Source organism: Elephas maximus, chromosome 23 (assembly GCF_024166365.1).
Source record: "Elephas maximus indicus isolate mEleMax1 chromosome 23, mEleMax1 primary haplotype, whole genome shotgun sequence".
Classification (NCBI taxonomy): Eukaryota; Metazoa; Chordata; class Mammalia; order Proboscidea; family Elephantidae; genus Elephas; species Elephas maximus.
This window is the reverse complement of record NC_064841.1, coordinates 28653201-28913169: the sequence shown is the minus strand read 5'-3', so window position 1 is coordinate 28913169 and position 259969 is coordinate 28653201. Positions and strand designations below refer to the sequence as shown.

The window sequence follows — 259969 nt, the reverse complement described above, 5'->3', positions numbered from 1 at the left end:
GTTCCAGTGTGAGGGGGTTAAAGAGAAAGCGGAGAAGTGTAATGTAGAAGGAAAGGTATCCTGTGCTCAGGGGAGAAAGTAAGTTCAAAGAAACTGGTTCTTCTCTATGTGAGAGTGTTTGCCCTGCTGGGTATACTAGGGATGACCTATGTGGCAGGGTATTCTGCGTCTGCTAAGCTTCCCTCTGTTAACAGCATAAGCAATAATGACAAAGACAGCGGGAGTTCTCTACAGGCCAAGTGCTCTCCTAAACCCTCTATAGTCATTACACGACTTAGTTTATCAATTGCTCCACTTTATGGATTAGGAAATATTTTTATTCAGATTAAGCAATTTGCCCATGTCAGTGAGTAAACAAGTTGGATTTTGAATCCCAGGGTCTGTGATTTGAAAACTCAGGTTTTTAACTGTGATGTTATAATTCTCTTTGCTCACGCCCAAACCTAACCACTTTCTTGAAGCGCCTGCTTCCAAAAAGAAAGGGTATTGCTGGGGCTTGTGGGGGCTGAATTTGTGGTAAGTAGGTAGGGAGAGCTGAACTACACATTTAAGAAAGCTTTGTAAGAGAGAGAATCCTGTTGGGAATAGTTTATAACTTGGGCTATATTTATACACACTGTTTTCAAGTCTGTTTGAAACTATAGATTATGTGCAAAGGGGCTTCTCGAAAGCCTGGACTTCGGGGGGCAGATCTTTGCAGTAAACTCCTGTGGCTTGTAAGCCTCCTGCTGGGCAAGGTAGGAATGGATTATGAAGTGAAGTGGAAGAGCTGCAAAGCAAAGCTAGTTGATGCCAATTCATGGCTACCCCATGTGCATCAGGGTAGAACCGTGCTCCATAGGATTTTCAATAGCTGCTTCTTCAGAAGTAGATGACTAGGTCTTTCTTTTGAGGTGCCTGTGGATGGATGGACTTGAACCTCAACCTTTTGGTTGGCAGCTGAGTGCATTAAATGTTTGCACCACCAGGGATGATTAAAAAAAAAAACAAACCCTGTTGCCATCAAGTTGGTTCTGACTCATATTGACCTTACGGGACAGAGTCGAACCGCCCCGGAGGGTTTCCAATGAGTGGCTGGTGCATTCGAACTGCCGACATTTTGGGTAGCAGCAGGGCTCTTTAATCACTACGCCAGCAGGGCAGTACCCACAAATAATGAATATGGAAGATAGAAGAGCTGATAAAGATATTTTGGTAGCTACTCCAGGCAAAGTTAGTGGAATTGAATTCTGACTCATGATGACCCTACAGGAGAGAGTAGAATTGCCCTATAGCATTTCCCAGGTGTCATAGTGGTTAAGTGTTCAGCTACTATCCAAAAGGTTGGCAGTTTGAATCCACCAGCCACTCTTTGGAAACCCTATGGGACAGTTCTACTCTGTCCTATAGGGTCGCCATGAGTCGGAATCGACTCTGCATTGGGTTTGGTTTTTTGGTAATCTTTATAGAAGCAGATCACCAGGTCTTTTCTCGCGTGGAGTGGCTAACCACTCACCTTTTGGTTAGCAGATGAACTCTTAACCATTGAGTCCCCAGGGCTCATTTTTGATGGCTTAAACCAAACCAAAAACCAAATCCATTGCCGTTGAGTCAATTCCAACTCATAGCAACCCTATATGACAGAGTAGAACTGTCCCCATAGAGTTTCCAAGGAGCAGCTGGTGGATTCAAACTGCTGACTTTTTGGTTAGCAGACTTAGCTCTTAACCACTATGCCACCAGGGTTCCCTTTGACGGCTTAGCAGGATTCAAAGACAGTTCTTAGGAATTTCTTTTTCTTTTTGGTTGTGTTTTAGGTGAAAGTTTTCAGCACAGATTAGTTTCTCATTCAAAAATTAATACGCAAATTATTTTGTGACATTCGTTGCAATCCCCGCAATGTGTCAGCACTCTCCTCTTTGCCTTTACACCCTGGGGTCTCTGTGATCATTTGGCCAGTTTTCCTGTCCCTTCCTGCCTTCTCATCTTCCCTTTTGGGCAGGTGTTGCCCGTTTGGTCTTTTATAATTCATTGAACTAAGTAACACGTTTTTGTTTGTTTTATAGGCCTGTCTAATCTTTGGCTGAAAGGTGGACTTCGAGAGTGGACTTCAGTTCTGAGTTAGCAGGGTTTCTGGGGGACATAGTCTTGGGGGTTCCTCCAGTCTCTGTCAGACCAGTAAGTCTAGTCTTTTTTGTGTGAATTTGCATTTTGTTCTACATTTTTCTCCAGTTCTGTCTGGGACCCTCTGTCGTGATCTCTCTTAGAGCAGCCAGTGGTGTGCTACCTGGGTTCCATCTAGTACTGGGCTCAGGCTGGTGCAGGCTGTGGTTCATGTGGTCCACTAGTCCTTTGGACTTATATTTTCCTTGTGTCTTTGGTTTTCTTCAGTTTCCTTTGCTCCAAACATGATGGGACCAATAGATGTATTTTAGATGGCCACTGACAAGCTTTTAAGATCCCGGTCACTACCCACCGAGGTTGGATATAGAACACTTTCTTTATGAACTATGTTATGCCAATTGATCTAGATGTTCCCCAAGACCACTTTCCCCAGCCCTCAGCCCCCGTACCTCAGTCTCTCAAGGTGTTTGGATGTGTATAGGAAGGTTCTATGGTTTTGCCTTGATCAAGTTGTTCTGACTTCTCCGGAATTTCTTCTGGTTGGGTCAGTACCATACAGTAAATTATTCTTATTCTTGATGTTGTTGTTAGGTGCCGTCAAGTCCATTTTCATCTCATACCAACCCATGTGACAGAGCAGAACTGCCCCACAGGGTTTTCTAGCCTGTAATCTTTAAGGGAGTAGTTCACCAGGTCTTTTTTCTGTGGAGCCGCTCGTGGGTTCCAACTGTCAACCTTTTGGTTAGCAGCGGAGTGTTTTACAAAGTCATAGTGAATATTGAATTAGTGAATACTGTTTACTAGGAGAAATACAGGTTAGGCTCCTGGAGCCTCTGGTCACATTTTTGTCAATTGATCAATAAACAACCTTGCTTTGTGTGTATTTCTGTTGAAAGACAATTTGTTGTTGTTAGATGCCAACGTGTCAGTTCTGACTCAGAGAAACACGGCACAGTCCTGTGCCATCCTCACAATTATTGCTGTTTGAGTCAATTGTTGCAGCCACTGTGTCAACCCATCCCCTTGAGGGTCTTCCTCTTTTTTGCTGACCCTCTACTTTACCAAGTATGATGTCCTCCAGGACAGATTTGTTCCTTCTTCTGACAGTCCATGGTATATTCAACATTCTTTGCCAAGGCCATAATTCAAAGGCATCAATTCTTCTTTGGTCTTCCTTATTCATTGTCCAGCTGTCGCATGCATTTGAGGAGATTGAAAATACCATGGCTTGGGTCAGGTGCACCTTAGTCCTCAAAGTGACATATTTCCTTACTCACTAAAATTTCTTCGTAACACAAAATCAATCAATACTTATGGTGCTCTTGTGGTCATACATGGATGTGTACACAGTGGCAAAAATCTTGAGAGTTGCCAGCAGCCCAACATGCGTGGTCCCAGCTGAGGTCAACAAGGTAACACTGCCTTCTTGTTTTACCTCATATACTGTAAACTAATGCCACATTTTTTGCATTTTTGTTTATGCTTTTTGTTGGTGATTTTGCTGTTTAAAATGGCCCCTGAGCCTAGGGCTGAAGTGCTGTCTAGTGTTCCTAAGTGCAAGAAGGCTGTGATGTACCTTACAGAGAGAATACATGTGTTGGACAAACTTTGTTCAGGCATGAGTCGTGGTGCTGTTGGTTGTGAGTTCAATTAATGCATCAGCAATATATATTAAGTAAGGTATCTTTGCCAAAAATTCAAGCCAGATTCAGGAGAGGACATGAAATGAGGGCTATCATAGCTGATGTCAGATGGATGTTGGCTGAGAGCAGAGAATATCAGAAAGATGTTTACCTGTTTTATTGACTATGCCAAGGCACTTGACTGTGTGGATCATAACAAATGATAGATAACTTTGCAAAGAATGGGAAATCCAGAACACTTGATTGTGCTCATGAGAAGCCTGTATATAGGCTAAGAAGCAGCCATTTGAACAGAACGAGGAGATACCGTGTGGTTTAAAATCAGGAAAGATGTGCGTCAGTGTTGTATTCTTTTACCATATTTATTCAATCTGTATGTTGAACAAATAATCTGAGAAGCCAGACTATATGTAGAAGAACAGGGCATAAGGAGTGGAGGAAGACTCATTAACAACCTGTGATATGCAGATGACACAAGATGACATTATGCTTGGTAAGGTGGAGCATCAGCAAAAAAGAGGAAGACCCTCAAGGAGATGGATTGGCACAGTGGCTACAACAATGGGCTCAAACATAGCAATGATTGTGAGTATGGCGCAGGACCAGGCAGTGTTTTGTTCTGTTTTACACAGGGTCGCTACGAGTCAGAACCAACTCCACTGCACCTAACAACACAACAACAGGCAAATTCGCAAATACAGTATCGGCAAATAATGAGGATTGACTGCCTGTGGCAGATTCAACTCTGGTAACACCTCAGAGGTGAGAAGTGCAGCCCCATTGTAATCTTTCCTCCTTGTGAGGTCAAGGGGCCCTTTCAAAGGTAGAAAAAAAAACCGTGGGGTTACATGCACCTGCCTTCAAATCCAGACTTTGCCAATATCTATAAGGCCTTGTCAGGTGAATTTTCCCGTCAGTATTCTGGGCAGTGGCACCTACCTCAAAGGGCTGTTGTGAGGATTCACTAAGAAGATGCACATACGGTGCTTAGCACAGGGCCTGGCGCAGTGAGTGCTGATGTTATTTTTGCAGGACTGGATTGTGCCTGCGATACCCTGAAACAGTGACATTGACCTCTGTTTATGTCTGAGAACATTATTTTTTAATTTGATGTTCCTGGCTTGAGATCCTGGCAAACAGAGGTATAAATTTCCTTGTGAGGTGATGCAATGTTTGTGGAAGTGGAACCTCATAAAAAAAAATATTGCTTATCAACCAGAATGCAACAGAATGCTTTTTACACAGAATGCTCTGGTAAAAAGATTTAGTGCAAATCCAAAGAGAGGGTTTGGGACTGAGGGGGATAAACACCGGAACAATTAGCGCGATAAGTTAGTAACTCATTTTGCATATAAAAATGTTGCCTACAACTCTACAGAGTTCTCCCTATTTATGGAAGACAGTTTGAGTTCCCTGGATGCAATCAAAATTTGATACCCTGTGAGGAACTGTACGAAGAATACAAATTCTCAGTAATAGGCAATAAGTCAAATTCATTAATTGCCAGCTTCAAATAGTCTTTTCTGCTGTCCTCCTACTTGTCAGCTTGTGCACCCTGAGTTTTAGTTAGGAAAACATGGTCATAACCATATGAAGTTCCCAGGAAAACAGAGGAATAAAATACATATTCTGTTGTAGGAAAATATGTCAAAGATGCAATAAAACCATATAATCTCTAAAATGACAAAACAGCATATTCGAGTGTAATTAAAGCAGAGGTTTTTTTTTCCCTGAGAAGGGTTGAAGGCTCTTATTTAATTTGGGGCTCACCCAAGCAGTAAGTTTAAGAAGGTTGAAGTCACAGTTAGTTCGGAAATCTTTCTCTTGAAGAAAGCCAGAACTGAAGAAATCACTGGACGCTCTTGCTTGTCTCCAGAAGAATACGGCTCAATCAGGCAAAGAAAGAGGTACAGATGGGTTCAGAGCACCACCGACTTGGCAATACAGGCTATGCTGTTCTCGTGTGCCATGGAGGTGATTCCGACTCATAGTGACCCTATATGACAGAGTAGAATTGCCCCAGAGGATTTCTCAGGCTGTAATTTTTACAGGAGCAGATCCCAGGTCTTTTCTCCTTCAAACTGCTGACCTTTTGGTTAGCAGCTGAGTGCTTAACCGTTGTGCCACCAGGGCTCCTTGGTATAGACTATAAGAACCAGGAATAGCAGTCCTCTAGATGTTTTGGCATATTGTCTTATGGGCTGTAACATTTCACCCCTCCTTTACCTGAAAAAAAAAAAAATTTTTTTTTTTTTTTTTTTTTACCTTGCGACTTTGCAGTTGCTCTCACTAGAGGGAGTTGATCATGGGGCTTGCTCTGGCCAATGGGGCAGTGGCGGACTGACCATGCGTCAGTTCCAGGCTTAGTCTTTAAAAGGCGTTTTGTGTTTTCAGTTTCCCTTTTGTGCTTCTGTCATTGTCATGAGAGGAACATGCTCCAGTCAGCCCAGTGGTACAAGGAGGAGGAGGAGAGGCGTATGGGCTGACCTGGACTCACACTCAGCCTGGATCAGCTGACCCCCTGGCCATCCCACAGATATGCAGGCACGAATAAGTGATCACTGTTTAAAACCACTGAATTAAAAAAAAAAATATTGGGTAAAATACATATAACAACACATTTCCCATTTTTAAGTGCACAATTAAGGGACATTAATGATGTTTACCACATTGTGCAGCCACCATCACCTCTCCATTTCCAACAGTTTTTCTTCACCGCAAAAGGGAAACTCAGTACCCTTAAGCAATATGTACCCATTCCTCCCACCCTAGTAATCACTAATAAACTTCGGTCTTTGTGTATTTGCCTATTGTAGATATTTTATATAATCGGGCTCCTATAATGTTTGTCCTTCTGTGTCTGACTAAGAGAAGTCTCCGGAGGAATTCTCCCACACATGGAAGCGTTTACTACCAAGCAGCCATGAAAGCAGTCATCCCACTTGTTCTTTCTGCTCAGAAAAGGGCCTCTGCTCTGCCTTCAGGGCTCCTAAGGGGTACTTGTGTGGCTGCATGCTCCAGGATTCTGACAGGAGGCAGAATTTTATTCTTTTTAGCTAAGAGCAGGATTAGGTAATCTTCCAGTTGGATCAGACAACATCATCTTCTCTTCCATGTGGGAACACAGGTCCTAGACCTGGGGCATTACTCAGTGGGGTTAGGGTATAGACTCTCCTGGTTCTGATGCCATTTATCTTGAACACCACCCAGGGCACCAGTGAAAACATTTCTTGTAAATGTCATACACGATTGCATTCTTGAAAAATTGGATACATTATAAATAAAGCCAAAATCTTCCCTATGACAGCCCCCTAAACTCAGTCTCATTTCCAGTGGAAACCACTATTCTGTGCACATCTTCAGACAGTTTTTCTCTGCATTATGTACACAGGTATGTACTTGCAGACACTTTATATAATAGCTTTATATTGCCATATTATTCCAGAAGGAGCCTTTTACTTCTTATCTCTCTTTTTAATATGAACATTTTCAAACCTATGGAAAAGTTGAAAAAGAGTAGTGTTAATATATTTTCCACCTAGATGCAATAATTGTTCACATTCTGCCATACTTATTGTCTCTAGAAATACATATTTTCACTGGACCTTTAAAAAGTAATTTGCAAATATCATGATACCATACTTTGTTTTTAAATACCTCATGTAGTTCTGAAAAATATTTCTGACATCTAACATAATTAATATTATGCCGAATAACAAAGCCTCCAGTTTTGATTCTCAAACTGCTATAAAAACTTTGGAAATACAGAAAAGCAGAAGGAAGAAAAATAAAGTGAGATAACTTCTAATAATATTTTATCTTTAATCCTAATCTTTTTTTTCCTTCTGGAAAAGTATATTTCTTCTATCTTTTTTTTAAACAAAATTGATTTTTAAATAAAAACTGGCATTTTCTAAACTGTGTTGCATGAGAGATTCCTAGGCATTCCGCGACAAAAAGGGTTCAGTGGCCGCCGCGGTGATGGTTGCTCAGCTCTGTGACTACACTAAGACCATTGGATTGTATACTGTGAACCCACGGGATGGTACTTCAATTATGTGTCAACAATACTGTTACCAGAAAAGGATTCACTGTTATTAGAAGTTAAAATTTAACTAGCCGTCCTGTATTTTATTTGCTAAATCTGGCAACTGCATTTTAAGGAAAGAGTGCTAACTAGGGCCTTAGCAATTGCAATTCCCTATTTCTGAGAGAGCAGTCCTGGTGGCTCAGTGGGTAAGCGCTCAGCTGCTAACTGAACGGTTGGCAATCCAAACTCACCAGCAGCTCCGTGGAAGAAAGATGTGGCAATCTGCTCCCGTAAAGATTATAGCCTTGGAAATCCTATGGGGTAGTTCTACCCTGTCCTATAAGATTGCTATTAGTTGGAATTGACCGGAGGGCAATTGGTTTTGGGGTTACTCAGAAAGACCTAGTCTTCTATCTCTTCTGGCCCCAAAGGACAGCTATCCCCTCTCCCATCACCTTAGTCTTGCTGGTGAGAACAACCTGCTTCTCTTACACTTTGTGGCTAGACCACCCCTGTTATAGGATGAGAGTCTAGCTGTGTTTTCAGCTATTGTGAGAATTGAATCCCAGATTCTATTTTTAAAAGAGCAAATTCACCAGTTCACCCCCGGATATTTAAAAAATTTCAAGCTGAATAGAAAAGATTTTGCACAAACCTAAGTAGTGGTTTCTTCCCATTCTGGGAATAACGTTATTTCTTTAATGGCAGGCTAGCTACGAAATTAAGGAGACCTCATGGTGCAATGATTAAGCTCCTGGCAGCTAACTGAAACCCACCCAGCAGCTCCATGGGAGAGAGACCTGGTGACCTGCTTCTGTAAAGATCACAGACTAGAAAACCCTATGGGGCGGTTGGACTCTGTCACATGGGGGTTACTATGAGTTGAAGATTGACTCAACAGCGCCCAACAACAATACAAGCTATGATATTGGGGGCGTTTTGAGAATTTTGACTACCCCTCCCCCTTTTTTAAGCCAGCGGTTCTCAAATATTGCTGCATATGAATATCACTTGGGGAGATTTAAAAAAATCCAGATCTCATAGCTACATCTCAGGCCAATTAAACTAGAATCCCTTGGAGTGGGACCAAGATATTAAGTTTTAAAGCTTTCCATGTGATCCCAGTGTACTGCCAATTTTGAGACCCATTGCTTTAAGCTGGAGCCCTGGTGACACGGTGGTTAAGAGCTTAGCTGCTAACCGAAAGGTCAGCAGTTTGAATCTACCAGCTGCTCCTTGGAAACTCTGCGGGACAGTTCTACTCTGTCCTCTGGGGTTGCTTGAGTGGGAATTGACTCTTCAGGAATGAGTTTGGTTTGATTTTGGTTTGCCTCAAGCCAGGGCTTTGAAACCGTTTAGTTCTTCTGTTTGAACCCCTGCTGAGAATTTGCATTTCTACCTCAGATATACTGAATCAGAAATTACATTTTAAAAGATCCCCAGGTGATTCTTCTGTATAACTTCCTGGGAACTTGTTCGCAATGCAAATTCTCCGCAGTGGTTCAAACTGAAACAAACCAGTTCAAAGCCCTGCCTCAAACCAGTGGTTATAAAATGCAATATATGTACAGATCTCCAGGGGACTTGTCAACATGCAGATTCTGATTCAGTGGTTGTTTTAGTAGAGATCTCTAGAGGAGCAAAAACAGTGATATGTATACATGTGAATATGTGTATACATATATGGAGAGATGGCTTTCCTTCAAGGAAATGGCTCATGCAATTGTGAGAGCTGGTAAGTTCCAAATCTGTAGGTCATGTGACAGGCTGGAGACTTGTGGCTCACAGGATTGGGGGGCGGGGATGGCTGGCAAACCCAAAATCTGCATGTTAGGTGGCAGTCCAGAGACTTTTGCAGGAACTGAAGGTCAAGGTGACCAGAAGAGTGTAGGGTCCAGGGATATCCCTCAGGAAACTCCCCTTTCAACTAATTGGTTGATTGCCTCAGATCACTAACATTAAGTTACATTACTTTACATTACATTACGTTACGTTGCATTACATTACGGAACAGCAACCAGCCCAGTGTCTGCCAGATTACTGAGACTGATAGCCTAGTTGACACATGAAACTATCACAGTGGTACCCCAAATCTTGCATTTCTAACACAATTCCTAGTTGATAGTGATGCTATTGATATGCAGACTACCCTCTGAGTATTAAGGCTTATACAGCAACAGGGAAGGAGGATGGGATAGGGTAGCAGGTATGGTATAAGTATTCACCTGAGGTCTGATGCTTCAAAAGTTTAAAGTTATTAAGTTTAGTAATAATAATAATCTTTTACTCAGTGATCACTCAATGCTATGTGCTGTACATACCAAAAACCAGACCCATTGATGTCAAGTCAATTGTGACTCATGGTGACTCCACGTTTTACAGAGTAGAACTGAGCTCCATAGGGTTTTCTTGCTGGTAATCTTTATGAAAGCAGGTTGCCAGGCCTTTCTTCTGTGGCACCACTGGGTGGGTTTGAACCCCCAACCTTTCAGTTAGCAGCCACCCATCACCACATTTAAGCCTCAAAATATCCCTGTGAAGTAATGTAGCAGAAGCTGTTAATGTCCCGTCTGATATCCCCTTAATCTGATCCTGGGTTTACCCGAAGCCATGGTGGATGGTTCCCATACACACTTCCTACCTTCAGCACCTATATCCCTTTGTCTGCTTCTCTGTCTGAGGGCTTTCTCCAGTATCACAGGAACTGGCTCGGCCCCATGCAGGGAAGCTGTAAGTGCCAACAACTGTCCTGTCATTGTTTATTTCCCATAAACTGTTTAAATGCAAGAATGGCCATAGCAGTTTTATTAATAATAACTCCAAGCTGGAAACAACCCAAATGTCCATCAACAGAGGAATGGATAAATAAGTTATAACATATTCATACAATGGAATACCACAGAGCAGTAAAAAATAATAATGAGCTACTGCTTCATGCAACAACATGGATGAATCTCACAGATACTATATCAAGCAAATGAAACCCAGCAATTTATACGACGTTTAAGAACAGGCAAAGCTGATCAATGATGATAGAAGTCAGAATAATAGTTATGTGGGGGGAGCGGTGCTGAAGGGGGAACCTACTTAGGTGCTGGAAGTGTTCTGTATCTTCATCTGGGTGGTGGTTTTATGGGTATATAAATATGTAAATATTCATTAAGCAGTACACTTTAATATTTTGCACTCTATGCACCTCACTGTATGCATTTTATAACTAAAACAAATACTAAGGGGTTAACAATGACACTCTGTAGACTTCATTAAGTAGTATTCCCAATCACAGCTGCTGTACCACAAAGGCATCTTTCCTGGACCAGATCAGACAGACTCTGGCACTTGATGGGCAGTTATTAATCTAGTGAATGCAGTTTTTATAATTCCCAACAGGTAAGAGGATGAAAAGCAGTTTTTGTTTACTTGGGAAGGACAGCAGAATACACTCACTTTCTTGTCCGAGACTATGTTAACTTTCCTGTTCTCTTCTATAAAAGATAGTCCAAAGCACCATTTATTTTTTGACATTTACAGAAAATCGACTTAACCAGGCATCCTTCCTCCCTCGTCCCTTCCTTTCTTCCTTTTTTTAATTGGACCTTGACTGACACAGGCTCTGTCCTCCAGGATCTGGTATATAGTTTGGATTAAAGACCATTATATAGATGTGGATCAAAGACCGTTATATAGTTGTATGTTTTCAGAAGCTAGAATACATCGTTCCAGAAACCAAGGAGTAGAAGTTGGATTGACCTTCTCACCATCACTCACGATGATCTTCTTGTAGAAGTCTAATAGTCTGGCCTTAATATAGGGCATGAGCAGTTCTCAATGGTACAAAAAGCGGATCTAGAAGACACCGTTGATGTCCCTTCCTACAATATTGCCTTGGCCTATGTATCAATCAGCTTTCAGCCAGAGCAATAGAACCAGTAGGAGAACTATATGAAGAGATTAATTATAAGGAATTGGCTTACACAATGCCAATTCCGTGCAATAAATCTCTTAACTACACTGTATTGCCTTTGTCCAAAAACTGACTTAGCAAATAGATTTATTTTTTTCTTTCAGAGTTATGATTGTATATGTCTTTAAAAAATTCCCCAAATACTTTGAGGATAAGGTTTGAAAATCAAACAGATCATTTGGATTTTTGAAAATAGCATGCAGAAAGTCAGGAAAGGTCAACAAAGCATTTTAACCTGGGCAACAGTTAATGCTGTTTGTAGCCTGATAGCGTGGATGAGTGAGAAAATGCTTACCAGTTTACAGGCTACATCGGCTGGGTCACGTGCGTGCACTCCCTCAAATAAACCTAAGAGCTTTGGGCCTGTGTCTCTAATACTCAGATATTTCCAACTCAATTAATCGCTCCATTGTTTGCTTCTAAAATGCAACAAAACAAAAAACAAAACAACCACAGCTGCTCTGATCTGCCAGGAGCAGCTATGTTGAGATCGTATTTTGAAATGTTTGAAGCTCTTTGGAGAATGGTGGACTATTTGCTGGCCTTACCCCGGGCTTCTGTAGGCTGACCTAGTAGGTGTCTGTGATGTGCCCCCGGCATGCATGACTCAATGAGGATCCTGATGTGGTGAGTGAAACAGCAGCCTGGTCTGTGGGGAAAACACATACATATGCACCGCTGAGGTCTAAACTTTATCCTGGCCTGAGTCCTTGCTATCAAGTAGAGGAGATGTATTTTACCAGAGAAAATTCAGGGCACTTGGGTCTGGTACATGCTGTCTTGAACTGCTTAGCCTGAGGGCAGCAACCCTGAAAACTTTTCTGGCCTTGGGTCCATGCTTCATATTTATATGTGCTTTTAAACAGCAAGACTACTTTGACTTACTGATTCGTGTATCCTTACCACAACTCTTGCATCAGTTCCCTCAACTGTAAAATCAGAAGCTTGGCCTGCAATGGATGTTCAAATTATATTATCTGTCTTTGATTCCCCCAAAATTTCATTTGTAACTATGAATCTTAACCCTGGAGAGATTAAGTAAGGTGAAAAATTTGTTTATTTTTGTTTGAGGTTTACACTCGCCCATGGTGCCACCTGGGAAAGGCATACGCTGGTGGTGCCTTGCATGGATCTCTGCCTCAAACTGGACACAGGTTGAGCAGTACGTACCCAGTTTATCTATAGAAAGGTGTCCCACGGGAGGTTTTAGGATCTGTCATGAGCTTGTTTCAGCATAAGAACAAAAAGCTCTTTGAGAATCTCAAACACAGGAAAAAAAAAGACAGGGGGCACCTAAAAATAAAAGGAATGAGTAGCTAAGATGAAAACTATGTTTCAGTGGTCTGTTTCTGGGCTGAGGCTCTCAATCAGGGGGTTATACAAACTCAGATGGGATTGTTCCGTCCATGATTTATCTCTCTGGCCTACATAATGGGAGAGACACCCCAGCCGAGTGGCGACCCTTTCCCCTCGAATTCTCAAAGCTCATCTATATCCTACTTTGGATAGTAATGACTACATTTGTGCTAAGTGGCATTTTGTTTTAATAAATAAAAGATAGCAGGGATAAATTTACATTCCCTCTTTTTATTTTTCCTAATGCAAAAGAAGGAAACCCTGGTGGCTTAGTGGTTAAGTGCTACGGCTGCTAACCAAAGGGTCTGCAGTTCGAATCCGCCAGGCGCTTCTTGGAAACTCTATGGGGCAGTTCTACTCTGTCCTATAGGGTCGCTATGAGTCGGAATCGACTCAATGGTACTGTGTTTGGTTTTGGTTTGAATGCAAAAGAAATTTTCGGGTGCCCATTGTATTGCTGTTACTCATGCTCTTTAAACTTTTATTTGGTGTCCATCAATGTTTTCATGGGTGAAAAAGAACTCAAGAGCCACTGACTAGCGGAAACAAAAAAGAATACTTATCATTAAAGTTTTTCATGCGGTACCATTTTCAGAGATATTATAATGACCATTTCTTGTTTGTAATAAAACATTTTTTTAGGCACTCTTCCTTTGCTGAGGCTGTCTTTCTGGCCTATAAAAGTACCACCCTTCTATACCTTTCTGGACTTCTACAAAAAGGGTCAAGTACCTCGTTAATATGTATGTTACTTGAAAAGACACTTTTAAAAACATGAAATCAGGTGGAATAAATCTCACTACTTACAACAATAGAAAAGACAAGTTAAAAAAAAAAAAGTTGAAGTCGCCTCAAAAGAACAAAAAATACCCATGGCTTAATCGAGATTCAGATTCCTGAATTCAATGGGTTTCTTTGTCAAGTACTAGACATCTATCATGATTTCCTTTTTTATGAATATCATTTGACAGCCAGCCCTTAATAAGAGAACTCACTATGAGTATGAACACCAAAGGCTTTGGTGTTTTTGCAAGCACGGAAATATAATGTATATCTCCTGGGAAGCAGAGTTTTCACACAAATAAGCAACTCAGGTGAAAAACAAAAACATATATCTACCTGGGCAAACAGGATTCCGAAAAAAGGAATATAGTGGGCAATGTGTGTGGTAGCTAGCTTTCAAGATGATTCCAAATATCCCTGCCTCCTGGTATCCATGCTCTTTAGTCCTCTCCCACACTGGATAGGGCTGTCCCATGTAACCAATAGGATATTGCAGTAACCTTGACTTTTGTGTGACTTCCCAGGCTAGGTCATAGTAGACATTGCAGCTTCGACCTTGCTGTCTCTGGTATCACTTGCGTAAGTGTACACTCAGTTTGTGAAAATTCTTCATGCTGCGTATTTATGATATAGGCACTGTCTGTAAATTGTACATTAATTAAAAATGTATGATCAATTTAGTTGGAGTGGTGGAGCTGGAAGACAGATGGTAGTAGTTTATAGAGCAGTTAGAGCACCCTGAAGAGGCCGGACTAAATCAATTACCTATTTCTGTGTCATAAACCATCTCAAAACTTAGCGGCTTCAGACAGGGACCATTTTATTTGCTCAGAATTCTGTGGGTCAACAATTTGGGCTCTGCTTAACTAAGGGGTTTTCTGCTAGTTTCTTTAGCAATTGACTGGGTCTGGGTGATCCATGACAGGCCCCACTCCCATGCCTGGCAGTTGGTGTGCCTACCACCTGGGCGTCTGTCTCTGCATGGTGCCTCATCCTCACATGATGGCAGCATTCTAAGAGAATAAAAATAGAAGCCATAAGGCCTCTTGGGGGCTGGATTTGAAAGTTGTACAATGTCACTTCTGCCGCATTCTATTGGTCAAAGCAAGTTATAAGCATGGCTCTTGTTTAACAACAGAGAATGGTGGAGACTGTGGTGACTTGGTGAGCACAGGCCTCCTCTAAAGGGGACAGCTGCTCATCCCCAACAGGCATTGATGCTATATGGCCTATTGTTCCCACATATTCTAGTTTTTCATAAAAGTAAGTAAACCAAACTTTTATGTGAAATCTTCTAATTTTTAAATTTGGCAATTAATTTACAATGTTAAACAATACCAAGTGGGCCAAATAAGCATACTTGTTGGCTAAATACAGCCTGTGAGCCTTGAACTTACAACCTCTGCATCAGATTAGAGTAAGAGAGTCCCCCCACACCCCCTCCCCCCTCAAAAAAAAGGGAAAGGCATTTCAGAAATCCACTATCTCTCTTTGGCCTGTGGGGCATTAATTCATGACTTTTAGCTTACATTCCTGGTATAGTAAACCAACAATGGAGGTAAAATAGGAATTTAGATAAAAACATCTAGTGTCCTCTTTGCTGTTACACCTTTCTCTGCCCTCCCTCCAGCTTAGAGCCTCACCTGGAAGTCGTTGTTTGTTGTTGTTAGTTGCCATTGAATCGATTCTGACATATGGAAACCCCATGTGCGCAGAGTAGAACTGCTCCATAGGATTTTCAGGACTAAAGTTTTGGGAGTAGATTGCCAGCCCCTGAGGAAACTTTGGGTGAGTTTGAGCTGCCAACCTTTTGGCTAGTAGTTGAACGCTTAACAGGTTGTGCAACCCAGGGACTCCTTAAATTACTATCATTTTATTGCTTCTGGAAATGTGAAGAGTAATTTCAGACTCTGGGTGTGGGCGTGGAGTGTGTGTATCCTCTCCATTCAAGATGCCATGACTCAGCTCCAGAGAATAAATGAAGGGCAGTTGCTGCAGTGAGGCTGCTTTGATAGAGATCTGTCTGTTGAACACCTACTATGTGCCAGGCATTGTGCTTTCACCTAGGTATTTCACTTCATCTTCAGTGTCTTACTGACACCCAGTGAGGTCTTATTACTATGTCTTTGGAGACCTCAGAGAGGTTCACCTGGTCAGGGAGGTCCCACTGGTGGTAAGTGGCAGAGCTGAGTTTTTAGATGAGCTCTGCTTACTGCTGAGGTCCATGCTTTTCCCACTGGTATTTGCAGGCTAGTGCCATACCTATACCTGATGTAGTAGGAAGTTGTATGTAAGGTTCAGGGGCTTGAAAAGGAGGTGAAAGGAGGTCTTAGGGCCATGGCCACTCCAGAGCATTGGAGTTTGATCCTCTAGCTGCAGAGTACTGGCTATAGAGCTATTGAATCGGTTAAAACACAGGAACGCTTAGAAGCAGCCCTGATCAACAAAACCACTGGTCAGTAAATATTACTGGGTGTTGCAAAAGGTTGGCGGTTCAAACCCACCCAAAGATGCCTCAGAAGACAGGCCTGGAGATCTGCTTCTGAAAGGTCCCAGCCTTGAAACCCCATGGAGCAGTTCTCTTCTGCACACATGGGGCTGCCATGAGTTGGAATCGACTCAGCGCCAGCTACCAACAACAACAACAATTACTGGTGGTAACAGTAGTACTGTTGTTTCCTGCTTCTACTCTGGTGCCCTCAGAACACAGCATTTATCGTACCCCAGTTTGCCCTTCTTCCCAGCTTGAGAAAATTCACTCTCAAATAGGCATCCAAGACCTCTTATTTCAGGCATTTTCTTATTTTGAGAAAGGAAATAGCTTTGTACTCTGCAGCTACTAAAATGTAAGTGCCATGAAGGTGGGGAACCTGGTGTGACTCGTTCATTCACGTCCCCCAGCACCTGCGCCTTACTCATTATGTGCTCTATAGAATGTCGCACCGGTCTTTTAAAAGCAATTTGTCTTCTCACTGCATCATCGCACCTCATAGGTGAGAGAGGGCTGAGGGAGAAGGGGGGAGGGGCAGGGAACACTGTGGCCCTGTAACGGACCTTCGCGGGCTCACAACTTTTGTGCAGAGTAGGGCTTCAGAGGAACTAATTTCTGTCTCTATCACAGACACAAGGGGCCTTGGTGGCAGAACAGTTCAGCAATTGGCTGCTAACAAAAAGGTTGGCAGTTCGAACCCCCCCAGTGGCTCTGAGGAGGAAAGATCTGATGATTTGCTTCCATAAAGATTCCATAAAGATAGGGCAGTTCTACTCTGTCACACGGGATTGCTATGAGTTGAAAATTGACTCAACGGCACCTAACCACATCTTAGACATAGAGCACACTGGCTCTAAAAACCTCAGCAAGCAGGAGCAGCAATCTTATTTTAAAAGAGGGACACTGCTGGTACCCAGACACCCTGCTAACTCAGAATTGAAGCCACTCTGAAGCCCATTCAGCCAAAGATTAGACAGACCTATAAAACAAACTGCAACACATATGAGGAATGTGCTTCTTAGTTCATTAGAGTACATGAGACCAAATGGGTAACTCCTGACCAAAGGCAAGATGAGAAAGCAGGAAGGAACAGGAAAACTGGACAAATGCACATGGGGAACTCGAAGCGGAAAGGGGAAGAGTGCTGACACATTGTGGGGTTGCAATCAACGGCACAAAATAATCTGTGTATAAATTTTGAACGAGAAACTAATTGGCACTGTAAACTTCCACAGAAAGTACAACAAAATTTAAAAAAAGGCCGGGGGAGAGAATAGAGGGACACTGGGGATATCATAATTTTAATTGTTTAATTAATGAATACCTTCATTACCCCCCCCCAAAAAAAAAATTTCAGTTAAGGGACCAGGTATTAAAGGAAAAAGTAGATACACATATCACTTCCAATGCTTCACAGAAGGAAAACTCAGGGAAACTGTTTTCTGATGACATGATTCTCATTCTGAGTGCAACACTTAGGTCTATCATCTTCATTCATTCAACGCTTTAGTTGGAAACATTTCCAGCCATGCTTGTTTATGAGTACTCAGTGGGGAGAAGTCTGCTTTAGCTGACCACAGCTCTTTCCAGAATCCCAAACCAGGTGATTCTCATTCCTGAAAGGACTTGGTTATGTTCTTAGAACAAATCCACTGTAGAGTGCTGGGCTCTCTTTTAGCCTCTAGAATAGGGAGACTTGAAAACCCTGTTTACGAAGTAGATTAAGACTGTCCAAAATCTTTTGGGTTGAGATCTCTATCTGGGTATTCTCTGCTATCTCTAGAGCAGGGATAGGCAAGTTTTTGCTTAAAGATAGTGAATATTTTAGGATTTGTGGGTCATAGGGTCCTGAAAGCATGTAAACAAATGGGCCTGGCTGTGTTTCAATAAAACTTTGTTTACAAAAACAGGAGGCCCAGCCTTAGTTTGCCAGCCCCTGCCCTGGAGGGGAGGCTAAGAGCTGGAATTCTCCCCAGAATATTTGGATATCCTGAATGGATGTTCATTACCGAGTATTTGTTTTTTGTGCCAGAGAGGTGTGTGCTCCAAATGCAATACTTTTGTATGAATCTTTAAAATGGTTCAGGAGAGTATCAGTACGTTTGGTCCAGACCATTTTTTGTAAGGAATCCAAGAGGAATACAGGAGAGCATGAAGTTATATTTCCTAGCACCAAATAAGCAGAACTAGAATGACATTCGCTTACGTGCATTTATCTGGAATAACGTGAAGAATTACAGCTGCTTGAAAATAAGAAAGAGGAAGTAGTCTGCATTTTGGTTGGACAGGTATCCCAATCTTGACTTTAAAACTTGCAAGTTTAAAACGACTAATGTGACAAATTTTCACTTATCCTGTGACTACTTTTTGTTCTTAAGTTATAAATCATAAATGATATAAAGGCTAAATAAGACAATCTATACAAAATTAAGCCGTAAAAGTTTTGGTTCCTTCAATGAATCCTTTTAACCTCAAGTTAAAGCCTTCCAAACTCAAGTATTAGATCACATGTGAATTACATTGCCATTAACCTGTTGCCGTCGAGTTAATTTAGACTCATAGCCACCCTATAGGACAGAGTGGAACTGCCCCATACAGTTTCCAAGGAGCACCTGGTGGATTCAAACTGCCAACCTTTTGGTTAGCAGCCGTAGCTCTTAACCACTATGCCACCAGTGTTTCCTGTATTAGGAATCACACTATGACATGTGTCCCCCTTAAAAATAATGCAAATCTACTGATTGTTCACCTGCAACTTTTTTTTAAATAATTTTTATTGTGCTTTAAGTGAAAGTTTACAAATCAAGTCAGTCTCTCACACAAAAACCCATGTACACCTTGCTACACACTCCCAGTTACTCCCCCGCAGTGAGACAGCCCGCTCTCTCCCTCCACTCTCTCTTTTCGTGTCCACTTCACCAGCTTCTAACCCCCTCCACCCTCTCATCTCCCCTCCAGGCAGGAGATGCCAACATAGTCTCAAGTGTCCACCTGATCCCTCTCCAACCCATCGTCCAGTCCAATCCATGTGTGAAGAGTTGGCTTCGGGAATGGTTCCTGTCCTGGGCCAACAAAAGGTCTGGAGGCCATGACCATCGGGGTCCTTCTAGTCTCAGTCAGACCATTCACCCGCAACTTTTTGATAGAGGCTGATGAATTTTCTTTTCCGGGGAATTTCTAGATTCAAGAATTTCTCAAGGCCCAGCCCTGGGTAAAACCCATTTAAAATCTCCATACTGCCAGGAGTAATTGGCCTCAGAGGATCTTCCAAGGAAGTAAAACTGCATAAGCATACCTAGAATCCTTCCGCATTTACTGATTTTAAACGAGAGAGTAGAGAGGGATGAGGAGAAGGTGACCAGCATCTGCAAGTGCTCAAATGCCTCATCAGCTAGGAGAAGGTGAAAAGTAATACTTTGTCAGTAACTTAAAAATATGAGTTAAACTAAGGATTTACTGTAGGGGTCTGATTTTGGTTTTGCCGGGGAACTTCTTGTCCTCTATAATGGTTACAGAATATGGTGTTCTCGTTGTAGGCAGATGCTGGAGGAATAAGGGCTGAGGAGAAACAGAACGAGGTGCAGGTTGTTTACTATATATGTAAACTCTAATCTACTTATGGTCTTACATCTTCAAAATGACTTCTTGGCTTGCTGTTTTCATCTGGGAGGCTGTTAATTCATGATGTATTACAATTTCCCAAGATATTACAGAAGCGATTAACTGCCCATATTTTGAGTACCTACAAACTAGTTATTTCTTCCAAAGGTGCTTTTAAAATCAAGGCAATATTTTGTTTCATAATATGCTACACAATTATATAATGACCAGCTCTTCACCCTTCTCTGTGATGCATTGATTCTGAGAACTAAGAACATCCCACTGAAGGATATGTCACAGGGTGGACACTTGATACAGAACAAATACCTTCACCAGGCTCACTGTACATCCTCCAGTGACTGAGCATGGCCAATCTAAGTGCCACTGATATGTCACAGTCTACCCTTCATTTCTAGTACCATATTTTCACGCAAATAACACACACCTTCTATGCTTGTTTGCCAACCCTCCTCCCCCTGCAAGGTATTTTCATAAGCACGCTATGCTAATTTTTTTATAGCAACATGTAAAAAAAATTGGCATAGTGGCACTTATGAAAATATCTCACGGGGGAAGGTGCAGTTAGCAAACATAGGTGTGTGTCATTTGCATAAAAATATGGCAATAATAGAATTTTTTTCTTCTCAAAAACAAAAATTATTAGAGATTATCAAGGTTTCATGTATAGAATTTATGGGCAAAGGTGCCCTGGTGGCACATTGGATAAGTGCTCGGCTGCTAACCAAAAGATTGGCATTTCAAATCCACCAACTGCCCTGTGGGAGAAAGATGTGGCAGTCTGCTTCCATAAAAATTATAGCCTTGGAAACCCTCTGGGGCAGTTCTACTCTGTCCTATAGGGTCGGTATGAGTCACACTGACTGAATGGTAACAGGTTTGCTTTTGTTTTTTGTATTTATAGGCATTTCGAAAGATTATCGTCCACTTGAAATGTTGAACAGCTTCATAATAGCTTTTTCAAAGCTTTGAGTTATTTGCATTTTAAAGTTCATATCAGACATCTCAATGTTACAGGTAAAATTTTTTAACTTCTACTAGGTAGTAATGATGTCAGAGAAGAATGGGTAAGTAGGTCAGACAGTGCATCTTGTGTCCACAGTCCATGTGAATTTTACAGAATACTATGTAAACTGCTACTGCAAAAGAGGCAATTAGTGCCCTGAATTTTCCATAAAATCCCTCCAAGTAAATCTTGTAGCCACTCATCTTTGCAGATGAGCATCTTAGCTTTGAGAAGATGCAGTAGAAAAAATTTGTCACAGAAACCAGCAGTAAGATTTCTTGAGACTCAGTATGTTTTTCATTGCACTAGCTCTCTCCTCCACCTCAGTGACTCATTCCACAAACATTTATTAGGCACCTACTATGTGCCAGGCACTATTTCAGGTTTGGGGGTACACTATGAACAAAATACATGGAGTCCTTGCCCCCTTGCGCTCTAGTAGGTTGAGAAAGACCAATAAACACTAAAATATATAATATCACAGGGTTCAAAATAGTTTAGAGAAACGCTGTCTGAAATCTATTTACAGTCTCTCATTTTTGAGCAGTGATAAAGTGAAAGGAGAAGTCAATAACGGACTGCAGAAATTTCACTAGTCTCAGTTCCACCATCTATAAATCGGATGGATTTAAGCGAGTTTTTCAATCAATTCATACCTCAGTTTTCTCATCTGTAAAATGGGGAGGAGGTTGGAATAAGTGCCTGGAAAAGCTGTTTCTGGCTTTTAGTTTTCAGGATTGTATGTGAACATCCTGCACAAAATCAAAGGTCAGTTTGTTGACTGCTATATGCCTTAAAATATATTTCAAAATAAAATATGAGAAATCTGTAGGCATTCCATATACACTCAATACTTTCCATGCCAATCTAAACTTCTTTTATAAAGAGCAAATGTTTTATTTACAGCTGCTATAGAATGAAGTTGTTTTTACCATTTTCAGCCATATAAGTTATTTATTCATAAAAGTATCTTCATTTCCATTGTGGGTTACATTGTCCCGCCTCATTCGTGAAACGGTATCTGGCTGTGAAACCCTCCCCTGGTTGTGATACTGTCTCTTTCTTCTACTAACCCATATCACTGACCTTGCCCTTCTGTTTAACCTTTTGACTGAACTATTAGCTCCATGAAAACAGGGGTTTGGGTCCTTGCTTCTCAGAAGAACCACGCAGATGAGATTCTGTCCAGGTAGCCCATAGAAATTTGCAGTCATTGCAGTTAGCCCACGTTTTACAGGCATAGGCCTTTTGGGAATCCATATTAGCTCTTCTAAGATGACTACTTTTAGTTTTTTTTTTTTTTTTAGAGCTTTGTTATATCAAAGGATACTCAACACCCAAAAAGGAAAATTCCAGAACAATTCACAGACCAGGGCAATGTGAGTTAATAAGCATCTGAAACTTCTTTGGAAGTCCTTGTGGAATGTTAATGTGTATTTAAATAATGTAAGCAAAGCAGCACATAGTTTGCAATCAATTAATTTTCCTTAAAGGAGATAATGTAGCTCAAGAGCTGGATGTCAAACAAGGTTAGACTCGTACTTATGAACTTCGTACGAGTTACACAGCCTCTGATTTTCTGGAAAGACAAATTGAGTTCATTAGTTTGATTTTGAAATGTAGAAACTTAAATTTCAATTGATCGCCCAGCTAAAGATGACAGGAAATTTTACAGGCCTACTTTTTTTTTTTTTCACATATAAGGGATCTTCTCATCTGGATGAGATCCCCACTGACACCTTGAAGGTTTCTGAAGGAGGCGTGCTCTATCTTTGAGTTTTATCTGGTTGCTGTGTGATCAAATACACTGCACGTTTCCCCATTTCATTAGGTGTGCCCTATCACAAAGACACATCTTGTCAGTGGCTTGGGGGGCAAAGTGAAATCTCTGCTTCAATAAGTGAATTTAATTCCTTCCTGTTGCCCCCTGGTGTCAAAATACATACAATTCAATGTTATCGGAAGTGCCTAGCATGGGCTGCTGTGTAGACTGAAGTCTGTCCTGTCCTTTTAGTCACTAAAAAGGAATAACGACCATGTCCTTCTTGGGGAAGCACTACTATCCCAGGGTCAGATAGACAGGGATCTCAAGCACCCTAGAAGGAGCATCACAACATCTTCTGGCAGTAAACAATATCTCAAACAGTGCTTGCAGGGAGTACAAGACCAGGGCAGACCCAGGAGACTTCGCTGCATAAATGAGGGTCATGAAGAACGAGGAGGTTCAGACAACTTTTGGCAACAGGTAAATTCTCGTTAGCAAAGGAAATGCATTTTGGTGTACGTCATGGGATGTCGTCACACATGCCTACCAACAAGAACACAGTCCCTTTTTCACAAGTAGAGGCTGGAGGAATTATAAAGCTCTGCTCAGGTTCAGTGTCCCTACAGTATAGCTGCATTCTTTCCAGGCCATTCCATGTCAGTCCTTGATACTGTCCCAGTGGGTTAATGGGTTGGAGACGTGTGCCAGGACAGGCTTTGGTTGTGAGGTCTCCAGAAAGTCACTGCATGCAGTGTGGTCTTCAGAGTGAAAGTCCTTGGTCTGCAAAAGAGTACAACTCCAGATTTCTCTTAAGTCCAAACCTCCATAGGCACCATGGCTTCTTTGGTTCCAACAGAAGGCAGTAGGCTTTCTTCAGACAAGAAGTAAAAGGGGAATTGCACCAAGAACCCATGAATCTTTTTCAGTTCTTCCTCAGCTCTAATGGGATCTTCTTTTGCTAATATGGGTTTGGTTATAAAGTCTCGCAGTTGAATTAAATTGTGTACTTCATCATTGGGAAGGCACCGGAACACCTGATTAAAACACAATTGCAAAATTGAGTGTTAAGTTTAGAAGTACATCCCCTTACAGGAAATATTCCAACAGACAAAGATCTGATTTAAGAGTTTCTTCTCTTCCTACTACAAAGACACTGCTAGATTTGGTTCATTAAAAAAAAAATCGTAATTAAACCCTTATATCTGATCTAAACAAGTGGTTAACCCCAGGACAGAGTCAACTAGTGGCAAGGAATCTCACTGTTGTTACTCTACCATTAAGGTTAATTTTGTGGATAACAATCACCCTGAATCTCACTGGAGGTTCTGGTCTAAGGGTAAGATTGTATTTTACATAACCACATGCCCATGATCACACCTAAGAAAATTAGTTTTATAATCTCATTTAAGATGATGCCCATATTCAAATTTATTATACTAAAACCAAACTCGTTGCTGTTGAGTCCATTCCAACTCATAGTGACCTTATGTGACAGAGTAGAACTGTACCACAGGGCTTCAAAGGCTGTAATCTTTATGGAAGCAGACTGCCACATCTTTCTCCTACAGAGTGGCTGGTGGGTTTGAACTGCAAACCTTTCTGTTAGCAGCAGAGAGCTTAACCACTGCACTACCAGGGCTCCTTAGACTTACCATACTATCCCCAAAATGTCTTTTTATAGCTGTCTCTCACCCAGTTGAGGACTTAATCAAGACTGTATACTGCATTTATAAAATTACATTTAAAAAGTCTCCTTACTCATGACCTATTTGATCATGGCCTTAAATAAGCCTATGGAGAGAGTTGTCATGGTTCACTAAGAATGATGATGTCTCCATACTGGAAGGGACCCTGGAAGGTCATAAAGTAGAACATACTCTTACCCAATTTCTGATAGATGCTCAAGGAATCTCAACTTGAATATTTTCCATGAAGGAAAGCTGATTACTTCATAAGATAACCTGTTCCACAGTTGGACAACTCAATTCTTTCACATTTAAAAAAAAATAATAACCAATGGATAAAACTTACCAGGAGATATGTACTTGGCCTCCATAACAAATAGAGCTAGTTTTAAAACACTGTTTTAACATTACAGCTGCCCAACAAAGGAAGTGTCTCATTATTAATAAGATTAATAAAGATGGATACCACTTATTTCACACTATGGGCTAAATACATTGTATGGACTATTCTTTATCATCATGACCACTCTAGTGAATATTCCTCCCATTTTAGAGGTGAGAAAAAGAAGGGTCAGAATGTCAAGTCACTGTGCACACAGATACATCACCAACAACTAGATGAGCAAGATGTGAATCCAGGTCTCACTCACTTATCAATTCTACCTGCCTTTCTTCCCTTCATCATTAGACATGTTCAGAGTCTGCGGTAACCATGTGCTAGGGGTGCGTACAATGGGATTCTTGCAACAGATGAGATATTAGAAGGCTACTAGAGCCCCTTCTAACCCATAACGCTTTTTGACTTTTCATTTTTCAGTGTTAACAAATGCTGTACCAGTATAATGTGGAAATAATGATATGGATTTTGTGATGATATTCAACAGAAAAATGGGGGAAAAGAAACATGAAACTCACCTTATCGTAAATTGTAGCATTTCGAGCTGCTATTGAAACCCAAACCTCCTTGAAGAATTTGTCACTCACTGGGTCCTGAATGTCCTCACTCAAATCAGAAAGATAGCCAAGGACAACCCTGAAATACAAATGCCTTCCAAATTGAGTAACTGAGAAAAAGCAGTTTGCTGAAGGTATCATTTCTAAGGGTAACATAATTCAGGCACTCAACCATAGAAGTCAATTTTTCTTTATTGATACATATATTGCTATGATGCTTGAATGTTTTAACTACTGGAAAGAAAGGCCTAATTTTGTTCTAACAGTGTCCTTTAAATTTGGCCTAAGGTGTTCAAAGCCTTGGAGAATAAAATTGGCGTTCAAAACATGTTACCAGCCAATGTGCTAAGCCCTTTGCAAAGATTGTCTCACTAAGTCCTAAAGAACACCATAAAGAAGCAACTATTATATTCACTTTATAGATAAGGGAACGAAGGCCCAGAGAGGTTAAGTAACTAGATGAAGGTCATGCACCTGGTAAGGGGTAGAGCTGGGACTCCAACCAGGATGATCTGTCTCCCAAACCTGTGCTCTTAACCATGACATGGTCCTTCCTCCCTCCCTCCCTCCTTCCCTTCTTTCTTTGCTTTGGGGCAAGCACTATGCTGAACTTCAGGATAGAGAAATAAATAAACACACGGAGCCTCTCTGGCTAGAGTTAAATTTGGTGGGTGACACCAACATTGAATAAATAATGATTGAACAAATCATATGAATCAATAATATGCATCAAATAATGAATGAATTAAAATTATGATAAATGCAGGGTGTGCTTTAAGAATACACAGCAAGGCTAGTCAGAGAAGGCTTTTACTTCTACCACCTATTTGCCTAACTCCACCTACCATCTTTTAAGATTCAGTACAAGGTCACCTTTATAAAACCTTTTTTGGCTCTCCCATTTCTCCTCGTCAATCCTGGTAGGTTTGAACATTCTTCCTTTTTTCCCAAAAGGAAGAATGTTCAAACCTACCAGGATTATGCTTTTATCAGTGCAATATTTTATAACCTTTTTGTTTTTAACAGGTTTGTCTCCCACTTCTAGAATGTAAATTTAAGAGACCATGTCCTGGTTACTCTCATATCTCCAGAGTGCCTGACAAAAGAAATCACATACTAGATGTTGTTTGAGTTAATCACATATAAACAGGGGACTAGAAATAACAGAAAATATTCAAGCAAAGCAAGACAAGTTTGAGAGGTCATATTGGAAAATGATAATAACTCATTGTATTTATAGAAGGCTTTAGGGTTAAAAAGGACTTCCACTTTAATCCTGTGACGTAGATGGGACATATGATTTCCATTCTGTAGACAGGAAACTAAATTTTGGAGACACATTAGTAATTGAGCTAAAACTCAAACTGAGTCCAAAGCCTTTTTCACATACACCTGGTACATTCAAGGAATACCAAAAAGGCCTGTGCTACAGGGAGAAAAACAATGGGAAAATACACCTTATAAGAACTTTGGCTTTTACACTCAGTAAGATAGGGGTGCACCGTAGGCATTAGAGCAGAGGAATGACAGAATCTGGCCTCCATGTTAAAATGTGGCTGCTCGTGGAGAACAGGCTGTATGGGGCAAGGGTTGAAGTAGGAAGACCAGTGAGGAGGTATTGCAGCTGTCTAAGTGAGAGGTGATGGTGGCTTGGACCTGGGTGGTAGCAGTGGAGATGAAGGTACAGCCTATAGGTTTTAGCAATAGGTTGGATCTAACCCATTGCCGTTGCGTCGATTCTGACTCATGGCGATCCTATTAGGGCATGAGAAAAGTAAGGCATCAAGGATGACTCAAAAGTTTTTGGCTTGTACAACTAGAAAAATGTAGTTTCCATTAACTGCATAGGGGAATTCCATGGGTAGTCAACTTGTGGGGGAAAAACCAGGAATTCAGTTTTGAACGGGGTAAGGTATCTTTTGAATGTCCAAGTGGCAAAGTTGAGTAGGCAGTTGAATAAATGAATCCGGTGTTTGGGAGAGAAGACTTGCCTGGAGATATAAACTGAGAATTGCCCTCAGATGCATGGGGCCTTCACATATAAAGCCCATATGTTCGCTGAAGGAGTGAGTATAGGCAGAGAAGAGGACCAACAGTAGGTGAGAGAAGCAGGAATCATTAAAAAGATTGAGGAGGAAAAACTGTGAGGCTGGAGAAAACCAGAAGTTGTGATGTCCTGGAACACATGGAGAAGTATATCGAAGTGAACCGTATCAAATTTGAACTTGACAGATTGGGTAGAATGAGGAAGGAGAATTGACCATTTGCTTTAACAGTGTGGAAGTTGTTATACTGTTGCCCTCTTTCTATTTAAATAAACATAGATTTACATCATTATTTTTAATGGCTGCAGAGTTTTCCATAACGTGAAATTTAACAAATTATTTTATTATGTTTAAATAACCAATTATTTTATTATGGACTTGGGGTGGTTTCCAATTCTCATGATTAGGAATAGTGATATAATAAACATTTATTTACATACAATATTTTGTAAATTTTTATGATTATTTCATTAGAACAAATTTTAGAATTAAAATTCCTGGTTCAAAGAACGTGCCAAACTTATCTCCAAGAAAGGCTGTACCAATGCATATGTTCTCCTCAGTCATCTCCAGTATGATCAACTCCAGAAAAAGCTCAGCCAATTTTACAGGGAAAAATGGACATCTCATTTTAGTTTAAATCTGTACTTTTTTTTCATTATGTAAAAGCTGTTTAAAATAAATGGATCTGGCTCTACGACCACATTAGAATTGAGTCTTATAAACTCAAAATCTTATTTAAAACAATGCCTCCTGATTACATAGAAATAGCTTTCAAACAGAGAGAGATTCAGGGATGTTGCATGCAGGCAGAGAGGCTGGCTACTCGCTGAGATCCAGAGCAAAATTTCCCTATACCAGATGTGAAGGACAGTGTAAGTGACGGCAATAAGTCAAATGTAAAAATAACTTTGATTTGGGTCAGGTCTAACCCCCTGAAAATTGAGCAAAAAGAGTATTTCTGCGACTTTGGTTTTAAATTAGAACAAAAGGAGAGGCAACGTGTCCACCAAGTTATTAGTTAAGGGCTTGTTTATAGGAGAAGTTTTTAAAGAAAACAATATTTAGCAATAAATTATTTTCTCCCATTGGCATCTTAATTATAAGAAATTTACATTAAAATGCACGGCAAACACAAAACAAAGTGCTTTGGGTTTTCCTTTGAGAAAATATGATTTGGGAGAAAACGAGGTTGATTTTATATTGAAGTGCATAAAGCACTTTATTGTTTGTTACAGGAAGTAGGACAGTAAGGAAACCGCAGAAGATGGTTTCTGTCCTGTGCGTTCCTCGTGTCTATCACTTTAAACGATTCTGAGCTCTACCGTGTGGATAATGGTTTCTGTTGAGTGATGGCTACATCTGTAAAGTTGGAATAATTTTCCAGGACTTAATGAACTGTTCCGCACATAGTGGTGACATTCAGTGCAGTACCCTGATGGTTGATTCTGTCTCTATTTAGAATTAATTTCACATTGAAATGTGTCTCTCTATTTCTATGCAAAAATAGCCCAGATGGAAAATGGATTGAAGACGCTTTTTTTTTTTTAAGTGAGAAAATGGCTGTGTTCTAGGCCACACTATTTATCTTTGGGAACATTTCCTAATAAAGAGAGGCTAAAATTGACACAAGGTTTTTGCGGTGTTTTTTAATATATTATCTGTGTTTGCCATTAGGGCAAAGTGAAAATAATTGTTCAAGAACAACTACCTCTTTAAGACAGTTTGAAAATTGCCAGGAAAAATAAACCACCAAAGAATAAACTTAGCATGAAATCTATAGGACTAATAAAAAACGGAAAAAAACAAACAATCCTCTAATGATGTACTAAAGAACAAAAAACTTTAACGTTTTATTGAACAATAAAACAAAGTTGAATAAATGGAAGCCCATACCTTGTTCCACAGGATGACTCAATATTATAGGTGTCAATTTTTTTATACTAATCTATAAATCGACGGTAATCACAATAAAAAAAAAACTAATAAGGATTTGAGAGAATTTAAGTAATTCTAAAGCTCTTATAGAAAAATGAACATTTAAGAATAGCTAAGATTATTCTGCCAAAGAAGACTGATTTGAGGGAGCAGTATGGCAAGAAGTAGGGCTCCCAAATATTAACATGCATAGCTGCAAAAACTAAAACGCTATCACACTGGCATGCAAGTAAACAGACTTTCAATGGACCGTAATAGAGGGGCTAGAAGTTAGTCCTAATATACGTGGGAATTCAGTGTATTACAAAGGGGCGTAGCAAATTGGATAGGCAGAGGGTCTCATACATCATAGAGTCTGGATCAGTTGGTTATTTGGGAAAGAAAAAGTTAGAGCTCTTACCTCACTTCTTACATTAAAATAAATTGTAAATGTTAAAGGTAAAAAGTAAACTCAAGCAATCATTAGAAGAAAATGTACATATATATTTGATTTTGGGCTGGGGAAGCTATTACATGCATACAAAAAAGGAAGAAAAAAACAGAGAAAAAACTGATAGATCTGATTCATAAAAATTTCAAAGCTTCCCCCAAATACTCTAAATATGATTAAAGGTAATTGACTAACCATATTTGTAACAAATATGACAAAAGAATTAGTATCTTATATACTGAAAGTACTTATAAATCATTAAAAAAAAAGTATTCCAATGGAATAGGCGAAGGATATGAATATGCTAGGCAATTTAGAAAAGAACAATTATACATCGCTAACAAACCATTTTTAGAAAAATACCCTCAGTTATGCAAGCTAATTAGATGCCATCTGAAATCCAACAAATTAGCAAAGATTATTTAAATAATGGAATTTGATTATTAGTAAAGATGGGAGGAATAAACCCTCTAAAAACACGGCTAGTGACACAGCAAAATATTAGCGGGCAAAGGAAGACGCACATCTCCTTTAACTAGAAACTACAGAGTTAGGGTTTAGCCTAAGGAGGTGAACAAAATGCTACCTACTCATTTTTTTAATATCAGCGAAAAAAGCTGCCCAACAATGAGGTATAGACTAAATGAATTATGGTATATCCATATGATAGAATGCAATACAACTATTAAGAACACTTAATGACATTGGAAAATGTGTGTAACATTATTTAAATAATAAAGAACACTGGAGAACTGTAGATCCTAATTTAAAAAAATACATAGTATATTAATGTTAAGTATGTACAGAAAAAAAGTGGAATAATATATATTGAACGTTAAAATTGTTAGCACTGGGTGGTTGGATTACAGATGAATTTAATTTTCTTATTGCTTTTTGGAATTTGTCAAATTTTCTACAATACAAATATAATATTTTGTTTTATTGCTTTTTGGAATTGCTCAATTTTTCTACAATACAAATATAATATTTTGTAATCAGAACCCTGTAATTATTACACATTTAAAAAGTTATAAAGAATCCCAGCACTTTAAAGGGAGTATCTAAGTTCTCATGAAATGGAAAAAATAGGACACATATTTCCAGTTTACAAGCGAATTTGTTTTCCTTCTACATGCTGCAGTACGCAACCCAGTGCCGTCGAGTCCCCGACTCATGGCGACCCTATAAGACAGAGTAGAACTGCCGCATAGAGTTTCCAAGGAGCTCCTGGAGGATTTGAACTGCCAACCCTTTGGTTAGCAGCCGTAGCACTTAACCACTACGCCACTAGGGTTTCCCTATGGATTAATTAGCAGGATGCTAATTTTAAATTCTCCCCTGTTAAACAAAACAAATTAACATTAGAATTTAATTGACATATCAGTGTTTTGGAGATATTATTGGCAAAACAATGTGTACTAGAGGCAGTAAATACAGCAATAAGTTGTTAGAAGGTACAGACAGTAGATACCGAGGGCTGGCTTTGCAGAGCTCCTTGAGCAAGCTGAGGACAGAACGAACCGTCTGAATGGGAAGCTTATCTTGGTTCTTTAAAGTACTCCCCCTCCACCCCCCATATCTTGGTTCTCTAAAGTCCCCCGTGGGAACTGTTTGGTATGAAGAAGATGGACGCCTGCCTTTGCAGGGACTGAAGCGTCCATTACGTGTCTCTCCACAAGTGAGCCAGTTTCCAAATTTGGGCATTAACACAAGAAGCATGACAGCACTGCTATACATTTTTGTGCAGTGCCTTCCCTCAAATAGCTTAAAGCACCGCCTTAACTAACGCTATGTAAGAGACCGGCTGCCTCTCACTGTAGAGGCCACACTGAAATCACAACATGGCAAATATAGTTTTGGAATCATACAACTGTGGACTTACTGCAAGGCGAGAGAATGGCTAGGGTGTTCTTTAGATGGTGTGTCTGCAGTAAGAAGAGGGCGGAGATTGAGAGGAGGCGACATTATGTTGGTGACCAGGATCTACTGTAGGTGAGGTAAGAAGCCATGGAGGGTAGTAGGCAGAGGAGCGACATGCATGATCTGAGTTAGGTTCTAGAAGGATCAGTGCCATGGAGAATAGACTATGGGTCTTGTGGGTGCAGGGGTGGGCAGTTACAGCCCAGCCCTAGAAAGTTCTCAGTAAAGCTTTATTGAATGAAAGACTCATTTATGGTTACATGGCTCTTTGCCTCTAGCCCAATGTTCCTTATGCTTGACCACAGATTTGTTTAAAACTCCCGTCTTCTGCAGAAGATCAGGTGTATTCCATGTCTGGAGTCCCCTTAAACCTGAGGACCAGGTTCCCACGCATAAATTTTACACCAGTAGCTACCAGAATGCTCTTTTAATGATTTGTATCATATTGTCGTGTTACTACAGCTATTTTAATTTTAAAAAAGACTCACTTAAAAAAAAATTTAAATAGGCACTGGACAGTTTGTCCTGACCTGGTCCTAATCAATTAATGGATTTAAAATGCTTTTTTTTTTTTTTTAAATAACATTAAAAAAAAAAAAATGATTAAAAAATGTTTGTGAACCACATAATTTCATATATTACTGGTAGTATACATTCTATATTCTGGGAAATGCTGTTTTAGACAAAAAAAGAACCCGGAAATGAAATGTGTGCTAAGGGCAAGAGGTTGGGGCTGGGATCCACTGCCTATTATGTACTACTGTGTAAGAGAGACAGCTTTGTAGGACCGACCTAAAGCACTGCAGCCGAAGTCCTTGGGCAAACCGGCCAGCTTGGTACTCTTCTCCGTCCATTACAGAAGGAACCGTCTCCGTGTCCTGTACAATGACAGCCATTTCACTGTCACGCTTTCCCAGCATGCTTCGATCATTTATATTAGCAGAGCCTATAGGGAGAAACAGTGAAACTAAGCAACTTCCCACTGTTGCAGACACTGCTGGTTGCCCTCCCCACTCCATTCTTACTTGCTAACGAGAGCCTGATTTTGTTCAGGTTATCAAGACAAGATGGGTTTTAGGGAAAAGAAGTCCTCCTTAATCCAGGGATGAATCTTGATTAGTCTAAAACGGCCACAGTAATTTCACTCTTTTTGCCAGTAACTGGCTTAGAAATAGGCATTTGACCTAAGTCTAGCCGGTGAGGCTTGAAAATCTATTGGGGGCTTCTGAGAAAGTTTTTCTCCTTCTTTTAAAGGGACACAAGATGGAATGCTGTTTCTTCCAGCCTATGGATATTTTGGCTTCAGGGGGTGGGTCAGCACAGAATTCCCAGGGTTGCTGCAGCCATTTTACAACCACTAGGGTACAAAAGGGAAACCCTGGTGGCATAGTGGTTAAGTGCTAGGGCTGCTAACCAAAGGTTGGCAGTTCAAATCCACCAGGCGCTCCCTGGAAACTCTGGGGCAGTTCTACTCTGTCCTATAGGGTTGCTATGAGTCGGAATCGACTCGACAGCACTGGGTTTGGTTTGGTTTGGTTTGGTTTTAGGGTACAAACAAATGGATGGTACAAGGATGGCAGAGAGGAAAGGAGAAAGACTCTGGGTCTTTAAGTCACCGAACTAACAAACCCTGGGATTTCCCTACCATCTGCTATGTGAGATAATACATTTTCCTTATTGTTTGTACCTTGTAGTTCAAAGGAGTCTAACTGATATATACATCAAACCCATACCAAACCAAACTAAACCTGTTGCCATCGAATGATTCCAACTCAGAGTGACCCTACAGAGAACTGCCCCATAAGGTTTCCAAGGAGTGGCTGGTGGATTTGAACTGCCAATCTTTTGGTTTGCAGCTGAGCTCTTAACCACTGTGCCACCAGGGCTCCAATATATGCACCAAGCACTTTAAAAAAAAGTTTACTAGCTCAAAACAGAAGATGGCTTTGCTTTTAGACTAAAGAATTAGATTCTCTGTAGACTTTAACCCATAGTCACGTACTTATGAATGTCAAAACTGAAGAGAACCTTCACAATAGTGTCTAATCTTAAGTATGGCTTTGGGTTTTCCATTCTCTTGCCTCACTTGTGTGGCATGCCAACAGCTTCTGTATCAACTTCCCTTCATTCTATTTTTAAATTCAGTGAGCTGAGAATGTTGACTTTGATACGTGAAGGGCACATATTTTAATTAGTTCAGCCTGTGTTTTCTGCAGCCCTCTGTTGTGTATTCAGAAATCGCCATGATGTTTCTGCATTAATCACTGCAGATTTGCTCTTCTGAATCCTTGAGGTGTCCTATGAACCACAGAAAGGGCCCAAGTGACTCTCAGTGCTTCTCGTGCCCTAGTTCAACCTTCCACCGTTTCTGAAGACGTGGAGCAGAAGGGTCAGGTTGAACATGCCCTCTGTGACAGTGACAGCCAGAGGTGAAAGGCAGTAGCAACCCTGCCATGAGCCCAAATGGCGGGGTTTTGTGCCTTGGGAAAAGCAGCCCCTTCCAGAAGAGAATACAGTCAGTCCCTGGGTTACAAACATCCAACTTAAGGACAACTCGCACTTGCCACTTAATGTTATGTAAATTTGCCCTCACTTTGAAACTGTTCAATCCTTACAACAAATTCTCCATCACACTCACCTTCGCTTTCTGCATACGCAGATTTTAAATCATTGAAAAGACTTCGAGTCTTTTCTTGCACTAAAGTAAAGCTAAATGAGAACTGTTCGCACCTGTTCCTACCTACCTACAAATTTGACTTAAAGACACACTTAGGAATGGATCTTGTTCGTTACTTGGGGACTGCCTGTACTGTCATTTGTCACAACATTGTCATAGTTAATATATAAATCAATGATGACTACGGAGGTAAATGGTGCCTGTGCTGGCCCTGGGTGACAGAACTGAGCACATAGCAGACATTTGGGAGTGCTATTGGTGTGCTGTAAAAACCTTTAAAACACTTTGTTTCATTAGCAACAAATCACCCTTAATACATAAACTTATATTTTGATTACAGAATATAAATTTGCAGACATATCTTTGGGTTTGAGAGTTGGTCGAGCATTACTGAGCATCATTGGACTTTCTCAGCTTTAATTTCATCTTTTGTACATTGAGATAATAATGTGACCTTATAGGATTATTGTGGGAATTAAGTAAGATTGTGTGAAAGCATTTACTGACCCCACAAACTGCTCCACAAATAAAAATTATTGGCATTCTTATCAGACACTTGTTAATGCCATAGTATCTCCACCAGAGACTCTGGCAATAGGAGACATGTAGCATTTGTATCTAAGAAGCCTCCTCTGTGAGTTACTCACCCCCTCCCAGATGTGTGCGCTGTAAGGAAGCAGGGAACACAATTCCCATAGTACTGCTATTGGGCTTCATGAGCTGCCCGGGCCTGGGTGCAGCCTACTCTCAGGCTGCCTGGGCTGGGGAGATGATGCTGCTGTGTTCACTGTCGGGGTAACCAGGATGTGAGCCAGACGGAAAAGCCTCCTCACAACACACACGCTCTTACACGGGCCCCCAGCCTCCCTCCACCACAGTGGGCCCCCACACTCCAAAAGGGAGAAATACATTCCTGGCAGCCTGAGCTGGAATTCTTAGTGAGAGAATGTGTGGTTCTTTTGCCTCAGGGGCCATCAAGAGTTACAGAGGGCATTAACCCTCAACCACATGCGTAAGTGAGTTGGCTACTACTTAATAGGAATGTGAAGAAAATGATGAGAAAATTTTAGATGAATTTAATAAGTGAGATACTGAAAATGAGATATTGATGATTGTACATGCCACCTCTATTCTTATTGCTAAGACTTCCTCTATTCAGGAAAACAAGTTCAGAGCAGCAGACATAGTATTACTTCATTTCGTGTAACATATGAAGAGGAGGAGAGAGCAAAGGACACACATCGAACTGTTACTAGTGGTGAGTTCCTTCCGGGGTAGAGAGTGAGGCCAATAAGGGGAGTTTTACTTTTTACTCTAGGTACTTCCTTACAGTTCGAACTGTTTACAACAAATACATATTGCATTTATGTATTACTTTTTATGGTAACTGAAATTCCTTATTTTTATTAGGACTTTCCCTTGATAATTTAAAAAATGAATATTTTTAGTAAGTGATCTTTTCTAATTTTGTAATTAGGGAACTTTAAAAATAATGTGAAATAAAGCAAAATGCAAAACAGTACGTGAAAACACGTCTGTACGACTTAAGCAGCAATAAACTGAACAATGAATGTCCCTGTACTTATCACCCAGGCTGCGCAGCAGAACATTACCCACCCAGAAGCCCTCTGTGCCCTCCCATCCACTTCCCCTCCCCAAGAAGGACCCTTTGTATTGAATTTTGTATTCCCCATGCTCTGCATGCTTTCGTAAACAAAAGACAGTTTACTTTTGATCGTTTTTTAAAATTTATATAAGTGAAATCCTATAATAGCTAACCCTTTGAGATTTGCTTCTTTCGTTCAATATTATGTCTTTGGAATTTTTCTGCTTTGATGTGAGTAATCACAATTCATTTATTTTCCTTGGAGGGACACACCAGAATTTATTTATTCATTATACTGTCGATGGATGTGTGGGTTGCTTCCAGAGTTCTGCTGTGAGGCACAATTCTGTTCTACATAGTTGTGTACTTGTTTCCTGGTGTACACATACGAGAGTTTTATCTAGGCTCTCTCTATAGGACAGGATTGCTGGGTTGCAGGGTGTGGGACTTTATTAAGTAATGCTATACCGCTTTCCAAAGTGGTTATACCAACTTGTACTCACACTAGCAATAGATATTGTTATTGTTGTGTGCTGTCAAGTTAATTCTGACTCCTAGCAACCCTATATGACACTGTAGAACTGTCCCGTAGAATTTCCTAGGCTATAATTTTTACAGGAGCAGATCGCCAGGTCTTTTCCCCCATAGACCAGCTGGTGGGTTCAAACCACAGACTTCTGGTTAGCAGCTGAATGCTTAACCACTGGGCTACAAGGGCTCTTTGCAATAGATAGGACTGCCCAACTTTAAAATTTTTTCCAGTCTGGTATTTCTAAAAACTGTTATTTGTCTCATTATTATAATAATGAGACTGAATATCTTTTCATACGTTTATGGTCCATGGGTGTGTCCTCTGGTGAAATTCCTATACGAGTGCTTTGCCCATTTTCCTTTGGATGTTTATCTTTTCTTATTGATTTATAGGGGTACTTTACGAGTTTTGGATAGGAAGTGTTGCAAATACCTTCTTTCAGTTTATGACTTATCTTTTTATTCTCTTTATGATGTCGTTTCATGAATAAGGAGCTCTGGCAGCTGTGTGGTTAAAGCAGTCGACTACTAACCAAAAGGTCAGCAGTTCAAAACCACCAATGGCTCCGTGGGAGAAAGATGTGGCAATCTGCTTCCATAAAGATTTACAGTCTTGGAAACCCTATAGGGTCTCTATGAATCAGAATCGACTTGATGGCAGTGGGGTTGAGTTTTAATGAATAAAGTCCTGAATCTTAATGCAGTTAGATTTATCAATCTTTTCCTTTGAGTTTGTGTGTCTTGTTTAAGAAATTGTTAGTTCTTCTGTGACAGAAAGAATAATGAACCTCAAAGATGACCACATTCTAATTCCTGAAACATGTGAATATGTTAGGTTACATGGTAAGGGGATTTAAGGTTGCAGATAGAATTAAGGTTGTTAATCAGTTGACCTTAAAACAGGGAGAGTATCCTGGATTAGGCAGGTGGACCCAATGCCATCACAAAACCCTCTGCCCTCAAGTCAATTCCGTCTCATAGCGACCCTGTAATGTCATCGCAAAGTCCCTTAAAAGTGAAAGGGAGTCAGAGAGGGATGTGATTACAGAAAAATGGGTTGAGGCTTTGGGAAAGCTTTAGAGAGATATGATGTTGCTGGCTCTGAAGATGCCCAGGGAATGTGGACAGTCTCTAGATGCTAGAAAATGTAAGAAAATGCATTTTCCAATACCAGTTGCTGTCTGGATTCTCACCCATAGTGACCCCATAGGACAGAGTAGAACTGCCCCTTAGGGTTTCCTAGGCTGTAATCTTTAAGGAAGTAGACTGCCATATCTTTCTCCCATGGAGCAGCTGGTGGGTTCAATTGCCAGCCTTTTTGTTAGCAGCTAAGTACTTGACCACTGTACCACCAGGGCTCCATGGATTCTCCCATAGAGCCACCAAAAAGAAATGCAGTCCTGCCAACACCTTGATTTTAGTCCAGGGAAGCCCATGTTGGACTTTTAGCCTACAGAAAATAAACATTTTTTAAGCCACTAGGTTTGTAGTGATTTGTTACAGCAGCCATGGGAAACTAATACACTCTCCCTTCCCTGTTTAGCTTGTTTTAAAGGAGAATGGACTCAACCAATGAGCCCAAAGGGGCTACACTGTAGTTTCTACCTACTAGTATCTCTTGTACCTCCAGACCAGAGTTTCTCAATCCTGCTTGCACATTAGATTCAGTTTGGAAGCTTTCTAAAAATTCTGATGTCAAAACAAAAATAAAGCCTAATGCCCAGGCCCCAAACCAAACCAATTCAATCGCAATTTCTGGAAGTAGGAACCAGACATTAGGATTTCCCTCCATAACTCTCTATTCACCAATTAACCCATCTTATTTTTTGATCCATTTTAAAATAAATTGCATGAGCAAACTTCCCCATAAGTGGTGTGTGTGTGTATATATATATAAAAATATACACATACATATATATAAAGCTCTCCCAGGCAATTCTATTACAGTAAGGATTGAGAGCTACTGGACGAAATCTTTTTAGAATGAGTGTAATTCATTCATCCTTCAACTACCCCGTAAGCGGAAGTTGATTCCCACCCTCACCCACCACTCTCAAGTTTGCTATTTCACATACGGATATTCAGTAACTGGACCTATCTCCCCATCTCCCCACAACCTTATTGATTGCCTCTGGACATTCTTGCTCCAGGTCCTCAGTATCCATCCAGATGTTTCTTGCAGTGAGGTGGAAGGAATACCTGCCTCTCCCTTTGAGGGCAACTGTATTCTTTTATTCATTTTTACATCTCCCTATTGTGCTTTGTAAACACTGGTGGCATAGTGGTTATGAGCTATGGCTGCTAACCAAAAGATCAGCAGTTCGAATCCACCAGGTGCTCCTTGGAAACTCTATGGGATAGTTCTACTCTGTTCTATAGGGTCACTATGAGTTGGAATCCACTTGATGGCAATGGTTTTTTTTTTCTTTGGATTGTGCTTTGTAGCATATTAGTTAACATTAAAAAAAACTGTTTCACTTAGCCAGCAGGGTAGACTTAAATTCTACGTAAAGGGATTGTTGTTGTTAGGTACCATCAAGTTGATTTTGACTCATAGTGACCCCATGCGACAGAGCAGAACTTCCCAATAGGGTTTTCTAGGCTGTAGTCTTTTTTTTTTTTTTAATCTTTATGGAAAGGAGCCCTGGTGATGAAGCAGTTAAGTGCTTGGCTGGTAATGAAAGGTACCAGCCAGGAGAAAGATGTAGCGATCTGCTTCCGTAAAGACTACAGCCTTCGAGACCCTTGGGTGCAGTTTTACTCTGCCCTATAGGATCTCTATGAGTTGGATCTCTATGAGTTGGAGCTGACTTGACTCAACAGTAAAGGGTTAATCTTTACAGGAGCAGATTACCAGGCCTTTCTCCCACGGTGCCCCTGGTGGGTTCGAATCACCAACCTTTTGTTTTGCAGCTGAGCGCTTAACCGTTGTGCCATCAGAGCTCTTTACTTAAAGGATAAAAAAAAAAAGGATAGCCTTGTTTTATTCAATAAAGACAAATAAATGTTAGTTTGGTTGAGTGCCAATATTAAGATGGATTAGAAAAAACTGGATTGGGTCACAGATTTCAAGACTAGCAGGGCCACCCAGGGCAACAGATAATTAAAGCTATAGACAAAAGAGATCTTCAATATGAGAAAACAAATATTTCCTTGTGAGGAAGAAAATGAAGATAAACAATACCTCATTTTCCTTATGTCAATTATTCAATTATTCTGGCATAGGTCTGTCATGTCAGAAAAACTAGTCACATTTACTTTAACCTCCTTTAAACCAAGCCTTTAAATACAAATACTTGCTTAACACCTGTAAAATATTCTCAAGCTAACTTCTCAAACTCTCAAACTTTTTTTGTGTTATAAACTCAAGCAGAGCTGATGTATTGGAGCAGCAAAAACAAACCCACTTACTCAGAGAGTTTCTAATGAGATGAGAAGAACCAAAGCACATTTGGATTTTTCTGTGGGGGAAATCTGCTCTTTAAACAACACTGCCCTTGAGGAAGGAGAAATGCAGCCTGTAAGGACTGACAAATTTGACCTCTTGACACTCCCAAGGCTACATCTTCAGTTTTATGACAGAAGATAAGAATTGTGTACAAAATTGATCAATCATTGCTGGCTCAAATAAAGCGTAGCCTACGGGGGTTCACAGAACTTTCTGGAAAACAATTCAATTAAAAAACTCAACAAATGTATTTGACTGTTAGCTCCGTTACAGAAAGCTACTTTGCATTTATACTTTGTGTTAAGTAATGCAGGCTGAAAGCTAAAATGAGCTTTAAAAGGGAAATATTTACATCTGTCAATTTTTACTTCAGGAGTTCTGAAATCTTGATGAAGAGATCAACTGAATTTTACTTGGCTTTGTTTTTGTGTTTCAGCAAGCATCAATATATTTCCATTCCTGTTGTCAAGGGCGAAATTAATAGAAAAATATTCTGTGGTTTGGCTTCTGAAGAGCAAGGCAGAGTAACTTGAGGGAAATAAGAGTAATATAGAGTAAGAGATTGAAGACACCAGATATTTTTCTTAATTGTCCTGTGCAAGTACTAAAAGAACGTATCTCCCCACAGAGTTCTACACATTTTTGGCACAAGTTTCAGAACTGCTTCTTTCTTTTCAAATCATGTTGCAGATAAGACAGTATCATTACTCTTAGATACACATTATTATTTTTTTCCCCAGTGGAGAATAGAGATGGAAAAGGCATATTTACTGCCAAAAACTTTCAAAACACTGCAGGATATTCAGTTTCTTAAAAAATAGGAAAGTCCCTTATTATAACTGAGAAACTGCATTTTATTTAAAACAGATGAGCAGAATTCCCAGTTCACATTTTGTCTCTAAGCGCCTTCTCCCTCTACCAACCCATTCATTTATTTGGGTAGTTGTTATTACTGTTTACCATCCTGGCCTTTTGGTATTAGCCTAACATGGTACTGGAAGGTGAAACAATTCAATGATGAGCAACTGAAGCTTTCTATATATGTACGAAAGAAGGTGGCTAAACTTCAACACCCTTCTTGTCAAGTTGATCTTATCTGGGTAGAATGGGCAAATAACTCTCAAATCTGTCAGTGGGGATAGGACCTTGGAGAAATGTACTGCGTATTCCTGACAAGAAAAGACTGCGGACTTTAGGATTACACATCATTAATACACAGTTCCTACCAGACTCATACACACAACAACAATGCTGGGCTGCTGTACACTCTGATTATAACACACAAAACATAGATGCTAGGAACGAAATTGGTAAGCCTAGAGGCAGCAATGTGTTAATATCCTTCTGATATTATCTTGTGTAATTTTAGATCTGTGGTAATGGTTACCACAGATATTCACCAGAATACCACCAGGTATTCATTTATGATGCACTTTTTGCCCTTCTAATCCCCAAAATCTAGGTACTTGGATTCAGAATAAAAATAAGGGAACAATAAAGAACACAGGCAGACACTGGACTGCTAGGGTAAAGCTGCCTCCAGCCATTGTCATGTGCACAAAGGCCATTTAATTGCTCTGTGCCTCAGTTTCTTCGCAAATTAAAATGGGAATTGGAAAGGATGTAAGAGAAAAGAATTGCTTCAGAAATGTTTCAAATACTGTGTTACTGCCCCTTTCAACTGCAAAGGAAGCTTGACAAGGACAATAAGAAAGACTTTTTACGTGGCACAAAATTTTAGGCCATCTACTTACCAATAATAACCGTGTTGTCATCAGCAATCAGCAGCTTGCTGTGGACATAGATAAGCTCAGTGACTAGGCTTCCTTCAAGCTGTGCATGTGTTCTAAGGCCACAGAATGAGATGTAATTTATCCACTGATCGCCAACTGTAAATTTAAATGAAAAAAAAAAAAGGTTGCTTAAATTAATATGACCAAGCTCAATCAGGGCATATTAAGTTTTATTGTTCTGTAAAATAAATATGCTACTTAAATATGTTCTTAAGAATAGATTATAATATGTATAGTTTTTTTTTTATTTCAGAATTTTCCTTGGATCTATTTTTGCTGTCTGAAGAGTTTTATATTGTTAATCTGGACGAATACGCTTTTTTTTTTCCTAATCATTAAATCATTAAAGTCTTAATTCATTAAATAAATTCAAATGTGAACATTTTATTTTAGTGATTTGGCAGGTAATTACCGACGAGTGATGATTACAGCTAAGCCACAGTAGATAATTCAAGACTTCAGTGTAACACTTACATCTATCTTAGTTGACACCTGCTGCCATTTAAATTCAGTGCAAGATGTGCGTCAAGACCACCTGACGCAGACATATCCAGCCCAAAACAGCAGTTAAAACGTACAGGCTTCGAGTAAATAAAAACCTTCTAGGTCATTAAAATAAGGAAATGAAAGAATCCTCACCACGTTTGACTTTGGTGAGAAGTGGTACTAGGTTTGTACTTTGAAACGTTGCCCTCTCATCAGGTGACAGGTAGAGACAATTTCCGTACCAAGCAACCAATAATCATTACCCTGGCATCAGAGTAAGTCACAGGATTTTATGGTCCCTCTCCCACAAAATGGTTGCCTGATACTAAGAATAAATGGAGTGGAAATAAACCATTTCACATTCTAATAGAAAGAGAATATAAATCTTTTTCTCCCTTTTAGAGAACATGAAGCATATAAATAGTTCCATTAATGGAAGTTTCCATTTATTACTAAGGTTTTCTGTTACTGTTGATGTTATCCAGTGTTTCTATTAAGCTTGCAGGTCTGGGAAAGAAATTCTTTGATAGGTTATGTACAGAGATCCCTCCACTAACAGATTACCTTCCCTGTATGTCTGAGAGAGCTTGTAACTGTGTTTGCCACAAGTTCAAGTGTAGGTGTAAGGGATGCATGTCTGCAAAGTTTCATGTAAATAGGAGTTTTGCAAATCAATTTCTTTCCACATCTGTTAACATTATATTGTAAAGATTCTTCATCGAAGGCAACACCTCCTTTTTAAAGTCTTCTCTGATCCAGGAGACAGGAGCATTTCCTCTTTTAAGCCCCGATGCCTACCCAATTCCTAGAAAATATTTCTAATATAATGCCTAATGTATTCTTTTATACATGTTTTTCTAAGGCTCCATTTCTCTACTATTGGACAGGAATTGGGTCTTATGTATTTTGTATCCTCAGCCCTTGCACAGTGTTAAACACGAATAAATGAGTGAGTGAATGAATATTCAGTTGGCTGCTAATGTTTTACCTTTTGGTTTCTCTGTATCATCTACTTTCCTGCAGCTGACCATGATCTAGAATCTAAAATTTTAAGACACAAAACAGCTTTTTATTGGAATCAGTGAGCAAACCCTTTGGTGAAGTAAATACTTTTTTTTTGCAGTAATTTTCCATTTTTAGAAGCTTCACATTGGACAATATAGTAGAACAGTGGTTTTCAGTGTGCATAAAGACCACCTGTGGGGACTTGTTAAAAGCAAATTCCTGCAGCCCTCCCCAGATATTCTGCTTCAACAGAAATCTGTAGATTAATAAGCACCCTAGATGATACCATTCTTTGAACCACGCTTCCATACCCAAACCCCTTGCCATTGAGTCGATTCCGACTCATAGCGACCCTATAGGACAGAGTAAAACTTCCCCGTAGAGTTTCCAAGGAGCACCTGGTGGATTCGTACTGCTGACCTTTTGGTTAGCAGTCGTAGCTCTTAAACACCATGCCGCCAGGGTTATCCACACTTCCACAGAGCCTTGGTATTCATACAATTAAGAGTAGAGTTAACAATAAGAAAATAATACTCCATAACCAAGCGAGACATGTCCTGGGGTGCAATTCTGCTCAATTGTTCAATATGAGAACTCTGTTATTATATCATATCGACCGATCTAGAAAGAAAAATCATATGACTATATCAACAGATGCTGAAAAGCTTTGGACACAATTCAGTACCTATTCCTAATGAAAACAATGAAGAAAGTAGAAAACGAAGGATACTTTCTTAATGTGCTTAAAAATATATAATACATCTACTGTTAATACATGTACTGTTGTTGTTAGTTGCCAACAAGCTGATTCCTCATGGCAATACAATGTGTGCGGAGTTCAGCTGCTCCATATGGTTTTCAAGGCTGTGACCTTTCAGAGGCAGAATGCCAGGCCTTACTTCCAAGGCACTTCTGGGTGGGTTTGAACCGCCAACCTTTTGGTTAGTAATCCAGAGTTTAACTATTTGCACCACCCAAGAACTCCTCTTACATGTATTACATACATATAATATATATGTATATGTGTATAGTTTCATACTATTTAATATTGTCTTAGAAGTATCATCCAAGGCATTTAGACAAGAGAAATCATATAAGAAGTGGAAAATAAGTAAAATCACCTCCATTTGCAGATGATAAGTTCAGTAGGATATAAATTAACATATAGAAATCAACAGCTTTCATACATGTTAAGGATTGAGTTGTGTCCCCCAGAAATGTGTGTCAACTGCCTAGGCTATGATTCCCAGTATTGTGTGATCCTTCGCCATTTTGTCATCTGATATGATTTTCCTATGTGTTGTAAATCCTACCTCTATGATGTTAACAGATGTTAAGTTAATGAGGCAGGGTTAGAGGCAGTTATGTTAATGAGGCAGGACTCAATCTACAAGATTAAGTTGTGTCTTGAGTCTATCTCTTTTGAAATATAAAAAAGAGAAGTAAGCAGAGAGGCTGGGGGACCTTATGTCACAAAGAATGAAGAGCCAGGAGGGGAGCGTGTCCTTTGGACCCTGGGTCCCTCTGCTGAGAAGCTCCTAGACCAGGGGAAGATGGATAACAAGGCCCTTCTCCCTGAACCAACAGACAGAGAAAGCCTTCCCCTGGAGCTGGCACCCTGAATTTGGACTTCTAGCCTCCTAGACTGTGAGAGAATAAATTTCTCTTTGTTAAAGCCACCCACTTGTGATCTTTCTGTTATAGCAGCACTAGGTATCTAATACACAAACAATAACCAGTTAGAGACTATAATCATAGACAAAACCCCATTTACAATGGCAACAAAAAAGACAAAATATTTAAGGAAAAACTTAACAATAACTTTGCAAAACTTGATGAGGAAATATTTAAAACACTATCAAAAGACACAAGAATAGACTTGAACAAATGGAAAGAGATGCCCTTGTTCATGGATAGGACAAGTGAACATTGGAAAGATAGATGTCCATTCTCCCCAGGTAAATTTATAAATATAATGTAATCTCAGTAAAAATATCAACACAATTTTTATGCAGCTAGACAAGCTGATATTATAGTTCACATGGAAAAATAAACATTCGAGAATAACTAGGAAAAAACTGGAAAAGCAGAGGTAAGAGGGGACATTAGCCCTATCAGCTATGAACATGCACTAAAAGCCTATATAATTAAAAGAGTGAGGCACTGGCACATGAATGGACAGGTAACCAGTGAACAGAATAGAAAGTCCAGAAATAGACCCAAGTAAATACAGAAATTTAGTATGTGATACAGGTGGCATTTCAAATGACTAGGACAAGGAAGGACTTTTAAATAGAAGGTGCTGGGATAATTGAATAGGCATTTGAAAATATAAAAATTATATTTATAGCTCATGCTGATCACAAAAATAAACTGTAAATGGATTAGAAGCACCTGAAATTATACAAGTGTTAGAAAAAAATAATAAAGCTGAATTCCTGCACAAACTGAGTATAGGAAAGGCTTTGTAATATCCAGAGGCATTGAAAGAAAAGATTGATCATTTTGGTTACATTAAAAACAAACACATTTGCATGACTCAAAACATGACAAGCAAAAACAAAAGGCAAATGACAAACTAGGAGAAAATATTTGCATTATGTATTATAAAAAGTAAGAGTCCTAATATAAAAGAACTCAATAATAGAAAGGAAAAGGTCAAAATATTGAGAAAAAAATAAGAAAAAGACATATATAGTCAATTCACAAAAACACTGCTGTTGCTAGGTGCTGTCGAGTCAGTTCAGACTCATAGTGACCCTACGTACAACAGAAAGAAACACTGCCTGTTCTTGAGCCATCCTCACAATCATTGCTATGTTTGAGCCCATTGTTGCAGACACTACGTCAATCCATCTCATTGAGGGTCTTCCTCTTTTTCACTGACCCTCTACTAAGCATGATGTCTTCCTCCAGGGACTGGTCCCTCCTGACAACACGTCCAAAATAACTGAGATGAAGTCTCGCCATCTTCACTTCTAAGGAGTATTCTGGCTATATTTCTTCCATTCTACTGACAGTCCATGGTATTTTTAATATTCTTCACCAAGACCATAATTCAAAGCCATTATTCTTCTTCAGTCTTCCATATCACTTGCATGATACCTGGCGATTGAAAATACCCTGGCTTGCGTCAGGCTTACATTAGTCCTCAAGGTGACGTCTTTGCTTTTTAACACTTTAAAGAGGTCTTTTGCAACAGATTTGCCCAATGCAATATGTCAAAGCTCTTCTCCAGTCGTATTTTGAGTGCTTTCCAACTGGAGCAGCTCTACTTCTGGCACTATATCAGACAACGTTCTGCTGCTGTTACTAAAGTTTCCACTGGCTAATTCTATCAGAAGTAGATTGTCAAGTCCTTCTTCCCAGTCTGTCTTAGTCTGGAAGCTCTGCTGAAACCTGTCCAACATGGGTGACCCTGCTGTCATTTGAAATACTGGTGGAATATTTCAAATGACAGCAGGGTCATTTGATGCCAGTATCACAGCAACACACAAGCCACCAAGGTACGATAAACAGACAGATGAGTGGTGGATTAAAACAGCACAATTGAAAAGACTATTCATCCTTATTCATAATCATAGAAATGCAAATTAAAACTATACTGAGAAACCATTTCTGACCTATGAGACTGGCAAAAAATAAAAAGTATGATAACACATTCTCTTGGAAAGACTTGTAGGAAATACACTCTCTCATATATTTTTTTTTCATATATTAGTGTTGAGACTGCAAATTGGTACATGCTTTCTACAGGGGAATTTGGCAATATGCAATAAAAGTACCTTTGTTTTCACTTTCTGACCTAGCAATCCTACTTGTAGAAATTTACCCTAAGTAAACAACTCCAACAAATATGAACTTATATGCACAGGGTTATTCACTAAATAATCTTGTAATAGAAAAATATTGAAAACAACCTAAACGCCCATACACAGGAAAATGAATGAAAAAAACTATGGTACATCCATGCATAAAAGATTAAGGAGAGAGAAAAAAAGAATAAACACCCCTATGAACTGATATAAAATGATTTCCAGGACATATTGTTAAATGAAAAAAAGCAAAGTGTACAAGTGAGTATGTGGTTGCTATTTTTGTGGAAGAGATAGGGAAAAACAAGAAAATATACATGTTATCTGCTCATTTGTGCAAAGAAACACAGCAAGGATAATATAGAAACTAATGGAATTGGTTAACAATACGGGATGGGTAGGCAGGGTAGGAACTGTGGGAAAGTATAAGGAAATGACACTTATTTAATCATGCCTTTTAATAGTTCTCTTAGAAGCATGTTAATATTCCAAAAAAAAGGGGGTGGGAAAATGGAATACAAACTGAAAGGAATGAACCTAACTATATTTAATTTATAACATAATAGAACTAACTTTTGAACACAGAATTTTGAGTGTATATCCTTAGGCTAAAGAGTAAAAACTATAAACAAATATTGAACTCTAGAGAACACGTTATTTTTTATAGTGGTATGGACTAGCAATTCTTTTTTTTTTTTTTTTTTTGATTGTGGTGAAAATATACATAATAAAATATATGCCAGCTCAACAATTTCTACATGTACAATTCAGTGACATTACATTTTTCCAGTTGTAAAACCAACCATTCCTGCTATCCTTTTCCAAGTCACATCAGCACCATTCACATAAACTCAATGCCCCCTAAGCAAAAGTTCCCCTTTGTCCCTTCCCTCCCAACCTTGGTGACCACTAATAATCTTTGGTTTCTATATACTTGCTTATTTCCTATAAGTGAGATTATATAATATTGGCCCTTCTGTGACTAACTTATTTCTCTGGGCTAGCAATTCAGGATTGAGGAAATAAGTGCATATATCATGGATAATGAGAATCATGTTTTTTATTCTGAGAGAAATGAGTTTTGAAAACAGAAAGAGAATTGTCATTGGAGATATCAGTATGGAGATGGCTGGACGGATGGGTGAATGCACAGATTGGTGTGTGCACACACCTAGGATCTAAAGCAATGATATCCCGGTAGCAATGAGCATACCTAGCACCCAGATTTTGGCTTCTAAATATCATTTAGAAAGAACTTAGGCTCCTTGATGATATGGCTGATTATACGGTTAGATGAAGCTGAAACATCTTGTGTAGTAAGAAAAAAAGGAGACTGATAGGGACATGTCAAAAGGATTTATGGGCCAGCCTGAAGAAGCCCTCACTGGCCCAATCCAGGCAATCTGAGCATCAAAATTATAACCAATTGAATAAAATAAGAATTCATGAGTCATACTGATATAAACAAATGTTGAAGAAGGAAGAACTCCCCTTATGGTAGAGTTTCGACCAACAAATTTAGAAAAAACTAGTAAATGTAGAAGGAGCTAAAATATAGAATAATGGAATTAGAAAATCAACATTTGGCAACTATCCAAAGTATCTTCCTAAGGGAAAAATAGCAACTTTATAGTAGAGAAAGCTGGCAGACACTACTTTCTTTAGGGGAGACAAATCAGTGTCATGTTCCTCCTGATACGCTGCACTAAGAACACAATGTCACTTGTGTGATGTCACTGTAGAAAATGCATAACCTGAATATAATCATGAGGAAAAACAGACAAACCCAAATTGAGGGAAATTCTACAAAATAACTCCCAAAATATCAAGATCATGAAAGCTCCCCCCCCCCCAAAAAAAAAATAATAATGAGGAACTATTCCAGATTAAAGGAAACTAAAAAGACATGACAACTAAATTCAAGACATGATTTTGGATTGAACCTTGAGCCTGAAAGAAAAAAAAAAAACCAAACAGTTTTTTTCCATTTTGCCATAAAGGACATTTTTAAGACAATGACAAAATTTCAATGAGATCTATAGACTTGATAATAGTATGATATCAATGTTAGTTTCATTTATTTTGATAATCAAACTATTCTTGATTGAGATATTGTCCTTGTCCTTTTCGTTTCTTTTGGAAGTACCCACTTAAGTATTTAGAGGTAAATCATGGCTGTAACTCATTCCCAAATGGTTCAGAAAAAAAACAAAATGAAAACAAATAGGGTAAAATGTTAATATTTTGGGAATTAGGCTGAAGGGTATGTGGCACCTCCTAGAAAGTCTTTTATAAATTATTTAAAAATGAAAGTTTTTTTTTTTTTGGCTTGTTTCTTAAGATTAGTGAGACTGATTCTTGGTTAGCAACCCGAAGGTTTAAGACATGAAATAATTTGTAACTTTCTAAGGTACAGATTTGTGTCATTCCATAGCAAGGCAATTGGCTGGAGAGTGAGCATGCCTCACAGCCCACAGCCCATACTACTTCCCACTCCTCCTTGCTTATGTAATAACTCTTTAAAAGTGATAAAAAATTTTATTTATAAAAACTGGTCTTACCTACAGACTGGGAAAGAATTTTCAGCTATGACATCTCCGACCAGCGCCTGATCTCTAAAATCTACATGATTCTGTCAAAATTCAACCACAAAAAGACAAACAACCCAATCAAGAAGTGGGCAAAGGATATGAACACACACTTCACTAAAGAAGATATTCAGGCAGCTAACAGATACATGAGAAAATGCTCTCGATCATTAGCCATTAGAGAAATGCAAATTAAAACTACGATGAGATTCCACCTCACTCCAACAAGGCTGGCATTAATCCAAAAAACACAAAATAATAAATGTTGGAGAGGCTGTGGAGAGATTGGAACTCTTATACACTGCTGGTGGGAATGTAAAATGGTATAACCACTTTGGAAATCTATCTGGCGTTATCTTAAACAGTTAGAAACAGAACTACTATACAACCCAGAAATCCCACTCCTCGGAATATACCCTAGAGAAACAAGAGCCTTCACACAAACAGATATATGCACACCCATGTTTATTGCAGCTCTGTTTACAATAGCAAAAAGCTGGAAGCAACTAAGGTGTCCATCAACGGATGAATGGGTAAATAAATTGTGGTATATTCACACAATGGAATACTACGCATCGATAAAGAACAGTGACGAATCTGTGAAACATTTCATAACATGGAGGAAACTGGAAGGCATTATGCTGAGCGAAATGAGTCAGAGGCAAAAGGACAAATATTGTATAAGACCATTATTATAAGATCTTGAGAAATAGTATAAACTGAGAAGAACACATACTTTTGTGGTTACGAGGCGGGGAGGGAGGGAGGGAAGGAGAGGGTTTTTTACTGATTAATTAGTAGATAAGAACTGCTTTAGGTGAAGGGAAGGACAACACTCAATACATGGAAGGTCAGCTCAATTGGACTGGACCAAAAGCAAAGAAGTTTCTGGGATAAAATGAATGCTTCAAAGGTCAGCGGAGCAAGGGCGGGGGTTTGGGAACCATGGTTTAAGGGGACTTCTAAGTCAACCGGCAAAATAATTCTATTATGAAAACATTCTGCATCCCACTTTGAAATGTGGCGTCTGGGGTCTTAAATGCTAACAAGCGGCCATCTAAGATGCAGCAATTGGTCTCAACCCACCTGGAGCAAAGGAGAATGAAGAACACCAAGGTCACAGGACAACTAAGAGCCCAAGAGACAGAAAGGGCCACATGAACCAGAGACCTACATCATCCTGAGACCAGAAGAACTAGTTGGAGCCCGGCCACAATCGATGACTGCCCTGACAGGGAGCACAACAGAGAACTCCTGAGGGAGCAGGAGATCAGTGGGATGCAGACCCCAAATTCTCATAAAAAGACCAGACTTAATGGTCTGACTGTGACTAGAGGAATCCCGGCGGTCATGGTCCCCAAACCTTCTGTTGGCACAGGACAGGAACCATCCCCGAAGACAACTCATCAGACATGAAAGGGACTGGACAGAGGGTAGGAGAGAGATGCTGATGAAGAGTGAGCTAATTATATCAGGTGGACACTTGAGACTGTGTTGGCATCTCCTGTCTGGAGGGGGGATGGGAGGATAGAGAGAGTTGGAAGCTGGCAAAATTGTCATGAAAGGAGAGACTGGAAGGGCTGACTCATTAGGGGGAGAGCAAGTGGGAGTACGGAGTAAGGTGTATATAAACTTATATGTGACAGATTGGCTTGATTTGTAAACGTTCACTTGAAGCTCAATAAAAGTTAATTAAAAAAAAAAAAACTGGTCTTGAGAAGAAAGCTAGCCATTGGCACCAGCAACAGAACTTAAAAGAAAGATGATGGCTCCTAGCTAGAAAGTGGACACTTCGGATGAATTGAGGCGTAAACTACGAAATGCAATGGTGGCGCCCAGCTCTGAGGTGAATGAATCCATCACGCACTTTACATGGAGAGAAGAAAATGCACGTTGTGAAGCTGTTTTCATAAATACTTTATTCTGTGAAGAAAACTGGCTTAACAAATAAGAAACACCAAGTTGGTGATGTTGAAAGAATGCGTTCACTTGTGGTATGAGGATGTACTGAGTAAATAAGTGCTTTTTGAAAAAGATATGATAAAGTCCGGAAAGTATGTAAGCATTACTATGGAGCAATTGGTGGAGAAGGTATCACAGATGCTTCCAAATTATGTCATGGAGGCTGTCTTTGTTACCTAGTGTTGTCCTAACAAAAAATTACCACAAGTGGGTAGCTTTAAGGACCAGAAATTTATTTTCTCACAGTTCTGGAGGTTGAAAGCCCAAATCAAGGTTTCAGCCATGTTGATTCCTTCTGTGGGTCCTCTTTCCTAGTTTCTGCTGTCCACTGACGATCATGGCGCTCCTTTGCTTTGTAGACGATTCTCACATGGCATCTGTCGTCCCTCTGTGTGCATGTGTCTGTTCTACTCTTTTATGAGACACCACTCAGAAGTGATCAGATTTAGGACCCACCTCACTCTGATATGGCCTCATTAACATAATAAAAGAAAACCCCTATTTCCAATCAGGGTCATATTTACAGGGACAGGGTTTTGGACTTCTACCTTTTGAGGGGGGGATATATGCAATACATAACAGAGATATTTGGGAATCTGGAGATGTATGTAGGCCGCAGGGATATATCTATCATGAACATCAGTGTGTGTGTGTGTGTGTGTGTACGGCACAACAAGAGAATTCGATACACCAGACTTCTCATGTTTATAAGGAAATTTCATGAAAGGGCTTCAAGATTTGTGTTAGACTTGATACTTAAAAACTTATAGCACTTGGTACATGTATATTTCTAATCTTGATTAAAATCCTCTGACCTTTGTGTTAAATTATACTAAATTGGCTGCTAAAATGCTAAAATTCACGAAAATTATAATAAAATATAAAGAAAGACTTCAAAACAAACATTAAACCCCTAAAGGTTGGAATATCAAATAATTATGCCCTAACAGGGGCCGGTTTTCTTTCCAGGAATTTTAACATAGTCATAGAAGCAGTTTTGTTATTTCTAAATAACTGAAACAGTAGTAGCATGACTGCATTTCTCTATCCAATTAGAGCTTAGCTGGTACATGTATTTAAAACCCACCACACGTTTACAAAAACAAAACCAACAATACAACACTGTAGCTCAGAAAGGGCACTGTGTCAGTAATCTGTTCTCTCCATCTTTAGAATATGAATGTTTTCCCCACTGAGATGCCTGATTTTGACTTCTTCCCAGGGTACTCTGAAATCTTTTCATAAGAGGGCTTAGCTGTGAAATTACTTCTTGTGTTAAAATCCAATTTTCCCCCTTGAATAGGCAAAGGCAGGACAAGGGCCCAGAGTCAAAGGAAATGCTTTATAATAAGTCCAGGACATTTCTATGGTTGAGAAACTGAATTTGATTTGATTTGACATTTTGTTCTTTTATGACCTCACCTTTGCATTTTTTACAAGCCAACTGCCAGTACTGAATGGCTTTCCTGATTCTGTTTTATCAATACGTCTTTTATAGAGTTACTCATTCGCTGTCATTCTCATTTTAAGCCATTAGAAAATGGAAACAGGGATTGTGCTCTGGTAAATCTCTGTCCTGGATATAATTAGATACAATTTTCAGCAACGTTTGTTATTGGTGATGTGCATGCCTTGTGTCTCAAGCTGTTCCTAAAGTTTTTTAGATTGAGCATACCATCAGTGAAAAATTATTAAACAACCAACACCAATATATGTACACTTAATTTTTTTAAATATTATGTACATGTACCAAAAGCTTAATTTATTATTTATTAATGGTTCCAGATAATTTAAAAATTAATACACCATAAAATTCACCTTTTTAAATTGTACAATTCAGTGGTGTTAGTATAATCACAGAGCTGAGACCACTGTCTCATTTTCATCAACCCCAAAGGAAATCCCACCCACCTGAGTCACTCCACATTACACCTTCCTCCCAGCCCACCTTGATCTACTTTCTCTCCACAGATTTGCCTACTCTGGACATTTCACCTTTTTTGTCTGGCACCTTTCACCTAGCACAATGTTTTCAAGGTTCATCCATGTTGTAGTATGAATCACTATTTCAATCCTTTTTATGTCTGAATAATAATTCATTGTATGGATATAGATGTACTACATTTTATTTAGCCAGTCATCAGTCACTGGACACTAGAGTTGTTTGTATTTTTTCGCTACTAAGAGTAATGCTGCTGTGAACATTCACGTGCAAGTTTTTGTGTGGGCATGTTTTCATTTCTCTTGGGTATACACCAAGGAGTGGAACAGCTGGGCCGTACGGTAACTTGATGTTTAACTTTTTGAGGAATTGCCAGACTGTCTTCCAAAGTAGCTGCATTGTTTTGTATCCCCACCAGCAATGTAATTTTAATTTCTCCAAATTCTTGCCAACCCTTGCTATAGTCTATATTTTTTTATTCTAGTCATCCTAGTGGTTGGAAAGTAATCTCATTTGGTTTTTATTTGCATTTTGCCAATGACTAATAATATTGAGCATCTTTTCCTGTGCTTATTGGCCATGTGTATATCTTCTTTGGAGAAATGTCTATTCAAATCCCCTGAATAGACATTTTAAAATGGGTTTATTTGTCTTTTTATTGTTGAGGTACAAGAGTTCTCTATATATTCTGTATACTAGTCCTTTATAAGTTATATGGTTTACAAATATTTTCTCACATTCTGTTTTTCCCCCACTTTCTTGGTAGTATCCTTCGAAGTACAAACATTTTTATTTTTGATAAAATCCAATTTATCTAGTTTCAATAGGCATTATTTCTTAGGGCAGTTTTAGATTCACAGAAAAATTGTGCAGAAATGCAGAGAACTTACATACAATCACTCTCCCTTGACACATCGTTTCTTCTACTATTAATATCTCACATTTGCCTGGTACATTCGTTATAACTGATGAACCAATATTCAGGCACTGCTATTAACTAAATAGGAGCCCTGGTGGCAGAGTGGTTAAGCGCTCAGCTTCTAACTGAAAGGTCAGCGGTTCGAACCCACCAGGTGCTCCACGGAAGAAAGATGTGGCAGTCTGCTTCCATAAAGATTTACAGCCTAGAAAACGCTATAGGGAAGTTCTACTCTGCTCCATGGGGTTGCTATGAATTGAAAATCAACTTGATGGTACTTAACAACAATAACACTATTAACTAAAGTCCATAGTTTACTTTAGTGTTCCCTCTTTGTGCTGTTAGCTTCATGGATTTTGACAGAAGCATAATGTCATATGTCCACCATTACAATATCATACAGAATAGTTTCAATGTCTTTCAATAGGTGAATGGATAAACAAACTGTGTGGTATATTCATATAATCGGAGTGTTATTCAGTACTAAAAAGAAATGAGCTATTAAGCTACTAAAAGACATGGAGGAACCTTAAACATATTACTAAGTAAAAGAAGCCAAGTTGAAACAGCTACAAACTAACCATGTGACATTCTGGAAAAAAGGTAAAACTATAGAAACAGTAGGAGCCCGGGTGGTGCCGTGGTTAAGCACCAGGCTGCTAACTGGAAGGTTGGTGGTTTGAACCCACCAGCTGCTCCATGGGGGAAAGATGTGGCAGTCTCATCCTGTAAAGATTTACAGCCTCAGGAACCCTAGGGGGCAGTTCTACTCTGTCCTATAAAGTCACGATGTGTTGGGATTGACTAGACAGCAACTTTTTTTTTTTTTTTAATAATGACAGTAAAAAGATCAGTGGTTGCCAGGCATTTGGGGTGAAAAAAAAATTTTTTTTTTTTTAGGGAGGGAGGAATAGATGCAGCACAGGGCATTTTTAGGGTAGTGGAACAATTTATCTGTTTTTACGTTTTTGTTTTTGGTGTAAAATCTTAGAAACTTTGCTGAATGTAAGGTAACAGAATTAATTCTATGCTTTCTTCTGAAAGTTTTATAGTTTAATCTCTTACATTTAGATATTTTATCTATTTTGAGTTAATTTTATGTATGGTATAAGGTAGGGATCCAATTTCATTCTTCTGCACGTGGATATCCAGCTGTCCCAGCATCATTTGTTGAAAAGACTATTCATTCTCCAATGAATATCTTCAAACCTTTGTTGAAGTTCAGTTGACCATAAATATAAGTTTTGTCTGGATTCTCAATTCTATTCCACTGATCTATATGCCTTTCCTTATGCCAGTACAATACTGTTTTGATTACTGTAGCTTTGTAGTGATTTTTGAAGTTGAGAAGAGTGAATCCTCCAGTGCTATTCTTCTTTTTCAAGATTCTTTGGGTTATTCTGAGTTCCTTGAATTTACACATGAATTTTAGAATCAGCTTGTCATTTTCTGCAAAAAGGCAGCTAGGATTTTGATAGGGTTTGTGTTTAATCCATTTGGGAAATATTGCCATCTTAACAATGTTAATTGTTTTAAATCATGACCATGGAATTTCTTTCCATTTATTTATATCTTTGTTTCAATGATATTTTGTAATTTTCAGTATAGTGCAAATCTTGCACTACTTCTGTTAAATTTATTCCTAGTATTTTATTCTTTTTGATGCTTTTCTAAATGAAATTGATTTTTGTATATTGATTTTGTATGCTGCAGTCTTGCTGAACTGGTTGATTTGTGCTAATTGTGTGTGTGTGTGTGTGTTCCTTAGGATTTTCTATACACAAGACTATGTCACCTGTGAATAGAGATAGCTTTACTCTTTCCTTTCCAATTTAGATACCTTTTATTTCTTTTTCTTGCCCAGCTGCTCTGCCTGGAACCTCCACTAGGGTTGAATAATAATGGTGAGAGCAGACATCCTCATTTTGTTGGGGAGGAGCTTCCAGTCTTTCACCATTAACTATGATGTCAGCTCTGGGATTTTTGTAAATGCCCTTTATCAGGTCAAGCAAATTTCCTTTATTCCTAGTTTGCTGTTTTTTTTTTTTTTTTTTAATCATGAAAGGAAGGGTGTTGGATTGCGTAAAATGCTTTTTTCTGTGTCTACTGAGATGACAATGTGTGTGCGTTTTTTTCCTTAATTCTATTAATATGTTGTATTGTGTTGATTGAGTTTTAGATGTAAAACCCACCATGTATTTCTGGGATGCTCCTACATCCTCTCAAATCTTCTTTCACAGTCTTATTCACGCATGACCCTCCTTTTCCATTATCCCTGTACCATTATCCTTCTCCTCTACCTGGCTTACCAACAGTAAGTGAATTTTATACAGTACCACTTTAATGAGTTCACTTCAGAGCTCAGTAGCTTCCACTAACTTTATCTTCTCCTCTGGATAAAATCTAATCTTTCTAGCCTTCTTAAAAATTTGGATCCAACCTGAATTAGAGATGAGGCCACTTGGGTCTAGTTCCAGCTTTTTTTTTTTCCTTAAGCAGTTTGTTTCATTAGTCATTATTACATTGAATACTTAGCGCTAAGAAAATTACTTCTTTGTTGCTGACTTTGGGGTTACCTTTTTTAAAAAATAATATTTTATTGTGTTTTAGGTGAAAGTTTACACAGCAAAAACTGTAAGTTTTAAGTTAACAATTCTTATACAACTTGTTCCTTGCATTTCGTTACAATTTTTACAATGTGGCAGCATTCTCATTATTTCCACTCTGTTCTGTTTCTGTTGATCTAGCTTCCCTTCCCCTCCTTGCCTTCTTATCTTTGCTTTTGCGTAAATGTTGTCTGACCGTTTGGTCTCATATAGTTAATTGTTTAGAGAAGCACGTTACTCACAGGTGATATTGTTTATTTTATAAACCAATCTATTAGTTGGCTGAAAGGTGACCTGCAGAAATAGCTTCAATTCCAAGTTCAAAGGGTATCTTAGGGTGATAGTCTCGGGGAGTCCTCTAGTCTCTATCAGTCCAATAGGTCTGGCCTTGTTTAGGAATTTGAGTTTTGTTCTACATTCTTCTCCCATTCTATCTAGAACCTTCTATCGTATGCCTGGTCACAATGGTTGGTAGTGGTAGCCAGGCACCATCTAGTTCTGATCTCAGGTTAGAAGAGGTTGTGATTCGTATTGGGTGTTAGTCCTGTGGACTAGTTTTTTCTTTGAGCCATTGACTTCCTTCATTCTCTTTTGCTCCATGCAAGTAGAGACCGATAGTTGTATGTTAGATGGCCACCTGCAAGCTTTTAAGACCCCAGACAGTACTCACCAAACTCAGATACAGAACATTATCTTTGTGAACTATGGTAGGCCAATTGACTAAGTTGTCCCCTGAGACTATGGTTCCAAGCCTTATGACTCAGTAAACCAATCCCAACGAGTTGTTTGGATATGTCTAGGAAGTCCCTGCAACTGTGCCCCCTTTGTGGTTTGCTATAAATGTGGATATATGCAGCACCAAACTAAAAGTAAACCCATTGCCGGCAAGTCAATTCTGACTCATAATGACCCATAGGACAGAGCAGAACTGCCCCATAGGGTTTCCACAGAGAGGCTGGTGGATTTGAACTGCTGACCTTTTGGTTAGCAGCTGAGCTCTTAACTACTCTACTACTAGGGCCCCATGTGCAACACACTAATGTGTATATACATGTGTCTACAGATACACCTATAAATTCATGTCCATTTGCTTGCATATGCCTTTCTGTACATTGTTGCATCCATATCTACCTATGTAAGCACACGTATATTTTTGGTTTGTTTTTATTGTTGTTGTAAAATTGTATATGTTATAGCATTTACTGAAATTACCCCTTTTTCTCATGTACTTGCACTTCTTAGTGTCTTTTTGTGATTGGCTTATTTCACTCAGCATAATGTCCTCCAGGTTCACCCATGTTATAAGAGGTTTTGTGGACTCCTCATTATTCTTTACAGTAGTACTATCCCATTGTATGCATGGGCACTTAGGTTGTTTCCATCTTTCTGCTATTGTGAATAATGCGCAGCGAACATAGGTACACACATGTCTACTCATATCACTGCTCTTGTATCTCTAGGATATACACCTAGGAGTAGAACTGGTGGATAGAAGGTATTTCTATTTCCAGCTTTTTGAGAAAGCACCATACCATTTTCCATAGTGGCTGTACCATCACACAATCCCCACCAGCAGTGTATAAGAGTTCTAATCCCCCCACAACCTCACCAGCATTTATTCTTTTTTTTTTTTTTTTGATCATTGCCATTTTTGCAAGGGTGGGATGGTATCTCATTGCAGTCTTGATTTGCATCTCTCTAATGTCTAATTATCGTGGGCATCTTTTCATGTATTTGTTGGCCAACCGAATGTCTTCTTTGGTGAAGTGTTTGTTCATGTCCTTTGCCCATTTTTTTGATTGGACTGTTTGTCTTTTTTGTTGAGTTGTTGAAGTTTTCTATATTTTAGAAATTAGAACCTTATTAGATATGTCATTGCAAAGATTTTTTTTCCCATTCTGTAGTTTCTCTTTTTACACTCTTGGTAAAGTATTTTGATGAGCATATTAAGTATTTAATTTTTAGGAGATCCCAGTTACCTAATTTATCTTCTGTTGTTTGTGCACTTTTAGTTTTGTTTGATAGGCTATTTATGCTGAAAATTAAGTCCCCTAGTTTTGATCCTCTGTCATCTTCCAGGAACTTTATAGTTTTAATTTTTAGGTCTTTGATCCATTTTGAGTTAGTTTTTGTGGAATGTGTGAAGAATGGATCCTATTTCATTTTTCTGCACACGTGTATATATATATATATATATATATACAGTTTTGCCACTGCCATTTGTTAAAGAGACTGTTTCTTCCTCACTGAATGGACTTTGACCCTTTGTCAAAGATCAGCTGCCCATAAATGGATGGGTTTACTTCTGGGCTTTCAATTCTATTCCATTGTTCTATGTGTCTGTAATCGAACCAGTTCCAGGCTGTTTTGATTATCATGGTTGTATAGTAAGTTTTGAGATGAGGAAGCGTGAGACCTCCTGCTTTGTTCTTCTTCAATATCGCTTTAGCTATTCAGGCCTTCCTCCTTTCCATATAAAGTTGGAGATTAGTTTTTCCATTTTCATTAAAGAATGCTGTTAGCCCAGAGTAATTCTTGTGGAATCACCCATACATGTCACACAGGGTTATACACCATTACTGAGCACCTACTATGTGCTGCACTTAGGGTCACTTCAGGGAGATGTAAATAAGTAAATCCATAGTTACATTATATTGTAGCCAAGAGTTACAGAGGAGGATCAATTAAGAAGATATTTGAAAAGGTGCGTTTGAAAAGTATGAAGAAATAGAGAAGTGAAAGGTAGTAGTGTGATTTAAAAAAAAAATTATTGTTTATCTACCTCTAATATGATATTCTTAAAGGTTAGTCAAATGTTACTGGTGGCAAAATGGGTATATAATTGGTTTCCTTCCATAAATATAAGAAAGTGTTGTGAGTACCCTGTATATGCAGGTGGGTACATAAATACCTGTTAACCTTGCAGCACTTGTTTCCCACCTTTGAAGCAGAGATGACACCTGTCCTTTCTACTGTCCAGGATGATGGGGAAGGATGAGAGGAGAATACACATACAGGGTCTTTGTGAGTTACCTTACAAATCTCACTTATTATCCAAACAATGACTATAGCTTAATAGATAATTAAAAAGTATGTATATAAAAAAGAGTGGTTTTATAATTTATATACATAAGTACATATCTGTATATATATATTTATGTATATGAAACCACTCTCTTTTTGTTCTACCTATGCCTCTCAAGTCTTGGTGTCTTCATCTGAACACTGGTTTGGGCAATTTAATAAGAATAAATAATATATCTCTGTCAGATATTTTATGGGACACCTTTTGTGAATAGAGTTCTGTAATCACACTATGAAAACATTATTTCTGATACCTTAATGTCATATTAAAAGAATAACCATGGAGGAAGAGAGAAACAGCTACTTACTCTCTGCTTTTAACTGTCCAAGGATGGAATTTTCTCCTCTGCATATGGTTCTAAAAACATTTAAAGGAAAGAAACAATTATGGAGGTTTCAAAACAAACAATCCCAATTACAAATATCAGTGGGTATAATCCTAACTCAAGTAAAAACAAGTGCTTCTATGAGAAGCACTTTTTATTTTGTTCTATGAGAAAGATGTTACATATATTTTCAAAAGCTAAAAAACGATATAAGTAACCCTTTTATAATGTTATCGATGGGGCAAAGTAGTTGTTTTGAGATGGAAAAGTTGAAAAGTTACAAAATTAATGTGAGATTTCAGAAAGAGAAGCCAATGAAAAAAGATGGGCTATGAATAAACTTTCCCTCTTAGAAAATTTGGTGACAGCAAAGTTAAATTTAGAATGCCTCAATAGTGAATACTTTCAGAATCACATTGCTTTCAGAGGTGAAAAGGGCAAACACTTAGAGTAATTTAGAAATTTAAGGAACAATTATACCTGGCCTGTCTCCGTAAAATCAGCAAAACCCGCTTGAAAGTGAAAAACATAGCCTCAAATAACTGACTCTGTTAGTGAGTTTTGTTTCTCTAGGCTCTGATAACACTTGAGGGATGACAGAGACTGACAAAATCAAAAGGTCTATGCTCTATCTGCTTGCTCTATGAAAGTAATCAAAAATATATTTATGCCTGGGAAATGTCGATATTATTAAAGAGGACACCAGCAAATAGAGATGTTTTGCATAATAAAAGGTTATAGTTTTGGTTGCTGAACAAAAGCCAAGCATGTTATTTCATTCAGTTGGTTCAAGCCCAAGAAAATAGTCATAGAAAATAATTACAATTGACGACATTCCAAAAATAATATTAGAATGGCAAATGAAGCAGATAAAATCCAATTAAACTTTATGGCAGTGCTTTAAATACTGTTTGACATGTTATAAATCAGATAGCTTTAGAAATGGGCAAATCTTCAATCCATGTATATAGACCAAAGCACAGCTAAAATTCTCACACACCGTAATAGGCAAAAGATGTACTCTCTGTACATATATGTGTGTGTGTGTATATATATGTTACTTGTATGTATATACATAAAATGGGCCATGAATACTAAAGAGGGATCAATATTTTAGTTCTTTTACATTTCCCACGTGTCCTAGGACCACTATTTATGATTTTAGACTTCATTTTTATTTTATCAACTAGTTAACAGGCCAAGGTTCTGAAGAAAAATGAGGAGCGCTCATTTGTTCAGAGTTCTGCTGAATGGATATGGAGAAGCACTGCCATTCCCTTCACCAGCTCACGTCCACTCTGCCATTCCCTTCACCAGCTCACGTCCACAGCCGACTAAAGGCTCAGAACAGGCCATTTAGAATTTTGGTACCTGTAGTTGAAATGCATTACTGCTTGTAACGCGTTTCCTCCACCGGTTGAAATGTCTCCTTCAAACCCTGGCAGGAGCGGTATCACAACATACACCCGGTATCTCTGGCGTTCCCTGCAAAAGTCAAATGCAGAGAGATTCACCCAAAAGAGATAAAACAGCTGTTTCAAATGCCATCCAAGCAGTTCACCTGGTTTTAGAGATGAGCAAATGACTTCCTATAATACATTCTATCACATCTCAGGGCTTCCTGTTGGATTAGAGGCCAGAAGCTGTTATCTAAGCTAGCAATTCATAGAAACTTGAAAAAAATAAGCTGCACTTGTCAGTAAGGTGGGAATTGTGCTCACTGTCTCTCCATACGTGATCCTCCACAGGACATAATTCAGGGTGAGGACCTCTTGCTTGAATTCCAATGGAACGGGGTTATTACAAAGGTTTAAAAAGGCATTATCATAATAGTCATGCCTTTAACGAGTTTATCCATAGTCCCTAGCTCAGAGCCTGGTGAACACTAGGCACTCAGTTTTAAATTGTTGAGTAAATGAGTTCCCACAGCCTACATCTTAGGAGCAAAAATGCAGACTGAACTCAGTATATTTACCAACACAGAAGTCATAACTTAAAGCAAAATGAGGTCCTAATACATGCTACAACCAACATGGAATATTGTATGATCTCACATACATGAAATATCTAGAATAGACAAATATATAGAGAGCAAAGTTTATTAGTGGTTATGAGGGGTTGGGGTGGGGGTCAGAGGCGGGAGGAATGGTAGAGGGCGGGAAAGAGAAAATTGTTACTTAGGGGACACTGAGCTTCTGTTAAGAACAATGGAAACATTTGGAAACAGATAGTGGTGATGACTGTACAACGTGATGGACACAACGTCACTGAATTGTACCTCTAAAAAAACGTTGAAATGGCAAATGTTTTGTTATAAAGGTTAGCAGTTCGAATCCACCAACCACTCCTTGGAAACCCTATGGGGCAGCTCTACTCTGTCCTGTAGGGTCGCTATGAGTCAGAATCGACTTCAAGGCAATGCATTACACTAACCACAATTAAAAAAAAAAGTTGTCTCTATTTAGAAACTCTGATATTTCAGCAGCAAAATGTTATTCGGGGCCTTTTAAGAATTCTGAGTGACGGATGTTTATTTTTAAATCCCAGGCACATATAACACAATATTTTCTGGCCCGCTCTCCCAGCTGTTTAATTACAAGCTTTTAAGGAAAAGGAATTCCACTCCATGATATAAGGATACATGAAGAAAGTGTGGCTCCTACTTTGACCTGCATCCAGACAGCCAGACATTTGGAGAATTATGTTCAAACAGGTACAACCTATTTGGAGGCAAAAGCTAATAAAGCCCTTGTCTCTGTTTATAAGACACACAGCAAGAAGCGACAGCCTGGAAATAAACTGCAGTATCCGTTGCAGTCAAGGAATCTCACCGGAGTATCTGAGAGGGCTACGTTTGCACACAGGTGCTGCTAGGGGTTAATTTTCAAATCTGATCCTACTTAAATCTTCTCATAATGCTTTCTAATGCTCTTTTCTTCTAAACACTTATGTTTTTCTTTCATGTAAATATTATTATCACTCCCTGAAGGGTCAGATTTTATTTCTGAGGTTGCTGAATGTCGACGTAGTTAGATGTCCATGAAAAGTGAGGTTCAGGGCAGAAGTGATGAGCAGGGAGTGGAGTCTGGAGGCCTGTGAGCATTACTGCAGCCCTGAGAAACAAGGGTTTTTAAGTAGGTTGTTGTAATGGCAGGAATTAATCACTAGATGGCAAACATAGTTTGAATTGGGGGGAAAAAATGTAAGCTATTAAAGTTCTCTGCCTGGTGAGGGTAAGACTCGTACCTCTAAATGGTAAACAAGATAATGGAAAAGAAGAACAGAAAGAATATTTAATCTATGTACCGTTGCCAGAATCAAAAACTTTAATTAAACCAGGCACTTAAAATTTGGCAACATCTGGCCTCAACTGGCTTTCCAGAATCATCTTCCCCATGATCCATTATCCCCACACTCTGGTGACAGGAGACTACAGTCACGCATCACTTAATGTCCAGGATATGTACTGTGAAATAGGATATTACGCGATTTGGATGTTATAAGAACACCATATTGTGTATGGACAGTCCCTGGGTTGTGAATGTTCAGCTTATGTACAACCTATAGTTATGAACCAATCCCCGTAAAGCCCATTATATTAAAAAGCTGAGGTACATACAATGGTTTGTAATAACAAATGGGCGCTTGGCAGTGTAGCTGCTTTGTATGCAAGAGACAGGAGATACACTTGTTGCATGCAGGAAGCTGTTGCTTTCCCTCCTACGTCTGGTACTTCCTTTTCTCTGATCGGGATTTCTGAATTTATGGGCCCACAGACATATATGTGGTCTGATGTTCCCCAAACGGACGTTATGTGGTGCATGACTGTACTTGCTTTGCTCAAAGGTGCAACCTTTCTACTTATGAAGCTAGGTTCCTCTTTTCGCTTAGCCTGGAATGTCTTTCTCTACCTATCAAAATCCTACTTATCCTTTGGGGTCGGCTTAAAGGCTACTTCCTGTCAAGCCATTCGTGATCCTCCAGGCAAAATCGATTTACTCCCACCTCTGGGCTCCCCCAGCACAGGGCTGGAAGGTCTGCTCAGCACCCCTGCTGCTTTATACAACAGTGATATACAGGTCTGCTGCCTCAGTGTGTGATACGCTCTTCTGAAGCACAGGATGTCTCTTCACATGTCTTTCTACTTTTGGCAGTGACCAGCAGAGGACTCTTGCACATGGTATACACTCAGTACTATTTCAAATGAAATAAAATGAGGTGTGGCCTTGGGAGGATGGGGTCAGGTTGGAAAAATGTTTATTTCTAGGGAATTCTCTTAGGGAAGAGATTAACTGCACAAGACATTTAACAAATCAAATTACATATTTAATGGGTAATATATACATTTTTTTTTTTTTATACACCAGACCTGTTGCTGTGCAGTCAATTCCGACTCATAGCGACCCTACAAGGACAGAGTAGAACTGCCCCATAGAGTTTCCAAGGAGCACCTGGTGGATTTGAGCTGCCGACCTTTTGGTTAGCAGCTGTAGCACTTAACCACTACGCCACCAGGGTTTCCGGGTAATATATACTCATGGTATAAAATTTAAGAGGTAGATGACTATGTGGTGAAAAAACATCTCTTTCATTTGCTTGTTCCCAGCCCCCTGCCCCCTCCCCGAGGGCAGCTCCTGTTACTTGTCTCTGCCACGTTCCTTTAGAAATAGTCTATGGATTTAAAAGCACATATGTACATTCTTTTCTTCTACACAAACGTTCTTCAGTTGCCGTGGAGCTGACTCTGCCTCACTGCCACCCCATGTGTGTCAAAGAAGAACTGTGCTCCATAGGGTTTTCAATGGCTGATTGTTTGGGAGTAGATCACCAGGCGTTTTTTCAAGGCTCCTCTGGGTGGACTTGGACCTCCAACCTTTTGTTTAGCAGCTGAATGCATTAACTGTTTGCAGCATCCAGGGACTCTGTTCTGAATGCTATCTTTATCATTTAACAGTGTATCCTGGAAATCCTTCCGTATCAGTTCATGAAGAGTTACTCATTAAGAAAAAAAAAAAAAGTTACAAAGTATTCTACCATATATCTATACCATGATATTTAAACTTGTTTTCTACTGATAAGCATTTAGATCGTTTCTAACCCTTTGCTACTTCAAAATAGCTATTTTGCTTTGTATGCTTACGTGTCATTTTTCACATTTGATGGAAAAAAATTTTAGAAGTGATATTGCTGGTTTTGAACACCAGGTGTTTATGATTCTGTTTGTAGGAAGTGGCTTCATTTTATCCTTGTGCTTTTTAAAAGAAAAAGTAATTTCAAAATGGAGAGTTTGTATGCAGAATATTGAGAAATAATCTATCAAGATCTTATATCTTTAGATAAAATATTCTTTTGAAAATTTATTTTGTAAGAACCAGAATATTTAGCATCGCCTTCTTCTCGGAACTCACTTGTCTCCTATCGAGGCCTCTGCTCTTTTCAATGCAGTAGTTTTTGCATTTGATGAATCATGAAATTTTAAAACTGTGTTTGGCCAATGACCAGAAATGACTTAGGTTTTCACTGTTGTAGAAAAAGGGACTCTGGAATTTCAGACCATAAAATTGTGGCTAAATTTGAGCCGATGAAGCAAAATTCTCTGTGACAGTATATCTAATCGGCTTCCTTGATCCAATCCAAGGAAGACAAGAGTTCCCAGCTGCTGAGGGTTCTAATCTCCTTCTGAAACACTGTGCATCCTTATAACTAGGGCTTAGAACCTCTGGTTATAAGGATGGTTCTGGTTTCAACCCCAACTGAGAATCTGAATTTCCACCCCAGATATACTGAATCACAATCTAGAGTTTAACATGATCCCCAGGTGATTCTTATGTATGATAAATTTTAAGAACCACTGCTCTACTAGTGGTTCTCAGAATTGGTTCCTAACCAGCAGCATTAGCATTGTCTGGGAACTTGTTAGAAATGCAAATTCTCAGCAGGGGTTTTAACTGGAATACCAATTGGAAGCCCTGCTTAGAACAGAGGGTGATGCAAATGATAGCAATCAGCTCAGGGCAAGAACCTGAGCCTTTAAGGTGCAGAATTATTTATGGTCTTAAAAGCAAGATAAGAGCAATCGGGCACCAAGCCACGGGTAACTACCCATGATGCAGGCAATTGATTCATCATCCACTTTAGAACAATTTTACAAAACTGCATTCTCAGGCTTCTTGTGAAATAAGGTTTTATTTTGAAATTCACTAACTAAATCTAGGAAAACTGAAAATCGTCTAAAATGAAATGGAATGCATGAGGAATGATATCCTAGGTATTTAGTGAGCTGAAATGGACTGGTACTGGCCATTCTGAATCAGAAAATGACAGGGTCTACTATGCTGGGAATGACAAATTGAAGAGGAATGATGTTGCATTCATCGTCAAAAACAACATTTCAAGATCTATCCTGAAGCACAACACTGTCAGTGATAGGATAACATCCATATGCCTACAAGGAAAACCAGTTAATAAGACTTATTCAAATTTACCCACCAATCACTAAGGCCAAAGATGAAGAAATTGAAGATTTTTACCAACTTCTGCAGTCTGAAATTGACTAAACATGCAATCAAGTTGCATTGATAATTACTGGCGATTGGAATGTGAAAGTTGGAAACAAAGAAGAAGGATTGGTAGTTGGAAAATGTGGCCTTGGTGATAGAAATGACACCAGAGATTGCATGACAGAATTTTGCAAGACCAACAACTTCTTCATTGCAAATGACTTTTTTGAACAACATAAATGGTGACTATACATGTGGACCTTGCCAGATGAAATTCACAGGAATCAAATTGACTACATCTGTGGAAAGAGACTCAACTTGATGGCAATGGATTTGGTTTTGGTTTTGGTGGAAAGAGGTGATGGAAAAGCTCAGTATCATCAGTCAAAACAAGGCTAGAGGCCGACTGCAGAACAAAACATTAATTGCTCATATGCAAGTTCAACTTGAAACTGAAGAAAATTACCATGAGAGGCAAAGTACGAACAAGTATATCCTACCTGAATTTAGAGACCATCTCAAGAATAGATTTGATGCATTAAACACTAATGACTGAAGGTCAGACGAGCTGTGGAATGACATCAAGGACATGATAAATGAAGAAAGCAAGAGGTCATTAAAAGGAAAGAAAGAAAAGACCAAAATGGATGTCAGAAGAGACTCTGAAACTTGCTCTTGAATGTAGAGTAGCTAAAGCGAATGGAAGAAATAATGAAGTAAAAGAGCTGAACAAAAGATTTCAAAGGGTGGCTAGAGAGGACAAAGTATTATAATGAAATGTGCAAAGACCTGGAGTTAGAAAACCAAAATGGACGAACACACTAGGCATTTCTCAAGCTGAAAGAACTGAAAGAAAAATTCAAGGCTTGAGTTGCAATATTAAAGAATTCTATAGGCAAAAGATTGAACAAAGCAGGAAGCATCATAAGAAGATGGAAGGCATAGACAGAGTCACTGTACCAAAATGAATCAGTCGACATTCAATCATTTCAGGAAGTAACCTATGATCAACAACTGATGGTTCTGAAAGAAGAGGTTCCAGCTGCAATAAAGACATTGGCATAAAACAAGGCTCCAGGAACTGATAACATACAATTGAGATGTTTCAACAAACGCATGCAGCACTGGAGGTGCTCACTTGCCTATGCCAAAAAATTTGTCTATTCCAAAGAAAGGGCATCCAACAGAATATGGAAATTATCAAACAGTATCATTAATATCACACCCAAGTGAAAATTTGCTGAAGATCATTCAAAAGTGGTTGCAGCCGTACATTGACAGGGAACTGCCAGAAATTCAAGCTGTATCCAGAAGAGGACGTAGAACTAGGAATATCATTGCTGATGTCAGATGGATCCTTGCTGAAAGCAGAGAATACCAGAAAGGTGTTTGCCTGTGTTTTATTGACTACGTAAAGGCATTCGACTGTGTGGATCATAACAAATTATGGATAACAGTGCCAAGAATGGGAATTCCAGAACACGTAATTGTGCTAAGGAACCTGTACATAGATCAAGAGGCAGTCGTTCGAATAGAACCAGCAGATGCTGCGTGGTTTAAAGTCAGGAAAGGTGTGTGTCAGGGTTGTATCCTTTCACCAGATTTATTCAATCTGTATTCTGAGCAAATAATCAGAGAAGCTGGACTATATGAAGAACAAGGCAGACTCATTAACCTGCATTATTCAGTGACATAACATTCCTTGCTGAAAGTGAAGAGGACTTGAAGCACTTAATGATGAAGATCGAGGACTACAGCCTTCAGTATGGATTTAACCTCAAGGATTTCATTTTATATGAAATTAACACCCATGGAAACAGCAGTTAAGAAATCAGATGACATATTGCATTGCGCAAATCTACTGCAAAAGACCTGCTTAAAGTGTTAAAAAGCAAAGATGTCACTTTAAGGACTGAGGCACACCTGACCCAAACCATGGTGTTTTCAATCGCTTCATATGCATGCAAAAGCTGGACAATGAATAAGGAAGAATTAGGAAGACTGAAGAACAGGGCACCTAACAACAACATGTATAATAGCTAGCATTTGGAAATAAATGTTCAGTAATAAGGTGATGGGGAATGGTTAACTAAATTATGGTATAGCCACCCAAATGCAGCCAGTCAAAATGACTATATGATGGCTCCATAGCAAAATGTGTCTGGTACAATGTTAAGATGTTCCCAACAAGAGAGCTACAAACATAGCAGACTGATTCTACGAAATATTTAATTTTTCACCTTAAATGTGTTAACCCTCCTTCTCTTTCCCAGGTCTGGAGATATGAGTAGGCACTGCCCCAGGGTGGAACCCTCACAAAAGAAACAGGCGCAATGATGTCAAATTCTTAGATTTGGGGGAACTACATACATAGAAATTATCTGAGCTGAGGGAGGAGTGGAGTGGAGAGAGAAACCAGTGAGACTCCAGTGCAGGGACCCTGTCTTCCTCCCTCAGGCAGAATTTCAGACAGAGAACAGGTGAGACCTTGCCCCCTTAAGCATGGGGACTTGAGAGTAGAGAGGACCTGAGACTTACTTCCAGGTGAAGCCCCAGAGAGACACTGAGTTTAGTCCGCCAGCCTAGAGGAGGTAGCAGCAGTACAGGAGAGATGGCAGAAAGCTGCTGTTGAGTTGTTTCCAACTCATGTGACCTTATGTACAATGGAATGAAACATTGCCTAGTCTTCCACCCCATCTTCGTGATGGTTGGTTATTGGACAATGTTCTGTTTTGATCCATAAGGTTTTCATTGGCTGATTTTTGGATTAGATCACCAGGCCCTTCCTTCTGCTCTATCTTAGTCTGGAAGCTCTGTTGAAGCCTGTCCATCCATCACTGGTGACCTTGCTGGTGACCAATGACATAGCTTCCAGCATCACAGCAATATGCAAGCCACCCAGTAAGACGAACTGATAGACCAGTGGTGAAGCCCCCTGTTATGGACTGAATTGTGTACCCCAAAAATATTTGTCAACTTGGCTAGTCCATGATTCCCAGAATTGTGTGACTGTCCACCATTTTGTCATCTAATGTGATTTTCCTATGTGTTGTAAATCCTACCTCTATGATGTTAATGAGGCAGGACTCAATCTATAAGATTAGTTGTGTTTTAAGTTTTTTTCAATATTTTTTGAGATATAAAAGAGAGAAGCAAGCAAAGAGACAGTGGGACCTCATACCATCAAAAAAGTAGTGCTAGGAGCAGAGTACATCCTTTGAACCTGGGGTCCCTGCACTAAGATGCTCCTAGACCAGGAGAAGATTGATGACAAGGACCTTCCTCCAGAATGGAGAGAGAGAAAAAGCCTTCCTTTGGAGCTGGCACCCTGAATTAGGACTTCTAGCCTCCTGGACTGTGGGAGAATAAATTTCTCTTTGTTAAAGCCATCCACTTGTGGTATTTCTGTTATAGCAGCACTAGATGACTAAGACACCCCCCAAGCTATATTTAGCAGATGCCAGAAGAGGCCTGAGGCAGATCAAGCCTGAGAGCTGGAAGCCATCTGCCTAAAGATCCATGACCCATTTATCAACTACGCCAAGGTGGGGGATGTTTTGGAAACAGGACATAGGGAAAGCACTTTGACTCTGACTGAATACAGAGCAGAAATAATGAGAACTCACTGAATTTGACCACATTTACCAGGAAATGGCTAAACTCAATTTCCTTGTGGTTCTTTGTGTGTAGAAATGGGGCTTGAGATCGTAATTCAGGTGAGTTATAGGAAAAGAAAATCAGATACAATTATACAGAAAATACAAATACGTACATTAACATAAACAAACAGGAAATAGAAAAATAAAAAAATTAGAATAAGAGTGTGGGGATTTAAAAAAATTAGTGACTGTATTTCTGTGGTTGCTATAATGCTGCTTGTACAATTAAAAACAGAGTAATAATCTACCACACGGCTGTGTCATAGTGCTCAAAGCCCTCTACACTGCCCTTCTTGCTCTCTCCTGGTGAGCCCCCTCCCTTCCTCCACCCCTTGGTCTCGCCTTGGTACTGGGGGGCTTGTGTGTGAGTCTCAGTTATGAAAAGCTGGGTTCATTCAGAGCAGGATGGTCTCAGGGTCTAAAAGAAGGCTGGAGAGAAGCTCAACATGCTCCTCCAATGACAAGACACGTTATTTTATTAAGACTTTGAGATTTAGAAATCATATTTCATTACTGTAAGCTTCCAGAGCTGGCATAAATCCTCTCATTGTTGTAGGTTTTCGAGCAGTGACTACTGTCAGAAGTAAGAAGTTTGGTTGGGATTTTTATAGAGAGAAATTTATAGTATGGTGGTATGAGCTATGTTAGAATTTGATCTGTAGTTTTTGGTGGTTTGGGACATAACCCTTTTTTATTCTGTGTTTGGCTGTTAAGCTTTTTAAATACAGTAAACCTTTCTAAGCTTCAGTTTTCTCATTTGTAAATGAGGGAGTTAGCTAAAAAAATTTCTAGTCCATGAGAAATGCTGGCCCTATTTAGCACTGACTTTATGTATGTGCGACTTTATAGATGACGACATATACTATGTTGCACACACACATACACACACACTTTTTTCCATTGGTTATCTTTGGAAAATGGAAGTTTTAAATTTAAGAATATTGATGGTTAGGACCAGTATGTCTGACTTAGCTTTTCCTCTGGACTCAATAACCTCTGACAATCGTGACCCCACATAAGGTTCTACAAAACCCTTTATTAAACTCTTCCTACTCTGCCCCAGCTGTTTCAGTCTCATTTTTTTTCAGTCCCTCCCTCTCTTCCTCTCTTTGCCAGGGCACATGTTCAAGCCCTAAATGATTGCTGACCCTGCCCTGTGCTAAATCTTTCTCTTCACTCTGTCTGCTGAGATTACCACTTAGATAATTTTTGGACTAGAATAAAGGCAAATTAAATGATCTAAATCAAAAGTTTTCATGCCATGATCTGTTGATCTCTGCCCCTGGATAACCTCTTCTCCAGGAATTTTATAGGGCTTGGAGGTTATCCCACAAGAAAAAAAAAACATGAAACTAGCAATTGACATACTTAGTTAAAATGTTGTTTATTCTTTTTATTATAACTACAATTTAAGTTTCTTTAAGACAGTTCTTCTCTAACATACCCAACATGCCATTTCAACTTGGTATAGAAATTACAGGATATGGTAATTACAGGACGGGGATTTTTCTTTAAGCCTAAGAAATTTTCATTTATCAAGCAATTACTTGAAAAAAGATCTTCATCTCATTTTTTTAAATTTTAAAATAAAGTATCTCTCCTAGATTTCTGGGAGGCTGAATGTTGGAAAATTTGTTCTTCCCTAAAAATCAGGGAGGCTTTGTGGCTTAGTGGTAAATCATACAATTTCATGTCCTATAAACACAATTTGAATCCTAGTGCTACCCATCAATAGCTGTATGACTTGGACAAGTTACCTAACCTCACTTGGCCTCAGCTGCCTTATCTGTAGGATGGGCATAACTGTACACTGACTTCATAAGGTTGATGATATGAGGATTGAATGAAGTAAAACAGGTAAAGCACCTTGTAAATGGAAAGACTCAAAAACTATTCACTAACATTATTATTCAGTTTACAACCAGTGTTTTCAATTAGAAAGCCTGTATAATTTCAAAGAATTACAAAGTAAATGGTACCTAAAAGTAAAACGAAACAAAAAAACCTCACATTATATTTCAGGATATTTTTTATTTTATTTTATATTATATTATATTTTATATTTTTGGGGAGGGTATTATCAAATCATATTAGGAAATCTGAAAATGGATTTCCAGGAGGAGTTGGGTGTAGATTTCTGGCAGAGTTTCTGAGTGGACAGCTCTAGACAGGTGGTGTTTTAATAATGTGCCTGTATCTGTCACAAGATGAACAAGCACCAGTGGAAAGAGATCAAAGCATGTCCTTCTTATACAGCAGGAGCCAACAGATAATTTAAAATAAAACCAAACAAACACAAATCCAAACCTATTGCCCCTGAGTCGATTCCAGCTCATGGAGACTGCATAGGACCAGGTATAACCGCACCACAGGGTTTCCAAGCAGTGGCTGGTCGATTTGAACCGCTGACCTGATCTCTTAACCACAGTGCCAAATTCTCTTTAATGAAAACGTTTCTGTTTCTAACATAGATATTAACTCTGAAACAGTAGATTTGAGTATTGTGCTTCTTTATCCTTGTCCAAATTTACAGCGAGCTACCATATTCCCAAGGAGCCCTGGTGATACCACAGTTAAGTGCTTGGCTGCTAACCGAAAGGTTGGTGGTTTGAAACCATCCAGTGGCTCCACGGGAGAAAGACCTGGCAACCTGCTCCCATAAAGATTCAGCCTAGAAAGCCCTATGGGACAGTTCCACTCTGTCACATGGGTTTGCTATGAGTCCAAATCAACTCGAGAGCACCTAACAGCACCACCACATTCCCAAAGGAGAATTTCCTAGAAATGCCATCATTCCTTACGTGAATTAGTGCTTTACAGTTTTCAAATTGCTTTCACATATATTCACATGGGCTAGGTAAGGCAGGTATTATTATTCTCTTTTTTTGGTGAAAAACCAGGGTATCAGAAAGGCAAACTGATATACTCAAAATGTCACACACCTGTAGATGACAGAGCTGGGCAGATTCCAGGTCTCCAGGCATCTGGTGCCCAGTTAGTCTCAGATTTTCCAGTGGAATATTCCCCATGGCATCATTCATGGGCAAACTGCAAATGCCAGCTGGTGCTGTTCCACAGTTATAGGAAGCATGAAGGGTTCAAGTAATTTTCAAAATTGTGTCTTTTTCAATGCAGTTTGAGTGTATTTTTTCAGTACAGTTTAATATTAAAACATGAAGGCATTAAATCAATTGCCTATTCTCATTGTGACAACTTTCTGGTGATAACAGTGCAAAAATGCACTCTCCTGTCTGATTTTTTTTTTAAATCAAGGAAGCAAATTATGCGTTTCAAGTTTCCATAAGCAAAGGGGAACTCAGATCACACTCAGAAAGTACTCATTCACATCACATAGTGTTTTTTAAAATGTTTTCTACCCAGATCGGCTGGGTCCTATTCAATCTTTTGGCTTATTTAGCTGATTTTAAATGGTAGGTTATGATTTCTTCCCCCTGATCTCCAGCCATATTTGAGTTTTGAAGATGGGTTTCAAGTGGGTTGGGAGCTGGTCTCAAGCCCAAGAGAGTTTTACTCGTTAGAGCAAACATTTTGTTTTCTACAGTGATTCCCCCAGCTGCTCTCAATTCAACATAGGATGAACAATAGTCTAAGGCTCTAGGTCATGGATCAGAACATGGAAGTTTTGCAAAAACCTGTTTCTGTAAAGAATTATGGCTGTTGAGGAGGAATCAGGAGAAAGTGGAGGGAACAGAGAGATCACTTAGGGGAATTGGTATGGGGCTGGATTCCAGTGCTGGCAGGAAAATGAAGGCTTAGCCCATTTGAGGGACCTGGCAGTTTAAGGACTCAGATCTCTCTGGAAGGGGAGGACCTGGAAGAGGGCCTGGCTTCCTTGGTCATGCCTGGCCAAATGCTGGCTGTCATTTGCCTCCATTTGCTTTGTGTTATAGTCTATTCTTTTTCCAACAGCCAAAATTATCCTGTTGCTAGGCACATGACTTTGGAAGGAAGTTCTGAGTCTTGGAGGAATAGAGTGCAGCAGAGAAGTCTCTGAAGGGAGAAGGGTAAGCTTGCAGAGGGGATGTTGGCTGTTGTTACCATGCCAGAGAGCACCATGGTGCTTGGTGAAGAAGAAGGACCCCAGTGCAGGCAGCCTGCAAGGTGAGCTTTTTCCCTCTGCCTTTACCTTACCTAAGAATACAAGCTAACCAATTTGAAATTATTAAATAAAAACACATGTTACAATTGTCATTAACATAGGAGATAAGCAATAATGTGGAGACGCAAAAAAGGGGAAAACATAAGTTATGTTCCCAGGATATGTGTATGTAGCCAGTAAAAGTCTGAACATGTGATGTACACACCATTTTGAAATGTTCACTGTTAGGAAGAATGAGACTACTGAGGGATCTGAGCTAAATGACACACAGTGAATTTGACATTCAGTGTGCTCATTTCCCATTTTCTACAAAGTATGTTTGAAATTGCTAGAGTCTTTAATGTGCTTTGTGAACCTCCAAACATAAAGTACAATCTGCAACAAATGCTACCCCGCTGTGCTACCTAACCATGCAACCTCACCATGGTACCTCACCATGCTACCTCGCTGTGCTACCTCACTGTGCTACCTCACCATGGTACCTCACTGTGCTACCTCACCGTGCTACCTCGCTGTGCTACCTCACTGTGCTACCTCACCATGGTACCTCACTGTGCTACCTCATCATGCTACGTTGCCACAGGTTCCTTTTCCTTTGAGAAACAGCTCACAGGATCACTGGGAAATCAGAAAACATCTTAAAGTTTCTTCCAGTCCTAAAATGCTATGATTTTGGAAGAAGTCAAAATTTTTAAAGACAAATTAATATGCTAAAGAAAAATATACTTTCAGGATTCCAAACATGTGAAAACAAATCTTGTAGGTACTTATTAAACCATGTATTATAGGGAACTAATAACTGGGATGAGAGAAGCCGGGTTTCATCCTACTCTATTAGCTGAAATACAAAGATATTTTTGTAAATTAGACACAAATTACCCTATAGGATTGGGGCAATGGCAAGGATGTAAGAAATTTCTGTACGTGCATGTGCGTGTGTGTTTAACTGTAAACAAAGCTGTGTTTAAGTCATCTCAAAACAGGTCCTATGGTGACTTTCTTAAAAAACTATATGAGAAGGTATAGTATAAAGGTCATCTGTAAAAGCACAGACCATCATTAACATTTATGGCCATATATGCTGTTCTAGGTGAGTACTAAGCAATCTTGGTTGCACCCTGGAACATTATAAAATACAGGTGGTGCCTGGGCCCCATTCCAGAAAACTGTGATCCTGTCAATCTGGTGTAGATTTCAGCTATCTGTATTTTCTAAAGGTCCAGTGTTGATTTTGATGTGTAGTTAAGGATGAGATCTACTGTACCCCCTGTAGGATATGGTGAATGTTGTTGTGAGCTGCCCAGATCCCCCCATCATGGGATAAAGACAGTTATTCCCTCTGCTGCTGACAGTGTTGGCCAGTGACTTCTCACTCACAGCAGAGTCCTTTTCCAGGAATTGCCCTTTGTGGGCCAATGGGACCTGTCTCGTCCAACGTCACACCTGATTCCTGGAGTCAGCTAGCATCCAATGACTAGTCAATGCATAGGGCAGAGTACCAAGGTCCAACCCACTTCACTCAGTGTGGGGCAACACTGAAGGGGTCTTCAATTCTACCCATCAATGGACTAGAGTTATATGGTGTAGGGGGAAGACATTGGGCTGAAAGTCCTAAGACATGGGCTCAAAGCCATTTTTGCCTATTGCTGTTAGTGGCGTGGACAAGTCCTGTATCACCTCTGGATTCTCAGTTTTTAACTCTAAAAATGGGGATAGCAACAACAACAATAATAACAATAACAACTACATGACCTGCTTTCAAGAGTAGTTGTGAAGATTCAATAAGATATAAACCATGAATCATATAAAATGGCGACTGTTATAAAATGTTCTTAAGTCTAAAAAGGTCCACTTATTATGTGAAAGAAAGCTATCAAAGCACCACATGACACTGAAAGCCAAAGCATGTTTTAATCCCCAAATGTATTATGTGATTAACATTCTCTACTGCATGTATCCAATGAATTGAAACAATAAAAAATAATGTATTTTGCTGCTTTTACACAAAGGTGAAATCAGCCATTAAAAGAAATAGGTCCATGGAAACAATTAGTTCAAAAGGCTAAGGACCACAGGAAGCACAGCCTTTACCAGCCTTGAGACCAGAAGAAGTAGATAGTGCCTGGCTACCACTACCGGCCACTCTGACCACGATCGTAATAGAAAGTCCTGATTATATAGAACAAAATTCAAATTCATAAAAAGGACCAGATTTACTGGACTGAGAGAGACTGGAAGAATCCCTTAGATACCGAAGTCACTCCTGGAGATCACATTTCAACCAAATAATAGACAAGCCCATATGTAACAACAACACATGCAAGGAAGTGCTCCTTAGAACAATCATCGACATGAGGCCAAAAGGACAACATATGCCCAAAAGTAAAGATGAGAAGGCAGGAAGGGGCAGAAAAACTGGGTGAATGCAACTCCAGGTGGTAATGGGGAGAGTGCTGACACATTGCCCAGATTGCAACCAATGTCATGGAACAATTTGCATATAACCTATTGAATGGGAAACTAATTTGCTCTGTAAACCACTTAAAGCATAATCAAAAAAAAAAAAGAAATTGGCCCAGATGCCAAGACCATTCGGTGGGGAAACAATAATCTTCTCAACAAATGGTGCTGGGACAACTTGACAGCCACATGCAAAAGAATAAACTTGGACCCTTACCTCACACCGTATGGATCAAAGACCTGAATGTAAGAGCTAAGTCTGTAAGACTCTTGAAGAAAACATGAGGGTAAATCTTCAAGACCTTGGATTTGGCGATAGTTTCTTAGGTATGACAACAGAAGCACAAGAAGCAAAGGAAAAAAAATAGATAAATTAGATTTTATCAAAATTAAAAACTTTTGTGCTTCAAAGGACACCAGCAAGAAAGTAAAAAGACAGCACTGAATAGGTGAAAATATTTGGAAATCATGTCTGAAAAGGAATTTGTATTCAGAATAAAGAACTCTTACAACTCGAAAATAAAAAGATAAATAACCCAATTCAAAAATGGGCAAAGGACCTAAACAGGCATTTCTCCAAAGATGATACACAACTGGCTACATGAGAAGATGCTCAATATCATTAGTCATTAGGGAAATACAAATCAAAACCACAATGAGATGCTGCTTCTTACTTACTAGAAACATCTAGAATCAAAAAGACAGATAATAATGTGTTGGCAAGGACATCGACAAATTGGAACCCACGCTGCTTGTGGGAATGTAAAACGTTGTAGCCACTTTGGAAAACAGCCTGGCAGTTCCTCAAAATATTAAACATCAAGTTATCATATGACCCAGGAATTCTACCCCTGGAGAAATGAAAGCATGCATCCACATAAATATCCACATAAAATCTTGCTCGTGTATGTTGATAGCAGATATATTGATAATAGCCAAAAAGTGGAAACAACCACAATGTCCACCCATTGACAAATGGATACACAAAATGGGGTATACCCATGCAATGGAATTTTATTTGGCAATAAAAAGTAATGAAGTACTGATGCATGTTATAACATGGATGGGCCTTGTACACATTATGCTAAGTAAAAGAAATCAGTTGAGAAAGACCACATATTGCATCATTCCGTTTATATGAAATGTCCCAAACAGACAAATTTACAGAGACAGGAAGTAAATTATTAGTGAACTAGGGCTGGTTTTTTTTTTTTTTTTGTAGGGTCGGATGGGTTTGGAGGAAATAAGGAGTGACTACAGGGTTTCTTTTGGGGGTAATTAAAACTTATAAAATTGATTAGGCGATGGTTATATAACTTGGCGCATGTAATAAAAATCATTGGATTTTACCCTTTAAGCGAGTGAATTGTATGGTATATGAATTATATCTCAGTAATGAAAAGAAAACAGTCCCACGGACTGAGGAAATAAAACAGTAAGGTAACAAGAATTTAAATATAATCCATGACAAAATATTATATTTTACTTTGTTATTTAAGTGAACAGAGCTCACTATCTGCCAGTAAATAAATCAAATTCTAAACCTAACACATGTCAGGAGAAAATGACTGTGCCCTGGAAGAATTCAGATTCCCTCAAAAATGGACGCAAACATTCTCAGCAACTGACCCGGATTTAAGGAATCAATAACCTACTGCTAGTTAAAGCAAAGCAAGTTAACTCATGCCCGCAAGTAAATGTCAGTACTTTAAAACCGGCTTTCCAGAGTCATTTCAGCAGTAAACGCAAGAACACCTGCAGTAAGGGCTCCTAAAAAAATGATAAAACTATTACCTGTGGGCTTTAAGTATCCTCTGGGCAATGGCATTACCAATCCTGTTGAAAACAACTCTGTCATCAGCGCAGCTTATGAAAAACTGATTCTATGGGAAATAAACAGGACAATCATGTAAGCCTTTCTTTTCAGAGTAGTATGCGCATCAGGAAAATGTGCTATAGAAGAAAAATTACATTGATGTTGAAAAAGAAAATGATTCACCCAGCAGACATGTTCTGCTCGTTGAAATAACACTCAGAATCAGAGAAGGCTCACCTCACCCTGGGTCTCCTGCGTTTCTAGGCAGTGTCACTTATGTCATCTTAGTCAAGCGGAAGGCTAGACTGATATTTCACCATGCAAATTGCTGGTAGGTGGTTTTCTAAATTACCTTCTTAGAACATTAGGAATATTCTAAATTTAATCAATAGGAAAATTAGATTTTTTTTCCTTCAGATCTATACATTGTGTAAATGTGTATGATAAAAATTCTATATTGGCAAACATCCCATATCATGCTAAGTTTACTTTTTTAACAGGGTAGATGCCAGAAGCCTGGTTTCCTTTTCTCCACCATTTCTCCATTATTTCCTGGTATCTGCTTTTGCCTTGTCTCATTTGTTTGGGTCTCTTATTATCCCTGAACTTCTGTTTTGTTGTTGTTGTTAGCTGCTGTTGAGTCGAGTTTGACTCATGGCAACCTTATGTACCAACAGAACAAAATGTTGCCCAGTCCCGCACCATCCCACAATCACCAGCAGGTTCGAGTCCTTCCTTGAGGCCACTGTGCCAATTCATTACACCAAGCATCTACCATGCCCTCGCTGACCCTCTACTTCACCAAATATGATGTCCTCTTCCAGCAAATGATCTCTAGTGATGACGTGTCCAAAGCTAGCAAGTTGGACAATGTGATCCACAGGGTTGTATTGGTTGATTTTTTGGAAATAGATTGCCAGGCCTTTCTTCCTACTCTGTCTTGGTCTGGAAGCTCTACCGAAACCTGCTCAACCTGAGTGACCTTGGCATTTAAATAGTGGCAGTGTAACTTCCAGCATCATAGCAACACACAAGCCACCACAGTACGACAAACCTACAGACAAGTGGTGGAACTTCTATTTTAAGCGGCCTCAAATCCTTTTTGTAGGAATGTTGAGTATATTTAAATAAACCAATAAAATGGAAAATGAACTATTTTTGTTCCTTTAATTACTTCTGCTATTCATGTATCTATAAAACATTCTTTAAAACTGTTACTAGAAAATCAGGGTTTGACATTATCATCATAGCTGTGTAAAAGATTTAGTTGCTTCATAAGGGAATGTTAAAAATTAGTTACAAAAATTACAAATATTATGTGTTCTAGTTACACAGAATGTTGTAATACGTTAGTAACTGATCAGGATAATGATCACAAAATAACCTTTGCTAGTCAACTCAAGAAAACCCTGGTGGCGTAGTGCTTAAGTGCTATGGCTGCTAACCAAAGGGTCGGCAGTTCAAATCCACCAGGTGCTCCTTGGAAACACTATGGGGCAGTTCTACTCTGTCCTATAGGGTTGCTATGAGTCAGAATCGACTTGACGGCACTGGGTTTGGTTTTTTTTTTGTCAACTCAAGTAAAGAGATATATAAACAGTGTCTCAAAATATGATTACCACCCCTTTGCAACATATCATTTTTACTACTATGAAATTTTTTATATTGAAGTACATAAATCTGTAAAATGTCTCCAGAAGACAAACTCACAGGAAGACATTGTGCAGAAACTCATCTGAGTTTCCTTTAGGGCAACAATCAAAAACTCAGCGGTGGCAAACAAACCAGATTTGTTTTTCTGAATTCAAATTACAAAGAAGCTTACAGAGAAGCTTACAGAGAATTTTAACATTCCTCAGCAGCTGTGAACATACACTGGCCACATGTCACGTCCTTTCCTTCTGCCTTTTTGGGAGGAGCACAATGACTGCTGATCGCTTGCCTAGGCCTTAGCAATGTCAACCAGGTCTACAACCATGTCTATCTACGTGGCATTCATGACCTCATTTAACACTGTGGTGCCATTAAAAAGAAAAGTTGATATGAATGCTACTAAAAAGAGGTGAAGTAGAATGATTCTGGGTAACACGTGAGCCAGCTGTTACATTACTACGGTACGATTGTCAAAACTAGTCATTTTCGTGTTACTAAACTCCAGACTTTATTTGGGGCTCATGAATTTTTCCACTAATGTCCTTTCTCTGTTCCATCATCCAATCCAGGATACCACATTGCATTTGTTGTTGTTAGGTGCCATTGAGTCGGTTCTGATTCATAGCTACCGTTGTGACAGAGTAGAACTGCCCCATAGGATTTCCTAGGCTGTAATTTTTACGGGAGCAGATTGCCAGGTCTTTGTCCCATGGAGCCACTGGATGGTTCAAACTGCCAACCTCTGGAGTAGCAACCAAGCCCGGAACGTTATGACACCAGGGTTCCTTACGTTGCATCTAGCCTGCTAATGTTTTTAATCAGCCTTCCCTGTTGCCAGCCCTGCAAAATAAACAAAGCTCTAATTCTTTCCTACTTGCCTTTAATGAATTATCACTGCATGGAGGGCAGGTTGCCAGAACTCAAAGGGAAGGAAAATAGGGCTAGAATGTTTGTTTTTTTTCCCAGCTAACCCAATTTTTTTGATTTAGTAGGAAAGAAAAGATTAAACGGGGAGAAGATTTTTTCCATTATTAAGACTTTTTATTTTCTCCAAGTTTTCTAAATTCTCTGAAATATTTTGATATCTATTTGAAGATGTAATTAAAGTCACAAACTAAACCCAGTTTCCCCTCTATACTTTGAACACAGACTCCACGGTCTGAAAATGTTTTATAAAGACACAAGATTGAAGGCAGTGCCGACCTTCAATATCCTCACACCTCCCTTTTCCATGGCCCTTTCACTGCGTGGTCCCTGCTCCCACACCCCCAGCCTGTGGCATCCAGTCACTTCTATTTTAGCAATTTGCCCCTATGTGGGCTCTCCTGAAACAGTACCTGCCTCACACTTAAACCCTCCAGCCCAAACCAAATCAAGACCTACGTATCCATGTTAGTGTATTTCTGGCTGATAATATTAGCAAGTTGATACATTTTCATAACCAGGATTTGGGGAGTGCCCAGTGCAGTTTTGAGCTAATGCAAATGCAGGAGGAATTTCAGGCAGGTGGGGGAGGTAAAAATTCAGGTGACATGAGGCCTTCTTCAGTGCTCTTCATATCTCAGCATGCGCATATTAACATGACAGGTCCTGGCTTCAGGGACCCCATGGTCTCTGTACAATATTTCTGGGAAGACAGAGTCTCAGACCCTAATGTACATGAGCAGGACTTACTTCTATGTAGATATAGTGCTTGCTGTTCTCTATCACATGTATGTAAGCAGTGTGGATGGACTCTTCATGGTACTTTATACCCGCAGACCAATCAGCAGCAGAGCGGAGCAACTATAAGGCAGGAATCAGAAATATGCAAACGTAAGACAATGGAGATGACAACAGACATACTGAAGTCAATCTTTTATTCTTCTACATTGACTGATTACAGTGGCTTGGGTAAAATGTGTGGGAGAGGGAGAGTAGGTGGGTGGGGAATTTTGCTGAAGAGAAGGTAGAATGGGAGCTGGCTTTAGATATAATCCATAAGGAAGGAAGCCAGCTGGAAATCACATCTGGAATATACCCTTTTCTACTCAGGATTATTTTCATTCAAAATTATTTCAGAAGTACCTCTTCTGATGCTATAACTAGGGGGACCATTTGTATTCTTTCCCTTGATGGTCCCACAGTTATACCAGAATGTGTTTGTTGTTCTGGTGCATTTATTAATAGTGCCCATTTTCATTCTCAGAAGGTCCTGGTTGGGCCATTAAAGTATGGTCACCCTAGTTATGACTTCATAATCTAATTATTCGCTTCCCCCCAAATAGATATTGTTCAGATTAATATGCTGTACAAAAAAAAAATCGTTTTGTTTAGGCATCTAATCTTCCCTTTAATTAACTGCCAGACCTTAGCCTGTCCTTCCAACTCTCAGAGATGCAACTTTGTTGTGAAGTGGTGACAGTAATAGCAACTCTCTCACAGGTAAGAAAACCGAGGCCCAGAGAGGTGAAGGAACTTGCACGGTGTCACCGAGCGTCAGCACCAGAACTTGAATTTGGGTCCTCTCATTCAATACCCTGTGTTTTCCACCACGCCATACTGTCTGTTTTGCCATTTCATCACACCTGTGTGTCATATCGATCAATTTGGAGTTGACAACATCATCTCAGAACAAACAGGTCAAAGTTGAGCTCATGACTGTTTTCCCTAAATCGTTCCCTACCTCAAACATCCTACTGGTCAGTGGCATACCATCGCTTTTTCAGTCTTTAAAGTTGGGCATCACTGGGGGCTCTCTGGCATGTCTCTTCTCTGCAGATTCCATATCTAATCTCATACCTAATTCTATGTATTCTTTTGAGGATTTATTGGATTTGCACATTTCTTACCACTGCTGCCTTCCTCTCTTCAGATACTCACTTGCTCCTGCTTGGATTACAGCACGAGCTTGTAGTTCAGGCACCTGAGCAGACTGGTTAAATACACCAACTCAGAGATGGACTGCCTGGTTCAAAGCCTAGCTCAACCACTTATGGGCTGTTGGTCTTGGTCATGTTTCTTATCCTTGTTGTGCCTCAGATTTCTCAACTATAAAATGGAGATAATAACAGTATTGACTTTATAGGGTTGTAGTGAGCATTAAATGAGTTAATGTAAAGTATATAGAAGGAGGTCTGGCACTTAATAAGTGGTACAGAAATGTTTTTATTAGAAAGAGTGTTAGAAGACCATTTGAGCCATGGTTAGTCACATCAAAGACATGTCAGAGGAGACTGTGGAATGTACTACAGGGTGGTCTAGATGACATGGAAGGATTTTTCAACAATAAGAAACCAATGGTTTTGTTTTTTCAGTATTCTAACACACAACAATGTTGTACATATAGTAGGCTCTCGATACTTGACTTTTCTTAAGCAGTAGTGCGACATCATAGAAGAACCACCATAAAAATTGATTTGTTATTCCTGATTTTAAGTGAAGGTTAAAATAATCCCTCAAGAGGTCAAATGAAATTGAAAATAAATTAAAAAGAATGGTCCCATAATTATTAGATGTATACACAATGATTCAATATATAATCAATTTTAGTCTGGTAAAAATCTGGCTTAATCAATAACTTTAAAAGTTGTATTTATAAGACTACTTAAATTCAAATCTGATACTCACTAAAAAACAATAATTGTGCTACTGTTGACAATGTGATTTCTTTATTCAATCTGAGGTATTCATTATAATCCAGCTCCCTTCAAAACATTTTATTTAGTTTTATCAGATGAATGTGTGCAATGAAATGAGAAAATTTAATTGTGAATATGAATAGTCAAACATCTCAGAAGAACACTCAGAAGGGAAATTTAAATATAATTCACACTGGGGAAACATCTCGATTTAAATTATCTCCAAGGAATTGCATTACTGTTCATTAGGTGGAAATAACAAAGGTGGAACACACAGAACTTTCAATCTTTCATCCACTTAAATCAGCGTTTAACTCTGTTCCTAAGGAGCATGGCTCTGAAGCTGCAGCTGCCTTGAGAAGATTCTTAGGTCACGTATCCTGATCTAATTCCATGTAACTCTGCAGACAGTATAAAACTGCAGAGTATACTGGGAAGGTATGAACCCTTCAGTTAGATCTGTGTAATAGCTCTGTGCTTCCTAGCTCTTACACCTTGGACAAGTCATTTCAATACCACAAAGGTGCAGTTTCCTTGACTGAAAAATTGAGATTTCTCCCTCTCACACACACACATACTCATACACCCCTGAGCCTGTCACAAAGGAAAAAAATGGCACAATGAACACAAAGTGCTAAGAATGGTATGTGGCACATAGTGGATACTCAGCATATGGTACTTCTAACTCTGTAGAATGTGATAGACAAGTTTTACATACCACTCCTTGGTGGTAACTTCACAGCCTTCTCTTCAAGTCCAGAAACCTTAAACTTTCTTTCCTTTCTCACTCTCGAAACCTGTTCTCAATTCAAGGATTGAATAAACTCATTCACAGAGGGTATAGATCAGGAGTGTCAAACAGGTTTTGACTTGCAAGTGCAGTCTTTAATCGATTCGAAGTTTCCTGGACAGCCATGTTGAAGAGAGGATTCTAGGAACTGAGCATACTGGGGAGGAAATCCAAGGCTGATTAAGCATGGCTGCCAGGAAGGGAAAGCATGAAGGTCACATGTTTGCCATCTTCCGTTTGAAGGTTAATGGAAAATGTTTTCCTTCTCAGAGGTATTTAAATGTATCAAAGAAGTAAATTTGTAAACCAAAAGAAGAACTCTTCGGGTATCACCCTGTGGGGGAGCTTCAGTAAATTAAGGTCTCCGGGATGCCTCTAAAGCCATACAGAATGGGAGTACTGACCTCCTAAAAAAAAAACCACTGCCATCGATTCTGACTCATAGCGACCCTATAGGACAGAGTAGGACCGCCCCACAGAGTTTCCAAGGAGCACCTGGTGGATTCAAACTGCTGACCTCTTGGTTAGCAGCCATAGCACTTAACTACTACACCACCAGGGTTTCCAACCTCCTACAGGGCTCAGCATTTATCATCCCATTGTCTGAGCCCAAACCTATCCATCTCATTGTCCAAGTCCAAACCTTTACTGCTTCCTCAAAACAAACACTCATCTGATTAAAAGAAGTCATCATTTTTGCTTAAACTTGAAACATAGCTTTCAAGCTACACACGAAAAGTCACTTGGTTTTATTATTCATTGACCATTATTCTAATTAGCTTAAAATCTGCCTATCACCACAAGATGGATTGAAAATATGATTTCCATCTTGTCCTACTTCTCCTCCTGAATCATGGACCCGTGAAGTTATGCATAAATCAAACTCAACTGCTTTAAATGTTTGATGGTCTAGAAAGTTTTATAAACAGTCAAATAAGTCAAGCACATTTTGATTGACTTCCTTTTGTTTTAAATTTACTTTTTTTTTTTTTCTTAACTGATCTGACCTACTTGTCTTGCATTTCTGTTTTAAACCAATGTCATTTGGACAAGTCTTCAAACTGCTCCCTACACACGCAGAAACATGGCTTATTGCCCCAAGTGTACTAGGAATCCAAATAACCCACTCTTTTCAAACCGCAAGTCTGAATACACAATTGCAAAGTATGTAAAAAAGGCACATTTCTGATTTTGTTTTAGTCTCAAAATTGTAACTAGAATTCAGCATTTTCCTTTGTACTGTGTCCTATTTTTTATTTAACTTAAAAGATAGCCTTCTCCTGAGCCACAAACCCTAACCTCCTTACATATTATGGGCCTGAGTCAAATTTGCGGACTAACAGAAATCTCTTCTTGAAGAAAAACTTTCAGAACTTTCCGAGTATCTATTCCAAGTTCCTTTTATTCTAATGCTTTTATTCCCTGTAAATCCAGCCCATATTTCAATTCCTTTTTATTTCCCAGAGCCTCCGAGTCAATCGTAGAACCATGATTGTTAGGACAAAAGCATTTTTTATATGTCCCTCAAGCAGAGGTTGGCCTCCTTGTAGACATTCCCTTGTGGCATGGGTTGGGGAGAGGAGGGGAGTACTCAGATTGTTGGACCTTATTCTTCCAGTCTGTATTGACATGACTTGCAGGCAAGGAGCATCATGAAATTGACTTTGTTAAGAAAAAAAAAAAAAGAAACCCACCTGTAAAATCTAGGTGGGAGTAGCACTGGTATCAGAGTCAGAACCTAAGTTCAGGGAGGGATAACGCCAATCAAGATCAGCCCAAGGCTGATCCCTATGAGGTAGAAGTCAGGCCTACCTCCACCCTCCAAACTTTTTACCAATTCTGACACCAGCTGTCCCTCCCATGGCACTCTCTACTTTTCTTCTGGGTTCGATAATTGATCGCAGTGCCACACAGAATTCACAGACCATACAGTTAAGTGGTTTATTAAGGAAGGAACAGGCTACAACTCAGGATCAGGCAGCACCTAGCCAAAGTCTCCCTTCTTCAGTGCAGGATAGCTCTCTCAGCTCCTCTCGGCCACAGATGTCCCCCCAAGCCCCTGAGGACAGGCTCCTCTTGGCCTTGCCGTCTGTCACCACTGACTGTGCCACAGGGCCCCTTCCAGGCCTGTTGCTGAGACCCTTCTGGGCCTCTTGCTGTCTTCAATGTTACAGCCCTTGACACATGATATAGTTCTTTTAGGAGGTTCCATGCCTCCTCTCTCTGTCTCTGTTTCTTCTCTCTTCCCTCTTCTTTCCTCCTTGTGCTTCTTTCTGTCTGAAAAACTTATGTGTGGTTGGCTGCATATATATACAACTTGGTGGTGCAGTGGTTAAGAGCTGTGGCTGCTAACCAAAAGGGAGCAGTTCAAATCCACTAACCACTCCTTTGAAACTCTGTGGAGCAGTTCTACTCTGTCCTATAGCTATAGGTTAGCTATGAGTTAGTATCAATTGGATGACAATGGGGTTTTTTTTTTTTTGGTCAATTTCAAGGCATGGCCCCTCCTAGCAGGGCTGCAAACTGACCAGTCCCCTCTCAGTAGGCCACAGACACTTCATTTGCATAGCATATTGACCAATCCCTGAAAATTGCATACCAATCACAGGCAGGCTGCAGCCCAGGATCAGACAAAAAGAATCAAGCCAAATTGTTTATAGCTTACCCAGGAAATATCAATCACCACACACGAAATGTCAATCACCCTGGACAAAAGTAACAAACCCTCTGGGGTAGAAAACTAGGTAACTCCTCAGGGATTAGGGATTAGGAGAAAAATCACTCTTAAATTGTTTTTCTAAAGAACCAAGGCAAAAGGCCACATAAAATAACTCATTTCACCACCCTGTCTCATACTATCATGTTATTTCTTTTAATAACCACTTCTCTACAGTTGAGTGTCAGTCATTCATATCATAGTGTTCAATTATTCAGATAGGATAGTCCATTTGCCAGAACAAAAGGGAAAAGTTAATTTTGAGGCTAATAGAGAGGAAGAAAGATAATTTTTGTAGACTGGGACTTACAGCGAGAGAAGTTTTTTATTTTTTTATTTTCTAAAGGTATAGTTAGGGGCTCTAGGCAGCCAAAAAGAAGCAAAAGGAGAATTAGGAATGGATTTGGGGCTATGGCAACAGGCCGAGCAGCTCTGCCCTTCCTATAGCCTTGGTGGTTACAACCATCCTGGGTCTTCTAGGAAAAATCTCCGTGCTTAATAGCTGTGAGCCCAGGCTCCAGCGTCAGAGAGCTTAGAATCGAGTCTCACCCCACCGCTTACCAGTTATGTTACTTTAACCTGGTAAGTTAAACTCCCGAAGTTTTAGTTTCTTATTCTGTGAAAACTGGGTATCTAAGAGGAGCACATAAGAATCCTTGGTGGTGCAGTGGCTAAGTTCTAGGCTGCTAACCAAAAGGTCAGCGGTTCGAACCTACCAGCCACTCAGGTAGAGAAAGATGTAGCAGCCTGCTTCCAAAGATTACAGCCTTGGAAGCCTATGGGGCAGTTCTACTTTGTCCTACAGAGTTACTGTGAGTTGGAACTTGACTCGATGGCAATGGAACAGGAGTCCACAGGGGCAGCTGTGGTTCAATGTTAGCATTTTTATCTTCCATGTGGGAGACCCGGGTTTGATTTCTAGCCAGTGCGCATCACGTACAGTCACCACCCATCTGTCAGTAGGGGCTTTCATGTTACTATGATGCTGAGCAGGTTCCAGCAAAGCTTCCTAAGAGAGACTAGGAAGAAAGGCCTGGTGACCTACGTCCACAAATGAACCAATGAAAACCCTGTGGATCACGATGGTTTCCAATCTGTAACCTATCATGGGGATGGCACAGGATCAGGCAGCATTTTATTTCATTGAGCATGAGTCACGGGCTCACTCGATGGCAGCTAACAACACCTAGAGTACAGCTCATAGACTCGTGACTATTAAATGAGATAATCTACAAAAAGCTCAGCACAGGATCAGACACAGAGTAAGTACTCCTGTTCATATCCGCTTCAGCCAGCAAGGCTCACAGGAGCACTCACGTAATGTTACTGCATGAAAACCTGCCCCCTATATGGAAAGTAGCTCCTGGATCAAGTAACTTCCTTAGAAATGCACAAAGGAAGCCTCCTTTCACCTCCATCTACCCACTTTATCCTATAACACCAGCCTCTAATACAAAACACTTGCTGTCCTTTGGAATCTACATTGATCTTTTGGAGTATCATTTGGACATTTACTCCAAGGGTGGGAATAAATTTTATCCAGTAGTAAAATTTGGATGTCATTCACACTTGCCTGTAAATTTTCTTTTATTTACACCCATTCCTCACTTATCGACATGGTTAGGTTCCAAAGACCAGGTCGTTATGTGAAAATTTACCTTATGCAAAAATGGGGGACTTTTTTTTTTTTTTTCAATTTTCAGATCATTTATTTGTCCAATTTTTTTTTATTTAGAAAATATGATCATAGAAATAATAACTGCTAAGGTTTACTGATGTGCTCATCACCGTGATGAGTCCAGTTATGAATTATTCCTCTGAAGAGAAGGAGGCTTGGAGGAGACAAAGCTGGATAAAGCAGGGCTGTGTGACTGGAGGGCCGATGGGTTCCTCCTGTGCAGGGTCAGGCGTCCCTCAAGGAGCCGCCTCCAGGGCTCCACTCCCACCCCAGCAAGCCCTGCATTTAGGATGGATCCTGGAGCCTGCTCTGCCCTCTGGGTGTGGCCAGTCACTGAGGCACTGAGCTTCCTGCGAGGGCATTGGCAGACTGGCTGCACACCCAGCCCCACAAAGGTAGAGGCTTCAGGCCCAGTTCAGCTTACTTTGGGATGTCATTAAACTTCTACACATTTTTTTCCAAACACCCTCTCTGACACCGCTTTCTTTCCTCCCTTCACAGCCCACAGCAGTTTTGAACTGCAGGGCCTCAGGCTGCACAGGAGCTGGGATTCCCTGGAGGCCTTGGTCATGGAGGAGGTGGGCCCCATAGGAGCTGGATGCAGCGCAGGAGGGAGCGGAGGGTGCAGGGCAGCTGCGGCCCAGCTTCCCGGAGGCCACCCTGCCCGCTGCCTTGTTAATGCGGAGACAGTTTGATAATAGATTTTTTACTATTGTAAATGTGAAATGTTGGATAATGAGATAGTAGTGAGGAGTAGGTGTATTTTTTTTTTTTTTTTTTTACATAAAAAGAGACTGAAGGTAAGACTTAAATAGAGTTGTTCCCCTCCCTACAGGGAGAGTTTCTCAGCAATGACTAAGGAGTAGCTTCTACCAAAAGCTGCCTAACTTAATAAAAAGGATCGTTATCAGGTACTGATTCCACACTGATGCTAACATGGCACAAGGCTTTTTTTTTTTTTTTTTAATCATAATTGTTGTTGTTAGCTGCCATCGAGTTGGCCCCAACTCAAGGCAACCCCATGTGTGTTACAGAGTAGAACTGCTCCATAAGGCTTTCTAGGCTGTGATCTTTTCGGAAGCAGATTGCCTTTTCTTTCATGGAGCCCCTGGGTGGGTTTGAACTGCTAACATTTGGGTTACCAACTGCTTGTGCCACCCAGGCTTCTTTAATCATAATCAGCCCAAGCCAGTTGCCATCAAGTCAGTTCCAACTCATAGCGACACTATAGGACAGAGTAGAACCGCCCCGTAGAATTTCCAGGGAATGCCTGGTGGATTGGAACTGCTGACCTTGTAGTTAGTGGCCATAGCACTTAACCACTACACCACCAGGGTCGGTTTAATTATAAGTGATATGAAATATCCTCTGTCTTGGTTATATATCTAAAACGGCAGTGACGGTATTTGGCAGCCTAGTTCATTTTGTTTGAAGAAAGAACAGAAACAAATTCTTTTACATACTCTGTGCATAGTGGTTTCAGAACCACCTCTTCTCCCTCCCTCCTTTCCCCATCCCCATGCTTTTCTCCTGCTAAGCCTTCCCTTAGCTCTCTTGGCAGGCTTCTGTGAATGCTCAGCACTGGGAGGAACACCCAAGATAATTCTAAAAGTGTCTGTGGAAGCCGCTGAAGTCTGCTCAGGTCTGGATGACTTTTTCAGAAGCAGAAAGTAGTGTTGGTGGGGGCAGGCCTCCATTTCGCCTGGCATGGCTCCTCTCTCCTTGGCGGGCTGTGGCACCCCCCTGAAAGGGCTCTGAATTCTGGCTTTTGTGGAACTATTGGCAATATATGCAATCTTTAATAGTTTAATTAAATAATTGGTTTCCCTTCTGCAGGAGAAAGAATAACATGAATTTTACCTACCATTTGCTTTATTATGTCTGTCAAATGCTCTTTCTCTCCATTTCAATAGATACATGGCATAAAGTTTTTATGTCTAGAACTAGCTTAGTGACCATCCAGAAGAATGTAAATTTCTTTGTTGCAAAACCTGAGAACACTAGGGAAAGCTTGAAGGTTGTAGCTAATACTGATGTAAAACAATGTGTACTCTTCTAAGACAGATACTATTATTATCCCTGTTTCAAAAATGAAGGAAATGTGTACAGGGAGGTTAAGTAACTTTTCCAAGGTTACATAGCCAGTAGGTAGAAGTGTTAGAATTCGAATAGTCTGGCTCTAGACTCTGTCTCTTAATCACTGTTGCTGTTGTTAGGTGCTGCTGAGTTGGTTCCAAGTCATAGCAACCCTATATACAACAGAACAAAACGCTGCCCAGTTCTGCATGATTGTTGTTATGCTTGAGCCCATTGTTGCAGCCACTGTGTCAATCAGTCCACCTCGTTGAGGGTCTTCCACTTTTTCGTTGACCCTCTACTTTACTAAGCATGATGTCCTTCTCCACGGACTGATCCCTCCTGATAACATATCCAAAGTATGTGAGACGAAGTGAAGTCTCACCATCCTTGCTTCCAAAGAGCGTGCTGGCTGTACTTCTTCCAAGACAAATTTGTTCCTTTTTTTGGCAGTCCGTGGTATACGCAATATTCTTCACCAACACCATAATTCAAAGGTGTCAATTCTTCTTCTTTGGTTACTCTTAATCACTACATTATATTATTCCTTTACAATTAATTAAGCTTGTGGCCTCTGAGAAACACTGATTTATGTTAAAAACAATAATCCTAAAGAAGAGTTTTATTAAATTTCTCAGCCAAGAGTGTGATAGCAACCACGTGATAGTTAAAAGAGTCAAAGACTTAAAAATGTGAGAATAAATTCGTTAAAAATTAAGTAGCCTTTACCACATAGACAGGACCCTATCTCTCTGCCCCTTCCTGAATTTTCTGGAAAACCAGAGATTGGAATAGATTTTTACTTTTGACCTGTAAGCATTATACTTTAATGACTTGAGAAAGTAATGTCTAGAACAAGATGAAGGATGTTTTGTGCCAGTAAATACTGGGAAGAAAGTAAAACAATACCATGGCTAGAACATTACAGAAAAGGAGAAACGAAGCAGGATTATTATTTTTTAGCTTCTGCTCATCTCATACTTCCCGGTTTCTAAAAAGATGCACTTCCTGGCTGTGTACGCTGTTCTCACAGCTCAATTATTTCCCCATTTCTGAAAATCGTCTACCGGCCACCACTAGGGATCTAGATTTTGTGAGGTGTAATGTATTTAAAATTTGGGGGACCCTCTTTAAGAAAAAGAATACTAATTCACAAATACAAAGGTAAGTATAGGGCCTTGAAAACACCCATAGAGGTGAGGGGCTCTAAAGCGAACCTACTTCATGGTAAAATCCAGCTCAGTTGGCAACAATGTGGGCTCCTCAAGGTGAGGAATTCATTCCCTCCCTTGCAGCCTTAAACTTTGGGATGTAGGGGCCGAGATGATTAAAAGGCAACCAGCTCTGTCTCGCCCCTTTGCTCAACTCATATAGCATAGAGGTCTGAACGCTCGTACCGGTATTTACAGCATTATTACCAAATTCTTTAACATCACTAAGCTTTCTCTCCCCAGCTAAGTATGCTTCCAGAGGCAGAGAACGCCTTTTCTGTCCATCCCTTCAGAATCCAAGTATGCTTTGATGACGTCACTGTGCAAACACTTGTTGACTGAATAAATGAATGAGTCTTGGTAAACTTTCTTTTTAATCAACTGCATTGGTAGGTTCCTGAGTCCAGGCCACCTGAACATACTGGGGATGAACGTATGAGCATATCAGAAGAGCATATCTGATCTAGCCCCATCTCTAACAGACAGTGATGCACAGAAGGTGAATGAAGGGAGGTGTTTCGTAGAGCAGGCAGGCAGAGTATCTATCTGTCTTTGGCAGAATGAGAATATCTAAGTCATAGCTCTGCCAATAGGCAAGTGGAAGATACATGTATATGCAATACTAGGATAAAACATCCTTTATTGATCATAAAAAAATACATTTTCAATAGATGCTTAATTAACATCAGCTTTTTTTATTTTTTTAATTTTGATAAGGAAACTCTGGTGGCGTAGTGGTTAAGTGCTATGGCTGCTAACCAAAAGGTTGGCGGGTTCGAATCCATCAGGTGCTCCTTGGAAGCTCTATGGGGCAGTTCTACTCTGTACTATAGGGCTGCTGAGTCAGAATCGACTCGATGGCAACAGGTGTGGGTGTTTTTTTTTTTTTTTAATTTTGATAAATTGACCACCAAGTCAATTTTAATGCAAGCAAGCTCAAATCTTAAATTCTGTTGATTTCCTAATACCAAGTTTCCTATTTTATCTTAGAGCATGGGTAATTTTTCCCCCTCAAAGTAGAATAAAATTAAGCAGGTTCATAAAAAATATTCATCCATTTACATATGAATGCATAGCTATTTGTGCCTCTATGTTTAAACTGGTCATCTCCATGGTATGGGATGACTAAGAATTTGCCACAGGTACTTCTCTCAGGTGGTTTTTCCTTTTTTGATTGTTCCATTATTAGATCAATGGTTTGAAATGCCTTTCTATTTTTTAGACATACACTTTTACTTGTACATAGTACAAAGTAACTGCTTTAGACATTTCATTTATATAATCACAGTCACTGGAATTCATGTCTGGAAATGTAGGTCCACATTAGTGATCCCAGCAGCAGACCCCCGGATCTTTACTTAACCAATGCTGTTGACACTGATAGGGATGACTTTGAACAAAAGGCAATGCCAAAGGCAGCCCATCCGCCTTCTGTTTCCACATGATTCCAAGATATTTGAGATACAGGTGGAAAAGGCGGCAGATAAGAATTTTAATCTAGGATTTTCAAATTCCACTTCCATCAGTAAGTTGCTGGGTTATTCTGGACAAGTCGCAATGCCACACTGGGTTTGATTTTTCTTGTTTGTAAGTTGAGGTGGTTGGATGCTGTAAAATTCTATGAGTCTATGAAGTAAATTCCTTATTCTAGTAAACCCCAAAACCAAACCTACTACCATGGAGTTGATTCTGACTCATAGCAACCTTACAGGACAGAGTAGAACTGCCCCACAGGGTTTCTAAGACTGTAAACCTTTACAGAAGCAGACTGCCACATCTTTCTCCCATGGACTAATTGGTGAGTTCAAACCATCAACCTTTTGGTTAGCAGCTGTGTGCTTTAGCCACTGTACCACCAGGGCCCCTATTCAATTAAAAGAGACTCTAAAAGGCACATAGTTAATTAAGAACTCAAATTAGACTGAGCTATAAGTAGCTTCCAGGATGCTAAGTTTCAGCCACATTCCTGGTGCTTAAGCGCTATCAGTCCCGGGTTTACTGTGTATCGTGTTGCCAGGGCCACTGCAGAAGGAGGTTCAGGAATAGCTTTTCCTTGACTCTGCCCTTTCCCGAGGACATGTATTAATTATACCTATAAAATATTTCTGAAAGGAGGTGAGTTGAATACATTTTAAATAGGAAATGTAACAGTTTACTGAATCATAAAAGGCTCATTCAGATTTGCTTTGGAGAAGTTGTCTTTAATGAAAAATCTGAAGCCACTGTAATGGACCCTGAGTCCGATGTGAGTAATTCGCCCAGTAGCACTTTGTAAGAGAGAAAAGCCAGACTCACCTGTACTTTTGCACGTACAGATTCAGGCACTTGATATTTCAACTCCTGGGCTGTTGTCTGAGATTTTGGAAGCAGAAATGGGTATGAAAGAGACCGATATTTTGATTTCATAATCTAAAATAAAGAAAAACAGGCAAAAATGACTCAGAGGAGAAAGCAGTTCTCTTCATCCCTCTGTTAGGATGGAAATTCTGGCTCATTTGGAAAAGACAAATGTTAACAGTGGATGTTTTCCGGTGAAGGGGTCATAGATATTCATTTTTCATTTTCTTTCTCTTTCGTGTATTTCCTTCTTTGTTCTTTCACAGTGAGCGTGTATTGCTTAACATATGCACCGAAAGAGTTAATACAACCATAGTTACAGAGATATATAGCTGCAAAAATGAGATTACTATTTCGTAACCTGCAGTTTTTACTATGTTATACAAGTCAGAATCGATGTGAAGGCAACTGGTAAATGTTGTAGACATTTTCCCACAGCAGCAGTGCAGCTCTGTATTATAATTTTAAAATAACTTCATAATAAAATGGTATGGAAGAATAATCATTTGTTTAATAAATTCTTATTAAGAAGCATTTCAGTTGTTTCTAATTTTCTTTCAAATATGAGAAGCAATGTGATAATAAATTACCTTATTGGATTACGTCTTTTGCTTAAATATCTGGAAATAATTTTTCTGAGTCAAAGGTTGTACACTTTTTAAAACACTTGCTGGTGTATCCATTTATCCTCCCCGGAGCAGAAGATAAGAGCAGGATATAATAACCTATACTCAACTATTAGAAATATTTCTCTTTGCTAGTCTAGCTGCTTGAAAGTAATGTCCTTTGTTTATTTATCCACTGCCGCCAAGTTTTTGTCAGAAGGGCTTCTGCTAAATTTTATAATGCTCGTATGAATGAAAAACATGGAGAGACTCTAGCTGTTGCTAAAACTAAACCTTTTTCCAAATTATCAGGGGAAAGAATGCCTCATCATCATTTAAAATAAATAAAGTGGTTATTCCTGGAAACTTAGCAACACCTGGACAATATATACTTGAGCATTAGGTCAAATCCTTACAAATAATGAAGGCACACTAAAAGAAATTCAATTTGGAGAAAAGAAAAATGTTTCTACCTTCTCAAACTGCTCGCTTTGCTCAGGATTACCTCTCAGGATCCTGTGTCAATGTGAGCCCTGTGCCATCCCTGGGTTGGAAGGGACTTGAAAGCTTGAGTTTTCTCACCTCAGTAAGGCTCACATCCTCTACAACTGGCCTCCATGTGCCTACCCAGCCCAGGCCAACTCTTTGGGTCCAGGTTAATTCCTTATTAAATCTACACTTGTGAGGCATACCTCAGCCATGGTTAAACCATGGGTCCTGTAACAACATTTCAGTAACCTCTTCCTGAACCTAAGGAGATCAGCAGCTCTCTAGGGCCTGGAGAGCTCCCTCTACCACCTGCACGTCACGAGTGCTATTGCAGGTAACATGCTCATGCCTCCCCTACAACAAAGCATCAATCAGTATGAGGCATTTCAATAATATCGTTCTGAACCTATGACACAATTTAACAAAACACAAATACTAAATGAAACAGGTGAACATATATGTTCTTAGCTTCCGTTGAGTTGGCCCCTGAGTTGTGGCAACCCCATGTACAATGGAACCAAATGTTGCCTGGTCCTGCGCCATCCCCATGATAGGTTGCGGATCACACCCTTGTGATCCACAGGATTTTCACTGGTGGATTTTCCGAAGGAGATCACCAGGCCTTTCTTCCTAGTCTGTCTTAGTCTAGAAGCTCCACTGAAACCTGTTCAGCATCCTAGCATCCTACAACAAGCAAGCCTCCACTGACAGATGGGTGGTGGCTGTGCACGAGGTGGATTAGCTGGGAATTAAACCCGGGTCCCCTGCATGGAAGGTGAAAATTCTATCACTGAGCCCCAATGCCCCCTTCAGCATATATAAAACCAAAAAACCGAACCCACTGCTGTCGAATAGATTCTGACTCATAGTGACCACATACTGACAGAAGAAAATCAAAACTACATCATTCTTACGTTAATGGAGGAGGGACAACTCAGAAAAGGAGGGTGCGGATAGTTGTGCAACTTGAAGAATGTAATAAATGTAACTGAATCATACATGCAGAAATTGTTGAATTGGTGCACGTTCTGCTGTGTATATTTTCAACAACAATAACAAAAATAAAACAAACAAAAACTACATAATTCAACAAGGTATATAAAGAGCTCTGTGGAACTTACTGAGCGTCCTCCAAATTCTGAGCTCTTCTCCAAGTTTGTGAGCAACTTAAATATCTTTTTGGTTTTGTATTCCCAGGGCCTAGCACAGCACTCAGGACAGAGAGGATTAAAAGAGTTAAAAGGGTCACAACATATGCAGGCCCTCAGAGCAATGCCTATCCCTCTGCATTCTGGATTGTCTGTGGTGTGCAAATTCAGAAATGCTTCCTCCTTTGTCCAGAGGCCCAGGTGCTCTGATCGCCACATACCCAGCAGCACACAGTGGCAAAGCTGTAGCCATCACAACCCTTTCTTGCTGACTCTCCAGGTTTCTCCTCTAGCCAAGCCTGCCTCTCTTCATGTGGACTGCATTGTGAAAATCATGTCCCTTTACCTTTGTGAAGTTCCAGCGCTGGATGAAATGACGAGCCACGTCACGAGCCGCCTTCCCGTGGACCACAGAGGCAATGTCGTGCCATGGCATCCGGGGAGTGGAGTACCTGTCAATGAAATCTGCCCGGGTGCACCAGGCAAGGATTGTTCACTAACAACCATGCTGGGACCAGAAGTCCTATATCTCTGTCCCCGACTCTGACTCAGAAAAGTGTGTGCTAATGCCTACTGAATGTACATTTCTTGGCTTGGGTAATCCAATGCCTTTACAGCCAAGGGAAACACAGATCTCACACTGAGGAACACAGCCTCCTCCCCCTCCACAAACAGTGTAAGATAATCACTACATGAGGCAAGGTGTGAGCTGGTACAAATTATCAAGGCTGACTACATTTCTTTTTATCTTGTTGAAATAATGGCAGGCCGTCTCTATCTCCTCTGAGACACAGAAGCATTGTGGCAATCTAAAGATGTGCCATCCTAACACTGGAAGATGACAAACAGAAAAGAAGATGATCAAAGGAGGGCTATCATCTCCTAGAGAATTACAGACTATTACCCCCAAAATATGTCTATAGGAAAACTGGCATTTCTAACAGGTAAGTTCTGTTTCATTTTTTTTTCTTATTCTAACTACAGGGAAAAGCCCATGAGTACATAACTGAATCACAGTCTTCAAAGTTTTACCAAATGTTCAAAAACAGAACAAAAACAAAGCAAGATAACAGATAATTAGATCATGCACATGCATACTTCTTGAGATGTAAAAAGGAAAAGACAAAATATAACCAGCCACTCACTGGCATGATACAAAAAAAAAAAAAACCCAAACCCGTTGCCATCGAGTAGATTCTGACTCATAGTGACTTTACAGGACACAGAAGAACTGCCCCATAGGGTTTCCAAGGAGTGGCTGGTGGATTCAAACTGCCGACCTTTTGATTAGCAGCCAAGCTCTTAACCACCATGCTACCGGGTTTCCTATAGCATGATACTCACCTGCAAAAGGTTTGTCAAGCTGAACCCAGTCTTTGAAGACGAAGTTGCAGTAATCTTTTCCGTGCCAGAATCTGGTTTCCCCATGCAGCTCCCCGACGCCTGTTTGTAAGCTGCGGATGGAGCCAGTATCTGAAAATGTAGTAACACCCACTCAGAGACTGAGTTCAGGCTGACCCAGAGACTGAGGCTCAACTCTCATTTATGAAACACTTAATTCTAACATTTTTTTCCTAAGACTCAGAACTAGGGCAGTATGTGCCCACTTGAGTAGAAGCTGTGGGCTGATGGTTTTATACCTCTCACAAGTCTATCATTAGAAGCTGGAGCTATAAGCAGATATATCATTAGATGATGAAAGTGAACATTCTCAGTAGTTGAGCCACTTATTCTCACCATCTAGCAGATCACTGGAAGAACCATTCAAAGGGTTCACAGTGAATAGAGACCTTGTAAGGAGGGACTATGACAGAGCAGTAAAGCCAGGTCAGGGTATGAGATGCAGAGGCAGAAAGAAAGAGAGTCATGCCCCTTCTCTTTCTTTAATCAATATGGCGCCCATCTATCTAATATGTAATTCTTGTCCTCTGCATCCCAAAAAGCAAGAACCTCAAATTTAAAGACAGTCCCTGTTCCAGCCCTGGAATTAACTAGCTAAGTGACAGTGGGCTTTACCTTTGGGGGCCAGAAATTCCTTACGTGTCAAAGGCAGAGTTTGGCCTAGATGGCATCTGAGATCTTTTGGGCTCTAACATTCTGTATTCCCCAAATCATAACCGACATCCATAAGAAACATCACAATGACAAACAGGAGCTTATGATCATACAGGCGCAAAAGGAGCAATCCACTGCAGCATTTCATGAAGCTTTGCCAGACCATTTTACTTTAAGGGTAAACACTTCTAGTTAAAAAGGTTGTAAGTTTATGGGATATGCTGACCATACAGACAAATAAGCAAGAAGCCTAGCAGAACTACAAATCACAAATACGGTGCTTGGCACAATGAGGCACTTAACAAATAGGCAGTGGATGTAAAAATGTGTCCTGAATGAATAAATAAATGGTGCTGCTGGCTAGCCAGTGGAAGTACCGGACTGGTCACACTGCCCCCAGATCTGTCTTTCTAACAGGTAGACTCCTTGCCTGAAAGCCTTCTAGGATCACCTACTGCCTACAGGAGATTCAAGTAGGAGGGGCTTAGCATGGGTACAGGCTCTTCCCCAAACTGGCATCAATCCATCTTTCTGGTGTCTTGTCTTCCTCCACCCACCTGCGGGCTTTACACACACCACATTTCTCATCGTATTTTGACAAGCCTAGTCTTCCAGGCCACTGTGAAATTGGCACATTATTCCTTCTGCCTGGAATATTCTTCCCTTCCTCTTTTTTTTTTTTTCCTCTCAGCCTGATCTCCTAACCAACTTTCAAGAGCCACATTAGTTGTCCCTAGAGAGAACTCCTAGATGCCTGTACGGAGAGTCAGTTGCTAGCACTGCTGTTGTCCCACAAACCAAAGCCTCTGACTCTGATGCAATTGTATAAAGACCCCCCTCCACTAGTGTATAAAATCCTCAGGAGTGGAGAGTATATGCCCCCACTGTCAAGTATAGCTACTGGCAGCCAGTAGATGATGAATAAATACTGTAGAACAAAAGTTTTTGAACACTAACCATGCCCAAATACATATTCTATTTCTAATTGAATAATTAACTTTCCAAAAATTATTGATATTTTCTATAAAAGAAAAATGTCTAAGTACCAAAGACTAGCAAAACTAAGTAATGTTAAAAATAGAATTCTATTGACTTCTCCCAAGTGACTTATTTCGTTCCTGCTGTATAGCACTGAAATGGCCAAAATATCTAGGAGGTTTGTTTGCTTACTTGTAGGGTCTTTATAGTAAGCATGGCACTTTGTTAAAAAAAGAAAAAAAGGAATGACAAAGAACAAGATACATAATGGGTCAAATCCCAAATTTTATATTTCAGCTTCTTGAGCCAAAGACTTGGGAGTCAATGCCTTCTCTCACATCCCACATCCAGTGAGTGCCTCAGCAAATGCTATAAGCTCCACATTCAAGATATATTCTGTATCTGCCTGGTCACTATTTGCCACCCCCACTGTGACTACCTGATCTAAGCCATTATTATGTCTTCCTGGGCTGCTCCAAAAATGATCCTGTAAAACATGTACATCAGATGTTGTTTGTCCTTTGCTCAAAACCATCCAATGACTTCACATCTCACTCAGAATAAAAGCCAACATTTTCACAATGGCCTGAAGGACCTTATGTAATCCAGTCCAGTCTCCAACCTCTCTGACTTTGCCCCTATCATTCTCTCCCAGCCTATTTCACTAGAGCCACATTGGCTTCCTGGCTGTCTCTGGAATACACCAATCCCCCTCTCACCTCACAGCCTTTACACTTGCTAGTTCTCTTGCCTGGACCATCGTCCCCTTATCATCCTTCTCTTCCTTTTGATCTCTGTTAAAAAATCACATTAGAGAAGCATTCTCTGACCACCCTATACAAAACAGAAACTCCTCCTGCTGCCCTTCCTCTCTTGTTGTTGTTAGCTGCCACTGAGCTGGCTCCGGTTCAAGGTAACCTTCCACATAACAGAAAGAAGCATTGCCCAGTCCTGCACCATCTTCACAATCTTTGATATGTTTGAGCCCATTGTTGCAGCTGCTATACCAATCTGCCTCATGGAGGGTTTCCCTAGTTTTCACTGACCCTCTACCTTATCCTTCTCTGTTGTTCTCCATGATAATTATCACCAGCTGACATGTTGTGTACTTCATTATCTACTTGTATATAAAGTTTCCATCTCTACCTCCCAACTTTGAGGACTAAGGTGCACTGACCCAAGCCATGATGTTTTTAATCATCTCATATGCATGCAAAAGTTGGACAATAAATAAGGAAGGCCGAAGAAGAATTGATTTCTTTGAATAATGGTGTTGGCAAAGAATAATGAACATACCATGGACTGCCAGAAGAATGAACAAATCTGTCTTGGAAGTAGTACAGCCACAATGCTCCTTAGAAGCCAAAGTATGCTCTCACATACTTTGGACATGTTATCAGGAGGGACCAGTCCCTGGAGAAGGACCCCATGCTTGGTAAAGTAGGCGGTCAGGGAAAAAGAGGAAGACCTTCAACAAGATGGACTGATACAGTGGCTGCAACAATGGGCTCAAACATAACAATGATTGTGAGGATGGTGCAGGACCGGGCAGTGGTTTGTTCTGTTGTACGTAGGGTCACTATGAGTTGGAACTGACAGCGCCTAACAACAACTCCCTAACCAAATTTCATTTTGTCTGTTTTGTTAGCTCAATAAATACTTATTTAATGAAATAAATGAACCATGTACATTTATTTTTGTGTCCCCACTTACAGCTTTTAATGACTGAAAAATTCCATCAGGGGATGAACCATTCATCATTTTCCTCACCATTCCCTTACTCCTGAACATTTAGGTTGCATTTTTTTCTTTTGATAAATAATGTACTGGAAATGCATTTAGCTTATTAGGAAGGGGACTGTGGATGAATGCCAAGGATACTTTCTATCAGTGCCAGCAAACCACCCACGCTGGCCTCCTCAGACCATCACTGTAGACATCACCACTCTTAGCCTGACCTTGACCTGAGTTACTCATGTGTTAAGCACCTGGCTCACATCTCTTCCACTTGCCCCCAATCTAATTGTGGGCAAATACTATGACCCAGTCATAATTCAGACCCTTCAGCTTCATGGTTTGACAACCTCATTCCTCTATCTCATTAAAAAAAAAAAAAAAAAGAAACTCAGTCCTGAAGCATCAAAGCCACACAGTGGAATTACAAGGCACTACCAGGACCTGTTTTAAATTCTTTACCTTTAACATCTTGCCCCGCATGTGCCCCTGACCTGGATCTCTGGACTTCCCAGAGGCTACCTGGTTCCCAGTCTCAGAGCTCTGAAACTCAGATGAGGCCAGGCATTACTGTGAGCAGTCCCTGAATTCATACATACATCAAGAATTAGCTGTATGCTGAATAAATAAAGTATCTTTCCCATATATGTTCTTCTCCATTTAAAAATATATTTTGATGTTCTTACACTTTACAAAATACAAGTTCATTTGGCAGTTACATTGGAGCTTTAACAAAACAGACAAAATGAAGTTAATCAATGCGTTTTAAAAAGCCAGAGGTCCTCAAAATATTTTGATATTAAAATGGGTCCTCATAGGTTTGTTGGGCATAATAAAGAATGCTGAGAACCATGGCTCAAGGTCCGGCCAGTTACAAGTGACTCAGACCCAGCCATGTTAGCTGGGTTCTAATTCCCTCATCTCCTAAGTACACTGAACCTTGGCCTTGGGATTTCACCCAAAAGGTTATATGGTAGTCTGTATTTCTGCTAAACCGCAAATCTGAATCATGAGCACTGGGAGGCTAATAAATTGGGTCATCACTGGGCAAGTCTCCAAGGCTGTTACCTCATCTGTAAAGTGGAGATAAAAATTATCACTACCGAACACCACAAGTACTCAGGGCAGTGACTCAGAGTCTGTACACCATAAACATCAGTAATGACTTTACCATTGTTACCATTATTCCTGAATCCCTGGTCGCACAGTGGTTAAGAACTACGACAGCTGCTAACCAAAAGGTCAGCAGTTCAAATCCACCAACTCCTCCTTGGAAACCCTATGGGACGGCTCTACTCTGCTATAGGGTTGCTATGAGTCGGAATCGACTTGATTGTATTTTTTTTTTAATTATTATTATGATTCCTTGTCCCTATATCTTATCAGTTGCCAAATTCCTCTTCACTCCCATCACCATACTTTATCCCCTGATTAATTCACTCTTCGAGAATCTGATTCTTCTTACAAAAGGTCATCAGATTACAATTTCTAAAAATTCACATTTAAAGCACGACACTTCCATTCAAAGACCTTCAAGATTCTTGGCTAAATAAAGGTCCCACTCCCCAACCTGGTATCCCAGCCTCCAAATGTGACCACTGTATATCTTCCTAGTCTTCTATCGAATGCTGTGTCTCAGCAGCATGATATATTTTATTTTCAACTCATTTCCTTCACCTGTAATGCCTTCCTATTCCCACCCAGGCCAATCAACTTACTTCCAGACCCCACTCAAATGTCACCTGCTCAAGAAAGTCTTTATGGATCCTTACAGAGGAAGTCCTCCCACCTTCCACTGATTGTCTACGACACTTCGAAACTGCCTGTGCTACTCACTGTACAGTTGTTGTTGTCATTAGCTACTGTCAAGACAGCCCTCAATCATGACGATCCCATCCATGCACAATGGGATAAAGCCGCTGTGATCCATAGGGTTTTCCTTGGCTGATATTTGAAGGTAGATCACCAGGCCTTTCTTCTTAGTCTGTCTTAGTCTGGACACTCCACTGAAACCTGTTCAGCATCATAACAACACGAAAGCCTCCACTGACAAATGGGTGGTGACTGAAAATGAGGTGCATTGGCTGGGAATCAAACCTGCATATCCTGCATGGCAGGTGAGAATTCTACCACTGACCCACCACTGCCCCATATAGTTATCAGGTATGTTTTAGCCTCACTGCTGGAGTGTAAGATCTTGGGGAGTAGGATCTTGTGTACCACTCAGCGCTTTGCACAGAGCTGGCTCTCGATAACATATATGGCATGAGAATTGCAAACACGAAGCCAATCCAGAAACACACGCACTATGCCCATACAGTGGACACTGCAGCAAAGGTGAAGCCTACAGAGGTTTTGCCGCTTCACACATCACTTACCGACATTAGGTCTAATGAGTCCCTGCTCAGATTCAGTGGAATGGCGAAAGAATTTCAAGTGGGGTTTTAAACCATGGATTAAATTTTGATGACTTCTACAGTGACTAAAGTAACCTGGAGAAAGTTGAGATTTTTTTTTTTTTTTTTTTACAAAGAAATATATATTTATACATATATATCAAGTTTTCTAAACTGGAAAGCAAATTTGATCATTTTGAAAAGTAGATAAGGCTATAAAATCAGTCATAAATTCTGTGCAACAGAAAACTGCAGGGCTTTAAAACAAATTTGAAAAGACTAATAAATTTACAGGATGTAGAGACTCTTTGATGATATGTTGGATGTATTCCTGGATGGGGAGATAGATGAAATTTCTTCTAAAAAAATTTTATAAAGTACATCTAATACTTCTCCTATTCCTTTTAGGCTTTGCATAGGAGCGCTTAGTCATTCTACCACCATAAGAAGCATGAATTGTGGTTGTTATGACTGTTTTGTGTGAATAAAACAATAAATCGGTTCCAAAATGAGACAACAAAGCCATAAAGTGGCACGGTGTTCAGAAGGATGATAGAGAGAACTTTCAGCGTTGCTCATTTTATTCCATTATACAAAGACAGATTTTAACAAGAGGTGTATAGTATCTGGCTACAGAGGAACAGAGTATAATTAGAATAATTCAGAGTGGAGACCATGACTTACTGCAGGTGCTGTCAATGCTGCTGATGCTGTCTGCGCTTTGCAGGTGACGCTTGTGGAGCTGCCTGTACAGGCTGAATTTGGAGAACTTTCCCGGCTTTCCTATGCCTTTCATTTTTGAATCCATATCATCAACACTCTTCAAGATGGGCAGATTTGTATTAGATTTGCTTTTATCTTTGAGGTGTAACGATTCTGTAGACTCTGCTGTTTCAGCCTGAGGAAATTATTTAAAGAAAAAAGGACATTGTATAAGATATGTTGCAACATGGCCCTTTAACTCAAGTAGGGCTGAGGGATGATGAATAAGGCCCTGAGGTCAGCAGCAGGGCAATGGTGAGCTACTTAAACATTACAGAAGGAATACTAATGTTCCACTGTGGTTCCTCCTTCAGTAGGCCAAGTTCTTAAAATTTCATATCAATTAACCTTTTTTTTTCAAATACAATGACCTGAGTTACATTCACTATTGAGCTATAGAAGTTTTTCCTTCGATAAACATTAAGTATGCAATGTTTCTTCTGTCAGTCATATTCCCTGTTACCTATTCACTGAAGTGCAATCTTCCCAGAAAAGTCACTGACATTCCCAGCATTAAAGCAAGATGGGGCCCATCAAATTTTTTAATAAGCATATAGATGTTTTGGCAGCTCTTCATTTGAAAGGTACTGTTAGGTGTTATTAACCTCTACTGGCTTTCAAAAGGACTTCCTTCTAAATAGGAAGATTCCAAAAATATTGGCATCTTTTAATAAGGCTGCTTATTGTTATTTAACTTAAATCCTGACTGCCTCGCATTTTTGTTTATAAACTTTCTAAAAGTTATAAGAATAATGCATCTAAAGAAAAATTTGACAATAGAGTGGGTTCTTATATATAGACATTTTTAAACTTTGGGGGGAAACTTCATGCAAATTCAAAATCCAAGTAACAGCAAATCATACTTTAGTATAAAAAAGTAGCCAATATGTACTCTAAATTAAAATGTATGAGTTAGAAACATAAGGCAAGAAAAAGAAATAAAAAGCATTCAATCAATTCATATGGAAGAAGTAAAGCAACCCCTATTTGTGGATGATATGATACTATACATAGGCAACCCAAAAGGCTCCACAAGAAAACTACTGGAACTAGCAGAATGATTCAGTAGAGTAGCAGGATACAAGATAAACATATAAAAATCAGTTGGATTCCTACATACCAATAAAGGGAACTATGAGATCAGGAAAGCAATACAATTTATAATAGCCCCTAAAAAAATAAAACACTTAAGAATAAATCTAACCAGGAACATAAAAGACCTATACAAAATACCAAAACAAAAAAACACTACCACAAGAAGCCAAAAGAGACCTACATAAATGGAAAATCATACAATGCTCATGGATAGGTAGCCTAAACATTGTGAAAATATCAACTCCACCCAAAGCATTCTACAAATATAGTGCAATGCAGATCTAAATATCAACAGAATTCTTCAGCGAGATGGAAAAACTAATCATTAACTTTATATGGAAAGGAAAGAGGTCATGGATAAATAAAACATTACTGAAGAATAAGAACAAAGTGGGAGACCTTGTACTACCTGACCTAAGAGCCTACTATACAACTATGGTAGTCAAAACAGCCTGGTACTGGTACAACAACAGACACATTGACCAATGGAACAGAATTAAGAACCCAGATGTAAATCCTTCTACCTACGGCCACCTGATGTTTAACAAAGGCCCAAAGTCCATTAAACGGGGAAAAGGCAGTCTTTTTAACAAACAGCGCTGGCAAAACTGGATGTCCACCTGTACAAAAAATGAAACAGGACCCATACCTCACACCATACACAAAACTAATTTGAAATGGATCAAAGACATAAATATAAAACCCAAACCTATAAAGATCATGGAAGAAAACATAGAGTCAACAGTACACACATTGCTGTGGAGTCGATCTTGATACATACTGACCCTAAAGGACAGAGTAGAACTGCCCCATAGGGTCAATGCTAGGGGCCCTAATATACAGCATAAAAAGGATATAAACCATAATTAATAATACACAAACACCAAAAGATAAGCTAAATGAGCTCTTCTAAAAATTAAACACTTATGCTCATCAAAAGACTTCACCAAAAGAGTAAAAAGAGAATCTACGTACTGGGAAAAAAAATTTTGGCTATGACATAGCCAACAAAGTTCTAATCTCTAAAATCTACAGGAAAATCTAACACTCTACAATAAGAAAGCAAATAATCCAATTAAAAAATGGGCAAAGGATGTGAACAGACACTTTACCCAACAAGATATTCAGGTGGCTAACAGACACGTGAGGAAATGCTTTCAATCACTAGCAACAAGCCTGTTGCCATCAAGTTGATTCTGACTACAGCAACCCTATAGGACACAGTAGAGGTGCTCCATACGGTTTCCAAGGAGCAGCTAGTGGATCTGAACCGCTGATCTCTTGGTTAGCAGTCGTAGCACACGGTAGCTTTTAACCCCTGCGCCATGAGAGCCCCAAAGAGAAATGCAAATCAAAACTACAATGAGATACCGTCTCACCCTGACATTACTGGCATGACAATAACAAATGTTGGAGAGGCTGTGGGGAGATTGGAACTCTTATGCACTGCTGGTGGTAATACAAAATGGTACAACCATTTTGAAAAGCGATACGGCATTTCCTTAAAAAGCTAGAAATAAAAATACCATACAATCCAGCAATCCCACTCCTAGGAATATAACCTAGAGAAATAAGAGCTGTCACACGAATAGACATATGCACACCCATATTCATTACAGCATTATTCACAATAGTGAAAAGACGGAAACAACCTAAGTGCCCATCGACAGAAGAATAGATAAACTATGGTACATACACATAATGGAATACTACGCAACAAAAAAGAACAATGATGAATCTGCAAAACATCTCACAACATGGATGAATCCTAATGCTGAGTGAAATAAGTCACTCATGAGAGGACAAATACTGTATGAGACCACTATTATAAAAACATGTGAAAATGTTTCCACACAGAAGGAAACAATCTTTGATGGTTATGAGGGAGGGAAAAACACTTGGTGAAGGGTAAGACAGTACACAATACTGGGGAAGTCAGCACAACTTGACAAAGGCAAAGTCATAGGCGCTTCACAGGCACATCCAAATGCCCTGAGGTACCTAGCTGCTGGACTGAGGGCTGGGCACCATGGTCTTGGGGGAACCCCAGCTCAACTGGCATAACATAGTCTAAAAATGAAAAAATAACAATAAATAAAACAAAATGTATGAAAATCATACCACCATTGGTTGCAAAGCGAAGTGCTTTCAACGTAATAATGACGGTCATGAATTAGTAACGGTCACTAATATCTATTCTCACCTACCCACCCATCACAGTCTGATGACCAAGCTGAGTCACTGCAGACGCCACAATACTGGGCCTTAGGGAACTGCTGCTTCAGGTTCACTCTATAACTGCTACCACCGCTACTGTGTCTTTACAATACTGCTTGAATTGCAAGTGTTTCTGAAACTGCCTTAACTTTTTTTTTTTCCACAATAAGGCAGAAATAAATGATTAATATGATCATTCTGAGTGATTTCTATATGCCCTGTACCAACCAAAGCCTTGTGATCATTACTTCATTTAACAACTATGACCATCCTATAGAATTAGATACTGGACACTTAAAATGTGCTAGGCATTGTGTTAACAATTTTACAACTGTTTCCCCATTTTACAAGAGAAGAAGCCGAGACTAACAGAAGTCATTTGTCCAAGGTCACATGCTAGCAAGGTGGTGAGGCTGGTATTTGAAACCAGGTCTATGGAATATTTGACTCAATGTTCTTTACTCCTGGCAGGGATATGTAACTTCTCAATAAATGAATAAATTAATCAATGTCACGCTATTAATGCCTGCTTATATGATTTATATTAATTTAACACAGTTCCATAAAGGTTTATCTTACTGTGAGGGACACCAGGGATGATCCAGTAATGACACGCTTCACGCTACCCACATCTGTGAGTCTGTGCTCATTGTCGTCCCACCTTCCATAAGCCAGGTCAATCCCACCCACGAAGGCCACTGACTGGTCGATGACGACGAGCTTCTCATGATGAGCCCACAGATACACAGTGGATGACACATGGTCTGGGTGCCTCATCACCTTGAGAGGAAAAAAGAAAACACACATAATGGGTATAATAGGTATGTATTTTGGCAGCTCTTGATTTGAAGGTAACTTTGAGAAGCTATTAACCTCCAGCAATAAGAAACCTTGATGTAATATATCATTATCAATAACCACTAAATGTTTCAGGGGGTATTTTTTGTAGGATTCTTCTTTACAGAAAGGAGTGGAAAATGTCCTTTTTAAAATAATCCACGTTAGACGAAATAGGTCTGTTTTTCTCCCCTGAAAAGTATTTCCTGTAATTAAAATATCAGAACGAAAACGTGCTATGTATATACACCAAAGAAAATCCCAAACTTCTAATTTTATTCTCAATATGTAGCAGAGGAAGAGTCCTGTTTACCTTTTAGAAGGGCTCCCTTATATGTCATATTTTGGGGAGTTGCCATTTAGCTTGAATTTTTGCCTCAGATGCCAATAAAAGTCAGCTCAACTTGGTAGCTGGTTCAGTTTTCCTCCCACAAAAATTGTTATATCTGGGATTATACGAAACTCTTAACATTTTCTAACTAACATCTATCTCTGGTGAGATTTTAAATAAGTAGGTTGATGTTTTTGTAGCCATTAAATTGAAATAGTAAGCATATAGATATAGGTATATATTTCCGCAGCTCTTGATTTGAAAAGAACTTTGAGAAGTTATTAACCTCCTTCTTTCAAATAGAATTCTCCTAAATAAACCCAGTATGACCGATTCTATTTTCATATGCCTTTAAGTAGAGTGTCTTAGTTACCTACTGCTGCTATAACAGAAAAACTACAAGTGGATGGCTTTAGCAAAGAGAAGTATATTTTCTCAAAGTAAATCAAGTAGGGTAAAAGTCCAAATTCAGGGTATCAGCTCCAGGGGAAGGCTTTCTCTCTCTGTTGGTCTTCTCATCAATCTTCCCCCGGACTAGCAGCTTCTCTGCACAGGAACCCTGGATCCAAAGGACGCGGTCTGCTCCTGGCACTGATTTCTTGGTGGTATGAGGTCCCCCTGTCTCTCTGCTCACTAAGAGATTGCCTCAAGACACAGGTTGAGTCCTCCTGCCTCACTAACACAACTGCTGCCCATCCTCCCTCATTAACATCATAGAGGCAGGATTTACAACATAAAGGAAAATCACACAATACCAGGAATCATGACCCAGCCAAACTGATACACAGATTTTTGAGGGGACATAATTCGATCCATGACATAGAGAGATTCCAAAATATTTGGCAACTGCTTTTCTTTTCACCTTTTTATTATTTTTTTATTGTGCTAAAAATATAGGTAACAAAACTTTTGCCATTTCATCAGTCTTCACATGTACAGCTCAGTGATATCGGTTATGTTCATTGCAATTTTCAACCATCACCTTTAATTAACCATTTCCAAATTTTTCCATCACCCTTAAGAGAAGCTCAGTGTCGCCTAAGCACTTTGCTTTCCTTTCACCCTTCCTCTCCCCCACCTGCCCTGGTAGTCACTAAAAACTATGGTCTCTGTACACTTGCCTATTTTAGATATTTCATAATAGTGGAATCATACAATATTTGTTATTTTGTGACTGACTTATTTCATTCAGCATGTTTTCAAGGTTCATCCATGTTGTAGCATGTATCAGGACTTCCTTTCTCTTTAGGGCTGAATAATATTCCATGTATGTATGTACCATGTTTTGTTTATCCATTCATCTGTTGCTAGACATTTGGGCTGTTTCTACCTTTTGGCTATTGCAAATAGTGCTACAATGAATACTGGTATACAAGTATTTGTGGTCCTGCTTTTAATTATACCTAAGAGGGGAACTGCCGTATCATACGGCAATTCTTTGTTCAGCTTTTTGAGGAACTGCCAAACTGTCTGCCTCAGCTGCGGTACTATTGTACAATCCCATCAGCAATGGAGGAAGGCTCCAGCCACTACTATTAATAAGGCTTTGTTTACTATTATTTAACCTAAATCTCAACTGTTGTATAGTTTATGATTTTTTTTAAATAAAAATAGTGTATCTATATTAAGTAAAAAATTTTAAATAAAGAAGAAAACCCCATCACTCTAATCAAATACCTTTATCATTTTCTTATATTTTCACCCTTTTACTTTTATGGTTATTATTCTCTATTTAACATAGCTTTAAACATTTTAAACATAGTTTATGTGCTGCTAAATCTTGCTTTTCTTTTTAACATTATACTAAATGATTTTTTAGTATGTTACAATGAAATTTAAACATTTCTTATCTAATGGGGTACGTAAAGGACATATAAAACCACTAATCATCTTTTTCTAATTCTTCTACTTGTAGACAATCCTTAAGTTGCCTGCAAGACCTTAACTTTCTAGGCTGAAAATCCCTAATTTCCTTAATCTTTCCGTAAAAAAAAAACTTTAATCTTTAGGTTGTTTTAATTCCTCATTTCTTCTTTGCAAAGTCGTATACATTTATTCATTTATTTGTCAAAGAGTTAATAAGTACCGTTCTTTTAAAGTGGTACTTTTGCATATGGGGCGTGTCATAACCAGAAACACAAAGATGCCTGATGAAGCCTGAATAATTTAATCTCCTTAATTGTATTTATCTTTGCTCTTTTTTTGTTTGTTTTTTGTACAGTAGTGAGCAGGATCAACCCCATATTTCCAGTTATTCATGAACAAATTATATTTGCTTTATGTTACTTAAACAGAATCTTTTTATTCTAGCACAGTTCCTTGCACATAGTAGGTGCTTGATAAAAATTTGATAAATGAATAAAGTTTAGAAATGATTTGACTTAAAACTTCAATCTTTGGGAGAAACAAACATTTTTATTTTATTTTTTAACAAAGTGAAATATACCATTCTCACGTATTTTAAGCCTGCTGGAGATTTATTAATTAAGTCTCAATGTATCTCAATGACTAAGCAATATTTATGGATAGGTTTTAGGTCTTTGGTGAATTGTCAACAAGTTTTCAAATTGCTTATCATTTTATTTACTTTATTAGTATCTTATACTAAACCCACTAAAAAAAAAACAACTAGGTGTTATTAATAAGAGGAGTCCCTGGGTGATGCAAATGGTTTAGCACTTGGCTACAAACTAAAAGGTTGGTGGTTCAAATCCACCTGGAAGCACCTTGGAAGAAAGACTTGCCAATCTACTTCTGAAAGATCACAGCCATTGCAAAACCTATGGAGCAGTTCTACTGTGCCAACATAGGGTCACCATGAGTTGGAAAAGACTTGAAGGCAACTGGTTTGGTTTGGGTTTTTACTAGTAGTAAAAGCCCTTTGAAGCCTAAGGAGCTCTCTTTGGTGTACCAGTGTTCAGCGGATGTCACAGGAAGATCATATCTAAGAGGTTCCAAGATAATCCTTTTTTTTGAACAATTTACTGTGGTTTGGGTGAAAGTTCACAGAGCAAATTAGTTTCTCACTGAACAATTTAAACACATTTTGTTTCATGACATTTGTTGCAATTCCCTCAATGTGACAGTGCTCTAGTCACTTCCTCCCTAAGTTCTCCATTTACATTCACCCATCTTTCCTGCCCCTTCCTGGCTTCAGAACTTTGTTTTTGGGCAAATGCTGCCCCTTTGATCTGGTATGGTTGATTGTTCTGAGGAGCACATTCCTCATGGGTGTTACTGTAAACTTTATAGGCTTGTCTATTGTTTGGCTGAAAGGTGATCTCTGGGAATAGGTTCAGTTCCAGGTTTGAAGGTTGTCTAAGGGCCATAATCTCAGGAGTTCTACTAGTCTCTATCAGACCAGTAAGTCTGGTCTTTTTTATGAGTTTGAATTTTGGTCTACAGTTTTCTCTCACTCTGTCCAGGACCCCTTCTACTGTGATCCCGCTCAGCACAGTCAGTAGTAGTAGCTGGGCACCATCTAGTTCTTCTGGTCTCAGGCTAGTGGAGGCTGTGGTTCATGTGGTCCATTAGTCCTCTGGCCTAATTGTTTCCTTGAAACTTCAATGTTCTTCACTCTTCTTTGCTCCGGATGGGAGGAGATCAATAGTTGTACCTTAGATGGCTATTTACATGGTTTTAAGTTCCAATCACTACTCGCCAAAGTAGGATATAGAACATTGGCTTTATGGACTATATTATGCCAGTTGACCTAGATATCCCCCTGAGACTATGGTCCTAAACCCTCAAGCCCAGTGACTCTGTCCCTTGAAGTGTTTGGTTATGACTAGGAAGTCCTCAAAAGTGTGTCCCCTGTATGCTCCACTATTTACATGGATATGTTTGCAAGCACATACAAATGCCTATGTAGAAATATCATCTGCCAAACCTATATATCCTTGTGGGTGTACAGGATAATCTTAATAAAGAACATGAGAACAGGGCTCTTGAATATTAAAACAACTCTAGGAAGCTTGTTCTTGGCTAAACGGTTACTTCCATGATCAGGGTCAGGGAAGCAGAAATGTGAAGTTGGTTGGCCCCATCAATGTAGGGAGTATAAGAAAGTATAGCTTTTGTTTTATGACTGAGAACGGATGTAAAATTATTTATTCAAAATATATACTAGATTACCACTGTTTAGAGTAAAACATATAAACAGATCTGAAAAACGCCTACAGAATAATAAAGAAGAAACGTTGTTCACAGAGATGAACCTGGATACCTTAATGTTGGGGTGCAGATGCATTAAAGTCCTCTTGCTGTATTCACTATTGATTCCAAGAGCGAGTTCCACCTCTTTGTAGAGCATGATGAAGATCCTCACCCCTTGTTGCTGTCACAAAACAAAATGCAAACACTGAGTACCTCTTAGAAATAGATTTTCTTTTTCTTCTTCCTTTCTGTGCATCATCCTTCCTAATCTTTCCCCAGAAAACCAGTATAACACAATATTTAATGAAAAAGGCAATACAAGAAGGTGAAGACACAAATAACAAAAGAAAAATTTATCTTCCTCCCATTCCTGTCACCTTGTCACACCAAGCAAGAGTGTCAATATTTGACTAATCAGATTTAGAATGCTGAAATTGTGACTTCAACTGCTAAAAGTATCTGATAGTCTTACGCCTCATAACATTTCCAAACACTTGTCAATGAAAAAATTTGAACCTGATTCATGTTATAGGATTAGGTTTTTTTTTTTTTTTTTGCTTGCTTATAGTTCACCTCAGCTGAAATAACAGTAGTAAGAAACTTTGATGTAATAAAATTGAATCACACATTTAAAAAGTCCTATTGGGTTGAAAACATCTAATTTATAAGAATTGGATATTTTTGCAATGCTATGAAAATGTGAAGTAGCATATAAGTTAACATTCTTAGGTTCTATATCATGGGATATAAAATCTTGGGAGCAAACCAAACACATACACAGTCCTGCAATATTGCTCTGCCAATACTAACAAGCACACTTTAGTCCCTAAATTTCCATTAATAACTCATCATTTTAAAATTCTAGTACTCTCTCTTTCTCGACATAGGTGCCAGTAATACCTGAAAGGAAGCCTTAAAAGGGATAAGTGGATAAGTGCTTGGCTGCTAACTGAAAGGTTAGAAGTTCAAGTGTACCCAGAGGTATCTTCGAAAAAAGGCCTGGTGACCTACTGCCAAAAAAAATGAGCCATTGAAAACCCTAAGCAGCATAGTTCTACTCTGATGTACCTGGGGTTTCCATGAGTTGGAACTGACTCGACAACTTTTTTTTTTTTCTTAAATATCTGAAAAGTATGTATTTTTTTGTAGGGGCACACTAGATTTATGGTTTGCATTAAGGGGATTTGAGTAGAGGGAGAAGATCTATTCTTGCTCTAAAAAAAAAAATAATAAAAAAGAATGTATATATCATTCTACTTCTTGGGTTAACAGCTGGCTTGGAGCTCACTTATAAGTACAAAAGCACAGATTGAGTAAAGAAACAAGAAAATGAAAGTGCAGGCACGAAGGAAGCAGATTAATTTTGAGTGTTCTGGCCAGTGAGTACTCAACAGTAAACCACTAACTGAGGGCTCTAAGTGAAAACTAGAAATTATTTTATTTTTCTCCTCTACAGTTCAGATCTATTTTGCTATTTCAATATTTTAGAATACAGCACTCAATAACAGTTAAAAAAAAAATCCTCCTATTGACAGATATGATAAAAATACACAGCTTAAAACCCCAAATTTCAACCTAAATAATAGAACATCACACCTGACATCTTTCATCATCGTTCATTCTTTTTAAATGGGTGGAATTCTGTTTCTTTAGCTTAATACATGATTACCCATGAAGGGCAATAGCTGGGAATTAGGAACTTGGCTTACATCCTATAGTTTCCCATTTACCTGCATAACTAATGGATTTTTGAAATAATAGAGATGTTAACACTAATGGATTTCATTATTGCTCTCCATCTATTAATACCTGACATTTTCTTATTTGCTATGCCTTTTCTCACTGAAATAAATTAACTCTAAAGGAAATAGAGACTTTTAAGTCTTTTTAGCTTAAATATAAGACTAATCAGGAAGTAATAAGATATAAAAAGTTCTTTTTTATATGTAAGGCCTGGTTTACCTATATCTGGATCCATAATAAATAGTTAATTAGTGACAAGATTTACGTGATAGTAAAGTAATAAACTTTTCTACTTTTCGTCAAGGTATTACAACACTATCATAAACTATAAAGGGCAAAGGAAAAAATTCCTTAGGAACGAAGGCACTTGGCTGAGTCATAATAGTGCAGACTTATACAAAACATGGGAAATATTTGTGTAAAATGAAAGTTAAAAAACGGATTAAAAGGGCTGATGTTAATTCTATAATTTAAGAAATATACTTTTGAAACATCCAGGGTAATACCAATGCCTTTTGGTGACCCTTGGGAAAATTACTTTTCCTTAGAAAGCGGGAAGGAAAGTATGAATAAAGGAAGTGGAAGTGGGAAAACCGATGACCCCAGGTTAATTGCATGCCATGTTTCTCATCTCCGCTGTACTCAACTAACCCGGGAGTGCCACAGAATAAAGTCATGAAAGTTGAGTTTTAATTAGCTTCTCATCAAATAGAGCAGACTCAACACTATAAACAACACGTACTTTTAGGGGCTTTACGTATACAAAATACAGGAGACAACAATGAAAAATACAAATATTTTAGAGTTGAAATCAAAGAAACTTGGTTCCTTAGCCAGCTTTTTCTCTGATAGTTCAAAGTACTGTGGTCAAAATATTTTCTAGGTGCAGCCAAGGTTAGTTCCAGATGCCTGAAGATAGCTTGGTTGACTCGTGTACCACCAGGATAATCACTAATCTTATCACTTGTCATGGATTTCCCCAGGGGACAGAACATTGTAAGAAAAGGAAAGGATAAAAAGAAGTCCTATCCTTGGCATTAAAAGCAGACAGCCTTGCAATTCGAGAGCACAAATCTTCATTTGTCTCTTCTTTTTTAAACCAGTTTTGTTTAAAGCAAGGCTGAAAATACCTTCTCTCTTTCCCACCAAGCCCTTCTAGCCCACCACATTGATACTATTCAATTTGATTTTCTGGGCAAAGATGTGATTATTTGTCTCACTAGGCAAACCTTGACATCTTTCCCTTCTATTGATCACTGACTGTAACTCAAGAATGTGCCTTCTAGTCCAAGACAGAAAGACATTAGCCTGAAGACAATCCTCCCACCTCCCACCCCACACCAAAACCAAACCCAGTGCCATGGAGTCGATTTCGACTAATAGTGACCATATAGGACAGAGAAGAACGGCCCCATAGAGTTTCCAAGGAGTGCCTGTCGGATTCGAACTGCTGACCCTTTGGTTAGCAGCCACAGCACTTAGCCACTATGCCACCAGGGTTTCCCCCGCCCCACAAGCAAACCCTTTTTCTTAAAGTCTCCGGGTTGCCACACTTGCCTATTCCTTTGGTGTAAGTCTCATCAGAAACAGCACATATTTCTAAGGTTGAAATAAACAAAATCGAGGTGCAGGAATACGGTTACCATAACTATGATGTAATTTAGTCCCTGGCGTGAAGCGCTCTACTACTAACTGAAAGGTTGGCAGTTCAAACCCAACTAGAGGTGCTTCAAAAGAAAGTCCTGGCAATCAACTTCCAAAAGGTCACAGTCGTGAAAATCCTAAGGAACACAGTTCTACTCTGTACACACGGGGTCGCCGTGAGTCAGGATCTACCGCACAGTAACTGGTTTGGTTTTTGTTTTTTTTTAAGTGTAGTAAAAGGCAGAACTATGGAAATCCTTGGGATGCTGATTTCTTTTATATTGTGAACAATCTGCCTCTCAATATTGGTTTATACTATTTTAAATGATGCTATTTGCATATGAGAAGGGCAAAGAAACAGGAAAATGTCAACGTGGTTATCACTGGAGAAACATAATGTATTTTTTCCCTAAGAAACAGCCATTATAAGAGATGCTTGCTTATATTTAAAAAAAAAAAAGTTGCCGTCGAGTTGATTCTGACTCATAGCAACCCTATAAGACAGAGTAGAGCTGCCCCATAGAGTTTCCAAGGAGTGCCTGGCAGATTTGAACTGCTGACCCTTTGGTTGGCAGCCGTAGCACTTAACCACTATGCCACCAGGGTTTCCTGCTTGCCTATATGTTGGCTATATGGCAAAGATGTTTTCTAGATTCCTCTCAAAAAAAAAAAAAACCCTGTACAATCAGATAAAAGAAAAAAATCCAGTTTAATCAATCAACCTTGTGGGCCCCTGAGACCCAGTAATGCAGGAATAAACATTATTTCTTAACCCAGTGTTTTGTGATGTTACTTTGTGGCTTTCAAAAACTAAATTATGTATGTGAAGTAGTGGTTACGAGCACATAGAATTTCTATCTGCAATGATTTGAGTGTGAAAAATGCATGACCAAAATAATAATAATATGGTGTTTGATTAAGGAAGAATAATTCTGCTAAATGTATCAGTGAAAAATTAATCTTTAATAGTATTACTACTTCCTTAGGCAATTTTAAAAATCATTACCCACAATTTAAACACTACAAAATTCAGGAAGTAGCAATAATCTTTACTTGGCCATGGTGTTCACCAAAGACCTTACCAGAATTCATGGGGCATAAAAGCAAAGAGAAGCCACACTAGTGATATACAAGTCAACTGGACCGGCACATGAGGGAAACAGACAAACAGGTACCAGCTGACATGGTGGTGGAGGGTCATACCTGCAAGGCCTTCCTCCTGAGCCCTATTTAGGCATTTACTAGCCTTCTGGCGTTTACTTAGATACCTTTTAGGCACCTCACCCTCAAGGGATCTAAAATTTAACTTTGTGAATGTGAGTCTCCATACCTTCTCCCACTACCAGAGTCACCTTCCCAATATGCCATTTTGATCAAGTCGCCCCTTCTCCACTCCCCTGCACCTCTGCCCCCAACAAAGCCTCCACATCCTGGTTCAACCTGCTGTTCCAGTTGAGTCCCCAATCCTATGTATGCTAACACTCAGTTGTCACCTTACTGTGAATGACCAGAGCCTTCTGCATCCCTGCCTTCAGAATGTTTCCTCACATTTCCTACATCTAGAAATTTCTTTGCTCCCTTCAAAAATTTTGCTTTTCCTACATGTCCTAAATCTCTCATGTTGTGAGGGGCGTCTTGGATCTTATCTGCCCAGTTCTTTGCCTTTGAATCTTGGCACTGTCTCTGTACGTCTGTTGACACTCATGTAGATATTTAAACTCCTTCAGGTCGAGAATCATATCTTTTATTTATGTACATCCCCAGATGATTAGCCAAGTATCCTGCATATAGTTGGACACTCAACAAATACATGTTGATTGAAACCTAAAATAGGGAAGTATTGACTAAATACTATTGGAGATTTACTAGTATGGTTGAAGATTGCTAGCCAAGCCTGGAAAAACTTACTAAAATGGAATCTTGAGAAACAGGAAAGGTACCATTTGACAGAGAAACAGAGAAATTTACAGCCCATTCAATAGGTAGAAAGGAGTTTGGTAAGGCTAGGACTGAGGCCAGGACATGAGGCCTTCATCAAGCCCTTTGTGGGCACAGATGAAATCCTGTTCACTGTGGCATTCTCTGGAGTCCCTGGGCGGTACCAAAGGTTAAGTAAAAGGTTGGTGGTTCAAATCCACCCAAAGGCATCTTGGAAGAAAGGTCTGACAGTCTACTGGGGAAAGATCACAGCCATAGAAAACTATATAGAGCATAGCTCCACTCTGACACACACAGGGTTGCCATGAGTCAGAACTGACTCGATGGCAACTTTTTTTTTTTTTTTTTCGGTGAGGGTGGTCATCTTTAGTGAATGGCACAACACACATCTGATAAGGGATCCTCAGCAACTGTGTGCTGAATTACTTAATGAATGAATATATGAATAGGTGAAAAATGCCTTTCAGAATCAGAATTGCCACTTTGGTGAATGAAATTGGCAGAACACGTATCTGATATAAAGACTATCAACTTCTTTCACCTTCAGTATCAGCACCGAGGTCTGACTCTACACTTATGTTCAGAAATCCTAAAATAAAGCTTGAGGAAGACATCAAAGTGGGGGAGGGGAAAAACAAGCAGGAAGAGCGTTGTTAATAGACCATAGGGACTAGGAAAGGAGAAATGAGTGAAGGCTACAAGAAGCAGGAAAATGCTACCCACAATTGATTACAATCCACAAATTCTGCTAGAATACTTAATGGTAGAATAAAGAAAGATCGAGGCAGTTTCAAATAATAGTAAACGGGTTAGCACATTCCTGATTTTGGAGATGATTAATAATAAATCCAAAGTTATTATAATGTAACTTCATTTCATTTGGTTAAGGACCTACTACACAAAAACAATTCATTAGAAGTTGGAATGGAAAGTAGTCCTCGGTGAGCCTATCCTGCCTCAGTTATTTACTCTTTATAATAAGAAGAGCACACTCAGTGCTCACCCAGAATCTATGGGGCCACATGCACAGGAAACAGTTCCACGTTATGACCATGAACTGTTCCCAAACTGGAACCAAAGTACCAGTTATCAAGGTTCCTTTTTGATATTCTTCCACATCGGCTTGGCCCCATCTCTCCAGATGACTCTGTCTTTTACTGAAATTACAAAAGAATGGATAAAATGAAATGCTATATTTCTTTGCATCATTTATTATTTAATGTTGAAATTTTATTAAGAACTTTTTTGCCTATAAAATTCACTGCCCATAACTGATTAAAAAAACAAAAAAATGAGCATTCCTAATATAACCCATGCTATGAGTTTTTTTTTTTTTATGAGTTAGACTAAAATATTTATGTAGTCAAAAGTAATAGAAAAAATATCAGAAGCAAATGAATTGGAAAACAGTATTTCACTATTTGTCAAGCTCTAAAAGGAAACAGTTCTAAGTGTATATGAAGGACTTTGTTGGTGCATTTAAGTCCATTTACATTCAGCGTAATTATTGATAGGTAAGAGTTTAGTGCTGTCATTTATGAAGGACTTTTTGAAAAAGAAGACATTTCAGGGAAAATAAATATTATATCAGCATTTGTTTGTAAAGTACGTACTGCTTTTCGTTTAAGAATGCAGTCCAACCTCCAGCGATTTCCTTCAACCACCGGGCGTTTCAGGAAGATTTCTGGACTCAACCTAAAATCATGAAACCAAGATTCCAAATAACTAAAACACAACATAAAATTCTGATCGTGACATAGGATGCAAAGGCAATTTCAGCCCAAATGAAGACACGACCATCCTCTACTGTGGTGGGTCATCTAAAGTTTGCTAAGGGTCTACATACAATGTCACATAGGAACAAGAATCTTTATCATACAAAAAGTCAGTATCAATCCCCCTCCCCAACACACACGCACACATACCTACACGCACATGTGGACACTGCTGATTGCACACCTGACAGCTGTTCTGAACCCTCCCCTTCCTTGCTGCCAGAGCCTCCTTCTCACTACAGTGGGCGAATATTCTAGGTACTTGTTTTTTCAGAACCCTGTGCAGCTAGAGCATGATGTGACACCATCACGGACAATGAGATTTATGTGAGAAGGTACAAGTGAGAGTTATTGGGAAATTTTTTCTTCCTTGGTGAGAGAGAGAAACACACAGCAGGAGAAAGCTCAGCCTTTACTTCCAGCTTTGGGATGGACATTGTATGGGGACATCGTGCTTGGAGGGCTGCAACTGTATTGAAACTTTAAGGGGAAGGCCCAGACCCCTGAAATCACTAAGCCATTGCACCAACCCTAAAATAGCCCAACTCTGGATTTCCCATTAAGTGAGACAAATAAATCCTCATTGTTTAAGCCAGCTTTAGTTGTATTCTGGTACTCTGAGCCAAAAACATGCTAACCGGTAAACATACATATTGACTTCCTATAGCAAGGAACAGTGTTCATGGGAACTTGGAGTTTTCTGAGAAAGGAGGAAGAAAGATATGCTGATACATGAAATGTTGCCAATGCAAGAACAGAACCCTGGACCTTTCCTCTACAGCAGTGTCACAGGGCAGCTGAGAGTATACAGAGTCACTTCTTCCCCTTGGGTTGAGTTCTAAAGTCAGTGTCTGTGTTAATCTGCACGTATTATAACTCTCCTGTAATGAGGAGAAATCAACAAATAACAAAAGCAAACCCTATCAGCTGAAGTTCTAGATCTAGAGGCAGGAGTAGACTGTGAAGGGGTTAACGCATGTGTCATTCTAGGCTACAGCACTGCCATGTCTCAGAGACTCCACTAAACACATGGAAACAACAGGATTTTAAGAAGCTAATGAGATTAAAAGAAATACTTTTTATGTTCTACTTCATTCAGTTAAAGAAAAAAAAAACCTACAGGTAAAGTCTATCTAGAGGAGACATTTACTGAATAAGATACATAAGTAAACAGAGAAAGGAAGGAGTGTATACAGTACGTTGTTACTGTTAGGTGCTGTTGAGTCAATTTTGATTCATAGTGACTCCATGTGACAGAGTAAAACTGTTCCATGGGGTTTTCGAGGCTGTAGTCTTTGTAGGAACAGATCAACAGGTCTTTCTCTCGAGGAGCCTCTAGGTGGGTTTGAATTGTCAACTTTTCAATTAGCAGCCGGGCACTTAACTATTGGCTTAACTGGGCTTCTTGTGTTTAATATAAATACTTGCATATTTAGAGTAGGAAATGGACTCAAAGGTAATCTATACTCAAAAAAAATGTAGCTACTAATAGGAAAAATGTTGAGAACAATTAAAAAGATATTGAAGTATATAAGTGCAAAACTGTGCACTGCTATTTCACTGAAACTAAGAGATGTCTAAAAACATATATTCACCTGCAATATTCTTTTTAAGGTACACATTAACTATGGGCTCAGATGGATTTAGTTTTGGAGCTACTTTTAATGCTATACAATTAAGTCTTTCTAGTCCTTTATTTTATTTAATCCACAAGCATCATGTACCCTGTATGCAGAGGACAAATATTGCATGATCCCTCTTTTATAAGACAAAAATAGGTATATATAAAGAGACCAATGTTCACTGGTGGTTTCCAGAGAGAGGAGAAAACTGTTATTTTTGGCGATGGGAAAAGTGGCACTGAATGTGGGTGTAGTGAGCACAGCATGACCAAAGTAAATGACATTGCTGAGAAGCACTCGAGAGAAAAGATGTCTGTGCTAAAGAATTTGACATATATAAGAGGGCAGCAACTCAAAGAAAAACGAAAAAACAAGTGTATGATCACGTATGGATGGGTACAAGTGTATATGTATGTGAGAACATAATTATCTATATGTATGTGTGTGTGTGTGTGTAAATACAGATACGTGTGTGCAGATACATTATATTCAATGAAGACACAACTACAGATCTCCTCAGACATAACCAAACTCCTTTCGAGACTATCTTTTTTAGGTTTGAAAACTTAGGAGCATAGTCTTATGGGACAACTTGGTCAACTGGCAATAATATAGTTCACAAAGTTCATGTTCCGCATCCTAGTGAAATGAGTAGTGTCTGGGGTCTTAAAGCTTGCAAGCAGCCATCTAAAATACAACTAGTGGTCTCTACTCATCAAGAACAAAAGAGTAAGAAGGTAACCAAAATCTCAGAGAAGAAACAAGTCTATAAGGCTGATAGCCTACATGAGCCATGACCTCATCTCCTCATTTAGATCAGTAGAACTAAATGGTATCCAGCTACCACCACTGTTCTGACCGGGGTCACAACAGATGGTCCTGGATAGAATGGGACAAAAATACAGAACAAAACTCAAATCCTAAAAAGGCAATACTATTAATGGTCTGATGGAGACCTGGAAGAACCCCCAAAACTATAGCCCCTGGGCGCTCTGCTAACCCAGGACTGAAAATATTCTCCAAGCCCACTTTTCAGACAAAGATTAGACAGGCCTATATAACAAAAAAATCAGGAATGTGTTTCTTAGTTTGAATATACTAGACTAAATGAGCAGCTCCTGTTCAAAAGCAGGTAGCCTGGACTATTTAATGGGCTAATCACTGTCTCTTCTAACTTGACAGCCTACCTCAGAATTCATCTCTTCAGGAAATTTCTCCTGACTATATCTACCCAAATCCGATTACTACTTTATCCACACCTTCAAAAATTTCAGTTTGCACTTAAAAAGAATCTCACAGCTGAAAGGAACCTCAGGCATTAGGCAGTATACCTGGCTGGCTGAGAGGCAGCTGTGTGATACGTGGGCTCTAGAACAGACACACCTGGATCAAACTAGCATTGGCAGGTACTGACTGAGTTTGGGTGGTTCCCTGATCTGTGTCCTACTTTTTCTCATCTATAACACAGTCCCTGGCACCTAGCAAGAATTCAGTAAATAATAGCTATTACTGTTAGTTACTTCTACCATGCCTTAGAAACTACTTCTTAGGAAGGTTAACGTGACTTGCCCAAAGTTAGTAGTAGTTTGGCAAGAGCTCCTAAGATGGTCTGAGTTGAGGCCCTCACCATTTCTCTCCTGGACCACTGTGTAGCTTACTAGGGGTCTCCATAGCCTCTTTTCAACTTATCTTATATACTCTTACCAGAATGGTCCCTTTCAGAAAACAAACTTGACTAAAACTTTCATGCTTAAGAATCATCAGTGGTTCCCACTGCTCACAGGATTAAGTCCAAACTCCTTAGCAGCTCACCAAATGCCCTTCACAACTTGGTCTAACCCATTTTTTGAGTAGCATCTCTATCCACCGTCTTAATGGACCCTATGCTCAAGCCACACACAACCTCTACTCTCCTCCAAAAATGCCGCACTCTCTCACACCTCTGTGCCTTGGTCCTGGCTAGCCCTCTAGCTAAAACACCCATTCGTTGTCTTCATCTGGTCCACTCCATCACTCCATAGCCAATCCAGTGGTCTCTTCTTGAAGCTTCCACCATGGCAGCAGGCCATCCTTGCCCTTCCTCTGAGCTCCCTCTGTGCCTTCTATGTTGGTCCTCCCAACTGAGTTTTCCCCAAATTTTTGTTTTTTGTCTAATTTCCTGACTCTATATTGTTCAAGAGTAGGGGGTGCTTCTCATTCATCTGTATAGTCACACACCCTAGTTCAGTACCTGACACAAACCCATTGCTGCCAAGTCAATTCTGACTTATAGCGGCCCTACGGGACAGAGCAGAACTAAGAGTTCTTGAATGAATAAGTAAATAAATTAACAAATGAATGGATAGGTGGATAAATGAATTAATGAACAAAAACAGCACTAAGTACTTCTAGGTCCCTGGGATTTACTCTTGTTTCTCATTTCACCGTACGTGCCCCGGCTTGCATGCTAATTGTTTTAGAAGCATATTACTACAGTTTACACGTAAGTATGTCTTTTGAATTAGATTAGAAGCTTCTTAAAGACAAGTGAATCCCTAACTATGCTTTTTCCTCTCTCAGATCCAAATAAATCAGGATTTTGTTAAGATTCTGAATGTTCTCTTTTGCAATATACTGTGCATGACAAGGAAACCCTGGTGATGTAACGGTTACGAGCTACAGCTGCTAACCAAAAGGTGGGCAGTTAGAATCCACCAGGCGCCTCTTGGAGACCCTATGGGGCAGTTCTGCTCTGTCTTATAGGGTCACTACGAGTTGGAATCGACTCGACAGCAACAGGTTTGGTTTTTTCGTGCATGACAAGGATTTTCTTCACATGTTATGAGGAAAGGTACTGCAAAGGCCATATTTCAAAGGGTATGTTGCAGTAAGGTGTTACCCTAATGCAGTCATGAAAAAGAAATGCCCCCTGCTTCATTCGCTCACAGACAGTGGAAGAGAAAACATTCAGGGTTCCACCTCTTTAGAAGTTTAAATGAAAGTCTGTGTTTTAGTGTTCAGAACCTTGAAAAGAGACATTATTTTCTTGCAGAAAGCATAAAAATATGCACTCAGTGGAAAAACTATTTTGATTCTCTCTCATGTCTTCGCCAGAAATATTTTTAAAAAGAACATAATACTATGTTAAGCTTGAATTTATTCTCCTAAGTGTTTACAAAATAGTCAAGATGAAAAGGCTTCTAAGAATGAAACTGACTGTAAAGACAAATTTGGCAGAATTATGGAGGGTAGGAGTAAGCTCCTCCACAAACATGCCAATAAACAGGTTCATAGGCACACTGTCAGAAACAACATACCGTATCTACTGGCTTTAGATCAGTGGGTCTCAACCAGGGCAGATGTTGCCCCCAAAGGACATTTGGCAATGTCTGGAAACATTTTTGGTTGTTACAACTGGGATTGGCAAGTCTAGAGACATTTTTGGTTGTCGCAACTGGGAGATTGCTACCGAAACATAATGGGCAGAGGCCTGGGATACTGCTAAACATCTCACAATGCAAAGGACAGCCCCTGCAACAAAGAGTCATCCAATCCAAATGTCAATAGAACCAAGGTTGAGAAATACTGAATTGTCCTGGAATTAGGTATCCCCATATCACTGAAGCAAAACAGTAGAAGAAAAGGGGTTCATATTCCTATTACTCTTTTCTCCCCCAAAAATCTAGAATTTGAAGAAAGTAAGTTATGATGATATTTTCACAGTTCACACATAAAGTATCACTTGGAAAACAATGGATAGAGAAAATAAGGGGCATTTTAGGTAACTGAATTCTTAGAAGGAAAACACATTGTAGACATTTCCATTTTCCAATTTGGGCATCTGTGGTGGGTTTTAAAAGTTCCACCAGACGAGCAATTGAACTGGTCAGACTACAAAGCCTATACCAATTCCAGGAGTAAAATTTCCCAAGAGCTAAATGAGTTTTAGATGCAGACTTCCGGTGACCTTAATAAGTGTCATAATTCTCATGAACTTTAAAAAGATCAGAAAGTTGAAACCTGGTATATCGTCAGAAGAACTGACCAGGCCTAGTCATGGCAGAGGACGTTTTAACAGCAATAGGCAAATGGAACTATTTCAACATCAAAGGGACACAATTCAGACAAAGTATGGTCCCTGGACCTGGTAACAGGCAAACCGGAATGAGGAAAGGTGCCCAAAGGAGATTATTTTCCATAACTTTCTACAACTACATTTGCCTTGCAGCACAATCTTTACTAAAATGAATACCTGGGTGTCTCCTTCCAAATGGAAAGACAAAAACAAAACTGTTCAAGCTAAATACTTTAAGAAATATATTTGGATGCCAAGTCTTTTGAAAAGGTCTTTGACTGGAGGCTATTACAGTTAACTGGTTGAGACTTTGGCCAAACCATCTGTGGGTAGGGCCGGTTTTCATAATGCACAGTTCTTGAACAGCATTACACTGTTGTAAATGTCTAAAGGTAGAGATATCCAGACAAAATTCTGCCTACAAATACTAACCACCAATCTGTGATAAAAATCTCTTCTTCAGCCTCTTCCATTGCGTTTGCCACATCTTCAAAATATCCTTTGGCGTTAACATACCTGAAAGACAAGGTTTTTTGTTTTGTTTTTTACAAGAAAGAAAACAAACATCCCATGGCAAAGCAAAACATGGAAGTCACAGCCTAGATCCTGTATACAACCACCAGTTTACTTCACATGATTGGGAAACAAGGGTTGAAAATATCACCTTCCATCTGCTACCCAAGGACAGGAAGTAGACAGAAGTAAGCAACCTGATTCTTCTCTGCTTAGAGCACAAATTGAACCTCATCACTGAGAGGCCAGATGAATTCTCTCATGCTGTTGAACTCACAAGGAGCCCTGGTGGTGCAGTGGTTAAATGCTCAGCTGCTAATCAAGAGGTCAGTAGATTGAAACTACCAGCTGTTCCGCAGGAGGAAGATGTGACAATCTGCTTACACACAGATTAAAAAATGAAACAAAACCAAATCTGTTGTCACTGAGTTGATTCTGACTCATAGTGACCTGACCTACTCATCCTATACGGTCACTACGAGTCAGAGTCGACTCAATGGCAATAGGTTCACTTTTTTTTTTGGTTGAACTCACACATCATTGTTCTTCTGAGACTTAATTAAAGCAGCCTAGTCTTCAATCCCTGGGTAGAAAAACATGCTAAACTTGATTTTATTTAAAAGAAATATCTAGCCATTAAATTCACTTTCCTAGATCATGGCTAATGATTTAAACAAACCTCTCATTTGCATCATTAAGAAAAATTGTGAGGTTAGAAAGCCACTGACAGCTTTAAGAATCAGACTTCAAAATTTCCAGCCAGCTATCTAAAGCTCACTGTGAAAAATGCAGAAAAACAACAATTGGAAAACGATTCTATGCTCGGGTAGCACTATGACTGCCTGGAAAGGAGAGGCCCCTGTAAAGTATGATTTTCACAGTTTTGAAAATCGACTCCAGGCGAATTTTGATATTTTAGATGTTATGACTATAATATTAGGTTATAGTGAAATATTAGACGTTATGACTACCTTGATAGCCTCAGAGCGAAAAGGTCTTACCATTTAGCTAGCGTGTTCTCTTGGATAGCAGCATATGACCCAAATCGATGATCTTTGAGAAAGTCAGCGCCGTGCTTCTGGATGAATTCTTCTATAGCCCCTCCCCACCATCGAGCCTGTCTATAGCTGTTGCATTTTAAAATAAGTGTCCTTCAAAGAAAAGCAACATGTGGAAAAGAATGGTCACCCTGTGTTCTCTTTCTTAAAACAAATTTAAGGATTAAACATGCCGTGTTTTTTTTTGTTTCTGCAGCAAACATAAATTGAAAAATTTAGGCCAACAGCATCGTACTTTATATCAAAAAAGCAGGCTTTTAAATTTTTTTTGGTAGGCTTTCTAAATATGTTCAATATATCAAAAATTAAATTTCAGATTGCTTTTATTCACTCATCCGCTTGTTCATGCTTGCAAACGTGCATTAGGTACTTATAGACGCAGAACTGAGCGAGGCTGTAAGGAGGATAACAAAAGTGGTGGAAGGCAAGGTCCTACTTCTAAGAGTTGGGTAGAGAGTTGATGGCTCCTGTAGAGGACATTTCCCTTTCTGCTTCCTGGTATTCATTCCCTTGCCTTCTGGAAACACCATCTTAATTGTTCTTTTGGAGAGCATCCCTTCCCTATTCTGACCCACCAAAGCCAAGCAAAATGGCATAGTCCATACCCCCCATTATCAGAGACTGGTTCAGGGCTGAGTATGTGATTCAGTTCCACCCAATGAGAGAGAGAGAATTCGAGGACTAGCTTAGAAATGGCAGGAAGAGTCTCTTTCCCTTGCACCAAATTTGGTGTGAGTGGTGGGAGGCAGCCATCTTGCTACAATGGAGGGACCATCCTGAGGAGGGAGTAGATCCACAGAGGAAGACAGAGCTGAGAAGCACAGGGAAAATGTGCCTCAATGATGTAGTCTGAGTCTCAGAATCAGCCATGTTTGAAGCCAATGTGACTGATGGATTCTGTTTCAGGTATAAGCCAGTTTGCATTGGATTTTCTGCCACTCATGACTAAACTACCCTAAAATATTACAGATTACAGAAAGTTATTAGATGGCAAGTGTCACAATCGGTAACTAATGCCAAGAGATGAAAATAAGTTACCATAATTTGAAGCTCAGAGAAAAACAAGGTGTTGGAGCCAACTGTCTTTCTGCCATTTAGGCAGAAATCCACCCCTACACCAATATAAACAGAAGACTGTAAGTGAGGAGGGAGAGATTGCTTTTGGGGGGGAATGCAATGATCCTGATGAGAAGCAGGGAAAGGGCTATGTTCACAGTTCCTAAAATATTTATTTATAGATATTGTTGTCATCATTGTGTGTTGTGGAGTTGATTCTGTGTCATAGTGACCCTATGTGACAGAGTAGAACTGCCCCATAGGGTTTTCCAGGCTATAATCCCTATTGAAGCAGACTGTCAGGTCTTTTCTCCCACAGAGCCACTGGGTGGGTTTGAACCACCAATCTTTTAGTTAGCAGATTAGGGGTGCTCAAATCCCTCACCTCAATAAATCAAAGATTGATGCCTGGCTCTTGTCTGAAAAGCCATTGAACCATCAGTGCCCACTGCTGCTGGGAGGTGGAGATGAGGAGGTGGAGACATGGTGGAGCTGAGAGGAGTGAAGCATCCTCAGTCAGGGGCGGAAGGAGACAGGAATTTCCGGGAGCAAGGGCCAGAGGGCATGGAAGTGCCTGGGCTTGAGTCAGCCTGATGAAGTAAGTACTACTCCAACTGAGTTGAAATGCCTCTGCCAACCAGTTACCAAAAGATTTTGTGGAAGAGAGAGGTGATAAGGGGAGGCCTTGTCACAGGATGTGGATCAGATATAAGAAAAATAAAAACTATTCCAAACATGGAGACAGGAAGAACAAAGTTAAACAGGAAGGAAGAAATGTGTAAGAAGGGATGGTAAAAGAACTGCTTCCACAGAACCTGAGAGGCTGCTGGGTCGGGATTGCAAATAAAATAAGATAAAGGGCCTTATATTACAAATGGAGGAATTGAGAGTTATTTGATAGATGGTGGGAAGAGCTTATACCAGGGAGGAAGCTGAGGAGATATGGATTTGAATGGATTCATCTGGCAGTGCTGCCCAGGGAATGAGGTAGGAAATGGAATAAAGTGGCCAATAAAGTAACTGTTATAGGGACCGCTGAGAATTATGGCCTGACTTCTGTTGCCTTCTGGAAAACAGGAACGCAGCAGCAGCAGGAGGAATGTTTAATGGCAGAGTCATTGCATTTCTAGTGACTAATCCTGAACCTTTCATTGTCAGAGAGAATCAGGAATTTCAGCACCTTTTTACACACACACACACACACAAACATGCATATATAGTAAGGATTGGCATAGCTGTGCTTATGAAAATAACTCCCGGGGAGAGGGCATGGTTGGCAAACAAATGTAGGAAAAAAAAAAGGTGTATGTTATTTATGTAAAAATACTGTACATATATTTTTATATATACTCTGCCATTAAATACATATATATGTGTGTGTATAAAGAAAGAAATGTATATATGTGTGTTCATATACACGAGGCTGAACTACATAGAGAGAAATGTATATACAGAGACAGAAAGACACATATGGTATAATTACCGTCCCCCAGAAACCATATATATACACACACATACTCACTAAGAAAATCTATAGTGAATGTACACTTGAGTATCCTTTCAAGATCTCTTTCTTAAAATCTGCATATAAACAGAATTTTTATAAATAAAATAAATAAAAAGGATATCAATTTATAAAATTAAAATTTTATCTTATTTTATTTTTTAAAAATGGCAACTATCATCCCTTAATTTATCTGTTTGGTGAATTGCTATTACAGAGTTGTAAATTTTGTTAAAATGAGCATGTATCAATGCATGGGATAATATTTTTTTGTTTGTTTCTGTTTCACATAGGATAATCTGTCGTTAAAAAATGCAGAAGGAAAAATTATTTTCATTACCTTTGATTGAGGATGAGTTCTAAAATAACAATTTTTGACATCTAAATTTTACCTACATTGCTTAAAGTCGAAAGAAAATTTTAATGCTTTTACGAGATTTTAATAGAAACCTTTAAAAAATTTTGAAATTTCTACCTGGAGAGATTATCAATTCGGAGTCCATATTTAGTCTCTGTCTCCTTCTTCCCCACCTTAATTCTGAATTCTTTATCTACCAGCAGGACGAAGGCAATAGCACCATTGTCTGGCTTCATATACAGTAAAAAAGAATCTTTCACTATTAACCACCTGTAAGAGGGTAATAAGTATTTTTAATTGTATTGAATTGCTGAAACAAAAAGAACAAATTATTACAAGTCTTAAGTAAACATTCTAGTAGACTGTAGACATAATTTTATTTTTTACACAGAAGATTTGGTCTTTAAAAATTACACTGGAAAAGGAAAAAAAAACTTTCTCTTTTGTTTTTCTAAGAATTGCTAACACCAAAGAACTCAAGAAGAATTTATTATCCCTTTAAAGCTGTCTGAGGCTGGGTTCTCTAGAGAAGCAAAACCAGTGAGGTATGTATATAAAGACAGAGATTTATATCTATGGAAATGGCTAACAAGGCGGCAGAGGCTGGCAAGTCTCAAATCCATGGGTCAGGCATCAGGCTGGAGGCTTCTCCCAATTCATGTAGCTGCTGGGGCAGATGAACTCAAGATCAGCAGGCCAGATGGCAGGCTGCTGGTTCATGGGCTGCAAGGCTGACAAATTCTAAGATCGACAGGTGAGACAGCAGGCTGCTGGATAATGGGCTGCAGAGCCCAACGAATCCCAAGATCGGCAGGCAGTATGGCAGCAGCTGGCTCAAGTCCCAAGAATTGGAGGTCAGATGATGATGAGCTGGATGCAGGATCCAGAGCAAGCAAGTGAGCTTTGCCAGAATGTCCAATTATATATTGGATGCAGGCCACATCCCCGAAGAAACTCCCCTTACAACTGATTGGCTGATCACATCAAATCACATCATGGAGGATGACTACATCATTACATAAGTGCCAAACTACACCATTACATAACTGCCAAACTACTGAGAATCCTGGCCCAGCCAAGCTGACAGACAACCTTAACCATCCCAAACACTAATGACAAAACCTGGGAGAAAACCCCTGATATTGGCAGGTAGTGCTCATGAGATGTACAATTGGAGCCCCAGCTGCTGGATGAATGGAATGGGTTGGTGTTTACTGACAAAAACTATCATTAAAGAGGCAATTAATAGTGAGTAAAATCCCCTTTAAAAATTTCACTGTGTCCAACATCCTACATATTCTGTTGTTCATGTCAAATTATTTGTGGTTTTAATGACCTTTAATAAATGATGCTCAATAGTACATGAATTCTTAAGAGCACTTCCATTCAATTAAATGTATATAAGCATTTCATAATGGAAAATTATAAACATAAGGGAAGAAGTGGAAGTAGCACAAAATAGCAGACATGAACATCTGTTCTGGAGGGGCTAACTAGGCCAGTGGGGGAAGATGTATGGAGAAGAGGGTGTTGGAGGGAGCTTACTGGGCTGGTGGGGGAAGATGTACAGGGAAGAGGATGTTGGGAAAAATTTGAAATGGATAATGTTAACGGTTGGACAACACAATAAATGTAACTAATGTCACTGAATTGTACACATTAAAAATGTTGAAATGTTGCAAACAATTTGTTACATATATATGTAACATAATTAAAAAAAAAGATGTATGGGGCACAAATAATTATAAATCTAAGCAGAATGGGATAGATACTAGAAAAGCAAAAAGTGATGGGTACAAGGAAGAGGGAGTCCTTAGTTCTGCTAGGAGAAGGAGCTAGTGCCATTCTCCAGGAGAAGTGGTGTCTGAGGGATGCCAGGAAGAATTCTGGCAAGTAAAGCCTGGGAGGACATGCTGCATGGAGGGAAGAGCTAGCAAAGGCACTGAGGTGCGGAATTTACACACTGATAGCCTTATTTGTCTTTTTCATGATAGTTTTTGTTACCCAACTCATTTCATTCATTCAACAGCTAGGGCTCCAATTGTACATCCTTTGAGCACTACCGGCCAACATCAGGGTCTTTCTTCCAGGTCTTGTCACGAGTGTTTGGTATGATTAAGGTTCTATGTCAACTGTGCTGTGTGCTTGAGAACAGTTTGGTGTAGTCAGGGTCTCGGAGTAGTGAAAGAAGAGTGAGGGGAAAGGGCAAAGGCCACGCTAGGTACACTTGAAGGCCATGCTAAGACGGCTCGCTTGATATCATGGATGAGTGTCATCCAATCATCAGAATCTCTTGGGAAGCATGTTAAAAATAACAGATTCCTGGCCCCACCCCAGACCCATCATATCAGTAGAAAGCCCTGGTTATCTATGTATCTAACAAAAACATCAAGGTGCTTATAAATAAGTGAATTCTTATAACTGGGCAAGAAAGTAGGTTAATAATATCATTGCTATTGTTGTTGTTAGGTGCTGTCAAGTTGGTTCTGACTCATAGTGGCCCAATATGTAGGCAGGTATCGAACAGAACGAAACACTGCCCGTCCTGTGTCATTCTCACAATCGTTATTATGTTTGAGCTCATTGTTGCAGCCACTGTGTCAGTCTGTCTGGTTGAGGGTCTTTCTCTTCTCCATTGACCCTCTACTTTGCCAAGTACGATGTCCTCCTCCAGGAAATGGTTTCTCCTGATAACATGTCCAAAGTATGTGAGGCAAAGTCTAGCCATACTTGCTCCTCACGAGCATTCTGGCTGTGCTTCTTCCAAGACAGGTTTGTTCACTCTTCTGGCAGTCCATGGTATACTCAATATTCTTTGCCAACACCATAATTCAAAGGCATCAATTCTTCTTTGGTTTTTCTTATTCATTGTCCAGTTTTTACATGGATGTGAGGTGACTGAAAACACCACGGCTTGGGTCATGCGCACCTTAGTCTTAAAGTGACATCTTTGCTTTTTAACACTTTAAAGAGGTCTTTTTTGCAGATTTGCCCAACGAAATGGGTCACTTGATTTCTTGACTGCTGCTTCCCTGGGTGTTGATTGTGGATCCAAGTAAAATGAAATCCCTGACAACTTCAATCTTTTCTCCACTTATTATGAATGTTATTTGCCAAGTTGTGAGGATTTTCCTTTATGTTGAGGTGTAATCCAAACTGAAGGCTGTGGTCTTTAATCGTCACCAGTAAATGCTTCAAGTCCTCTTTGCTTTCAGCAAGTAAGGTTGTGTCATTTGCATATCACAGGTTCTTAACGAATCTTTCTCCAATCCTAATGCTGTGTTTTTCATCATATAGTCCAGCTTCTCAGATGATTTGCTCAGCATACAGACTGAAAAAGTATGATGAAAGGATACAACCCTGACACACACTTTTCTTTACTTTAAACTACGCACTATCCCCTTGTTCTATTCGACTGACTGCCACTTGGTATATGTACAAGTTCCTTGTGAACACAATTAAGTGTTCTGGAATTTCCATTCTTCACAATGTTAACTATAATTTGTTATGATCCACACAGTTGAATGCCTTTGCATAGCCAATAAAACACAAGTAAACATCTTTCTGGTATTTTCTGCTTTCAGCCAAGATCCATCTTGAATTTCTGGCAGTTCCCTGTCTATGTACTGTTGCAACTGTTTTTGAATTATCTTCGGCAAAATTTTATTTGTATGTGATGTTAATGACATTGTTGGATAATTTCCACATTCTGTTGGAACACCTTTGTTTTGAATGGGTACATATATGGATCTGTTGCAGTCAGCTGGCCAGGTAGCTATCTTCCAAATTTCTTGGCATAGATGAGTGAGTGCTTCCAGCATTGCATCTGTTTGCTGAAACGTCTCAGTTGGTATTCCATCAATTCCAGAAGCCTTGTTTTTTGCCAATGCCCTCAGTACAGCTTGGACCTCTCCTTTCAGTATCATCCGTTCTTGATCATAAGCTATCTTCTAAAACGGTTGAACGTCAACCAATTCTTTTTGGTACAGTGACTCTGTGTATTCCTCCCATCTTCTTTTGATGCTTCCTGCGTCGTTCAGTATTTTCCCCTTAGAATTCTTCATTATTGCAACTCAAGGCTTGAAATTTTTCTTCAGTTCTTTCACCTTCAGAAATGGCAAGTGTGTTCTGCCCTTTTGGTTTTCTAACTCCAGGTCTTTGTACATTTCATTATAATACTTTTCTCTGTCTTCTCAAGCTGCCCTTTGAAACCTTCTGTTCGGCTCTTTTACTTCATCATTTCTCCTTTTGCTTTCACTACTCTAAATTTCAGTCTCTTCTGACATCCATTTTGTTTTTTTCTTTATTTCCTGTCTTTTTAATGACCTCTTGCTTTCTTCATGTATGATGTCCTTGTACATCTCATCTGGTCTTCAGTCATTAGTGTTCAATGCATCAAATATATTCTTGTGAAGGTCTCTAAATTTAGGTGAGATATATTCAAGGTCATATTTTGGCTCTTGTGAACTTGTTTCAATTTTCTTCAGCTTCGACTTGAACTTGCATATGAGCAATTGATGGTCTGTTCTGCAGTTGGCCCCTGACCTTGTTCTGACTGAAGATATTGAGCTTTTCCAGTGTCTCTTTCCACAGATGTAGTGGATTTGATTCCTGTGTATTCCATCTGGCAAGGTCCGTGTGTATAGTTGTCGTTTATGTTGTTGAAAAAAAGATATTTGCAATGAAGGAGTTGTTGGCCTTGCAAAATTCTATCATGGGATCTCTGGTGTCGTTTCTATCACCAAGGTCATATTTTCCAACTACCAATCCTTCTTCTTTGTTTCCAGCTTATGCATTGCAATCACTGGTAATAATCAATGATCTTGATTGCATGTTTAATCCACTTAATACTGCAGAACTTGGTAAAAATCTTCAATTTCTTTATCTTTGGTCTTAGTGGTTGGTGTGTAAGTTCGAATAATAGTCATATCAACTAGTTTTCCTTGTAGGTGTATGGATATTATCCTATGACTGCCAGCGTTATACTTCAGGATAGATCTTGAAATGTTCTTTGTGGTGATGCCATTCTTCTTCAATTTATCATTCTGGCATAGTAGACTGTATGATTGTCTGACTCAAAATGGCCAATACCAGTCCATTTCAGCTCGCTAATGCCCAGGATATTGATATTTATGTATCGTATTTCATTTTTGATGACTTCCAATTTTCCTAGATTCATACTTCATACCTTCTACGTTCTGATTACTAATGGATGTTTGTAGCAGTTTCTTCTCATTGAGTCATGTCACATCAGCAAATGAAGATTCTGAATGTTTTACTCCATCCACATTTTTAAGGTCAACTCTACTTTGAAGAGGCAGCTCTTCCCCCAGTCATATTTTGAGTGCCTTCCAACCAGGGGAACTCATCTTCCAGAGCTACATGAGCCAATGTTCCGTCATTACTCATAAGGTTTTCGCTGGCCAACTTTCTAAAAAAGTAGATTGTCAGGTCCTTCTTCCAAGTCTGTCTTAGTTTGGAAGCTCCACTGAAATCTGTCCATCATGGGTGACCCTGTTGGTATTTGAAATACCAATGGCATATCTTCCAGCATCACAGCAACATGCAAGCCCCCACAGTATGACAAACTGACAGACGAGTGGTAGAAATCTATGATAACTACATTATATATATTTAATTTATTTATTGTGCTTTAGGTGAATGTTTACAAATCAAGTCAGTCTCTCATTCAAAAAGCCATACACACCCCGCTTTGCACTCCCAGTTGCTCTCCCCTTGATGGGATAGCACATTCCTCCTCTCTACCCTGTATTCACCAAGTCCATTCAACTAGCTCCTGTATCCTTTTTCCTTCTCATCTTGCCACCAGACAGGAGTTGCCCACATAGTCTCATGTGTCTACCTGAGCCACGAAGTTCACTCCTCACCAGCATCATTGTCTGTTTTATAGTCCAGGCCAATCCCTGTCTGTAGAGTAGGTTTCAGGAACGGTTCCAATCTTGGGCTGTCAAAGCGTCCAGGGACCATGACTGTCAGGGTCCCCCCGGTCTCAGTCAGACCATTAAGCCTGGTCTTTTAGGAGAATTTAAGATCTGCATCCCACTATGATAACTACATTATATTTTAATGGCTTTTTAATTTAGGATTTAATATAGGGAAATCTATGTTAATTCCCACATACTTTTATTTAACTCGTTTCTTAAAAAACATATAGCCTGTCTCCTTCCGAATAAAGGGCGATAGAGTAACTTACTGTAAAGGACATGTGATAGGGTTAATAAAAGAAAAAACACCAAGGTCACAGATAACAAATACCTAACCTAAAAGCCTAATGTAATTATGGGGATGGCACACCAATATCCTGCAAAGTTTTCTTGTTGAAATGAATAAATTTAAAAAATAAAGGTTTATATCCTGGGGTTAAATTCCAAGGGCAATTTCTCATTTGGGACCTACTTAAGGCCACACAACAATACAATGGAGTACTCTTAATAGCAATTTTCAGCAAATTCAGAAAATATACTTTTTATAAGAATTCTTATAGCAGCCCTCAAGAGAAATAGCAAGGTTGTGCCATCAATGGTAACTCAGTGATTCTGATGGGGTTGAGGTAGGAATCCAGATATACAGCTGCCTGGTGGTAACACCTGGTTAAGGCTAAAAGAGTAACTGGATCACACATCTGTTAAAGTTCCTTTGCTATAGCACTCTGTTTTCCCAGCTTGGCTTTTGATGCGAGTGAGAGAGCAGACAGTGTGGCAAAGGCCCAGAGTGCTGGCGTGCTATGTTGTTGACTGGGAAAGGAGCCTAAGGCTTTGAAAACCGCAGCTGGCAGGGCTGACAATCTGAAAAGAAAATCAAGCAGCCCAGGCGTATGACTTCGCCTACCTAGAAGTCAAGGACACCTGACTGGTCTCAGAGCCTACTGTGGGATCTTTACCAGCCACAAGGGCATAGGATGACAACAGGATGATCCTGATGCAGGTGTAACCAGCTCCCACCTCTGGCATTAAAAAGCAAATCTCAGGAATGCTCCTGAGAGCACAGGCTCATGGCATCACCACCAGGGCCAATGGCTACAGACATGCCTTCAGGAATAGGCCACCATGTCTCACTGTACAGGTGTGCCCTGTACAAGGACCCCTGCTGAGGTAGGGCTTTGATGAAGACTGCATCACCCTACAAGAATGGGGCATTTGTTCCAATTTGCACAGAGGCCATACACAGGCTATAAGCAGCCTTGGTCAGAGACTGGAAGGAGATAGCTAGATGTATTGTTAGGCCAGAGGACTGCTGAACTCTAGGGAATGTCATTCATACTACATCCTATGTTAACAGTTCCTTCCCCACCTATACCCCACAATGTGTGGCAGCCTGGAAATATGTAGTTGCTTAGCACTGACAGCTGGATTTTAAAAACTGCATACAAAAGATAATGGTGTCTGTTTTGACAATGATGATTTGTTCCTTTTAACAGTCATTAGTGGTAGAATTCTCGCCTTCCACACAGGAGACTGGGTTGAATTCCCTGCCACCGCACTTCATGGGTAGCCACCGCTCGTCTATCAGAGGAGGCTTCTGCAGTGCTATAATGCTGAATAAGTTTCAGTGGATCTTCCAGATTAAACACAGGAAGAAAGTTTTGGTAATCTATTCTGAAAAACCAACCAAGGAAACCCCTATGGATGACTATGGTTCGATCTACAGTAAATTAGCCGTATGGCGTAGGACTGGGCAACATTTTGTTCCATTAAGCATGGGGTCACCATGAGTTGGTGGCCCACTCAATAGCAGCTAACAACAGCAAGATTTAGGATAAACAGATCATTGGTCTGTATTTAAAATTCTCCTTTAATTATGCCATTCATTAAAATTCTTCTGATTTCTTCTTTCTCTGTTTTGAAAAATTTTTTTTTTCTTCAACAGGAGGATATGCAGAAAGAAAGGAATCTGTCAACCATCCTTGTAGAAGTCAGCACAGGCTGCACAGTGGTTAAGGTGCTGCCCTCAAGTCAGCCTCCCTGGGTGCAAGTTCCAGCACTATCACCCACCTGCTTGTATGAATTTGGGACACTGAGACTGAAGTCCAAATCTATAAAATGAGGATAACAGAAACGCCCAGTCCATAAATATCTGTGAGGATTAATTGGGATAATTCATGTAAATTGCTTAGCATGGTGCTTGGCACCAATACATGTGAACTATTAAGACTGCTCTTGTTCTCAACCAGGTGAAATTATGGTCTGTTCTTACAAGACACCTCCTGCCTGCACTACTACTTGCCATGGCATTAAAACGTAGGTTTCATCACATCATCACCTCTTTTACATCATTCTTTCTGAATGGTTTGATGGAATGAGGCAATGTTTCTGTTTTTATTTTGCTACTAAATCCCAACTGTTACAGCTACCATTTACTGAGTGCTGAAGAATTGACGTCTTTGAATTGTGGTGTTGGCAAAGAACGTTGAATAAACCATGGACTGCCAAAAGAACTAACAAATCTGTCTTGGAAGAAGTACAACCAAAATGCTCCTTGAATGCAAGGATGGCAAGACTGTGTCTCACATTCTTTGGACATGGTTGTCAGGAGGAATCAGTCCCTGAAGTAGGAAATCATGCTTGGTAAAGTAGAGGGTCAATGAAAAAGAGGAAGACTCTCAATGAGATGGATTGACACAGTGGCAGTAACAATGGGCTTAAGTATAGCAACAATTGTGAGGATGGCACAGGACCAGGCAGTGTTTTGTTCTATTGTGCATAGGGTTGCTATGAGTGGGAACCGATTTGATGGTACCTAGCAACAACAACAATGAAGTATCAGGAACTCTGGTAAATGCTTTACGTTCATTTACATCAAATGCTATTTCATTCAGTCCTTTTTCAACCCTGTTAAGAATGTATTTATTATTATTTATTACTGTCTCCCATTTAAAAAACAGTGTGGGGGAAGGTTTTGTTATGTAAAAGAAGTTTTAGCGAGCTTAAACAATTTGCTCAAGTCACAGATTGAAGAAGTCAAACCCAGAGTCTGGTTCATCTGACCCAACATTTGACCTCTTAGTCATGCCCCTCCAAGCGCCGTGAAGGCAAGCCCCTGCTGTGTTTGGGTGTAGCTGTACCCCCAGAATTTAGCCCAGAATGGAACAGAACAGATTCAGTGAGTAGTGAATGAATGAGTGATAGGAAACAAGTCAGGGCATAAATTCCAGGGATTACTGTCTATTCAGGTTCTGGTCAAATAAAAAAGCATTGAATTGTGGTAGAGTTATACAGATATATAAATATGTGGTACAGTTATATAGATACATAAATATGGATATGAGTATGGATATAAAGTTGTCTTCCAATGGCCAAAATGTTAACTTTATTATTATTATTATTATTATGAAAGTGTACAGAGCAATACGCCAATTCAACAATTTCTGCATATACAATTCAGTGACACTGATTACGGACTTAAAGTCATGCAACCATTCTCACCCTCCTTTTCCAAATTGTTCTTTCCCTTTAACATGAACTCACTGGTCCCTAAGCTTCCTATCTGAGCTTTCAAGTTGCTGTTGTCAGTTTGATCCCATAGATCTTCAAAACAGCACCATGTTCAAGGCAAACATTTTTTACTAAATAAGCTAAAGTATGGTTTGGTTTAAAGAAGACTTCAGGGGATACTTTTGGTTGAGTTTAAAGATTATCTCGGGGCAACAGTTTCAAAGGTTCATCCAGCCTCAGTGGCTCCAGAAAGTCTGGATTCCATGAGAATTTGGAATTCTGCAAAACGGACCTCTTGTTTCCCACCCAGGCAGTCTGCCCCTTGCATAGTTTTCCCATTTCAGTAAAGGGCACAAGCATCGCCCACATTCATAGCTTGCAACCCAGGAGTCATCTTCGAGCACAATCTCTCCCTCCAGTACTTAAGAGAGATGTGTTAGCTTTTTTTTTTTTTTTAACCTCTAAACACATCCTATACACCGCCACATCACTAGGCCAGGCCCATCCCTTCTCACTGGCTAGCTGCAGCAGGTTCCTGTTTGGTTTCCCTGTTTCTTCCCTTGTCCATTTTCCAGAGCAAACTAGTCATTAAATCTTTGCATTGCTAACAACCTCTAGTGGCTGTCACTTGGAATAAATCCAAATTCCACACCTTGGTCAGAGGGCCTGGGTGAAAATGAGCTGCCCTCACCTTCTCAGTCTTATATTCCATTGTTCTCTCTGACCATGCTGGCCTGATTGTTCTTCAAAATTTCCAAGCTTGGTCCTTCAGCCTCTAAATTTGCTGTTCTTCTGCCTAGGACGTGTTGCTTCCAGATCCTTACCTAGAGGCCCCTTGTCAATCAAGCCTTTGCTTTAATATTCCTCTTCAGCAAGGCCTCCCCTGGCTACAATATCTAAAACACCTGTCCCCAGTGCCCTTGCTCTACTCCATCATGAGACCCTGTTTGAGCTTCTTTACTGTACTTTTTCCTATCTGAAATTATTAATGGGTCAGTTTGTTTATGGTCTGTCTCCCCTCTTAGAAATTCAGATCCATAAGAGCAGGGAATCTCTCTCTCTTATCCACCACCATCTGCTCAGTGCCTTGTAATTCTTGGGCAGCCCAGAGCAAGACTTTAGCCAAAGAAATCATTCCACCTAAATATTGGCTGCATGAATGGGTTCCAGAGATTAAATAAAATCATTCAGACACTGTCACTGTGTAAAAAAAAAACAATTCTTGGTATAGCTCATTGTTCAGTGAAGTAAATGCTAAATTTATTTCTTAACATCTATACATCTCTTCCTTTTAAGACATATGGGAGAAGAAACAGTATCTCTGGTCCATTACCAGGTATAAAGGAGTTGCTCAATAAATGCACTATTTAAGCAGACATTTAAAAAAATAATTTATTCTGCTTTGTTGTTGTTAATAAAAAAAACTATGCACAGCAAAACATACACCAATTGAACAGTTTCATCATGTACAATTCAGTGACATTGATCACATTCTTTGCATTGTGTCACCATTCTCACCCTCCTTTTCTGAGTTGTTCCTCCTCCATTAACATAAATTCACTGCCCCCTAAGGTTCCTATCTAATCTTTTGAGTTGTTGTTGTCAATTTAATCTCATATAGATAGATCTTAAAAGAGCATAATACTCAAGGCAGACATTCTTTACTAGGTAAGCTAAACTATTGTTTGGATTTAACATGACTTCAGGAGATATTTTTGGTTTAAGGTTTAAAGATTATCTCAGGGCAATAGTTTTGGGGGTTCATCCAGCCTCCTTGGCTCCAGAAATCTGGATGTTGTGAGAATTTGAAATTCTGCTTTACTTTTTTTCCCCTTTTGATCAGCATTCTTCTATAGAATCTTTGAATAAAACGTTTAGTAGCGATAGCTGGGCACCATCCAGTTCTTCTTGTCTCATGGCAAGGGAGACAGCTGGACATGGAGGCAATTAGCCACATATTCATTTCCTCTTTCTATTCCTGACTTTCCTTCTTCCCTTGTTGCTTCAGGTGAATACAGACCAATCGTTGTGCCTTGGATGTCTGCTAGCAAACTTTCAAGACATTTTAAATTGTGGAAAGAAATGTTTGCTCTGTTTGTTTTTCTTTCCAACTTTTCTCTGAGACAAGGTCATTAGGAGACTTGATTCAAAGTTTAATTGTTCTGCTTGTCTTACCTTGATTTGTCAATGCAGGATAAATAAAGTGATGAGAATGGCTTTTCATGGGTACAAAAAGAGATAGAGTTATGAACAATTGTCACCTTTCAAAGTAACTCCCATACTGACACCAATAGCCTTCTACTGTGAGAAACTTTCTAAACTAATTTTGTCAGCCCTGTTTTATCACCTTGATTTGGTACAGCTATTTCAAATCCCATAAATGTGACTCAGTAAATACTTATTAATATGGAACCAAGGCTTTAATCGTCATGGAGAGATTTATACAATTTAAAATAATGACACATTTCATTCCAGGGAAGGTCATATCTTTTTAGACTGTCCTGGTTGAAGCATGATTTAATCTAAAGCTTAAAAAGAGGGCAAGGATATTTCTTTTATATAATGAAGCTTCCTCCCACAACTCTTCTGGCTCCCCCTTCTCATATATCTTACAACTCAAACCTCTACTCCTCCGTAAGACCATCCTTGACTCCCTGAGCTAAAGTCACCCTCTCCAGTCCTCAAGTCCCTCACTACCCCATTGGATTTATTTTTCCTTCAAAGATCTTATCACCACTTGAATTTATATTATTAACATTACTTGTTTGCTTAGCTATTGTCTGCGTATCACCTCTAATAAAGCTCCATGAGGGCAGGGATTTTGTTTGTTTTGTTCACTGTTGTTTTCACAGTGGCTAAACAGAACCTGGCAAACATTAGGCACTCAGTAAAGAAAGAATGCAGCAGATCAAGGCTTCCATTCCTTGAGTAGATGTCTTAGGCTGGGTTGCTCCAGAAGTAACCTGAGACAAAAATGTAAAGGAAGTAACGTTCGAAGTACCAGAAGGGAAACACAGGAAGGAAGAGCAAGGATAGATAGATAGCTGCCATCGAGCCATCTCTGACTCATGTGACTTTAGGTACAAAAAGAAACCTCATACCCATTAGCAGTTACTCCCAATTCTCACTTCCCCCAGCCCCTGGAAACTAGTAGTCTACTTTCTGTCTCTATGGATTTGCCTATTCTGGAAATTTGATATGAATGTAATCAAGCAATATGTGGCCTTACCTGTCTGGCTTGATTCATTTAGCATAATGTTTTCAAGGTTCATTCATGTGTCAGTATTTCATTCTTTTTTTGTTAATTAAGTTTTTTTTCAATTTTTACCTTTTATTGAGATATAATTCACGTACCATAAAACCCAGTCTTTTAAAGTATACAATTCAGTGGTTTTTAGTATATCCACAAAGCTGTGTAACCATCACCACCATTGAATTTCCAGAGTATTTTCAGCATCCCAAAGAGAAACCTTGTACCCACTAGCAATCTGCATCTCTTTCTTTGTGGCTGAACTCTATATGGATATACTACGTTTTTAAAAATCCATTCATTAGTTGATGGACATTTGGGTTATTTATACTTGTTGGATACTAGAAAAATGCTGCTATGAACATTTATGTATAAGTTTTGGTGTTTTCAATTCTCTTGGGTAAATACCTAATGGAGGCGTTACTGGAGAATATGATAACTCTATATTTAACTTTCGGAGGAAATGCCAGACTGTTTACCAAAGTAGCTATACCATTTCACATTTCTACCAGGAATGTATGAAGAGAGTTCCAGTTTCTCCACATCCTCACCAATATTTTTGATTATAGCCCTCTTAGCGAATGTGAAGTTATAACTCATTGTGGTTTTGGTTTGCGTTTCCCTAAGGACGGATGATGTTGAGCATCTTTTCATGTACTTATTGACCATTTGTGTATTTTCTCTAACTGAACAATTTTTTACTCCTGTGGATCACTGGATTTTTATGCTTATAATTTGCACACTTTACCTACGGTCCAGTTATGGGTGGAATATTTGAGTGGATGCTGAAATTAGGAACTTAAAAATATAATTAAAACTTGTTCTCCCATGGTTATGAAAGAATTTATAATTTTAAACTAATATGGAAAAACTCCCCCAAAACCTAATTGATTAAAATAAGCAAACACACAAAACACATAAGTCCTACCTTTTTGACCATCGGTAGCAGACTCTTCCCTGGCCACAGCAATTCAAGCCCGGTATCCTATGTCCTCCAGACCTTTTCATTATCATACCTTCTCTAAAAGAGACACAAAATTAACCCATCATGTTCAATTTTCCCACTTACACTTAGTTGAGACAGCCTAGTAACTTGGGACTAAATAAGCCATCTTTTGCTCACATGGCTTTCCTCCATACCCTTTCCTCCTTCACCCTCAAATAGCTCAATGCCATATTTGTTAGGCTGGGTACTCTACAGTTAATCTTCAAAAGGACCCTGGTCAGACATAACATTTGGGGCAGCATAATTGTGTTGTGCACACTGAAGGACCTTAAGCATCCTGGCTCCTCCAGTCATTGTGAAAAACTAAAAAAGATCCTACATATTTCCAAATACCCTCACAGGGATGGTTCAGGAGCTGTTTAGACCATTGGAGGGGCTCGCCCACCAATGCCAGGATATTTCTGCATCCTTTCACATACAGCTCTACCAAGTGAGCCATACCAGCTTTGAAAGGAGTAATAACTTACTGTTGAAAGATGTGACAAGAAAGAGCAATAATGGCTAAACAAAATAAAACAATGTTTAAAAAACTCCTAAGAATGTTCTTAACAAAAATTTTAATGTTTAGCTGTTTTAACATCAAACTCTAATATGGAGAAGGAAAATAATCAATCAGTAAATTTCAGTTTTGTTAAATAACATACATTTTGCACAGAATTATTTTTAAATAACCATCAAAATGAGTTAACAGTTAGCTTTTATAAGTCATTAGAGGAAGGTGTCATATATATTTGATGTTTAATGCGCTGTTTCCACATCATAGTTGTTGGGTTAGAGGCAAGTTGTGCTATAAACTAATGAGAAAGAGGATGGAGCAGTTGCTAGTGTTGTTTATTGCAGCCAGATGTTTTGTTTTGTATAAATAGATTCCCTCAGTTGCTCCAATTCCGTTGGAGAAAACAAGAAGCTAGTGGTAAAGCCAGAGAAGCCGCATCACCAGGGTCTGCAGATGAACCAGATGTTAAAGCTTCTCACTTTTCACACTTCTCTTGAAAGGTTCAGCACTTGAACTTACATGCCCTTTGGTCCCAAATCACGGATGAAAGACAGCTGGCTTATGTCAAGGAATTCTGTCTGAAAAGAGGAAAAATTTCACACCTTAGAAGACAAAACAATGAGATGTATGCATTCAAAAAACATGCATTGGGTCCTGCTATGTGTAAATATTGCTTAGGGTATTCTATACACAGATGGATAAGAATGGCACTGCCCTCAAACAGTGCAGAATAGAAGTATATAAGTAATTAAAATATAACCACTTTATTAAAAAAGTGAAAAGACAACTTACAGATTGGGAGATAAATTTCAGGAACCAACAAGGGCCTAATATCCTATATATATATATAAACTGTACAACTTAACATCAAAAAGACAAACAATCCAATCAAAAAATGGGCAAAGAACTTGAATAGACCTTTCACCAAAGACGATATGCAAACAGCCAACAAGCACATGAAAAGATGCTCGATATCATTAGCCATTAGAGAAATGCAAATCAAAACTACAATGAGATACCACCTCACACCTATTAGAATGTTAATGATTTTTAAAAAATGGAAAACAACAAGTGTTGGCAAGGTTTTGGAAAAGCTGGAATCCTTATCCATTGCTGGTGGGAACATAAAATGCTTCAGCCACTGTGGAAAACAGTTTGGTGGTTCCTCAAAAAGTTGAACACAGAACTACCATATGACCCAGCAATCCCAGTCCTAGGTATACACCCAGAAGAAGTGAAGGCAGGAACGCAAACAGAAACCTGTACAACAGTGTTCACTGCAGCACTTTTCACAGTAGGCAAAGGTAGAAACAACTGAAATGTTCATCAATAGATGAATGGATAAACAAAACGGAGCATATACGTTCAATGGAATATTATAGAGTCATAAAGATTAATGAAGCCCTATCCATGACATAACATGGATCAGCCTTGGAAGCATCATGCTGAGAGAAATAAGTCAGTCACAAAATGACAAACACTACGTGTTCTCACTTAAACAAAAGAAGCAAATATATAGAAAGCAAAGATTACCAGTGGTTACTAGGGGTGGGAGGGAGAGGGAACGGGAAGTTTTTACTAAGGGGGCATTGAATTTGTGTTAATGGTGATGGAATAATTTGGAAAAGCACAGTGAGAATGGTTGTACACAAATTGAAGAACTTAATGTCACTGAGTTGTATATGTAGAAATTGTTGAGATGGCATATGTTTTGTTATGTATATTTTTAACTACACATACACACAAAAATACAACCTAATGAGTGATGTGTGCCCTAAGGTGTAGAAACAAAATGCTCAAGAAGTCATGGGAAGAGAGCTAACTTCCAATATTCTTTTGTGTTTGTTTTTGTTGAAGGCGGTATTGTGTGGCATAGTGTACACAGGGATGATAAAAGAACTGTGAAGGAAATAGTGTTGGTGCCAGATTCTGGAATATGGACTACACTTGGGCATGTAGAGAAGAGAGGTGAAGGGGAAAATAGAACAGAGAGGGTACAGAAAGGTCATAGGATGTATACTTGGCCTAGAGTGAGTGAGGTGAAAGAGAGTAATGGAAAATTAAATGGAAAGATAGGTCAAGGAGTGATTGAGGAGGTCTTTGAACATCAGGCGGGACTCTGGTGGCTCAGTGGCTAAGAGCTCAGGCTGCTAACCAAAAAGGTTGGCAGCCTGAATCTACCAGCCACTCCTTGGAAACTCTATGAGGCAGTTCTACTCTGTCCTATAGGGTCACTATGAGTCAGAATTGACTCAACGGCAACAGGTCGAACATCAGGCATAACAGAACTAATTATTTTTAATGCATAAAAAAGGATTTGAATTTTAGGCCCATCTTCACTGTATAAATTTGTAGACTATAAACACTATAAACTTTAATAGTTACAGCAATGGCTAACATTTAATGGGTGCTTCTCATGTGTTGCCACTATGTTAAGCATTTTTCATGCATTATCTCAAACCTCTTTGAAGTAAATTTTTATTTATTTATTTTTTTACTTTGAAGTAGGTGCTATTATTTCCACTGTATAGAAGAGGAAACTTAGTTTTAGAGTGGGGTTAAGCGAATATTTTCGGTAAAGAGCCAGAGAGTAAATATTTTAGGCTTTGTGGAACACATAGTCTCTGTCACAACTACTAGGCTCTACCCCTGTAGTACAAAAGCCACCATAGATAATAATGTATAAATGAAGGAGCATGGCTATGTTCCAAGAAAACTTTATTTTGGGGTACCAAAATATGAATTTCATAAAATTATCATGTGTCATTAAATAGTGTTCTTTTGATTTTTTTTCAATCATTTAAAAATATAAAACTATCCTTGTGGGCCACACAAAAACAGGCAGTGGGCTGGGTTTGGTTGGAGGGCCATAGTTTGCTGATCTCTGGTTTAGAGAATTTGAATAAACTGTCCAAGATCACATAATTAGCAAGGGATAGATTCAGAATCAGGTCACACCAAAGTTGATAACCTCAACACCATCTGTTAGTTGAAACATCTCAATTGCTATTCCATCGATTCTTGGACCCTTGTTTTTCGCCAATGCCTTCTGAGCAGCTTGGACTTCTTCCTTCAGTACCATCGGTTCCTGATCATATGCCACCTCTTGAAATGGTTGAATATCGACTAATTCCTTTTGGTATAATGACTCTGTGTATTCCTTCCATCTTCTTTTGATGCTTCCTGCGTTGTTTAATATTTTCCCCATAGAATACTTCACTATTGCAACTTGAGGCTTGAATTTTTTCTTCAGTTCTTTCAGCTTGAGAAACGCTGAGCGTGTTCTTCCCTTTTGGTTTTCCATCTCTAGCTCTCTGCACTTGTCATTATAATACTTTGTCTTCTCGAGCCGCCCTTTGAAATCTGTTCAGTTCTTTTACTTCATCAATTCTTCCTTTTGCTTTAGCTGCTCAACGCTTAAGAGCAAGTTTCAGAGTCTCCTCTGACATCCATCTTGGTCTCTTCTTTCTTTCCTGTCTTTTCAGTGACCTCTTGCTTTCTTCATGGATGATGTCCTTGATGTCATTCCACAACTCGTCTGGTTTGCGGTCACTAGTGTTCAATGCGTCAAATTTATTCTTCAGATGGTCTCTAAATTCAGGTGGGATATACTCAAGGTCATATTTTGGCTCTCGTTCACTTGCCCTGATTTTCTTCAGTTTCAGCTTGAACTTGCATATGAGCAATTGATGGTCTGTTCCACAGTCGGCCTTGTTCTGGCTGATGAGATTGAGCTTTTACAGAAAGTAGGCCTTTAAAATTCCAAAGGACTTAAATGTCCTTAAAAACCCCAAATCAAACATATCTACACAGAATTTTTGTTTTTGATGAGGATTTTAAAAGTCAAGGTCTTTAGTTTCATTGCTGATAAAACATGATTCAGTACCATCAAATTTTTATCTGATTTGTAGGAATGCTTTCTAATTGGAAAATGTAGTAACCCATGGGTTATAAAAAATGACACCGCAGACTGCCAACTATAGAATCCAAAATGTTTTAAAATCCTAAACCATGACTTCTTATTTTATCTCTCAGGAGCAGACAGAAAATGTCAATCCTAAGTTACACTTGAAGGAACTACTACAGAGGTGTAACTAATTTATGCAAAGTCACAGAACAATTGTGACTGGAAGAATAAGAAATGAAAAGTAAAAATCAAAGTCAGGAAATCACTCATCTAATACCTGGATATTTTCTTAGTCACACAACACAGATGACAAATAGATGACAACAGAAATAGTCTTTAAGATAATTTCAGAGATCACAACTTCAGAATGTCATAACAAAACTGCTGAGTGTAAAGACTTCATCCAAATTTAAAACTACATATTAGTAATGCAGAAGATTAAAATTGTATATTAATATGAAATTTAGATTTATCCTAATGGTTTAGTAGAGTTTAAGGACGGCATTTAAGGAAGAAAAAGCCTTATTATAGGGGGGAGGGGAGAATCTCTGAAAGTAAATGTTGTTCTAATACATCTTTATCAAATGAAAGCAAACGTGTCTAGGTCAATTGAGAGACAAAACTAATTAATAAAATTTTAAATTTAGTGAGATTATATTGTCTAAACTTCTCAGTGTGTCTTCAATGATAAGACTCGCATTCTCCATTTGAGCAAAAACCAAACCCACTGCCCTTCCAGTTGATTCTGACTCATGGGAGCCCTGATGGTGCAATGGTTAAGTGCTCGATTGCTAACCATAAAGGTCAGGGGTTTGAACTCACTGGCCATTCAGCAGGAGAACTATGTGTCAGTCTGCTTCCGTAAAGATTTACAGCCTTGGAAACCTTATGGGGCAGTTCTACTCTGTCCTCTAGTGTTACTATGAATTGGAATAATGACACTTCCTTTAATTTGTACATGCAGTTTTCCAAATCAGTGCAGCTCTTCTCTGTTGGGAAGGCAAAAAAACTGTACACCTTTATTCTTTACCTACACTTCCCCTCAAGCTAAAGTTATTCATCACACAAAACAAGAAGGGGTGAACTCAGTTTCATTGATCTGTGGGATGAGTTACCCACGATTTCAAGTTAATCATCATCTTGGAGATAAGGAATCTGAGTTCCAGAAGTTAAATCATTTACTTGAAGTTAGATATATCATCGTATTAACTTAGAACCTATCTCTTAGAAATTGTGCATTTTGTTCCATTTTTAGATTTTAATTTTCAGAAAGAAAAAAATGGGTATCATTGCTGATGTCAGATGGATCCTGGCTGAAAGCAGAGAATACCATAAAGATGTTTACCTGTGTTTTATTGACTATGCTAAGGCATTCGCCTCTGTGTACCATAACAAATTATGGATTACATTGTGGAGAATGGGAATTCCGAAACACTTAATTGTACTCATGAGGAATCTGTCCATGGATCAAGAGACAGTTGTTTCAACAGAACAAGGGGATACTGCGTGGTTTAAAGTCAGGAAAGGTGTATGTCAGGGTTGTATCCTTTCACCATATCTATTCAACCTGTATGCTGAGCAAATAATCCGAGAAGCCAGACTATCTGAAGAAGAATGAGGCATCAGGATTAGAGGAAAACTCATTAACAACCTACGTTATATAGATGATACAACCTTGCATGCTGAAAGCGAAGAGCACTTGAAGCACTTATTGATGAAGATCAAAGACCACAGCCTACAGTATGGATCATACCTCAACTTAAAGAAAATAAAAACCCTCACAACTGGACCAATAAGTAACATCATGACGAATGGAGAAAAGATTGAGGTTGTCAAGAATTTCATTTTACTTGGATTCACAATCAACATCCATGGAAGCAGCAGTCAAGAAATCAAAAGACACATTTTGAGTAAATGTGCTGCAAAAGACTTCTTTAAAGTGTTGAAAAGCAAAGATGTCACCTTGAGGACTAAGGTGCGCCTGACCCAAGCCATGGTGTTTTCAATCCCCTCATATGTATGCGAAAACTGGGCAATGAATAAGGAGACCAAAGAAGAATTGATGCCTTTGAGTTGTGGTGTTGGCGAAGAATATTGAGTATACCATGGACTGCCAGAAGAACGAACAAATCTGTCTTGGAAGAAGTACAACCAGAATACTCCTTGGAGGCAAGGATGGCTAGACTACATCCCACATACTTTGGACATGTTATCAGGAGGGATCAGTCCCTGGAGAAGGATATCATTCTTGGTAAAGTAGAGGGTCAGTGAAAAAGTGGAAGACCCTCAATGAAATGGATTGACACAGTGGCTGCAACAATGGCACAAGCATAGCAACAACTGTGAGGATGGTGCAGGGCTGGGCAGTGTTTTGTTCGGTTGTGCACAGGATCACTATGAGTTGAAATTGACTTGATGGCACCTAACAACAACAACAACAATTCTCCTCCTTTCGGTTCCCTGGAAGAAAAGCATTTTCCAGTTATTAGTTAGAATGCCCATACCACAACCAGCACTAATGCAATATTAAAAAAAAAAAAAAAAAAAATGCAATATTAGAACACACAAAAAATTCTTGTTTGGGATTTTATATGTTATTGTACAACTGAGTTACATATTAATTTTTTTTTCACACATTTAAGCCTAGAAAACAAACCAAACCCACTGCCGTCCAGTCAATTCTGACTCATAGCGACCCTACAGGACAGAGTGGAACCGCCCCATAGGGTTTCCAAGAAGCAGCTAGTGGATTCGAATTGCCAATATTTGGTTAGCAGTCAAGCTCTTAAGCACTGTGCCACCAGGGCTTCGTTATGCCTAGAGAAGAGGTCAAATACATTTGTCCCCATTCTACAAATGCGTAAAGAAAACTGAATGAATTACTGATAATCTTCGAGAAAACTGAATCCACTGAAACACTAAGACCATCTGTTTTTCAGAGCCAGAGGAGGAAAAAAGGAATAAAAACAAAGGAAGTCCTCATAATCTTAGAGGAGTCTGAATACCAACACAACCAACAATTCTATAAAAAAGAGCTGTCCATGTCTAGCTTCAAAAGCCATTTAAGAAAATTAAAGGGCTAATGCTTTGAAGCCTAAACACATTTCCCTTTGGATAAATCCTATTACACAGATATCATGACAGTATCTATTTCTACTTTTTAAAGTGGTCCAGAATAACCAAGACATTTCTAACCTGACCATAACATTCTAGTTTAGCAAAGTTCCGCAAGCTCTTGATGATAAATACCTGGGCTATTTGCTAAAAATATGGATTCCAAATAAAGATCTGGATAGACATTAAAATTAGGGACGTGATCCTATGTGGTTCCTTGATCCATGACCCATAATTCTATTGGCTTGTTGTTGCTGTTAGGTGCCACGGAGTCAGTTCCAACTCATACTGACCCTATGTACAACAGGACGAAACATTGCCCAGTCCTGTGCTATCCTCACAATCATTGCTGTTTGAGCCCATTGTTTCAGCCACTGTCTCAATCCATCTCGTTGAGGGTCTTCCTCTTTTTCACTGAGTCTGTACCAGGCATGGTGTCCTTCTCCAAGGACTGGTCCCTCTTAATAATATGTCCAAAGTATGTGGACGAAGTCTCGCCATCCTTGCTTCTAAGAAGTATTCTAGTTGTACTTCTTTCAAGACAGACTGGTTCATTCTTCTAACAGTCCACGGTATATTCAATATTCTTTTCCAATACCATAATTCAAAAGCATCAATTCTCCTTCAGTCTTCCTTACTCATTATCCAGCTTTTGCATGCATATGAAGTGAATGAAAGTACCATGGTTTAGGTCAAGCCCACCTTAGTCCTCAAAGTGACATCTCTGCTTTCAAACTCTTTAAAGAGGTCTTTTGCAGAAGATTTACTCAATGCAATATGTCGTTTGATTTCTTCACTGCTGCTTCCATGAAATCTTTGTCAATGAAATTCTTTACAACTTCAATATTTTCTTCGTTCATCATGATGTTGCTTATTGGTCTGGTTGTGAGGATTTCCGTTCTCTTTATGTTGAGGTGTAATCCATACCGAAGGCTGTAGTCTTTGATCTTCATCAGTAAGTGCTTGAAGTCCTCTTCACTTTCAGGAAGTAAGGTTGTGTCATCTGCATATTGCAGGTTGTTAACGAGCCTTCCTCCAATCCCAATGCTATGTTCTTCTTCATATAGTCCATCTTCTCAGAGTATTAATTCAGAGTACAGACTGAATAAGTTTGGTGAAATTATACAACCCTGACTGACACCTTGCCTGATTTTAAACCATGCAGTATCCCCTTGTTCTGTTCGAACGACTGCCTCTTGGTCTATCTACAGGTTCCTCATGAGCACAATTAAGTGTTCTAGAATTCCCATTCTTCGCAATGTTATCCATATTTTGTTATGATCCACACAGTTGAATGCCTTTGCATAATCAATAAAACACAGGTAAACATCTTTCTGGCATTCTCTGCTTTCAGCCAAGATCCATCTGACATCAGCAATGAAACCTCTTGTTCCATGTTCTCTTCTGAATCTAACTTGAATTTCTGGCAGTCCTTGTCAACATACTGCTGCAACCATTTTTGAATTATCTTCAGCAAAATTTTACTTGCATGTGATGTTAATGATATTTGATAATTTCTACATTCTGTTGGATCACCTTTCTTTGGAATGGGCACGAACATGGCTTAAGAATCCTATTTAAAATAATGTTGCTTTACACTTTAAAAATTATAAATTAATTATATGTACACATATAAAAATAACTCTTAATATGCTTTTTACAGACAGGATTTTTAATGTTTCTCACAATTATCAAGGGAAATACATAGATGCCAATCTAGTTTCACAAATAGGAGGTAGACGCCTGTATATCTTGTCTCTAGGCCAGATTATATTTAGCAGGAAAGGAAAATAATGTAGAGAATTTAGATCAAATTGTATACTATGCTTATATCATTTTAGAAAATTTATCGTTATGATGGAAACTCTAAATAGTCATCAAATATGCAGACAAAAATATATTTAAACAGTTGCTAACTGGGTTTTCCATTCCTACAGAAATATTTACAAGGCATTCTGGAATTTCTAACTACAATATGGCTCGACTTTGAAAAGACTTTTACAACTGGAAAAGTAGTTAAAGTTGACCTTTAAGAAATTTAAACATTCTTTAACCAACGTTAGAATCCAAAATGTAATAATGTATATGGAAAACAGAAGACAAAACCCACCAAGCACTGTTCTAAAGCCAAAAGAAATAGTAAAGTCACAGGCAGGCAGAAAAGTAAAAGAAATGGAAAATTATTTCATGCTGGTACTGGTTCACACTTAAATTGTTTTCTATTTAAGAAGACAGTATGTCTGATTTCAGAGGACACAACAAATGGCAACATTTTTAGTAATAACAGCAGCAATATCCTTATTCGTTACGTTCTCTCAACAATGCATGTTCTCAGTCCTAGAAGGGAAGAAATCCCTCCCATCATCCTTCTCTTAAGATCCTCGGGCTGAACCCAAATTGCTGGTTTCTCTGAGAAAGCTCTTCTCCACAGTTATGAAGCCATAGACACTCCTTAAGTGCACTGACCCTCATAGTGAGCGCTGCTGCCAAAGGCAGGCAGTGGTGGCCCTGGTCAGCTGTGTGTAAAGGGGACTAGCTGGATGCATGCCCAACCTCCAAGTAATACAGGATGATGGGTAGCTGAGGGCACAAGTCACTGAGAAACTCAGCAGACTTAAGCTTCTCTTGCTTCCTGTCCTAAATAGACAGATGTGTTTATGTGATGGTGTTCTGTAAACCAGAGGCCAAATGACAACTGCGCCCACTGTCAAGTTCTTCACGTACGTCACATACATAGGTACAACCTCTACAGCAATACAATTTTTATACACCCAGAGAAATAAAATATGATAATCCAGTGCATTCTCAATAATCCAGATGTCTGGATATTTGAGGTTTAACCCTTTAAAAACAACCCACTTTCAAGGGCCTCTAAGATGGTGGAACTCACTGTTTCCTGACCCCTTCTGTAAAGCCCACTCCCTCTGCTGTCTGGCTGCAGGCTGCTGCCCTCAAACCTAATCTCTGTGGTTAGGCCCCTCCACCTCTCGCCTCTTTTCTGTTTTCCCAAGAGATTTTCCCTCTTTAACTTTTCCCATGCTTCTAACTTTTCCCATGAAAAGACAGGCCTTTTATAAGCATCGCAGTCCACTCAGATGGTAATCACAGTGTGCTACATATAATCTTTGGGTATTCAATTCTGCTTAACTGTTTTCATCACTTACTACTCAAATTTTTTTCTTCAGGGCTAGGAATGCATTTTGATATTATTCAGGAAGCCTGAAGAAAGAAGGCTGATTTCTAGATAATCTAGCCTGTGTTATCATCTCAAATTCATTGAAATCTACTGTTACAGACATATTAAGTTACATCTAATATTTAAAAAAAAGTATTATATCACCACAAACTGGATCCTGGAAGTCAAATCAACGTTATATCCATTTGCTTTAACCAAAAGAAAAATGCAGAAGTGGATACCAACACTTGGGGTCATAAAATGATCCACATTTTAGCTGACAATTTGTTTTACAAATAACTTCAAAATTTAAATCACTGAAAAGCACTTACTGTCGCATGATAGTTTCTATACATGGGCATCTTCAGTAGCTTCGTCAAGTAATCTTCCAGTTGTTTCTATAAGGCAGATATTAGACAAATGGTAACATGGTCATACTTATCGCCAAATGTAAACAGCAACAATGATGTGCTGTGATCATCACTTCATTCTCATTTTACAAGTTACTCACTTGTTTCTTCACAGTATCACTGGGCAAGGAATCTGGAATAGCGTGAAGGCATTATTTCCATAGTTCCCTTGAACCACCATTTCAATCTCTTTTTGCTATTCAACTTTCCGCATGCTTGAAAAAAAAAACCAAACCAAACCCATTGCCATCCAGTCAATTCTGACTCATAGCGACCCTGTAGGACAGAGTAGATCTGCCCTATAGAGTTTCCAAGGAGCGCCTGACGGATCTGAACTGCCGACTTTCTGGTTAGCAGCCATAGCACTTAACCACTATGCCACCAGGGTTTCCTTCACATGCTTAGGTAGTCCATAAACTGCTTAAATACAGAGCCTGGGCCTTACGTTTCTTTTTCTCTTCCATAGCTATTAGCATAGTGCTTGCCCATAGTAGGTATTTTAAAGCATTTGTTGAAATTACCAAACACCTGTATTTCCTCAATTCTAACACTGAATTTACAAACTGATCAGCAGCTTTTCAGACCAAAAAAAAAAAAAGACTTACCCAGTAAATATGTGCCCTGATTTCAAATATGTTAAAATGGGGGTTTGGGGGTGATGTGTTTCTTAGACTTGGAGGCAATGGAAAAGCACATGGCAATCATTTGGCCTATGCTACTACATCTCTTTTGCAAAATCATTAAGGGTTAATGGCCATAGATTATCCTTGTCAACCAGACTCATATGTACACAGAGTAACATAAAACTGTAGAATTTTACATGTCGGGGTTATCTTAGAAAATATTTAGGCCAGGTCCCTAAAAAGATTTTAAGCAAGATGATAACTACCAAGGAGAAACCAAAACATCCCCTCCAGTGCAGAACAATTTTCTGATTCTAAAACAGAACTGATGTTTCTTCGCTAATTTTCTAGTAAAAAAATTTAACCTCCCAATGTCTGTAGCACTGTGTCACTGAAGCGGAGAGGGCAAAGATTTCCCTCCTCCTGAGTTTCCTCTCATACACATCTGCCCTCTGTTCTGCTCCTCTCGAACCCTGTCTTGGCCCATCCACAGTTTAAAAATGAGATTTTACACTTATTTAGAATAAGCTATGACAAATAATGGAGCCCTGGTGGTTCAGTGGTTAAGAAATCGACTGCTAACCAAAAGGTCAGCAGTTCAAATCCACCAGCCACTCCTTGGAAACCCTACGGGGCAGTTCTACTCTGTCTTATTGTTTTGCTTAAGAGCTCAGCTGCTAACCAAAAGGTCAGCAGTTCAAATCTACCAGCCACTCCTTAGAAACCCTATGGGGCAGTTCTACTCTGTCCTATTGCATCGCTATGAGTTGGAATTGACTCAACAGCAATGGGTTTAGTTTTGGTCTTACCATAAATAATAAAGTAAAAGTAAGGAAATATGTAATTTTAAAGAGTAGTTCTCAAAACTCATAAAGATGAGCTCAATTTTTGACTCACAATTGGCCTAGAGAGTTTCCTGCAGGAACATAGCTTCTTCATAACATAACTCCTCTTCTGGGAAAATGTAACCTTCCAAGGCTCCATCCAAAATGGCTTAGGAAAGAAGGAGATGACTAACCTAGCTCCAGAGAAGCTAAACCAGCTAAGCCAGCCTGGGTGATCCATCAGTAGATGAGAGAAGTTGTGGTCAGATCTGCCTCACCCCTGCTTATGTGCTATGTTTCTAAACCAAACTTAACTCGTTGTCTTCGAGTCGATTCTGACACGTATCAACCCAGTAGTACAGAGAAGAACTGCCCCAGGGGGTTCTCAAAGCTGTAATCTTAATGGAAACAGACTGTAACATCTTTCTTCCATAGAGCGGCTGGTGGGTTCCAAACTGCCAACATCTGGTTAGCATCCGAGTGCTTTAACCATTGTGTCACCAGGGCTTCCCTGTGCTCCTATAGCACTGCAAAGATTGTGTTGCAAATAAATGAACAGTTAAAGGACTTACCCTTCTACCTAAGAATTGTTCTTCTCTAATACTAGTTTCAGATGAACGTGGTAAATTTGGCATCTCTCGAGGCTCCTCCCCTTTGACATTTTGTCTTCTGAATGTGTGTCTAAAAAAAACACACACACAAACAGTTATTAGATTATTTTTTGAACCAGGACTCTCCTAATACCTTTTAGGAGGTGGCTTATTTTTAGAAGAGCCTGTTTAATTGAAAATATCTACCAACAATGTACAAATTAACCTATAATATGAACGAAATATTTTTTCCGTCCAATTTGTATACTAAGATAACTTTATGATTAATATTGAAACAGTTACCTTCTGGTGGGAATTGGGATTCGGATAAAGGCTTTGTATTTGAGCAATTCTCTGTGAAATTCTTCAAAGTGCTTGAATTTCCTCTTAACTTGCCACTTAAATTCTCCATGTGTTAATTCAATAGTGTAAACATTGATACTTGGTACCTACAGTGATAAATAAAAATGGTTGGTATTTAAGATAACAACACAAATTCCAAAAGTTCTCAATGAGCAATAGCTAATAAGTAACACGAAAATATCCTTAAATCCAACCTACTTGTTTTGCATAATTACATAAACATTTTTTCAAATTTTCGGATTTCTCAATCCCTGATTAAAAAAAAACACCTTCTTCAGTATGTTATAACGTACATAACGCAAATTTTGAATCATAAATTCCTACTAATCCTATCTTCTCAAACACGCACACACACACATACCCCTAGACATACACACTCACACACATACACACAACAGAAACCAGAAAGCAGGTAAAGAACACCATGAAAGAAGGCCCTGACTAGCCTATAGGTATCTCACCCAACAGGCATGAACAGACAATTGGAAGGGACTAGAAGGAGGCAGGAGAAAAGGGATGCCAAGAATACTATCTTTGCACCATATCTTGCCCTTCACAAATGACATTACATGCCCTTTCTCCTCCTTCTGAAACACATTCTATGGTCCAGACTTATCTACACCACACCACTTCTTTGAGGAGCCACCAATGGCCAGGAAGGTAAGGGACAATTAAGAAAGAAAATATAATTATCCACAAAGTATTTTCCCCAACTACTTAACCAAAATGAATCTCTTAAAATTTTTCAATACTTCTTTCAAAATGCAAATATACCTGGGTGACTAGTGAATTGTTTCAGAAGATCTAACAGAGCTAGGGAATAGGAGTTTTGATATAGAAGAGGCTGTCATGAGAAGGAAGGGTATTTTTAAAACACAGGAGATCTTGAAGGAAGCTCCTGTAGGGTGTGTGAGTATGTGGGGAGTGTCACTCTGAATCACCTAGAGGATACTGGTCCCTGCGGGGAGGCTGAGACGCCATAGGTGATGAAGGCTGGGACGGGTAAATGTCTCTGACTCTGCTCCTTTATCCAAGCCCTGGTGTCAGCAACCCCTGGGTGACTGTGAGTCATCCCGGCACCATAGTTGGTTGGCTGCCATTCAGTCCTGATGGTTGCATACTTTGCAAACTTTTAAAGCATGACCACCGTGTGTAGAGGTGGTATATAAAACAGCATGAGAATCAGTACAACTTGTGTATTTAAAACCAGCATCCATCCACTGGTAAATATTCAAAGCTAGTACTTGCTTTCTCTCTAGGTAAGACCCATCACAGCTGCTGCAGCCGAAAATTGGAGTTCAATATTACATACTTCCTTTCATCCTGACCAACATTACGGTCATCATCCTGCATTATGTTTTGCAGAGAAGGATGCAGGAAAACTCAAGAGTGGCCAGGACCTTTGGATTTGAGTGAAAAGAGCTCGATTTAAGATGAGCCAAGTAAATAAGAAATATTATACACATCAGGCAAGCTGCCACATTTCCTGGACTTCTATTTCTCAATCAAAGAGAGCTGAAAAATTACAAAACATTGTAAAACTAAGCGTTCTCCCTCCTCACATATGAATAATGCCTCAATTGTGAGGCAGAATGATACAGTGCAAACAGTACATTATGTCCTTTTTGAAGGTTTTGAAGGTTTAAAAGTCTACCACCTGTGAAACCTCAGCCAAGTGACTCAACTATCAGATAAGGTCCTAGCATTGGAATTTTTGGGAATTGGAATAGAATAATTTGAGGAGTTTTAATAAAGGTACTTCCCACAAAGGTGTGGCAGGGGCTGGGGGACCACAAAGAAGAGGACAGTAACAGGGACTCATGATTGCAGAGATGTCACCATCCCTAGTCCTGAAGAGACAAGAGGCAAGACAAGTTGCTGGAACCAGAAGGAAAGAGTGATGCAAAGAGGGCCACCTTGGGATAGGGTGGTGCCTTTGGTCTAGGGACACGGCCAGTCCAGGGTAACCCGAATCTCCTGCTACAGGACAAGGGCAACGGATTTTCAAGGGGCAAACAATAGGGTGGAAAAGGGTGGAGAAAGGATCTGAAGGAGTAAGTGGAAGGTCTTCAGTACCAGGGGGTTGGGGAAGTGGATAACATCTGTCTCAGTGGGTTGTCATGAGGCCGAAAAGAGAAGTGCCTAGTGATGAGCTGGCCCATCCAAGCCCATTGCCATCAAGTCAATCTCAACCCATAGCGACCCTATAGGACAGAGTAGAACTGCCCTATAGAGTTTCCAAGGAAGAGGTGGTAGGTTCAAACTGCTGGCCTTTGGTTAGCAGCCTGAGCTCTCAACCACTGTACCACCAGGGCTCCTGATGAGCTGGCACATAGCATATATTCAGAAATTATAATAAGTGTCATTCTTATCTGCCTGAAATCACATTCAAACTGCATGAATATAGTTCATATTCCTTAGTAAACACTAAGAAACCCGTTGCAATTGAGTCAATTCCAACTCATTGCAACCCTATAGAAGGATAAGGATAATCCTTAGTTTTCTCACACAGACCAAGATTTAAAGCAGAAATAAAACAAGCTCATTTGACTAACAGAAGAGTATGAGCCAAGAGAAGCCCCTGGTCTGGTTGGCTTTATCTTCATGAATAACTTCAACCCAAAAACAAACCCATTGCCCTCGAGTCAATTCTGACTCATAGAGACCCTATAGGACAAAGTAGAACTGCCCCATAGAGTTTCCAAGGGGTGGCTGGTGGATTCGAGCTACCAGCCTTTTTGGTTAGCAGCCTATCTCTTAACCACTGTGCCACCAGGGCTCCTGAATAACTTTAGGAGATACCTAATAATAACAATACAACATAACATGGAAGACTCTGGAGGACATTATGCTGAGTGAAATAAGTCAACCACAAAAGAACAAATATTATATGACACCACTTTTATAAAAAGTCAAGACTAGGTTTACGCAAAAGCAACATTATTTGATGGTTACCAGGGATGGGAGGGGGAGGAAGGGAGAATCACTTGCTAGACTCGTGTTAAGTCTGATGAAGGGAAACGCACTACACAAGATGGGGGACTTCAGCACAAAGTGGCCAACATAAATGAAGACACTGAGAGGTATACAAGAATAAATGCTATAACATATCCAGTTCTGCAACAAGAGTAACAACAACCAAAAATTTGTGAGTGGTTTCACAGGTAGATATGTATATAGGTGTGAGAGGGCGTATGAGAGTACATGCATGTGCGTATATAGGTATAGCTGTGGGCATCTGTATATATGTATTTGTATGTACTGCATATATATCCTATACATAGTAAAGCACAGTTATGGAAGCTGCCTCCATAAGCTGCCTAGATATATGCAAACACCTTGTGGGACTGAGTTACTGGGTTTGAAGGCTCAGGACTATAGTTTCAGGGGGTATCTTGGTCAATTGGCATAACATAGTTTATAATGTTCTACATTCTAGTTTGATGAGTATCATTTAGGGTCTTAAAAGCTTGTGAACAGCCATCTAAGATACAACTATTGATCTCCTCCCATCTGGAGCAAAGGAGAGTGAAGGAAACCAAAGACTCAAAGAAACAATGAGTCCAGAAGACTGATGGCCCACACGAACCACAGCCTCCTCTAGCCTGATGCTAGAACTAGATGGTGTTCGGTTACCACTACTAACTGCTCTGACCAGGGCACAATAGAAGGTCCTGGTTAGAATGGGAGAAAAATATAGAACAAAACTCAAATTTATAAAAAAGGCCAGACTTACTGGACTGATAGAGTGAGGAACCCCTGAGACTATCGCCCTAAGACAAGATGCCCTTTTAACTTGGAACTGAAGCCGTTCCCGGAGGTCACCTTTCAACCAAATAATAGATTTGCCTATAAAATATACAATACCACCCGTGAGGAATGTATTCCTTAGAACAATCAACTCAAGAGATTAAACGGGCAATATTTGCCCAAAAGCAAAGATGAGAAGGAAGGAGGGGTAGGGAAACTGGAAGAATGGGAATGGAGAAGGCAGGGTGAAAATGGGGACAGTGCTGCCACATTGCGGGGATGGCGACAATGTCATGGAACAATCTGTGTATGAGTTATCGAATGGGAAACTAATTTGATGTATAAACTTTCACCTAAAACACAATAAAATATTCAATAATAATAATGTATAGCACATTATTATTAAATTCTCATAACAAACCTACAAGGTAGGCATTATTTTATCTATTATTCAAATGAAGGAACTGAGAAACAGAGAGGTTATGTAACTTTTCCAAGAACACAAAGCAAAACCAAGAATTAAACCATGGAGCCTGGCTCTCGATTCTGTGCATTTAACTACCTATGCACGCATTAGTGCTTCTTAATCAAGGAGCTGGCAGGCAAAATCAAAACACAAAGTTCATCTTAGAAACCCCTCTGGATGGGTCATGCTCGGTGGTATATCAGGGAGACAAGAACTCAACTCAGAACAGGAAGAGCCTAAAGCACACGCTGGACACCAAGGTGGGCGTACACTGGGGATCAGTATACACACAGATATGTAGGGACAGAACACTAGGCAAAACCATCAGAAATCAGGGCAGCCCATTCCACCCTCCAAAACACAAGGAGGAAGGGAAAGCAGAGCCTGCTCCTGACAGAAAGTTATTCCGTGCTTTGAGTCGGAATTGACGCGACAGCAACAGGTATTTTGGATTTTCCCCTGAAGCAGGTGTCAAAAGGACTTTATTCCACTGTGGCTAAAGCTTTACCCGAAGCAACTTCACACATCCAACAGATTGGATAACTGTGAAATCTAGGCAGTAACCACAAATGTAGCTACCCTCACAGCTTCTCTGAGCCCACTCCATTTTACAGAGTACAGCTATGCTTGATGAAGACATTTTATTCCAAAGCATTTCCAGTGTTCAAAAAGAAAAAATGTGAATGGGGCATGAAGGAGTACTAGGAACAAATCAGAGGGGCAGAGTGTGCTAGCAGAATTCCCTCAGCAGTACTTCGCTAACAGGACTGGCCAATCCAGAATCCTGGATTTCTTTTAAGAGCCTGCTAGCATCATTATTTTCTTGCTAAATAAGTGTGAGGGCAGCTAAATTCTTCCTTGACCTACACCTGGTATTCTAGGTTGAATGCCTGTGCTCTAAGAATCCCAGTGACGTTGAGTCAATTACGACTCATAGTGCCCCTATAAGACAGGGTAGAGATGCCCCATAGGGTTTCCAAAGCTGTAATCTTTGCAGAAGCAGGCTGCTACATCTTTCTCCTGGTGAGTTCAAACCTCCAACCTTTTGGTTAGCAGCCAAGTGCTTAACCACTGTACCGCCAGAGTGCTATGCTCCAAAAGTCCAAATTAAACAGAAAATTGGGGACAGAGGAGGACTAGGGGAGGTACTTTGCAATACACTACACTAATAAATTGCCTTAAATGCCAAAAAAAAAAAAAAAAAAGCAATTGTCCAGAATGCGGAAAGAGAAGTATGAAAATAAAGACTAAATGGGGAAGGAAGCAAAACTTGAGAGGTGACGTGGACTTGGAAGGGATAGACAGACAAACAAACAGACAAAACTAAAAAAAACAGAAGGAAATGAAAGTCAATGTATTCAATCATATATATTGACAAACAGAAGCGGAATACATAAATGCTCTCACCCTTGTTGTAGATGTAAAGCGTTCCACTTCCAGAACTTTCACTTTTATTGGACAGCCAGAGAGATACGTCTGTATATTAGGCTCCTTAAATCCTTGCGTGTTATAAATAGCAGAGAAAGGAATAGACACTAGAAAATAAATAAGTAAATAAAGTTATTGCAGGAAGTGATAACAGCATACTGGCCTCTTACGGGATCCTTTTTAAGAGTCATAATGTGTTAAAACAAGAAAGTAGCTAATGGAACAATCTCGGCCCAGTGTAATGACATCTGAGAGGAAGATCAATTCACTTGCTGGTTATTTCAAAATTGGGCTCTGCCAACCAACCCTGATGCACTGTCTCCCCCGTCCCTCCTCTCCTCGGATCATTAGTCTATACCTTCATGTGTCTTGGGATCACCAGGAGACACATCAAAATCCACCTCCTCTCCCTCAAAGTGGAGCTCCCGCGTGTCTAGATTTTCTATCAGGTTGCTCATGTCGGCAGCAATTTTCTGCAGTGCAGAGGTGTTTACTCTGGGCTCATTTTTCAGCGACATGTTGACTTCTGACAGGGTAAAAGCAAAGAAGCTGGCAAAGAAGGAAAGGGTTACAAGAACTTATTACTTTGGTCAAAGGAAATCAGAGTACATATTTGAATCCAAGCTTAAGCAGAGAATAGAGACACAACAAATCACCTGGCTCTGTGTGAGCCCCAGTTAACCCCAGTCACCTCTTAATTTATTTTCCTGTTTAACATTTAAAGAATTCCTAGCTTGTAAATTAAAATTGGAACGAGGTACTTAATCGTAAACAACAAAGAAACACAGCCTTGAATGAATGCCAACATCTCTCTCACCCAATTTTATGAACTTAGATAAACACGGAGAGATTCAAAGGAGATTAGTTTGGGAATGTGCTATCCAGATAGAAAGTGATTCTTAACTAGTAGATACATGGGAAAGAGGAATACCATATAAAATTAGCAACTTCAAATATTTTCTAAAGAAAGTTTAAGGCATTTCACAATAATTACAATATGTGATTTAAAAATATTATGCTATCCTGAGTCACTATGAATCGGAAATGACTCAACGACGGCAGGGGGGTTTGTCCTGACCGTTCCACATTTCACCTTGGCCATGACTTAACAGTTATAATGAGGTATGTGTCTTGAAAGGACATTGATTAATCTACCTATTCCAAAAGATACCTAAGGTACCAGAATTATACTTCTCCCTCTCTTTAAGAAAATCCATTATGTTTCATTCTGACATCTAATAACACAAGCCGTTGCACATCAGTATCCAGCAAAGAAGAGTTCATACGGACTTTATTTTTCATTTCAAAAACTGAGTGCTGTCATCAGAGTTGGATGAAAAGTCTATCTTGCCTGATATAGAAATAATCTCTGTTACAACCAGGCCATGAAATCTCATACCAGCATCTTCGGCACGTATTCGTTTATTACCGCAAAGCACCAGTGTTTACTGAACATCCACCACGTTTGCAATGCCATGAATGAGTATGTCAAGAAATAAGGTTGGTCCCTGTGATTAACGAGTTGCTGATGTGGCTGAGGGAAATAAGATCCATGACCCGAAGTTCATCCCTGGCTGCCTTCAGGGTCCTGGGCTTCCTAAGAATGGGACATGCTGAGGGAAGGACACTTAGCCGGGTTCTCTCCTCAGGTGTTATCAGTGAGCTGGCTCCCGAAGTGGGAAATGCCAGAGAAGTCTCCAGCAAACTGGGCAGCCCTCACTGTAACTCCACAAGTCTCTAAAACTTACATGGGTGTGTCTAGTAGAAAGAGATCTTGTTTTAAAATTCAAAGATGGGGGTAGAGGCAGGCAGTAACAGTTTGGCCAGAAATATATAATGAATACATCCAAGTTCCCTGTGAGCCGTGTAATTAATCATGTGTCTTTCTTTATGCTGGCTGAAAGGAAGCTTGGGGCCAAATTTTCGGCCTACTATTAGTAAAATATACGACTCTCCTTGCCTATATTGTTTCCCATTCACTTTCTCTCTTCTAATTTACTTTATAATAGTTAATGTGTACAGAGTGCTTAATACGTGCTTGGCTTGGTGGCAATCCTTTATACACATTATTACATTCATCATGAATACTAAATCTATGGTTTATTACTTTCACTTTACAGATGACAAAACTGTGTTATCCCCTCTTTATAAACAAGAAAACTTGATCAGACTTAGATTAAGCTATGCAAGATCACACAGCTAGTAAGTGGTAGAGCAGGGATTTGAACCCAGGTTTCTCTGACCCAAAAGCAATGTTCTCATTCATGGCCTTTATCTTGCTGTATAGTTTATGTATGTAGGTAAGCCCCCTGAGAGATAGAGTAGATGGAAGTATTAATATAAATAAGTGCCCTGGGGCGAGTCTCTTTAGGAGCTGGCTCTAATGGAAAAAATCAGAAATGGGTTCCTCTTGCAGCTCAGCCACTATAGGATGAGCCATGTGGGGCAAGCTGTTTCAGCTCTCAGTGCCTCAGTTTCCTCATTTATAAATTAAGGAGGTTGAGCCATATCATCTTTATGACCCCTTTAACACTAAAACTGATTATAGATGAAAGATGCCATAAAATTGTTCAGCCACTCCTTATAATTTTAATTAATTTAACTCTTCTCCTATTCCAAGAAATTAATCTAAGTAATTTCTCATATGAATAAGGGAAGCAGGCAGCAGAATGTTTTCTAACCTAGATAATTTAAACTATTCAGGTCTATTTAGTGTCTATCAACCAATGGCGTATTGTGGAGCCCTTGGCTCTGGTCACAATCAAAATATTTATTTCCTTCCCTTTCCATTCAATGAACATTCATTAGATGCCACCCATGAGCCAGGTCTTGCTTTATTTAAAATACATGGTAAAGAAACATTTAGAGGAAATGGGACAAGGAAACACAAGTAAGAGATTACATTATATCATTGTTTCCTGTTAATTTTTAAAGCCTTCAGATATTTTCTATTGATTAAACAGACTTATCATTAACTTTGCCAGCTTTCTCAGCACAGCAAAGAAAAACAAGGGTTACTCCAAATGACTTCTTCTGAACAAGGTGCTAATGGTAAAAATGTATGTTAATTTTAGGCTACACAGAGACTACAGTAATTGCTAAATTGTAAGATAATTAGGATGAATACGACAGAGCTACCGGATCAAACTAAAATAAATATCTTATTTCAGATGGAGAGAAAAGAAGCACATTAACGTGTGATAAACTTAAGGAAAGGCGAGGAAAAGGAACAGAAAGGAAGACTCTTACCATTTATCATCAAGTTTTCATTATGAGTCAAGCCCTATTTTGGCATTATTTAACGCTCACGACGATCCTACCAAGCAAGGAAGATTATTCTGAGAAATTTAGCTGAGTCACTTGTCCAAGGTCACTCAACTTGTGTCAGTGTTGTGATTATAAAGCAGATTTGTCTGACTCTAAAATCTCATGAGGAGTTCCTGGGTGATGCAAACAGTGAACATGCTTGGCTGCTAACTGAAAGTTCGGCAGTTCAAGCCTGCCAAGAGGCAACTTGGCAGAAAAGCCTGGTAATCTACTTCTGAAAAGTCAGCCATTGCAAACCCTACAGGACTCAGTTCTACTTTGACACACATGTAATCATCATGAGTTGGAATCAACTCAACTGCAACTGATTTTTTAAAAATCTCATTGACTTGGTTATAGAAGTTCATAATTATTATTTTCATTTTGTGGGTTTGAATGCCTATAAACTATGAACTTTAAAGTCTGTGACAACAAACAATATGCTCTACTTTAATCACCATACCTTGAATGCGATCATATTAACCCCACCAAAAAACCTAAAAATCAAACCCATTGCCATTGAGTTGGTTCTGACTCATAGTAACCATATAAGACAGAGTAGAACTGTGTGACAGGGTTTCCAAGGAGCAACTGCTGGGTTTGAACTACCAACCTTTTCGTTAGCAGCCTGAGCTCTTAACCCCTGTGCCACCAGGGCTTAACCCCACAGTCATTTTAATTATGGAAACAACATATGCTGACAGCTTCTTGAATTTCTTCTTAGACTTACTTTCGCGGTTTGTAATGTTTTTTTAAGATCACAAGGAATTTCAGTGGGCCCAAAAGGTTTGCAGATTTGCTCAGGCTTCCGTGAAGACTGTTATTTAATAATGGAAATGAACCAAATTATTTGTCCATCATTGCCTTCACTTGTGTCCATGGCTGTTTTATGTATTGACTTTTTATCCGATAATGTTGTCTGGTCTTATTTGTGACTATCAAGCTGTAAGACCACCCACGTGCCTCTGTTGTCAAACCTTCATTATTAGTCAATGCTGTCTTTCATCTAAAATAATCTATAATGGTGGGTGAGCAGCTGCCACAGTTACAGCCTTTCTTAACCAGCAATGGCATAAAGTCTTTACTGTTTACATTGGGATAATGCAATTGATTTTGTTATCTCCTTATGAAATTATATTGCAAGATCATTATCTCTTTCTGTACCAAGAAGAGCTAGTGCCCACGGAGAGATAAAAGCAGCTGTGTTTTACTTCTGTTTGCCTCTGTATCTGGGAAATAAATAGGTTTTTTTTCCTCTGGTTTTCAATACTAGAATTAAGAATCTTTGCAGGGGACATTTAACGACCTCCAGTTATTCAGTGCTGAAAACAGAAATCTAGAGTTTTGTTTTTTTTTCCTGATCTCAATTTTCAACAAGAAGATTGGGAAGTAGAAAATCAAAGAGAAGTAGATATTTTCCTCTCTAGATAAAAAATGCATAAACATTGCCTTAGGCAAAATATAATAATTATAGAATCAACTATAATTATTAATATTAAAATAAATACTAACATTAACTAATGTTTACTGACTCTGTACTACATGCCAGGCACTGTACAAAGAGATTAACTGCATGATCTCATTGAATCCTCACAACCACCTTAGGAGCTGGGTCTCACTGTAACTCCCATTTTTAAGATGAGAAGCTTGGAGAGTTTAGAAAACTTGCCCAGGACCACATGGCTGGGAAATGATGGAGCTGAACCTCAATGTGGTCGACTGGACTCCAAAATTTAGCCACTTAACCTACAGAGGTAGGTCACTGGGAGGCTTTTATTCCCTTATATACTCTTAAAACAATTTCAAAAGGAAAAAAAAAAAATTAATTCTGTGAAGAGAATTGTAATTTACTTCTTGCTTCCCTTTTTGGCATGACATGCAAAGTTAACTCATATTTTTTCTATATGTTATTTGTGCTTACCAAGAGAAATAAATGTATTGGCTTTCTAAGCAGAAAATCATATCATAATGTATGAAGGTAAAAAAAAATTAGAAGTAGATAATTTAAAAACAAAATGATTCATGAGAATTTCTTGCTTTCTTATTTTTCACTAAAATGAAATTAATTGGAAGAGTCACATTATATAACCTCCAAAACACATTACACATCGATTATTTGTCTGGAATTGACTTGATATACCCTGAAATGCAAAAATCATAAGTGTGGATTCAAATACTAAGCTCAATCTTTAGTGACATAGTAAGCCACAGGTAAATATTTTTTTTTACTTTAGCTGACTTTGAATAAAGTAAATGATACTGATATATTCTACACTCCAGATGATATGTTTTGAGAAAATAGCACTTAAAAAGCAAAAACAAAACTCTTGATGTTTACTTCAATCTTTGAATTAAAAACAAAACACATCAATTCTACAAATATCAGTGGAGGGCTATCTTAGTTATCTAGTGCTGCTATAACAGAAATACCACAGGTGGATGGTTTTAACAAATAATTTTAATCTCTCACAGTTTAGGAGGCTAGATGTCCGACTTCAGGGCACCAGCTCCGGGGGTGGGGGGAGGGGCTTTCTATCTCTGTCAGCTCTAGGGGAAGGCCCTTGTCATCAATCTTTCCCTGGTCTAGGAGCTTTTCAGTGCAGGGACCCTGGATCCAAAGGACATATTCAGCTCCTGGCTCTTCTTGCTTGGTGGTAATGAGGTCCCTTCTCCTCTCTGCTCAATTCTTTCTTTTATATCTCAAAAGAGAATGACTCAGGATACAACCTAATCCTGTAAATTGAGTTCTGCCTCATTATCATAACTGCCTCTAATCCTGCCTCATTGACATCACAGAGGTAGGATTTACAACGTATAGGAAAATCACATCAGATGACAAAATGGTGGAAAACCACACAATACGGGCAATCATGGCCTACCCAAGTTGACACGCATTTTGGGGGGACACAATTCAGTCAAAAGAAGGACCTATTACATGCCTTGGACAGATAATTAAATATCAGTGGTGTAGAGGAAGGTCAGAAGATCTAGGTTTGTTCTATACTCACTAGCAATGTAACCTAGGCAACAACCAGCTTCCAGGGCTTGGCTGTCTCTTCTGTAAAATGAAAATTGTACCACTTGTGTTTCCTGCAGTAGGAAGCTGTGAAGAACAAGTGTGATAATAGATATACATCTCTGGGCAAAGGTAATCAGTGCTGTTGGTGTACCCAGAGGCTAGTTATATTAAAAGATAACCCCTGAAAAATAATCTTAAGAGCATTTCTTACATGTCACTGTTTTTAAGTGTTAATAGACCAGGCAGCATTTTGCCTTTTACCTCTTACTGAGCTCACAAAACTAGCATGCCATCTAGCAGCTGACTTCTGGTGGGCTATTCTAAGAATTAAATGGCTCTCCCGTTCAACTTGACCTGAAATTTCTGGACTATACCACACTAATTGCAGAGAAACTAGTAAGGCTTGCCTGGCAAAAACAATCACTGAAGGCATTAGCCAGTCAGACCTAGTTAATGCCCTTCCTTCTCCTGAAAATCCCTTCAGTCTTACCTGGCCAAGCATAGGGCTTCGAACCCTCATAGCACTTTGCAGTTGTTCCTACTATAGAGCTCCTGCCTCCTTCTGTGTGACTTTGATAAAGGTTATGAACCCACAATCTCAGAAAAATGAACCTATGCTCATGCACAGCACGTTGCATATATTTTAATGGGTTCATGGACATCCTCTCAAGACCTTAAGGTGGAAAAGCCCTGTCCCCTGAGCCACAGTCATGTGCTGACACCACCGTCTTCCTCCTGGACAAGGACACTCCTGGGGGCTAAGAGCCATGACTGTTCACTGCTGACTCCCAGGTGAGTATCAACTCAACAAATATTTGGTGATTAAATAACTTAATCAAGGAGCTATCTATTAGAGAAGCTGTCAGCTCCAGGTCATCCAGTGAATGCCCCAAGGAGATAATGTTATTTCCCTCATATGCCACAAATACTCTCAGAGGTAAAACACTCTGGTTGAAAGAGCACCCGAGAGAAGGAGTATGTTGTAGTTAATTATTAGCTGTTGTAGATTCAGCCCCCAACTTGTGAGAACCCCATACACAACAGAATTGGGTCACTGGGATCCACACGGTTTCCATTGGCTGATTTTTTAAAGTAAATCACCAGGCCCTTCTTCCTAGTCCATCTTAGTCTGGACTTGCCACTGAAACCTGTTCATCATCATGGCAACATGCAAGCCACCACTGATGGACGGGTGGTGGCTATGCATGAGGTAGCAAACCCAGGTCTCCTGTGTGGAAGGTGAGAATTCTACCACTGAACAACAGCTGCCCACTGAGAGGAGTACAATGTGTAAGAAGTAGATAACTAGGCCAGTGAAGTATTAGTAACTAACACAGCTAATGGCTATTGAAATTGATTGTGTACTGGGCCTTTGCAGAGTGCTTGTCACGCACCATTCACGTACCGTCTCATGTAATCATCATAACTCCATGAGGGAGGTGGTATCAGTATTCCCCTCTACAGACAATGAGACAGGCTGAATGAGGTGACAACGTCAGAGTCTCAGAGTCATCAGCCAGCTCTCAGCCCAGGTCCAAAGCCACACGCCTGTCCCTCCTCTGTCTTCCACCTGCACAGGTGCCAAGAAAAGGAGAGGCTCTGCCTTGTGGAATCACAAAGTCCCTTCTCCTGCCCGTGGTCATTGAGTCTGGAGACTCACTGTAACTGCTGTGGTTCCAAGAGATGGAAGTTTGATTTGCAAACACTGTCCTCCATCTGACCTCCACTTCTAACCTGATTTTGGGGTCCCCACTGCTCGCAGTCCTCCACTTCTTACCCTTCTTTCCTAGTTTTACATGAAAGTCTCCATTTGGCTTAATCCTGACTCGGCTTTTCGCCCTGAGGTATTGAGATTGGACATGTTGGTGCTAAATAATCTAGACTCATTGTGCCCACAGAACAGGAGCTAGAAACCATGTTCCCTCTTTTCTCCCTGGCCAAAAATGAAAATAAATCTGTAATTGCACAAAGCAAAACACATACATGGTTCTTAAAATGTCTATAACCTCTGCCATTAGCTAATATGAACTAGTCTAGTATGTTATCAGGGTGCTTCCGATAATGATCATTCACCAAAAAAAAAAAAAAAAAACAACCCAGTGCCATTAGCGACCCTATAGGACAGAGTAGAACTGCCCCATAGAGCTTCCAAGGAGCGCCTAGTGGATTAGAACTGCCGACCCTTTGGTGAGCAGCCGTAGCACTTAACCACTATGCCACCAGGGTTCCATGATTATTCACGGCTATTTTTAATACTAACCCAAGAAACCCAGGGCAGCTTTGTCACATAGAAGTGTGAGTCAATCCCACAAGATATCATTGTTTCCAGTGGAAACAGCCTTCAGACAGCTGTTTCACTACCCAGTACTGATTTAGAATATAAGTCACATCCTTCCTCAATTCTCACAACCATGTACCGGGGGCGTGGGGTTCATGTTCTTCCTCCAGAGCTGGGAGTAGGGTTGGGGGTTGGGGGAGAGACAGAAAACCAAGTAACAAACCGAGAGAGTGGACAGCAGTTAAGGAGATGGCAGAGTTCCTGGGTGGTACAATGGTTAACACCTTGGCTGCTAACCTAAAGGTTGAAGATTCATTCGAGTCCACTCAGAGGTGCCTTGGAAGACAGACCTGGTGATTCACTTCTGAAAAATCAGCCACTGAAAACCCTACAGAGCACAGTTCTACCCTAACACATAGGGTTGTTATGAGTTGGAATCGGCCCAATAGCAGCTTTTTTTTTTTTTTTTAAAGATGCTGGCAGGTGCACATCTCTCTCCCCTTCTCATCACCCTGACTGTTCTGAGGCACAGTGATACCACACAGCCTATCTAGACAATGTCCTACATCACAGCAGCTGGCTGACGTTCTTATGAAGCTCTCGCTAGCTAGGTAACTCATCCCCTTGCATTTTTCTCTGCCTCACTTCTCTTCTCCCCTCACCCTTGCAGCTCTTGAATTAGAACTATTCCCAGTAACACCTACCATGCAACCTTAGCTCAGGCCTTATTTTACAGGAAACTTCATCTAGGTTCATGTTAGAACAAGGATTCCAAAGCCCATGTTTACTCCACTTGAGCCAGGATTGCTCCATTCTGCCTCCCATAGAAATTCATCGTGTGACAAAGTCAACAGTAATAATAAAAAGCAAACTTGCACAGTGCTTACTAAATGCCAGGTAGTGATCCAGGCACTCTGCACGTATTCACTCAATATATTCCCACAACAGCCTACGAAGTGGGTACAATTCTTATCCCTTTTATAGGCAAGGAAACTGAGCCTACGGACAGGGTAAGTGACTTGCTCAAGGTCACACAGCTACTTGATGGGAGTCAATTGCCTAGTTTGCTCCCATTTTTGCCTTGACTAACCTGGGCAAAGTCACTCTAGTGCTGTTTCCTTGTCTAAAAGCTCTCTCCTACATCAATACGCAGTTGTCTTCCCACTATACAGACAATGAGACAGGCTGAAGGTGACAACATCAGAGGCATTGGCCAGCTCTCAGCCTGGGTCTGGCTGGCTCCAAAGCCACACGCCTGTTCCTCCTCTGTCTCCCACCTGCACTCGTGCCAAGAAAAGTAGAGCTCTGTGATGTGGAGTCACCTAGTCCCTTCTGCCCTCGCCTATATTTAGGACAGTAGAGCAGATAAATTATCACAAGGGAAACTTCTCTTTCGGCATCAGTAGAAAACAGAGAAAAATAACACATTCAACACTCTCAGGAGATAAAAACCGAGTCCAAATACCAAAGATATTTAGATTAGGATTATGAACCAACACCTAAGTCAGATCTGTTCCCGCCTCTATTAACTACAGTGCACACAGAAACATCTGTGTTTGATTAGAAAACACAGGAGGAACCCTGAGTCTAAAGCTTATTCATAAGTTTCTTGGGCTGAGTGAGAGACTTTTTAAAACCACTGGATCGACTTAAATAAATAAGGATACCAAAGGGCAAATTCTTCCTTATAAAAAAGAAAAGTAATTAACATTGCTAAAAACTGTGGTCAGACTTATAAAAAAATAACCTCCTTTGATGTTAAATGAATAATCCATTTTTTATAGATTCAGAATACAAGATACATGCACTGTTATGGGTGTCATTGTTATGGGTGTCGTTGTTATGGTTGTCTAGGAGAGGAAGCTAACTGCATGTGAATTTACAGGAACACACTTTACCTTGGCAGACAAGTTACGCTAAAGGAAGTGGTGCAAATATTGTTCTCCCTAAGGCAAACTCAGACCGCCTATTCAGTGATCAAACAATATGTGAAGGGAAAAAAAGGTGATTTTCCCAATATAATCTGTATTAAAATGACTAAAAGAAAATTTTTCTTTTAGTTATTCAGAGTATTAAAGGAAATCATTTTCATTGTTGCTTTTGATGAGAATACATGTTGATCGAGAAGCCGTAGATATTGATACAAGAGTTAATTTCATCATTGCTTCTTTTTCCCAAAACTGGTCTTCATCTTACAATGGCACCTCATTTGCTAAAATAATCTTGGTTTCCTTGTATAATCTTTATGGTTAAAATGATTTCCAGCAGTCCAAAATTCTGGGATTCCTTTATTTTACTTCCCTCCAAAGGAGCAGGCAAACAATCTCGACTAGTGTGAGTTCAGGCAGCATGGAGTGTTTTAGTGATAACTCACGCATTTCACCTATGAGAAGAATGAAGCTGGCAAACACACAAGTGTAAACTGTTCCAGACGTTCTCTCAGATTCTGTCATGGCGGATCAACATAGAAAAGTTCCAGGTTTTCACCCATCTATGCAATTACAACAAAGGTTGTTAAGGCAACACACAGTACCACGGATGGCACATGATTTCGAGTCAAATAGCCTGACATTTCTTATGCTGAAACAAGTTATTTACATTTCTTTAAGTCTCAGTTTCCCGATGTGGTAAGCTGGAAGTAACACTACCAGCAAATAGAACTGTAAGGATTCAGTGATATAAAATGAGTGTCTTGGAGCAAGGATACAGGCGAGGCTGAAACAACGTGAGCTGCTCTAAGAGCTATGAGGCCTCTACCACAAATCCATATTTCCATTCTAGAAACAGACCTCCTAAGAACAGGAACTAACAGGAAGAGTTGGATTCTGGGGTGGCCTAGATGTTGTTCACTACAGAAAGCACTGCTACTTTGGGAACAAAAAGGATTAAGCTAATGTAGATGGAAGAAAACTCGATAAATCCAAATACACTAAAATATAAAACTTCTGATAGACAAATGGCAGCAAAATTAAAAGATAGCCCAGATTGGAAGAAGACAAAGGTAAAATATATTAAGAGCTCTCGGAAATACAGAAGAAAAAAAATGTCCCAAACACAATAGAAAATAGGTTCAAGGATATATAGGTAATTCGCAAAAGATAAATTCTGAATGGCTAATGACCCTTTAAACATGCTCAGCCTTGCCAGTAATCAGGGAAGTCACATGAAAACACCAATGACAGGCCATTTTGCATCCATTGAAAGGGCAAAATTTTGGCAAGTCTGAAACGATAATGGATGGCTGATAGGAGTTTGAATTAGGATAACCAAAACTTGAACCATGGTATAGCCTACCACCCAGCAATTCTTCCTATAAGTATATTTGAAAAGAAACTACCCCATAGGGTTATAAGAAAACACGTATATGAATGAGCACTGAAGGCCTGTTTGGAATAAGCTAAACTGAACAACCCAAATGTGTATCTACCAAAGATCAATGACATATTTTTAATGAAATACCATGTAGCAGAGAAAATAAACAGATCAGAACTACACGTATCAACATGAATAAATCTCAACACAATATTTGGTGAGAAACACCACTTCACAGTTTTTCTCTAGGATTTGAAAAATATAAAGAGCAGTCCTGTATGTTGTCTATGAACATAAGCATATATAGTAACCAAAACAAACTAAACCCACTGCTGTCTATTCCAACTCACAGCGACCCTATAGGACAGAGTTGAACTGTCCCATAGAGTTTCCAAGGAGCAGCTCGTGGATTCAAACTGCCAGCCTTTTGGTCAGCAGCCCTAGCTCTTAACCACTATGCCACCAGGGTTAAGTATGACATAAAATGCAATTGAGGAAAAGGTATACAACAACTTCAGAAGAGTAGTCCTCTCTAGGGAGGAAAAGCAGGAAAAGAATGCAATTAGGATGGGATACAAAGAGGACTTCCAACATATTAGTAACATTGTCTTTCTTATTTTCAAAATCTGAAAGATAAATGTCTAGATGATAAAATTTGTGAGATATATATTTTATAGGTAAACAGGTCTTTGTTTCCTAAATATCAATTCTTGTTCCTTTAAAACATTTTATTTAAACTGAGCAAAGAAAATAAACCCTGCTTTTACCAAATGTAGGAAACCCTGGTGGTGTAGTGGTTAAACACTACAGCTGCTAACCCAAGGGTCGACAGTTCAAATCTGCCAGGCCCTCCTTGGAAACTCTACAGGGCAGTTCTCCTCTGTCCTATAGGTTCGCTATGAGTCGGAATCGACACGATGGCACTGGGTTTGGTTTTTGGTTACCAAATGTAAGTGAAACTTTACTAATGTCCTTAAATCTCAAGCTGGTTAATGAACTTTGCCTTTCTTGCAAACAAATAAAATTCACAAGTCTTTCTGAATTTAGCCGATACTGGTGATTGATCTACACACAGGGCAGTATGCAAGACTCTTTGAAGTATTGTGTCCCCCACTGTCCCTGGCCCATCATAGAGAAAGCATGTATATTTGTGGACCTTTGTTCTCTTACAATCAGCAGTTGGCATACACAGATGTTGGCCATTATCTGGGGATTAGCTAAATACCCAGTTAAAAAATGAAACTCAATGGTCCCCTGCTGGAACTGAAAGCACTCTTGGCCTCTTTTGAGACAACTGAACTAACCCTCCAGTAGGACCTTGATCCTGATGCTCCATGGCTCTTATGTATAAAGTTGAGCGATCCACTTTTAATGAAATAACAGCTAAGGTAACTGTAGTTGTCAATACTGAAACTCTATTTGCTTCTGCATTCTTGGGGGCACTACTAAAATTGCTTTTTTTTTTTTAATAATTTTTATTCTGCTTTAAGTGAAAGTTTACAAATTGAGTCAGTCTCTCACACAAAAACCCATACACACCTTGCTACACACTCCCAATTACTCTAGCCCTAATGAGACAGCACGCTCTCTCCCTCCACTCTCTCTTTTTGTGTCCTTTTCGCCAGCTTCTAACCCCCTCCACCCTCTCGTCTCCCCTCCAGGCAGGAGATGCCAACATAGTCTCAAGTGTCCACCTGATCCAAGCTCACTCCTCCCCAGCATCCCTCTCCAACCCATTGTCCAGTCCAATCCATGTCTGAAGAGTTGGCTTCGGGAATGGTTCCTGTCCTGGGCCAACAGAAGGTCTGGGGGCCATGACCACCGGGGTCCTTCCAGTCTCATACCATTAAGTCTGGTCTTATGAGATTAAATAAACTTTTAAAACAAGGAAGTCTTAACACATTCATGTAAAAAATTTCCCCCTTAGCACCAGACAATCTAACGCTTCAAATTAGGAAGTCCCTTTCTTTATTCTAAGAGTCCAATATTTAAAATACAATAAAGTTCATTTTACAAATCTCTCAAAAATATATAAGTAGAGGTAATAATAATGATTATTAAAATTATTAACACACTCTCATATACTTGATCTTACTTGATTCTCACAATGCCCTATGAAGCAAGTATTATTATAATGTCCACAGCAGAGGTGAGTAAACTGAGACTCAAAGAAGCGAGAGCCCTTGTTCCAGGTTATTTGGCTACGGTGTGCAATAGGGCCAGGGGTCAGACATGAGTCCTACAGAAATTAAGGAAAACATATTTGAGATTGAAAACAGATATTTAACCTTCCTATTACGGAAACACTGGTGGTGTAGTGGTTAAGCACTATGGCTGCTTATCAAAAAGTTAGCAGTTTGAATCCACCAGGCACTCCTTGGAAACTGTATGGGGCAGTTCTATGCTGTCCTGTAGGGTCGCTATGAGTCGGCATCGACTTGAAGGCAAAGGGTTTGGTTTTGTTTGTTTGTTTATTAGGGAAATGGAGTTCCTGGGTGGCACAAACAGTTAAGCATTTGGCTACTAACCAGAAGGTGAGTAGTTCAAACCCACCCAGAGATGCCTTGAAAGAAAGGCCTGGTGGTCTGCTTCCGAAAGGTCACAGACATGAAAATACCATGGAGCGCAGTTCTACTCTGCAACACATGGGATCGCCATGAATTGGAATTAACTCAACAGCAACTCGTTATATTAGCGAAAGACCTGAGCCACTGGGCCCAGCCATCATCTGGATCCTAGGTGAGCGGCAGTGTCGTGGAGTAGCATCATTACCTGGGTTTGAATCTCCGTTACTAGCTTACTAGTTGTGAAAACCTAGACAAGTACCTTAACCTCTTTGTGCCTCGACTCTCCAATCTATAAAATGGGCAGAGTAATAGTGTCTACCTTATTGGGTTGTTGTGAGGACTCAACTGAAATCAATTAGTATGTAAAATGCTAAAAATAATGCCTGCTCCATAGTAAGTGCTACATAAATGTTAACTGCTATTATTCTGAGCTGGTTTTCTTAATTTTTTAAAAGCTCAATCAACAGGGCAAATAATGAAGCCAAGGTGTTCTTTGAGATTCTAAGATACGATACTTAAAATTCTTTGGTGGTTGCCGTTTTCAATAAACCTCTTCGAAAACTAACGAGCATTTTTTTATTTCCTTAAGCAAAATGAATGCAAATCTCCCTTTCTTTCAGCAGACCATTTTCTTAGATTTGTTCCTTTTACTAGTCACATCTTGATTTTCAAGACTTGTATTTCTCCCTAGATAATTATTCTTATATTAGTTATAATACTCCTCACAAAAATCTTCACACTATGAACTTACCATTCCCTATTACAGAGTTCTGCTTATATCATTTTTAGGAACTTCTCATTAGTTGTTAGGTGCCGCGAATCACTTCCGACTCACAGTGACCCTATGTACGACTGAATAAAACACTGCCTGGTCCTGCGCCATCCTCACAATTGTTGCTATGTTTGAGTCCACTGATGTGCACACTATGTCAATTTATGTTGTGAGGGTCTTCCTCTTTTTCATTGACCCTCTACTTTACCAAACATGATGTCTTCTCCAGCTGGTCCCTCCTGATAAAATAAAATAAAATAAAATTTTTTTTTTTTTTCCTGATAGCATGTCCAAATTAAGTGAGACCAAGTCTCACCATCCTTGCTCCTAAGGAGCATTCTGGCTGTACTTCTTCCAAGGCAGATCTGTTTGTTCTTCTAGCAGTCCATGGTATATTCAGTATTCTTCACCAACACCATAATTCAAAGGCACCAGTTCTTCTGTTTCCCTTATTCATTGTCCAGCTTTCGCATGCATATAAGGCGATTGAAAATATCATGACTTAGATCAGATGCACCTTGGTCCCCAAAGTGACATCTTTGCTTTTTACACTTCAAAGAAGTCTTTTCCAGCAGATTTGCCCAGTGCAATATGTCATTTGCTTTCTTGACCACTGCTTCCTGGGGCATTGATTGTGGGTCCAAGTAAAATGAAATCCTTGACCACTTCAGGATTTTCTCCATTTATCATGATGTTGCTTATTGGTTCAGTTGTGAGGACTTTTGTTTTCTTTCTTTATGTTGAGGTGCAATCCATACTGAAGGCTGTGGTCTTTAATCTTCATCAGTAAGTGCTTCAAGTCCTCTTCACTTTTCAGCAAGCAAAGTTGTGTCTTCTGCATATCGGAAGTTGTTAATGAGTTCCTCCAATCCTGATGCTGTGTTCTTCTTCATATAGTACAGCTTCTTGGATTATTTGCTCAACATATAGATTGAATAAGTATGGTGAAAGGATACAACCCTGATGCACACATTTCCTGACTTTAAACCATGCTGTATTTCCTCGTTCTGTTCCAACAACTGCCTCTTGGTCTATGTACAGGTTCCTCTTGAGCACGATTAAGTGTTCTGGAATTCCCATTCTTTGCAATGTTATCCATAATTTGTTATGATCCACACAGTCAAATGCCTTTGTATAGTCAATAAAACACAAGTGAACATCTTTCTGGTATTCTCTGCTTTCAGCCAAGCCCCATCTGACATCAACAACTGTATACCTTGTTCCGTATCCTCTTCTGAATCCAGCTTGCATTTCTGGTAGTTCCCTGTCAATATACTGCTGCAGCTGCTTTTGAATGATTTTCAGCACAAATTTACTTGCATGGGATATTAATGACATTGTTTAATTTCTGCAGTCTATTGGATCACTTTCTTTGGAATGGCACAAATATGGATCTCTTCCACTCGATTGGCCAGGTAGCTGTCTTCCAAATTTCTTGGCATAGACAGGAAATTCTTAGCAACCTTATAATGTATCCTAATATTATAGAAAATGATAACCAATCATCTGAATATTATTTCAAGATTTCACACTCATTAGCTCATTCTTTTAACAACATGACCAATAGAATCGCCCCTACATAGATATGTGGCTGGAAGGCATACCTACAAGGTATGGCCACTCAAGTTTCCCCATGCCACCTACATAGACAGACAGACAGACAGACACACACAGCTCATTACAACAGCATTCAAGGCACTTTACAATCCAGCCCCAAATGCCTTTACAGCCCAACCTCCCACTTAAGCTCTACTCGTTCTCTACTATTTGGCTAGACTGGTTCTGGGGATGGAACTTGAGTCTGAGCTGCCAATTTGCAGGAAACACAGAGAAGAGGGATACCTTGAATTGCACCACGAGGATGCAATCAATGAAAATCCAGACTGTAGACAACTCAAAAGTGAAACGGCCTGGATCCTTCAACAGAAAAATTATAAGGAAAAGGAAGGAATACAAAGGAATCTGTAGGTTAAGTGTGACTCAAAATACGTATCAAATTAAAAAATGATGGAGCAGGTAAGACTGAACTACAGTGTCTAGGGATTTGCACATGGGTGATAAAACGATAAAGAAACACAAGGATAGTGATGACTTTGGGGATAATGGAGGGGGCTGGGATTGAAAATGAACACAGGGGATGATGGGCTTCTGGAGCTGCTGGTATAATCCTATTTCTCGACCCTGAGTAACAGCTACATGGGTATTTGGTGCATAATTATTCACTAAGCTGTACGTTTGGTCCCTGGTCTCTTCCCAACTATGCGTTTCACCCCTTACTTAAAAATTTTCCACTTCTCTAACTGATGACATTTTCAGAAGTCTCTCTCACTAAGTCTTTCCTGGATCTCCCCTACCTATCCCCAAAGCTAGAGGAAACATCTCTTTTGACTAAGCACCTTCCCAGCACTTTGTTTGTGTGCCTTTGGTGGCATTTATATGTCAGAGGTTTAATGGCATTCTTTGTCTCCTCTGTAATATTGCAAACTCTTTAGGAGTACAATCTGGGTCATTCCCACAATGCACACAGTAGGCACTCAAAACTTCGCTGAATAAAAAAAGAAAAAAAAACACTGGTCAATTAAAAACTAAGTGAGAACTTCGGATTCGCTGGGTTTAACCCATCCCTAAGATTCTATCCTCAGCCCCTAATTCACCCTTACTACTTTGACTTATCTGCAATCAATGTACAGACCTTGGGTGCTCACTTGGCTTAAGAACACGGGCTCTTACTCCTGGCTCTGCCACTTATTAGTCTTGTTGAGTCTAGTTAAGTTCTTACTTTATTTACATTACTTAACCTCTCTGAACCTCAATTTTCTCATCTGGAAAATGGAGATAATCCTACCCGATGGGATGGTAGACTATTTCATATACTTATCTCAGTACCTGACCAAAGGTAAACACTCAGTACATGCTGTTGTTGTTGTTAGGTGCCTCTCTTTCACTCCTGCTAAGCTGTGAGCTCCTTGGGGACCAAGAACAGCAATGTATTTAACTTGTGTCCAGACTCCCCTTGACCAGTGTGGTGTGGTCACAACCCACTTTCCTCGCACTTCTGTACTTCAGGGGCGATGAGAGCTACCTGCCATCTCTGAAATCAATGAGGAAACCAGTGGATACAAACCTGGTCGGTAACACCTAGTACACTGATGATCTAGGCATTCATTTGCTCCAAACCCCTTCAACACACTGAGAAACAGAGGCCCCAAATCACAGAGAATGGCAGAGGCTAGACTAGAACTCAGGCCTCATTCCTACCCTGTGTGCCTACTCTATCAGTTGCAGGGGCGGATCCTTTCCATATAGTGCAGCTTTGAACCATGTCCAGGATGTGTCAGAAGGACAACAAGACAGGCAGGATAAACTGCTTTTTTTCTGAGCTGCAGCCAGACTTTACTCAGTGGGTGTGGACAGGTTGCTGGGTTCACTAGGAAAGTTCTAGTTCGGTCTTTGCTCAAGAAACAGCCACTCCCATGCATGCCTCTGAGGAATAGAGCCTGCCAAAGACAAGTGACTACCGCAACATCCCTGAGGCCCCCGGACTGCATCAGCGCTAACGAGAAATGGCAAAAAGAAAGACGGGCTGCCAACTCTCAATGAACTGAGAGACGCAGTGTGTGCCAGCCAGCCTGGTCAGCCATCTTGCTTTCCAGTCAGTGCTGCCTCTGGTGGGGGCGGGGGGGCTCTCTGGTGGCCTCTCAGGATGATGTCATTCATTCCATGGGTATTTATTGAGTACCCACTATGTGCTCTGGGGATGTAAAATGGCCTCATACATTTTCACAGGGAGAAGAGGGGCTTTAGGGATAGAACTCTCTCAATATCCCTGTTGTGGATGGAATTGTGATCCCCCACCCCCAAATATGTGTGGTAAATCCTAACCCCTATACCTGCTGATATAATCCAATTTGGGAATAGGGTCTTCTTTGTCATGTTATTGTGGTCATGTCTGTGTAGGGTCTGTTTTAAGCTAATCATTTTTTTTTATAGTTTGTGTTTCTTTTTAAAAATTTTTTTATTGTGTTTTAAGTGAAAGTTTACAGTTCACATCAGTTTCTCATACAAAAACCTATAAACATGGTTATGGGACCCTAGGTGCTCTCCCTACACCCTGGATTTCTCACGTCTATTCAACCAGCTCCTGTCCCCCTTTGCCTTTTCCTCTCACCCCTGGACAGAAGCTGTCAATTTAGTATCATGTCTACTTGAGCTAAGAAGCACACTCTTCACCAGTATCATTTTGTCTTATACTTCAGTCTAATCTTTGACTGAAGAGTTAGCTTCAGGAATGGTTTTAGTTTTGGGCTAACAGAGAGTTCAGGAGTCATGTCCTCTGGGGTCCCTCCAGTCTCAGTCACACCATTAAGTCTGGTCTTTTTACTAGAACTAGAATTTGAGTTCTGTGCCCCACTTTTCTCCTGCTCCCTCAGGGACTTTCTATTGTGGTCTCTGTCAGGGCAGTCATTGGTGGTAGCCGGGCACCATCTAGTTCTTCCGGTCTCAGGCTGATGGAATCTCTAGTTTATGTGGCCCTTTCTGTCTCCTGGGCTCATATTTTCCTTGTGTCTTTAGTGTTCTTCATTCACCTTTGCTCCAGGTGGGTTGGGACCAATTGATGCATCTTAGATGGCTGCTTCCTAGCTTTTAAGACCCCAGATGCCAATTGACCTAGATGTCCCCTGAAACCACAGTCCCCAGACCCCCACCCCTGGTACTCTGTCCCTTGAAGTGTTTAGTTGTATTCAGGCAACTTCATAGCTTTTGGTTTAGTCCAGTTGTTAAGCTAATCCCTTTTGGAATATAAAAGGAGCAGATTAGGCACAGAAGCAAGGAAGCAAAAATGAGGAAAGACTGATCCCACATGGAGATCACCACAGAACTAACGAAAAGAAGCTGAAAGAGAGTGGACACAGAGAGCCTTCCCCTACAGCCTGGGCCCTAAATTCAGACTTCTAGCTTCCTAAGCTGAGGGAAAATAAATTTCTGTTCGTTAAAGCCACCCACTTGTGGTATTTGTTACAGCAGCACTAGGTAACTAAGATAGCTCTTTGCTGACACCGTGCCTTTGCCTCCTTCCCCACCAAAACCTGGGAAAAGGGCCCCGCCCCCTCTCCTATCTCCCACCTGTGCTTCTTTCCAAGCCTCCTCTCACCTCTTCATTAACCCACTCCCTCATTAACCACTTCTGCTTTTGTGGCTTTTTCCTGTCACCACTTAAAACAATCTCAAGGTTCTCAAATATACACATGTTCCTCTGTACCCTTCACTCCTCTCTCACTATGTCTTCACAGTCAAGCTGTCGAAGGCATTGTTTCCTGGTTCCAACTGGACTGAATCAAGCTTGCGCCCCTGTTCTCCTAACCCTCAGCCTTCAGACAGGCTGGTCCCCTCCCCCTTCGGCTTATCCCGCCTTCCTCAAACCCCTGGTTGAATCCTCATTGACTCCTATCATCCATTAGGATTCATCTCAGGTGCCACTTCCTCCAGGAAGCTTCCCATGACCTCCCAGGCTGGTTCAGGGGCCTTTTCTCAGTGCTTCTATGGCATTCAGGTGATACTACTGAGTATATTCCTTCCACTCAGCCTGTCTCCTCTAGAAGACTGAGAGCTTCATGAAGGCAAGAGTTGCTTCTAGATCCCCAGTCATACTGTCTGTTGGACTGTCAGTAACTGTGGACAGAAGGAGCAATGAATATGAATAAGACAGAGCAGCTCACAGTACGGGCAAAACACAGAACAACATGTACATAATGCTTTACAAATTATAAAGAATTTTTCACATATATATCTTATTTGATTTTTCTAATGATCCTGCAAGACAAACAGTAGTATTTTTAATCCTCATTTCAGCTCAGGAAGCAATGACACAAAATGATCAAGAGGTTTGATCAGTGACATACTGTATAACTGGTAGGTGTGAGATGCAAATCCTGACCCTGAACTTCATGTTCCCTGCGTTCTCCATTCCCTCTAATTGACTGCCTCCAGAGTCAGGTGTACACAATTCTCTATAAATGCTCCTCATCAACCCTGATATCTGGCAACCAGTCTGTTTGCCTGTGTATAACCAAACTACTTACTAAAATGAGTGTAAATGGATTCTAACAAATTTTAACAAAAGAAATAAAACTAGAAAGGAAATAATACAGTCCAAACAATAGGGTTATCAGGTTCATCTTCCTCTGGTGGGATGGATGAACATAAATGATTAGGGGCATCATATTCTCCCCCAAACCTGCAAAAACATCTCAAATTTCCGGCTCATCGCAAAATGGCTAGAGATTTGCCCTGTGGCTCACTCATTATTAAAACCAGAGAATCACCATTCTATCTGGTGGGGAAGTTGTACAAGCAACTTTTTTCCAAGAACTTCTTTCTGCATCTCCAATAAGCTCTTAACTCCCCAACAAGCTGTTAACTCTCCAGCAGCCCCTTCCAGCCCTCATGCCCCTGCTCTTTCCGCTGAGAGCTCTTGGTTCATCACTCTAACTCCACTCCCCTTGTCTCATTTGTGTGACAGTCAGCTGGTAAAATTCAGCCCTGGGATAATTCAACTACCTGCTTCCTTAGTCCCTACCTCAGGACTTCTAAATGTGGCTGGATAAAAGTCACTCAACTAGTACTTATACAAAGGCCCTCAGCTGGGCCTTTTCAGCTGTCTTTCTCACATCCCTCTTCAGAGCCAACTTCTTAAGAAAGTTGCCTACTGCTCCCTCTATTTCATTACTCCTCCCTCATTCCTCAACCCACTGTCACTGGCCTCCATCCCCACAGTCTACCAAACAGCCTTCACCTAAGTGTGTAACTGCCTGCATATTGTGAAATCCAAAGGACACCTCCCCATTTTTATCTCACAACATTTCTGTTGCATAACCTTTGACTTCATCCTTCTCAAGAACCTCTTCCCTTGGCTTCCATGTTCTCACATTCTCCTAGTTTCCCCCCTCCTTCTCTGGCTACTGAGGAGTCTTCTTTGAGGCTGTTCTGTTCAACATTGACATGCTAATATTCTTTAGGGTCCTGGCATCTTTCTTATTCTACTCACCTCTCAGAGGGATATTATCCACTCTGATGGTTACAATACATGCTGATGGTTCTCTGTAGTGTGTCTATGTCTCCCAGGTGATGCCACCAATGAATACATTCCTTTCTATTTGGCCTCTGTCTCTTCTAGACTATCTCTGTATCCCCAGTAACTAGTGTCTACTGGGCTCGCAGTAACTTTCCAGCCTTGATCTTTTTCCTGAGCTTCACACTCAAATCTGTCTATCAGCTTCCCCATTGAATGTTCCCATGGATAACCTTGATTTAACGTACTCAAACAGAATTCATCATCTTCCAAACCCCATTTTCTCTTCCTTTGTTTTCTTCCTGAATGAACTGGAAACATCATCTACCCAGCTGCATAAACCAGAATCCTGAGACTCATCTTTTCAATTCTCCTTACCTAATTCTCTACATTCAATAAGTTAATAAGTTAGCCAAATTCTAAATATCTTTTTGATCTGATGACTGTATTTTGTCTCCATATCCATGGTAGGTTTGAGAAATAAAAACAGGTGCAGTGTAGCTGAGCAGGGCATAGGGCTGGTGAGAGAGGAGCTGAAGAGATAGGTCACAAATGATCTTGTAGATCATGTTAAGGCTTTTGGAACTTATCTCAGTAAGTCCACCCTCCACCCTGGGAGCAGTCTTCATGCTGGGGGCCTGGAGCTAAAAAGCATTCAATAAGTTTGGATTGTACAAAACGGGATTTTATAGGATACGTAACCTCACTCCCAATCAGTAACTTTTTGCTAACCAGCTAGATAATGGTGTTCTTTCAAATATAAAAGATACTTCACTCAATAGAAAACTAGCTATTCTCTCCTTATAAAGTTACTACAGTGAGCAGTGCTTTCCAAATGGGTTTCAGCTGTGTAAAGTAATACCTTAAAGGAACCATCAGAGTTCAGTGATGCCAAATTTGAGAAATAATGCTAAACTAGATGTGTGTGAAGCATGAGGTTTAAGGGGAAGAAGGGATGAAGTAACAAGGAAAACGCCAGGCTTAACACGTGGACATAGTTGACGGACTACTGATTCACCACTAAGACAACACTGATAATAAAGTTAATAAAAAGCCACAATTTAATCAGGAAGTGTCTCAAGTTTGCAGTTTCTAAAAATTCATTGTTACGGTAGCGATACTGACACAAAACTATAATAACAAAATTCATTAAAGGAGTGGTAATTTGGCAGAATCTGGGCAAATAAAGTAGAAAGAGAAGAGGAAAATACATTGGAGAGAAAATCTGCAAAAACAACTGAATATACTAAAAATCACTGAATTATACACCTTAAATAGGTGGATTTTATGGTATATGAATTATATTCCAATAAAACTATTTTTTAAAAAACTGCAAAGACCTGGGAATAATAAAGATATCAATCAACATATATCAATATGCAAGGAAAGAACAGGTACTTTTCCTTGATCCTATACAGAAATAACCAGAGCCAAAAATTGTTTTTACATTTTGTATAACAAAAATAGATAATGCTACTTCACAACCAAAAAGACAAGGGGAAAAGACATTGTCAAAACACTCAAAGAAAGCAACCTGCCAATGCCTACAATGAATACTGCTTTAATTCCACTGTTCCCACTCTGAAGTCTCTGAACACAAAAGTCACATTGGCAAGTCTCTTCCAAACGAGTTATCTTCTTAAAGAATTACGAAAGTATGCATCACAAAGAGAACTTTTGCAAGCTCAGTAAAAGCAAGCCAATCTCAATAACTAGAAAAACAATTAGATAAAGAAAAGAGAAATGCTGGGTCAGTGAATCACTTTCTTTTCAAAAGAGTTCCAGAGAAATGTATAAAAAATGAATACAAAGCAGGCAGGACTGCCCAGATCCTCCTTGTCTCACATGCGTTTGTGAAGGGTGATGGCTGGAAAAGAGGCAAGGTCCGAAAGTTAGGCCCTGTCAGAAAGGCAAGTTAGTTCATGCACAGAGGTCTTCTGAAATCACTTTCAAAGGTAGATGCCAAAAGTGGAAGGCAGGTGTACGTTTAGAATTTTTTTTTGAGCCACCAGACTAGAAATTGATTATGCCTGTACCTTTGATATTACTCAGATCCAGTTCCTCAAGAAAAACTGTTCAGCTAATAAACAAAACAAGACAAAAAAAAAAAAACCTGAGTTAACTCCCTCAAACTCAAGGACTCAAACGTAACTCACTTTTGGTTTTAAAAGTCAGGACATGTTGGTTCTCCTGTGACTCAGCATACGAGTTTCACTTAACTAAGGCTGGCAGAAACCAGCTTTGCTTTAATATGGCTACCTCAACGTAAGAAACAGCTGAGGAGCACATAGACAGAATTAGGCAGAGAGGCCTTGGAGTCAAAAGTTTTAGATTCAAATCTCAATTCTGGAGACTCCCGAATTAACCAGTTCAATCCTGGTTGAAACTAAGGGGTTGGCTTTTAATATTTACACACCTGCCTTAACATGCCAGGCGTGCAATAGGCATACAATTAATGGTTTCGGAATTATTACTATGAACAGCTAACAAAGGAGCCCTGGTGGTGCCGTGGTTGAAGAGATCGCCTAATCGAAAGGGCGGCAGATTGGGAGAAAGACGCGGCAGTCTGCTTCCGTGAAGATTTACAGCCTTGGAAACCCTATAGGGTTGCTGAGTCGTAATCAGCTCCATGGCAGTGGGTTTAATAGCTAACATTTAGGAAGCACTTACTAAGGACTTTTTCATGCATTGTATCATTTAATCATCACAACAACCCTGTAAAGTAGGCTTTCATATTATCTGCATGTCACAGATTCGGAAACTGAGGTTTAGGGAGGTTAGTAATATGCCTAGGTGACTCAGCCGCTGGGTAGCAGAGGGAGGTCTGCAGGGCCCAGGCTCTGAATCAGTGTGCACTGCTGCCCCCTGAACTCCACTGGGCACCGGCCATGGCAATCAGTCATCAGTGAACACAGAGACTTCTCCATTTAATGTTTTCTCCATGGCTCGCTTCTTCCCACCACCTGTTTCGGTAGAAAGAGGCTCTTTCTACTCAAAGTGTAGTCCGTGGACCATTAGCATATGCATCACAGAGGAGCTTACTGGAAATGCAGAATCTGGGCCACGCCCCAGAAGCAGAGTCTGCATTTTAAGAAGATACCCAAGCAATCCACGTGCCCATCAGTTTGAAAGGCACTGGTTTAGACTAGCTCAAAAATGATATGCTTACTGTGACAGGAAGAAAGAAGGTCTGAGAAGGAAAACAGCTTGTTGTAGCTTTATCAGGACCTTGTTCACTTGGGTAACGATGCCGAATCTCTAGAAAGGACTTATAAAGATCCCTAGAGAACTGATTATAGAGGCAATATCTGAACACATGGCGAGTGTATCTACAGTTTCATTCCCTTCTAAAATTTCCAAACCTGTCTTTAGTATTGGCTTCTCAAAAGTATGTATCGTGTAGCAAATAACAATACATTAAGTCTTTGGCGAATACTGAATCACTCATCAGGCAAACAGTAGCACTTGATAAAACTCAAGATCTATATGATATTACAACCTTCCTTCCCCATCCAGGAGTCACTTATTAAGGTAATCTTACTCTTTGAATGTTAACATATTTTGAGCACACATACAACACTAAAGTCAATTTAACATTGAGTTTAAACTTGGATTTAAACGAGTCATTTCAATAAGGTTTATGGTTGGTTTGTTTTAAAGTGGCACATCTTATCCAGACAGAAAGTGACCCACATTTTCAGCTGAGAGGTGTAGGACAGTAACTGTCCTCTCACAAGATACATGAGTTAGGTTAGACTATGAGCCAGGATCTAAAGTAATATCTGATAGGTTAACTTTTATTCAATATTTCTTGCCTGTTTAAATAAAAATATAAAACCTCAACCACTTTATCTATAAAAGTCCTGCACATAACCAAAAGAGGTCTTAGTAGAAGGATGTATGTTTGACTTTTCTCTTTATTGCCATTTTGAAAATAAAATAATAAATTACATTTCATTCCTAGTTATAGAACTATGCTTCCTGGAGCTAAAAAAAAAAAAAAGTAGGAAAAATGACATAAGCCCACAGATAGAAATTCATTCTCTTCTTTGGTTCTATCCTTTTTGTCATTTGAGGTCTATTAGGCAGGTTCTTTCCTTAATGCCTTGAATTAGACATTCTTGATACTTTCTACTTCCACCCTGTCTTCATCTAGGGAGAATCTGAACAATTAGAATGGATTTCTTACTAATTAATCATCCAGATATCTCCTAGGAAGATTGTAAGATGGCCCTCCTTCCACATCTTATAAAAAGAACTGCTTTTAATCTTCAACCTTCCTGTAATTTTCATGAATCAGCCTCTGGATTCGAAGATTTATCCATAAACTGTAACAAACAGCCCAGGGTTTTACAATAAAGGAAAGAGAAGGAAGTTAGCACACTCAATGTCAAGAGCCCCGCAGCTCAGGGGAGGCTGACTCAGCTGAGTCCAGAGGCCACAGAAACAGGGAGGCACACCCTGACTACAGTAAGGACAGAAGGTGCACTGACTAGGATGGGAGCTTCCGGAGGCCCAAGGAAGCCAAGGAGAGAATCAAATTCAGGAGTTTCCCACAACAGACCCAAATTCCCAATTCAAATGAGACCAGTAATGGATTGTACTTAAAACAAGTAACAACTGTGCTAAAACTTCCATGTCGCTGGTGGTATTGTTAATGGATAGAACACTTTCAGAAAATAAATTAGCAATATGTTTTAGGAGCCCTGGTGGTACAGTGGTTAAGAGCTCAGGGTGCTAACCAAAAGGTTGGCAGTTCAAATCTACCAAGCTGCTCCTTGGAAACCCTATGGGGCAGTTCTACTCTGTCCTACAGGGTTGCTATGAGTCAGAATCAACTCAACAGCACTGGGTTTGGTTTGGTGGTTTGGTTTGTAGAACCACAAAACCATTTTATACTTTTTGATCTGGTAAGCACACTTTCAAATTCTGAGGAAAGGTACACAGAAAGTTGTTCACTGCCAAACAAAAAAGACAACATTTAATAGGATTAATGTGGACAGCTGCATTTAGGTTTAAACACACATACAAATACAGGCTGGGAGTTGCCTGGATTGAAAGCTGGTCTTATGAGAAAGCCCTGGGAATTTTGGAGGAGTCGTACTGTGATGGTTTGCACATAACTGAAAGCTGTGCCACAGGTATTTGAAATACCAGCAGGGTCACTCATGATGGAGAGGATTCAGTAGAGTTTCCAGACTAAAACAGACGAGGAAGGAAAGCCTGGAGATCTAATTCCAAAAATTAGCCAATGAAAACCCTATGGATCACAAATGCACATTGTCCAACACAATGCTGGAAGATGATCCCCCATGTTGGAAGACACTTCCCAGTGCTGCAACAATGGACTCAAACATGCCAATGGTGCTGGACCAGGTAACATTTCGTAGTGTTGTACACGGGGTCACCATGAGATGGAGCTGACTGTATAGCAGCTAACAACATCAACAAGGGTTCTGCACGAACCAACTTCACTTTAGGGCAACTTTACAGGGAACAGAGTGAATGGTTGGGAGCAGAGCTGCAGAGTCCGGAAGAGATGGGTCTGAATCCTGGTTCTCTCTTCTATGGACGGCGGCAAGCTACTTAAATTCCTTAAGTCTTGGTTTCCCCATCTGTGAAATAGAGTTACCATATTTCCTAGATTCTAAGTCATACTTTCTGCCTCCTCTTCCCCACCTCCCTAAAAAATTTTAACTTTTCTGAAATTAGCATAAATGTTACATTTTATGGGGATCTGGTGGCACAGTGGTTAAAGAGCTCAGCTGCTAACCAAAAGATCAGCAGTTTGAACCCACCTGCTGCTCTTGGAAACCCTGTGGGGCATTCTACTCTGTCCTATAAGGTTGCTGTGAGTCAGAATCAACAACAATGGGTTTGGATATATATATTTTTTAATTACTATATTTTATATTTTATGTCTACATTTTTTAAAAATAATTTTTATTGAGCTTTAAGTGAACGTTTACAAATCAAGTCAGTCTATCACATATAATCTTATATACACCTTACTCCATACTCCCACTTACTCTCCCCCTAATGAGTCAACCCACTCCCTCCTTTCAGTCTCTGCTTTCGTGACAATTTTGCCAGTTTCTAACCCTCTCTACCCTCCTATCTCCCCTCCAGACAGGAGATGCCAACACAGTCTCAAGTGTCCACCTGATATAATTAGCTCACTCTTCATCAACATCTCTCTCCAACCCATTGTTCAGTCCCTTCCATGTCTGATGAGTTGTCTTCGGGGATGGTTCCTGTCCTGGGCCAACAGAAGATTTGGGGACCATGACTGCCGGGATTTCTCTAGTCTCAGTCAGACCATTAAGTCTGGTCTTTTTATGAGAATTTGGGATCTGCATCCCACTGATCTCCTGCTCCCTCAGGGGCTCTCTGTTGTGCTCCCTGTCAGGGCAGTCATCGGTTGTGGCCGAGCACCATCTAGTTCTTCTGGTCTCAGGATGATGTAAGTCTCTGGTTCATGTGGCCCTTTCTGTCTCTTGGGCTCATAGTTATCGTGTGACCTTGGTGTTCTTCATTCTCCTTTGATCCAGGTGGGTTGAGACCAATTGATGCATCTTAGATGGCCGCTTGTTAGCATTTAAGACCCCAGACGCCACATTTCAAAAGTGGGATGCAGAATGTTTTCATAATAGAATCATTTTGCCAATTGACTGAGAAGTCCCCTTAAGCCATAGTCCCCAAACCCCAGCCCTTGCTCCGCTGTTATGTCTACATTTTATGTGACGGATTTTTCCTCTATTTTTCCCTAAAAAATCTGAACTTTAATTGATGGTATGTTTTGCCATTAACAGTGTCTTAGAGTCAGGGAAATACAACAGCAATGCTGACCTCATAGCATAAGTGTAAAGACTAAATGACAGAAGATATATAATGCACTTTGGCACATGGCCTTGAAAAAGGTAACTGTTCAATAAATGGTACACATCAATATTATTTCTGAAGAGCTGATGAACTCTTAGGTTACATTACCAGAAAAGCAGTATTCTAGGAAAGCAGCCAGTAATCCATCCCAGCCTGTGCTAGTCTTGGATCACTGTGTTCAATCTCAGGACCACAGAATAACAAGGGCAAAGCATGAAATTCAGAGAATAGTGGCCACATTGCAGAAAAGGCTGAAAATGATGCTATTATGAGAAATGGTTGAGTGAGTCCAGAGATTTTAGAATCAATAAAAAATGAGAGGACTTTCAATCATAACAAGACCTATGGTTGTAAGTAGATATTTTCTCCATGGCTCCAGGGGATAAAGTTAGAACACTGGGATTGAAGTTCTAGAGAGGCACAGGTCACTTCAGCACAGTAGAGAACTTTCTGACAATGTAAGCCATCCAGCAATGAAACTGCCTTGTGGAATACAGAGATGCCAACAACAGGAAGTGCACCTCCGGAACCTGGATTACTCTGAGTCAGCACTCTATAGATGAGCCTTCTTCTTGGTCTCAGAGACTGTACATTGTGTTAACTTCACCTCAGGAGTCCGTGACTGATTCCTCCTCCTCCAGACCTAGGCCAGACCTCTGGAGACTAACTGGAGCAAAAGTGGCTCCCCAGGCCTCCCCACCAGCCTGGACTCCATGGTCCAGGGAAAAGCTAAAACAAAACGGGCAAAAAGTGAAGACAGAAGGTGGATTCACTGGGCATCTAGTGTTATAACAAGCCATATGGGAGGCAAAGGCTCAAGTTGGATGGGAAGACCAGCAAATTCAAACTTGGTTGGCAAGAGGCGGCTTTTCTCAGAGTCCACAGGAAAGTCCAGTCCTTAATCTGCACACGTTGAGAATCCTGAGACTCCCAAAAAACACCACCGGTATCTGGGCCCATTCCATATAGAATATTCAAGTTGGATCCCCAATAAATCCATTTAAGGTGTGGAACAGTATATTCTGCTGTGTATATTCTCAACAGTAACAACAAAAATAAAATAAAATAATTTTTAAAAAGATATGATGGTCTCAACCCACCTGGAGCAAAGGAAAATGAAGAACACCAAGGCCACACGACAACTAAGAGCCCAAGAGACAGAAAGGGCCACATGAACCAGAGACCTACATCATCCTGAGACCAGAAGAACTAGTTGGTGCCCGGCCACAATCGATGACTGCCCTGACAGGGAGCACAGCAGAGGACCCCTGAGGGAGCAGGAGATCAGTGGGATGCAGACCCCAAATTCTCATAAAAAGACCAAACTTAATGGTCTGACTGAGACTGGAGGAATCCCGGCGGCCATGCTCCCCAGACCTTCTGTTGACACAGGACAGGAACCATCCCCGAAGACAACTCATCAGAAATGAAAGGGACTGGTCAGTGGGTGGGAGAGAAACGCTGATGAAGAGTGAGCTAATTATATCAGGTGGACACTTGAGACTGTGTTGGCATCTCTTGTCTGGAGGGGGGATGGGAGGATAGAGAGAGAGGGAAGCCGGCAAAATTGTCAAGAAAGAAGAGACTGAAAGGGCTGACTCAAGAGGGGGAGAGCAAGTGGGAGTAGGGAGTGAGATGTATGTAAACTTATATGTGACAGACTGATTGGATTTGTAAACGTTCACTTGAAGCTTAATAAAAGTTATTAAAAAAAAAAGATATGAGACTGTTTTTCTGAATTATAGCAAACCCTTGGTGGTATCCTTTTTTTTATTTTTTTAAGATGTAGTCAAGCTCCTTTGTTTCCCAAGTTACATACTTTTTCTTAAATCAAACCTCAATCTACGCTTAAATGAAAAACCTCTATTCATACTCTGTGTTCAATTGCAGACGACAACAAAAGCATAACTTTGGACTGAATCATTTCATCAGCATTTATTTGAACACTAGTACCAACTTGGAGTACTAACTTTACTGTGAACCTTGTGATCCAACTACATTCATTAATGTTACAATCATTTTATCTAAGTCTTCTGGACCAAAGGTGGTGGATATCAACTTTGCCCAACAGACAAGCACCTTGCTTATAACCAGATACTAGTGCATATTGTTCCAAGTGAGAATGAATGACACAGGAATGACTGCAAGGTCTTCACACTCTCATCCCCAGATAATGCTCCTTGTATCATGACTACTGGTATTACTATTTTCTCTTCTATTATCTTTCTAGTAACTTTATTATCCCTGGTTTTAATGGTTTGTTCTTTTGTGTGTATAGAGTGTATGTGTTTCCAAAAACCTACTGCTGTCAAGTCAATTCCAACTCATAGTGACCCTGCAGGACAGAGTAGGACGGCCCCACAGTGTTCCCAAGGAGCAGCTGGTGGATTAAAACTGCAGACCTTTTGGTTAGCAGCTGAGCTCTTAACCACTGCGCCACCAGGGCTCCTATATGTTTTTAATGGTATGTAAACATTCTCATAAGCCAACCCAAATCCTCAGCAGGGCATAAGTAAGCTCATAAAAACAAAATAAAATCACATTCTATAGTTTATTGTTAACAATACTAACAACAACAAAAAGGAGCCCTGGTGGTATAGCAGGTACGTGCTTGGCTGTTAACCAAAAAGTCGGCGGTACGAATGCACCAGTTACTCCACAGGCAAAAGATGTGGCAGTCTGCTTCCGTAAAGATTACAGCTTTGGAAACCTCATGGGGAAGTTCTGCTCTGTCCTGCAGGGTCACTATGAGTGAACATCAACTCAATGGCAATGGTTTTTTTTCTTTAGGCTTTTAATAACAACAGTAGATAACATTGCCTCTCCTCTGTCCTGTAGGGTTGCTATGAATTGGCATTGACTCAATGGCAATGGGTTTGGTTTTTTAGGTTTTTAATAACAACAGTAGCTAATAATCCCTCAACACTTATTATGTACCAGGCACTGTGGTAAGCATTTTGTATACATTATTTCATTTAACCCTCACAAGAGCCCTGTAAGGTGAGTACTAATATTGTCATCCCCATTTTATAAGACAAGGAAATTTAGTCATAGAGAAGTCAAGTAATTTGTTTTAAGTCATAACTCATAAGTGGTAGTCTAACTCAATACTTTTACAACATAGCCTAAAATAATCTAACATTAATATATGTGTTCTGATATTTATTTATTTTTAAACTCTAAATATTGAGTTAGGGACTCCAAAAAGCAGAAATAAACCACTTAATCTAATAAAATAGGTGAAAACATTGACTCAGTCCATTTAGTCTTTATCTCGCACCTCAGGACACTGTTAAAAAAGGACCCACAGGAACCAGGTCACGTTCATCTCAATAGTCTTTGAGAATGAAATTAAAATTTCCAGGGTTCTCCCATACTATATGATTCCATTAATATGAGATGTCCAGAGTAGGCAAATCTCAAGAAACAGAAAGTAGACTAGTGGTTGCCTAGGGCTGAGGGAGAGAAATGGCAGAAGTGAAAGTGGGTACAAGCTTCCTTTTGGGGATAATAAAAATGTTCTAAAATTAGATAATGGTGATGGTTGCACAACTTTGTAAATATATTGAAAACCACTGAATTGTGTTCTTTAAAAGAGTTAACATTATCCTATGTAAATTATATATTAATAAATCTGTTTTAAAAAATTTCAAAGGGTTCAGTATCAAGTGTTCTCTGGTCATTCCATGTGGCTGCTGTCTTCCAGAACAAACATGAAAACTAAATGCGTGTCAAATAAGCCTGTGCCCAAGAACAAAGTGCTCAAACAACAATGACGAAAATAATATTCATGCCTGTGAAGTTGGAACCCTGGTGGCACAGTGCCTAAGAGCTCAAGCTGCTAACCAAAAGGTCAGCAGTTCAAATCCAGCTATCACTGCTTAGAAACTGTCCTATAGGGTCGCTGTGAGTCAGAATTTACTCGACCGCAATGGGTATGGTTTTCTGTGAAGTTGGTTGGTTTTCTTTGGAAGCAGTAATCAGCCTTCAGCCTCTTTTTCAAATGTCATCAGGTACCTGCTGAATAGTATTATCTTTTGATTTTTACCAGTGCAAGATAAATGGAAACAATTTCATTCATCATTAAGGAAATGTTTTAAAATAGGCAGCATGGAATAGAGGAAAGAGCAGCAACAACAGAGTCAGAAGACCCATTAGAGGTTCCAGTAGAAACTACTAGAACCTTGTGGCCCTGGGGACTCAATCATTCTAGGATTCAGTGTCTTCATAAGTAAAACAAGGATAGAAAGAACGAAGTCAACTACTCAAAGGTTGTTTTCTTCTGTCTTTATCACTCCAGTCTAATCATCTCTTCTAAGGATTGTCTCAGTATGATGATGTGGTGGTTACAATTGTGTGTCAACTTGGCTGGACCATGATTCTCAGTGTTTATATGTGATCACCCTGTGGTGGGATCTGCTGTGGGTAGCCAATCAGTTGAAAGGGAGTTTCCTTGGGCATGTGGACTGCATCCAAATATAAGTGGACGTTCTGGCTTTTGCCTGCTCTGGATCTTGCAACCGCCTCCTGTTCATCTGGCCTCTGGTTCTTAGGACTTGAGCTAGCAGCTTACCTGCCAACCTTGGGATTTGTCACTCTTCACAGCCTGTGAGCAAGAGCTCTGCTCTCCAAACTGTGGATCTTGGGTTCACCAGACCCTGCTGCTACATGAATCAGAAGAAGCCCCTATCCTGATCCATGGACTGGGGATGTTCCAGCCTTTACAATCCTGTGAGCCATTTCCCTGATATAAATCTCTCTATATTCTGGTGGTGTAGTGGTTAAGAGTTTCTCTGCTAATCAAAATGTCGGCAGTTTGAATCCACCAGGCATTCCTTGAAAACCCTGTGGGGCAGTTCTATTCTGTCGTATATAGTCACTATGAGTTGGAATTGACTCCATAGCAATAGGTTTGGTTTTTGACTACATATACATTTATATGCTTTACTGGTTCTACTTCTCTAGAGAATCCAGCTTAAGACAGATGCCCTGTCCCTTTCTACATATCATCACTGCTCTTAGACCAAGGAAGCATTATCCAGACATCTGGACACATTGATAATTCATGAAAGTGTCTTTCCTGGACTGATGTTTCTTCTGCCAATCCCTTATTAAATAAAACATCTACCTTATAATTTTTATTAAACTTCTACCTTATAATTCCCCCACGTGTCTGTCAGTTGGTCGTACCGTGGGGGCTTGCGTGTTGCTGTGATGTTGGAAGCTATACCACTGGTATTCAGATACCAGCAGGGTCACCCATGGAGGACAGGTTTCAGCTGAGCTTCCAGACTAAGACAGACTAGGAAGACGGACCGAACAGTCTACTTCTGTAAAGCATTAGCCAGTGAAAACCTTATGAATAGCAGCGCAACATTGTCTGATATAGTGCTGGAAGATGAACCCCTCAGGTTGGAAGGCACTCAAAAGATGACTGGGGAAGAGCTGCCTCCTCAAAGTAAAGTTGACCTTAATGACGTGGATGGAGTAAACCTTCATTTGCTGATGTGGCATGACTCAAAATGAGAAGAAACAGCTGCAAACATCCATTAATAATTGGAACCTGGAATGTACGAAGTACAAATCTAGGACAATTGAAAACTGTCAAAAACGAAATGCAAGGCATAAACATCGATATCCTAAGCATTAGTGAGCTAAAATGGACTGGTATTGGCCATTCCGAATTGGACAATCATACAGTCTACTATGTTGGGAATGACAACTTAAGAGGAATGCTGCTGCATTCATCATCAGAAAGAACATTTCAAGATCTATCCTGAAGTACAATGCTGTCAGTGACAGGATAATATCTATACACCTACAAGGAAGACCAGTTAATACAACTATTATTGAAATTTATGCACCAACCACTAGGGCCAAATATGAAGAAATAGAAGATTTTTATCAGCTGCTGCAGTCTGAAATTGATCTAACATGCAATCAAGATGCATTGATAATTACTGGTGATTGGAATGCAAGAGTTGGAAACAAAGAAGAAGGATCAGTAGTTGGAAAATATGGCCTTGGTGATAAGAAACAATGCTGGAGATCAAATGATAGACTTTTGCAATACCAACGACTTCTTCATCGCAAATACCTTCTTTCACCAACATAAATGGCGACTATACACATGGACCTCACCAGATGGAACACACAGAAATCAAATTGACATCTGTAGAAAGAGACGATGGAAAAGCTCAATATCATCAGTCAGAACAAGGCCAGAGGCAGGCTGTGGAACAGACCAGCATCAATTGCTCATATGCAAGTTCAAGCTGAAACTGAAGAAAATCAGAGCAAGTCCACGAGAGCCAAAATATGACCTTGAGTATATCCCACCTGAATTCAGAGACCATCTGAAGAACAGATTTGACGCATTGGACACTAGTGACCGCAGACCAGATGAGTTGTGGAATGACATCAAAGGCATCATCCATGAAGAAAGTAAGAGGTCAATGAAAAGACAGAAAAGAAAGAAAAGACCAAGGTGGATGTCAGAGGAGACTCTGAAACCTGCTTTCGAAAGTCAAGCAGCTAAAGCAAAAGGAAGAACTGATGAAGTAAAAGAACTGAACAGAAGATTTCAAAGGGCGGCTCAAGAAGACAAAGTATTATAATGACATGTGCAAAGAGCTAGAGATGGAAAACCGAAAGGGAAGAACACGCTCAGCGTTTTTCAAGCTGAAAGAACTGAAGAAAAAATTCAAGCCTCGAGTTGCAACAGTGAAGGATTCCATGGGGAAAATATTAAACAACGCAGGAAGCATCAAAAGAAGATGGAAGGACTATATGGAGTCAGTATACCAGAAAGAATTAATCAATGTTCAACCACTTCAAGAGGTAGCATATGATCAGGAACTGATGGTACTGAAGGAAGAAGTCCAAGCTGCTCTGAAGGCACTGGTGAAAAACAAGGCTCCAGGAATTGATGGAATATCAGTTGAGATGTTTCAACAAACAAATGCAGTGCCGGAGGCACTCGCTCGTCTATGCCAAGAAATATGGAAGACAAATTCCTGGCCAACTGACTGGAAGAGATCCATATTTATGCTTATTCCCAAAAAAGGTGATCCAACTGAATGTGGAAATTATAGAACAATATCATTAATATCACACGCAAGCAAAATTTTGGGGAAGATCATTCAAAAACAGCTACAGCAGTATATGGACAGGGAACTGCCAGAAATTCAGGGTGGTTTCAGAAGAGGACGTGGAACCAGGGATATCATTGCTGATGTCAGATGGATCCTGGCTGAAAGCAGAGAATACCAGAAGGATGTTTACCTCTGTTTTATTGACTATGCAAAGGCATTCGACTATATGGATAACTTTGTAAAGAATGGGAATTCCAAAACACTTAATCGTGCTCATGAGGAACCTTTACATAGATCAAGAGGCAGTTGTTCAGACAGAACAAGGGGATACTGATTGGTTTAAAGTCAGGAAAGGTGTGTGTCAGCGTTGTATTCTTTCACCATACCTATTCAATCTGTATGCTGAACAAATAATCTGAGAAGCTGGACTATGTGAAGAAGAACGGGGCATCAGGATTCAAGGAAGACTCATTAACAACCTGCATTATGCAGATGACACAACCTTGCTCGCTGAAACTGAAAAGGACTTGAAGCACTTACTAATGAAGATCAAAGACCACAGCCTTCAGTATGGATTGCACCTCTACATAAAGAAACCAAAAATCTTCACAACTGGACCAATGAGCAACATCATGATAAACGGAGAAAGATTGAAGTTGTCAAGGATTTCATTTTACTTGGATCCACAATCAACAGCCATGGAAGCAGCAGTCAAGAAATCAAAAGATGCATTGCATTGGGTAAATCTGCTGCAAAGGACCTCTTTAAAGTGTTGAAGAGCAAAGATGTCACCTTGAAGACTAAGGTGTGCCTGACTCAAGCCATGGTATTTTCAATCGCATCATATACATGTGAAAGCTGGGCAGTGAATAAGGAAGACCGAAGAAGAATTGTGGTGTTGGTGACAAATACTGAATATACCATGGACTGCCAAAAGAACGAACAAATCTGTCTTAGAAGAAGTACAACCAGAATGCTCCTTAGAAGCAAGGATGGCGAGACTGTGTCTTACATGCTTTGGACATGTTGTCAGGAGGGATCAGTCCCTGGAGAAGGACATCATGCTTGGCAGAGTACAGGGTCAGCGGAAAAGAGGAAGACCCTCAACAAGGTGGACTGACACAGTGGCTGCAACAATGAGCTCAAGCATAACAATGATTGTACGGATGGCGCAGGACTGGGCAGTGTTTTGTTCTGTTGTACACAGGGTCGCTATGAGTCGGAACTGACTTTACGGCACCTAACAACAACAACCACTTTATAATTTGATTACTTATAACATCTGACTAAAATTTTAAACCTGATGCATAAAAAATCAAAAGTTTCCTAATATAATGCATATGTGCAGCAAAATAACTGCTCTCCAAAGTAAAATGATCCTGTGCTTTACAAAAATTGAATTTGTCTCAACTCTAACCTGTAACTCCTAATCTATTCTAATTTTTTAAGTAAAAATAATAAATTCTTTTTAAGGGGAACTTAAATTTACAAAAGATTTGAGGAAATTAAAATCATTCTTAGAGTCATGTCAAATAAATTTGGGGTGATGTTAAGCTACTATAAAATTTTGGTGTATTTTGTTCTCTTTTTTTCTCCATGAATAGTCTTTTTCACCTTTATTTTTCTGAATATAAAGTAATATTGCTTAAAATAGTAATGTGTAGAAAAGCATAAAGAAGAAAATATAAACCACCAGAAATCTTACCATCAAAATAGCCACTGTTAATTTATGGTGGCCACCCTTTCTGCTAACTCCCTAGGGATAGTGCATACATGATGGGAATATTTTAAACATGGCCAACTATGTGCTGTGCAAATAGTTTAATCCCCAGCTTTTTAACTTAAAGACATATCATTACTATTTCCCGTTATTATAATTTTTTCATAAATATAATTTTACTAGCTATAAATGATCATAATGGAATTTTCTCCTACTACTATATGTTTCAATTATCCCAATTTTTCTTTATTATAAATAATGCTTTAATAAATATCTTTGTACTTAAAGCTTTTATATTTCTACCCAGAAAATTCAGATTTATTGACCTTTTCCTTTTGTGATTTCCTCTCTTGGTTTTAGGAAGAGAAAGTGCTTTGGCATCCAAAGACCGGAATTTATATTGATTTCTTTTCTTTTTTAACACTTAACTATTTAAGCTCTTTGGACTACACTTTTATATACTTTGAAAGATTCCAAATGTATTTTCTACATGGTTAAGTTTTAGTCGAATCTAGAGTAAATTATTTGCCCAGAATTTTTCAAATGTACATTTATGTTTTTAAAGGAAATAGTGTGCCTCACATTCTTGGCTTTCCACTAAGCCTCAGAAAGTCTTCAGGGCTAACAAAATAACCAGAGCTTCCATTATCAGCAGGAAGTCATACTGGACAAGAATGAGGAGGACATTCATACAGATCGAATTAAAACTGAATGACCAGAATGTACAAATTCTTCATGTTAGTAGTTTTATTATTTTAGCCTTAAAAAGGCTGGTAAGTTTTAAGATTAGCTTAACTAGTTAGAAGCCAGCAGTCAATGTTGTGGGCTTGCTCTCCATACGGACTGATCACCATTGGTCCCACATACTGATCACAGGCAACTTCTGTGCACTGCCACCAGTCACCAGGTTCTTGCCATTGGTCACCAGCAGAATGGAAAGCGAAGCAAAATCTCTCCACCCTCAGCACCCACCCACCCCCTCGCCCCCAGCAGAAGATCAACACAAAAGACATACCCAACTGGTGGACAGTGGGTCAACATGAGCGTCTTCGATTATGAGAACTGCACGGAGGTCAGTGTTTACATGGTTGCTCCTCATTGATAATAAACATCGGATTATACTTTCCAAGAGCGTCAACTTCTCTTATTAGTTCCCCACCCCACCCCCCCGCCACAGCGCTCCCCTAAGGCACAATACTGGCATTGCTGCTTACTAGCTGCTGTGACTTGGGAAAAATTATGAAACCTTTCTGGGGCAGTTTCCTCAACTGTAAAATGGGGATAATAAAGGCAATCACCCTCTTGGGGTTGTTGTAAAGATTAAGTGACTTAGAACAGTGGCTGTACGTAGAAAATGCTATCTAAGCGACAGTTACTGTTATAACAATCACCACAACCTCTACAACTCCTGCTATCACTACTACTACCACCCCCCCACCCCCCCGCCAACCCTGAAATGCTGGGAGGTCAGACTTAGCCTGAGTTCTTCAGAATGAAACAGGGAACTGGGGAAATCTGTGGTCGGATCAGCCCAGGCAGTAGAGTTCCCTCAGCCTTTGCAATCTCTCTAGATAATAACTATTTTCTGTCATGACTAAACGAATTTAACAGCGTTAAAGACAGGAACCAGGCGTGGGGAGTATGGAAAAGGCAGGGGTGGCCTGTTCATTGTTGCCACTAAATGAATCTAACAAAGCTATAAATTGCACATTAAGCTTCTATACCTCCCAAGCCATCTACCACAAGGATCAAGACTATGGGCAGTCAAAAGGTGGAAACAGCCCAACTGTTCGTCAACAGACGAATAGATAAACAAAATGCGGTGCATACGTACAATGGAATATTACTCTGCTATACAGAGAAATGAAGTCCTGATACACGCCACAACATGTATGAACATTGGAAACTTTATGCTGAATGAAATAAGTCAGCCATGAAAGGACAAATATTGCATGATCCCACTTATACGAATTATTTAGAATAGACGAATGTATAGAGACCAAGTTTATTTGCAGTTACCAAGGGTGGCAGGGAATGGAAAAGGGAGACACAAAGCTTAAGGGGCATCGAGCTTCTGTTAAGGGTGATGGAAAAAATTCAGGAACGGTTAATGGTGATGGCTGAACAACATGCTGAAGATAATTAACGTCACCAAACCGTACATGTGACAACTGTTGAAAGGGTTTTGTTACCTATATATTTACCACGCACACACACACAAAGACTATGGGCAGGAATGCCAGAGAAGAGGGGTGTCAACAGAACCGGCCTATTAGGCGAAAATCGACCAAGGTTCAGCAGTCTGAAAGCCCACTTCGAGTACCAAAATCATTCACAGTTATTTGTTTCCTCAGACTCCTTATCTTCTACTGCCATGCAATTTCTCTGTTGTTTCAGGTGTGGGCCAGTTCAACTGGAAATCGTTCGTCTAAGCATCTGTCTTCAACTTTGAAACTGGTGTATTTTAAAGCAAATTGGGATCACATGTTTCTGGGTCATCAGCAAGGCTCATAAACCATCTGAGATTGATGAGCCAACTAGTGCACTCTGCCTATCACCAAGAAATCATGTTGAATAAAAATTAATCAGTTCAAGGATTAACCTAGAATTAGACCATACAGAGTGAGAAAAATGCCTGTCTTTACTTGACTTGAGCCAAAAGTCAGAGATGTAATAGAACTAAACCAAATTCAGCAAGATGAGAACAAGAATTGCAGTGTGTGACCCAAGCTCAGAAACAGGTATAATCTGAGATTTACTTACTTTATCCCCAAATTATAGATTTTTAGCAGACTATGGTACCACCTCCCCCCCTTTTTGAAGGAAACTTATTTTAATGTCAATAGTCTCTGGGAAAACCCTAAAATCTGGTTTTTAGGGAGTTTCCCTTTTACCCTATCCCTTACCAGATTGTTTATTTCCGTTTCTAATGAGTGGGATCCTGCTTCGTTATTACCTCAAGGTGAACAGGCTATGAAGCACTTGAGAACACAGAAATTAAGGTCTTTAAGACAGAAACGAGCTTTGTGTGAACTTTTAAAAACTCTTATCTGTACCCATTAAGCACAAACAAATACATCAATGAGTAAAATGTCTTAACAGTTTTCTTTGAAATCATTGAACTGTTAAAATCCTCTCTACAAAGGTCTGCTTTTAAAACTGAAATTAATACCATTAACAGCATAATAGCACATATATGCAGTAATGGTGTGTATATAACACAATTCTTAGCAATCTTTGCCTTTTTTTTTTTTTTTTTGGAAAGCTAAACTGATCTAACGGATTTGTTATTAAAGAAAATATCTCCAGAGATGGGCAGTAATACAACTGTATTTACAGTAATACAACTGTCTTTTGGGGGAATAAATTACCATCAATTTTGTAATCCCAAAATGGCAATGCAGCCATAATCACTTTACAAGTTCAGCCTCAGCACAGATGCGAACTGGGATCCTTAAAGTGTAGTAGATTCACCTCGGTGATTTTTTTTTTAAGTACCTATTTCTGTCTCCCTTCTCCCTCAATTTTTTTTTCTTGTTTAACAGAGGAGAACATGAAGGAAGAGATTTTTTCTGATACATAGTATTTCCCAGTGAGAAGCAAAGAGGACAATAAAACGTCAATAACAGAAGCCCGCCGGCATATTTTAAACACTAGTTTAAATTACCTTGAACTAATCGAAAAGACCAAACTCGTTGTCTTCGAGTCGAATCATACTTGAAATACAAGAGAAGCTGTACTTCATAATGTGTTGCAAACTTTAAAACACCATCAAATTGAACTCCTTTTATAGAACACTTTGACGCGGGATTGCTTTGTTGACAAATTGACAAAAGTAGAATTGCTCTCTAGGTCTTCAAGTTAATGAGGTTAAGGAAGATATTCTCTTGGTACTTAATTCTACTGACTTAATTTCATTTTTATGTCTGTTAACAGTGCTTTTATGTTTTACAAGACACACTCCAGTTTTACAGTCATTATTTACCCCTGCCCTAATCTGAGAACAAGCACAGTGACAACTGAGGACAAGATTCAGTCCAGCGTAATCCACCTGTCCGCTCTGCCCAAATGGCTTCTAAGGCAGGTATTTTATGAGGCACAGCGGACAAATATCTGACTTTTCAGACAGAAAATTGAACTTGTATCCGGTTCATTGTAACTGTAAGCAGTAGGCCCAGGGGAAACCATGCATCAGACAAGCCTGCACAAGTATGGAGAGGCACAGGGACACTGGCTGGGCCACCGCACGCTGCTGCCTAATGTGCAAAAAAAAAAAAAATGAAGCCAACCATGCATAAAACCATTGTGATATCTAGAAGGCCGAATGGGAGGACGCAAGGAAAGCAATTCCGAAAAAAGGAACCGAAAATGCTTACAAACAAATACAGATCTCCAGGCTGCAACTCCAAACATATACTGTATGTCATTTCTTCTTGGTTTCCACTTGTATTCAATATCATAAACAATGCATATATGATCAGGAGAAACAGCACCCCCCAAGTCCCCATAGGATCAACAAAGTCACACGATTTTCAAAAACAAGGCAGCAACAGCACAGCTGCTACCCTGTCCTTGTCACATCATCACCCCCAGTGCAGAAAGAAAATCTGGCAAAATTCAAAACGTTACCCACTAACCTGGTGCCCCTGTGGAAGTAGTCGCTTCATATTGCTTGAAAGACAGAAGACTCCTTACTATGAAACTACTCTCCAAGGTGGCTGACAGCCCAAAACCCAGAAAAAATTTACTACCCTGAGAATCCACAGAAACAGGGAATGCAATCCTGTTCTCAAGCTCACAGCAGGCTGACTCCCTAAAGGCAACTTAAGTCCTAGCCAAGCCCACAAAGCACTTTAGCCTATAAGCTTTAGTAATGAACTTGAAACCACTCCCCATATGTTAAATAGACACTGCAGGGCTGTGAGAAAGAAAACCCACATAGAGGGTGGACTAAGGCATCGGGCTTCGCTTCTGTTCTTGCTGCTTGAGAAACCTTAAAACACAACCTTAAAAACAGAGAACTCTCATGCCCTTCCCTCCCCTCAGACACTGTATTAAAGGGACTGATTCATTCTAAACAAGGCGAATACAGTCTGCCCTCCACGAGGGCCATGGAATGACTTTTATACTGCTGTCAAAGTTGGGTGGTGGCGGTGGAACACATAATACTGCAATTTTGCATTGCATAAGAGGGACACGTGAAGTTATTGTTTCTGAGAATCAAACTCACATGGTATCACTACTTTCAGATTTTTTTTTACAGTATCGTGGTGTTGTCGTTGTTAGTTGCCGCCGGGTTGATTCCATTAAACATGCCTAAAACTTCATCAATCACTAAAGTCCAAAATAATATTAATACAAATTAAAGAGGTTCACCAAAGAACCTCCTGACTTCTAATTCTGACTCAGTGTCGGTAAATTTGAAAATCACTCTTGTAACTCAGTTTTACCATCTAACTCAGGATACATTTATAATATAAAGGCAGGGTAGCTCATTCCAGTTGGAACCCCTGCTGAGAATTTGCCTTTCTAAAGTTCCCAGGTGATGTTAACGCTGCTGGTTCGGACCTATTCTGAGAACCACTAGTCCAGCAGTGATTCTCAAAATTTATTATACAAAGAATCACCTGTGGGGCATGTTAAACTATAGATTCTGATTAAGTATATCTGGGAGGAAAAATGCAAATTCTCAGCAGGGGTTTGAAGTGGATCCAATGGGTCCAAAGCCCTAAAAAAGAATCAGCTGCCTTTTAAACTCACTATGGTTTCAAAGTAAGAAATTTCATTTTCTTTTTCTTTCTAGAAAAACATAATTGATAATGTCCTTAAGGCAGTTAAATCTTACAATAGAATCAATAATATGCTGGCATATTGCTTAAGAAAGAGTATCCATGCTTGGCTTTTGAACATAACGCTGTCACAAAATACACATTTTTTCTCCTACTTCTTAACTCCAAGAGCAATTTTAGTTCTAATGACTTGCTTCCATTTAATATAAATACCCATTTTATTTTTTTTAAATAATATATAAATAAGAGGGATTTTAACTTACTGCTTAAGCTTTCCAAACTTAAATTATTATTTCTCCTAAAGTATAAGCTTGAAAATGCCAAGAAAAACTTGAGTCACTTGTTGCCAAATACCTTTACACGTATTTCTGGTAAAATCAAATTTACTCAAAACCTATGAAACATAAGCCATTAGCATATTACCTCAACAAGGTCAGGCATGAAAAGCCGGGAGACTATCTCAGATCTAACACTCTCCCAGCTGCCCTCTCTCACCCCCAGTCAGGGCTCAGAATTTCTCTGGCGATCACTTTAGAATGAGAGGGCAAGACAATTACTTCAGTGGGAAAGGAAAACTCGCCTCAGGACCTGTGGCTGACACCGAAAAGGTGACAGTACCCCACCTGGTGGCAAAACCAAGAGAAGGCTGGAACAGTTGACAAACCTCAGGGGAAATAGTACTATTTTGATACTGGAAGAAAAACAAAAAGGGGAGAGAGAAGGATCAGTTTATAAGAGTACATCAATGCCATATACAATGTTTGGTAAGGATCGTGTTTTGAAAATTTCCCACAGGAAGGCAGTGGTGTCACTATGGTTGTTGTCGCCCAGTGCGGTAACCCATGGTGTCACTCCCCCCCACCTCCATGGCCCCTCACCCATACCACACCATACAGAATCCTTAGTAACATTTATTACCAATTTTAATCATTGAATAACATGTGAAAAGTGTAACTGTAAATTGCTTAAACGTAATATTCCTTGGATTATATGAATACTAACAACAAAACTGTTTTGTAAAATCTTTTTCCATCGAATTACATTATTAGTAACTGAGCAGAAGCCTTTTTAAATTTTTCCCCTTTTCCTTTAATTATTACCTCAGTCTCAAAAAGTTATGGATATAGGTTCACAAATACTAATTACTACAATATTGTAGCTAAAACACCAGAAAATTTGACAAACATCAGTGACTGTAAAAACACCAGCAGCAAAGAAACAACGCCTTCTTGTAGCGCCTGCAGACAAAACCACGTGATTCGAAGCGTTATTGTAACTGGGTGATAATGACAGCTCTGACCAGGGCTCATCAGAAGGTTCAAAAAGTAAATCAGCATAGAGTTTTAGCCTTGTAGGTACATTGATACATGTAAGCTGGGCTTACGAAAAATGTTTTTGTTGTTATAACTAACTACGGGGTTATTTTTATGAAAAATATTAAATTTCTGCTGAAACACCGCACAAAAGTTTTATAGAGAGTCATTTTGGTGTCACCTCCTCTGACCGTGTCTCCCAGTGTGCTCCGCATTCCGCTACTGATCCCACCGTAAGAGTGGAACATTTCTAGAGGATATGAAAATGCTCATGCAAAAAAAAAAAAAATTACATTCAAAACCATCTCTTTTATGTGGGTCTGGTTTGCAAACCTATGATGATTTGCATCCCCAAAGATATCCTCTGATAAGTAATACTGATCTCCCCTTTGCCCAAAGAACTGAAAAAAAAATTCCTGGGAGACCAAGGTAATCTCTAAAATGGAAGAAACTTGGAGAGACCTCCAGCATAGCTAGCTAAGTGCTGATGGAGCTGTCAAAAGTCTGTGGTCCCCAGGATTTTTCTGTCAAAAGCATTTATTTTTTTGCCTCACATAAATTATTTCTGCTAAAATAAATGTCTGATATCAACCTCTAAGATGAAAAAAAACAGTTAAATTAAAAAAAAAAAAAACTGTTGCCGTTGAGTTGATTCTGACACACAGAGACGCTGTAGAACAAAGTAGAACTGCCCCATAGGGTTTCCAAGGAGCTGCTGGTGGATTCAAACTGCCAACCTTTTGGTTAGCAGCTGAACTCTTAGCCACAGCACCACCAGGGCTCCAAACAGTTAAATAGTGGGCCCCAAATTATAGTACACACTTTAACAAAACCCCAGCAAAAATAAAAGCATAGTTGGATGTGACTTTGAAATGAACCCAAGCCACACACTACTGAAACTAAAACTAATCTTAACAGCTGATGTTTTGGGGGCTCATACCATGAGCCGGGCATGGTTCTAAAGTGCTTTACAAGTGTTAACTCATCTAAACCTCATAATGCTATTATAATACCAGTTTTACAGATGAGAAAGCCAATGCTCCCGAATAGTAAGTACCTTCCCAATATCACACAGCTAGTAGTGGAGTTGGATTAGAACCCAGGCACTTTGACTCCAAAGTTCATGCTGCCAATCACATACTTGTATAACCCTGTCCTCCATTGCACAGACATTCTTGAGCACCTACCATATATGAAACCCTGCCAGACCCTGGTTAAATGCAGAGGGAGGGCAGGGAGTTGGGTGGGGTGGGAGCAGACAACGACTACACAGTGGACAGTCCTCTGTGAAGGGGCAGGCTGAGAAATGCCTTCCAGAGAAGAAGCCACATAACCCAGACCTGAAGGAGATATGGAAAGCAAAGGGTCTCTAGGCAGAGGTCACTTGACCTGCCAAAGCAAAGGGGTGATGGAGTTAGGGCCATGGGAGGGATTTCAGGGACCTTGACTGGCAAAAGAAAACACTGGCAAGGAAGGTAGGAGTCCTCTGATGTCACATTGTGGAGGAAAGAGATAATCATCTGGGGATTTTTAAACCAGGAAGTGAGCAGATGTGCATGTGGGAAAGACGAGGCACTAGGCCTGCGGCTACCACTCGTCTGTCAGTTTGTCACACTGTAGTGGCTTGCATGTTGCTGTGATGCTGGAAGCTATGTCACCAGTATTTCAAATACCAGCAGGGTCACCCATGATGGACAGGTTTTAGAGCAGCTTCCAGACTAAGGCAAACTAGGGAGAAAGGCCTGGTGATCTACTTCTAAAAATTAGTCAATGAAAACCCTATGGATCACAAAAGAATCCAGTCTAGTGCTGGAAGATAAGCCCCCTAGATTGGAAGGCACTCAAAACACACAGCGACTGCAACAACGGACTCGGCCATACCAACGATTCTAAGGGTGGTGCGAGACTAGGCAGTTTTGAATTCTGTTGTCCAGGGGGTTGCCATGAGTTGAAGCCGGCAACTAACAACAGGCTTTGTAGGATAAGCAGGAATTTAGAAGATATTCCAGGTAAATGGAAGGGCAGACCAGTGCAGTAAACTGTACAAATCAGCACTTTCAGAAACTCTGTCAGGTAGAGTGGTGTAGTTATCCCAGCAGGAAATGTGGCAGTGGCAATGCTTGCTAGCTTCCCTGCTTGCGCCACGTTCTGTGCCGGAGTCATTCAGGGCTGGGGAACACAGGAGGAAGCAGGTTGGTGGGAAGAAGGAGGGATGATCAAGGTGAGTTCCTTTTGCAGGCTAAGTTTGAGGTCCTGGGTACCATGAACAGCAGATGCCAGTATGGTGGTGCCCTAGTCTCTGCCTGGATGGGAAGTGAGACTTAGGAGACATTAGCACGAAAGGGATGTCTGTAGCTGGGGCACAAGGGCATTGCCATTTCAGAGTGCACAGCTGAAAAGGAGAAGGTAGACTTTTAAGGCATGAGGTTTCTGAGTGTCTCAGATAGAATTCAGGGGCATAGTGGTTAAGAATTCAGGGGCATAGTGGTTAAGACCTTGGCTACTAAGCAAAAAGGTTGGCAGTTCAACTCTACCAGCCACTCCTTGGAAACCCTATGGGGCAGTTAGTTCTACTCTGACCTGTAGGGTTGCTATGAGTCCGAATCAACTCGACGGCAACGGGTTTGGTTTTGTTTGTTTTTTATAAACTAAGGAGCCCTGGAGGTGCAGTGGTTAAGAGCTCCACTGCTAACCACAAGGTCGGTGGTTTGAACTCACCAGTCACTTCTTGGGAGAAAAGACCTGGCAATCTGCTCACACAAAAAATACAGCCTAGGAGACCCTGTGAGGCAGATCTACTCTGTCACGTGGGGTTGCTATAAGTCAAAATCGACTGGACAGCACCTAACAACAACATGAATTTGGATGGTCAACTTTATTTTTACAACCTCTAATTGAAAATTAAACATCTTTTCAATCACAAATGTAGACATTAATCTACAGTAAAATAAGCTGTACCTGTGACTTGTCACCAATAGAAACCAAAGATACTTTCAGATCACATTATAGTTGCTGCTAATATCTCAAAATATGGCTTCATTGATACTTTGAAATTACGATATTCTTAGACTTTCCACTAGATTTTGTTTTGTAACACATTAATAATGAAGGACCTGAATCATTATATCACTACTTACCTTTTTATTGATAATTGTATGTCAGTATAATTGGTTTCCTTTGTAATGTTACCCATTTTAATTTTACACATTTCAAAACATTATTTCTAAAAGAGATTCATTAGCTTGGCTAGACTGTTAAAGGTATCCCCATTGTGCAAAAAAAGTAAAGAATACCTGATTTAAAGGGTGAAAGAAAGATACTTTTAAAAAGGCAATTCTGGAAAGGGGAACCTAGCATGAGAAGGGGTCCCTGGGTGGTATAAATGGTTAACATGCTCCACTGCTAACCAAGAGGTCAGAGGTTCAAGTCTACCCAGAGGCACCTCAGAAGAAGGGTCTGGCGATCTACATCCGAAAAACTGCCACTGACAACCCTGTGGGCCATGGCACGGGTTCTATTCTGACACAAGTGGGGCCACCATAAGTTGGAGTCACCTCAAGACAACCGGTACAGGAGTATGAGATGGACTCAGGATTCAAACCCAGGACTCCAGCCTCATGCTCTTCCTACCATCTGGTCCACACCCTATAATAACAATGCCTCCACGTAGTCACAAAGTGCCTTCACATATGTTGGCGCATTAGGTCATCGGGCGTTCTCTCCTCGCCGTGCCCGCCAACTGACAATCACTATGTAACCTGCGATGCGTGTTGCCAGGCTGTGCTTACAGCAAAGCCATCTATTGTCTTCACAGCCCTCCCCTACTCTGCAACACCTGTCATAGTTCAGAGCTACATTTTACTTTTAAACATTGCTTCTCTTGCTTTTACAGGATCATTTTCTTAGTCACCACAAATTGCTCGGAAACCGCTTCCAACCCTCCAGAACGTAACAGCATTTTGCAACAGGGTAATAACAAAAAACTTAAGGTGCATGCGCGCTGGCACCCTTTCAAGTTGCAGCAAATTTACACAAAACTGTATAATTTCAAACAAATGTAATCTCCAGGTTGGCTAGATAACTTATCTTTCTTTTTTTCTCACTGGATCAGTTCACAGACCACTTCGGCCCTGTCCCACCTTCTGCACACAGTGCAAACACAGCTTTAAATTAAACTAGTATGACACAATATACTCTACTGAAAAACACATTCAGTATTTCTCAATATGCATGTTAAAATGGAAATTATTTCCAGATTTATTGATTTTTAATTTCCAAGGTTCTTCATTTTTTTTTTTTTTTTTAAATAAAGAGCCATAGTGAAAATTGTCACTTGCCTTCTAGTCACAGTCACCTCAGAACTAGAGTGAGGCTTCTTGTGGATAAAAAAAGACAGTTCAGTAGCTGCACACCTACCCACTTCCTGGGAAGCAAAGGTTCCCGCCCAGCGGCCTGCACTGCAGGGTCAGACTGGACAGGGCGTGGTAAACACAAGACTGACGTAATTTACCTTCTTACCTCATCACCCAGAAATATTTCCTTCCTTCTTGTTTGCCCAATTAAGTAAAGATGGTTTCCGTCACCCTGGGAGTTCCTTAAGCCTGAAGCCACCTGCTTTAGCTCCTACCCTGTTTCCTTTGCCTTCCTCTGGAACTACTTCCTCCCAAAACCTCTCCTTCCAGCCAAACTGGTTTGTTCTGTTTTTCAAGCTGCCTAGTTTTTCCCCTGCTTTTGGGTTTGTGCCACTGGCCCACCCTGCCCTGTGTTGCCCTTCCCTCCTCTCCAGTATCAAAGCCAAAGTCCTTGCCATCAAATAGATTCCGACTCATGGCAACTCCATGTGTTAGAGTAGAACTGTTCATAAGGTTTTCTTGGCTGTAATCTTTATGGAAGCAGGTCACCAGGTCTTTCTTTGGCTGCACCACTGTGTAGGTTCAAACCACCAACCTTTTAAGTTAGTAGCTGAATGCAAACCTAAAGACTTCAAAATCTCCCCAGCCTTCAAGAGGCACCCTAAACCCACATCCTCCACAAAGTCCTCTTGGATCAAAATGCCACTTTCATTCCTCAATACTTATAACAATCATCATCAACAAATTCATTAGACAACTAATTATGGCTAGTGGCCTTTGCTTTACTATTGTCTGAACTGGTTATTTAAATAATCTATGGTGTTTAACTTCATGTACTTAAGTCTACTTTCTCCAACTATGTTATCAATTACTATGGATTACAAGTTATAACTCTGAAATCAGCTATTGTAAAAAGAAAAAAAAAAGTATAGCTGGCAAATTTTGTTTTACATAGCATTCACATATATGACTTAAATCATTTGTATTATTTAATAATTATTATAATAACAGTCAACACTATTGCCACAATATCTTATTACACACAATATCTCATTTGATATTTGCACCTGCCTTATAAGTTAGATTGGAAACCCTGGTGGCGTAGTGGTTAAGTGCTACAGCTGCTAACCAAAGGGTCGGCAGTTCAAATCCGCCAGGTGCTCCTTGGAAACTCTGTGGGGCAGTTCTACTCTGTCCTATAGGGTCGCTATGAGTCAGAATCGACTCAACGGCACTGGGTTTCGTTTTTTTTTTTTTTTGGTTATAAGTTAGATAGGAAACCCTGGTGGCGTAGTGGTTAAGAGGCACGTCTGCTAACCAAAAGGTCGGCAGTTTGAATCTGCCAGGCACTCCTTGGAAACTCCATGGGGCAGTTCTACTGTGTCCTGTAGGGTTGCTATGAGTTGGAATCGACTTGATGGCAATGGGTTTGGTTTGGTATAAGTTAGATACTATTATTTTTTCAATTTCTCTGTTCAAAGAGGTTTGCTTTAAGGAGGAACAGAGAGATGCGGCAAAGTCAGAGAGAGACAGGATTAAGGGGGGTGTTTTTAAAGAAGGAAGGCATTATAGAATGTATGAATAAGAGAATGATCCAACAAAAAGAGGCACATTAAGTAAAGTTAGTAGGAGGATACATTAGAAGCAGAGTTTAGAGCAGGCAGGAACAGAAGGATCTGCTGCATTGGGGTGAGATGGAACTCTACCAGGAGCACACACGGCACATCCATCATGAAGGACAGGGGATGGGGAGGAAGATGTACGGAGGGAGCAGGGGTTCAACGGTAGGGAGATACAGTGGCTCTCTTCTGGCTGCTTCTGGTTTCTTAGTGAAATAAGAAGCAAGATCATTAGATGAGAGATACTAAGGGATGTTGGAGGTTGGAGGAAAGAGAAAAAAGTGTGAAATAGGCACCTGGGAGGGTTAGGGGATGAATTGACTACAGAATGTGGTAGGCTTGCCCAAGTGCTGAGGGGAAGGGAAGGGAAGGGAGGTGTGTATGATCCATTTAATGACATCAGAGCTTTGCGTGCATGCGTGTGTATATGTGTGTCCAGGCATGCTCAGCTACTGGAGGGAAAGTGCAGAGGTAGTAAAGAACTGATTTTAACCAGAGTCGGGGTTTGCAGGAGAGTATGATAGAGAAGGGAGGCAAGTAGAGTGATCACAGTGATGAACCATGGAATATAAGCTGAGTAGAGAGGAAAGTTAGGATGCGAGGGAAGTTGAGGGGAAGTAAAAACATGGTAGAGTCACAGGAATGTAGGTATGAGTGGTCTGAAAAACTGTTGATCTGGGCATGTTAGAAGTGAGCAGAAAAGTTAGTAAATGGTAGAGCTGGGATCTTTGACTCCAATGCCCATCCTTTAACTGTAACATTCTCCAGCATTTTCAATTCTTCTGGCCTCTGTAATTCTCTGTGTTTGGACAATCCACATATCCATTTGGTCTTTCCAAAATTTAAGGACACTATTTGCCCTCGTGTTCTTAGAAATAATTTTAAAGAAGTTGTTTTTATTTCATGAAGTGGCAAAAACAAGACAAAGAGCTGATGTGATTTTTCAAATGTCTCAACAAATTGGCTGCAAGAGACGTTTATTCTGTTTCTGAAAAGCCTACAGTTGAATTTGCCTGCCCATTGAAATCATCACCCATTCTGTTTTTCCACGCTGGCCTCCCTCTAAGATCCCCAAAGCTGTGTGCCTGTGCAGAACACCACTGACAATTGGGCACCTGGCACAAAGGGCCCTGCCCAGAGGTCAGGCCAGGTGTTTCTGTCTCCGTAGAGTAAATCAGGCTGGCTGGTGAATTCCTTTCCTTAGGGATGGTCATCTGTGTTCAACACAGGCCTCCTTTCTGGAGGGGTTATGTTGGAATGGACTATGTGCACTGGCAATTGTTTCCTTCTTTCTTGAGATGAAATTTACTTGTCCATAGCAATTCCTCCTGTTTTTTTCCCTTTAAATAAATACCTGGGTGCCCCCAAGTGGCCAACTCTTCTCTCACATTACAAGAGCTGGCTGTTTGAAATGCAGCACCCAAGAAAAATCTCATGGCCATAATACTAACCTAGGAGGAAACGTTACAGATTTAAGCAACCAAGAAAGAAATCTAAAATATGTTTGTATATAACTCATTGAGAAGTCAATATATCTAGAAAGGAAGGAAGCCATCTTTTTCGCTTCTTAATGTGCACGGTGCATGCGGAGGATGAGGGGAAAGACAGGCAACGTAGGTCAACGCAAGTTCAAAGACAGATACCTCCTATGAAGCTGCAAACATACTGAGCCTGGATTGGAGCCCTGGTGGTTCTGTGGTTAAGAGCTCAGCTGCTAACCAAAAGGCCGGCAGTCCTATAGGGTAGCTGTGAGTCGGAATCAACATGACAGCAATTTTAATTATTATTATTGTTACAATTGTCAACCATTGTGTTTGTAAGTGCACCTAAATTTTCTCTTTGTAAGGACTGAAAAGAGGGTATGTAGGCCTGAAAACTAACGAGATGGGTGATAGGGAAAGAGAAACAGTAGTATCAGTTTACTAACTGCCCAGAAAATCAGGCCACGTTTACAAACTACCACCACCAGGGAGGTGGTAGGGATGAATTTTTCCTTAACGCACAGGGTTCCTGGCTCCCCCATATAGGTGAATTCACTCAGTTAGTACTTCAGTAAACCAGTTTGTCTCTGGTTTTCTAAATGCCTGTGTCTCTGTTACTTAACATGGCCCTTTTAGCCATTCGTGGTTTTGTAATGATTGGGTAATAGGACTATGCAAATAAGGTGCTTGTAGCCCACCAGGGTATTGGACATGCTAATAATGCAAGTAAGGTGTATGGCACCCTTTGTGGGCGTGGGACCATGCAAATAAGGTGTATAGAATCCTAACAAGGGGATTGGTCAGTTTTGCCATCCCACTAGGCTTAAAAAGACAGTGAACCCCAGAGCTGAGAGGAGACCTCACTACCACAAAGAAGAGCCAGGAATGGAGCATATCCTTCAGACCCAGGGTTCCTGTGCTGAGAACCTCCTAGACCCAGGAGACAGAGAAAGAGCTGTAACATTGGAGATGGCCCGAGACGGCTAGAAGCAGCAACAGATAAATGGCAGCAGCAGAACCAGGAGACTGGAGTGAGACGGCGCAGTGGGCTTCCACGCCCATAGAGCGAGGCACCTAGAGTAGGCTTGACAACCCATGGAGCAAGAGAGCTGAGTACCTTCAGGCAGGAGCCTTTCTGGCAGAGTGGGGTACTCTGTGTACTTATTGGCAGTGCTAATGAACTTTGTTATACTTTCCCAAGCAGGACAGAGGCCAGGCTGGGGGGCCTAGGGGCTGAGGGAGAAGGCTGCCTCTAGGCATAGCCAAGGAGCTGTCCTCACTGAAGAACTGTATCCTTAGTCGTTGCTGACCCTGAATTGTAACCTCTTACTTCCCTAATAAACCCCATAATCGTGGGTGTGGTCTGTGAGTTCTGTGTAGCCACTGTAACAAATTGTCAAAACCAGCGGAGAAGTAGAGAGTGTCGCGGGAGGGACAGCTGGTGTCAGAATTAGCAAAAGGATTGGAGGGGGGAGGTATGTCTGTCCTCCACCTCATAGGGATCAGCCTTGAGCTGATGCTAACGGTGATTCTCTCTCCTCCCCCTTGTGAAGTTAGGAGAGGTCAGACGTCCCTGCCCCATTTTTACAATTAGCTTCCCAAATGAAAACTAAAACAAACAGATAAAAAAAAAAAAAAAACCAATGAACAAAACAAAATAACAAACTTTTATTACAAATGTGTTGAACTTTCCTAAAAACTTTTCATGTCTCCACACCACTGACCAGGAAAGAACTGTCGAGATGATGACAAAATTCAGTTCATTCCTGGACAAAAAAGAGCTGTTACACATTCGCCCATGTGTAGTTCTCCACATTTATAAAAACACGCCACTGCCGAAGATAGCTTAAGAGGACAACGAAGACCACTTCATACAGTTATGGTTATATACTTCTGTTGCAAACTCTTGCTTACAAAAAAAAAAAAAAACTTGTTTGAGCTTAAATGGAAGCCATTATAGGGGTTGGTTTGTAGCCATTAATGTGTTCATTTATTTGAATTTTATTCCCTCATTCCAGTATCTACTGAATACCTACTATGTGCTAAGCACTCTGCTAGACACTGAGGATTGAAGGATGAATAGGACAGATACTGTCCTCAGAAAGCTGATAAACAAATGGAGGAGGCAGCCTGCGTGGCCCAGCCAACAAAAGTATGCTGTATACAAACAGGGCTGTGCCTGAAACAAAGGGGGCAGATTGATTCGGCACGCAGGGAAAATGCAGGGTCAGGGTGGCCTCGCCAAGGCATGGGATATTTCTGTTAGACAAGCGAGGAAGGACATTCTATTCACAGTGTCTCAAAGCAGGACAGCACACGGCATGTTCTAGCACTGACAAGCCCTGTAGATGGGGAAGGAGGCGAGGAGAGGAGGGGAGATGACAGGAGGGAAGGGGAGGAGAGATAATGTGTGTGTGTGTGTGTGCATGCGTGTGTATGTGTGTGTGTTGAGGTTAGAAATTAGTTTGAGAATCCAGATGCCTGCCAGGTTGAAAAGGGTCTTAAAAGGAGTTTTAGATCCAATCTTTGGTAATGGGGAGCCATAGAAGGATTAAGGATTTAAAAACAACATGATCCAATCAATGTTTTGGAAAGATCACTTTGTAACGCTAGAAGCAGAGAATTAGCAGTACTGCAGATATAAGAGTCCCTACCCAGGCAGTGGCCAGTGTGGGAATGGAAAGGAGTCACCGAGGAAAGATTCAGCAACCAGCCAAGTAGTTAGGGGGCAGGGAGGCAGAAGGGTCAAAGATGACCACATTTCTTCCTTAAGCAAAAGGTGTGGGGCAAGGTCACTCCCAGTAATGTGGGAGGCAAAGGAGAGCAGAATCATGGGGCCAATGGAGGAGCACTTCAAGAAGAGTCAGCAGAACAACTGATAACTGCCCTGTCAGAGAATCCCTGATGGAGCAGGAGAACAGTGTAATGCAGACCTCAAATTCTTGTAAAAAGACCAGACTTAAGGATCTGACTGAGGCTAGAAGACCCCAGAGGTCATGGTCCCCAGATCTCCTGTTAGCCCAAGACTGGAACCATTCCCAAAGCAGACTCTTCAGACAGGGATTGGACTGGACTATAAGACAGATATTTTTTATAAGATAGAAAATGATACTGGTGAGCATGAGCTTCTTGGATCAAGTAGACACATGAGACTATGTGGGCAGCTCCTGTCTGGAGGGAAGATGAAAAGGCAGCGGGGGACAGAAGTAGGCTGATGGACACGGGGAATACAGGGTGGAAAGGAGTGTGCTGTCTCACTAGGGGGAGAGCAACTAGGAGTACATAGCAAAATTTTTGTATGAGACACTGACTTGATTTGTAAACTTTCACTTAAAGCAAATAAATTAAAAAAAGAGAAAAAATATGCTTCGGAATCTTATCACCTATACCTGTGGATGTAATCTTGTTAAGGAATAGAGTTTTCTTTTGTTATGTTAATGAGGCCCTATTAGTGTAGGGTGTGTCCTAAACCTAATCACTTCCCAGTTATAAAAAGAACAGATGACACATGGCCCCAAGCACAAAAGGGGGAAGCAAGATACCATGTGAATATCGTCAAGGAACTGGGGCTACAAATGCAGAAAGAGACAAGGATTTTCCCCAGAGCCAACAGACAGAGAGCTTTCCCCTAGAGCTAGGGCCCTGAATTCCGACTTCTAGCCTCCTGAACTGTGAGGAAATAAATTTCTGTTCTTTAAAGCTATCCACTTGTGGTATTTCTGTTACGGCAGCACTGGGAAACTAAGACATGTCTGAGAGCCCAGAAGACACAGACAGCAGAGCAAAATGATGGAGCAGGGCAGCGTTCTATTTTTGATAGGCTGGTCAAGGAAGGACTCTCTCTGCCAGGTGGTATGTATGTAGAGACAGGAGGGAACTGAGGGCTGAAACCATACTGGAGTGGCAACTCTTCAATTCCTACTCACCACATGGCAGGGACATTCGGCGTTCATCTCTTAGAAGAACTTAGTCATCTCTCCTGTGTTTGCTGTATCTTTAGAGATACAGTCACCTTCCCTCCTACAAATCCACAGACATGATCCCTACACACTGCTCTCCATGGCTTCAGCAGTGCCTCCAGGCTTAGAGCCAGATGGCATCGTGAAGGCCAACAGAGCGGCTTGCCCAGTCTCTCACCTACCTGACCACACGTTTCTCAGAAAGTCTCGTTTGACTTGTGGCTGCTGGGGCCCGACATAAAGTAGAGGTTCAGTAAATGATTGCTGAATCGATGAATGAAAGCCCTGATTCTGAATTTCATCTGAGGGAGTCATATGCCTAATTGTGGTAGAAATTCCCCTAACGAAGGCCCTATGTGTATTCACATCAGAAAATTAAGAGCAAATGTTTCCAGCTCTGCCCTTACCAAAAACCACCAGCTTTAGTTTTCTTCAGTGAATTTGAATTTGAGACAACAGAGCTGACTATTAAAAATTCTTCAATTGTATTAAAACATTCATATCTACATTTAATATAAAAAATATAGAGGTTTCAGAATTAGATAGTGGTGATTAACGCATGACTTTGTGACTATACTAAACACCACTTTAAAGGGTTACTTCTATGGCATGTGTATTATATCTCAATAATTTTTTTTTTAATATAGAGAACTACTTCAATAAAAGATTAATAAACATCTGCGTCTCATCAGTAAAAACAAATTTTCAATGCTACAATTTTTTTTTTTTTAGTTACAAAAGCCATTACTGGTTTAAGCAGCCCCGGTGACACAATGGTTAAGTACCAGCTACTTAACTGAAAGGTCAGCAATTGAAACCCATCAGCGGTTCCACGGGAGAAATGACCTGGAGATCTGCTGCCATAAAGACTACAGCCTAGGAAACCCTATGGGGAAGTTCTACTCTGTCCTATAGAATAGCTATGAGTCGGTGGCACACAACAACTTTATTGGTTTGAATAAAGGAGGAAAGGTCCGTTAGTATCTCAGTATGCAGAAGACAAAGAGAGGTAAAGATGAGAAAGAATATTCGTGCTATTAAAAAATTTACATTTCTCCATTAGTTTTTAAAACAAATATTAAGTGCTGCCAACTTTGATAAATTCACAATGGTTGATAAGCTTCAATACTCTTCACTTCCTTAATGAAACCATGTAAAATAAACTGAATAATCTACTCTAAATGAAAGGGAGAACAAAGCATAAAAAATAATTAAAATACACAATTAATAGCAGGCTCTTATTTTAGCCAATAATCATAATATCCACATACCTTTTGCCAGAACACCTGAACTGAAGAAACATTGACATGTTTTGACCTTCTCTCTCTGACAACTAAATAGTGGTGTGTGATGGCTTTGTGATGTGCTAGGCTGAACTATATTCCCCCAAATTATTTTTCTTGTGTTTTCAGTTAGGGTGAACTACAGGGATATTCTCTCTAGAGAAGTGGAGAAACGAAGGTAGAAAGCAGCCCTTTTGTAACACATACACATCTTTTCCCAGTTATTGAATCAAACACTAATCTACGTGCTACTGTGAAGGGATTTTGCAGCTGCCATTAAAGTCCCCAATCACTTGACTTTAAGTTAATGAGAAGGGAGATTATCCTGGGTGGGACTGATGTAATCAGTTGGAAGCCCTTTAAAAGAGGCCTTACACCCTTCCTGAGTTCAGAGCCTCCACATTTCAGCTCGTGCTCACAGGGTTCCAGGCTGCTTGCTTGATCTCCCCTTCCTGACTGCTTGCCCTACGAACCTCTGGTTTGCTTAGTCAGCTCCCACAACTGAGTAAGCCAATTTCTTCTAATAAAACCCTTAATGTACGTAACCTACTAGTTCTGTTTCTGTAGCTGAACCCTGACTGGTGTTACAGTTATTACCGTTGAGAAGGCACAGAGGAAGACCTCTTGGCATTGGACAATTTTGATAGAATTATTCAGAAAGACACTAAAGAATCTCACTCTTGCAAGAGCTCTCCCCTAATCTCTTGCAATAATGGCCAGGAGAAGAGAAAACTGTGATTTCATTAATTTTTAGATGAGATTTATAATAATTTAGAGGTATAGACTGAATTCAACACAACACCTGCAGCTAGGTGCAGCTATGTGACTAAGCTCTGGACAATGAGATATGTGTGCTGGAATTCTGAGACATGCCCTTAAAAAGGCAATGCTTTCTTCCCTCTCCCTCCAGTCTCTGCCTGTAATGTCAATATGATGGCTGGAGCTTCAGCAGCCATCTGGGACAAGGGCTACATACTGACGATGGCAGACTGATGGCAGCTGGGGAAAGCCAATGATTTCTGGAGCCATCGTGCCAGCTTTTAACTGCCTAATTCCAGACTGCTTTTACATGAGAGAATAAATCCTTGTGTGTTTAAGCCACTATCTGGGGTCTCTGATACTAGTAGCCAAACAATTCCTGATATAAGGACTCTTTTTTTTTTTAGTTGTCCCATTCCCTAGTAGTAGACTTCTACATTGAAGTTGCTACATTATAAGGTACTGTTGTTGGTTGCTGCTGAGTTGGGTCAAACTCATGACAATCCCATGTACAACAGAACGAAATGTCGCCCGGTCCTGCACCATCTTCACCGCAGTTCGTATGCTCGAGTTTATTATTATGGCTACTGTGTGTTCTGAATGCCTTCCAACCTAGGGGCTCATCTGACAGTGCTATATCAGACAATATTCTATTGTGATCAATATGGTTTTCACTGGCTAATTTTCAGAAGTAGATCACCAGGCCTTTCTTCCTAGTCTGTCGTAGTCTGAAAGCTCTGCTGAAACCTGTCCACCATGAGTGACCCTGTTGGTACATGAAATAACATTGGCATAGCTTTCAGCAAAATAGCAACACTCAAGCCACCACAGTATACCGAACTGACAGATGGGTGGTAGTTATGAGATATAAAAAAACAAAAACCAAATACATTGCCATAGCGTTGATTCCTAGCCACAGCAAGACTGTAGGACAGAGTAGAAATGCCCTCGTAGGGTTTCCAAGGCTGTGAATCTCTACAGATGCAGACTGTCACGTCTTCTCTCATGGAGCGGCTGGCGGATTTGAACTGCTGACCTTTCCATTAGCACCCAAACACTCAACCACTATGCCACCTGGGCTCTTGTTATAAGGTATAATAAACAAACATAGCCATTGCTGTCAAGTTGATTTCGACTCATAGTGATCCTACAGGGCAGAGTAGAACTGCCCTATAGGGTTTCCAAAGAGCATTTGGTGGATTCAAACTGCTGACATTTTGGTTAGCAGCCGAGCTCTCACCACTGTGCCATGGGGCTCCATTATAAGGTATTAAAAAAAAAAAATGCTGCTGTCAAGTCCATTCTGACTCATAGTGACCCTATAGGACAGAGGAGAACGGCCCTATGGGGTTTCCAAGGAGCACTGGTGGAATTAAACTGCCAACCTTTTGGTTAGCAGCCAAAAGCTTATCCACTGTGCCACCAGAGGTCCTTATAAGGTCTTGCCCACTGCTACCAAGTCAATTCCGACTCATAGTGACCCTACAGAAAAAAGTAGAACTGGAAACCAGATAACTGGGAGCTCCTAAAAATCAAACACCTATGCTCATCTAAAGACTTCACCAAAAGAGTAAAAAGACCACCTACAGATTGGGAAAGAATTTTCAGCTATGACATCTCAGACCAGCGCCTGATCTCTAAAATCTACATGATTCTGTCAAAACTCAACCACAAAAAGACAAACAACCCAATCAAGAAGTGAGCAAAGGATATGAACACACATTTCACTAAAGAAGGTATTCAGGCAGCCAACAGATACATGAGAAAATGCTCCTGATCATTAGCCATTAGAGAAATGCAAATTAAAACTACGATGAGATTCCATCTCACACCAACTAGACTGGCACTAATCCAAAAAACACAAAATAATAAATGTTGGAGAGGCTGCGAAGAGACTGGAACTCTCATACACTGCTGGTGGGAATGTAAAATGGTACAACCACTTTGGAAATCCATCTGGCGTTATCTTAAACAGTTAGAAATAGAACTACCATACAACCCAGAAATCCCACTCCTTGGAATATTCCCTAGAGATACAAGGGCCTTCACACAAACAGATATATGCACACCCATGTTTATTGCAGCTCTGTTTACAATAGCAAAAAGCTGGAAGCAACCAAGGTGTCCGTCAACGGATAAATGGGTAAATAAATTCTGGTATATTCACACAATGGAATACTACGCATCGATAAAGAACAGTGACGAATCTCTGAAACATTTCATAACATGGAGGAATCTGGAAGGCATTATGCTGAGCGAAATGAGTCAGAGGCAAAAGGACAAATATTGTATAAGACCACTATTATAAGATCTTGAGAAATAGAAAAAACTGAGAAGAACACATACTTTTGTGGTTACGAAGGGGGGAGGGAGGGAGGGAGGGAGGGAGGGAGAGGGTTTTTTATTGATCAATCAGTAGATAAGAACTGCTTTGGGTGAAGGGAAAGACAACACTCAATACAAGGAAGGTCAGCCCAATTGGACTGGACTAAAAGCAAAGAGGTTTCCGGGATAAAATGAATGCTTCAAAGGTCAGCGGAGCAGGGGCGGGGGTCTGGGGAACATGGTTTGAGGGGACTTCTAAGTCAATTGGCAAAATAATTCTATTATGAAAACATTCTGCATCCCACTTTGAAATGTGGCGTCTGGGGTCCTAAATGCTAACAAGCAGCCATCTAAGATGCATCAATTGGTCTCAACCCACCTGGAGCAAAGGAGAATGAAGAACACCAAGGTCACACAACAACTAAGAACCCAAGAGACAGAAAGGGCCACATGAACCAGAGACCTACATCATCCTGAGACCAGAAGAACTAGTTGGTGCCCGGCCACAATCGATGACTCCCCTGTCAGGGAGCACAACAGAGAACTCCTGAGGGAGCAGAAGATCAGTGGGATGCAGACCCCAAATTCTCATAAAGAGACCATACTTAATGGTCTGACTGCGACTAGAGGAATCCCGGCGGCAATGCTCCCCAGACCTTCTGTTGGCACAGGACAGGAACCATCCCCGAAGACAACTCATCAGACATGAAAGGGACTGGCCAGCGGGTGGGAGAGAGATGCTGATGAAGACTGAGCTAATTAAATCAGGTGGACACTGGAGAGTGTGTTGGCAACTCTTGACTGCAGGGGGGATGGGAAGATAGAGAGAGAGGGAAGATGGCAAAATTGGCACGAAACGAGAGACTGAAAGGGCTGACTCAATAGGGGGAGAGCAAGTGGGAGAAGGGAGTAAGATGTATGTAAACTTACATGTGACAGACTGATTGGAATTGTAAATGTTCACTTGAAGCTTAATAAAAGTTAATTAAAAAAAAAAAAAAAAGTAGAACTGCCCAATAGGGTATTCAAGGAGCGCCTGGTGGATTTGAACTACAGACCTTTTGGGTAGAAGCCATAGCTCTTAACCACTACGCCACCAAGGTTTCCTTTATAAGGTATAAAAAACCAAAACCAAACCTGTCGTCATTGTTGAGTCGATTCTGACTCATAGGGACCCTATAGGACAGAGTAGAATGGCCCCATTGAGTTTCCAAGGAGCACCTGGTCGAGTAGAACCGTGGACCTTTTGGCTAGCAGTCGTAGTGCTTAACCACTACACCACCAGGATTAGCTATGTTTCATTTCTCTGCTATGTGCATGGGGACACATTAAGTGTTTAAGAGGATTAGAGCAGATAAACAGTCACAGAAAAAGCCTGTCTTTATTTCTCCATACTGCTCTGCTTTGTCAAAAGAATATGAGAAAAGTTTTCAAGTCTGTGGTAAATACCTTCACAAAGCCACTAACTTTAATTCCCACGGAATAGTATTTCATATGTCAAGCCTGTGGTCACAACCAAATCTACTTATTCAAGAGATTTGTGATGTAGAAAATTCTCTCTACTATCTCTTTAGGTAGTGTCTTTTTATTTTTTTTCTTGTTGGCGTCAGCTTATTTCTCCCAATACCAACAACCCTTGTATAGGTCTGGGGTATATTTTTGCTAAACGCAAACCACACGGTCATTTTAAAGCCTATAATTCATTTCAGTAGAACTGGGATTTCTGGATGTTACTGAACATAACCACCAAGAGTGAGACACACTTTGGGCAGTAACCAGGGCCAGATTAAGGCATGTGAGGGCCCTTAACACTGATAATTGTGGTGCCCCCTCCTCTGCTTACTCATGCATTCAAACGGGATATGTCAGTTAGATATACACATGTATATGTAAATGTGTGTATGTATCTTAGCTATCCACGACGTAAATTCTTTTTAAATGCAACTATAATATTAGCAATTGAACACAAAAGTGCATATGCCATTTTGGCAGAATGAGATGAACTGGGTCATAAAATTTTTAGTGGATGCAGGGTGCTAAGATTTTTGCTATATACCACATTTTCTACAAAGAGAATATCCCACATATTCTACAACAAAGAAAATGAGTCAGTGAGCTTAGCTGTCTCAATAATCAATGTAAAATTCTATTGATTTCCCACAACGAAAGATTGATGTTCGCCAATTTAGCTTTAAATGGCTCATACTTCAATTTTGATGCTGGTTGCATAATAAATGCTGTAATTATAAATGAAAATATGTCATAAAAGAAAATTTAATGATCAGCAAACAAATATTACAACAAATTACTGTATTTTATTTTTAGATAGATCTTTCATATCTGACATGTTATAATTAAAAACATTTCTTTCTATTCTTTACTCTTACAAATTCTTCAGTGATTTCTTCACAACTAAGCTGCTGAACAAAATCTACTTCCGTATGTAATAAGGATAATGAATCGAGCCTTTCTTGAGTCATTGTTGTGTGCTCACTTTTCCTTGTATCTGTCTGCTTGGCATCTATGGGTCTTTGCTTTGGACAAATGGTACCCCTGTTTTGTTGAAGCCCTAAGCACATGCTTACCTTGTTTATTGGATAATCTCTCCTGGCAGTAACTGTGCCAGCTTGAGCTCCCCTGTGGCCCTGTATCACAGTGAAAAACTGCTTGACACACCAGGCAGCTGACAACCATCAGAGAAAAAAATGTCAGGCCCGTGGCCAAGAGGAAAATGAAGTGATTAATATGAAAAAACACTGCAAGAGACACCAAGCCGGAAAAAGCCGACGTTTGTTTTCTCCTCACGCTGACTACAAAAGGCTTGATCAAAGTGTTAACACTATAAACTGACCCTGGCTCATTTAAAATACTTCAGAGTCTGACTCCTTTTTTTTTTTTAAGGAGGAAGGGAAGCAAGGTTAACATAATCGTAACTCTGAATAGATAAACTTGGGAAACTGTAAGCGTAAACACAATGGGCCAAACTGCTCCCAGTATACCCCACAATCGTTTGTGTCTCAGCCACTTTGTTTGTGCCATTTCCTTCCCCTCAGAGTTCTCTGGACATTCCTCAATCTGCTACATGGGCTCCCTTTCCTGACACCATCCCTTAAACACTGGTGCTCCTCGAGGTTCTAAACTCCACCTAGTCTACCATTCCACTACACAGCTTCTCATTCTATGTCCTCTTGGGGAAGGGGGTCTCTCAGCCATTTTTTTTACCCACGTTTTACCGCTCCCAATAGTGCCATTCCTGACCTCCCTCTCTCCCGAATCCACATGTATATTCCACAGCACCTATTCCTTCAAGTTCAAAACAGAATATGATTAAACTTTACCTGGAATCTCAACTCCATCCTCTTTCCCTGTCCCACAGTCCAGCCATATATGAGCTGCCCTCCATAGTCCATAGCTCAGTTACTGGAACAGCCACTCACCAGGTACCACTTTCATCCTTGTATTTACTCCACTTGACTATCTACTAAGAGTAGAGGGGGCTGGATGGCTCTGAAGTGAGATTCAGATACTCTGGGTGTGCAGATGGACTGGGAGGCTCCTGGTCTTCAGGCTGTCTTCTGTACCAGCCGATCTACAGGGGAGAAGTGGCTTCAGATAGACTTTTGGAAGCTGCCAGAGGGCAAACCAAGAGAGGGAAGAGAAGCTGTCTGTTCCCTGCCTAACTCTGGACAGCTGAGGCTGCCAAGCGAGAAGCTGCAAGAAGAAGTGGAGAGTGTTGTCTTCTCCCTTGGCTCTGTGGGTCACGGAAAAACAAAGCCAGTAACCCGAGGCTCCTGGTGACACAGGAGACAGAGACATCACAGTAGGGTGCGCACCAGGTTCCAGCACCTTTCTAGAGCCTCCTCTCCCAGACTTGCAAGCTCCCAAAAACAAGGCCTGGCATCTGGTTCCCTTGACACGAACCCCATTCTCAGGAGGGCACTAGTAGCTTGGGCTGGGCAGGAGTCTCACCCACAAACTCTTTTGGCCCATGGCCATTGTTATGAATTGAATTGTGTGCCCCCAAAACATGTGTTGGAATCCTAACCCCTATACATGTGGAGGAGCCCTAGTGGCACAGTGGTTAAGAGCTTAGGCTGCTAACCAAAAGGTCAGTAGTTCGAATCTACCAGCCATTCTTTGGAAACCCTATGGGGCAGTTCTACTCTGTCCTGTAGGGTCACTATGAGTTGGAATTGACTGGACAGCAAACAACAACAACAGGGCTCCAGTTCAGGTACTTTTTCCCTGTCTCTGGACCATTTCCCTTTAAAACATTTCTACAGATAGCTCCCAAAGTGATCTTCTAAAAATATAACTTCAGCAGTATGCTAGTCTGGCTCATACATTAAAGAAATCTAAAAATATGATTCCAGTGTTGGGTTGGGCCTGTTGTTAAATTCAGGAATATTGTGAGTCAGTTGTTAAACATAGTGATTACCGTTTTTCACGCAAAGAACATGCGCCTTCTGCATTTGTTTGCCAGCCTCATCCTCCCCCCTTGAGGTATTTTCATAAGCACACTATGCTAATTTTTTTACAGCACTATGTGGAAAAGGGTTGCCACGGCAGCACTTGTGAGGGTGCCCCATGGAGGGAGGGTACAGCAGGCAAACAAATGCAGAAGTTGTGTGTTATTTGCATAAAAATACAGTATTAAAAACTTATACAAACTTAAAATAAATTATACTCAAAACAAAGGTAATAAATATTCAAGCATATCAGTTCCTTATTACTTTACTACATTTTACTGTTGTCGGTGCTCTTAAGGTTATTTACATCTATTTTATCTGTGAGGCAGAGATACTATATAACGTTGTGCTAGGGCACATCTCTTCCCACCTCCATCTTCCTGTAGCTTGAAATTGGCCATGATGGGCGTTTTGCACACAGAAAATGGTAAATACTACAAATCGCAGCTTGATTTTTGTTTTGTTGATGGTCTAGCCTCAAGGAAGTCATGGAGAAAATGTAATGAAATGTATTGCTCCTGTAGCTGTTACATTAGAAATAAATCAAAAAAATTGAGGAAATATTCTTTCAGTATTCAAAAACAACTATCCAATTTATAAAGAAAATGCCTTAAAAAACAAGGGAAGTTCTGAAATATGACATCATTGTTTCACTTTCATCTTACTCCATTCCGTAAAGGAAAACAACCAACGCTAATGTCACAACTAGCCTCTTTCATCAATTGTAACCATAGATTGGCTATGAATACAAGAATTCAGTATAAACCAAAAAAAATTCTGTGAGAATCAGTTGGCTACATGGAATTTACAATAAAGAGTATCGTATATTTTATTATTACTTATAACTGTGTGCTACACACCCTTTATATCAGTAAAATTTATAACAGACAAAAGTACATGGACATACATGTGCACACATACACTTTTTTTTCTAGAAAGCTAGATGTTCAACACTTATCAGCTCACCAGTGTATAAATCTGATTATATGGGTCCTTTAAAATCCCTCAGTAGTTCTCTGTATTGGCCACCTGTTATGCAGTGTCAAATCCTCTCAGACTCACCTCTTATTGCCTCCATTGCTGTAGCACCAATGAAGACTTCAACCAGTTTCACACAGGTACAACCTGACCCAGCCTCTGTAGCCCAGGCTCCTCTGATGAGCTTCAGGTGGTGCCTATGATCTGCCTGGCAGTGATACACAACCCAGAAGTATGGGGTAGTTAATGCTTTTGATCAATAGAAAATAAGAAACATGGATAAATGCTTTCCCCTTTTTTCTCTTGGATGGACTGTGCTGAGATGCATGTCATAAGACTTCTCAGAAGGTCTCTTGGGATCAAGCAGCCAGTTGCCTATGTTGTTGTTGTTATGTGTCATTGAGTCGATTCCAACTCATAGTGACCTTCAATGCTTCCCTGTACTGGCTTTGTCTCCTTCCCTGGTTTCCTCCCTGGTTCTTTAGTCATGTTCCATGTATGGCATTCCCTACTAAATCACCTGGTACAGGTTTCTGCACAAGTCCCAGGCTAAGAGTTTTCCTGTCATAAGACAAAATCCAAGCTCCTTATCTTAGCAGGCAAGGCCTTCTGAGACCAGGCCTCTACCTTCCTGTCCTGCCTCATCTTCTGTCCCTCCATGACTAGCATGTCATATTCTGGTCACTCAGAACATACTCTTCCCCATCTCTGAAGCTTTGCTCAAGCAGTTCCCTTCCTATTTAGCTTCCCAAAATGGGTGTTCAGAGAGTTATATAACCAGTTGCTGTCAAGTTGATTCCAACTCATGGCAGCCTCACGTGTGCCAGAGTTAGAATGTGGCTCCATAAAGTTTTCAATGGCTGATTTTTCAGCAGTAGATTGCCAGGCCTTCCTTCCCAGGTGCCTCTCGGTGGACTCAAACCACCAACCTTTTGGTTAGCTGTCAAGTGTATTAACCATTTACACCACCCAGTAAATTACAAAAACCTGTAAGTTACTACAACCTCAGTGACACAAATGAGGAAATTGAGGCCCAGGGTACAACGGTCTAGCCCAGAGTTTTCAGTGGCTAATTTAGGGCAGAGCTGAACGCACTCCTAGTTTTCATAAGAGTCTATTTCTTGTCCCTAAAGTGTCCATGAATATCTCTACTTCACTCTCAAGAGTCTACTAAAATAAACACCTTTCCTCTTTCCACCTTCCAAGATACATGGATTTCCATTTCCCTTTAAACTATTAATTTTTATTGCCTGAGGCATTTGGTCTCTCCCTGAAGGACAGATTGTAATTTACTTTTACTCAGAGATGGAATCCAATCCATGAAACATTTGCTGGCCACTTTTTACAAGGACTTATGATTAGTGCAGCGAGGAAGACAAAGATGAATAAGACATGGTCCTTACCCAAAAGGAGCTTGTAAGCCAGTGGGAAAGACAAGATTGTACACACATATCTCAATAGATGGTATGATTATTATGATGTGAGAAAGAGCCAAAGAAAGGCTTAAGTATCTGCTGTACTTACTTAAAATATATACATAGAACACATACCCAAAAAATGTTTACATGCATAGCACATAAAATGGGAGGAGGAACTAAGAAAACTATAAACAAAATTAAGAAGAGCTAAAAGAGAAGACTATTTGCAGATGTAAGCATTTCAGAGCTAATGATTAACCTGTATCAACCAATAACAAATATATGAGTACCTGTCATATGTAAGCCATTTGCTTTTTGTACAAATATATTTTATAGTACTTCAGACAACCAACAACCCTCTAAACATTGATTACAATCATAAAAAGAGAGTAAACATTAGAGCTTAAAGAGACCTTTAAGAACAACAGGTCCAGCTCCTTTCTAAGGAAACTTAAGGCCCTAAAAGGTTAGTTTGCTATTCAAACCTGTTTCCCCTGAGGTCTCCAGCCACCATCTTTCTTCCCCAGCACTTCAGACTTGAACCCTCATTTCCCTTGATCCTTCCCTTTTCCTAATCCCAAGGAACCAATCAACTACCCTATCTGTGACTTCTACTGTCGATCCACCACACAGCTGTATCTTTCCCATCTTCCCATTCTTCTTCAGCCCATACATGGGCTCTGTACTAGGCTGCCCAATACCACCAACTGGCTCTCCAAAATCGCAGTTTCTCTTCCCAAGCTATCCATCACATTGTCAGAGTTGCTCTTCTTAAGCATGGCACTGATCATGTTGTTCCTTTGCTGCCGAAGTCAAAAACCAAGAACTGACTCAGTTTAACTTTTCACTTCTTTCATTCTCAATTCCACCTTTCTGGCTGTTCCTTCTCCCACGACAACCCTACATTCTACCAATGCTAAACTATCCCCCACTCCCATATACATTCATTCTGCACCCTCCCTCCCGTCGAGAGATTGGGATGACGCCATCCGCTAAAACACCTTGTCAGGCTTTATCAATTTTTCAAGATCCTGTTGAATCTCTCCCTCTTCCTTTAGGGCTTCTCAGATCTCCAGCTGTTAATTAATCTTTCAACCCACTTTGCCACACCCCACATGCTGCTTCCCACTATACATTACTTGTACTTATTCCACAGCATTCAAACTTTGAAGGGTGGTTACTGATGTGTCAGCTAAACCATTTGAACAGTGGCTCTCAAATTGCGGTCCCCAAACCAGCAGCATGATCTGGGAACTTGTAGAAATGCATAAGCTCAGCCCAGCCCAAACCTAATGAATCAGAAACTCGAGGGGAGGCCCAGCACTGTGTTTTGATGAGCCTCCTGGGGATTACGAAGCACACTGGAGTGTGAGGGCCACTGATTAGACTGTGAACTTCTGAAGGGGGTGGCCAAGACTAAGGGTAATTCTTCATGGACTTAGAAGGCAGGATCTGGAACAGAACAGCGTACTGGTGAAATATGCTGAAATAAATTGATCAGATTACATACAGCCTTTAATATATAAAGTATACCTCAACATAAGAAAACTCCTCACAACTGGCCCAATAAGCAATATCATGATAAACGGAGAAAAGATTGAAGTTGTCAAGGATATCATTTTACTTGGATCCATAATCAATGCCTGTGGAAGCAGGAGTCAAGAAATCAAACAATGCATTGCACTGGGCAAATCTGCTGCAAAAGACCTCCTTAAAGTGTTAAAAGCCAAAGATGTCAGTTTGAGGACTAAGGTGCACCTAACTCAAGCCATGGTGTTTGCAATCACCTTACATGCATGCAAAAGCTGAACAATGAATAAGGAAGACCAAAGAAGAACTGGTGCATTTCAATCACAGTGTTGGTGAAGAATATTGAATTACCATGGACTGCCAGAAGAATGAACAAATCTGCCGTAGAAGAGGTACAGCCAGAATGCTCCTTCGAAGCAAGACTTAGTCTCATGTACTTTGGACATGTTATCAGGAGGGACCGACCAGTCCTTGGAGAAGGACATCACGTTTGGTAAAGTAAAGGGTCAGCGAAAAAGAGCAAGACCCTCAACAAGATGGATTGGCACAGTGGCTACAACATTGGACTTAGAGATAGCAACAATTGTGAAGATGGTGCAAAGCCAGGCAGTGTTTCACTCTGTTGCACTTAGGGTTGCTATGAGTTCGAATTGACTCAACAGCACCTAACAACAACAATAACAACAAATTCATCAGGGTCACACTAAGTTGTTGCAGAGTCAAAACCAACACTCAATTGTCCTGACTACCAGTGCGGAGTCCTTCCTAGCACAACCAGTTTCTTATAGTGAATTTGGGCCATTTATAAACACGCATAAACACCTGCGAGGAGTAGCAAGTGTTAAATGAACAATAACACACACAGTTCAACCATGTATACAAGACTAAATAGGCACATCAGCCCAGGGGCAAGGAGGAGAAGGCAAAAGGGGACAGGAAAGCTGAATGAATGGAAATGGGGAGCCCCAGGCTGAGAAGGGGAGAGTGTTAAGACATCATGGGGTTGGCAACCAATGTCATGAAACAATATTTGCATTAATTGTTTAATGAGAAGCTAATTTGCTTTGTAAACTTTCACCTAAAGCACAATTAAAAAAAAAAATGTGTTATAATGTGGATATCTTTCTTTTAAATGCATATATTGTTAAGTGAGCAGCTTTCAACCAAAATAGATGCAAAAATCTTAATAATGTGAAAAATCTGGCATGCATTAATGTGAATAAAATGTCTAACTTTCTCACTTATTTATTTTGGACTTCCTACTTAAAACTGAAGTTGACTAAATTTTTTAAGGGTTTATTTTTTCTTATTCTTTATTGTTATTACCTCAATTTTTATTCTTTATTGTTATTTCCTCAAAAATTCTTTAGAATTTTTTAGAGACTCATTATACCTTAAGTACCATTCTTCCTTGTAAGTTTCACAATGGCTGTCGTGTGAGAATAATTTTCAAACACATTTTCCATGACTCATTTGTAAAATGATATATAAATGTAAGTATCGCTGACCCTTAAAACGTGAAACTTAAAGAAACTTTAAAGGGAAGGAAAACATTCTTAGGCCATTCAGTCCAAGTAACACTAACCCATACTTGAGTAAGACTGTCCCATTGTTTCATAATCAGCAATGGCAGGAAAGTGGGTTGATCAAGATCGAAGTAGGTTGATTAAAATGCTGTGGGATACAATATAAAGTTAATGATGAGGGTGTGTTTAGTGAATTTCAATCACTTAAATATCCTCTACCAAAGTAGTTCTAAACTCATTTTTGCAGCATTAACAATGGGTCTACACCTTGTAGAAAATCAAGTCTCTGGCTAGGGAAACAATACCTTCCTGGCCTACCCTCTGAGGGAACAAGGTAGCTGATGAGCCCAGGGGACCACTCCCAGCTGGGGTGTCTTCAACCTCTCTGCCCTGGGACTGTGATACCACCTGTGCTCCATACCAGCTCTGGGGCTGTGGGGCTGTGGGGCTGAGGACCACAAGGTCAAATGAAACCCCGGCCTTATCTGAAGTAATGCTGTCCCTCCCTACCCTAGACTCAGCTTGGCTGAGGAAGAGAAATGAATTATGTACGTCTTTTCTGATCATCTCTGCTCATTGAATACACAGTCATTTTAAATTAAGGGTGAATTTCACAGCTTTCCTGAGTTCCTGAATCCAGGAAACAAAGGTGTAACAATACCATTATTGTATAGAAGACATTGGATTAAAAGTCTATGACTTCATGAATGAACAAATAAGTTGAGAAATATATTCTGGATGAAATCAGCAAAGAGTGTCAACGTGGGCATAATTAAATTCTAATCCTGATTTGAGATGAGGAAGAGAAAGAATGAGAATTAAATTTCTGCTTTGGCTGCATTAAAATAATTCTAATTAGACTCAATTATGTGAAGTGGTTATCCTTTATGCTTAATTTGTACTTAATTACCATACAGTACAATAATGACTTCTCATCATGTTTCAAATTAACAGTTATCCTGTATTTGAATGCAACGGTAAACTCTCCAGGCCCGGCTGTCCAGGTCTCAAGGCTCAGCTCCTGCACAGGAGTTGACCTGTGGTCTCAAGTCTGCTTTCAGAGACCCTGCCCAGGTTGTGGTATGGGCCAATCTGCTGAGACCCAAGCTAGGAAAGCCACTTACAGACTCAGGATGCTAGGAAAGGCCTCCTGCTCCTCAGAGGAACACTGAGTCCTTAGTTGGCCTCAACAGTAGGCTGCATGGGTAACCCACCCCACACTAAACCACTAATCAATACCTGATTCCTGGGTCTCTTTCTGCCCCACTTGGCCAGGTCATCTGGTCTCTGAATATAATTGCCTGCCCACAACTTTGAAAAAAATAAAAAGAGGAACTTGCCTGAGACTGAGACGACTCTCTAAAGTGTTTCCGCATTTGTGAGCTGGTATAGAAACAAGAATGTCTAGAAAACACTGGACCTTAGAACAAAATTAGTTAAAGAAATTCTAAAGAAAATGTCCAACTGTAAGAAAAGTAAAAGGAATAAAATTTGTTAGAATTTTTCCGCCTATTTTTAGCCAGGCCAATAAGCATGTTAAAAGCTACTATATACTTTTAGATGCTTTAGAAAGAGATGAGATATAAACTTATATATGCCTTATTTATTGTATTCTTTAGTAGAGAAAAAAAATTGTACAAAGAAGATTCATTTTAGAAAACAGAAAGCATGTACGACTGACTTGCCCAAGTCCATGTAACAAGTACGCCATTCTTGTAGCAGTAAGAAATGAGTAGCATTTTCAAAGTTTCTTATTTAAAGGAAAATCTGGGGGTGGGGGGGAAGGCGAAAATTTATTCTCAAATCTCTGCATGTTATTAAACTTTCTGAGTGGTTTTGGGAAGACAGACAACTATAAATCTCCTTATAGGCCATAGGCTAACTCAGCAATAATTTAAAGCGCTGAGTGCAAACTCAGTAAGCAATGGGCAGCTGGGGGGGGGGGGGGGCGGGGAGGATGCCTTTTGTTCTCTACCACTCTAAAATAACAACTTCAATATTTACCTTTTTAACTTGACCTCTGCAAAAGAAAGAAAGAAAAGAAAAACCCATCGCTGCTGAGTAGATTCCAACCCATAGTTATCCCATAGGACAGGGTAGAACTGCCCCACACTGTTTCCAAGGCTATAAATCTTCATGGAAGCAGGCTGCCATGTCTTTCTCCCACAGAGCAGCTGGTGGGTTTGAACTGCTAACCTTTCAGTTAGCAGCAGAGCACTTAACTACTGTGCCACCAGGGTTCCATAAAGAAAAAGGAAAGCGTAATTAAATCCTAAATGGCAACTTACTTATTGCCCCCAAGGAATAAAAAAAGAGAGAGAAAGAAAGAGGCTATTTAAAGTAGAAAAGGAAAAAAGGAGGGAAAATATTTTAAAAATAATATAGTTCTCTAGCATTTTTAAATAGCAGAAATTTTTTGTTCAAATAAAATCTTTAAAAAGCTGAATATAAATAAATAATGCAGTACTGGATAATAACCAAAAGCATGAAATAAATATCCATGAGTCCATACTGATATAAATGATTGAATAAATAAATGGAGAACAGACAAATTTCCCATGCAGAAAAATTCCAAATATTTTAAGTAGACAGATACTCCCCTTTCAAGCAGGAGGAGCATAACTCCCTCCCCGCCCAATTAAGCCCTGGTTGCACATAGTGATGTCCTCCTGATGAGTACAGTATTGAAAAGGGGGAAAAAGGAGTAGCTTCACAGTGGAGAAACCTGACAAATGCTACCTTGGCCAGGTGATCAAGGTCAGCATCAACAGTGAACAAGTTATGTTAATAGTACGTACCTTTGCTATCATGTCATGAGAGTTAACACTTACCTCTATGGTTTTCCTCCCGTCTAATCATGAGGGACATGAGAGGTACAAAATACCTGACCAGTACTCCTTAAAACTGTCAAGGTAATCAAAACAAGGAAAGTCTGAGGAACTATCACAGCCAGGAGGAGCTGAAGGAGATGTGACAACTCAATGTAATGTGGTATCCTGGACTGCATCTTGGCACCAAAAAAGGACATTGGGGAAAACTAGCGAAAGCTGGATACAGTGTACAAACCAAAACGAAACCTCTTGCTGTAGAGTTGATTCCGACTCATAGCATCCCTATAGGACAGAGGAGAACTGCCCCATAGGGTTTCCAAGGAAACTGTTGACCTTTTGGTTAGCAGCCAGGCTGTTAGCCACTGCACCACCAGGGTTCCAGATACGGTATGGTCTTTAGTAATAACACATTAATGTATCAGTATGGTTCATTCATTGTAACCAATGTACCATACTAATGTATGACATTTATAATAGGGGAAACTGGGTGTGGGAAACATGGGAACTCTGTGCTGTCTTGTCAACTTTTCTGTAAATCTAAAACAAAAGTTATTCTTAAGAAGCCAAGTAGAATAAACTATGGAGGAATGTGGAGTTTAGAGAAACTCCAGAACCCTGCCCTCTACATCTCACCCCCACTCTCAGCCCACCCCTGAAACACAGAACAGTTTGAAAATCTCTATGAAGAAAAACCGAAGTATTTTATCATTACAAAAGACCAGCCTGCCTCAGGCGGCCTGGGAGGAATCTGCTGTGCCCTCAGTCCTGTCTTCACTGGGATGGGTGAATCACCACCTAGACTGGGATCCTGCACTGGGTCATAAGCTCTGTGTGGGCGGGCCCACTCTTAGACTCACTAACACATGCTGAACGCTCTATTGATACTGAAAGACTCTGGCCTTGACAAATTCTCCAGCATAAGCAGGGACTGCTGCAATACAGGATAAGGGCTGCACTGCCAACCTTACTGACCTTCCTGGGAACAGATCTGCACAAATTACTTTACCATTAATCAAGCTCATCCCATGTCCTCTGGTGAGATCCGCCACCGCCACGAGTTGCCACTGAGGCAACTCCAACTCATGGCATCTCCATGTGTGTCAGTGTAGACCTGTGCTCCATAGAGTGTTCATTGGCTGATTCTTCATAATAAATCACGAGGCCTTTCTTCCAATGTGCCTACAGCTGGACTTGAACTTCCAAGCTTTCAGTTAGCACCGAGCATGTTAACTGTTTGCATCACCCAGGGACTCTGGTGAGATCAGACAAAACAAACATCTCCTCCAACATGCACTTCTAGCCGCGTGATGGCTCACAGAGTGACACATGAATACACACACACGCACACCTGCCAAAAACACCCCTAGTACAAAAAAAAAAGGGGGGGGGAAACCTGAGACTCCCAAAATCAACCACATTTAGTTTACTTGACTTTACGTTAGTTTACATTACTTTCCTGTTTAATTGATCCATTCTATCATAGATTATTTTTTGGGTCTATCATAGATTATTCACCCACAGGACAAATACGTGCAGCTGAATCAAGCCCCCCAGAAAGGAAAGGCGACATTTTCATAGGAAGCTACTCATGTTTAACTCCCATTAGTTGAGAGCAGCCCTTGTTCCAATTGCAGTAATAGTAATGAATGACTGTAATGAACCCAGGATGCTCCTGACAATCACCAGAGATGGGCAACTACAGCTCAGAAAGGTGAAAACCTGCACGTACCAAGTTCTTACAGAGGCTCAAGAAGAAATCAAACCCAGCACACCCGCTATCTCCCTCCGCTACACAGAGCTGTCTCCTTGGGTAGGAATCTAGGCCCTGGCATGAGGCAGGCTGATGAAGCAAAGAGCCAGCCTCTGGATTCCAGGATCTCACACGATCAGAACGTGAAGCCGAACGTAAAAACCAAGATTCCCATGCAATGTGGCCAGGGCCCAGCAGCCCGGCTGACTGATCCTGAGCAAAGCATAGAAGGCACCAGGCCTGGGCAGTGAACCCACAGGAGGGGTTGAGCAGGAAGCTTAAAAAATACTATTTCGTGTCCCACTCCCCCCAGGAATCCAAATTTAGAAGGTTTGTGGTGGAACCTGGGAATTTTAATAAGTTCCCAGTTGATTCTGTAGAATTCTGTAGACCATAGAACTACCATGATTGGGGTGGGGTAGGGGGTACTTCCTAGGGGGTAAAATATCAAAAGAATCCAGGAATCCAAATTTAGAAGGTTTGTGGTGGAACCTGGGAATTTTAATAAGTTCCCAGTTGATTCTGTAGAATTCTGTAGACCATAGAACTACCATGATTGATTCTGTAGAATTCTGTAGACCATAGAACTACCATGGGGTGGGGTAGGGGGTACTTCCTAGGGGTAAAATATCAAAAGAATCCTGTCTCCACAAAAAAGTAAAATCAAAGTTTAACATAAATGTGGTTGACAGCTAAAACATCTGGTGCCAACTCTAACTGTGTCAGCTCATAGGAAATGAAAGATAAGAACATTATATAACTAGGTATATTCCTTTTGCCCAACCACATCCTCAGATTCAGAACCATTATGACAGCTAAAGGAAAAGAACTGGGCAAATCTCATTGGTTGCACTGAGAAAGATATGGGGAGTGAAGAAGCTCTGATAGTCCATATGGGCAAAGGTCAGTGGTATGCTGGCAAATGTTTAATACCTTGCTGGGAGGGGGAGAGAAACCCTGACTGTGTTAGGCCAATTTCCATGGTGTAAATATTCCCACGTGGCTGATTTCAAACTACCAGCATAATGTCATTGAATGAGCAGTTGGAAGAGTTGCACAGAAGGTATACTATCTCCACCATTAAGACACAAAAGATGCAAATAACCTCAACAGCATAGATAACAGTAAATGAGAAGCGATGGTTTTGATATTTATTACCTTTATTTCCATAGAGTTTACTTAATGTAAGTTTAGAATCTAAACATTAAATAATTTGCTTTTTGATAATGTCTGTATTTAACAACTGGCTTATAAAATTCCTGAAAATTTAAAAATCGGCTCTCAGTACGAGTCAGTGTCAGCATAACCGTGGCAAAAAGCTTTTAAAGCACTGTTTGTTTCCTCTTTTCTTTCTCCTTTCTGAGTCTTAGTCTTTTCCCTGTAATGAGGGTATAGCAGCATCTTTACATCTACTTCTAGGAGCCCTAAGTTTCCAGCAACTGGTGAGCAGCAGCTGCCAGAAGGTGGGGAAGAGGGGAAAGGTGGGAGCCAAAGAGCTGGCTCACTGTACCCATGCAGCAACTGTCAAACAGCTTTGACTATAAGGTGTCCCACAAACTGGAATTTCACAGACAAGTTCATTCAGAAAAAGTGTTCTTGCAGGTAGGGATGGGGAACAACATTTTGTACAAGATTTTGAAAAGAGCTGATCTAGATTATTGATGAACAGTGTATGCTTCTACCCACAATTCACATGAATATGTCTTGTTGTTGTTAGCTGCCATGGAGCCAGTCATGGCAACTCCATACACAATGATATCCTTGTGATTCACATGGTTTCCATTGGCTGGTTTTTGGAAGCAGATTGCCAGACCTTTCTTCCTAGAGACGTCCTGGCCAGGAACTTAACCTGGGTCTACCACTGCCCCAGATGTGTATTACCCACGCCCTTATAAAGCTGATAGTGCCAGTAATGTCTTCTCTTGTTCACATGAAGCTAAAGAAGGCAATGGAGGGGGTGTTTTCCAACTTGGCATGCACTAGTTCATTCTTGTGTTGAGTATACCCTACTGCTTCTGAATTGTAAATACATTTTAAAAATACACCTCTATGCATACACCCATTGGTAAAGAGATGTAAATTATCTTTCTCCTATTAAATGTTATGTTGCAAACACAGTGAATTAAGAAAAAAATCTAATTCTGTAGCTAATGTCAAAACATATCTTAAAAGTATAATCACCAAATGCACGCAGTTCACCCTCTGTGGTTGTCGCCAGCTTTGCCAGAAGCTTTCCTATTGCTTCTCACCACAGGGTCCTCATAGAACCCCACTGTCACCCAAGAATTCTTCCCAGTTAAAATGAATCTCTCTCTCCTCCATATTTCCATAGGGCTTCACCTTAAAGTCCATTCTAGTACTAAGTCCAGTTTACTTGGTTATTAACGGATGTAGCTCCTGTCGGATTTGGGACGGGGGGGTGGGAGGGGGGAGTTAACGTTTATTGTACCTTTTCTATGTTCCAGGCATTACTTCCTTCAGTCTTCCCAACAACCCTGTGCAGTAGCTATTAGTTTTATACCCAATTTACGGATGGGAGACTGAGGCACAAAAGGATCTTTAAGTTACTTGTCTTAGGCCACACCATGCTAGAGCCCTCAAGATCTGAACCCAAGCTCTCTGATTGGTAGGCCCAGGTACTTACACACTACATCTCCCAGTGAAGGCTCTGTGAGGCCCACCTGACCCTTACAAACCTCACAGAGCTGGTTTACACAGTCACAGAAGCATCACCTTGCATTTTCAGAAAAGACAGTGACAGTTTGGGGTTAGGATGAGTGGCAGGGTTACAGTCTTTGCTCCACGTTCCTAGCTTTGAAATATTTACCATCTACAATATCCTAACAGGTTTTTTTTTTTTTCTGCCTTAGGATAATAGGATATTGGCTGGATTCCTTCCCACCCTCTTTTTCTAAAAATCTTTTTGACATCACAGCTGTATGTATCAAAAATATACTTTCATACTCAAATCATGTACCCTTACCCTAGCTTTCACATTTCTATTCCAAAGTGAGAATAGTGCTGCGATTTAAATAATACCTAAAATTTTACCTTCAATTTTTTTTTTTTTTATTCTTGTCCCTTTTTTATCACATTTCTCACTTTTGATTCTGCACCTTCACACTCCACTGTATCATATATCTGGACTTGTTTCACTGCTCCAAGCCATGGACCTCTCACCCTAACCTCACCTCAGAACTCGGGTAGAAAACACTCCAGACAAAGGCCAGTGTAATGAGTAGAACTGCTAATCCAAACTGCCACAGGCTGTCCATCCACAACTACACATTTATTTTTAGGAATTTATTCGCACAGTAGAACAAATAAGTAAAACATGAACAATGAAGAATTTTCTTTTCTGAAAATATCTATATGATATATTTCAAATAAAATGAAGTACACCATCTCCCTTCATCCATTAAACAAGCCCTTTCATTCAGCTCACATCCACTGAGCACAATGAACACTGGAGACACAAAAATGACAAAGGCGCAGTCTGTGACCTCCAGGACCTTACCCTCTTGCAGGGAAGGCAGATGAGTAAACAACATAATTACAAACCCAGTGATTCTAGTAATATGCTGTATATAAAACTCACCCTTATAAAAACGGTATAAGCAACAACAGACTGGATTATTTTGGAGATCCCAAGCAGGCGCTAAACGTTCCCTTGTTATCTTATTGTCTCCAAACTTTAGCAATTAGCAACAGTTTAGGCAACATTAAGACCACTTCAGGATAAATGAAAGATAATTTTCAATCACTTTTGATATTTCAACAGGCATTGTTAAGAGGGAACACACCGAAACTCAAGGCTGCGTATAAAGAATTGGCAAATACTTTAGCACCCTGACTTCTACTTCTGTGCTCCCCTCTTCCACTGCCTCCTTGCTCTGTATGTTTCTTTCCTCCCTTTCCACCACTTTCCTTTCCCTACCTTTGGTCCTTGTTGTCCCTCATCCAAACATACAACCTGTAAGAGCCTACTTGGAAAAAAATAAAACCACCGTTGACTACTGAACTTCTATTTTCTTGTTCTTAATATAAAATTCTAAGTCTCTTCCAACAAAAGAACCGCCTAAATTAAGTTATTTTTATTTCCATGTTGCTCTTGGCTGATTTTCTTTTGTGCATCAGAGGTTTCCAAAAGGTCCCAACTCTACATCCAAAAAGCTCAAAAAATGATTGAGTGCAGAATAAAATATTCCCCTCATTGGAGAGGGGAGCCCAGGGTCACAAGCATTAGCAGCCATCGGGAAAGGAATCTGGGATTCTGGAGCCCTCATCAGTAAGACCTCCTGTGGCCCAGAGCTGGCCACAAGCTACTCCACTGTCAGCCAATGACATAACCTGGACCCTTATTCAACCAATTAGCTCTAGTTGTGACCATAACAATAACTAAAATACTGAAACGTTTCCCTGTCAATTGGCAAATAGCCTCTCCCCTCCCAAACACATGCCTTGGCTGCCCTAGACCCTTGTGTGATCCCAGTCCTACCCACGCCACAAACAAGAGTGAAGGCCTGGTTCAATAGAGGGTCTCCAGGACCCTGCCCCTGCACTCCCACCTCTGGACATAAGTTTGACCTCAGTTTCCTCTTCTGAAATAGGAGGGAGTTGAACTGATCATCTGAGGCGCACTATAATTTGCAATTGTTTCGAAGTATTGATGCCTGAGGACAAGGACAAGGTGCGAATACAGAGCCCTGAAAGCAACTGATTTGTGAGGGGACGGAATAATCACAGGTAATGTTTTCCTAGAGAGATGGCATTGCCAGAACTCTGGGTTCGGGATGCCTAATTGTGTAATCTTGCTGTGCATCAAATGGCCTCATCTGTAAAATGGGCATAATAAGATTACCTACTTCACAGGGTTGTTTCGAGGATTAGATACGTTCATGTTTATAAAACAGAACTGTTAGTGTTAAAATTATTAGTAAGCACCGTAGAAGTGTGTGTCAAACAAGTAAATCATTTTATTGTCACTGGTGTTTGTTCAGTAAACTTAAAATTAAGAAAATTTTAACAACAGAAGGGAAAAAAAAGCTTATGACGGTATGGAACACTTACATAAGGGACACTGTTGTTCAATAACCCAGTGCTACAAACATCTGAGATCCAGCTTTTACATTGCAGTGTGAAGTTAGGGGAACTAACAAATTGAAATGCCTTCCCACTGCAGCATACAATTTGTATGATTCCCTCTCTAATCAGAAATGCGACAGGCGTAGGGGAAATTCAGGTCTTGAGCTCCAGTTTCAACTCTGCAACCTTTAACCACACCGCAGCAGGAGACTACATCACTTTATTTTGTGGTGCTAAGACTTAGTGGATTGTACACATGAAACCTGGCCTTACTTGGCTGCTTCTCTCATGAACACAGTGACTCAGTCTCACTGCAAGCTTAAAGAGCCACATTTTACGCACTTGGTCCTACCTCATTCATCTTCAGTAAACACCTGAAGTGGACAGGAAACTCCTACATCCAGCAGTTAGCTTGATCAAAATATTTAGTTAAACTCAAGCTTCATTTAGAGAGCTGCTACTAAACCGCTGAAGGAGCTTCATTTAGGGAGGTGCTACTAAACCCTTACCTATTCCTCCCCCTTGATAGCTAAACTTCACAATGCCCTTATACACAAATTTCAGTTGTAATTTATTAGGCCTTTCTTGATGGAGATCAGATTTAACTAAACACAGAAAGTGGCTTTTAATCTTTCCTCTTTAAAAAGGCATTTCTTTAAAGTTCTAAGAAGGAATTCATACCGCGCTTAGTGAGGAAACTATAGCCTGCAACAAAATCATGACCATGAACCCTGTAAGAGTTAAAGGCGGATAAACTTTATAACGATGGTTTTTCATTAAGAAACATACACTTTCAAAGAGCAGAGTTCCCCACTACCTAGTTATAAGTGAATCAACAAGCCTATATGACCATTATATAGTACTTATCACCATAAACCCGGTGCCATTAACTGATAGCGTCCCCATAGGAGCAAGGAGAACTGCCCCCCATAGGGTTTCCAAGGAGCGGCTAGTGTACTCCAACTGCCGATCTTTTAACCACTGCACCACATGGATATTCTAACCTGTGGGACAAACGCGGTGAAGACATTTTTCCCCAAAGCCTTAGCTATCGCACGTATGTGGATTGAGAATGGTACTAGATCCTAAGAAGACAGTCTGGGAGCCCATACAATAAATTAAAACAACACTGAAAGGCTGTGTACAAACTCCTGTGTATGTTACAAAGCATTTAATACTGAAGTAGATTTTTATTCAAATACTCGTGTGTAAAGGTGGCATCTGTTAACAGTTAGAACTGCAGATTCTTTTCATTCCTTTAAGTTTTCATTACTCCACCATAATTACCCCACTTTTTTTTTTTTTTTTTACCCCACATAGGGCTCTCTGGGCACCTAGTTTGGGCCCTCAAAGGGCTATCTAAACTGAAATGGCAAGCCTGGGCTGAAAAAGTTAAGGGAACTCCCCTTTCCGGAAAGACAATGGATGATCAAACGCAGTAACTCTGTGGTCCTTGCATTTAATGCTTCACAGAGGAAGTTTTAAAAAGGCAATAATCCAGGATTACAATAAACAGCAAATATAGGCGCGATGGTAGCTCTAGACTGATTCTACAAGGGCGGGTCTGAAGGGCGTCACAAAATCCTGTCGAGGGTCTGAAGGGCGGCGCTCCTGGATCCCAGGACATATGTCCCAAATACTGTGAATCCGAGCGAGGAGAACAAGCCCCTTAACACATGCCTGCTCCTAGCTCCTGCACCCCCGTCCCACCTCGGCGTCAACACATCGTGGGCCTAGCGATGAGCAGCTGTATGGCCACAAGCCCAGAACAGCGCATCTGGCGTGCTCTAAGCCTCGGGACGCAGCACTTCCTGGTTGGTCCGGGATGCGAGTCCCATTGCGCCCGCCATCCCTGTCATCCCACAGCGCACGCAGAGCCTGTGTCAACGAGCTCCGAGGAGAGCCAGGGGCGCGCAAGGAGACCTGGAGACCCTAGCAGCACTGCACTGGGGGCCCCACGGCGGCGGAAGGGGAGCCCTGAGCCCAGCGCGGCTCCGCGCTCTAAGCAGCCGCCGGCCTAGGCAGAAGTGCACGCCGAAGTTTTCCGCGTTAACTCTGCAGGAATTGGGCCGGAAGGCGTGCACGGGCGGCTCCTGGGGCCCCGAGGGAGGCTGGTCCGCCAGGCCGCAGCGGCACTGGCGCCCGCCGCAGACTCAGCTGCCAAGGTCCCGTCCAAGTTGGGCGGGAAGTGGCCAGCTGCTCTCGGCGAGCGGGAGGAGGGACGCAGGGAATGGGCAGCGGAAGCCAAGCTCCTGCGGGAGCCCGGTGCGCCCGGCCGCGGCGCGTCGCCTACCTGCAGGGCAAGGGCGGCCGTGGGCACCTGCGCGGTCTAGACAGACTCTCCGGCCTCGGGCGCAGCTGGCGGGGCGGGAGGAGGGAGGTGCGCAGGGAGGGCCAGTGGGGCTCGGCGCAGCGCCGCCGCCCGGATTCGCCTGGCCTCGCGGGGGTGGAGCGAGGCGGTGCCGGGTCCCGGGTAAGTCTCGGCGCAGGCTGGCGGCCCGGGCGAGGCAGGAGGGCTCCGGCGGCTGGGCCTCGCTCCTGGTCCCGGGCTCCTATGCTCGCTTCTCCAAAGTTTTATAACCCAACTCTATGAACTCAGAGAGTGTTATTATCAGGTACTCGAGCTGCCAAGTGCCCAGGCACCGTTCTAGGAGCTTTGCCTGTGTTACCTAATCCTCACCTATTGCAGCTGGTAGCCATGATTGACCCCAATTTATAAAGAAACAGCGGCTCAGATAGATGAAATAACTTACCTGAAGTGATGCAGTTAATAAGTTATTTGCTTACTAAGTTTGCTTACAAAGTTTGTTTTCAAAGTTGCTAAACCTTGCAACTCCCTTCAAAAAAAGTTGCAGTTTAGTCCATGCTGACTCATGGCGACCCTATGTGTTACAGAGTAGAACTGAGCTCCATAGGGTTTTCTTGGCAACAACTACCATCTTTTACAGAAGTGGAGAGCCAGGCCTTTCTTCCAGGTGCTGCTTGGAACTACCAGTCTTCCGAGTCAGTGGGCTAGTAATCTATTACAAACCGTTTGCATCACCCAAGCACCTTGCAACTCTCTAGATTGTTACTGCAATTTACAGGTAAGGAAACTGAGGTTCAGAAAAGTGAAGTAACCAACCTAAGGTCACCCAGCTTAAAAACCAGGAGACTAGAATTTGTGACTTGATGTCTCTACAGCCCAAACTGTATATAATTCAAATCATAACATAAATAAGAAATTGGGAATAAAACACGAAAATTCCCATCCCACAACTGCCCAAACACAGCAATCTTTCCATCCACTTAGAAAAAAAAAGTCTTTAGAGAAAGAGGACCAGTTGCCATGTGGCTTGAACAGCAGCCCTTTTGGAATGTATCTCTGAAAGCAGGCCAGCACCAGCCTCATTACACAACACCGCATCCTGCCAAGACCAAAGGATGCGATCTCTACCACATACACCAAACTGTTAATAACTGATGGCCACTTTAAAGCCTCTAGTGGCTATTACGCAGCCGAGACTAGCAGAGTTACATATTGTCTTACTGCACACATGGAACTACATGAAATGAAAATTATAATATTCCAGCCCAAGGCAGGGGGAGGGGCACTCAGTTGTCCTGTAGCCTACAGTTGCTCAGCCCTCCTTAGATAACTACATTTTTCTCTCTTGAGCACATCTTTTCCTGATGATAGACGAGTCATACAGCCGTCAGTCTTTGCTTGTTGACAGAAACGACTGATGTCTTTTGACACTGACAGATTTTTGCAATTAAACACATGGCCGTCTGAGCAAACAGAATATTGCCTAAAAGGAGTTTGGCAAGTTTAAGATAAGCATGTTACTCAAAGTCTGAATACCCATTTTTCTCAAGTTTTATTAGTCACAGATGAGTTGATAAGTATCACGTACACAAGCAACAGCACCCTTACAGGCTTGTCGTTGGACATTGCAACACTTTGGTTGAGAAGCAGCAGGCTATAAAATTGCATTCCAAGTTCTTAAGTGTCATCATTAAAACATTTGGCACCTATAACAATAGGTCTTTCTATCAGCTACAAATAGAAATGTATTTAAATGCTGCTCTCCCCCGAATAACTTAATTCCTGTCTCCCCAAGCTAAGGGAACACAGTAGGAAAATGTCATATGTTGCTTAGATACCACATTAAAGCATGGCCTGCCAAAGGTGAGTTGTAAAAGTAGCCTGACTCTGTATGTGATTGTTTCTGTGTTCCTGAGAGATTTGTTTTTCTTTTTTCCAAGTCTGTCCTATCTTTAGAGACGTCAAGAAAAAATGACTTAAAAATCCTGTTACATATCCACCTGGATATGCAGTTGACATTTTTACCAGGTAAGTGATATTCTAAATCCTCTTTAATTTTTATTTTTTTTCCCTCAGTACAGAAGTAATATATGCTCATTGTAAACCAAACAAAAAGCAACCTTTAGAAACCATAGGAAAAAAATTTAATTAAAATCACCTACAACCCCCTCCTCTGGTGGCTTAGTGGTTAAGTGCTACAACTGCTAACCAAAAGGTCGGCAGTTCGAATCCACCAGGTGCTCCTTGGGAACTCTATGGGGCAGTTCTACTCTGTCCTATAGGGTCACTATGAGTCGGAGTCAACTCATTGGCAGTGGGTTTTGTTTATAACTCCCTCTGGAAACCCTGGTGGTGTAGTGATTAAGTGCTATGGCTGCTAACCAAAAGGTCTGCAGTTCGAATCTACCAGGCGCTCCTTGGAAACTCTATGGGGCAGTTCTACTCTGTCCTACAGGGTTGCTATGAGTCCAAATCAACTCAATGGCAATGGGTTTGGATTTTTGGTTTATAACCCCCTCCGTACACACACACACACACACACACACACACTCATTGTTAATATTTTGGCATATTCTCTTTTAATTTTTTTCTATGTGTAGATAAAAGTTTGTTACAAAATTAATATCGTGTTGTACAAATATTTTAGAATCTGGTTTATTTCACTGAATATTTATAATGAGCATTTTTATCTATCATTAAAATTTCTTTAGAATATAATTTCTAATGGTTGTGTAATATTTCAGTCATTTATTTATCTATTTATCTATTGTTGACTATTAAGGTGTATCCAGATGTTTTTTTTTTTAAGTTCATAAATCATGCTAGACTGAACACTATGGTAATCTCCAAATTCTTAGGATAGAGTCCTAAATGTAGAAATACTGGAGCCCTGGTGGCACAAATACTATATCAACATTTATAAACATTTCTGAGGCTCTATGAGATGTTGAAAAAATACTTTCCCGTATTACGTGTTCTCTTGCTTAGAATTTTGAAAGTGTGATGGATTGAAATAGTACTTTGTTTTAGTCAGTATTGCTTTGATAATCAGTAATGCTATACACAATTTTTTCATGTTTGCTGGTTATTTGTATCTTTTACTGAGAATGATCTATTCATGTCCATTGCCAGGATTCCCACCCCCCCCCCACCATCCCACGGTGATATTGGAGCCCTGGTGGCACAGTGGTTAAGAATTCAGCTGCTAGCCAAAAGATCAGCAGTTCAAATCCACCAGCCGCTCCTTGGAAATCTTATGGGGCAGTTCTACTCTGTCCTGTAGGGTCGCTATAAGTCAGATTGACTTGACAGCAACCGATTTGGTTTTTAGTTTTTGTGTGGTGCTATTATTGCTCTTCTTATTAATTTGTATTAATGCTTTTAACAGAAAGAGGACTACACTGAAAAAACACACATACCAATGTGAATCTCCTTATCTCCTGCCTCGATTTTCCTGCATGGTACTTTTTATACTCAAACTAACTTCCAGATCGCCTAGGTCATTTTTTAGATGTCTACCATCTATCATCTTTTGCTAGCATCATTTTCTTATAGAGAATTACCTAGTTGCCTTCGAGTCAGTCAGGATTCATGTCAAACCTATGAGTGTCAAAGTAGAAATGTGCTCCATAAGGTTTTCAATGGCTGGTTTTTTGGAAGTAGATCACCAGCCTTTCTTCTGAGGTGCCTCTGGGTGGGCTTGAACTGCCAATATTTCTGCTAGCAGCCAGGTTCATTAGCCATTTGTCCTGTGCAGGGACTCACCTGTCCCCAAATGTACATGGTCTTGGCAAGAGGCAGTTTCAGGCAGCAATCTCCAAGCCTATTCCCACAACAACCCCATGCACCTTCTAGGTCAGATATACTGAATCTCAAGGAGAGGAGGGATTGGCCATGTTTGGGATTTGGCTCACTGAACAGAGTCTGTCATAGCCCCAGCAGCAGCTCTGCCCTGACCAGTCTGACCCAGCCAGAGATTATTTCCTACTTCCTGGGTTTTTTGTTTGGTTGGTTGGTGGGTTTTTTATTTGGTTGGTTGGCTGGTTTTTTGTTTTTTACCTTGCATTGCTTCTTCCATTCCTACTGTTCCCCGTAGCCTTGTCTTCCAGCCTCACCTTGACTCTGTGAGACCCAGGTGCCCTTTTGCTTCAGATAGTGAGAGTGAACATCCATTCCTTCCCCAAGAACCGTCACCAACATAACCTGCATGATTCCTTTGTCCTTCAGTCAGCCTGACGGTCCCCTGATTAGCAACCATTCGTTTCGTTCATTCCTTCGCAATGAATTATTAATGTTGATTAATTAACCCCTGTACACATGTTACTCTAGAGACACAGAGGATGGAGCAAGATACTTCATCCCCAGTCACCTGCTGACATCAGTCACTTCAGCCACCATAATAGTGACAGAATGAAAGATGAGAACAGTGTGGTTAGTGAGGTTTAAAATAAAAATATATGTCTGACAGAAGCTAGAATCAGAAATCTCAAAAGAGGAGAAACAGAGGGGCTATTGCCAAGGCATACAATGTGTTTTCTATATCCTCATTTTAGCTTCTTGTGGACCATTCATTCATATGTTTCATAATTTCTCCCAGCAACGGTCAGCTTGTGGGCTGTCTACCACATGACTCTTTAAAAGGGGGTTGCCCTGATGCCTACATCCCCACCTGAAACACTAGAAAAGTCTTCTTAGTTACCTTTAGCCAGTCCTTTTGGCGCTCTTTCTTATCTATTAGGCCCAGAGTGATCCAACCACCCCATCTAATGACCTATTTAGATATCTCTATATTTTCAGTGGTTACATACACTTTAAAATTGTATTCATCTTCATGGATTTACACATTTATACAAAGGAACATGATTTTAAATAAATGTGCAAAAAGCATTTAAAAGAGTGCGTATTTACCCTACTGATATCAGATAAAATAGACTTTAAATCAAAATCTATTACAAGAGATAAAGAAAGATATTATATAGTCATCAAATGGTATATCCATCAAGAAGACATAACAATTATAAATATATATGCACCTAACATCAGTGCTCCAAAATGCATGAAACAAACACCAACTAATATGAAAGGGGAAATTGATAACTCTGCAATAATAATTGGGGACTTCAAATACCACTTTCAATTCTAGACAGGGCATCTAAAAAGATCAGTAAGGACACTGAGGTAAATAAAACCATAAGCTGATTTAACCTAATGGATGTATACAGAACACTCCAGCCATCATCAGAACAATACACATTTTTCTGCATTGCACATGAATCATTTATCTACAATAGACCATACACTGGACCACAAAACAAGTCTCAACAAATTAAAAAAGTTGAAAATCATACAAAGCATCTTCTCTGACCATAATTGTATGAAGCTAGAAATCAACAACAGGAAGAATAAGAAAAAAATCATAATAATTACATGGAAACTAAATAACACACTACTAAAAAATATTGGGTCATAGAAGAAATCAGAAGTGAAATTAAAAATACTTAGAATCACATGAAAATGAAAACGCATATCAAAACCTTTGGGCAACAGTAAAAGCAGTGCTCAGAGGTAAATTCATAGCAATAAATGCCTACATTTAAAAAAGAAAGATCTATATATAATAAATTAATAATAATAAAATAATAAATTAAAAAAATCAGAAATAAAACCAAAAACTTGAACAAATAGAAAAGGAAGAGAAAAGCACAAAGCCACCAGAAGAAAGGAAATTATAAAGATCAGAGCAGAAATAAATGAAATAGAAAAAAGAAAATAGAAAGAATCAACAAAACAAGAAGTTCGTACTGTGAAAGGATCAATAAAATAGACAAACAACTGGCTAGACTGACCAAAAAAAAAAAAAATGAGAAGAGGCTAATAACCAAAATAAGAAATGAAACTGGAGACATGACAACAGACCCAACTGAGATAAAGAGGGTTTTAACAATACTATGAAAAGTTGTACTCCAATAAATTTGAAAACCTAAGTGAAGTGGACAAATTCCTACAAACACACTACCTACCTAAACCAACACTAACCAAAAACCAAACCCATTGCCGTCAAGTCTATTCCAACTCGTACCAACTGTATAGGACAGAGTAGAACTACCCCATAGGGTCTCTGAGGAGCAGCTGGTGGATTTGAACTGCTGAACTTTTGGTTAGCAGCTGAGCTCTTAACCACTGCAGCATCGGGGCCAAACTAACACTAGAAGTAGTAAATCTAAACAGATCCATAACAAAATGAGAGATTGAAGATATCATGAGAAAAACTGCCAACAATAAAAAGCCCAGGACCAGATGGCTTCACTGGGGAATTTTACCCAACATTCAGGGAAGAGTTGACACCAATTCTATTCAAACTGTTCAAAAACATACAACGGGAAAGAATACTCCCTAACTCATTCTATGAACCCAGCATCACCCTGATACCCAAATCAGGCAAAAACATCACAAAAAAAAAAAAAAATAGAAAAGAAAATTGTAGACTAATACCCCTCATGAATATAGATGCACACATTTTCAACAAAATTCTAGGCAACAGAATTCAACAACATATTAAAAAAAATCATACACCACAATCAAGTGGGATTCATACCAGGAATGCAATGGTGGTTCAGCATTAGAAAATCAACCAATGTAATTCACCACGTAAATAAAAGAAAGGAGAAAAGAAAAATACACATGATCATATCAATTAATGCAGAAAAGGCATTTGATAAAAGTCTACAGCGTTTCATAAAAACTCTCAAAAAACAGAAACGAAAGGGAAACCTCTCAACATAATTGAGGGCATATGGTTGCTATGAGTTGGAATGGACTCAATGGCAACAGGTTTTGTTTTTGATTTTTTAATGCAAAACCAACAGCTAATGTTGTTCTCAGTGAAGAAAGACTTGAGGGCCTACCTCTTGAGAATGAGAATGAGGCAAGGATGCCCATTACCACCACTCTTATTCAGTATTGTACTGGAAATCCTAGCCAGAACAATAGGTCAAGAAAGAAAAATAAAAGAGATCCAGATAGGAAAGAAAAAAGTGAAACTATCTCTATTTGTAGATTATATGATCCTAATACATAGAAAGGAGCCCTGGTGGTGCAGTGATTAAGAGGTTGGCTGTTAACCAAAAGGTCGGCAATTTGAATCCACCAGCCACTCCTTGGAAACCCTATGGGGCAGTTCTACTCTGTCCTGTAGGGTCTCTATGAGTCAGAATTGACTCAACAGCAATGAGTTTAGTTTGGTTTTTACACATAGAAAACCCTAAAGACTCCACAAGAAAACTACTGGATCTAATAGAATAATTCAACAACGTTGCAGGATACAAGTTCAACACACAAAAATCAGTTGGGTTCCTTTACACTAACAAGGAATATCCCAAAAAGAAAACCAAGAAAACAATACCATTTACAACAGCCCCCAAAACAATAAAATACCTAGGAATTAACCTAACCAGGGACACAGAAGTCTTATACAATGAAAATAACAAAACACTACCACAAGAGATTAAGACAGGCCTACATAAATGGAAAGACATTCTGCACACATGGATTGCAAGACTTAATATAGTTATTTAGGGCTACTATAACAGAATTACCACAAGGAGATGATTTTATCAAAGAAAAATTTATTCTCTCACAGTCTAGCAGGCTACACTGTTGGCTCTGAAGGAAGGTCCTTGTCATCAGTCTTCCCCTGGTCTAGGAGCTTCTTAGCCCAGGGACCCTGGGTCCAAAGTACACACTATTCTCCTGGCTCTTGTTTCTGGATGGTATGAGGTCCCCATGTCTCTCCGCTAGCTTCTCTCTTTTATATCTCAAAAGAGATTGATTTAAGATACAACCAAATCTTGTGGATTGAGTCCCACCTCATTAATGTAACTGCCGCTAATCTCACCTCATTAACATCATAGAGGTAGGATTTACAACACATCACACCAGATGACAAAATGGTGGATAATCACACAATACTGGGAATCATGGACTAGCCAAGTTGACACACATTTATGGGGGACACAATTCAATCCATAACAATAGGGAAATGTCAATACTACCTAAGGCAATCTACAGGTACAATGCAATCTCTATACAAATCTCAACAACATTGTTTACAAAAATGGAAAAACTAATGACCCACTTTATATGGAAAGGAAAGAGGCCCTGACTAGCCACAGCACTATTGAAAAAGAAGAACAAAGCAGGAGGCCTCACACTCCCTGATATCAAAACATACTATACAGCTACTGTAATCAAAACATGCTGGTATTTGTCCAATGATAGACACATAGACTAGTGGAGTAGAATTGAAATAAAATAAATAAATTCATTTATGGACAGCTGATTTTCAAGAAATCCAAGATCGGCAGGTCAGAGAGCAGGGCTCTTGCTCACAGGATGTGAAGATCGACAAATCCCAACATCGGCAGGGAAAAGCACAAGGCTTCTCCTGATTCACATAGCTGCAGGGGCTGGTGAACCCAAGACTGGCAGATAAGCTGCTAGCTCAAGAACCAGGGAGGTCAGATGAATAGGAGCCAGCTGCAGGATTCACAGCAGGCAAAAACCAGAACATCTGCTTATATTCGAATACAGGCCACACACCCAAGGAAAATCCCTTTCAACAGGTTGTCTACTCACAGCAGATCCCATCATAGGGGTGATCACATATCAGATCTCAACAAGGAAGTGATCACAACATTAAGCAACTGCCAAAATACTGAGAATCATGGCCCAGCAAATTTGACATACAATCTTAACCATCACAATTGACCCGTTGCCAACGTGAAACCTTTACACTTCTCCTTAAACCATACATAATCTCTGAATAAAGACAATTATAAAGTCATACTTGCACCTAACATGATACAGCATACAACAAACACACATACAAATGTAAATTCACTAGCCCTATTTACATCTTATATTTCTTAAGTGAAGAAAACAAAAATATTTGATTCACACATTCAAAGTAGAAATACTCATAACAATTACAGTCCTCATTTCTGCAACTGGTCATGTGGCAGTAACTGAATCTTGGCTATGGGAGAAACAGCACCATATATTGGATGCTGATTTAGAGCATATACCGCCTCCTGGAGAACGTTGCCCCAACTTTGCAAGGTATTGCCACTTAGCTGGTGCCATAATTATGTCTTTAGAAGGCCATTCCATTGTTCAATCAAGCCAGCTGCTTCAGGATGATGGGGAACATGGTAAGATCAGTGAATTCCATGAGCGTGGGCCCACTGCTGCATTCATTTGCTGTGAAGTGAGTCCCTTGACCTGAGGTAATGCTGTGTGGGATAACATGATGGTGGATAAGAAATTCTGTAAGTCCACAGATGGTAGTTTTGGCAGAAGCATTGCATGCAGGGAAAGCAAATCCATATCCAGAGTAAGTGTCTATTCCAGTAAGGACAAAAGGCTGCCCTTTCCATGGTGGAAGTGATCCAATGTAATCAACTTGCAACCAGATTGCTGGCTGATCACCTTGAGGGATGGTGCCATATTGGGGACTCATTGTTGGTCTCTGCTGCTGGCAGATTGAGCACTCAGCAGTGGTTGTAGCCAAGTCAGCCTTGGTGAATGGAAGTTCATGTTGCCAGGCTAGTGCATAACTTCCATCACTGCCGCCATGGCCACTTTGTTCATGTGCCCATTGAGCAATGATGGGAGTAGCTGGGGAAAGAGAATGAATGGTTTCCATAGAACGTGTCATTCTATCCACTTGATTGTTAGAACCCTCCTCTGCTGAGGTCACCCTTTGGTGAGAATTCACATGAGACACAAATATCTTCACTTTTTTGCCCCGTTCAGAGAGGTCTATCCACATACTTCTTCCCCATAAACCCTTGTCTCCAATTTTTCCAATCCTATTCCGTCCAAGTCCCTGACTATCCAGCCAAATCATTGGCCACAACCCATGAATCAGCATGCAACCGCACATCTGGCCATTTTTCCTCCCAAGCGAAGTGAACAACTAGGTGCACTGGTCGAAGTTCTGCCCATTGAAAGGATTTGCCTTCACCACTGCCCTTCTGGGAGGTCCCAGAAAGAGGCTGTAGCCCTGTCACTGTCCACTTTCGAGGGGTGCCTGCATATTGCACAGAACTATCTGTAAGGTTTTTTTTTTTTTTTTTTATCTGTAAGGCAGGCACGAGTTTTCTCTTCTTCAGTCAACTGGTCATAAAGAACTCCCCAAGAGGCCATAGGTGCAGACTGGGAGATGGAAGGTAATGTGACAGGAGTGGAGACTAGGAGCATTTGGGCCATTACCTCACGCAATTTACTTGCGGCTTCAGGCCCTGCTTGGGCCCGATCTCGTATATACCGCTTCCACTTAATGATGGAGTGCTGTTGTGCACATCCAACTTTATGACTTGGTGGGTCAGACGACACCAGTTCATGATGAGCAGCTCAGGCCACACAGTGAGTTGGCGTCCCATGGTTAAGCATTCAGCCCTTACTAAGGCCCAGTAACAAGCCAAAAGCTGTTTTTCAGTAGGAAAATAGTTATCTGGAGAGGATGGCAGGGCTTTGCTCTAAAATACTGAAGGTGTGCACTGTGATTTGCCACAAAGGGCTTGCCAAAGACTCCAAACATCATCTCTTTCTGCCACTGACACTTCAAGCACCATTGCATTAGCCAGATCATATGGCCCAAGTGGCAAAGCAGCTTGCACAGCAGCCTGAGCCTGTTGTAGAGCCTTCTCTTGTTCTGGGCCCCACTCAACACGAACAGCTTTTCAAGTCACTTGATAAATAGGCCAGAGTAGCACACCAAAATGAGGAATATGTTGCCTCCAAAATCCAAAGAGGCCCACTAGGCGTTGTGCCTCATTTTTAGTGGTGGGGGCAGCCAGATGCAATAATGTATCCTTCACTTTAGAAGGAGTACCTTGACATGCCCCACACCACTGGACCCCTAGAAATTTCACTGAGGTGGAAGGTGCTTGAATTTTTGTAGGATTAATTTCCCATCCCCTAGCATGCAAATATTTCACCAATAAGTCCAGAGTTATTGACACTTCTTCCTTACTAGGTACAATTAACATAACATCATCAATGTAATGGATCAGTGTGACATCTTGTGGTAGGGAAAGGTGATCAAGGTCCCTGCAGACTAAATTATGACATACAGCTGGAGAGTTGATGTAGCTCTGAGGTAGGCCACTGAAGGTGTATTGCTAGCCTTACCAGCCGAAGGCAAACTGCTTCTGATGGTCCTTCAAAACAGGTATCCAGAAAAAGGCATTAGCCAGATCAATAGCTGCATACCAGGTACCAGGAGATGTATTAATTTGCTCAAGCAATGAAACTACATCTGTAACAGCAGCTGCAATTGGAGTCACCGCCTTGTTAAGTTTTTGATAATCCGCGGTCATTCTCCAAGATCCATCTGTTTTTTGCATAAGCTAAATAGATAAGTTGAACGGGGATGTGGTGGGAATCACCACCCCTGCATCCTTCAAGTCCTTGGTGGTAGCAAATAATCTCTTCAATCCCTCCAGGAATGCGGTATTGCTTTTTGTTTACTATTTTCCTAGGTAGGGGCAATTCTAATTGCTTCCACTTGGCTTTTTCTACCATAATAGCTCTTACTCCATTTGTCAGGGATCCAGTGTGGGAAAATCACTACAGGATAGGTTCAGGGACCCACTAAAACTACTGTGAGACAGACATGAGCCAAGACTCCATTAATAACCTGACTTCCATACACCCCCACTCTGACTGGTGGGCCATAGTGACATTTTGGATCTCCTGGAATTAGTGTCAGTTCAGAGTCAGTATCCACTGTTGTTGTTAGGTGCCATCAAGTCGGTTCCGACTCATAGCGACCCTGTGCACAACAGAACGAAACACTGCCCAGTCCTGCGCCATCCTTACAATCGTTGTTATGCTTGAGCTCATTGTTGCAGCCACTGTGTCAATCCACCTTGTTGAGGGTCTTCTTCTTTTCCGCTGACCCTGTACTCTGCCAAGCATGATGTCCTTCTCCAGGGACTGATCCCACCTGACAACATGTCCAAAGTTTGTAAGACGCAGTCCGCCATCCTTGCCTCTAAGGAGCATTCTGGCCGCACTTCTTCCAAGACAAATTTATTTGTTATTTTGGCAGTCCATGGTATATTCAATATTCTTCACCAACACCACAATTCAAAGGCGTCAACTCTTCTTTGGTCTTCCTTATTCATTGTCCAACTTTCACATGCATATGATGTGATTGAAAATACCATGGCTTGGGTCAGGTGCACCTTAGTTTTCAAGGTGACATCTTTGCTCTTTAACATTTTGAAGAGGTCCTTTGCAGCAGATGTGCCCAATGCAATGCGTCTTTTGATTTCTTGACTGCTGCTTCCATGGCTGTTGATTGTGGATCCAAATAAAATGAAATCCTTGACTTCTATCTTTTCTCCGTTTATCATGGTGTTGCTCATTGGTCCAGTTGTGAGGATTTTTGTTTTCTTTATGTTGAGGTGCAGTCCATACTGAAGGCTGTGGTCTTTGATCTTCAGTAGTAAGTGCTTCAAGTCCTCTTCACTTTCAGCAAGCAAGGTTGTGTCATCTGCATAACGCAGGTTGTTAATGAGTCTTCCTCCAATCCTGATGCCCCGTTCTTCTTCATATAGTCCAGCTTCTCGTATTATTTGTTCAGCATACAGATTGAATAGGTATGGTGAAAGAATACAACCCTGATGCATACCTTTCCTGACTTTAAACCAATCAGTATCCCCTTGTTCTGTCAGTTTGTCATACTGTGGGGCTTGTGTGTTGCTGTGATCCTGGAAGCTATGCCACCGGTATTCAGATACCAGCAGGGTCACCCATGGAGGACAGGTTTCAGCTGAGCTTCCAGACTAAGAGACCAGGAAGAAGGACCTGGCAGTCTACTTCTGAAAAGCATTAGCCAGTGAAAACCTTATGAACAGCAGCAGAACATTGTCAGTATCCACCAATCCCCCAAAAGTCTGATTATTTCCTTTTCCCCAAAGAACAGCCACTCTTGTAAAAGGGCATAGATCCCTTTGGGGAAGGCTGTGAGAAAAAGTAACATAAATTTTTGGCAGTGTATTGGAGTCCTTCCTCAAGGGTGCTCAGCTTC

General features: G+C 40.2%; 1 protein-coding gene across 4 annotated transcripts; it reads right to left on the bottom strand.

The window, feature by feature from the left end:
* Positions 1-19109: 19109 nt before the first annotated feature.
* PLD1 (phospholipase D1) lies at positions 19110-247006 on the bottom strand. Of its 4 annotated transcripts, XM_049867115.1 has the most exons (27): positions 246856-246943; positions 230507-230630; positions 164435-164625; positions 164056-164183; positions 158373-158518; positions 158052-158160; positions 155955-156020; positions 145946-146004; positions 144853-144945; positions 131340-131492; positions 128248-128397; positions 127166-127249; positions 120896-120977; positions 114028-114138; positions 109214-109414; positions 105245-105458; positions 98742-98870; positions 97744-97862; positions 95114-95227; positions 82402-82512; positions 79053-79141; positions 61891-62004; positions 60502-60551; positions 41748-41882; positions 32524-32677; positions 25360-25477; positions 19111-23793 (listed from the first exon to the last, which is right to left on the bottom strand). In XM_049867115.1, exons 3-27 carry the CDS (start codon positions 164592-164594, stop codon positions 23569-23571), a joined length of 3114 nt encoding a protein of 1037 aa, XP_049723072.1. In that variant the 5' UTR covers positions 164595-164625; positions 230507-230630; positions 246856-246943; the 3' UTR covers positions 19111-23568. The 4 variants fall into 4 exon arrangements, with proteins under 4 accessions (XP_049723073.1, XP_049723072.1, XP_049723074.1 ...); XM_049867117.1 differs by lacking the exon at positions 230507-230630 and having other exon boundaries at positions 246856-247006; XM_049867114.1 differs by lacking the exons at positions 230507-230630; positions 246856-246943 and adding an exon at positions 206733-207887.
* Positions 247007-259969: the final 12963 nt, after the last annotated feature.

Excerpts from the sequence above, each read along its gene's own strand:
- PLD1 (XM_049867117.1), bottom strand. The coding sequence starts at position 164,594 with ATGTCGCTGAAAAATGAGCCCAGAGTAAACACCTCTGCACTGCAGAAA. Across the intron at positions 164,184-164,434 it reads TGATCCCAAGACACATGAAG|TGTCTATTCCTTTCTCTGCT; the intron begins GTATAGACTAAT and ends TTTATTTTCTAG. Across the intron at positions 32,678-41,747 it reads TGACAACACGGTTATTATTG|GCTCTGCTAATATAAATGAT; the intron begins GTAAGTAGATGG and ends TTCTCCCTATAG.